The sequence below is a fragment of the Toxoplasma gondii genome, chromosome XII (assembly GCF_000006565.2).
Source record: "Toxoplasma gondii ME49 chromosome XII, whole genome shotgun sequence".
Taxonomy (NCBI): Eukaryota; Apicomplexa; class Conoidasida; order Eucoccidiorida; family Sarcocystidae; genus Toxoplasma; species Toxoplasma gondii.
Genome location: NC_031480.1, coordinates 4,526,220 through 4,777,528, shown reverse-complemented (window position 1 = coordinate 4,777,528; position 251,309 = coordinate 4,526,220). Strand labels below are relative to the sequence as shown.

The following is a 251,309-nucleotide window of genomic DNA, read 5'->3' as shown; positions in this document are numbered from 1 at the left end:
GCAACTTCGGCATCCTTCTCGCGAGGCTTCCGAGAAAAAAGACGCGACGGTCAATACAGTGCTTTCCTGTAGTGATATAGGCTGTTTTACTGCAGGAATGTATATACAAACATATATATATATATATATATTACTCCTTTGTTACAAGTGGGCTATGATCCGGTCGAAGGCGGAAACGGAGAAGCGACCACGATTCACATCTCCCGTTTGCCTCTAAGGCAGACCTGTCGAAAGACGCCTGTTGCCAGACCTTTTCAGAGACTCCTGTTCTACCAGGGACTCACATGCTCTTGTCCACGTTTGTGTCTTGTTAGGCTGTCTATTTCTTCTCTCCGCTGCCTGAGAGTCTGCTTCTTTCTCACTGGACGTCGGCGCTTTCGTGTTGAGCTGCGTTTCACGCGATTTCCGTTTACATTGGCTTTCCGAGTATGACGGCTGCCACGCAAACATCTCTCCCGGAACTTTGTGTGTGTGCCCGCGCGGAAGGAACGCACCTGTTGTAAGATTTACGGACAACAAGCAACAAAAACGCCCTGCTCGACCGCAGAAAAAAAGCGTCCACCACTCGTGTGAAGATTCTTACCGCGCGCGTTTCGATGCGGGTGTGGCAAACGAAAGAATCTTTCTGGAGTCTGCAACAGGCTTGCTCGTTTTCTCCACCACACGAAATGTGAAAAACGCTCTTTCCAGAAATCTAAAGGGCAAAAGCAGGATCTGTCGCAAGTCGTTCGTCGCTGTCGCACAGAGACACGAGCTCCTGTGGAGAGCCTTCGAAGTCTCGTGTCAATCGAAGGCCGTTGGCGCTGATTCTGCTGCTTCTCCGCTTTTCAGCGAAGCGCGCATCTGAGAGAATTTCAAAACGTTTAAGCGGGTGGAGTTCTTTCTCTCTCTGTTCCATCTCAAATTGCAACAAGGCGCTGCCATGCAGCCTTCCTCTCGCCCTATCAAGGCCCAGCAGACGCTCCGCCTGTGCAGAACGCGTTTCTCTTTTCTTCAAGACAATCTTCTCCTCGGGAGGCTCTGCCTCTTTGGACAGAAGCCGTCAAATTCTGCTCATTCCTCAGAAAAGAGAGGCTTGCAAACTTCCGAGAAGGTGTGAGACACGCACAAGACGCCTGCTGGAGGGCAGCTCAGCTGCTTGCCTTGAAGGCCGCTTTTCGCTGGTGTTCATGTTTCTTCTCCTTTTCTCTTGACTCTTCTTTTCTTTTTCTTCTCCTTCTTCTTCCCTTCCCATCTCCCTTTTCCTCCCCACATTCTCCCCAGGTTTATGCCTTTCTCCGCGGCCTGCGAGCTCGATTCCTCTCCACTTCTTGTCTGCTCTTCTCTCTCTGACAAGCCACAAGTCCGACGCAGTGTGTGAGCTTTCAGCGCTTTTCGCGCGCGAATGTCCGAGAATCTTTCACGGAGATTTCCTTTTCCGAGCAATACGCCGAGGCTTTTTTGCACAACTCGAGGCGAGAGGAAGGACGGCGCGTGGATTTTCGGTTCTTCTGCTCGAGACCTTTTCGCTAGTTCGTCGTTCCGCAGACTCCTCCTCCCGCCTCGAGAAGAGACACAAACCTGCTAGCTGCAGTGTGAATTTCTCGGTGGATGTTCATCGCGACTTCTTCGTTGCTTTCTCAGCTGGCACCCAGTTCTCCAACCTCCCCCTCTCTCTCGTCTTTCTTTCCTTCTCTTCCTCTCGACGCGGACTTCCCGGCTCATGCACCTCGCATCTCTTTTTTCTTTTTCTGAGTCTCTTTTGCGGAATTTGTGTCTGTGTTGCGCTGGCATTTCCCCCGCCGGAGAATCTCCTCTTCAATCTCTGCAGCCATGGGAGCATTCAGGGAGGCGTCGTCGGCCATGCGACGCCTAAAAACGCTGGCTTCCTTTTTCTCTTTCGAAGTTGTCTCGCCTTGTCTCAGCCGCTGAGTCTGCTAGTCCACGTCTGGACTCTCTTCTTTTTTCTAGTTTCTTGAGATTTCTCAAGTATCTTTTCCTCTGACTTCTTCTGCGCGAGAGTGGCGGCGGAGGCAAAGCGACGAGATCCCTCTGGAGCCCCTTTTTTGAACTTGTTTCCCCCTCTCCTCTTCTCTCTACTCCCTGTCACTTTCTTCATTGCCGTTCGTCTCAGCTCTTCTTTCTCTTAGATCCTCGACTCTGCCGTTCCTCCGTTGATCTCCCTCGCCTTCATCAGCCTCGCCTTCATCTGCGTCTGTGTGGATCTTCTGTCTTCCTTTTTACCTCTGTTTTTCCCTCCTTCCATCTCTTTTCATCCGTCTTCGTCTCTGTTCCTTTCTGGCTCACTGTTTTTTTCTCTCCTTCTTCTCTTTACCCTCAGTCTGGCGCGCTCTCTCGTTCTTCGCTCCCTCCTCCACCTCTCCCTGCTCCTCCTCTTTCTGTTCCTCTTTCTTCTCTCCGTCTCTCCTCTCTCTCCCGCCTTGTGTTCACCGTTCTTCGCTTTTTCTGCTCCCTTTCGCGGAGATGGCAGACCAGGCTGTGTTGCTTGCGCTGTCCTCTCTGTGTGGTAGCAGCGTCCGCTACGTGGACTTGGTGTTGCTTTCTTACATGAGTCGACAGAAGAAGGTTTATCTCGCTGTCGGCGCGCAGGCGCTGTTCCTGGTGCGGCGCGACTGGACGCGCGTCCTGACCGGTGGGGAGATCCTTTACGGCATGATCAAGAGCGTCGTCGACGACGAAGCAAGCGAGATGGATCTCGTGCTCTCCCTCGACGCCGAGGAACTCGCAAGAAAGCAGAACAAAGTGTGGATCGCCACAGAACCGATCACAGTCACGACCATCAACAAGGCTCTGCTTCTGCAGTGGCTCGAGGTCACCTGGTGCGCGGACTTCATGCTCCGCAAAGGTCGCTTGGGCGTCTTCCCAAAGATCGTCGAAAAACTGTCGGAAGAAGATCAACACACAAACCAGTTCCCTGCGGTGCGACCTTTCATCAATACGCAACAGGTCAGGACGCGCGACGCGGCGTCTCGGAACTCGTGAACGGCTTCCCTGACATCCGTGGACGTCGAGACACAGAGAGATGCGCCTCGCAAGAAAAAACGGATGCGCGCATGCCTGCACACATGCTTATTTACACACACACATATACATGCATATCTGAATTTACAGTTTTGTAGATGCGCATTGCCGGAAATGACGAGGAGGGAAAGTGCGTCTGCGTCTTCGAAGCCGTGAGACCCAAAGGTCTATAGTCTCCATCATCGGCGTTAGCGATCTGTTGCGTCGACGAATGAAGATCTGGATGCATACAGCCTTGCGTCTGCGACCCATTCCATACACATGCATGCACGCTTCCACCTATGTCGACACAGCAGTCTACATTGACAACATATATATATATATATATATATGTAGATACATATGTAGATATATATGTAGATATGTATGTATGTATATGTATGTATGTATATATATATATATATATATGTATGAATATATGAATATATGCATTTGTGTGTGTACTGGTGAATGCTGATGTTTTTTGGTGTTGTTTCAGGTTGTGTATGATAGCTACGGTTTTTTTCTGCACCACGAGTTTGAGGATCGTTCGGGGGGTGCGGAGACGCTGCAGACGGGGACTTACCTCGACGGCCGAGGAGTCGAAGTTTCGATTTCCTTCGATCCGCCAGTGAATGTGCAGCATTTGGAGGAGTTGGGCAGAGACAACGTTCGCCATGTGGCTGTGGCGTGGAGAAAGGCTCTTCTCGAGAGCGACTTTCAAACGCAACTGATGCGTTCTCAGCCATACATAAAAAAAATGAATCTCTGCGACGACCCCGCGTCCTGGTCGGGATGGGAAGTGAGCGTGGACGAGTCAAAAAAGGAAAAGGACGAAAACGAGAGAGGCCCGAAGAAACGGGGAACAACGAGAGAAGCGAGGGCGAGACGAATAAGGACGAGACAAGAGCGTCAAGAAGAACGATAGAGAAAAGAACAAGGCAGAGGAGGAGAAGGAGAAGGAGAAGAAGAAGCAGTGCAGAGACAGCCTAGGATAAGAAGAAGCAGAGCAGAGAGAACAGGGAGAGAGGACAAAGGAAAGGAGAAAAGAGAAGATGAAGCAGCAACGAGAGGGAGAAGACAGAAGAGAGGTCGCAGGTGAAAGAAAGAAGGAGACTCGAGAGAGAACTCAAGGAAGAACAGAAAGAAGGACAAGGAACGGGAACAACGCGTACACATATCTTGGATCCCGGCTATTCAGTGCTAGATGTTTTCTTGTCCGACTCAATTTCCATTTCTCGACTCTCCTCCTGGATTTCCATGGCTAGGCAAGTGCTCGAAAAAGAATGTCTCGGTCACAAGGAGGGAAGAAGGGATCATAACGTCCACCTGCGCGTCGGAGACTCAGCTTCACCTGTTGGATGCTAAAACGGATTTTTTTCAGTTGCGTTTTCTTCTCTCGTGGAAAGTCACATGCTTGTGACTCTTCGCTTCTGGATCTTTGCTGTCGGCTTCTTTCAGCTGTGGGTGAGGACGGAGACGCACACCATCGTCTGCATTATTCTGCGTCGCAGCTGTGAGTGGATTGTTGATCGTTGCCGCTTGGCAAGCGAAGCTGCAGAACTGAACAGAATGCGACGAGACCCGTTCTGTCAAGTGCCTTTCCTTTCTCCTCTTATCGACTGCTCCTTCTCGTTCTCTTTGTCTCCGTTTCAGCCACTCTCTCCCTGCTCTTCTGTTTCTCTTTTCTCTCCTCTCGGTGCTGCTGTCTCTTCTCTCTTCTTCCTGCGGGGGGGACTGGTAGGTTCGTCGATCCTTCCGTTCTTCTCCTTCTTTCTTGGGTCCATCTTGGAGACTTGTTTCTCTCCCTCGAGCTGTCTTTCGTTCGTCGTCTCGCGCCGCTTTCTCGCCTTCTCGCCCTCTGGCCTCCTCTTTCTGTCGTTTTCTCTGTTTCAACATATCCACCTTGGAGACGCTGCTTTTCTTCCTGCGTCGGCTTGTCTTTCTCGCCTTGAACTGCATGCGTGGAGCGCCAGAGGCGTGGAATGGCTCTCTTCCGTCGCCTCTGCAGCCGCTGTAAATGGTAAAGACCGAAAAAAGATCGGAAGTTTTTTTCGAGGCACTGCGTGATTTCGTTCCTGACATTTTCGTGACTTCTCGACGTGTCTACGCCAGTATTTGCATGCATGCAAGTGTACAGATGTCTCTCTGCTGCTTCTCTACGTTTCCCTCAGCCTGTTTGATCTTTTGAGCGTCCAGTCGCTTCCTTTTTTTTCAGACTTCCCTCCAATGATGGATCTGTCGCAAGATATGACCCTCCTTTTCAGAATCAGCTACGAGGATCAAAAGGGTACGCCAAGGTACTTTATGCATGCTTCCATCTCTTCCTCTTCTCTCGTTTCATCTTTCTGTGTCTCTCTTCTTCTCCCTTCTTCTCTTTTCTTCTCCACTCTCTCTTATTTGCCTGTCTTCCCTTCTTCACTCTTCTTTTCGGCATGGATGACCTCCCTCTGTTGGCCTTCTTTCTGTTTCTTGTATCAATCTCTTTCTTCTCTTTCTTCTTCTCGCTGCTTCTCTCTCGTCTTGTCTTCTCTCGCTAGCCTCTGACTTTCGTCTTCGCAGTCGTCTGCTGCTTCGATGTTTGTGCGTTTCTTTGCTCCAGCGTACAACGTGAGAGACCTCGACTTTCTGAAGGAAGCTGAATTCGCTGCCGATTCCCTCGCGCCTCTGACACAGACGCACTCGTGGCTGAGAGAAATTCTTCAGGCAAAACTAGACGCTCTCATCTACCAACCTGACCAGTACCAGTGGTTCGCTCTCCATCTCAAAATGCATGTAAGCGCTGCATGTAACGTATATGTATATATATTTACATATATATATATATATTTATATATATAACTATATATATATATATTTATATATATATATATATATTTATATATATAACTATATATATATATATATATTGTCTGTGTATCTGTGTTTTGTAGAAACGTGTGCCCCTGCATGTGTAGCTGTAGGTCTGCATTTCTCGTTTTTTTGAAGGGGAACTCATCGCGGCTTTGGCTTCTCTGCTTATACGCACATGCACGGACCCGTTGCCAAATATGGATACAGTTTACCGCATATCTGTACAGAAATGAGCCGTTGTAACTACCGGTGAATCTACGCGCTTGAGGGGGTCGTGCCTCGCTCGATTGAAGGAAGCGCACCGTGATTCTTATTTTCTTCTGTGGCTACTTATATATATATATATATATATATATGAATATCTATATATATGAATATATACGTGTGTATATGTATGCATATTTACACATAAAACTATATTCAAGATGGACATATTCTTTGCTCACACAAACTTCTTTCTGCGCGACTTTCCTCTGCAGCCAAAGTGGATCTCCTACGCGAGAGTTTTTCTAAAATCCATTCTCGCTCTCTTGTACAAAGAAGGCGTCCTTGCCGATCCAGGTGAGACTCCACCCCCGTTCCGACCTGGAACACTAACTTCCTCCATGTAGATGCATGCACTTCTCTCTGTTTTGATGCACGCACTCACGTATGTAGTTGCATCAATTCCGTATACATACGTATATGTATATATATATATATATATGTAAATATGCACACATATGTATATTTTTATATGTTTGTACACAAAGTCACTACAGGTGTCTTTCTGAGTCTGACCTCGTGAAGGTGCTACGCACCGAAGAGGATGTGTATCTGCAGCATCAAAATATATATATATATATATGTATACATATGCATATATCTATGTATATGTACGTATATCTATGTATATATGTATATGTATATATATGTATATGTATATATGTGTATGTACGTGTGTACATAGAGGTGGAGTGCAGTGCGAGGCTTTGGATACAGCCTCTGTGTGTGTGAGTTTCAAGTGGGTTCTCGTCGAGGGCGGTCTCTGCGTCCTTCCGCGGATGCATGTTCGAGCCTTCGTTTCTGTCTGCCAGAGCTGCTGGACCTCACGGGCAAGAACGTCGAAATTGTGGAGGATCCAATGACCGTGGTGAGCGACCTGATCAGACAAGGCGAAGGTGAGGACGCGAATCGGGAAAACAGTTAGGAGCTCGTGGCGCATGCGCGTCTTGTCGGCTTTGTATCGATTTCTCGTCGATTTCAGCTGGGAGCCCAGTCTGCGCGTGCGAACCTTCTCGTCCAGAGTGAAGCCTTTTCCTCGTCTGCTGCGTTTCCCTTGCGGGGTGTCGTCCTGTTCCGTCTCTGCATTGCATGCGGCGCGCGTCTGCTGCATGCATCCCTCGCAGGCTTGGATCCCGTGATCGACTCGAAGATCAGCGGGGCGATCATGGCTGTCCGGAACTCGCGCAAAGACGCAGGTGCGCCGGAGACGGCGGATCCGACGGCGGACCGAGAACTGAACGAGGAAGAAGAAGAAGCTGCTCTCCTCGACTCCGACTTAGAGCCCCAGGAAATCCTTGCCTACCACCGGTGGAGCATGCGCATTAGTCAGTACCTCGCGTACTGCATCGACGAAGGCATTCTCGGCTACAAATTCTCTCTCGCGGACCTCAGCGAGGCGATCGGCCTGGTCTCTCAGGCTGCAGACCGCGTACGTTCTTTTCCTTCAAACGCCTGTCTTGGAGAAGGCGCAGAACATCCAGCGAATGCGCAAAAAGCGCGTGCATTCGAGATGTCCGCGCGAGGCGCAAGGCTTCTTCGGAAAACACTCGCCGCTTCTCTCGCTCGACGTTTCTGGCCAAACGACTTTCTCCCCAGATGCTCCCCTATAGAGCCGTATCTATAGTTGCATCTGTATTTACGGTTTATAAACGCAAATAAAATGAAGGATTTTGATATGTGTATATATACATATTTGTATCTAGATATATATATATATATATATATATATATATGTATATTATTTGTAGGATTTACAACTTTAAAATAGAAATACATATACGGTTTAGATAGACAGAGATATGTATTTAATGTATACATTTGGGGTTTACGGCTTATAAAAGTAAATAAAAGGTTTAGATATCTTCATAATTTTATTTGTATCTCTCTCTCTATATATATATATATATGTATATATTGTTTGTAGGTGTATATTGATGACTGTGTATGTTATCTGGTTCTGTAGTCGTAGGCAGGAAGATGCCCCCAGGTGGTTGTCTAAGATGCATGCGTACATGGTACGCTTTGCTTTCTTGCAGACACTCCTGTGAGTCTAAAACCTATACTTATGTATTTATATATATTTATATATATTTATTTATATTTATTTATATTTATATATTTATATATATATATACCTGTGTATACGTATATATATTTGTGCGCACGGACATAGGGTGACGTGTGTGCACATGTGTGTCGTTTTGTGCATGCATTTTTGGGATGCATGGTCGGTCAGTGGGCCTTTGTTTTTTCCATCTGTTTTCTCCGTTGTTGCTGTTTCGCTCCGCCATCGCATGTCGCTTTGAGTTTTCCCTGTTATCGTGTCATGTCTTTCGCGTGTATGTTTTCAGAAACTCCGGGAGATCTTCGCCTTCATTCTCCACTTGCGGCCAAAGAACATGATTCTTCGCTGGAGTGCAGACAGCCTACGCCATGCAAAGACAACTCTGAAGAAACGCGACTATGTCTTCAACGACCGCGTCTTTGTGGTGCGTCATTTCGTCTTGAGAAATCGAAGCAGGTCGTTCGTCGGTTTCAGACTCAGTGACTATTCCGACGCGTCTTTTCGATCTCGCGGCGCTGGCTGTCTGTGTTGCGGTGCGTGCAGTCTTTGGTGGACTGCGGATTCATGGCGAAACTGTTTGCAAAGGGGTAAGAAGCAACGCTCTCTCAGGCTTTCCTTCTGCAGATTTGTTGAGCTGCGTGTGCTCTGTTTTTTGCTGGACTCTTTTTTCCTCGAAAAACGGTCTGTCGTCTCGAGTCGTCCTGTCGCACTCTCGCGCCTGCTTCTCCGTCCTCCGCTTTTCTGTCCTCCCCACAGTGTCTCTTGACGTCTTTGGCGCATCCTTGTTGCGGTGCTTCTCCGTGGAAGGCGCCAGCCACACGGCGCTTGCGCCCCTCTGCTTTTCTTCACCGTTCTCGGGTGTCTCCACTCTTCCTGTCTCCTTGTGTTTCTCCTGTCTGCTTCCACCAAACCTTGTGCACACTGAACATGCTACATGCGCCGCTCTCTCCTCTCTCTGCACTCGTTTTGCGGTCTCCGTTGCTGCATGTCTCAATGGGTCTTTCTTCTGCATCTTGCGCTGCCCAACTTCTCTCTCCGTCGCTGCGTCCAGAGAAGAAGCCGCCTACCTCGACCTTCTTCGCGTTCTCCTCCTCGGCGCGACTTCTCAGGGACTGAAGACGGCTCTTTGCAGGCAAATCCTCAAGGCGTCTGGCGACCGGAGAGAAGCTCAGAGCAGCGAAGCGCTCTACACCGTCGTTCCTGCTCTTGTGAATGTTCTGAGAAACAAAGTCAACATGTCTGCAGTAAGACCATGTCATACCCATGAACAGTGAAGGGCATTCACAAGAGCACCTGCGTACATCGCCTACTTGGTCTCCTCGTCATCAATGTTCTCATCGGGGTCTTCTACCTCGTACACACTCTCTGCTCTTTATCTCCTCTTCCGCTGTCCCCAACGTATCTCCCTCGTATTCTCTCCCTTTCTCTGTCTCCCTCTCCTCTCCGTCTTCTCTCCCATACTCTTCCCCCTTTCCTCTGTCTTCTCTCTCGCTGTCTCCTCTGCCTGCGCCTGTCATCTGTTCCTTCTCCTCCGTGTCTCTCCGCCTTTTTTTCTCGCTGTGTCCGCCTGCCGTCACACGATTTGTCTCCTTTTTCTTCTGTTTCATCCTGTTCATTTCTGCGCGTTCCGTATCCTCTTCGCATCCAGGGAAGCACTGTCTCTCTGCTGAACCTCGCGCTCTCTGCCTTGGTGAACTTGAGTGCGGGGGACCTCCGCGTGAAGGAGATTCTTTTGGAGACAGACGTTTACCACGCAATTGTTTTCGTCTTGAAGACCAAGGTGAGTCCAGAGGGTGCACATGCAACGTCAAATATATCGAAAATAAGAGTTGTACAGCAGCGAAACGTCCATCACTACGTCAAGTCTCTGTGTGGCTTCCATGCTCTCCGTTACCCTGACAAACGGACCGTCTTTGAAGGCAGCGCGTTCTTCCCTCTCCGTGAATCTAACTTCTGCACCTGCGTACTTCTGTCATCATATATATATATATATATATATATATATATATTTACATATATATTTGTAAATGTATACTTATACATACATATATGTATATATATGTATATGTGTATATATATATATATGTATAAATGTACGTGTACGTATACACACATGTCGGTGCGAAGGTCTGTATGCATATGTCTAGTCGAGTGCATAGTTGGGTGCAATGTATTCTCGGAGAACGTAGAGGTCCGACAAGTTGTGTGTGTGTGAATTTTGACGAGGCGTTTTCTTCAAGTGCCTAGGAAAGTCTGTTCTGTCCGGGTGTGGAGACGATCGCGTGAGTGTCTGCAGAACTGAAACAACTGTCTCTCTGTTCACCCAGCGATGCGAGAGAGAGGGGAGTTAGTATTTCTGGAGAGACGCGTTGTTCCTAAATGCAAATACAGATAACGCGCATGCAGAGAAATGTGCGTTGACGTCGATAAAGTGACGACTGTGTGGAAGTGTCTCAGTCTCTTTTGTCTCTCTTTCTTTTCTCAGAGAGGGTGCTTCCTCTCTGTTGGAGAGAAAAAACTGCTTTCGTTCAAAGATGTGCATCTGTATATGCATGCAACGATCCAAGGGTGGCTGCGCATGCCTCTGGAAGTTTGAGAAACGCGTTTGTCTTGTTCAGGAAGAGAGCCTCCAGTTGCCGTGCGTCCAGCTGTCGATGAACTTGACAAAGACCGGGGCGCACCGCCAGGCATTCATCTCCTCCGGTGCCTTCAATCTTCTTCTCGACATTCTCATGGTGCGTCCTGACGTGGAAGAAAACCTATTCGAAACCTCACGCTCGTGAAAGCGCCTTGGCGTAGGAAATCCGAATCTCGCACTTTCAGTTTTGAAGTGTAGCCGATGCAGACGGTCCGGACGTTCATGGTGAGGGCAAGCTGTCACAATGAGGCTTGGCATTGGGCCGAGGGTGGAACTCGAACTGAAAGTTTGGAAGTCCCGAAACAAAAACTGTTTGTGTCTGTGTTGAAATTTCCTAGATTTCGACTTGCGTGGATCTCCTTCGTGAAGTGTCATTCGAAGCGTTCGATGAAAACTCTGGTTTCAAAGCCTTCCTTTTCAGATGGTCTATTTCTCGCCACTGCAGGATACTCCAGCTGATCGGTGTCCGAGAAAAAAAGCCGCGACCCCCTTACGATCTTTTTGGAAACTCACCGAAGCAGCGGAGTCCGCCTTCTTTTCCAGCTCTCGTGTTTCAACGTAGACATGCGTTTCTATTTTCCTCGTTGAATTGGTTTGCGACTTCTCGTCGAGAACCTCTGGCGCCAGGTTGCGATTGCGTTCCCCAGCCTAGACAGCAACGGATTGTCCGTCTGTCGTAGCTGGACTCCTTTTTTCCAGTGCCCTAGGTCTGTGGTGTCTCTTTCGCTCTCTGTTCGTCTGCGTTCTCCTCCTCGCCTTCTCAGTTTCTGAACTGTCGGTTTTTCTCCTCCTCTGCTGGTCACAGGCGCAGTACTGCAGTCTGTACATCCAGAAGCAGAAGCTCCTAGCGTGTGTTGCGGGACTGTTGGGCCAGCTCGCGAACGAGACGAAAGTTGCGCAAGACATGGTTGACAAGTACGTGAACTTCTTCGCAACGGGCGGCGAGAGAAACTGTGCTCTGGTCTGAGGGTGTTTTCAGAGATGCGAAATGCGACATCCGACGGATAGTTATATAAACGCAACTTCATTGGCTCACTGTCCTCGGACCGCTACGTGTATGACGATCCACCGGAATGCGAAAGAGGCTGCTGCCTCGGGCAAAAAACAGTTCAAACGTCCATCCTGCTGCTGCTTCCCGAGCGAGAGAGTGGACGCTCACACATGCACAACATCTGCATGCAGTGCGTTTAACCTTGTTTTTAGAGCGACGGGTTGTCTGGATACCTTACACGAGGGGTCAAGAGCTCTGCTGTTTCCTTTCGCAGCTGAAGAACAGAACTCAGCAGAGATCCTGTGAAGCATGTACTCTTGAGACAACGGTAGAGAAGGGAAGACGCGGTTCAGCACCGAGCGGCCTAAAGTCTTTTTCGCCAATGTATACGCGTTTCTACGTAGCAGCAGTGGGGGGACGGACCGTAGAAAAAGGAGTCACTGTGCTCATCTGTGCGTCTAAAGCTTTTCGGTGTGGTGGATGCGCAGCTACCCAGTGGTCGATTGTCTCCTCTACATGTTTCATGCGCCAGATACAACCATCGAATTCAGGTCAAAGGTAGGGAACCGACACCCCCTCAACTCGAGGAGGTCGAAACAACTTCCTTTCCTTTGCGTCGAAATGCTGTTGCGACATGAATTCTCTGCATAGACATGTCGACATGGATTGTGTGGACCTCAAGACACTTATGTTGCGCATATGTAAGAGTCCATGCTCTGTATATATCTATCTATATATATAGATATATATAGATATGTATATAATATATATATATATATCTAGATATGTATACATGGAAGAGAATGCGCATGGTTGTATGCGTATATGAGCATGCTGGTGCATACATATCTGTAGAGACATAGGCTGTGTGTACGTGTGTCAAGATTTGTGGTTGGAGTTCCTGGACGTCCAGATTCTGATTCGTTAGAAAATTGGGATTTCACGTTGAGAGAAAGTTCGTTTTTCTAGCATTTTAGATTGAAACGTAGAAACGCCTTCAAATCTGTAGAAATGCAGCGTTTTTCACAATTCCAAGACCCTTTACCTTTTACATGTTTGCATGTGTAGGCCTCTCTTCTTTTCCGTTCAGTGTCTTGTGCGACTTTTGGTCGCATGCGCGTTCTTTCTCTGCATGCTCTGCCGTGTGCCTTCGCAAATTGTCTCTTTTCAGGTGGTTTTTGCTCTCAAGCAGCTGTCGCAAGGTCGCTGGCTTGTTCAGCAGCGCGTAGGGAAACACTGCATTCAAAGTCTCGTCACTGAACTGAGGGAATCCGTGAGCCATGTCGACTACACCACGACGGTTCTTGTTCTTCTTCAGGTAACGCTGCTCGAAGAATGCTTCGTCTCGTTTTGTGTCTGCTGGCTCTGGCCGCTGCTGTGCTTGGAGAGCTCTGGATGTTTTTCCCTACGACGCAGTTGCTCGTTCAGTCTTCACTTAGACTCAGGGAGCTGGCATTAGCCTGCGAAGGAGGAAAGACTTCGCTTCCGTCGCTCGAACGTTCCACCACACACCAGTGGAGTCCAAACTGCGTTTGTGGTGGACAAGGAGAACCTGCCTGAGTGGTGGATATTGAGTTGCTTCCGGAACGGCTTGGTTCTCGAATCCTCGTCGACGATGTTCTCTGCTTCTCTCAACGCTTACTTGCATCGAAACGCATCGACATGTAAATTGTTTGTGTACAAGTGTATTTTTCTTCCTGGTATGAACGGAGAGTGACAAGTTTGTCTTGTCCTCTCCCCCTCGATCGCGTCCTTCTTTTTCGTCACTCTTTTGCGGACCACAGTAGGCTGAAACTGACAAAGACGGATTCTGGTGTTCTCGATGTCTCTGCGTTCAGACCTTAGCCGACTTTAAGCCGAATTGCTTCGATATGAAGGCAGCAGGCGTCCAGGTAGGCCTTTTTTGGGTTGCGGTTCGTTTCCTACCTCGATGTGATGCCAGGCACAATTTGTCCTTCCACGTTCTTGATCGTTTCCTTGATTCCTGCGCTGATCGACCTGTCAAGAGCGTCAGCCGTATTCTGTCTTTTCAAACTCTATAAAGATCTTCAAGGGAACTTTCTTCACCGAATACATATTCCGTATTTTCTGGGTGTCCGACATATATATATATATGCATGTCTGGTTGAGTGGAGGCAGGTAGATTTTTGTGTCTATCTCGATTGAAGCATGCCTTATTCAGTTCACGGGGTATACTCGCATGAAACTGTATCTACACGAGACGTTTTCGACATCGGCTTTCAAGTCAAAAGCGTCCATTTGACGATCGTCCGTCTTGAATTTCGTAGTAACCATGGCTTTGCATGCGGCGCAGTCTCCCCTGCAGTCGGCTTCTCTTGCGGCATCCTCTCTCCACGCGAACAGTTGAAGGCATCCGCGACACAGTGCAGGTGAACGAGCGGTTCTTCTTCTTTGATGAACCTTTTGCGTTGCTAGGAAGCGTTCGAGTATGTGCTCGGACGCACCAAGGTGGACAGCGTGTACACCCGCATCGTGAGTCTTCAAGAACGAATCACCCTACAGACTCGCTACGACTACTTTGCGACTTAAGGCGACTTCCAGTTTTGATCGGAGGAGGCGTTCTTTCGTTTCTCGCGTTCCCTGCACCTCACGAGAGCTGTTGAAGTGACTCACACCCAAGGTAGGAGACAGAGTTTCCACCTCCTCTTGAAAAGAGCCAAGCGGACGGCAGGCCAAGCGCTTCAGACGAAGAACTTCAAACGCGAATTCCCGACGTTTCCGGCGACACAAGGAAAAAGGTGGAAGGAGCGTTGGGACGCGCTGCGCGAGATCCAGGCTCTTTCGAGGCCGTGAGGCCGCAAGTCAACGAAGATAACCGAACAAAGGAAATTCGTCCTCTCCGTCTTGAACTGCATGTGAGCTGCATGCATATCGAACTGCGAGTTCGGAGACACACATCCTTCTCCACGGGCATTTCCGGCAACGCATTGGCAAGGCTCCTCCCATTTGCGAGTATGTTCGTCTCTGTTTGCCCGGTTCATGCTCTGCTGTATGACCTGGCAGAGTTAAGATGACCGCTGCTGGCGAACGAGAGAACCAGCTGGTCGCCATGGATCTATATAACGAAGAAATCCGGGGGGAGGGGATCTACGATCCGTCTTGGCACAACGTTGTGTCGTCAGATTTTTTGCGCATCTTTTCTCTACGAGAGCTCGCCGAAGTCGTCTGGCGTCTTCGAGGACGTCAGACCAAAGAGCTTTCTGATCGCTTCGCAAACAACCAAGGGAAACAGAATGCTTCAAGATGTTCCAACGTACCTAGTACGGTTAATACCTGCCAAGGGATCTTAACAGAATAGAGTCACGTTAGCAAAACGAGTTTTGAGAGACCGGAAGACGGCGGAGCAGAGGAGGAGACAGTCAAAGTGCCGTTCCCTCTGTCATCATAGAGTCTCTGAGTTTGCGTCTGTTTTTCTCTGAAAGACGTTTCGTCGGGAATTTCGAAGTGCATGCGGTTTCCCTCAAAAGAAAGACGCATCTGTTCACACAGCTTCGTGTGATGCGGCAGCAGGCTACGGACTTAAGTGCACACGAGTGACCACAGAGATCCATGTAGGACGCGTAGAGCAGAGGCGCTGTCGAAGTATCTTGATGCCGTCGGAAAAGGACAGGAACGACCTTTACCTGTTCTGTGTACTTCCGTCTGAACTCCTGTGGGTTGATTTCCAGCAAAGTCTGGCTCTTTGCATGCGCTTGCTCTCGCGCGGCAAATTCGTTTACTTTTTTTCGTTTCTCGCAGTCACATGTGAGCTGCTTGGTACGTGTACTTCTTGGAAAGGTGACGTCAAAAACATTCGTCAAGTCAAGTTTCAGGTTTTTCACAGAGACCCACCCAAACAGAGTCTTCTTCTCACGCGAAGGTTTTCGTTTCGGTGACCGCGGTGAGCTCGACCGCCACACTGAAGGCAACAGGGCGAGAGGGCATCAGCGTCTGCCTGAAAGCCGCTTGAAAGCGTCCTGCGCAGATCTGTGAAAAGCGGCAGGAACGGAGTCCACCTAAATGTTGAATGCTGCGCCGAATGCACAACGCGTTTCGAAAACCATCCAGAGACTGGAAGTGCTCTCCTGCCGCGAGGTGTCTTCCTCGGATCCAAGACTCTTCCTTTGGCGCTTTCTTGGATTTCTCTGGAAATCTTTCCTCCGTCCTAACCTACGTTTTGTGCAAGATGTAGCACAGCGATCTGCGCCAATCGAGAAATCGGAGACGTTCATTCTCGAGGACCCTGTCTTCCCAGTACTAACGCCTCCATCGCGTCGCCTATCGAAGCAACACGGTGCATGCTCTCTACGAAGAAAACATGCGGCCAGTTTCATATGCATGTGTACATAAACTAATATGTACCTGTATATATAAACAAATACATATATATATATATATATGTATATGTATATAATAGGTGTATTTGTCCCGACGTACCTGCTGGAGGGTGTGTTTTCCTAGGCAAGCCAGAGGGTGGAGGTAGTAACGCAGCCGTATTAACAGCGTGAGAAAACGGCACATGTGATCGATTTTCTCGTTCCTCTGATCAGGAAGGAAAGATGCTACAAACATAGCAACCCCCACAATCTTTCCTGTAGAACAACGACCATGTGCATCGCACTTCTCAAGAGAGAAACGCGTTGAACCTGCATGTAGACCGAAAGCCTTTTCCTGCGATAGTGTGTGACGGGGCAAGCGTTCGACGACAGCAGATCGCGCTGTCTGCCGCTGATAAATCTTGGTATATCGCTGAAGGAATGTACTGTCTGAAGGTCGACAGAATGGAAACTCGGAAGGTCGTTTGAAAGAGAAAGTCCATTTCAAGGATGGAAAGTCTTCAGGAAAGAACCAAGACAAAGTATAACGCTTGCAGGTCGACAGGGCGTGTCTCTGAGTAGCAAAGGAAATCCAGGTCACTTCTGGCATCGCAGGGACTCCACACTGTACCTTTTCTTTCTCTCCCGGGACCTCTCTTCCACGCAGAGGCCATCCTAAAGAAACCTGCAGAGAGTATCCTCCAACGCTGGTTCATCCGTTGCTGAACGTCTCTGTTCGGAATTCGTTTTTCTGCGGCGACTCCAGTTTCATAGCTCTGGGTATCAACTAAACGATAAGGTGAAAGTGAGTTTCTTTCTTTTTCTCGCGGCCAATGCTGTCCTGCAGAGCCTCGTCCTGCGTGACGTAGTTCACCTGCTGCTCACGTCTTCTCCGCATTTGCTTTTCTTTTGTGGCTCTGTAGACGAACTTCTTTTCACACAGCAAGAAAACAGAGCACTTTTCTTTGCTTCACGTGAGGCCCCAGACCATGGGAGCAACGATGATCAACTTTGTGAAACTCCGTTAAAGGCAATCAAAAAAGTTCTCTCTGATTGTTCCTACGAAACGCTGGTAGTGCACCTGGTGACCACGAATCTTTGTTTGGGAACTCTTCAGAGGAGAGTTCGTAAAAAAGCTCGCCTCGGAGAAGACGTCTCTGGTAGGGCGGCCTGGACTCGCATCTGAGAAGTCAGTCGTTTTCTCTCGCCGTCAACATACGTGTGTGGCGAAGGTGATCCACGAAGAGACCCCTCGACGAAATCGTCGTTTTCCGGAAGCAGAAAGCCATGTAGAACCGGAGGTTCCTGTGCAGGGACTCCACGCAGTTCTTTGTTTCCGGATCTGCCCAGAAAGATGCGGGCACTGAGTCGCTCGCGATTTTTTTGTGGCGTCAACAGATCTGGGTTAAACTCTGTGGACCGGTTTTGTGTCTTGACATGGTTCTGAGAACCAAAGCGTTCAACTGAAGCTGCATTTTCTTTTCGCGCTTTCTTGTGTTTTCAGATCTGTGGATTTCGCGGCACTGCGGCGATCGGCTTGCGTTTCGATCCAGCTCATATCTCGGCGGTTTTTTTTTCGCGCGTCATTCGGCTCCCAAACGAAGCGGGGGGAAGCCCCGACGCGAGACCGCATGTGTGTCTCCGTTTTCCTTCACTGAAAGAAGTCGCGTAGGAGAACTCACTGACTCGCATTTTTCCGAGGACTCGCAACATCCGAAAGTCTGTCTCCGACTTCGTCTCTTCCGTTTCGCGTTTGCCAGGAAATGCTGGAGAAAAGAAACGCGAACGCCTCTCGGAGTTCCCTATAAAGACCGCACGCGCTCAAGGAAAGACAGAAGAGAGAGACAGCGACCATCTCTCCTTCTCTCGCGCACCCGCAGATCCCCCTCCTTCCCCTCTTTTTGAGCGCCCGGGCGCGAGTTTGGACTCTGCACGAGCGAAGCTGGCGGCGTCCAGACCTTTCCTCCATTGTGTGTCTCTTCGTTCTTTCTGTTTCTCGCGTCTGAGAGTGCAAGTCTGCTTCCTTCCCCTCCCTCTCCACAAAATGTTTTTCTCTCGACTGTCTCTCTCAGCCCTGAAGGCTGCCCCCGCGCGCGAGGCGCTGCCGGGACTCCTCTCTCGCCAGAGCTTCAGCTCTGCAGGATTTTCGCAGTTTTCTTCGCAGAAATTCTTCTTCTCTCCCAGCAGAAACTTCTCTCAGTCCCCCCTCTTCCAGAAACACACCCCCGTCCACTGCAATCAGAGAATCGCCAGTGCCCTGGTCCCCACGCAGGTGCGCACGCAAAAGGCTCCAGCTAGGAGGGGCGACAAGCAGAGAGTCGCTGTGGAAAACGCGAGTTTTTGACCACGAAGCGCCAGTCAAAGGCGTTTTTTCTTCGTGTGTTTCTCGGGAAGGGCAACGGAAGGCAGAGACACTGGCACCCTGTTCGGAAAGGGCGTTTTCAGGGCAACCGTGCTCGCGCGGGTGGCGTGGAGACGACGTTTGCCGGCGGATTTTTCGTTTAGGACGACACTGGTTTTCGAGGAAGGCAATTGACGCCGTCCTGTGTCTGTTTCGCTTCGAAAAGAACGGCGGGGAAACACGAGCGTCCGAGTTCTCCACAACGCGCGTTTTACTGCTCCCTGCAGCAGGCGCGAGAGAGAGTGTGCGACGCGGGTGGTTCCGCCTTTGGGGTGCACGAAATAGAAACGGCGTCGTTCGAGAGTTTCGCTCGCACAGTCGAAAGATGAGTTTTTCGTGGGAACTGTAGACGCCGTCCGACAGCGAGGTTTCAAGGGCCGCAGAGTACGGGGAGAGACAGAGACAGCTGTCGCGGGCAACAATCTCTGTGTTTGGAAGCAACCCACACCGTTCTTCTGTGAACGCAACTTTCTCGACCTCACAACCTGTGCGTGTGTTTGCAGCAACCGGCGATGACCCGCCAGAATCCGTACGCGATGCAAGTTGGAGCTCGCTACGACGCAGGAGTCGCAAGTCTTAGCGCCGCCATTGCTCTGATGTCCGTCGGCGGTGTTGCGCAAGGTATCGGGTCTCTCTTTGCTGCTCTTGTTTCCGGCACCGCTCGCAATCCGTCGATCAAGGAGGATTTGTTCACCTACACACTGATTGGCATGGGGTTTCTCGAGTTCCTCGGCATCATTTGCGTCCTGATGAGTGCCGTCCTGCTCTACTCTTAAAAGCTGAACGCCGCCGTCAGTGACGAGCGTGCCGCCGTCGCTTGCCATGTAACTCCGGAGCCTCGACAGCTGGACGAAGGGGAGACGAGAAACGCGGTCAAACAGTGGAGGAAAAAAACACTCTCCAGAAAACCCACAGGCGTTTGTAAATCTGTGCATCTGTGGCCGTGTGAAGTGGAGGAGGGGAGGCGAGAGTGACCCGCGAAAAAGAAAGAGTCTTGCTGTCTGCTGGCGCCGGTCCACCGTGGGCGCGTATCTGAACTTCTTGTCTTTGCAAAACTCACCTCAAGCGTTTGTACGAAGAACGCTGCGAGAAGGAGTGACCCTCGCGGCGCCTCCTGCACTGTTCAAGTGACAACAACTGCAGCGCCGGCCGCGACGCGTTGCTCACGGGGGTGACGCCCACACTCCTTCCTGCGTTTAGAGAAACGAGCATTTCGGAAGTTCGAAACGCAGAGAGTTCTGAGAGCCTCCTCGCCACGAGCCGCTGTTGTCGCACAGTGTTGAGGGAGTCACAGAATTCTCGAAACAACGTTGGCCTGAAACCCGTGGAAGTAGAGACCTTGATTCATGCGAGAAAGTCAGTTCCCTGAATGAGACTACCACGGCATCAGCGCATCCCCACTTGAAACCGAACCGAAACGGAAACGCGAACAGACACACACCCTCCACGTTCACCCCTAGCGGAACGTGGAGCCGGCCGAACGTTTTCAGACGATGAAATGCATCCATATCTACTCGAGTTCCCCCTTACGGTACCACAAAAAAGTGAAACTTGCGACGCCTGACTACCGTGGCACTTCTCTCTCGGGTTTCCCAAAAAGTACTTAAAAGTCAACGACCTACGGTACACGCTGTAAACTGAAAGACTCGCTATCCTGCGAAGTGAAATGCGGACTCATCGCAAGTGCTGCATCCCCATCTTTCTCGAGGGGACAATTCACCTATTCATATACATGTTTATATATATATATATATATACTACATGTGTGTACATATATGTATATTTGTATATATCACGTCTACATATATGATGTATGTTTGTGTGTACGTATTTATATAGTAAGATATTCAAGCGTTGGTGAACTCCGTCTGTGTCGCATTTATACGTGCAGGGTAGCTCGAGTCATCTGAATGTAAATAGAAGATATGCAAAGTGGTGCCTGTTTCGAGGGATGCTTCCTCCTTTCCCGTCCTTGTCGCCGCAAGTGCCTCTCGAGCTTTGTCTTGCCTTTCGAAACATGCAATGCTCTTCAAGCGGAACTGGCTTCAGGTTCTCGACGGCATGCAACCCCACGCTGTCGTTCACGTTTGCTTTTGTGAAGTCTTCCGCGTGAGTATTCTGTCGAAGGTTCATGCTATTCCCAAATCGGATTTCCTCAATCGAGAGCTTCCGTCCTTTCTAGCGTGGAAATATCGCGAAAAACGAAGGCCCTTTTGTGTGACTGCTCTGCGAAAGATTCCACCTGTCAACGCAAATCCCGCGTAACCGCGTTCCTCATGGATATGCGAACATCTTTATACCAGTCTCTTTCGGAGTCAGAGGTTCTCGTCTACCATGAATTAAGGATGCCCGGAGCGACTCCAAAAATCTCTTCAATGTTCGTCATCATGTTAACTGTCGAGCCGCGGTACTTCGAGAGATCCCTACGGTCTCCCAAGTTACAACGCGTAAAGCGTATCAGGTGGATTCGTGGGTTCCTTCTTAAAGACTATTTGGTGAATTTAGGGAAACAAGGAAACGGGACTTTTCTGTGAGATTCCTGTTCAATCCGTTAGTTCGCGAAAGTAAGGCGACCTCTTCGTTCCGAGGATCGTCTGGCTCCTTGTGTGCTCAACTTCTGTTTGTGTGTACAGGCCAAGAGAAGTGGTGACCGAGACGTTGGGATATTTTCTAAAGAGTTTTAAAAATCAAAACTTTCACCTGTAAATTCTCTAAAGACGCTCCTCTTTTCAGGCGCAGTTCAATTAAAAGAAGCGATGTCCATGTACCTTGAAGCCTTCCCTTTCTTGAAAATGGAGAGGTGAAATCCAACTCTAAAACATCTTTTGTAGTTTCTGTCGCGTCAGCTCTCCACGCGAGACAGACAACCCACAACTTCCACGTCTTCAGGTGCTAAACACAGGTCCAGTATTTCCTGGAAACTCCTCTCCATCTCTTCGGTACACAAGTTGACATCTCATGCGTCGCTTCGCCGCGAAAAAATCCTTTGCTTTTTCGCTGCGTCTCTTGTCCCTGTAGCGGTTGTCTTTCGCAGAAACGGCTCGAGACGCAGCCTGGAGTTTCGGACTTTTCGTCAACTCCGTTCCCCTCTGGGAGATCACCCTCTGAATCCTCTGAATCTTTCGTCCGCGAAGTGACGTTTGGGATGAGCGCAGAACAGCTGTGAATCGTGGACAACTTCGCTGTGTAGTCGCCCTCTGAAAAGAGACGACGACACAGCGAGAGTCTTTCGAAGAAACCAGCGAACAGTCAAGCAGAGCGTGAAGACCATCTGAATGCGAATCTGGCCAGTCCGTTTTTACAGCGACAAGGCCTCCCGCCCGCGAAGACTTTTGAAAGCATCTACCACGGATTCCACCTTCTCGCTTCAGCGTCGACGTCGCACGCTGTCCCTCCTCCCACAGTTTCCTCGGATCCTTTCCACGTCCTTGTTCGCTTTTTAGGGCCGGAAAACTTCCGCGGGTGCACCCGCCCGGTGCATTTGAAAGAGATCTTGCTCAGGGAACGCGCTCGCAAAGACGTTTGCCGTCTTCTCCTCTGTCGCTTTTGGTTCCCGCTCCTTCGTGCTGGCAGTGAAAGAAAACAGATCTTCTTCGAGCTCGCAGCCTGCCCAGCTGTCTCTCCCAGGGCTGTGTTCTTCTGCGCGGCTTCCGCCAGGAAGACTGAAGACCCCAGCAGCGACCGCTGAGCTCGTGACGGTGCTCGAGTTCTCGCCTTTCTCCAGAGAAACGAATCCGCGGTCACCCGCTGAGACGAAAGCCCCGTCGGTCGCAAGCTGTGCGTCGTCCTCGCCACGCGCGAAAGGCGAGAACGCTTGCGGATCAAGAAACTGGAAAGCGCCGCCGCCAGAGCGCGCGTTCTCACACACAGCTTTCTCTGCTTGCAAAGCACTCCACTCCTGAGAGCCGGCACCGACAGACGTCTTTGACTCCGCTCTCCATGCACTCTGCGCGGCATCTTTCTCTGTCGACGGCCTGCGGACCACGGCGTCGTCACCGCTTCCGGACACCCAGGAAAACGCCACAGGCTCAAGTTCCGAACGCATGCGCGAGGCGAACGTATTTGTCTCGCCGAGTCGCTGAGTCGACTGAGGCACAGAGACGCCCCCGTCTTCCGCGGAGACATCTGCGGGTTGCGCGCGCCGCGCGTCGACTTCTCGAGGCCTCTGCAACGCGACATCGAGACTGCTGTCGAAAGCTGAAGCGCGAGGGAAAGGCCTGGCTGCATTTGGAAGACCTTCGCTCGCGCTCGCTCGACTCTCCGTGGAAACGTCAAGCAAAGTCGCTTGGCAACTCTTGGAAAGTTCTGGCCTTTGACCAAGCGCCTCTGAAAAGGCAAGAGGCCTGCGGCATCTCGTCGTCTCAGCATCGACGCAGGCATCCGAGTTGCCGTCCTGAGAGTTCGTGGACGCGCTCACTTCAGGCGTCCTCTCAGAGCGCTGAAAGCCTCCCCATGCGTCGGGCGTCTCTTCGACTGGAGTCGGCGCCTCTCCTGTCGCCGAAGCACCGCTGCGTCCAAGGTTCTCTGCCGACAAATCAGCGAGACTCCTCGCAGAGCTGGGACGTGACTCTCTACCGTGTTTCTCTCTCTGCTCTTGGACGTCTGCCTCGAATCGGCAGAAACTGGTTTCCCCACACCCCTCACCTTTTCCAGCAGCTGCTTCGGGTGTACATACACCTCGAGGGGCTGCCCGTCGGGGGTCGTTCCGTGGCGAAACTCTGCAGTTGTTTTCCTTTCCAGTCGTCAGCGACGCCTCGCCAGCTAGACGCTGAGCAAGACTCCCTACCGCCTCCCACTGCTGCGCTTCTTCCGATTCGCGTTTCGCTCGTGAAGGCACAGCCAGAGAGCCCAGACGCTCCCGCGTCTCCCGCAGATGCTGCGCCTCGCGCTCTGCGTTCTTCTCCGCAAGGAAACTCGCGTTTCGACAGCACAGCAAAAGGGCGAACGTTTGCACGCAGAGAGGGGTGCTCGCGTCGTTGGCGCCCGAGACCAGATTGCGGTCTACCACCATTCCTGGGGTGTCTATACACTCGAAGGAGGCGAATGTGGCGCCCAGACTCTCCAGCAGCTCTTGAAGCATGCAGGGCAGATGTCCAAAGAACGGGTAGCGGCATTCGTCGAACGGACTGATCCCCGTCAATGTGTAGTTGACAAAGGGAAAAGAAGAGCCTCCTCCTGAGACACAAAAGAGCGTGAAGCACACAGAGGCTTCACAGAAACACTCCGGGGGATGGAAATGCAAGGAGTGAGCAGACATGCTGTAAAACTGGTGACTGAAACGTTTCTCCCGTTTCTCCCATTCGCATATGTCGTCGCTGTTCACTGGCATCGACAGTCGAAGAAAAAACGCAGTGGAACGCACCTCTGTGCATCTGCCTTTTTACGCGACGCCACACGGTTTTGAAATGCACAGGAACATGTACATCTATATAAGCACAGACACAGACACAAACGCATCTATAAATCTCTATCTATCTACAAATATATATACACATAGAGACACATGTAGATACATTTCTAAACAGGTGTGTGTACATTACAGTGGAGTTCAAATGACACGGCTTTCTGCCCCCATCGAACTGTTGAATCAGCAGATGCGTTCGACCAGAGACAGAGCAAGGGAATGCGCAGGTCGCAGGGCAGCGCGTTTTCGCTTTGTCAGCCTCTGGGCGGAACGAGTTGTCCCTGGTCTATTTACCTCTCGCTTTGTTTCTGGAAGCAGCGCTGTCTTCTCTGAGACCGGACGGTCTCTTCGCAGCGAGAGCGAAGCCTCCATAGCCGATGCTGCAGACGACTTTGTCGGCCGACAGCGAGTGCACCAAGGCGCCGAGCGCAGAGCTGTTGAAGAGGTCCACGGCTGCGCCGAGTGAGTGAGGAAAAAGGACGCCACCAAAGTGCTCGAGTGCGACGCTTCGGACGGGGAGGGGGGTCTTCAGCTTCTCGAGGAGGGCGCTCGGCAGACAACTCGCGTCCAGATCCGAGAGCGAGTCGAAGCTACAGATCGACGGCGGCGCGCCAGCAGGAGTCGCAATCTGGTAGGAGAGGCCGCTGCTGGTCAAAATGGAGTGTATCGCCAGCAGCGAGGCGAGCGGCATGCCGGCGTCGGCGAGGAACTCGAGCGAGGCGCGTCCGGCTTCATTCTCTGAGGAGAGAGAAGAGCCTCCCGAGGACGGCTTCTGCAAGTGGAGGCGTTTCTCCGAGGATAGAACGAGGAGAACCGAAGAGAAAGGCGACGGCGTGGGCGCGGCGACTGCCCTCATTTTGGGGACGGAGCGGTTGACGGCGAGTTTCGTCTGCGGCGGTAGAGGGAAGGTTCTCGTCACACATGAGCAGGACGCGAGGGTCCGACCGGCGAAGTTTCTCTGCGCGGTTCTCTGCGAAGCTAAGAAAACACGCGCCCAGAGGAAAAACGCGAAAAAACGACGAGGGAGGCAGCCGGCACTCGCGGTGGCCGGCGACGCCGGGGTCCTCCGACCCGTCGGATGGAGGAGACTCTGCGAACTTCCGGCGACTGCCTCTCTCCAGGAATTCTGCCTCAAGAAAAGGAATAGGAAACGCTTGAGATGCAGCAGAAGCTCCGGTATCGAAACGGAGAAAGACGAGAGACGGCCAGGGGGGTAGAAGGAACGGCAACTTTTCGAGTGACCAGACACAAGCCAAGGTCGTTGTTACCGGACAAAAACGGTGATTCGATGGACGAGGAAGCCCGTAAAAAGCAGGACACGAAAAAAGACTTCCTTCTAAACGGTGGGATGTTCTGCACAATCGAATGTGTGTGTGTGTGTGTGTGCTGAAAGCCGACCTGCCAGCGATGTCTTGCGGGCAAAGAAGGAACCAAATCGCGAAAAGGAACTTTTCTGCCACAGCGAGGACGCACGCCTCTGCCTCGAGGAGTAACTGGGGAAATCCCTCTGCCTTTCCGGGGTGTTCGAGTTCTCAAATGAGGAAAAAAGCTGTCTCGTGTATCGTCGAGATACAGCGACTTCTACAGCTGGTCTCCGCTGGACACGCACGACAGTCAAAAGACAACCGTGTGCATGCAGGGATTTTGCTGGATTTTCTTCGGTCGACTTTCTTTCACTGGACGACTGAAGTGGAGGGAAACGAGGCAAAGGCAGAGGAACAGCCCTTTCTCTTCAACGGACTCGCTCGGCAGGCACTTCGACACAACACACGCGGTTGCCGCGCGAAGTACACGCCAGTTCACCTTGCGCTTGAAGGTTGAAAAGCAAACCACTCCCAAGGTGGGTGGACTTCACGCGAGATTTGTCGAGTTTCTTAAGAGAAACTGTTCTTCCGCACCATGGGCGCTTTCAGCATCTGACGCGGGGGTAGAATGCTTGCGCTGATGCCTCCAGTTGCCATTTAGAAGAGAGCCGGCGAACGGCGTCGCCAGATTCCTGAGGATTTTCTTCAGTGCTCTGTCTCCTTAGGACGTTCCGCCTGCACAGTTCAACCGTGGAATTTAAAGCAATCCATCTTGTTCAGTGAAATAAGCAGTTAAAGTCGAGAACCGTTTCTTGTCACTGGGAGGGGAGACAGGAAACGGAATTTTCAGATCTTTTTGTAGCTCTGTGATTAACACGTAGCGGAGTTGGGGATGGTCCCTTTATTCATGGATTACAATATCTCTATGAAAACTTACAATGGACGTTTGAGTAGTTTTTGTGTTCCTGTGAATAAGCCGTTTCTCTCTCCAGGCAACGACTCATTGCGCAGCGTGTGTAAAGTAGAGCCGTTTCTCGCTGTTCGTGTGTTTTAGAGAGCAGCAGGTCTCGTTTTTCCCGGCGTCGCTGTTTAAGCCTTTCTCGGCAACGTACCCTCACGTGCTCGTGCTGACATGAAAGCGAACTTGCCGGCAAATCCCTTCTTTTCTCTGCAGCACACTGTCCTTTGAACTGTGAACTGTGCGGCCAGTCCACCGTCACGGAGGGAGCTCGTTTCCCTCTCCCGGCCACGAGAGACTCTTCCAGAGTTGCAACAGAGGGTTGGAAACTGCAGGATGAGTTTGCGTATCCTAACGATACCGGCCGATCCTGCAATTTCTGCATTTCAGTCTCTCGACGGCAGGAAAACCTGCAGATTTGTGTTTTCTGTGAACAATCGACCGACTCTGTCTCAAGCAAGCTTTCTGGTCGGGAGGCTTCCGCGAGAAGAACGCGACACTCTTCACTTTCTGCGAGCATGCGCCTTGATCCGGTGTTAATCGACTCACAGGACTCCGCGACGATCTGGACAATCCGGCGAGCCGGACAGGGGTGTCGCGAAAGAGAAAAAGGAACTCAACCAGAGAGTCAAACGAGACTGGAGGAAAAAAAGGGAGAATCGGGGATGGAAGAACGCAAAAATGACACAGCGCTCTTTATTTCCATGGCCGGAGGTACGCACTCGGTCACCGTGGCGGCATTGGTCTGTATATGAAGTCACTGTGAACACGCATCGAAAGAAATGCCGACGAATGCGAATTCGACAGTTTCGCTAGCACAATCGAAACGCACGTGAAAAAGAGATTTAGGTGAATGAGTCGAAGTGGAATACAATTGGTGTCGCTGTGCACATCGAGTGCTCTGGATTGTTGCGAGCAGCGCAGCGAAGCCATTTTCAGAAGGAAAGAGGAGAGCGTCAGCTCGGCGCCCTCAAGCCCTGCTTGCGGTTGAGTTCAAAAGTTTTCTCTTGCCATCACAGCAAGAACCGACACAAAAAACGCGTCACTCCCTGTACACATTGTTACGAAAAGAGAAGAAACTCGCTCTCCCGACACGTTGGTTGCTAGAACCGCCTTCGGGACCTACACTGTAGAAAACAACGCAGTGTCTACCTTTTCACACCGGCAGCTACCTCTCTTGTGTACTACCTCTTTACCCCCCTGTCACGAGAGGCGGAAGACAGGGACTCCCTCCAGCGAGAGCGAAAGACGCACAGGTCGACTTCAACTTCTCAGTCGCTTCCGAAGAAACAACCGGCAAATCCAGTGCCTCTCCCGTTCGACACCCCCTTACTGAGTGCCGCACACTTCAAAACACCGGAACTGGCTTTCCGCGTACACTGTTGTGGTGAGTTCTTCTCATAGCCTGTTTCTCGGAAAAATTGAAACCAAGACCCAGTAATTCAACATTATATGCTTGTGGAATACACCTACCGATAACAAGAACTCAAATCGTCTATACATACATATACACATACATATATATATATATATATATATAGATATATATACACATAGGCACATATATATATATATATGCATATATGTTTATATAACAAAGATATCATTGACTCCCGGCGTCCATTTGGAACCTCGAATTGTTGAGGACGTTACGCCGGGGTATGCATCGCTTGACTGTGAAACGAGTTTTTCGAGCATCCCTGACGCGAGATGACTCTGCAACTGGCAACCTGAAAGCAGGAAACTTGCAGCATCTCTCGACGCGTTCCCAGCACGGTAGTTCACCACATGAGGACTGCGAACTTCGTTCGATGCAGATCCGAGTGGAAGGAAGGATCTCAGAGGCAAGCCGTCCACGGTTTTCTCGAGCGGATCCACGCACACAGCGAAGCCTCCGCACCGCAGATCCCCCGACAAAGGAGGCCAAAATGGATAAAACAGCAACAGCTCTACGCGTCTCAGAGCAGCAGCCCCGAGCACATGGAGACGCTGTTCGCTCTCCATGTACGTTTCCTGAACGTGATTTGCCGGTGTCTCTTCCATTCTCAAAGCGAGAGAGGGTAAAACTCCACTCGCAAATACACTCCACACCCGAGCAACAGTCACACTCGATCCTCTTGGATCTTCTGCCGAAACAGGTGTGGGTCTGCATGCATCCAAAGACATGCAGGTACATTCATATGCACTTAACGCCACATAAAGATATATGCATACCAATATATATGTCAGTATATATATACATATATATATATATGTAATATATACATATATATGAGTGTGTTTATATAGGTTGGGGACTTCGTCGACAGTTCGCTACCAGTTCAGAGACTCCTTCAGAAGTTTTGCTCCTGTCACCATGAACAAGGTTTGCCATATCCCCAAACCTATGCGAGGAACGACGCCTTTGAAGAGCCCCCGCACTCCTTCCTCAGCTGAGATGGTCCTGAAGACCTGGCGAAAACAGAACAGAAAAGGAGAAAACTCGCTCCCGATTCGACAGCAGTTCTCCCGACACAGCTGCAGTGCCCGTGGAGCTCGATTTCGTTGTGAAAGGCAACAGCAAGACAGTTCTCTGAAGCATGGAAGCGCGAGCGGCTTTCCGAATCTCTCCCGGTTTTTCGCAGAACAAAGATGCACCTCACTCACTAATTCAGTCGTCACCTTCTTCCCTTTCCTGAGCTTCTCGCTCTTTCCTGCTTGCTGCGTGATCTCCTGTGGAGACGCCCTGAACGGGAGAGACGCTTCGATGCATTTCTCGTCTCTGCTGCTCCTGGGGACGCGCGGACACTGCGACGACCGCCAAGAACGGATCTCCCTCTTCCCTCCGCTGTTGACTCTTACGAACCTCGAAAAGGGTCTGTCTCTGCTTCCCTTCGTTCGCAGCAGACTGCATCTGAATTCGCGCCACCTCGAACGGCTGATTCCACGTCGCCAGTGTGCCGCCCTGGACATACACCGGAGAGGCAGCCGACGAAAGCAGAGATGGAGCAGACGCAGAGGGCAAACGGAGACATTAGCGAGCAAGGGAGTGGAGAGGAAAGACAGAAGAAGAGCGACACTGAAGCGGCGCAACGAAAGGACAAGAGAAGGTACACAGACTGCAGACACAACACCCCAGGAGGAAAGGAACGGAGATTGACAGGCGCATGGAGGAGAAGAAACACAAAGCACAACAAAAGAATCAGCACAGACATCGATCGGATGAGCGCGAGAGATGCAGCCGAAAAAGAGAAACAGACGACACCATCTGTGCATGAACAGGAGGGGAGAGAAAAACAACTCACTAGTGTCTGCCCATCATCGTCTCCTCTGGAGAAGAAACGACTCCAGGCGGCCTCGAACTATGTTTTAGGCGCCACTCCACACAGATATGTAATCTACGATTTACACCCGCATATATTTATATATATATATATATTTGTACAGCCAGCCACAGGTGGAGATACGCATGAAGACATGCACATACAAGTAGACACGCATTTAGTACCTGAATGGTATTTTCTAGCAAACTATGCGGTGTTTAAAGTAATTCCATCCCATCCCGGTGGTTTCTTAGTCTTTATGTTATCGACATGCCAATGAAATATCAATAACGATGAAACGTATTTGAATAACATAACATAACATAGAAGATTCAAATCCACTTAAAGACGCGAATGCGCATATGCATAATCTCGTTCAGATCTGTCCGCGCCTTGTCTCCTCTGTTGGCGACGAGAGCCAGACTCATCCTCGCCTGCTCCATTTCTTTCGCTTTCTCTGCTGGTCCATCTGCACTCACGACAATGCCCGCGACTACTTCTTGTGATTTAGAGAGTTTCGCTTCTTCGTCTCCTCTCTTCATTTTCGTTCGAATCCACTCGGTGAAGCCTTGCCGAGACGCCCAGTTCGTGGCTTGGCGGAACGCGACCGCAGTTCCGCCGGAGTAGAATCCCTACACACAGGATGCGCCGCAAAAAGCTACCGCGAGCTTGCAGAGACAACATCTCCACGTTCGCAAATTGAAACGCAGAAGCCGAGCCTCTTCACGGGACCGCAGGTGGTCGCCGCTGAGAGTGCATGTGCAATCTATCGGTCGTTTCGCAATCGAAACCAGTGAGCAAGGACGCCGAACAACCGGCCTGCTTATGGCTTTGCGCCGACTTGTCTGCAAGTACATTGGTCCTCCTACGTAACTGTGAGTACCTGCACCTGTTTTAACGCGCGGAGGTTCATGCCAATACATGGATATCCATGCAGACACAGATACACATGAAAGTGTGTACCTACATACATGCATATATATATATATATATCTATGTATATTTATATATATATATATATATATGTATATATGGGTGAGTGTGAAAACAGAAGGCGGAGTGTGAATTTGTGTGGAGAGAAGAAAGACGCGTTTGTGGTCACCTTCAGTCCGCTCGTTTTCAGAACTTCTCGAACTTTGTCCGAGACGCTCAAGCCTCGCGATTTGTCTTGCGTGACGAGAGCAGTGACGATGTAGGTACAAGGCCCCATTACGACGGTCTGACAAATGCCTCCGCCAGCGCCTGCAGCGAATCCACTGAGAGTGTCGGACGCTCCCAGACGTCTCGTCCACGTCAAAATACACTCCTGAAAACAGCAATCATGCATGACCATTCTCCTCTCTCCGCTGTCTCCTTACTCGACTTCTGTCTCTCGACTTCCTTCGTTTCTTCTCTCCTCTTTTCTCTCGTTCTCGCTCTTCTCGTGTCATCTCTCTCCTCTTCATCGCTTCGCCTCTGTCTGTCTTCCTCTCCTCCTCCCTTCCCCCTTTGTCTTGCTTCTTCTGTCTGGCCTCTCTCTTCCCTCTTCTACGCTTCTCTCGTCAGTTCGTCTTTCCTCTCTGCTGTCTCCACCCTCTGCTTGTTCTCCTTCATGCGTCCTTCTTCCTTTCTTCGCGGCGATCCCCTCACTTTCGAGTAGAGCAGCACAGCCCCCTTCGAGGCGGACTCCACGAGCTTCGGCGCCAAGCCTCGCCAGTACGCTCGCACACCGCCTTCTCTGTAAATTTGCTGGAAAGCCTCGACGGTCGACTCACTCCGATACCTGAAAACGCAGAAAACGCGAGTTCCCCGGCGCTGGCCTCAGTCGTTAATCTAGAGAAGAAAAAGACATGCGAAGAGGCGGAACTCTGGGGAACGCCGAGACAAAAGAGAGCAGAAACGGAGGAGCAGGAAACGGAGAGAAAACGAGAAAACATATCGGCCCTACCTACCTGCCCATGCGCGTTTTCCAAACCTCAAAAGGCATGCCAAGCGTAGCAGCTTCCACGCACTGAAGGACTGCACCTGCGGCAAACGGAGAAAGATTTGAAAATAAAAATAAAACGAACGACGACGAAGAAACTCGAGTGAAGAGAGCGAGCGCGAAGGGGCGTTCAGAAAGAAAGGCAGAAAGAGAGAACAAGAATTCAAGTGAAACGACAGACTATCTCGGGGAATGCACACCGAAAGATGATCGGACCCTCGAAAACGAGAGAGAATCCAGAAGAGAGTGAGACAAGAACGAAAGAGACGCGAGGCAACCAGCAAGCGAAGAGCGACAATAAAGAAGGAGAAACTAGACACGAAGCAGAGATCTCGACAGAAAGAGACGAGAAAGAAGGGGGCGGAGAAAGGAGAGGGAAGAATGAGACACGAACGCATACAGAGAGAGAAAGACAAAAAGGAGAAAGAGACGAAAAAAGAGGAGAAACAGCAAGGCAGAACAAGCAGAGAGGCGTGAGGCCGCCCAGGAGTATCAGGGCAAAGTCGGAAGAGACAAATATGGAGAGAGACGAAATCGTTTTTTCAATGAAACTCACCCTTGGAGAGGTCGCGAAACGCTCCTCCGGCGCTGGCGTCCCTTGTAGCTACACCCGGCGTCATCGCTTTCCCCGGCTGCTTCTCTGTTTGAAAGTTTCCAATCGTACGGCGGAAAAAGGAGGAAAGAGAGACGGAGACGGTGAGATGAAAGAAGATGTGACAAAGAAAAGGTGGAGAGGAAAGAGCGAGATGCAGACTGGGGCGGCGTCTTGTCGCAGGAGCGTCGACTCTGGTGAAGAAAATCCTTTTGAAAAAGGAGGGATCACCAAAGAATCCGACGAGATAGAAGAAGCAGTTAGTCCTCGTCGTTCTTCAAATAAGAAGGTCGAAGACAAGAAACAAAACTCACTTTCCTTCCTTCCTGCCTCAACACCGGAAGAAAGACCTCCAGGATGTCGACCCCACAAACCGGAACGGCGCGGTCTTTGAAAAACTGGAAATCCCTGAAAAATTCCTTCTTCTCGCTCTCTCCTCTTATCTCTCTTCTCTCTCTTCTCTCACTGCTCTCACTCTTCTCCGACGACGCAGAAATAACTGTTTTTTAGGAACAGCTTCTGGTCTTCTCGCAAGTGTTCGGAAGACTTTTTCCTCTTGCGTTCTTTTTTCCGAGCTTGAAAAAGCCGACGCCGAGAGTCAAACGTCTCCCAAGCGCCCTTCACCGAGACATGCCGACGCGCTGCTCGCTCGTCTGGATAGCTGTCGAGAGGCCGAGAACTTGGAAAGTGAGAGGTCACAGGAGAGAGACGAAAGAACCTCTAAAAAGTAGCTGAGCGCGAGAAAGGAGAGAAATCTGCTCGCAGAACGGACGAGAGGAAGAGGCAGAAGGTCTTCGCGACGATCTAGCTGTGTCAGTGAGAGAGAGACACGAGACGCGCGCCAGGACTCAAAAAAAGGAGCCTGCAGGCGAAAAAGGACTTCTGCAGGCAAGGAGGGGATAAGCCTCGAAAGACGGGAGGTGAAGACACACACCCTCTTTTTCGTTCAAGAAGAAGAAACAGGAAAAGCGAAGAACAACTCAGCGAGGCAAGGTCGAAAAAAGCGAAAGTGGAGCCTGGCGCGGAGAGGAGACACGCGTGAGAGATTTTTCATGCGGTTCGCCATCCACGGGGGGGAGCTGCGCATCTTCCGGCCGTTGGGCGTCCAGCCGAAGCAGACCTGCTCCCGTTCTTGCAGGCTGCGGAAACGCGTGGAAACCTCATGAGAAGGAAACGAACGTCGACTGCGTCGGTTTCTGAAACATCGACGCGTTTCGATTGCGCTGGAGGCGTATATATAGGGGGAGATTCGACAGACAGCTGAGGAAACATCGAAAAAACATGAACAGAAGATCTTTTTCTTGTTTCGAAAAAACCTGGTTCGGAACGATCGAAGAAAACAAAAGCTCACTGCAGAGAAGACACCCTTCTACTCACTTGTTGCTCGCCAACCGGCTAGCAGAAAAAACAGCGCCATGGCCCCGGCTTCTTCCTCGTCCTTTTCTTCTTCCTCCTCGTCCTTTTCTTCTTCTTCCTCGTCCTTTTCTTCTTCCTCCCCGTCCTTTTCTTCTTCCTCCTCGTCTTTCTCTTCTCTGTCTTCCTCTCTCTCTTCTTCTCTCTCTTCCTCTCTCTCTTCTTCTCTCTCTTCTTCTCTCTCTTGTCCCCCTCCTCCTGCGTTGTCTTCTGTCGCCTCGTCGTTTGTTCAGCCAGCGTTTCCTTCTGCGGCGTCTGGTCCTCTCTCCTTGTGGCCAAAGAACTTCCAGCCGAGAGAAAATGCTGCGTCTGCGGCTGGGGAGGAGGCTCTTTCTTCCTTCGTGAAAATTGCAGACCTGAGGCCTGGAGACAGAGGCGTCAACTGCGTTGTTAGAATCTTGCACACCATCCTCCTCAGTTCCAGAACGTTATTCTCCGGTGCGCTCTTTGGGGATTCTTTCTTTCAGAAGACGCCAACGCGACGAGCAGCCTCGAGACACACGGAGGTCTTTGCAGCTCGCGGATCCACCGTCGTTCTTTCCTCTCACCTTTGATGCTTTGCTCCTTTGCTTTCCTCACCTTTCTCTGTCTGTCTCTCCCAGTCATCTCTCTCGTTTCGTCTCTCTTTTCTTCTCTCTTTCCTGCGTCCTCTCTTCTCTCCCTTCTCTCTGTGTGTCTCTCACTGCGCATTTGTTTCTCCTACTTCTCTCTCCCTCTTCCGCAGTTTCTTTCGCTGCTTGATTTCCTCTGTGGGGGGCTTCTCTCTCCTCGGTGCGAAGGTGAAGACGCACACAGTCAAGCGGTGTTTCGCTGTTTGTGTCCTCTCAGGCGAAGTCACAACTTTTTCGGAAGTTCTCGCTGGCGACGAGACTGGCACTATCAAACTCGAGCTTCACGAAGAGGAGCAACGCACCGCATGCAGAGTAAGAAAAGAACTCGAAGTGCCAAAAGAAAGCTTCGAGAGGTCGGGCAAAGGAGAAGGGAGAAGTAGGGAAGAGGAGAGAGTGCAGCGCGAGAACGAAGTCGCGAGAGGAGGCGGGAGAAGAAAAGGGCAGAACTCTGCTCTTCACAGAACATGCCAGCAGCGGCCAGGACCGTCAGTGCTCTCATATCGGGAGTGACAGTCGCTGATGAACAGCATTTAGACGACTTCTCTCAGAAGGGGGTACAGAAAGGTGAGAATGAACTGGAGAGACAGAACAAGGAAAGCGATCAAGGTGCTGCAGGCCGGAGAGGAACTCTTGACGAGGCCGAAGAGAGGAGACAGGGAAGGGAGAGAAGCTGAGGAGATTCGTAGAAGGAGAAAAAACGCGCAGAAGTAGGAGAAGCGCATTTCTCTTTAGGAAGAGAAACAGCAGAAACCATTTCTTCAGAGAGGCAGGAAAGTGAAAGAAACGAGTGCCGAAGAGAGGCTACACGAAGAAAAGGGCGTTTCCTCGTTGATAAAGAGCAAGGGAAGAAGGACCACAGAGAGATACATGCGATTTGGTGGATACAGGCACGTTTAGAGAACCTCTAAAAGTCGAGCAAAGAACGAAGAAAGAAAAGAACTTCTTGCCGTGCTCTCGCTCTCTTCCTCTTCATGTTGATGTACGTCTCGGTCACCACCGCGCTTTCCATTGCACCATTCCTCCCCCTTTTCTGTCAGTCCGTCCTTTCTCCTTTTGCTTCCGCATCGCTGTTTCTCTCTTGAACTCTCCATCTGCACCTCTCCTGCATCTCTCTCTCCCTTCCTTCTCTTTCTCGGCCATGGCTTGGCTCGCTTTTCTTCTGTCTCTTCTTCTCCTCGGCCTTCTCTCGAAGTCAGAGAACTGGATTTCCGGCGTTCTCTCTACAAGAATGCAATTCGTTCAGCGACCGCTTGTTCTTTTTTCTCAGCCGGGATCTGTTGTTCTTCTTCTTCGGGCAACGACGGCACAGGTTGCTGGCGAGATGTCTTTGCGGATTCTACCTCGTGTGGGAGGCGCGATTCTCCCTGCTGAGAAAGAAATAAATATCATTCCTTCGGAAGGACCCTGTCTTTCAGATGTTCCGCTGCTGTCCCTGAATGCTGCTGTCATCTGAGTTTTCTAAATTGTTCCTCGACACACGGTGTTCCTCTCGATAAATCTATCACTGTGTGTCTGCCTCTCAGCTTAAAAAAGTTACTTTTTTTCATACTCTCAAAGAGCTGCTAAAAAACAGACGGTTTTTCATATAATTTTTAAAATACAATTCTGATGTACAACTGGAAACTCTTTACAAGGTTTCTATTTTTAAAATCATAATTTCATGAAAATTTAATAAAAATGTCCCCGAAATATTTCCAATTTAACTTGTTCCAACCTTTTTCGTTCGTATGCCCTTCCTATCTCCAAAAAAAACTGTCGAGTGCGTCTGTCGCTTCCTTCTCTCCAACTCTTCCTCCGACCTGTGATACCGTCTCGTTCTCGCGCTGCCTGCGGCCTTTGACTCTAGCGCCTTTCTGCTCTTTTCGACTTCATGTTCATCTGCAAGTTCCCTTCGGTCTCTGAAGAAGAGCGACTTCTTCCGCTGTGTTCCCTCTCCTGTCTCGCGCTCTCTTTTCGCGCGGAAAAGGATGGTTCGTTCACGAAGAAAGACCTGCTTCCGCGGCATCAGGTAGCGCAAAGCCTTGTGTCTCTCGTTTTGTCTCGGTGGGGGCCCCGTAGGAGGAAAGCAATGTCAACTGCGAAACAGTTTGCGTCTGCAGTTGCCAAAACGTCTCGAAACATGCCGAGACCGGCCTCTGAAACTCGTCTCCAAGCATTCGCTCAACTCCTTACTACCATGTATATCTACTTATTTTATACTTTTATTTACGTATTTATTTATGTATTTGCTTTTCTGCAGATACCTGTTTTTATGTGGGTCTTCGCACGCAAAAACCACGTCTCTGTGTACGCTGACTTCGTTGAGTTCTGCGGCTTCGATGCGTCTCACTCCTTGTCTTTCCCGACTTCGTTGTTTGTTTAGCGGAGGAAGCAAACGGCAGAGAGAACTGAGCAGAAAAGCCTCTCCGGAGAGTTCGGGACTCTTCACAGGCTTCTTCAGACTGAGTCGAGAGGCACGGAAGAGAAGCAGGAAATCAGCGAAGAGGTGAACGAAAACTTGAAGGAAGAAGCGAGACAAGAGACACGACAGGCACAAATATGCGTTCGACCGACCGGAGAGATACCCACCGCAAGCTGAGCAGATGGGGAACCTCGCAGGAAGAAACAGAAAGAGAAACCGAGAAAGCAGGGCACCTTCTATTCAGTAGGAACTCGAGACAGAGATGTAATTGTCTATCCGCCGAGAAGGCGAGAAGAAATGAGGACGAATGGTCCTCTTCGCTTCTGGGGAGAAAGAGAAATATCGAAAAACTCAGTTTTATGGAATCGAGCATATCAGGCTTTTTCAGACGTTTCCTGTCTCTCTGCCATGGTATCAAGATTTTCTTCAATGTCTTTCCATCCTTCTGGAAGTTGTTGCAGGAGGTAGCCGTAGTCGGCGGCGTAGCCTTGCAGAACGAGGACTACTCTGCGGATGTCCTCGCAGCGAAATTCACTTTCTTTCGCGTTCATAAAGGACAAGAGAGACTCCAGCAGTCCGGCCGCGTCGATCGTCGCAATCAGGGCCGAAGAGTTTCCGGCCAAGAGGTCTGCGAAGAAGGAAAACAGCGAATCCTGAGACTCAGAGGGACTGCGCAAAAAAGGAAGGCGAGACACGCGAGCACAGAAGCAGAGAAAAGAGAGAAAGAAGAGAAAGAAGGAAGCAGACAAGCCGTCTGTGAGAACGAAAACGAGACGAAGAAAGAGAACCCAAGACACAGGAGGAAGAAATGAAGAGTGGGGGGTCGAGATGCAAAAGGGAAGAGAAACGAGAATGGAGAGCAGGAGAGAAGACAGTTGAGAAACCGAAGGGCGTCTCACCTTGGGCGTCCTCGTCGGCGGCATTCGAGAAGTACGGAATACGGCCATGCTGGTCAGGAAGAATATTCAGGCGAACGCATGCGCAGAGGAAGAAACAGAACTCCTTCACGCTCATGGACGCAAGCCGCTCTTGGAGGCTTCGACACACTCGGAGAGGCACAGAGGAACCCTGAGAAATCGAGAGAAAAAAGTCGAAAAAGACGCGTTGAAAACAAGAGGGAAATGCAAGAAATGAAGGACCGGATGAGAACAGAGGGAAGCACAGGGGCAGAACAGTGGACGCAGTGAACATGGGGATGAGAAGCGCAAGGTGAACAGTGAAGGACAGGCTTCAGACGAAGAAACAGCGAAGCGAGAGTCGTCAGCCTCGTCGTCTTAGAAATCAACATCTCTGAGAAAGAACCAGTTGTGAACTTCATCTTTAGCAGGCAGACATCGTAGAAAAAGCTGCAAGTGTCTTTCCGGCTACGCTCACGCACATCACCGCGAGGACACCGACCGCAAAGATCAAGGTGATTCTGAGCAAAGCTGCATCCTGTGAAAGCATGAAAGCATGCTTTCACAGCGGCTGCAAGATGGACAGAGGAAAGTGGATTGTTCTACCGGAAAATGGCGCAAGATCTCTGAAACAAACGAAACGCCTTCAGAAGTGAGGCTTCCTCAACTTCGAAAATTGAAGCGCTTCAGTCATTGTTTCTGCAGCTGCGAAGAGCAGGCGATCTGCGGGACTCGCAGATCCCCCAGGCAGAGGCCGGAAACAGAGAGTTGGCAAACAGGAGACGGCGAGAGAGAACGACGCTTCGAGGAGGCCGACGACAGACGCGAGGACGGGGGAAAGAAAACACCGGGAAAACAGTCGAAAAACGAAGGACACCCCGAGAAATGCAGCGCACCGGCAACCAAGCAGAAAACGTCGAAACGGACTGAGGAGGCGAAGCAGAGAGAAGAAGAAAGATACAAGCAGGAGAAGGTGGAAGACGAAAACTCGACAGCAGACAGAGAAGAGAGAGGAAGTCGAGACGAACGCGAAACAGAAAAACGAAAGAAGAAAGAGAAGGAGAGCGAAGAGAGAGAAGAGAAGAGAGAGAAGAGGAGAGAGAGAAGAGGAGAGAGAGAAGAGGAGAGAGAGAAGAGAGAGGAGAGGAGAGAGAGAGGAGAGAGAGAAGAGAAGAGAGAGGAGAGGAGAGAGAAGAGAAGAGAGAGAAGAGGAGAGAGAAGAGGAGAGAGAGAAGAGGAGAGAGAGAAGAGAGAGAAGAGGAGAGAGAGAAGAGAGAAAAGACAAAAGAGAGAAGAGGAACTTACGGCAGGCAGAGCCTGGGCGAGGCGTGCGAAATCGACGACGGAGAATCGTTTGATGTGGTGTTCCATCTGCGAAAGGAGAAATACAGGACTGGTGCGAACAGTGTTCTTCGACTCTGCAGCTACCTGCTTGCATCTCTTCGTTCACAAGTTCCTCGCTCTGTCGGCACACAGAAGCGTCCTGACGCAGCGCATTTCCTCCGCTCTCTCATCTCGCCTCCCGGCTCCACCCCCCGCGCTCTTTCGGCTGTTTTGCGTCTCTCTTCCTTCTCCAAACGCGTGGAAGCGGCTCTCGTCCATTGGCAACATCAGCCGAAAAATGTATCTTGGACATGGAAGCAAACATTTGGGATTAATCTTCATGCTTCGATAAGTGATTTATTCACAAAGTGTGAAACATGTAAAAAGCAGATACGAAATAAAATATTGTAAAACCACTCTCGTTTGCTGAAAGGACCTCCGCAGAGAGACCTGTTGCTTCGCTTCGGCTCGTTCCTCTACTCGACGTTTCTCTTTTCGTTTCTGTCCATTTCCAGTCGCTCGCGTCTCGGTCCGTTCCTTCCTCGCCTTCCCTTACCAGCGGTCCCACAGTGCACGCGACGTCTGCGAGCCTTCCGAGCTTCGCGAAGACCCAGACAGTTTGAGCGACGAACTTCGGTGGCATGTTGCGAATTTTTCTGCCGTCTTGCAGCTGCGAGGCTACGAGGTCCGTCAGCTCGCGGTGCTCGATTTTCAGTCGGACCAGCGCCTGGAGCAGCGACAGTTGGTTGAGGAGGGAGAGAGCGTGGACTTTCTTGTCCATCTCGGCCAGGGCGAAGCGCACAAGTTGCAGGTCTCTCTTCGTCTCCCGGTGATTCATCGAGAGCGCGACGAGGGTGTCGTGGAGCTCGATGGCGTCGAACTGCGAGATTCCTGCTTTCAGCAAGTCCTGCAGAGTGGCGACGAAGGCGGCGAACTCATCCCCGAACGCGCCCTCCAGCTTCTCGAAGACGCGCAGCACAGAGACCAGGTTCAAGACGGACAGCTCTCGGAGAATGAACTCCTTCTCGATGCGCTCCGCAAACAGTCTCCACAGCTCTTTGTCTGAGTCGCCGACCAGCGAGAAGAGCGGGTGCAGAGCCAATACGATTTCCTGGGCGCCGAATCCATTCATGCGGAACTTCACCTTCTCCGCCAGTTCGCGGCACAACTCAGGGTGGCGCAGCGCCGGCGGCAACTTGGAGTACGCCGCTGCCAAATTCGCCAGCTCGAGCTCGTTCAGCGCCTTCGCGACGACCGCGATCTGATTCTCCAGGTGAGGAATCAGCGTTTTCTTCACGTAGTCCTTGGGGATCTTCTGCGCCGTAAAACTCGGATTCACCAGCGGGTCGCGCAGCGGCGCTTGCTCGATCGCAGACGACGTAGTCACCGAGGAACCGTGGGGAGAAGAAGACGCGACGTCGGAGCCGCCACACGCAGCCGCAGAGGTCACCCGCACAGAAGAAACGGAGGAAAAGAAACAGGAGACGAGGGCCGAAGAGCGCGGAGACGGCGACGAGGGAGAAGCGCGACGGTGCTGGAGAGAGAGCGAGCGACTCAGAGAGCGCGAGACGACCGAGGGAGCTGGCGGCTGCGTTGCCCGCGCAGGGAGTGAGGCTTGAGGCTCTGGCGGAAGACGAGAGCGAACCGGAGAGGCGAGGCCGCGAGAAGAAAAGACAGAAGGCGACGACCCAGGAAGGCCTCGAGCTGTCGAAACGCGAGGAGCGCGAGAGAAGCTGCGCGTCCACCGCAGCGAAGCTGGGGAAGAGAACTTCATTGCGAAGCGTTTGGAGGAAAAGCCAGGCCACCGCCACTAACGAAGAGACCTTGACACCTTCCCAGACAAACGAGATGTATGCTCTGTCACAACAGCGAGAGGTCGTCGCAGCCAGTTGACACACAGCATGGGGGTGAAAAACGCCGGCAACAGCACGGCTGAAAATGACGAACAAGAAAGAAAGTTGCGACCCTGAGGGAGCGAACGAGGCTAGCAGCTCCGCAGCAGAGCACACAGTACGCAGGACATCAGTCGACACTGGGAACTACTCGGCGGTTTATCCACAGAGTAGGAGCAGAAAACGTTTCCTCGTGTACACAGCGAGGTGAACGCTCGCTTTTGCGGGGATGACGAAAAGAGAGGCCGGTGCGGGTCTCAAAAAAGAGATAAGAACCGAGAGTCTTCTCGCTCTACAACGCTCGAGAGCTCTGCAGATGTTTTTGCAGAGAAACGATGTCTTTCCTTTGTATTTTTTGGCCGCCAGAGCGACAGCACACGGGAGGTTTACAGAGAGGACACACTGTCAGATGATGTGAACAATCGAGACTTTTTGGATGAATGCGCGAGAAATGGAATCAACGCGAGGAGGCCGCCAGAGAGAAGATGTCCTGCAGACTGCAAGATAACGCTAAGGAAGACGCAAAGAAAGGAAAAACTGATGACACAGCGAACAAGAAGAAAGTCGGTTCGGCACTCTCGAGAACATTCTCGGTCTCTCGCTGGAGATCGGCCTTTAGATGACAAAGAGATAACTGTCTCTCTCTGGAGGCGTCTCTGCAACTCACTGTGCAGAGAAGAGGACGCAGAATAGGAAAAAGGTCTTTTCTCCGATGCAGGGGAACGCTCGAGGAGCAGAAACGAGGGAGAGGAGAGAGGGCAGAAGATGATCGGGAAAGAACACCCTGGAGGTTGCTACAAACGGAGGCGTTTCTCTCGACTGTGGTGCGACCGGACGGACAAGAAGACACGAGAGAAGAGAAACGTTTCACACAAAATGCAACTCTTTTCAGCGTTCCTCCGAAAAAAACGATGGAAAACCAAGACCGGCCACACCGGCCGCAGAAAAACCACTGCTTTCCCCTCTGGAGTTAGAGTCCACCGCCAGCTGTACGTACACCTGACGAACGCGCGTGGAAAATGCGAGAAAACGGAAGAGAGACTTTCTCCATGGAAAGAGAGAAGAAAAGGCAGAAACCGGCGTTTGAAAGAGTGGCTCTCGGGCTTCTCTGGTCTTTGCAACAAAGTAGCGCCGTCGAGCGCATGCAATTCGAGAAAAAGAGAGACACACCACTACACTCGACCTCGCGCGGCGAGAGGACAAACGGTGTCGTCGCCCCCCAGAACAGAAGACTGCTCTGTTTTTGAGTCTTCCAGTCTTGTCTCCTTTTCTTTGTCTCCTTGCCTTCTCCGTTCGTGTTTTTCGTTTCCAAATCTTCTGCGTTCTGGACGGGAGAAAGTCAACTTCTCGGCGACTGCGGGACTGATGGCTTTTTACGAGGACGAGGTGCAATCGAGGTAAAACGAAGACTCTCACTGACTCCAGAAGAAAAAGACTCTCCAGACAGAAACTAAGACACACTCCCTTTTTTCACGAACAGCAGCCTTTTAAAGTTGTGCGCTTGCGCAGCGACGACCTGTACGATTCTCCGGTGTACCTCCAGCGGAGTCTTTTGCGAAGCCGAAAACCGGGGGATGTAAAGAGGATTTCAGTGGTTTTTCGGCGAAGTCTTTGTTTTGTCGAAGCGGGAGGCTGGGGTAATTAGCATTATTTCGAGGTTTTTTCTGGAGACACGACAGCTTTGTCTAAGAGCTCAAGGACAGAATAATCAACAGTATTGAAAAGGACCATCTTAAAAAGAGAGGATCGGTTTACTGAACAGCTCGACCACGGAAATATCTGGAGTATCTAACTTCTGGAGAGACGAATTCGATCTCGAATTGCTCGCTTCCTCTCGGCAAACGGCCTGTTCCTTAAGCTGTAGAGAAACATAAGGAAATGAAAAAGACGCAAAGACCGCTAGTCATCGCCTGAAAACTCTCCGTTCAAGACACTGCAATCGAGGGCATATATACTCACATATACGTATGCATGTATTTATATAACATATATATATATATGTATAACATATTAAGCATGTGTAGCTATGAATGCGTATCCTGCTTCGAACGTCAGTGTTAAAAAGCTTTCTAAATGGATATGCCTGCCACACAAGAACGACTTCCATTTCTTCCGTGTATATGCTGAGGCCAGAGGGCGATCCGTCTCTCGTCGGTTTTCTGAGCTTTTTCTGATGGAACTAGTTCTTTCACCGAAGACGCTGATTTCCGCAAGAGAACGGGTTCGACATGGAAAGCTGATATTGTTACCGTATAGAAAACTGCTGTGACGCTGTCATTTTCCAAAACCGATATAGACCGAATATTTGCATGCATCTTAAGTACGTGGACATATTTTCAAGCCAAAAGTAAATCTATGTGTTGCGACAAGTCCCGATTTGAGTGTGATTGTTGTGAACGGCGGTGTATGAGCAGCTGAAGAAGACTTAGCAACTCGACTTGTGTGATTTCTTGCCAGTCATCTGGACCTCCCAGTGGGGTGGTGTTTGCTTGTGAAGTTGTGGTCTGGAGAGAGGTGACCCCTTTCGTAGAAGACGTCTTTTCTGCTTCATGGTTTGCCTCAGGCATTTCCCAAAAAGAAATGGCTTTCATGTCTTCAGACGCGAGAAGCGGGGGTGGAAGGAAACAGATGCGGCTGTGAATAGACCCGTCGTACGGAAAGCGGCCTTCGTGAAACAGGATTATTGACAAGCGTTTTTCGGGTTTTTCTGCTTCTTTCCTCAGTCCAAGTTCTCTTCCGTTTGCCGACCATGCTTAAGGCAACGAATACCTTGTAAGGATTCAAAGATAGAAATAGTGGAACGCAGTTAAGGGGATCGTCTGAGAGACAGATTCAACTCAGCGCGCATGCATTCGACAAGGAGAAAAGGGAAGTGAACTGTTGGTTGCGATCGGGACTGTGGTGCCTGATCGAAGTTCGCGTTCGCTTGTCACCACCTCAAAAAAAGGCGCACTGCCATTTCGGTGGCACCCCGAGCGCCCAAATGTCCTCCGAAAGCGTTGGCACTTCGTACAAAACAATCCAGCAATGCATGTGACTTCATTCCAAGGACCTGTGACATGCATGTGAAGCAAGAGGGGAGTTGCTTTCGCTGGAAAGAACGCGTTCTGTGGGTTGCTGGCGGGGCTGAAGAAAACAAGGTCTTCCTCAGCGAAAGGAACGACAACGTTAGTCCGAATTCCAGAGAAAATAATTCTGAATGAGACAGGCAACTATAAATCGTCTTGGATGAAAACAGACCATTTGAAAATTTTCAGGTTTACATTTCTTTACTTAGGCCTGCCAGACTTTCCATCAAAGAAGCTATTCCGAGTAGTGTCTTGAAAGGCAACAGGCCTCAGGAAGAACGTCTGTTAACGGTTTCCGTGTCTTGAACGGTTTGCGGGGATTCCGCTTATAATAGGAGACAGTACATGCCAGGAACGAGGACGACAGAAGGACCTCGCGACCTACAACAGAGAGGGGAAGAGCGAACAGACAGAGGACAAGAAAGAGGGGAACGAGACAAGAAGATCTGGAAGTGGACGAGGAAAACGTGTGACGACCCCTAGCAGAAGCGCGACAGGAGAAGGAATGGAAAGACAGGAGATCCAGAAGTCAAGAGACGAGCATTCAGATACAGATTTCTAGGATTAACTTCGAGAAAGGGGCCTCCAACGTCAAACACCCCTCACTGGGTGCCTTTTCTCTCTCTCAGCGTGATCGCCGGGAACCGGAAGAAACACTCTCGAAAACTGAAGATCAGCAAAGGCAAAACAGAAAGAGTTTTCCCTTTCGAAAAAGCGACAAACAGGGACCGATGCCACCTTGCCGGAAAAGCAAGTGAGATGTCATACCCAGCACGGAGGTAGAGTTAGAGGACTGAGGTCAGGAAAGCCGAGAACAAGCAAGAAAGGAAGAGGAGACGGAGATACGGAGATACGGAGAAAGGCAAATGAAGCGAGAAAAGAGAGAAGGAAAAGAGAAATAGGAAGGAGGGAGGAGAGTGAAGGGAAGGGAAGTTTCCACCGAACGTGAAGAAGAAGCAACACGAGAAACGCGCGATGGAAAAAGCGAGAGAGAACAGACAGACCCGTGGACATGAAAAAAAAGGAGAGAAGAGAGAAGTTGAGGGAGAATCGTTTCGGGAACGGCAGAGGGCGACGATGCCTCGAGTGGACTGGAAGGCGCACACAGCGGACAAGGCCAATTGAGAAACGGAACTCTCGAAAGAAAAATCAGTCGTAAAACCTGCATTCACACGGACCCTGTCTTTGAAAGCCGTCTGTCTTCAGTTCTTCTCTTTCCCTTATCTCGCTCCCCGTTTCTCCTTGTCTCTTCCTCTCTTTTCTCTGCGTCTCTTCCAGGGGGATCGTTTCTCGCTGCTTATTCTTCGTCTTCTTCGTTTGAAGACTCTGAGGAGTCTTCTTCACCGTCGTCTTCACTGCCGCTGCTGCTCGAGTCGCTGGAGGAAGAAGAGGAACTTGTGCTCGCTTCCCTCTCTTCTTCTTCATCGTGCGCAAACAACGCGTCTTGACCGCCGCTCTCTCCGTCAGGCTCGGCGGCCTCCGGAGACTGTCTCCGTCGCTTCCGCCCTGTCTCCGAACTGTCTCCGCCTCCGTCACTCGCCTCCTCCCCACTCGTATCGCGCAAAGACGCGTCGGACCCAGACCCCTCGTCCTCTCCACTCATTTCTGGAAAACCGACGGCACACACAGAGGGAAAACGGTTGTTCTTCAAGAGAGCGAATGAGAAGCAGGACGGCGCAGTTGCACTGCGTGAAGAGAGAGAAGACGCCGGCTGCAGGCGACGTCCCCGGAAGGAAAAAGCGCTTGCCAGCCACGAAAAACAAAGACGATACGCGCTCGATACAGGGAAGAAGACAAGCGTTGAAATAAGAAAGTGAGACCGTGCAGAAGACGACGCGAGACGTTCTACGCCTCAATCGAAAGGTTGGCATTTTCTGCCTGCTTTACCAGCCCGCACATCCTCCGCCTTCGAGGAACAGGCTGCCAGCTCACTCAATCTCTCTAATGTCACTGGCTTCACCGACAGCGACTTCGTTAGCCAGCCCCCAGGTGTCGCTACACCGCACTTGGTCAGCTAGGAAACTTTATGCATGACTTCACGTCCAGCGGTCTTTAGGCCGTCTGTGAGTCGAGCGACTGCTTGAGGAAGGACCAAGACAGCTCATCAGCGACAGGCCTCGATATCCCCTACACAACTTGTACTCTATCCGCATGTTCCAGTGGAAAAAAGAAGTTCATCTCCTGTACTTGAAGAGAGACTCCGTCGTTTGTCATGCCTTCATGGATCATCTCTTCCCCCTGCACAGCGTTGGGGGATGTGCGTCTTTTTTCCGACAAGCCTCCGCATCGCCTCACAGTGAACACAAAGACGCGCCTCTGGGAGAGCGACAGTCCCCCCCAAGAGCGAACTTTCACACCGGATTTCCCCCTTCTCGAGTTGAAGCCTTCAGTGTGTTGTCCGCTGCCGCGGTCTGACAAGACAAACGCGTGCAACCCGTTGCACATCGACCCACTTGTCCTTTTTTTCGTTTTCACTGAATTCTCTGGACACTGCAAACCACGGGCCTCACCGTCAACGCGTCGCTTTCCAGGCTCGCGACCACACGCTGCTGCTCGGCGAGCCTCTCTGTCTTCTTCTTCCTCCTTGGTGAGGACGCGAGCAGCGAGACTCAACCGAGGCCGCCTCGCGCTGCCTCCCGCCTTCACGAGAATGCGCCGCTGCGAGTGAAGCGGCACGACGAAAGCAAGCTCCTCTCTCGGCGGCGAAGCGCCTTGCGCCTCCTCCACTGCGGAGGAGGCGTTCGGAATAAACAGAAGGAACGAGTTCTCCGTCGGCGCACCCGCGTCCTTAGCCAGCTGAAGAACAGAGACGCAGGCGTTGACTTTCCACAGAACTCATACTCAGGACCTAAGTTGAGTGCTCGTGCAGAGAGACAGAGAGAGAGCGACAACCGGAAAGGATGAGAAGAGAAAACAAGACGGACGGGGAGGCGAGCACCAGGTTGTTTTCGGGGCGAGGAGCGGAGACAGAGAAGACGCGCGCAAGGGGAGACTTCCAGGAGCGAGGAACGAACGCAAATGAACGGCTGCTGGACGCACATCGGAAACACACAGTGTGATATGAAAAACGACAGACACAAGAAGCACAAAACCACCCACAAAAAAAGTGGATGGCAGCCCTCACCACACACTCTCAAAAACGCTTACGCACAAGCACAAGAGTACACACAACGTGAACACCAAAACGCCTTGAATCCCGGTTTTCTCCGTGAAGCACAGCTTGTTTTCGACGCCGTTCCTTTCTCGCTGTGAACGACGCGGAACGCGGAACAGCAGGCAAGTACTCAGGGATACATCCACACACTCACATGGAGACGCGCTGTCGCTGCTTTCTTTCCAGGCAGCGCATCTTGGCGCGGGTCGCTTCACTCACCATGTGGGATGAGTAGAATCTGGAGAAGCGATACTTTGCGTTGAGTGTCTCTGCAGCTTTGTCTGCAGCCTCGCCTTCTTCGCGCTTAACCTGCGACGTCTCGCTCTCTGGCACTTTGGTGTAAAACCCATAGGAAACGGACGTTTTGGTCGCTTCGTTGACGAGCAAAACAGCCGGAGGCATCTGTCGAGTTGCGCCAGCAGCGAGGGAGCGGCGATCGCCTGTCTCCTCGCTTTCGTCGAGAAACAGCGAGTCTCCAGTGGCCTCTTTCTCGAGGTCGGCCTCCACCTCCGCCGGCAGATCGATCCCCACAGGCAGGTAGTCGTTCCCGCACAGACGTCTATGCGGAACCACCGAGAATATCTGGGGAAACGAGCAGAAAAAAAGACGGAAGATGAAGGATCACCTACGCCAGGCGTGAGGAAAGGATCAGAAACTGAAACGCAAAGCAAGCCGGACGGCCAAAAGGCTAGAGACGCGAGAGTCGTAAAGCACGGGAAGAGAGCCACACAAACTTGGCGGAAGAAGCGAAATGTGAGATCAGAGTTTCCTGCCCTTTTTCGTTCTTTTCTCTCCTCCTCGTCTGAAAAGAGATGCCTTTTTTGTCGAGCGGTCTTGCGAAACTTTCTGCTTTCAACGCTGTTCGCCGTCTCGTAACGTCCGGCGGGTGTTTGTCTCAGGCGCATCCCATGCCAATTGTCATCTCTGCCTCTCCGTCTTCCGCGACCCTCTGTATGTCCCCTCCTTCTTCAGCCTTCTCCACATTTCTCTCTGTGCCCCTCTCGCTTACCCTCTTCGGCTTGAGGTGCGGCTGCGTCGGGTGTCTATACAGTCCAGCGGCTTCGAAGGCGCCTGCTCTGTCGGCGTCTGTGCCCTCTGGCGCGCGCGACTTGGTCCCTTCCGACGCCTTTCCCTTCTCGCCTTCTCGCTTGCTGAGCCGCGCTTGCTGCATGCGGTGGAGAGCCAACTCGGGCAGCACGTTGGAGACGATGTCGAAGTCTTCCGCCGGCAGGTGCTGAAACAGGGAGAAGGGCGCACTCGCCTGGCCTTTGCCGGCTGTACGTACACCCGAGCCACCTACCACAGGCGGCGCGGCCAACGGTGGGACCGCGAGGAGGTTCGGATACCCCTTGGGGTTGATCAGGTTCGGCAGAATGCCCGCAACGTCGAATTCTTGGAGGAGCTGAAGAGAGGCGACGACGTCGAAGACATTTGCACCCGTTTCCTCGCCGACCTCCTCGAGAGGGATCGAGTGCCCCCCCCCTGCCGCCCCCAGCTGCCGAGTCAGGTGCCGGGTCTCCTTCGACGCGGCGTCCTGTGCAGGCGGCTTTCCGCAAATGGCCTCACGGCTGAAGGGATACGCACAAAACTTCGGCGCGAGAGGGATTCGCGGCAGAGGTACTTGAAAAGAAGGCGAGTAAAGATACAGAGATTTTGTTTGCAAGTAAGCGAGAGAGCCGCTCGGGCGGAAGTTGCGCGAGGGAACAAAGGCGAGACGCCGGCCAGACGGCCGGTCTTCTCCGGCGCCAGCGCCGGTCGCCTGACTCGCAGGCCTTCCTGTCTGCCTCATGCTGGACAGGCTAAACGACGTCGCGCAAAATCCCAGAGGACAACTACAAAAAAGCGGAAATCAACTGCGAGGCGACTTCAAGAGGGGTTGAGACTGTCAGGGGACGGAAGAGACGACGGGCGAAACACAAGCGTGGACAAACCGGAGGGCGACGGCACACTAACTGAAAGACAGAAAAACCTACCAGAGGAAGGAATAACGAAACAAACGACGGAGGCGAAAGGGAGTATGAGGTAAAGAAAAGAGAACGAGTAGTTGAGACAATTGCGCGCGCATGCACGACGGAGAAACCTGTGGCGGAAAATCGACGGGTTGTCTGGACAGCAGATCCGAGAAAATTCTGAGTCTGCTCCGTTTCAATCCATCAACTAACGGATTTCTAAAGAGCATGTATTGGGCATGTTCACGTTTCTGTCGACGGGAGAGAAAACATGACGCTGAAACGCCTGTTCGGGCGTCACTCCTAGTCGCCCCGACCTTGAGAGGCTACCTAACATCCAGTTCCTATCTTTGGGTTGACGATTTAGCGTAAAAGGCATGTCTGCGTGCCTTCTCTACCGTTACGCGGGAAACAAATTCGCGCGAAGATACCTGTTTGAAGGTCTCGCGTTTCTTGCCTGTCTTTGCGACCTGTGAGAGAGTAGGCTTCTTAACCGGCCGTCGGGGCTGCATGCCCTCCTTCAGAGTTGTGGCGCTTCGGACGCGCGTCGGCTTATATACGAATTTCGCGTTTTGGGGCCGGTGTGCCTGCGGCGCGTTGCTGACTCATCCGGCTTTCTCGGTGAACTTGAGTGACGGGACAGGAAACGGTCTGGTTGCTTCCTTTTACGGCTTCTCAGCGTTTTCCTTTCCGGATGAAGCGCCTTTTTGTGCCCAGCTGAACGCCGACAACCGTCGACTTTCGCCGGAAAAACCAACCGCGCGTGTCTCTCCTGCGAACGCTTGTTCTTGACGCGAGTGCTGAGAGGTAAGGCAACAGACAGCAACATGACAGGACGAAAGCATCTGCAAATCGGGGAGTTTGTGGCTTTTTCAGCGTTGCCATAATATACAGGAGTGTAGCCAGCTGGTCCAGACGACAAGTGCGCCTGGTATCGTCGAAAGTCAACGTTCGAGGGAATCGCCTGCCGTTGAGCCGCTGTTTGCCGTTGAGACACACACACTTTCAACCTCACGCTGTCCGTTTTGTTTCGCGCTAGCATCAAGTTAGGTAACACTCGCAACGACTGCTGCTGGACGGAAAGCCGCCAAGACAACTGGCGTGAGCATTGAGACAGTTGGCGGAAAGAGCGAAGAGCCTGCCAAAAAATCCACAGTTTTTAAGTGGCGCGGTTTAGTGTTCTCAGAGGTACAGCCGTTCTTGTGTGGCCAGTGAAGAGAGACCGTGGCGCAAGCGTTTCCTCTTTGTTGCTCACATGGTCGTTTGTTTGATTTGCAATTCTGCGCTTCCTTGGCTTCTTGATGTTTCCCGTTTGTTTCAGGCTGGTCTTGTGGCACCAAGCGCGGACGCCGTGCTTTCGCTCTCCTGTCAGAAACAGAGAAACAGACACTTCCAGAATCTCGTAGGATTCTGGCATCCAAACTCTCTTTTTGAATGGGGTCGTGAGTTTTTTTTTCGGTGTCTGTCAACGGCACGCGCGGCAACGTGACTTGTTCTAGGCCCTCCATACATCCTTCCTCCCTTGCTTTTACGGACGGCGAAAACCCAGAGGTTTTGCGTCTTCAAAAACAAGATTGACGGAATATCAGTCCTGCACCATCAGCTTTTTTTCACCATGGAAAAAATGGAGGGGCGAAAGTCTTTTCGCGTTCTGGGCACCCCGCTGCCCGTCGCCGCGCTCGCGGCAATCCTTCTTCTCGGGTGTATGTACACACGAGCCGCAGGCACCCCGGACGACTCGTTGTTTCCGCTTTCTGAAGACACATCCGTGGATCCTCGCGAGTCCTTCAGCGCGGAGGACGTCCTGAACGCGTTTGTTTCTCCAGAGTCCGTGGAGTCGTTGTTTGCCAGCATCGTTGCAGAGCAGGTAGTCGCTACCTCCGGCAACCTGACAGAAAGCGCGCCGCGGGACCGCGATTCCGCGCCAGAGCGACGATCCGACGGAGGCACTTTGCGTGGTCACCCAGAAGATGCAGGGGAACTGCTCCGCCTCCTGCTGGCTGACAGCGAAGACATGGAGCTGTGGAAGGCGAATTTCTTTCGGCACCTCACCCACAGCATGCGTCACATCGTGCGAGATTCGGTTCTCGTCTCCGAGAAAGCTTTTCCGTCAGAGCAGGCGGACGAAGCGGGCCGGGACCCCGGCGACCTGAAGAAGGCGCTGAAAGAGACTGGCGAAGACGTCTTCTGGGAAAGTCGCCCCGCCAGCTCGAATGCGGCCGTCGCACTCATCAAAAGAAAGATGGAAAAACAAGCAGGAAAAACAGGAGAAGGTGCTGGACACACATGGGAGCCGGAGGTCTCCCTTCGCTTCAGGTACTTGAGTTTGAAGGACGCGAAGAAACTCATGGGGACCTTCCTCGTCAACACCAAAGTCGAGGGGTTCCCGACTCCCAAAGGCATGCCGCTTCCCGCGAAAGAGTTCGAAAACGCAACAGAGCCGGTACCTGCTCACTTCGATGCCCGGACCGCCTTCCCTGCATGCAAAGACGTCGTCGGACATGTCAGAGACCAGGGCGACTGCGGATCCTGCTGGGCCTTCGCCAGCACAGAAGCCTTCAACGACCGCCTCTGCATTCGCAGCCAAGGTACACCCGTTCTGTTCACAACTGAAGAAGCAGAGAGTGTTACGGTCCACTCAGTCAGACTTCCCTTAGTGAACGTCTTCCAGAGTCGACAAGCGACGGTGTTCAAGCGACAACTCAACATAGTTCAGATAGAACCACAACTGACAGACGGGTCTGTACACGTAAACGGGTATATTTACGTATAGATATACATATATATATATATATATATACATATATATATATATACATATATATATATATATATGCATGTATATTTCCCCATTTGTCAGTCGATATCTAGACACAGTGCAGAAGGAGAGCCAATTGACAGATGTTTCGGTGGACTTGCTCGTCGGTATCTTTCCGTGCTTACCTAGATCTGAAAGCGCATTTCTGTGGATGTGTCAGCATGCTGTGCGAGGGAGAAGTGCGTCTGGTGTCTGTCCATCGGTATCGGAGAGGCAGACGCGGTATTCGCAAAGACGCGCTTCAAAGCTGAATTGCTGAGGAGACTCTGCGAACCCTCCCACTCTTTCCCGGGCATTCTTACGTCGCTGTTTTCTCACTTCACAGATGCGTCGCTTTCGCTGCTCTGCCTCGTTCTCTCAGGCAAAGGACTCATGCCCCTGTCTGCTCAACATACGACGTCGTGTTGCAACGCGATTCACTGCGCTTCCTTCGGTTGCAACGGCGGGCAGCCGGGCATGGCGTGGAGATGGTTCGAACGCAAAGTAGGGAAGCGCAAAAGACTGGCCTTAAACTTTTGAATCGTGTGAGAACAAATCGTGACAATCATCTAGTTTAAATGCAGAAGAAACAGCTCGTCCAGTTGGTGAAACGAGAACTTCGTAGTTCAGATGACTGCTTTGAAGAATTTGACAGGACTGTCACCAGGAAGAGATGAGGTGACACAGTCGGGAAGAGAGAGGGACGAGACTGGGCCTCAAATCGGACAACACTAGAAGAACAATGGATCGTAACTCTTCACAGTATTGAGCCAAGGAGAGCGTGTGCTACACATCAGTGTGTTTAAGTTCAGATGCTCGGTAAATGGTGAATAGAAGCCCTTCTGATTGAGGCATCATGTATTCCACCGCGGCGTTTGATGCCTCCAGTCTTTAGGGGAGGAAGTTCGTTTCCAGGAAGAAACAGAGATATACCTCTCTGCACGTGAGTGCATGCACACGCGCGCAGCGTCTGTTGAGAAGCTGTCCGAAATGCTTTTCTACGCATCTCTCCTGACGACAGAGCTCGTTATTCAACTCGAGCAGGCGACTCCTCTCTGGTGCGCCAGTTGATCAGGAGCATCGTCCTGGGAGGAAGCATCTCTGAGAGGGACTGTTCACGGACCCCTCGGGTGTGGGTACACTGAGGTCACGAAATAGCGAGGTCTCTGTCTTGCATTTTGCTTGTTTAACTGGGAATCAGAACCAGCCGGTAGTTGCTTGAGCCGTTCCAGTGCAAGTAAACCGTGTAACACGCTATTCGCTCATACCCTCCAGAAGGGAAGGTAAAACGGAATAAGATTTCACAGAGACTGGAACGCCTCACGGACGAAGGAAAGTCGTACGCTCGGTAGACTGCTGTAGAGGCTGCTGTTGTTTATCCACACGGTCGCGGAACAGTTCTTGCTTGAGTTCCGGAAAACCTATGGAAAGATGGGGTGAAGCTGGAGAACGTTTATGTAAGAGGTCTTAAGGAAACGGGACAGGTGGGCTGCTAACCGAAGAGTCGTTGGTTCACATCCAACCTTAGGCAAGTACTTTTTCGTCGCAAAATACAGTTCGAAGGGAGAGAGGTGAGCTCACACGTTTACGAGAGTGTGTCGAAGCGACAACTGTGTCTTCTTCGTTCTTAGGGCGTCGTCACTGGAGGCGATTTCGACGCTCTCGGCAAAGGAACGACTTGCTGGCCATACGAAGTACCCTTCTGTGCTCATCATGCGAAAGCACCCTTCCCCGACTGTGACGCGACCCTCGTACCTCGAAAGACTCCCAAGTGTCGAAAAGACTGCGAAGAACAAGCCTATGCAGACAACGTCCATCCCTTTGATCAGGTGAGAAACAGAGAAGACGATCCATGTAGACACCTGTGCAAGAACGTACAAAGTTCAGCGACTGAGGACCTGCTTCATTCGCCTGAACCCCACCGATGTGGAGGAACTTCGACGCCGGGGGATACGGAATTCCAAGTCCTGTAGGTTGCTTCTCTGTGGGGGGTCGGTGTGTGTTGGGGACGCTGGGTGTGAAAGACGCAAACGGATGCAGATGCATAAAAAACCAGAAATGGACTTCTCATGTGCTGTCTGTGACCTTGCTTCTGATTTCGTTTTCAGGACACACACAAAGCGACCTCTGCGTATTCACTCCGGTCTCGCGACGACGTCAAGAGAGATATGATGACTCATGGACCTGTGTCGGGGGCCTTCATGGTCTACGAAGATTTTCTCAGCTACAAATCCGGTGTTTACAAGCACGTCTCTGGCCTCCCTGTTGGTGGACACGCAATCAAAATCATCGGGTGAGGCAGCAAGCATCCAGTTACCGCACTCCGCATTCAGGCCACGTCTATACATATCAATACATGTATACAGATACACACATACACACATACGTACATACACACATACATATACACGTGTACACGGCATATATATATATATATATACATATATGTTCACATGCATGCATGCGTGTTAAGTTGGTATGCGCAAGTATTCGAGTGCATGCAGTCGCATGTGAAATTCTCTTTTATGTTGTGTCTGTTTGAGATTTAGAGTAAATTGACATTGTACAGAGCGTCACTTGACGTGTCTGCACGGTGGAGGGAGAGGTGGGCAATGCTGTCGATGACGAAAGCGCTTTCTCTGCAGGACAGCTGAGAGCACTTGCTTAGGGAAGATGAGGGATGTGAATGTTCATTCGTCAGGAATTCACGACGCGAATTGTACTTACTGGTTGGCTTGCTACTTGGGCGTATCGAAAGACCGTGATTCTACTAGGTACCATTGTTCGACGAGCTGCCGACTGCCCAGACAGCACTCGAATCGAATTAACACAGAGACGCTGCAGTGCGTACGAACCTGATTGTAACGTTTCTTATGGGATGCAGAGAACCCAGGCTCTTTGCGGATTCTGGCGTTGTGTATAGAAGTCTACAAAATACAGATTGCGCATGTCGTTGCATTCGATGAGTTTGCGTGTCTCCATTGGTGAACCGGACTGTTTCGCTGCTACGCTCGAGAAGGTGAGCGCCCGCGCTTGAACCAGAGGCGCCTGGAGCGCATCGAAACGCGAGAGAGACGGGAACAAGTTGAAGTACAAATGATTCGCATAACGTGCATCCGCCTTTCTGTAAAAAAGTCGAAAACGCAGGCTTCTCCTGGTTTGTTCACTGTTCAGGTGGGGCACTGAAAACGGCGAGGAGTACTGGCATGCCGTGAACAGCTGGAATACGTACTGGGGAGACGGTGGCCAGTTCAAAATTGCGATGGGGCAGTGTGGTGAGTTGTTTGCCCGCGTCGACGAGCTGCACGCCGAGGCAAAAACAAAAAACTTGGTGACTTCTGATGGGGAAAGTCTTTCGACGCTCCGTTGTTTGTCGGCACTCCTCGAGCTTTGCCTTTGTTTCTGTGTCCAGCGCGAATCGTCTGGAGGGGCTCTTTCCAACAGAGACGAGGTGGTTTGCGAAGGTCGCCCTTGCGTGTGGATTTTTAATGTGCTTGAACGTGTGGTGACGCGGAAATGAGTTTTGCATGCAGAACGGTTTCGTTTCGAAGAGAGACAGGAACGTGACTCGGCGTTCAACACAGTCGCTCACCTACACTTCGTTCCTCTTTGGGTTCGAACCCAGCTGTACAGGGACGCTTACAGTGGGCTGTATAGGCTGCTGTTTATCGAGTCTAACGTCTATTTCTCCACTGGAAGAAACGGGAATAAGCGTGTGCCGTGCTTCGCTCCTGTGTAACGAGTGTAAAGTCCCTGTTTGATGAGAAACGCAGAAACTGCTGCTTTTGCTTCAGGCATCGACGGCGAGATGGTGGCTGGCGAGGCTGCGTGGCAGGAGACCGAAGGCGTGGTGAACGGCGAGGAGGAGCTCCCGGGCCAGCATGCATCTGGCGCGAGGGTCGGCGCGCATGCAGAGGAGGAGAGAGAAATGTAGTGGTTTTTCCATTGACGAAAAGACTTCCTGTTTGCGGAAAGAGGCGGCTCGAGCACGTGGGGGTGGCGGTCTGTTTCTAAGAAAAGTACCGGACCTGCGCGGTGCGTTTTACATGCAAATTCCTGTGGGGGTACGTCCAAGCGTGGCGTAGCCTTGGATGACCTAAATGCTGCCTCAGAGCGTTTCTACCAATTCCGTACCGGCGACCTCATGATCTTTGTCTAAAATCTTGATGCAGGTTTGTGTTTGCTGAATGGGCTTCAAGTGCGTGTGTTTGATTATGACGATCGAATCATCCGAGGCAGGTTTCAGCGATTTGCTAGCTGGACGTTGGTTTCTCTGGCGGTGCCGGTACCATTCGCGATTCTGTTTGTTTTACACCGGGTACGCGAGAGCACATGGAGAAGGAGGTACAGTGGGTTTGCTTCTTGGCAGTGTAACTCGTTTGCGCTGAGGACGCACAAGAGAGAACATGAGAACACTGCGAGCGCGTGGTTTGGTGGACAACCCAGTTGGCTTCTCGAATATGCAGTGTTTGTGTTTTTACCGGGAGTGTAGCGGTCGGGGCTGATGACGCGACGTGGGAATACAGCGACGATGGCTTCTTTTCCTGTTGTGTGGAGGAGCTACCATCATTAAGGTCCTACTCAGCTCCTCGACAGAATAATCTCAACACACTGACTCTTGACACAGTGCCGACGTTCCTCTAAAAGCGATCCTGAGGGCGAAAACGATGCGTGGCCACAACAGTAGCGGGAAATAGTCCAGCTGTGGTGGCTGCCGCCAGGGTGTTGTGTCTTTTTCGGGGTCCTGAGGTCCTTGAACGTATTCATGGTTGGCCACGTGAATGTTCTCATTTTTTGTACACAAATGCGTGTTACACACGCGGTGAAATGGGGAAAATGCTAATATACGTCCGTCCCAGCTTCTGCACAGTGCTTTGGTTGTAAGTGGGATAAGCTTGCAGCGTGTCGTGCCGAATGCTACGCGCAACGTGGTGACAAAACTCTTGAAAACCTTTTGGCGGTTCACTCATATACGCTGAACCGCCCGCGGGTGTGGATATCCATATGTATTCCACGCGACGATACCGTGTTTACCACATTCGGTTTTGGCAAGAATAATGCACGCCTGCAGACGGCGTGGACGAGACTTGGGGACGTGCTTGACAGTCACGAGTCCGTCGCGAATGAACAAACGTAACGATGAATTCAATAAAGAACGCTCTTCAATATCTGAACCAGACCTAATATCCATTTACTGGGTCAAGTGATTTCAAGTGTGGATTAGTTTCAATGTCCGAGGCAGACCAATCGACGGGATACCGGAGAAACTGTGTCGAGCGATACACGACGTTGCCCCGCTGGCAGCGCTGCCAGTTGTACGAAGAACGCATGTATTGGATAAAGACGGCAGACGAGAATGCATCTTTTAGGTGTTTTCTGCCTTAGTCCGAGTTTCTGAAGAGTTTGCTTGATTCGGTAGATTCGCAGAACAGTGGTAGATATAACGAATTTCCATGTGCCTGCTGCTACGTCTGAACGGGCCTTCGTAGTCTGTCGCGTTTTTTCGTTAGGAGTAATGCAAGTGGATAGATTTCTGTGCCAGTGTTGTCACGAGGCAGTTAGTCGTACGAGATCCCGATAGAAGAAAAGAAGTGAACAACATACGTCAAAAGGGATGTGGGCGGACACACACGTCGAATGACTCTCGTGCACGAGGTGCTGTTTCCAGGCCCTGCGGACACGTCAGAAACTGTCATTCAGCACCTTGTCTCGGGATTCGCAGGTGAAGGAGCATCGCCTTCATTGCCACGAAGGGGCGGACGGATCGCCGAAGACAAAGCCGACGTCGGTCATCAGGAGATGTGCTCTATACTGGACAGAGCTGAACCACAACGTGCTAGGCGCCATGAAAAAAAGAGAGGTGACTTGACGTGTTAGAGTTCAATGAATGTCTGGCAGAGCCCAGATCTAAGGCAAATCTGTAGAGCCCTAAGAAGCGTGTTAATTGCGAAACTCCCCAGACACTTTCTTACTCGTTCTGCGCACAGTGCTGTTTCTCGAAGCCAGGCTTTTGCCATGACATCAGAAGTCTGTTTTTCAGAGCAGACACTCCGACGTGTCATGCTTGGCAGCAGAGCGTATCAGGTGTACAAAGTCGGCGACAAAACAGAGGTCCGCATCGCATGCGGCAAAAGTGTGATTCCGATGTTTTTATCAGAAACCAACACTACGTGTACAGGTCGCCACACGTGCAGGCATACACACGTAGCTAAGCCAGGGGAGTTCGCAGCCAATCATGGAGGTGTTTCTCAGGCTGGAGAAGACAGATTTCTGCGCGGAAACAAACACAGAGAATTTTAACCCCAAACGGGGTTTTCCCCCGATGTGAGTCTTTCTTCACCGGACAACCCAAGCGATTCAGGGGTCAGCAAAAGGCGTTTGCCTACTTGCTTCCCGAGTGTCTACACAGCAGTCGCCGACTCCACAGTCAACCGAAAGATGCATTTCGTGGAGCTTGGCAGCCAGCTGCTTGGCTCTCATTTCCACAAATGTGGAAGCGGAAACCGCTACACAAGGCGGTGGGTCAACCAGAAGAGATCTCTGCCGAGAGACGGACCAGAGAACGAGCGCGAGGACGGCAATGCTGGCCAGAACGAGCGCCGCCACTCCCAAAGTTCGACCCGGAAAACGCAAGTCAAAGACGCGGTAGATGTACCCGTGAGCGCCGTCGCCATTCGGGAGATCTAGGAGGAAGACAACGACTTGCACAGCAAGGTAAACCATGATGAAGATGTACGCAAAGACGACGTGGCGTATTGGGAGTGGAATGCGCGACAGGAGCAGCGAATGCATGAGCGTGACAACCACAATCATGAGGTGTTTCCACACTGAGTACCAAGATTCTGGAAACTTATTGCCATTCTGGTTGAGAAGTAAGAAGAAAATCAGACACACCCCCACAGAAGCAATGAGGTGGACGCTGTGCAGCAACCAAACAATCGAAACGAGGAGCGGCGTCCGAGGTCCTGAACACTTCGAATCCGATTCGTGTTCTAAAACGCGCGGTTCTGATTCGGATTTCTCCCGCGCGCAAGCGCGTTTTCTCCTCACACAGGGGCATGCCAAACTGTCGGGGTACGAAGGATTCGGTGCCAAAAGAATTCCCTCGACACAGTACACTTCGTGCGACATCAAATCGTGGTAGCCCGGCAGCAGCAAACAATCTGCAAGCTTGCGTCGAACTGTGGACTTCGGCGGCAGAGTGGGAGCCGTGTGTTTGCTGCGGATGCAAAAACATCCCCAAAGACCTTTCTCGGGGTTGTAGTGAAGATGCCGACTTTTCTGTTTTGTCAGCTTGCTTCCGGCGGACGGAGGAGTTTCATTTGATGTTCGTGCGGCCCAGCCCTGCGACTGGACAGTCTCTTTTGCAGAGACTTCCCGGGAATCGTCCACGCCTGACGTCGGATTCGCTTTCACATCAGCGTGCTCGACAAGTTCGGATAAGACAGACTTCTCTGGTGTCTCCTCTGTGTCCGTGCCTGGAGAATCAGTTCGCGTGCGGAACGACCAGGCAGCTCTTACTGACAAGAAACAAAGAAGGCAAAAGTAGATCGAAGTCATGTACGAATTCCAGTTGGTGAAGTACAGAAGCATAGGCCAGCCCAGGTCGTTCTTCACGTCGCTGGAGGCAAAGAATTCGAGGACCAACAAAACGACACACAGGACAAGTCGGATGAGGACCAGCGCCGCCACATCAATCAAGTTGGGAAAGTAGGAGGAAACAAAGACCTGTCTCCAATCCCGATGGTGCAAATCAAACGACCAAAATCTTCTGGTGAGGCCAAGTTCGTACCGCAGGTGCGCGGAGTAAGACGGAGAGGTTCCGGCATAAGGAACGTGATGCAAAGCCGGTTTGAGGGAAAGCAAAATCGGCTGTTCAGTATCTCTGGCATTTCCTCCAGGCGACTTCTTCACGTTCTCCGCCTCGTGCCCGTTGTCCGCGCCTTCCATCGCTGACGGGCTGAACCGCCGTGGGCTTGCCTCCGTCGACGAGTTCTTGGGGATGTTTTCTTCCCATCCCCAGAAAAGCCGGGAAATATCCTGCAGAGGGAGTGCAGGGAAAACATCTGCTTCTCCGGGCGCTCGGTCGCTGTGATTCGCAGACCGCGGTGATTCAGATTCACTCTGTCGGGAGGCTGCAGCGTTGGTCTCCCCAGGATAGGGTGACAATTGCTTCCCTTGCTCGGTCTGTTCACGCACGATTGGAGAGTTGCATAAGTCATCCATCTCGCGCTTCCCTATCTGCACCAGTCCGGAGTCGGCTAAAGGCATGCAAATACTGGCAGAGCCCTCTCGCATTTCCTGAGGTTCTGTTCCAGCTTCGTGCACGCGAGCGTCCATCCTCAGAAACCGGATCAGCCACTATGAAGAACAAGAACGCGGACACAGTGTGCTCGAATCACTGGTTTCCTTAGTTTATTATGAAAGTGTTTGTAGGTTCTGTGTAGCGCAACGCAGAAAACCAGATTCACGTGAGGAACGCTGGTTTGTGCGGTCTCGTCGTTCTGTAGAACAAACGTGCGTTCGACTCGCTTGCCGCCCAGCTGAAGTTCGTTACTGGAGTGACATATGAATCGATGTGCAAAACAAAGACAAAAGAACGGTGTGGACGTGGCTCAGGGATTATCCAAACGGGGGCTCACGATGAAAGAACTAAGGAAGCCAAGAGACCGTTGACGTTCTCGATTAGCGGTCTTTCCAAGTTATCGCGGAATTCAATTTTTTGCAAACAAGAAGTCAACGGATGACGGACAAGGCAAAACAAAGCGTTGAGACAGACGGTGCAACGCCTTCTAAAGACAACGAACAAAGACAAACCTGGAATGTTCAGAGCACTTCCCTACAGTCTACATTGGGTTCGCAGTCAGCAGGGGCAACTTTGTTAACAATTACTTATATAAATCTTGCAGAAGAACACGCAGCCCAACAAATCAAGTCCAGACCAAAAACTCTCATCTGTAGTTCTCCGGTCTCTTGCGTTGCGGGTCAAAAAAACCAGCTGAACACACGACGTTACCAGAACGAGCTGTACCTTTCGCGCTGCTTGTGCAGAGCGTTCTCAGAACTAGTCACCACATCAGAAACGAGAGACAGAAAGATGCAGTCGAACCCGAAAATAGAAAGGTACGAAGTAGTTGCGCGAAGCCTGCAGCTGTTTTTCTTGGATTCACTGTAACAGTCCTGTCCAAAGGGCGATACTCGACGGACTGCTCTGGCAAGTTGTTCTGTTCTGTCTTCATTATCCGCGGCTAGCCGATCAGGAAAAAAGTGTCTTCGCGGCATCAGTTTACCGTTTTGTCAATGCCCACTCTTCTGCTCCTTACTGCAGAATCTCTGAAAACAGCCTTCTATCCGCGACTGTAGTTTCCCGTTTAAGACACTGACTCACTGGCAGCATCAGCGGCTATTCTTTTCCTCAATGCACAAGTGAACGACAGCGTCCAATCTCGTCGAAAAGTGATACCGAAAACCCAGGCGTCTTCGATACGGTTGGTTAAAAACATTCAGATAACACGGTTTCCTGTGCGGATAGTGCGAAAACTTTGTGCTTTGTGTGACAAGACATTGATTTACCCCTTGTGTGTTGGTAAATGCCGGTACACCGCCCACTAGCTTTCCAGGCTCACCTCAGCCGCGGACATCCTATCACTTCAAGAATGATTCGGCGAAACTACAGAGTGGAAAGGGTGTAAGCAAAGCCGGTGGAAGTCTGTCTCGACCCCCCTTTTGACTCGTTGTCTCCAGATACTTTCGCTACGCGTGGAACGCGTCTGCATCTCCAGTGCGCCACCATTATGCGTTACGTGTTCTTTACTGCTGCCTTTGGAAATGACAAGCTTTTAAGCACCGGAGATGTCAAGCATTTAAACATCAGAGATGGCAAAGTGCCTTCTGGCCAAAAGCCGGCGTGGCCCTCCATTGACAAGTGTACATCAAAGTGCATTGTTTTCTGTCTTGTTCGATTCCCAGATGTGAGGGTCAGTGACCCGTAGGTGTAGCACGAATGTGGAAGAATTTATAGTTTCAGAGAAATTTGCATCCCGACACTTTTTTTCACTCAAGTATCTTTGAGGGAGCACCAGTGTCGTTGGCCAGTTCATTCGTGACGCCGAAAACCAAATGTCCTATGTGAATCATCATCGCTGTCACTCGCCTTGCCAGATCTGTACCTGAAATGTAGTTCCACTGGTCCTAATCATCATGACAGAGTGCCTCCTGCTAGCATCAAACGAGAAGTTGTTATCTTCAGGGCCACACGGTGAGAATGCGAGTAGGCTGTGAACGCTCTGTGATGCAAATGTCACAACGGCAAAAATGAAACCTGTAGCTATTCCAGCTCGCGTTTCGCTCTTTTGACCCTTTTCTCAGGTAGAAAGACTCTAAAAGTCTCACGGGGGACACCACATCTCGAAAGTGCCAACGCGGCGGCACACTCAACGGTATGTGGCTTGATCTGTAAGTTTGCACTAAGCTAGAGAAATTTGTCTCTCTTTTTCCGTCTGGGTTCACCTAATTGTATACTGACACACACAGGTAGTCTGACTTGTCTGCTGAGTACACAGCATGCAAACTGGAACACTCCAAGGTCTGACTCAAGCGCCGGAATTTGATACACTCGATTGAAACCCGTCCATGTCGGCTTTTAGCTTAAACGTCAACAGCCCCGAAGGTAAGCACGCAAGCACATTCATACATACGTTTCTCGGAAAAGCATATGCCGAAAGACGGAAAGTACGCACGCAAGTTCTCGACAGCGAGAGGTGTGCATTTCGCTGTACACTCTGCATTCCCGGTAGACGGATTCCCGACGGGTGGTTTGGACATGTTCCTGATTGGTTGATCCGCAACGAAACGGCCGAATGCCTCGCGCAACGAAGGTCCCGAATTAGCATCGCAGGCCAGGGTTCACTGAAAAAAGACTAGTTTTGCGGCCTATCACACTCCCGTGGAAAATATGGCTTTCAGATCAAGGCACTTGCACAGGCTATGCCCGTTTCGCAGACCAACGAACGCCACGGAAGGGCATAGTAGGCTTCCCCAATGAAGCAGCCGCGTTCTGCCTGGCGACTTAGTCGATGCGGACGACCCCCTGAATGCCTTCAGACACGAGAAGGCAAAAGACACGAAATTGGCGGATTGCTTCCGTCACAAAACAGATTCGTCGCTGTGCCTGATGCCTATGCCACTGGGAGCGCTAGACAATTGTCGATTTCCATCCCGCGTTCGCACAGCAACTGAGGTCGGTGGAATGTGCATCCTAGAGGGGCGGAAACGGAAATGAGTGAAAAGGCAGAACCCTCGGAGAAAACGTCGACATTCCCCCATGGTTGCTATGATACAGCGATCGAAACAGAGTATGCACGCATACACGATATAAGATCCGTGAACATACAGAAAAAGAGAATATACCATCATGCACGTATAGATATACATGCACATGCATGGATGGTTGCGCGCGTACACACATGGTTCACGCTACACCTGAATGTTGAAGAGAGTCAGAGGATTTGTTGCGTGATAAATCGAGAGAGCTGCAGACAGTGCGGTACGACAGGCAGTGCGATGAGGGTCTCGTTCGTGGTGCACAAGGCAAGCAACAGAGGAAGCACGGAGTGGGGGATACGCGAGACCGAAGAACGCGTATATCCGGGATGGGGGGGCGGCGTTGACACGAGAAACGATGTGAGCGCGAGCAAGCGAAACAACTCCAAAGATACACAGACACCCCCAGTTGTCTATACACTAACTAGAGTATGTCCTACCTGGATATTCCGGCAGAACAAGCTGGTACTTCTCCACCATAGACCTGGTTACATACACACAAACACACACACAAACACACACATACGCAAGATGCACCTCGAAATGCTTTTGGATTTTTCGAAGCCACTCCTCTCAAGAGACTCACTTATGATTTCAAGAATATGTTTTGCAGTGTTTTACTTATTCTTCCGTCAGTTCGGGTGTCTCCACGCCCCAAGGCTTACACGCACACACCCCGCCTTCCAGGCGTCCACCTTGTGGTTGCACATGTTGCTTCCCATGACAGAAAACGTCGGTTCTAACAGAATTTCACTATCTCTCTGAACCGACAAAATGCGAAAGCCGGCAGCTCACTCGGGGACAAATCGACCGCCAACAAAGTGCACTTTCTTGAAGTGTTTCGCGCAAAGCTTCGGTGCCGTTAGAGAAATCAAGTACTGCGGTTCCAACCCCTCGCCTGTCACATTGCCTGCAAGAGAACAAGGACCAAAAAAGGAGAATGAATACGATGAAACAGAGGACTAAAGAGGAGAAATGAACAGCGAAACAGAAAACACAGATAACGCCAAGGAGGAGTCCTGTAACCAAGAGACGAAGCAGAGAAGGCAAGAGCAAGTACAAATACCCTTCGTTCATTTCGAGTGAAATCAAAGCATCTTTGACCGCTTCTCCCGGCGAGTGAATCGGCGGCCTTACCCTTTTCTACATCCCAGCCTGAGGGAATATCAACGGAGAGAACCGGAATGTTTGAAGTTTTCAACGCATGCAGAACCGCGTCGAAGGGTGGGCGCACAAACCCCTTGAAACTGAATCCAAAGATGCTGTCAACAATCAAGTGGAAATCTCGCAAATCTGCATCAAAACCGAAAGACACAAAAACAGTTAGCCTCTGCTCTGCGTGCAGGGAAGTCCAAATCCAATGTTCTCCCAACACATCTTTGCTCATATTTATGTAATCAGAGATACACATAAATAAATAGAGATATTCACAAAGAGAGACATACATAAATATATATATATATATATATATAAGGAGCGATACACATAAAATATACAAATATATACATATTTATATATGTATATATCATTATATAAGCAGAGATATACATAAATACATGGATCTATGGATATTCATATGCAGCCGGGCACAGATACATACAGCTGCTACATGCACGCACGTGAATATGCATGCACCAACATGCGTATATCTACTGCACGACTTCGTCACATGTGAGTTTCTCTCTCGCCTCCGTAGATTTTCTGCATGCACAGAGCGCGATCTACCTGGAGGTGCCTCCACAGTCACTGGCACCCGGTGGTTTCTCAGCTGCTTCATCAAGTTCTGAAAAAAAATCAGGAATTTGAAGAAAGATGAGAAAAGCCTCAACAGAAAAACGATACATGTCAGACTCATCCAGGTGGACATTCCAAAGCAAAACAGACGTGCATTTACATATATATATGTATGTATAGAGATTTACATATGTATATGTATCCCTGTGCAAACAGGTATTCACTGTACATAAACGCATCTTTCCAGAACTATATATAAATTCACTGAGAGAGCAGGAGAACCACTGGACAACCGCCCACGAAACACATACAGTCACAGATATTCATGGCCTTTCATAGACTTACATAGCCACCAAGACCTATGATTTTCTAAGCATACAACTATATATACATATATATATATATATATATGCATATATTGATACTCGTATGTAGAGAAGGTTGGAACGGTGGGTAATGACTGAACGCTAAAGTCTTTCGAGGCATGTTGGAGCTACGTGGTTTCCATGGAAGTCGAGAAAACGTAGGGTGCCCGTGATGCAGTGCACCTTGGAAATCATCGATCCACGTTTTGCCCGGGACTGAAAGACTGGTGGTTGAAATTCGAATTGTCACGCCCTGTAGGGAGACGAGCGACACCTGCGGACTTTACTGTATCGCCGCCTCGCAACCGACGAGAGAGTTTTTCCTTTCTGGTTGCTTGAACCGTACAGTTCTCGACGGAGGTTCACGTGTACGGAGCCCCGCCTTGTGCAATGCGGACGCCTGTTTTCCGGCGAAGCTTGGCCTCCTTTTTCGATTGCGCTGGCAACCCACCCGCCACCTGTCTCTGCCTCGCACATCCGTTCAGGTCCTTGGAGGTCCCCACAACAGCGAAGAGAAGTTTCGCGGACCAGGCGAGCATCGCGAGCCTTCGCGTTCCCTCCCGTCCGCTTCCCTTTTGTTTCAGCGGCGGAATGCGGCAACGTACCTCAAACAGTGCCTTGGCGGGTGGGCGCGGACACCACACGTGGACCTGGTAGCCGAAGAGCTTCAAATGTCTCGCGGCAACGAGGCCGTCGCCGCCGTTATTGCCTGCAGGGCGCGCAGGAACAAGGCCGACGTGCCAAGACGCAAACGAGTTCACACTTGCGAGTTCCCGTTGGTCTCATTTCTCGAGCAGCAGAACCAACGCCTCTTCAGGAGGTCCAGCAACAATTCCAAGAATCATCGACTCCGTCCGCGTTGAAGGAAACAGCGCGCAGCGCGAAAAGGAACTCCAGCCAAACCAAAGCCGCGGGACCTCGCGGGTGCCGGTCCGATGGTACAGACCCTGCATCAAGGTGTGTTTCGGCTTCACGCAAAGCGCGCTTCACCTCGCTGAAGCAAGTCATGCGGCGATTCGTTTTTCCTGTCCTCCGACAGAGACCCCACGACATGTTCCGTGTGCTGTGTCTAGGCAGAAGACGAGTACAGAGACGCTTCGTTTTTGGAAACTGAGACCCAACACGACTGTCCAGTGTAAAGAGGACCGTGGAGGCGCCACAGTGGAACATGGGGCTGCAAGTACACCTCTCAGTCTCGTTGGCATTCCTCGGGCATTTGTACAGCCTTGCCGTTCTGGACACGACTAACCAGCGCCCTTTGGCAACTATAAATTCGCTATTACGGTTTTCAGGAAAGCCATTTGACGGCTCTTATAAACACCGCAGTGCAGGACAAATCAAGTCGCTCTGAGAGTGCACAGAGAGACCCTGCCCACCTGTCATCAGTGCCGTCACTCTGCGTCACGCCAGACTGCCTAGAAGGATTTTTTGAAATCTTCCACAACTGTGTCTCCATGAACGGCTTCTGGATTGCAGGACCCCGTCGCTGCATGCAAGTCGATGAATTCGTGTTTTACCTGGACCCGCGACTACGAGAACGCGCAAGAGGCGAGTGACTGCAGGCGACAGCGGAATCGCTTCAGCCACTGCCTGGGCGACGCTGAGACCCGCCAACTCCATCAGCTGAAGAGTGTCCAGAAAAACCGAAAAAATGGAGAAAAAGAAAAACTGAGGAACGAGTCAGGAAACACGGAAAGAAAGGAGAAGAAGACACAGGAAAGAGAATGAGAGAGGAAGAGAGGCAGAGTGAGCGAGAGGGGGCGAGGAAAAAACAGAAAGAAACAGAGACAAGGAATATTTTGGTCTGTGGTCACATCTCCGGCCTTACCTGGTCAACGGAGTATCCAACCTCAGATCCCATGAGATCTTCGTCGAGGGCTTGAGCCTGCGACTGAGTCAAATACTGCAGAATTGGCAGCATGCACACACACGTACTCTGTGCAGGCGGATTATAATTGATCACTCTGACCTACGTCTCTATTACTCTACGTAGGTATATCTCTGCCAGTGTACACCTAGTACACCTATCTCTTTACTTGCATCTCTGCATCCACTTCCATCTGTCGATTTACGAACATCTATCCATCTGCTTGTGTGTCGCGCCATATAGGGATATCTAACCGTCTACGTATACGTCGCCATCTCGTACCGCCTTTCAATCTGCGTATATCTGCCTGCCTACGCTTCAGCCTCTGCCTACACACAAGCACGGATCTTCTGTATCTGTCCTTCGTCTGATTCACAATTGTATCTAGACGCATGCATTTCGATCGGCAGTGAGTGAGGAGAATACCAGAATACTCCATTTGCTTCTTCACATGTCGGTAGGTGCGTCCTGAACTACACACTGATAAGAGCCTGTAGTACGTCTTCGAATCTGAACGCCTCTTTCCTGATTGTTTCCTCGTGTGACAACGCAGACGAAATCTATTCGCATGTTCGAAATTCCGAACGAAAACATGCAGTCCCGCTGCAAGCAAGCACAGATTGAAAAAGCTCGGAAGTGCAGAAGCACAGACTCCGCTCACAGTCAGGTTGCATGGCGTCTGCGCCATGGTCGACAGAGATCGAGGAGGAGGATGCGCGGAGGACCACCGACACTCAGCAGGGCAGGGAGAAGAAGCAAAAGGCAAGTAAGGAGAGAGGGATGACGAGCAATACGATGAGGGAGAAGCGAGAAGAAGGCTGTCGCGGCGTGAGTCGTTGGAACAGACGCTCAGAGAAGGGTGTCGGCAACGCCTTTCTCTGCCGGGAACTGCCTGTCGCAGAGACAGAGCCGAGCGGCTGCTTGGGCTCCACAGACCGAGAGGCCAGCCGAAGGGGAGCGCAGCAGGGAGGAGCCAGGAGGGACTGTGTATCACGCGCTTCTGCATCGGCACCCCACATGCGCCGTGGATTGCACGAGGGCGACGAAGCGACTCGCTGCTGAGTCTCTTCCTTGGCAGACGCAGAAAGAGAGAGAACAAGACCGGCGGATGTTGCGCGTTCTACTTCACGGAAGACGGCGAGAGGAAACTGGAGACAGTCCTCGAGGAGAGAGACAGGCATAGCCACTGCCGGAGTCTCGGAGGAATGCGAACAAGGCCCGAGTGAGGAAATCGAGGAAACAGCGAACAAGGAGAGAGAAGGGAAGGGGGCGGGAGAAAGAGAGCAGGAAAGAGAGCGAGACGGAGATCAAGAAGAGCACACACGTGTACACAAAAAGAAGAGCGAGCAAAGACAAGAGAACGGAAGGGGAACGAGCCAACTGAGGTGACCCGCAATCAAGGAACGGCGGGAGAGCCGTGAAAGAGTTCCTTGTCGCTCACGAGAAAACGCGAAAAGCGGCTGAAACGAAGTGGAGTTTTTGGCGAAAAACTTGAGGCGAGCTTTTGTGTGTAAAAAAGCTCGAGTGTGTCAAGCGCCGAGGGACGCGTGTGACGGCGCGGAGACGCGGGCGACCCAGTTTTTTATGAACTTTCCTTTCTGAAGTAGAACGCTCTTTTCTTCGTTTCCTCCCTTCTATCCTTCACTTTTCTGCTATCTTCTCTCGATAGAACTCTCGAACTCTTCTGTGCTGGGCGGTGTGCGGCGCTTTGAGTCTGTGCCCGGAGGCGCGAGATGTTAAACGCTTTTGCGCGTTCCTTGCAGGTTGAACGGCGAGCGCGTTGTTGCCTTTGTGCGTCGACTTCCAAAAGCTGCGAGAGGAACGGGAGCCAGTCGCAGTGGCTGCCGCGTGGTGACGCGTTCTTCCCCGGTGTCTGTGGCGCCGTCAAAGAAAGCCTGAGAAGAGACAAGTCGGCGGAAGAAGCGAATTTCCGACACCGCTCTCGGGTGTACGTACAGCTGAGCGAGCGGTGGGTCCACCTGCATGCAGTTCTTCTTTTGGCGAGTCCGCGGCACTTTGTGGCAGGTCCAAGAGCGTTTCGCTGGCGCTTCTCACTGTCTCCGCAGACGCAAGTTGAGTTCTCCTTGCACTTGTTTCCCACAGGTTCCTTGTTGTTTCCTGTCGCCGCATTCTCTCCCCTGTCTCTCTCCGGCTCTTTGGCAACAAAGACTCGAAGTCGACCCTCGAGCACTGCACCTGCGATCCTTTTCACGTTTCGTCTTTAGAGACAAGATGACAACGTCTTTGACTTCACGTCTCTCCTCAACGCTCTCCTCTCCCGCCTTCGGGAGTGAAGCCTTCCTCTTCAACATGAAGCCTGTTGCCCCGCTGCTCGTCTGCGCGCGGACAGCTGCCTCTTCAACTCTCCTCCGCAACAGATACCTGCCTCTTCGTGTCTCTCCCGTTTCCTCTGTCTCCTCTCTCTCTTCGTGTGCGAGCTCTGTGCCGCTCTTCTCGCAGCCACTGGCGCTCTCGGCTCGCTCCGCGGTCCGTGGAGGAGCAGACAAAACGCGCAGCTTTTCAACGGCTCAGGCGCAAGTCCAGAGTGACGCAGGAGATGCGAAAGCTACCACGGTCCCCACTCTCTTTCAGTACACAGGTGCGTCGACGACCATTCTCGTGGAGAGCTCTTTCTCCCTCTTTCAGAGAAGAAACGCAAGCTGCCGCGAGTCTTCTCGAGCGTTGCAACGGAGGCCGGACCTCTTTGTTGGCGCAGTCGCACAAGCAAAGCTAATCTTATGCGACCAATAGCAGATCTTCTTTTAGTGAGAAAACTACAGGACGCAAGGAGTCCAGAAGACCTGAGTCGCCACTCAAAGACTCTCAGGCATTGGGGTTGTCGGCTGCTTCCACGTTCATCGAGAGACAACTGCCGGTCCTCAGAGCGAATGGAGGCCTCTTTTCAACGCGCAGAGGGAGAGCAAGGCGGAGCGTGTCAAATCGCGGTCTCGTCGGAGGAAGGTCTTCTTCTCTTTTATGTTTTTTACCGTGAAAGGATCCTGTCTCTTTCCGTCTCCTGTGTTTGTCTCGGAAAGATCTGCTGCAAGTTCACCTCCGTCGTTCCCTTTTTAGAGACCTCGTTTCTGCTTCCACCTCCCTCTGCTTCTCTTCAAAGGACCTTCTGTGCGTCCCTTCCGGTTCCTTGCTGTAAAACGCATCGTGGGCGCCAGCTCTTTCGCGTCGCGGTCTGCCATGTTCATTGGTGTTGCTGAATGCGTTTCGCTTCCGAGACTTTTCTCGCAGACGCATTTCTTTTCACTTCTCTCTTCTGCTGCCTGCAGTGTGCCCCTACTGCACCGCCACACGCGCTGTCTTCGACTTCTTCGCTCTTCCGTACGAAGTCGTCGAGGTGAGTAAACTGTGAGTTCTGTGGCGACTCTGAGAGATACAGCTCTGAGTCGCGGGTCATTTCAGGGAGACAGGACGGTCGCTGTGCCTCCTTGAATCCTCAGTTCAAAGTAGAACTCTCTTGTCTTACAGCATGAACCGGAACACCGAGCGCTACAGTTCACACGAATCTGCTGGTGGACGTTATCGCTGGTTTCCACTTTTTTCTCTTCCCCTTTTGTGCCTCTGGATCCCTTCCTCGCGCTTCGCTGTCTCTTCCCCTCGTTTCACACTGCCTCTCTTCATGCGCGCTTCGCTGTCTCTTGGCGCCGCTGTTCACCTGTGCTTTTTCTCCTTTCTCCGCCATCGATTTCTTCCAATCTCACCCTTTCCCTCTCTCTCTGGTGGCGCCTTCTTCTTCGGGTTCCCACCGTTCTTCCTGTCTCCATTCTATTTGCTTCCCTACGCTCACTTCCTCTTCTGTGCTCTCTCCATTTCATTTCTCTTTCTCTCTCTCCATTTCATTTGTCTTGCTCTCTCTCCATTTCATTTCTCTTGCGCTCTCCATATTCTGTCTCTTTTGACTTTATCTTCTCCCCTTTCCGGTGTCGTTTCTTCTCCTGTCTGCCGTCGTTTGCCCTTTGCCTCTCCCTCTTTCGACGCGGTGAGCGCTGGCTTGTCTGTCACCTGCCGAGACAAAGCGGTGTCGAATAGCCTCCAGTAATGCACGGAGACTTTTGCGTCTGCCGGTCGTGGAGCAGCTCATCAGAGTAGCTTCGTTCGTCTCCTCTGTTGCGCCTCACCATTGAAGTCTGTCTCGTGTGGAGCTGGGAGCGCCTCTCTAAATTTGGTTCTCGGTCGGCCTCAATCTAAGCAGATGTGGGCGTCTGTGAAGAGTAGAAACTTCTTTTGAGAGATCTCTGCTTCCAACTCGCAGGTTCACCCCTTCAACAAGAAAGAAATTCTCAACGATCCTCGTCTGGACAAGACATACAAAAAGGTCCCCATTGCGCTTCTCGACGGAGAACAGGTAAGCCAAGCAAAGGCTGAAAAAACTCACACGATCTGCTCCAGGAACGCAAACGTCCTCCGACCCATACATGCGCGCGTGTGTGCACATTCTCTCTACGTAGATATATATATATATATATATATATATATATATAAATATATAAATAAATATCTGCGTATATATATACATATATATATATATCTACGTACGTTTGTCCATTCGTGCGACCGTGTGGTTTTTTTCGTATTTCCTTACGCATTTACAAAGATGGGTCGACGTGCAGCTGACAGAGTGTCGTGGCGTCGCCTGTGGGGAATGAACGCGTCGAGCGAGTCCCGAGAGGACTGCATGCATCTGTTGAGACATGTCTTTATTCGCTTCTTCTTGGCTCCAGCGAATGGACAACTGGCGGATGTCTGCGCCGTTGCGACAGTCTACAGCGTCTTCGCTGATCCCCGTCCGTTCCACCCGTCGTCTCTGTGTGTTGTTTTTCTCTCTTGCTTCTTGTCTCTCTCTCTCCCGGTCTCCTTGCTCTCTGCCTCCATCTCGCTTCCACGTTCACTCTTGCTCTCTCTCTTCGTCGCTTTCCTCTCTCTTCCTGTCTGACCTCCTTTTCGCGTCTCGCTGTTTCCGATCTCCCTCTAGCGAAGTCGGGGAATATCTTACTGAGAGCGTCCCTAGCAGAAGGCACCGTAAGAACGAGAGCGAAATCTCGCCTTCTGTCTCTGTCTCTCTCTGTATCTCTGTGTTGCTTGCCAGGTGAATGACTCGCGGGAGATCATTCGTCGTTTGTGCGCCATGCACAAATACACCTCACCGACGGCTGAGACAGGAACGGGGAAAATGAGTCCTGGAGAGGAACGCGACATCGACTGGGCGTACACGCATTTTCTCCCCATTCTCCCTGCCTGTCTCTATTCCACGCTTTTTTCAAGGTGAGGGACATCTCGTGTGTCGATTCAGTCCCCGAAGCATCCAGCGATTTTGCTCAATCCGTCATTTGCCTCGGATCACAGCTCCCGTCTTTTTCTTCTGTCCCCCTCTCCCTTGTTCTTCTGCTTCTCCCTTCTGCTTCTTCTCGCTTTCACCCCCCCCCCCGCCCGTATTTCTCTCCTTGCCCATTCGTTTTCTTCCTTCTTCTCTCATTTCTTCTCCTGTTCACTGTGGTGGTGTGTTTGCATTCTCAGCTGGAAGGCCTTCGACTCCATCGCAGCACTGAGCAACTTCTCGCCTCTTGAACGCCTCAGCGTTCGCGTTGGCGGCCCGCTTCTGATGTTCGCAGGTACGCGGGGGCGCCTGCGCTTGCCTCTCGCAAGGGTATCAGTCTCTGCGTATACGTCGCGTCTCCTTTGCAGCGAATGTGCATGCGCGCTCCCTTTCCAGGGTCTCCCGACGGCTCTCTCGACGCTCTTGCCTTCCTCGAGGTTCACGCAGCTCTGCATGCATGTCTTCTTCTCTCTGTCTGCCTGCGACGCCTGCCTCGTCTTTCTCCTCTGTTCCACGTCTGTGGAGAGCGCTTCTAGTTCCTGCGTTTTAACGCGCCTTCTCTGGGCCGCCGGTCTCCACTTTCTTCTCGCTGTCGTTCAACTCACGCATCGCAGCGCGCAGCAGACGAATTCTCTCGATGGGGGCCTGGATCAAAAAGCAGCTGCGAGGATGCGGCGAAGAGAGAACAGACACTGCAAGAGGCGACTGGCAGGTGCTCTGGCGAACGCCGGAGCCCCAGGGTCGAGACGCATGGCTTCCGATCTTCGTTTTTGTTTTTTTGGCAACTTCCGGCATGCTGTTTGGAAGCCGTTTTGTGTTTTCCGGAAGGCGTCTCTGTCTCGCGCCGGCTGGGTCCTTTCTCTCTCTCTTTGGGTCACTGCATGCCTGCGATGGTTGTTTCGACAAGTGTGCGGCTTCGTTCCTTCTCTCTTGCATTTTCTCTCACTCTCTCGCGTTCTCCCTCCTTCTCGGGGTATCTCCCTTCTCTCCGTGTCTCTCCCCCCCTCCCCCCGACGTCTCCTTCCCCCTCGGTTGACTTTTATGTTTCTCAGTTTCTCGCATGCAGAAAAAGAAGCAAGGCATCACCGACCCTGCTGAGGCCTTTGAAAACGCATGCAGCGAGTGGATGCAACGCGTGAGGAACTCCGGCGGCGCGCCTGGTCCTTTTCATGGGGGAAGGAATCCTGACATTGCCGACGTCGTTGTCTACGGCTTGTTTCAGTAAGACGGAAACGCAAATCCGTCTCGAAGTCTTCCCATTCACACTTCAAACGCCTGCTGTGCATGTGGGGTCCGTGAGTGCATGCGCGTCGAGCCGTCCCTGAGTCCATACAGTTGGAGACAGCCGTGGGTGCGTGCCATCGCCGTGAACAGGAATGGCGCTGCATGCAGGCAGGGCAGAGCTCGACCATGCACATGTCTCGAGGCAAAGGGACAGACCCAGCAACCGCAGAGCTGCGAGCTGGGAGTCGACAGACGCAGCATTCAGAGACACGGCCAAGTGAGGTTCCACTCTCGCAGCTTTCTCTGGACATTTTGCGCGTTTTTTCCTCAGGGCGCTCCGGAACGCCGAGGTGCTCCAGGCCGTGCGACACAAGAATCCGGCGCTTAACGCATGGTGAGGTTCTCTGATTTCCCCTGGAATCGATTCACTCCCGCCGTCAGCCGTGCTCTGCATGGTCCTCGGTGACGCGACGTCTGCATGCACTTTTGAATCGGCAGGAGTCGGACGCTCGAGACAGAAACGAAAGATACCCTTTGCTACACACCTCCCACAGCCGCAGCAATATATAAGTTCATTCGCCCATACAGGCAATTACAAATGCATGCCCACACACAATATACCTACGTAGGTATCATATACATATATATATATATATATGTATATTCGTAACCATATTTCTATATCCTATTTATAAATCCGTATAAATCTACAGCGAAATAGATGAATAAGTGTATAGATTTATATACGTAAAAAAGATGCAGAATTGCGTTCGAAGTGAGGTGGATTTGCGCTCAAGGAGAATAAATGAAAACATGAAAGGGTGGCACAGATACGCTAGGACATCTAATCTCGAACAGTCCTAAGAGAAGATGGCTTTTTTTTGCTTTAGGTCCATGTTTGGTCCTTGTTTTCTTTTATCTTGTCGAACGTTGCGGAGCCGTGATCTGTTCGTGTCTCTGTGCATGCAGGCTCCTTGAAACTGGGAAAGCCATAACGAGGCAGTAAAAAAAAACAGCAAAGAGAAACTTCTGTCGAAGGCATCTTGCGTTCGCGTACACAAACCCTGCATATGCTCGATCAGAAATATATTCATAAATACATACTATATATATATACATATATTTATATATGGACAGCCGTATATATATATATATATATATATATATAGGTGATTATGTATATCTACTTGGTTAGTGGTTTATATACACAGATGCGTCTGTTGGGGGACCTAGAATGTGAAGAGACGTTAACTGGGATATTCGAGACGCGAACTGATTTCCAACTTAGTTTTCGTTTTTACTTCTGTTGAAACAGAGACCGTTGCTGCTCTTGGCTTCAATCGACCCTCTCGGGGGTAGGTGGCGGTACCGTGTGAGCTGCAAATCAACGACACAGCATGGTCCTTGTCTCCTACGTTTTCTACTCTCGTCGTTTATTCTCAGGTGCATGCGTTCCTAGGCATGTGCCAAACACTGTCAAAAAATGTCAATATGTGGACATATATGTATGTATGTATGTATGTATGTGGACGGATATAGGTAGATAGATTGACACAGACAGATTAGATGCTGAGAGAAGATAGATATAGGTAGATGGATAGATAGACAGATAGACAGATACACAAACAGACAGAGGCAAAGGTAGGTAAATGAATAAAAATATCAACAGACTCGAAACAGGCGTAGACAGAGATATATATAGATATATGTAGATAATGAGCTACACGGATGCTGGTGGTATTGTTAACCGTGAGAGCGAGCAGCCTGTAGAGTCGCGAGAGAAGCGAGAAAATCGTTTTTCGAAACAAGGCGAATCGACTTGAAGGAAGACAGGATTTCTTTCTTCAACATTCACTTTTGAAAGGCGCGAGCGCCGTTGATCGTCTCTAGAGGTGTCAGGAGTTCTTCCTAGTTTTGAAGCGTTTCTGAAGCACGCTTGGAAGAGTCAGGTTTATGACAAAGAGCGACGAAAGTCGTGAAAAAAGAAAAGGTATTTTGCGACTCACGTTAAAGTATCCCTTTCCGAACTTCACTAGTGTGTTCGTTTCGAACACAGAAGGCGAGATTTGTCGCGTAACAAAATCTCGTTCATCTCATCGAGTCCAGTCTGCCCTCTCGTCCACCTCTCACCACGTCCTGCGTCACTCCTACAATTCGTTAGTTCTCTCTCTCCATCTCTCAGTTGCTCGTCTTACTTTGTCCGTCCTCCTCTCTGTTCATCCCTTGTGCCCTCGGTTCTGCTGTTCGTCTTTCTTTTTCCGTTCCTTTTCTCGTCCGTATTCTCTGCTCCTCATCTTCCTTCATCTTCTCCCTATCCTCCTGCTTTCTGCCCTTCCGGTGCGCTGGCGACTCGACTTTTTCGCCGGCTCTCTGAGGTTGCTGGGGCCTGTCGCGCCTCCTCTGCTCGGTCTCGTCCCCGTTTCTTCTTTGTGTCCTTTCTTTCTGCTTCGCCTCCCTTTCCTTCTGTCTTTCTTCGTCTCCTTCCATTCTGTCTGTTTTTCTTCGTCTCCTTCCGTTCTGTTTACCCACGATTCCTGTTCGAGATCTCCTCGAAGCGTCCAGCGCCGTCTGCGTCCTCGGCGTCTCCACTCGAGTCCACTGAGAGGAAACACACGAAGAAGAGAAGAAGAACGGAAAGCAGAATGGAAAGAAGACTAGAAGAAGAAGGAACAGGGAGAAGAATCAGAATACGCTGTGCGACGGAGAAATCTACAGAGATTTCGGAATGGTCGGCAAACGAGTGGCGAGCACAGAGAGACAGCGAGATAAATAATTGCGAAAAACGGCAAATAAATAGATAAACGACGAGCAACTAGTAAATAAGTAGTACACGGAATGAGGAAGAAGAAAGTCTGGATAGAACTCAGAAGACTCATCAAAGATCGGAAGGTAGGCACCAAAAAGAGAGAACACATACAGGCTCGGCAGAAGAAACGGTTGTCCAAAGCAGAGTTCACTGCTTTTCGTTCGCGTCTTCGCAACTTACTTGCTTTCTCTTCCTCTTCGTCTGCTAGCAGTGCCCGGATTTGATCACTCTTGTCCATCACGCTATCGTCCAGGAAATAATCTGAACACAGAAACAATGGGAAAACGCACGGTCCTCAAAAAAAGGCCTTTCGTGCGCTTCTCCCCAATTTACTGCGCATCCAGTTTGACGCACAAATGCGGACGTACATAGCCACAGTCATAAACATGTACCCGCATAATATATGTAAATATATCGACACACATGGACGCATGTACCACATATGTATATACGTATAAACGTTCATTCAAACACATATATAGACACCCGTAGATGCACATATATATACATATATATATATATATATATACATACATACATATGCCTTTGTTTGAGTGAAGCTTTGGACGTGTGTATACACACCGAGAAATACACTTTTAATAAGAATTCTTGCGTGTGTTTGCGGGTTCTCATTCTCGCTTTTCCCTCGAGCTTCGCAGCGGCGTCCCCTTCATGTGGGTGCGCCTGTAAAGTGCCTCTTTGCAGACTCTTTACTTCTTGTCCATCGACTCTGGATTTTCTTCTACCACGTCCGCAACTTCCCTGTCTCTCGGGATTTCCTTGTGTCTTAATCTTCGGCTTTGGGCCTCCCCTCTCTTCGCTTTTTCACTCACTGGCGCTAATCTGGGCGCCAACGGGGCGCACATGATCCTTCAGTGTCTGCGAAATTCTTTCTCTGAAAACATAAAAGTCACAAGACCTCGCAGAGCAACCAGCGAACGTCTCAAGCTGGACACTCAAGTGCAACCAAGACTCCCTTCATCTCTCAAGAAAGACACCATCGAACGCATACGTTCGCATCAAATCGTACACAGCCTCTTGAGTATCTAACACCATAGCATTATATATATATATATATATATATATATATATACATACATACATATATATACACACAAGGATAGGTATAGTATACATGTATGTATACATATAAATGTACATATCCATGTTTGCATATACAACTACACCTACCATATATATATATATATAATTACCACATACATACATATATACACATATATACATATACATATATATATATATATATATGTGGGTTCGGGACGGCATTTGAGGTTAGCAGTGAGCATGGCGAGAACGGAACTGCCTGGTCTGATGTAGACGCGCGTATTGTCGCTGTGCATGCATCCTGCTGACGTGAAAAAGCTTTGTGACTCGCTCTGTATCCTCGTGAGCGTCTCCACTTACATGACATGTTGAACGTAGCTGTCTTCATTTCGATTTTCCATGTTGGACGTGCGTACATGCAGTGTCGAGTCGGGGCCGTAGTAGCCGACGTACTCGCTCTCTTCCGGGATGTCTGCGTTTTTCAGATACACGTTCGACCTCAGCAGGCGGGTGAAAGAAACCAGTTTATATCACCATCTCTTTGGCTTTTTTGGAAGTCCAGAAGACCTTTTCTCTGGAGCACGGACTCCCCCATAGATAGATATAGATGTCGATAGAGAGGTATCCATATTTAGTTCGATTCACCACCTCTGGCTGTCGACGTTGCCGTATTAAGAAGAATGATGGATTTGGTGGAAACACAAGGTGGGCACTTTGAACATGAAACCCCACATCCAGAGAAAAGACATCTCCCTGGAGAAAAGGAGACAGACGCGACACCAGAGAGACAGTTGTGGAGACACTGGAGACGCCCCACCCGAGAACCGCGGGTCGGGACCTTGCCTCAAAACCGTTTTCAAATACATGCAGCGATGCCGCCTCGTTCTTCGAGTGTTCCCCCGGAGGCAGAAGGAAAGACAAAGTGCGAATGAGACGAGGGGGACGACATTGCGCAACGCCGACGCCGCAGTGAGAGAGAAATGCGCCGCATGTGCGTTTCCTTGAACTACGGAACTCGGAGACAGTCGGCGTTTTTTTTCTCGGCGATGCCTGCGACGCTTCTCCCTGGGAAGAGGCAAACGGAAAGACTCACTGGGATTGAGAGAGAGGCCAAGAACGTAGCCTGTCTCCGTCGCCCAACACCGAGGGACATTCCGGAGCGTGTAGCCCCCGCCGCCGAGAAACAGTGCAGGGACGTCTTTACTGCAGAAGTACCGCACTGCTTCGCTGTGACCTGAATCGCATTCAAGAAACGACACAACTCAAGAAAGGTAGAACACTCGAGAATTCGACACAGCCGTTCAGAGCCGCGCGAAGAGGGGTCGACTGCGCATGCAGAGGCTCGAGGCACGACGAAGAGTCTCCAGATATGGAAGACGTTCAATACCCGGAGCACTCTGGAGAGCTAATGTCGATGAATGCAGAGTTCACGCGCATCACACGACACACAAGCGGATTAGAGAGACCTGCACACAGGTTGCCATTGTACAAATGTAAAGGCAGCACATCCACCCCTTCCAGTAAACAGATATATATATATATATATTTATATATATTTATATATATTTATATATATATATATATATATATATATATATTTATATATATATTTATATATATTTATATATATATATATATATTTATATATATATTTATATATTTATATATGTCTGGATGTGGTTCTACACTTGCGACTACGATTGCATGTCGTTTCAAGGTCCTGCGAGCTCCGCAGGTGATTTCAAAAGCGAGGGAGCCTCTTACCATCGATGGAGAGGTTGAAACAGCCGAGACGATCCCCGGAAAGCGAATCGGCGCCGCACTGGAGGACGACAGCTTCTGGTCGGTAGGACTCCATAATCATGTCCATGACCTGAAAATGAGAATCAGAAAGTCTGAGTGTTTCCTCTGCTGTCTGCTGTCCCTCCTTTGGGAGTTTCGTTTCGTGTCATCCCGTTTTTTCCCCACAGAGCGTCGCAGCTCACGAGAGAAAACTCGTGTGACGAGTTCTCGCATTCGCAGAAATCAGATCGAGTTCTCACCGAGGCGTCCCCCGCTTGATCTCCCATCTTCCGCGGAAAGTTTGGCAACTTTTCGAGAGACCGTCGGCCTTCGTCTGCTTCGTACCTGTCTGAACAGACGCGTGTACATGGCGTCATCCACCCCCTCACTCAGAGGTACGTTGACAGAGTAGCCGAGGCCCTCGTCGATTCCGACATCGTCCAGCGCGCCGGTGCCCGGAAAGTAGTCGCCGTATTTGTGAAAAGAGCAACAGAGAACTCTGCAGATGGGCGAGAAGGAGAGCGACAGAGGACGCGCGTGGAGCAGAGGACACAGGGCAGAAGGCGAGGAAGAGTGTGTGAAGCAGACGGCATCCGATTCGTGAGGAAGCAACGAGTCAGAGAGACAGAGAGACCGTCGGTGAGAAAGGGAGAAAGAGGATGAGAGAACGAAATGCGGCGAAAACGTCAGGGAGACTGACACGGAAAGATAAGGAGTTAAAAAGAGATGTGCAAGGAAAGAAGAGAGAGAGAGAAAACGAACATGGGATAAAGAGTCAGAGGACCAAAGACATGCAAAGAAGCTGAACCCCACGAAAATCAACGCGCAAAAGAAAGATGCAGACCAGGCAGACCAGCATGTGTTTCCAGAACAGAGTCGCGAAAAGCGAAAGCTGTTTCCCCACCACGGTATCCCCTCCGATATATATATATATATATGTATTTATGTATAGTTTTAAGTATCCTGAGAAAGACAGTTCTTTTCAGAAGGCCCATGCGGAAGAACTCCACAGGGAAATCTGCAACGAATCTCAGTAGAGGTCCGGAGGAAGGAGAATGAGGAGACAGGAGTTGGCGGACGACTCAGACCTGGGAGAAGTGTAGAACGCTTCTTCGACTCCATCGCCGTGGTGGATGTCGACGTCGACATAGAGCACCCGATGTTTGAAACGCAGGAATTCGAGGGCAGCCAAGACGCAGTCGTTGATGTAACAAAAGCCACTGGCTTCGTGTTTCTTTCCGTGGTGGAGGCCCCCTGCCCTGCAGCGGAGGCGCGGCGAGGGACACAAAGGACTTCAGTTCAGAGAGGACGAAAACAACGCAGTGGAAACTTGAAAGCGTCGAGCAGCGGAGACATGTGATGCGCGTCTCGAGATTACGACTGTTTCGCTCTAAGTCAGTGTTGAAGGCAAACAGACAAGCATCCCTTTTTCGCGGGCAAGGGAGCAGGATATCGACTTTGGTGGTATCCCCTGGACGAGGCTGACTGGAAGGGAGAATTCGTTGGAGGAGTCTAGACTGGAGACCTCACGCCAGACACGCAGCGGTGCAGATTTACAGAAAGATGTCAAGAGAAGACAACGCGTGCTCCACTGTAAAAAACCATGTGGAGTCCCTGGAGTCGATGTGGCGGACGGCCGCCTGTCTCGGTTCTCTTTCAACGTCGGCAACTTAGAAGCGCTTTCATCCGTCTTAAGCAGTCCAGTGGGGTCTTCTTTACCGTGTCTCATCGCTATCGTTTCAACGCACCAGTTGATTGCCCAGTCGTACTCTCCTCTCACGACGCGTCGCGCGCCCTCGATGCTGCCTCCGCTGTAGGTCTGGCAGTACTCCCAGAGTCCGTCGAAGACCGGACAGTCTTCTCCGACGTTGAACCGGGCCATTTGATCCGCCAGCGAGGACGAGAGAGGCACAGGAGGCGCCGCAACCTCTTCGTCGAACGCTGCCGAACTCAGCAAGCCGTTGGCGTCCTCGCCCCGCCGCAGGGACGGAGACACCCCGGGTGGAGCCCACGCCGGCGCCTGCCCGCCCGTCCCTGTCTCCTCCGCCGCGCTCGGGCACTGGAGCCCAAGGGGCCCGTGCGCCCCGTCGCCGGAGGAGGCCTGGAGGAACGGCGGCTTCTGGGTCGCGGCTCTGCTCCAGCCTCCCGGTCCGAGGTCCGCTCCGAGGCTTTTCGGCGGCGTCCGACCTCGCGCGTCCGTGCTGCTCAACGCATCCGCACCAACCGCCTCGGGGGGAACTCGCGAGTCGAATGCCGAAGTCGCCGGCGAGACAGAACGGCTCTCAGACCGCAGGGGATGCAGAGTTGAGCGGACTCTCGAGCCAGAGCCGCTCTGGACCACGGAGACACCTGAGGCTCCCGCAGAGACAGCAGCGGCGCCTTCCGCCTGCGGGGGAGGCGACGGGCGCGACGCAGATCGCGCGGCAGCCGGAGACGGAGAGAAGAAGAGAAATGGCCGGGGAGACAAAGAAGCTTCGAGACGCGATTGTGCAGACGCCCGAAGGAAATCGACGTAGTCGTTCGCGTGGAAGCGCGTCAGGTCCTCGACGGCGGGCTTCAGCGGTTTCTGCGAAACGCGAAAAAGAAGACAAACGGCTTTCCTCAAAACAAAAGAAGAGATATTTCCAATTTCCCCTTCACAGCGACCGTTGACTTGCTTCTTCTCAGTTTCGAAGTCACGTGTCTTGTCTCTATACACACATACATACATATACATACATATACATATATATATATATATGCAAAGCTACACACATATATATGTATATGTATATATATATATATATACAAGCATCCATATAAATATACAGATATACAGATATAGATAAAGAAACAGATATAGATATGTAGGTATGCGCAGTTACAGAAGTCCAAGTGCATGTCTGGATTGTCGAAGAAGAGAGACGTTCGGTTCGCGAGTTGTTTCTGTTTCAGCTGACCACGATGTCCATGCTTTGAAGGAGGTCGTAAGCCTGAATGAGGTCGTGAGTCATCCGCACGCGGTGCGGCTTCATTGGATGCGACGGTCCATAATGGAAATTTCCGATGTTCTCTGAAAGAAACAAGAAGCGCGCAAGGAAGCCCACAAGCTGCAGCGGCTGCTTCACGGAACTCCTTCGGGGGTTGAAGCAGGCAGACAGTGGTCCCCAGAGAGCGACTTGTGCACCCCCAAGTCGACGCCGAAAGGACTCTGTCTGGAGGGAAATCAACGTCGAAAGAGCGACGCATTCTCGAGACAAAACAAGACCAACAGATTCGAGAGAGAAAGCCGCGTGGAGAAACGGACGCCAAGAGGGGGTTTCACCGACAGAAAGATAGAACGCACTGGGGAAAGCGACGGATAGATGAAAGACTAGACACAGACAGAAGTAGCTCGAGAGCGCTACAGAGAGAGACACCAAGAGGGAGTTGGATGCACAGTTTGACAGCTGAATGGCTATACAGAGATAGAGACCCTGAGAGAGAGAGACGACACAGAGGAACAGAGACGAAGAGGAGAACGTGTACGGATCGACGAACAAGCATGTAGATAGAAAGCGATACGGATGCGCACCGGCACACCTGCCCCCGGAGACACAGGTGCTCGGAAAGGAGACCGGGAGCTGCAGATTTGCGTCCATTGACAGAGATAGGTGGATATCCAGAAGCAGACCAATGCCGTCTCGACCCTGGAGCTGGAAATGTATCCACAGGCATGTTCCCTTCGTTGCTGAGTTGAGTATGCGTCAGGCGTTTCTCTTGCGCAGACAGAAATCCAGAAAGGCATGAAATGCGAAGATTGTGAGGATGGAAGATGCTATCCATTTGCGTCAGTCGAGTTTTCAGGTGTATCTCAGGAGCTGCGGCGCCGATGACGTCGATCAGACTGCACTGCGACTCTCGGACGACAGCCTCCTGCGCTAACGCGCTTACCGTCGTAGAAGTAGAGAACGCTCTTCCTCCTCCCCATGGTGGCAGAAGGCGAGGAAGAAGAGAAGAACGGCAGACGAGACGCGAGGCCAGGGAAGGAGAGGGCGCCTCAGCAGAGACGCCGAACGAGGGGGGGAGAGACAAGGTCGAAGAAAGGACCGGAAACGAGGGCCGAGGAGAGACAGGCGGAAAAGGCCTCTCACAGAATTGCTGAGAGAGACGAAGAGGGCAAACTCAAACTGCAGATTTCGAATTCCAGCGCGCGAAAGGAAGGAGCAGAAGGGCAGAAAAGATCTCGAGACAACAGAGAGGAGCAAGGGAAAGGCGAAGACAGTCAAGCGACTCGACGAAAAAAGCTCCGCACAGACACAAGAGGAAGAAGGCGCGATGGAAAAAAGGACGAGAGAAGAAAACAAGAGAGACGGTGGAATTTCGGCGCGAACCCCCGGGAGAAGGGGGAAGCTCCAAGGCCTCCAGAGACGCAGCAGACACCACGACAGCTCCGAAGAAGAAACAGCTTGAGAGGAAAACAAAGAAGAGAATGGATGGAAATGCAAACCACAGAGAAATCTGGGGAGGGAGACAGAGAGGAGGAAGAAAGGAACTAGCCGAAGGAAGGGAGGAAAGACAGCTACTAAAAAAAGGAGAAGAAATCGAAGGCAGAGAAGAAATCGACGCAAGAGAAGAAACGAAGCAAGAGAAAGAAGACAGAAGTAAGACAGAGGGAGGGAGAGACGACGGAGAAGAGGAGATTCGCTCAGAAGACGGGAGAGAGGCGAGTGTGTTTATAGAAGAGAAGGGGAGGTGGAGAGATGACGAAAGAAAGTTTGAGTGTGTAGAAGGTTTTTCCAGATTTCCAAATCCGTTCAAAGCGTCTCTCTGGCTGCCTCGACGCGCAACCAGCTGCGGCACCCTGGCCCTGGCTGTCTTGCCGAGGCCGACGAGAAATCGAGCGAGAACCGTGCTCAAGAGGCGACAAGAAATTTCCGTAGAGTCTTCTTCTTTTTCTTGCCCTCCTGTTTCCTTAGTTGGCGCGCCGAAGGAGAATCGAAGAAGAACGCCGTGTGCTGCAGTCCGGCTTAAAGAGAGACCTGCAGAAGCGGAGAAACGGATGTATCCCTGCATGCAGAACGAGGCCGAGAGAGGGAGAGCGTCGGCAGCCGACCCTGACAACTTTGGACACCAGAAGGTTGCGAGCTCAGTCTTTTTCTTTCCCCCAGGAGGAGAGCACCCGGGAGACTCCCGACTGATCTCTCAGAGAAAAGCATCGACGAAGACGGACGAGAAACGAAGGCGTTCGAGTTGGCGGATTCCCCGTGTGCAGCAGACTCTCTCTGTTTCTCGAGGACAGACACCGCGAACCAGTGAAGTTTCTCCACAGTTCGATGCGACCCTTTCAAGAGTTCGTCTCTCTCTTCTTTTCCTTCTGTTCTCTCCAATTTGTTCTCCTCTGCGCCCCTCGCATTCGCCACTCGTCTCACCCTCATCGGCACTTCCTTGCTGCGTCGCCGCATGCAGTTTCGATTCGCCAGGAAACGAGAGCTTTTCTCTTTTGGCCTTCTTGTCTGTGAATCCAACTCAAAGTTTTGTCGCTTCTTCCTGACGCCTTCTGCGCGACGCACTCCACGCGTCTGCCTCGCCTCTTTTTCGCACCGCTTCCTCTCACTTGCGTGTGTCGTCGCCCGGAGAGTCTCCCTTTCTCTTCGTTTTTTTCTGCTTGTTTTCTCCGCCTCGTTTTCTCCCCTCTTCTCTCTGTCCTCCCTCCTGTTCCTCCTTCTTGTTCCTCCCTCTTCGTATCCGTGGGGTCTCTCTCAGCGTGAAGCTCCCAGTGCTCGCTGGTGCGACCTCAGCTGCTGCTGCGACTTCTGGGCGCCAGGTCTCGGTTCGCGACGCGTTTCTCCCGAACGCGTTCTGCAGCGCTTTTTTCTCAGCGTTTGCAGCGACGGCTTCTCCGTCCACCCTCTCTTTCTGCGCCATCCGTCTTCCGTCTCCCAGCTGCTGTTGGCGAAATGGAGTTCGCCGGCGCTCCTCCGGTCGACGACGAGGCCGACCCCACAAACTGTCTCCCCGCCGAGGAGACGGTCGAGCGAGGCGACGCGGCCGCCCTCCAAGACGACCTCCCCCTCGAGGCTGACGAGGCGAGTCGCGTGGAAGAGGCGTCAAACGCAGGACGCGAAGAAGAACGACAAGAAGGAGAAATACTTGCGGAGAGTCAAGGCGAAGAGCGAGGACCCTGGGCGCACATGTTTCGACAGGGCGGGACGGACAGGAGGCGCGGCTTTCGGAACTCCGGTCCATACGGACGTCCGCGAGGAGACAGTGGGTTCCATCGGCGGCGACAAGACGCGCGCGATTTACCGCCGTGGTCGCAGGTCCGTCGGAGCCGTGGGCGAGGCTTTCGGGGAGACCGCGACCGAGAAGAGGCATCTTTGAGTGTGAAGGAGAAGCGGTGGATGTGTCTCCGGACGCTGTTCGTCACGGTGGGAGACGAAATGGCGCTGATTCCTCAACAGATTCAAAAGCTTGCGCGGGAGGCTGAGACCGCGATCGTCCAGGATCGAGAGGAAGAACGCGAGAAGGCAGAGAAGAAGCTCCGGGACCGCACCCGAAGAGGCGACGACGAACTGGAGAGTCGTGCAGCGGAGGAAAACGAAGAGACTGACGCCACAGATACGGCGGAGAAGAAGGCGGAGACAGCAGGCGAAGAGACACCCGAAAAATCGGAAGGACAGAAGGAAAAAAATCTAGAAGACCGCCTGGTGGAACTCCTCGTCGACTGCGCCAGCCAGCTTCCTCTCAAAGTTGGTAGGAGCCGATGTGAAGTTTCCAGACTCGACAGTGCGGATGCATGCAGCCTCCCTTCTCCTTCTTAGGTTCGAGTGCATTCCTTCTCCCAGCTTCTGCTGGTGTTGAGCGAACGTTTTGCGACTGATAGGCTACGATGTCTGTGTCACCCTTGCGACTCGGGTCTCCATGTGTCTCCCCTGTCTCTTTCCTGTCTTGTCTGTCTCCGTACGTGGTTCCCCTCACCTGTCTCCTCTGTTCGCTGACGTATGTTCGTTTGTCGGCCTTCGTTCGCTTCCTCAGGAATCTATTCGTGCGTCGTCGGACTTTGGTTCAAGAAGAGTCGCTTGAGGTCGGTGTGCACTCGCATCGTGGAGAGGAGTTTTCAGAGGTTTGAGGCGGCCATCAAGGAAGGAAAGTTCTTCGACGCGAAACTGCTTCTGCGCTTCTTTGTCGCGCTCGCTGGAAGCTTCGTCGTCTCAACTGTACGTACACCCCAGGCCTGCGCAGAGAAAGGTGCAGACCCGTGTGTCTCTTGTGTCTCTTGTGTCTCTCCATACAGCAGGTTCAGACCAGAATTCAGAGCTGCTCGAGTCTGGGCTCCACAGAGAAGCAACGGGGGTGTGTGCGGCTCGGTTTTCCTCTCGAGAGCTTAACTCCGTTTGCTCGGTTCGCTGCGTCTCAGAGCTGCAAAATCCTGCCAAACTGCAAGCATGCACATATGTACATATAGAGTCGTGTGGGCATATATATATATATATATATATATGTATATATATATATATATATGTATATATATGTATATATATATATATATATATATATATGTATATATATGTATATGTATATGTATTTTACACTTATGTACATGTACATACATATATAGATGGATGGATGCATGGGTATTTGTACAACTGCAGACTACGTATCATTGAAGTGAGTGTGGGTCGAGTTTTTGTGAACACCGCATTTGGACAAAGTGCCACCGTGTGCATGCACCCTTCATGGCTATGTGCATGCATCGGGGCGCCATCGTGCGTTGATTACCGTGGCAGTCTTTTCGTGTTTCTATGTCCATCGAGAAAGTTGTAGATTTTTGAAGCTGCATGCGCTTTGTTTTCAGGAGAGCGTCTTCGAGACCATGATGGCGCTTCTTTCCCTCTGTGCCGAACTGCCGCCGAGTTCGACCACAGAGCAGCTTCTTCTTTTGACCCTCGTAGGACGAGCTTTGGACAAAGAGATCTGCATTTGTTTGTGTGCAAGGTTCCGTTTTTTTGTTTTTATTTCGCGGACAGCGAGGGAAGACCTCAAAGTCCGAAGTGAACGTCTCCTGCACTGCCTTGTCCTTTCCGAGCGCTTTGGCCTCGACGCTGGGGGCCAGGCATCGCGACAAAAACGCGTTTGTTGACAAAGGGAAGGGAAGCAGAATGTGGATCGAAGAGGTCTTCTTGAGCAACACATCAAAAAAAGACGCGAGAGCGCTTGCGATTGATCAGTTTCTGAGGCAAAGCACATATCCTGGAGATAGGAGAACCACAGGAATTTTCTCCTTTCTCTAATCGCGCTTCTGAGCTTCCGGAAAAGGGAGGTTTGCAGGGACAGCTTGTGCGAAAGGGAGGACTTTAGATGCTCAAATTTCGGATTTCTGCAGCCGTGTGAAGGGGCGCCGCAGGAGTTCGAAGGAGACAGTTGCAGCATGCGACGGCTGCCCAACGTTGAAAGCCTCACGTGTGTTTGCGAGAAGTAAATCTCTTCTTTTGTTATGTCTGGGAGCTCGAGATTCCTCTCTTTTTTCGGCTCAGAGGAATCACTGAAACCTGCGCCTGTTCTCTGCATATCACTCGACCGCGCAAATTTCCCTGCATCCCATCAGTGTTTGCGCGTCTTTCTTCTGCAAGTCGTCCTGAGTTTCTGTGTCTCCGCGCATGCACTCGCTTGTAGGCTGCCTTGCCGTGGCTGAGCTCGCGACTGTGGGAGACGCACCGCGGCGCCGTCGAAGAGGTCCTTGCTCTCTCTCAGCAGATTTCTTCTCCCGCCTCTGCGGAAGCTCTTCTTCTGCGACAGGCCTGTCTGCCTGTTCGCGACGCACCCTTCGGGACCGACGGAGAAGAGAATTCGATCGTCGCCTCTCTCGGCCTGCACAAAAGCCGAGTGGAGACTCTCGTCGAGGCACTTGGATTCATGGAACAGGTGCGTTTCTGCACCCCCGCGTAGCAGCCTCCACTAAAAAAACATCGGCCGGCCGAACAGGCATTTGAGACGTTTCGCGTTCCATCGAGGGGAAGGCGGGTGAACGTGTAGGGACTCGAAGGAGATGTCAGCTTGAATCCGACCAGGGACTGCTGTTCATCGTCGTAAATAACCGGAGTGTGTTGAGGGGGATCGCTTTTTTCCTTCCGACTGAATTTCGTCTCTCAGCTCTGTGCCTAGGAAGAGGGAACGCGCGCCGCTGTACTTCTTCATGGCTTTCACCGGAGCTGCGCCTCACTCCGTATCGGGGAGACGCAGTGGCTGTGCGTTCGACATGCCTCCTTTTGAAGGAAGCGTCTTCGAAATGAAACCTCGCTCGGGTGGTGAAGCGGACATCTCTCGGCTGGGGGGGTAGAAGAAAAGACTAGAAAGAACGCGACATCTGATTCGCTCTCCCGTCGTCGCTGTTTCGCTGTGATTTTCCTTCCACCGTCTCCCTCGTGTGTGTTTTCTCTTTTTAGGTTCAGTGGAAGTCGAAGGCGACGTTTCGTTTCTTCCAGTCGGCAGATTTGTTTCCTCTGCTGAAACCGAGTGAAGCAGCGGCGGCGCGGTTCCCAGTGTGTTCCCTTCCTGCTCTGACGCTCACGGTGGAGGACTTGCGGCAGATTCGCGCGCTCCCGATTTCAAGTGGACTTCGCTTGCCTGTCTCGATCGAAAAAGTTGACGTTCCGCTGTCGCCTCACGATCGATGGTAGGCGAGACCGCGTTGTCGCTTCTCTGCGAAACTGCAGACACACACAGACGAACGCCTGGCTGGCGCAGCGCGACAGACGCGCTCGACGCGAACTTATCCGGTGAACCGCTTCCTGTGGAGCTTCCGTCTTGCCGTGAGGCAGGTCTCCAGCAGCCACCGGAAGCCGTGTGTTCCGTGGAACCTGCGACAGAAAGAAGCGTGGAACGGCCTAGATCGGAGGGTCGCCTGATGGTGAAGCAGAACAGAGGAGAGGCACTGGGGCAGGTCGCTCTCACGTCTCTTCTCGAGAGCGAGAAGTGTGGGGAGAGGCGGCAAGCAAAAAAAAACGAGGCAAGACAGACAGTCAGAGAAGACTTCTGTGAAGCGCGGAGAGCGACAGAACAGGGACACAGACGGGGCGAGGGAGGTGAAGCAAGGACCATCGTGAACTTGCGACAGAAGCGCCGAAGGCACACGGATGGAGAGAAGTTCGAAAGGACAGGTGGTTGTTCCCTGGAGCCTTTGCGTCCCAGACGTCGTGAACGAGCGACTGTTCCTCGAGTTTCTCTCTCTGCTTCAGGATCCTCGAAGATCACTTCCTCACGCTGCTCTACAGCTTCAGAGACAACGTGACTCTCTGTGCAGAGGCGCTCTTGCGGGTGCCTGTCGACCATGATCAGTTCGACTACGTTCTCGTCGAGGTGCGTTTGGAGCTACGGAATGATGCATGCCGATATCGAGGCAAACAGAGACAGCCATGTGTCTATGCAAACCAATGCACACATCTATTGAGGTCAACCGACTCAACCATATATATATATATATATATATATATATATATACGTATGTATGTATAGACGTCCCGGTCGAGGCCAACGAGAAGACGCAGGTGGCGGAGGCCAGTCGGAGACTCACCTGCGTGCCTGCATCGATCCGTGGAGGCAACGCGATTCGATAACAGTCTCAACGCACATAAAATAGTATACATGTACATATATATATAGATGTATAAATATATATATATATGTATATGTGTGTATGTGTGTAAAGTGGGTGTGTGGATGTCGTTGGTTTTGAATGGCGGTTGGTTTTTTTCGTTTGTTTTTCTCGGTTGTTTTTTTCAGTGTCTGTTCAGCGCGATGCTTCGCCTGCCGCACGCCCCTCTCGCAGCCGACGCTGCGGACGCGTCGTTTTTCGTCACGCGTGTCATCCAGCGCGCCTGTCAGATGCAGAACTCCCTCGTCGGAGTCGTGGAGGCGAGCCTTACGTCTTTGCTGAAGCATGCAGCGCAGTTTGATTTCCAGTCGATGAGGGTAAGCAAAAGTAAGCGGGAGAAGGAAGGAAAACTCGAGACTGCGAAGCGGACTGCACCCGCCGCCTCAACAGACGTGCCGTCCGTCGCCGCCACTGAAAACGGCTCACGTTTACGCGACAGACCGGTTGCATGGATGCGGAATCGCTCTCCCGGCATGCCTAGAGTCGGCGTGGAGAGTCCTGCGACCTCAGTCTTTCACCGGAACTTTCGCGCGTTTGCGGGGGAGCTCAGCTGCGTGTGCAGCGTCTGTGGGCTTGGGACTTCGTTCTCCAGAGAAGGCGCTCGAGGGGCATGAGGACCGCCTCCCCCGAGGGTCACTTGCGACGGGATGCCCAGCGTCGGTCGACGTCTCGCCTTTCACCCTTTCCTCTTTCTGACTTTCGGCTTGCAGGTGTTGGCGGACTTCTTTGCGTATTGGCTGAACCTGTGGGAGGGCCGCATGAGCTTGCTCGAGGAGTGGCTGAGCTTGTCGATCCCTCCTGCTTGCGTCAAAGTCTTCGTTCGACATGCGTTCGAAAAGGCCTTCCGCTTCCGCTACCGCCCAAATCTGGTGAGCCTCAGCCGGTCGTGAGAGTCGAGGTGTAGAGTTCAGAAAGGACTCTTCGAGTCACCTCGAAAGGCTCGAGAAACAGGCACTACCTGTCAACGCCTTCTTTGCAGAACGTCGGTGACGCTCACACGCTTCTCGTAGTCAGAAACATGCGCCGAGCTTCCTTGCGGGTGCGTCTCTGCGTGGTTCGCCAGTGCCTGCCTGCACGGCGCGGCAACCGCGGGAGATACGCCAGAGTGAAATAACAAGGTTTCTTCGGAAATCCAGTGTGAAAGCGCCCGCGGAGAGTTGTGTGTGAACTCTGCCTATTCCTTGTAGAGAAGACAGCGTTCGCAGTGTTGGAGTGGAGATCTGTTCACCGGAGTGGGGTAGGAGTCCCAAACCAGGCGAAGCGTCGAGCACCCGAACTCCAATACATATATATATATATATATATGCATGCGTGTATCTATATGTGGACTTGAGCGTATGTGACTCTATAGGAATGCGAGTACATATGTAGGGGGGAAGGTATATCCGTGAGTCGTTGTCTGAGAAAAACATTCAAGTGTCTCTACATGCATGGCTCCCTATTCGCATGTCGAGGCAGACAAGCTTCTTGGGCCTCAAACTCCGGGGCGCAGCGTTCATCACTGCGTGAACATCTTGGCTGACCCACAGATCCACCGTGTCTCCTTGCATGCAACGGCACATACGAGACAGGGGCTGTTCGTGCGCCTCCACTACGCGTGAGACAGGCGACAGTCGATTGCATGCGTTTTTTTCAGCTGGAGCTGCTGCCGGACTGCGTGATTCCGTACATTCCGCCGGAGCCTATCCCGGCTTGTCCGTACACCGCAGAGCCTCCGCACGAAAGTCTGCCGCTTCCTGGTGCGCCTCCACCACCGCCGGCGGCGGAGTTGCCTCTGACGATCACGTCGTACCCCGGGCATTTGGAGTTTTTGGAAGTGCAGAAGCTCCTTTTCTTCAGCTTCCGCCAGCCCGGCGACGCTGGCCGTCAGGCCCAGAAGGCCGGTGCGCATTCCAGAGGCGCGAGCAACGTAGCAGGCGACAGGGAGGCGGCGCTGGACGAGCACGAGGCCGAGAGAGAAGAGTGCGAAGAGAGGGGAGAGGATGGCGAGAAAGAAGAAAGGGAAGAAGAGAGAGAAGAAAGGGAAGAAGAGAGAGAAGAAAGAGCAGACAGGGAGGACGACAAGCGTGCGTGGATGCAGTACAAGTTGGCAAAGCTTTTGCGAGGTCGTTTGCATCGCAAGACGTGGAAGAAGCGAGAGAGGCGGTCCTTTTCAGAGTCGGCCGAGGACGCCGTCGACGCTTCTTCAAAGCGTGGACTGAACGACGAGTCGCGCGAAGAAGAAACGAAAGACAGCAGAGACGCGTTCGAGGCGGACTCCGGTCCGTACGAAGACGACGAAGAGGGGCACCTGTGGACCCTGACGGATCTTTCGCAGGTGCTTGTCTTTGCGCTCCTCGCCAGAGGATTGAAGACTCTCACGCACTCTGAGAGACTTGTGGAGAACTACTTCCCTGTGTTCCAGTTTTTGAAGAAGGGTGCCTCACACAAGGCTTTCCTAGAGATGAGACCCGCCACACTCGAGGCAGCGGGAGATGACGAAGACGCTCGCGACGGAGACGACAGCGACACAGAGATGGAAGAAGAAACAGACGAGGAAGGCCTGACCAAGGCCGAACGCCGGTCTCAAGAAGTCGAGGAAGCCTTCCTCAAAGCCATCTTTGACTTCTGGAAACACTCCCGACAGAAGTCAGTCTGCGCCCTATAAATACACGAAACAGGAAAACGAAACGCTCGCGCGACGAAAGGAGAGAATGTGCACTACTCTATCGAGGTTTGTCGATTTTACCTCGGTCGGTGCGCAACAGCAAATCGAATACCAATCAACTGAGTTAAATAGTACACACAGTTGAACTGTGATCAGTTTCAACGGCCAACACAGAACCTTTTTCTCTCGGAACGAAGAGGGAGAAAGGGGAGGGAGCGTTCCGGACTCTGCTGGCTGTGAAGAAGCGCGCACGGAGGCGTTTCTGTGTATGCACGCATGTGGTGTCTTTATTTTTTGAACATGCGCATGCATGAGAGGCAGCTGGAGGAACAAAAGGGTCTCAACCTCGACGTCTCCAGAGGCATCTGTTCGTGCCTCTCCAAATCGAGATACCTACAAAAGAGGTAGACGGAAACAGAGATGCATGTAGAGATAGATCCATTTTGGTAGAGGTAGAGACAGCAGTGTCTGCGGAGGCCTATTTTTGTGCAACCAGATGTTGCGTGAAATGGACAGACGTCTCACAGGAGAGCGTGGATTGGGTCTCTCTCCTCAAATGTGCGTTGCATTTCCTTCACAGAACGGTGTTGACCGTCCGACACTTTCAGCGGTTTGACGTGGTTTCGAAGGAGGGTGTGGTGCGTTTCGTCTTTGACTCTCTAACGCCCACAGATCGAGGTGAGCACAAAGACGAATGCATGCGTAATCTGGGTTAATGAAGAGATGCGGCTGCAGACAGGTTGAGAGAGAGTTCCAGGAGGCAGGGGAGAAGTCTGAGGAGGCAGCGCAGCGGGAGAAGGGAGAAAGGGAAAGCCCCGTAGCATGCGCAAATGCGACACGGTCTTGAGAGGTCGATACTTTACTTCAGCATCTGCATGAAAAAAAATTCCAGGGCGACTTCTCGCTTTCCGTGCAGACGACAGCCGCGTCATGGAGCTCTTCGACCTCCTGTTACAGCTGAGCATTCAAGAATTCGAGTCCAAGTGAGTTTTTCCAGGTTTCGAGATCTGTCGGTTTCGCTCTTTTCCAGTTGAAAAATGCGTCGTCTGTTGTCCGCTTCCGGAGAAGTTGAGTCAGTTGTCTTGTGTCCGTCTCGCGGCACCGTGTCACCGTTGTGTCGCCTTTTTGTTCATCTTTCGTGAATGCGTGTCTTCTGCGCTTCTTTTTCCACAGGAAAGAGACAGCACTTCAGCTGAGTCAAGACTGCAGCGATGATGCAGAGAGAAACGCGAGAGGGAAGGCCGTCTCTGCTGCAGTCGAGGCCCTGGAAGCTGTTCAGACGGTAAATCTCCTTTGGGCAGAACGACGCAGACGAGACACTTTCAGAGACAGAGCAAGACCCTTTCGGAGGCAGAGAGAGGGAGACAAAATGTTGGGGACAGCAGATGGAAGGGCGGAAAGGCTTGTTGCTTCCTCGTTTTTCGCTGTTTTTGTGCAGCTTCTGCACTTCATTGTGGTCGGCTTCATGCGCGAACTGCTGAGAGAAGACCAAGCAGCAAGGCGTGTGAGTCTTCACGCCAGGCTCCTCTACCTCGCTCGTGACTATGGAAGATACATCGACGTCTCGCGACTGCACGTCCACGTAAGTTGCCGATGCGCAGGGATGCAGGTGAACAACTGTGTCTGCGGTTCTAAAATGGGAGGCGAAAACTTGAGGACAGAAGCAAGACGGTATAGCACAAAGTACACGGCCTCTCTACATCGATACATAGAGAGATATGTGTATCTGTTTCCTAGAACTCTTTTCCTCCTCAGAAATCGGTGGGTGGGGGGGAGTGCAGAGATTGGTGGCAAATATTCGAATCCTCTCACTTCTGTTTAGATCGAAAACAGTTACAGTTTAGAGACCTGGCTGTAGGCGACACACGGCTCTTAGCTAGGAGCCAACGTATGCTCAGACGCTGCGATGGGGTGGAGATGCCAGGCTGTGGCTTAAAACGGATCCATTTTGTCCGGAACGTGGAACTGCCTGACGCCAAAAACGCTGTGTACATATTCGTGAGAAGCTGTAGAATGTGCAGCTTGTGTCTGTCCGGTAAAGGCGCTTCAGTGAGAGAACTGAGTGCTCTGTTTGGCGTCGTTCTTCACCGTCTGGACACTTTGGCGTGGAGGTGGGTTCTGCGAATGGAGTCTTCATTTCACCCGTGACGTCATTACCTTGGGGCAGTGAAGCATGTTCTCGCTTTTCTCAATGGTCTTGTTTGTCGACTTCAGATTGGCGACGCGATGACCGACGAATTAAACCAGCTGTTGACAGTGAGCAGCCAAGTTCAAACTCAGTATTTCTTCCTGGATCGCGAGCCGGGGGGGCTTCTGGGGTCACTCGCTGGCGAACTCGACGAGCAGCGAGAAGGCTTCCACGCCGAAGCTTGCGAAAATGGAGGACTTTAAGGGAACGCGTTCTTCAGTGAGAAGACTTTTGGACAAATGTATATCAAAAGGGGAGAGAAGAGGAACACCCGGTGCCGTACGCGTTCGGGTGTCGTCCTGTAGATCAGTCCCCGGTTCGTGGGCGGTGTATCGACTCATAGGTATACTGAGTGCTGGTCTCAAACTCACGCTGACGCGGTAAGACTTGGATCCGGTGAGCACAAATTTTCAAGAGCTAAGCCAGCAGTCCAGCTCATAGTATACTCTACGCCTCTGCAATCCCGCTCTGGTTTTTCTGGGCTTCTTTCGCTCGGATAAAGCCGTCGCAGTTTGCGTTCAAAAGACCCGTGTCTCCCTTTTGTCGGATTCCCCACAAGTTCACGATGGTGACTTCCTTGCTGTATTCGTTTCCGTTTCGCCTACGTGGAACCTATTTCGTTAGTCTATATTTTCATCGATTGTGCCTGTGCTCAGTTGGGCTGCAGCTTCGGTTTTTCTGGGTACGGTTATTTGTTGTGTTTTCCTTTTTCGCTTTTCTGCTGGGTGGTGTAACTTCCTCGCTGCTCGTCTGCCGGTCTTCTCCAGCTTGTGAGATGCCAGACACGTTTCTGCGAAAAAATCTTCCAGCACGCCTTTTCGCGTCCGCCGCGCTGAAACCGCCCTCGTTGCCGAAGTTAGAGCGCATGGAAACAAGACCAGCTGCGGTTCCACTCTAGTTTCCAGAGACACGCAGATGGACAGAAAAGTTTCGCTCGGAGTGATCGCTAAACTCACAAAATAGAGAATCTGGATATTTTTATCGGGGCTACGAATAGCCGCAGTGAAGCAGAGAGTGTCTGTGTACCTGACAGGTTTCTGTCACTGCGAAACCACCGACTCATGCACTGTCATTTTGGGGGACTGTTTCCCCTCCAGCGGAAGACAGCGAGCGGCCCGAGAAAATGGGCTACTAGATCTCAAAAAGAGAAAAAAATGTAGTTTTGAAGTACAGCTGAGGGTCTTCTTGTTCCACAACCTAACCATAATTTGCTGCCCTAAAAAACTTCAGTTTCGGTATTCTTTTGGTGGCAGTCCACCGTTAGGCACACCATAGTTCAACAAGAGTCCGACCCGTGTAGTCGCCCCATGCGAAGTTACGGAGACAACCTAATATGGTATTCGTAAAGCTTTAAACCAGTTTGAAGTCCTCAAGTATATGGTGGACACATTTATACCGAGTGCCTCTATCATGATGTCGCTTTATCGACAGATGATGGAAATTCAAACACAGCTCTGCGTCACGGTTTTTCTCCGTGCAACTTCAGCTAGCCCTCTGCATCTCGACAGGCTTCAGTGTGAGACCCTGTGATAACCCCGATGGCAGTGTTGTACTATCGTTCTTTCATTTCTTTCCCGAGACGACCTGCCGCATCTCTCCGTGTTTCCGCCTAGCTCTCTGTTCAGTGACGAGGATCGGCGAAATGAAGCATTTCGGCCTACACATGTCCGTTCGCTTTTGTGTAGACAGAAAACACCAGGACCGTCTCCAGGCGTCTCAGTAGCAGGTCGCTTATCACTTCATAGAAAGTCACTTGCCACTTTGGGATGGTTTTCTCGCCCTCTGTAGTGTCCTCCGGTCTTCGCGTTCTTCCTCGGTGCCTGCTGTCGGGTTTTAGAAAAGTTCTCTTTTCAGTTACCAAGTGTGAAAGTTATGCCCGAAACGCAAAGTCCTGCTTTGACGGGTTGTATGTCTTCGTAAAAATATACTCCAGCGTGCATCAGGCGCCCTGTTCGTTCGAGAGAGAACTCCGCAGACCAATCAAAAATCAAGGCAGAACGAGCTCTCGCTTCCCAGATCCCGCCGGTCCGTCTGTGGGTAACTGGATTGAGCGAGTTCTTCTTGGCCTTGCAGGCAAGCGCCTTCACCCTGTTCATCAACCTCGGTGATTTGCACCTGTATTTCGTCAATCAAAAGTCGCGATCTGCCGTCCTTCTGTTGCCTTCGCATTGTACTGCGGAGACACACTGTCCAAGGGAGGTTGTCAACGTTGTTTCAGCAGCAAAACGTGAAACCGGCAATGAGAGGTCATTTGCCTCTCCACCCGTATGTCTGCTGTCTACTTGAGTCCCCTAGCTGTGGCAAGGAGGCGACTAACGTGTCGAATGGATCGTCTACTACTGCGTGCACTTTTGTGTGTGCGACGGTGAGTGGACTGGTTGAGCCGGTTAACGTGCTGGATTTTAGTGTCCTTGAACAGTGAGGATATTCCACACCGGCTACGTTCTAGGCGTAATAGATGGGCAGGTTGCTTGAGGAAGAAAGTGGAAATCGCACCAGATTGCTCAGGGGAAACTGCGTCATTTGCAGGTCTCTTACCAGTGGTCGGCAAGTGTGTATAAAGTGGACCGCAAACCGAGTTCATTCTGGAAAGGAATCGATTGGCTACCAAAAGTGGGCTTCTGATGCATGGGCATACGCGCGTGTTTGCCTTCACAGCTTCTTTGGCAGAAAGACGCTGGGAAACCACGTGTGAAACGGCGAGACTCTCAGGGGAGACACGGTATAAGGCTGGGGAAGGCGGCCTGCTCGAGACCCGTGTATACCATCGAGGCCGCTTGGGGTATTCAAGAGCAAGAAGGGTCACTTCAGAAAAAAAGGCAGACAGCCGAGAATCCTGCAAAACTCGGGGGCTGTGGTAGCGCGCTTCCCAGACCCCCTGACTCCGTGGTTCTTGCCTGTGGGGGTTCCCTCTGGGTTTCGCAACCCACGCGGGTCAGGATACCCGTCGTCTCCTCTCGGAGACAAGAGAACCAGCTTCACCACACACTGCGAAAAGTTGCAATTCGAAAATCGCGGGGGCAATTGGAGAGTTTGGGTTTTTCCCGTTCCGCATGCAGGCGAGGTAGTGGGTGCCACGGGTTCCGTCCACGTCCGGCGGCGCCGCGCTCCCCGCTTCTGTCTCCGAGTTTTGGGTCTGCAAGATTTTCCTCTCAGCGTTCGTTTTCCTTTTCTTCACTCAGACGGGGCGTTGTTTTTTGCTGGTCCTCAATCTTGAAAGTGTAGGCTTCTCCATCGTGTCCGGCTGCGTTTGCCGTCGACCGTCGTTTTCTGCCCGTAACCGAAGAGGGGCGGTAACAGAGGCTCCTCTCCAGGACGTAGCGGCGCCGCCCTAGAAGGCCTGCTTCTTGCGACCGCATGCATCTGGAACTTTGCAAAGACATTTCACCCGCTTTTTTCTTTTCTTTCTCGACTCCAGCGTCGCCTGTGGAGGGGTGCGAAAACCATGTGCTCGAGGCTTTCCCAGGCTTTTCCTCCTTCCCGAAATAGTCTTGGCACGGTCCCGTGGAAAGGCACGGACCGCGGACGCGGGACCCAGCTTGGGAGGGCGACCGCGGCGTTTCCAAATTCTTTTCTTCCATTTGCTTTGTTTTTTCTGGAGACACGCTTGAAACCCCGCTCGACCTCCACGCGGTTCCGGCGTACGTCCTGCGAAACGCAGTCCACAAATCAAATTTGGCGCATACTCCCCTCGGGTTGGTGAAAGAACCACTGAGTTTAAGACGGGAATATGATTTTCGTTTCTCCTTGTGCAGGTCTTGCTTCACGTCAACAAGACTGTCGGCAGCGCCCGGGCCTCCTTCCTTGCAAAATGGGTGCGCCGACGTCGAGCAGTTGATCGTGTGGCCGCGAACGTTTCTCAGTCGCCGGGTCGCCGCCAAAGACTTTTATCGGCAGGCGGGCAAGGCGAATCTCGTGCCTCTGGGCGTTTGCAAGGGAAGGTTCGCACGTCTACGAGTCCGTTAGGTTTCGAAGGCAACTTCAGGCTCGGCTCTGGGGAAAAGGTCGCGAAACTGTTGCGGGGAAGCGCCTCGCGCACATGGAACGAAGCGTCGACCCAGCAGCCGCCGTCTTCTTGGCATCTCGCAGGCAAAGAGTACAGTCGAGTGCAAACAAGCAGCCGGTCTCTTCGCGGGCAAAATATATGGCAGAGGACGTTGTCTCCCGACCTGCACCGTCCTGTCTGGAACTCTCAACAGAGCGCTGAAAGTTGCGTAAGCGGATGCATGCAACCAGAAAAAACGGAGAGCCGGCAACGGAACGCCTCTCTCGTTCGCTGAACCGCACACCTTCCCTTCTTCTCAGTTTCCAAGCTTTCTCGCGCTTCTCACCGTCACTGCGTTTCGGAGTTCCCTGAGGCTAGCCCCGCAACAGGGGAAACCCCCAGCAGCGCCATGGTCCTCACGTAGCTACACACTCCGCAGAAACAAAGCCTTTCTGTGTCTGAACCAGACGCAAGGTCTCCACTGTTGTCGAGTCTGTTCCGCGAGATTGTCTTGAGTGCGTCAGCCCTGCTGGACGGCCAGGCGAGCGCCTCTCTTGGCGCCAGTGCAAAGGGCACTCTCAAAGCGGTGCAGCGATATATGAACTGCATGCGGCTATGTGCGCGTAGGAATGCGCAAGGCCACGGGCGTCAAACAGCACCTCGCTTCTCTCATGGTTTTTCGCAGTCTTCCCAAAGCAGAAAAAAAAACCTCAGCTGGAGATCCCTCCCCCTTCCCGCCCGCCGGTCTCGGGGTGGCTGCGGTTGACGCGTTCCGAGGTCGCCGTTGTCTGCGCAGGCGACTTCTGACGAAGTGCGTGGCGTACGCTTTTTCTGGTTTTCCTGGATTCGTCTTCTCTCCTCGGAATTTCTTTTCAAGCATGGAGACCTCGTTGCCTCCCGGCGCCGCCGAAGTCCGCGCGTCCTTCGGGGCCGCCATCGAGCCAGTCCCCACCCCGTCCTCGGCATTCGCCGCGATGCCCAGCGCCCGACCGGCGCGTACGCTGGAGGAAGGCGAGACTGGGCAACAGACCTGGCGCCGTACCTCGCGGTCACACCTCGCGGAGAACTTTGCGCTGGCGGCTGTGCGCCGCTACGAGGACTGCCGTTACGAAAAGGAGAATAGATCACACGCTTCAGACCGACTGGACCGTTCTTCGGCCTCCACCTCGGTGGTCTCCACGCCGACGACCGTCGAGACTCACCTCGTGCTCGGGGTGTTGGAGCCGAGTCCAGTCTCTCCTTCGGTCCCAGTGCTCTCTTTCGGCGGCGGCGGAGTAGTAGGTCACTCGGGCCTGCGATCTGCTGCAAACAGTCAAGTCAGCGACTTGTATCCTGCGTCTGAGTCGAACGCGGTTCCCCGGAGACACGAGGCGCGCCGCTTTGCAGGAGACACCTCTGGCGATGACACTCCCCGTGGAGCCCGAGGGGGGACGTCCTCGGCGCCGGCGACGACTCCGCGCCTCCCTCCGGCGTTCGCGAAGGCCCGCAAGAGCCCAATAGATCCCCCGGCTAGCTCCGGGGCTCCGCGCGACCGCACGCAGCGCAGCCGCAGCTCGCTGGCCAAGCTCGCGAGCGACTCGGCGGGTGAGCGAGTCGCGGGGGCCTCATCGGGCCAATCGACCCAGGACGGGCTCCAGAGCCGCCGGGGAGGCTCCGGGTGGTACTCCATGACCCAGAGTTTGCCGTTGACCCTGTCGATCAAGAAGCTGTTTAGTCGGCGCCTCCGGAAAGAGGACGAGCACGGAGTCTTTGAGGCGCCTGAAGGTGGGGCGACCGGCGACGAGGCGAAAGCGATGAGCGAGGTGACCTCCGCGGAGACGGCGAGCAAAGTGAGTGAGAAGAGCCGCACGGATGGTGCGTACTCGAACACACTCGGCAGAGGCTTCACCAGGTGGCGGAAGCGGCCGTCCGCGCACCTGATTCTCCGGGGGTTCTACAAGACGCGAACTCGGAAGGCGGGGGACCGGTTCGCGAGCTTGCCGCCCCAGGCGGGGCCAGAGGGGCGCATTTGCGCGGGGCGCGAGGCCGCGGCGGCGCGTGCGCCGGAGACGCGAGGCGCGAACGTCGAGGCGACGAATTTGCGCCCCAGCGAGGAAGTGGAGATCGAGGAGGACGGGAGAGACTTTTCGGTCTCCAGCTCTCGCCAGACGAGTTTTCTGGAACCGCCGCCTCATGCACAGACCGACTCGAACGTCGAAAGATGCGACCGCGAGGAGACGCCGGTTCTCCGGAACGTCGAGGTCGAAGAGAGTCTTGGCGACTGGGCCAGGCAAAGCGCGAAAGCCGCGGTGGCAGTCGGTCTCGAGCCCGAAGGCACCTTCGACCTCTCGAAGGTCGGAGTGTTCCCGGATGTGCTTGAGGACGAGGACGGCGAAGGCAGCCGGGTGGTCAGTGTCGCGCAGCTCGCCGAAGAAGCAGGTCCTTCTGCGACTGAGGAGACGCGCACAACGGTGGAGGCGAAAGGCGAGAAGCAGAGACGCGTACCGAAGGTGGAGGTGAAGGCAGAATCGGGACGGGGAGGCGCAGAGAAAGGGGACAAGTGTCCAAAGGCAAAGGTCGCGGAGAAGGCAATGGCCACTCAGGAGGGCCCTCGAAACGAGAAACCCACAGGAGCAACCAGAAAACTGCGACCCTCAAAGGGAGCGGGTCGAAAAGTCGAAAAGTTTTCTAAGCGAACAATCCATCGATTAATCATGAAACAGTTCAGAGTCACCAGCCTTGATGCCTCCGATCTCCGCCTCGTCCTTCGATACAAGTCGGTCTATCTTGACGACGTCAAAGGCCTTCTCGAGGTGGATCGACTCCCTGGGTTCTCAGGTGAGTTCTCTCTTCTCTCTGCCTTCCGAGCTGGGTGCGTCCACTCGTCCAGATTCACGGTGCCTCTAGGATTTTGCGCGGTGGCGAGATCGACGCGCGCGTCGTTGGAAAGAGCCTCTCCGGCTTCGTCTAATAAAGTCCGCGAAAGGACGTAGAGAAACCCACCAAAGGTCCACCTGCGGCAATGGGCTACCTTCACATGCATGTGCGAAGCTATATATATATATATATATATATATATATATATATATAAGTATCACTCAGGTTACTTGTTTTTGTTTTTCAGGGCACGTGCACACGGCACCGACAGACAAGAATAGCTGGTTGAATCGACCTCGGTGGAGCGCGCGTTTCTTCGTCATGCACCACGGCCATTGGTTTTGGTTCCGCGATGAGAGGTCTTTCCGGACTGGGGGCCTGAATGCCTGTCTGGGCTCTATTTCTCTGCTTCTCTATCCATTCACCATCGACCTCCATCCAAAGTACACGACGCGATTCTGCGTGAGATTCGGAGACTGGTATGCGGTGCAAATCGACACAAGCATCGAGAAGAAGGACAGAGGCGAGTGGGCGGTTCTCTTCCTCGCGGCGGGGAATCTGGTAAGTGCTCTGCCCTTCACAGAACGCAGAACGGCAAAGACCGCAGCTGGTGCGGAGATACAGGGGAGAGCCGCTCTGTGTGTCCGTCGAACGAGGTGCATGTCCATCTGGCAGTTGGGGAGGAGGGGACATGGCGACAGTTCCTGAAGCATGCGTTTTTTGATACTTCCGCTGGTTTCTGGAAGAGAAGGAAAGACGCAACGACGGGGTAGCGGCTCGTGCCTGTTCTTCCGTCGGGGGGAGATTAGGACCTCGTGACGGTGCAGAGGGCCGGAAAGGAAACTCTGTCGGGCATGCGTAGAACTCTTGTCTTGCTGGTTTTTTCAGGGCGAACAAATTCGAATGTGTTTCCTCGGCATCGACTGGCAGGAAGTGCAAGATCGCGGGCGTCTAGCAGCGAAGCAAAATTGTCTGGCGCCATGAGTTTTTCGCCAGGCGGTTTCCTTGCAAGTCGAGGATAGGACCCCTGTTCTTTTTCCGGTTTCCTCTCTCGCTGACGTCTTCAGAACGCATTTGCTCAGATCCTCGCTCTCGTCTTTTCTGTCTCCTTGTAGGGCAAGCTTGCGCCCGCGAAGGTCTGGCGCACGCTGTCCCCCCCCCCCCCGCTTCGCTTCTCCTAGGGCGAGGGATCCAATCTTTCACATGTTCACGGTCTTCGCACTTCGTTGTCTGAAGTATCGACCTGTGTAGTGTCGAATATTTCCCCCAGCTTTCCTCGCCAGAATTCTTATTCCCAGACGTAGAGCACGTGTGCAACTGTTTCTGAATTGACTCTCGAGGGAGCAGCGCAGATGTGATGACAAAGTTGGAAGGTGCTTCCGCCTCTCTGTGCTGGGCGGTGCTCTTCGCGAATGGTTGTCTGTCTGCCAAGATTGCCGGACAGTGTCTCGTCTCCTTTCTGAGAAGTGAAGACATCTGTGGGTCCCTACAGCGCACGCAGGCGTTTGATTTCTGGGTTGATGCCTCTGCTCTCTTTTGGTCTTTTCCACAGGCTGGACCTTCTGTGGATGGGAGTTCGTGGTCCTCTGCGTCGTGTTTGCCATCTGTGTAACATGCGTCGCAGCGCACCCATTTTTTCGTTTTTGGGGCGATTTAGGTTGTGTCGTTTGTGTCGCGGTTTTGTCACGCTTTACGCAACCGCGAGTCGGTCCTGTCGTGCAAAAGCACCCGTGCAAAACGAAGGGTCAGGCTCAGTGCGCGGTGTTGTTCGCTTCATGCTCTGTACAGCTGTGCATGCGGCACAGGAAGGGAAAGGCTCTTCAGTTTGGAAATGATAACTAATGTGGACACGTTGACTACGGCTTTTCTTTTTTCCGCGCGTCCCATGCTTTCGTGATAGTTTGGCGCTGTTCGCAGTTTCCGCCTTCCTGTCCTCTCTGCTGGCGGAGAGTCGTCCTGCGCGTTCTCTGTCTCTCAGGACTAGCCACGCTCGACGGCGGTGTTAGTGCAGCTCTCGCCGGAGCCGGCAACCGCAGTGCCTTTTTTTCTGGGGGTTTCGCTGGCTCTGCAGGAGCGACAAATGTACATTCAAATGTATACGCTTGAGAACGGGAGAGGGATAGACAGAGCTGCGAGGGGAAAGGGAACGACAACGCCTTCCGTTTCCCTGTTTCGCGGATTTCACTCCACTCGTGAACGCCGGGAACAGGCCAGAGCGCGGACAGTACAAAGGAAGCTTAAGAGAAATTTGCATTATTCACGTGTCTGCTACGCGCCGAGTGGCGGGCGAGCGTCTTCGCCGCTCTCGAAGGTAGAGTTCTCCCTCACGTTGTCTGGGGTTTCGACTGCCGTACGTGTTGTGAGCATTTGGAGAGGGGTTCTGTCGCTGTTTAAACAGTTTTCCTTGCTGTATTTGTTAAGGAAGGTTATGTTTTGTCACATTCGACATTCACACTGTTGGAGTGTTAGCGGGACTCGGTCATACCCCGTTCGTTTTTCGTCTGCGTGTCGCGCCTCAAAACTGTGACTGTACTCTCAGGCCGCACACACCCTTGCAGTGGCGGTAAAAGAGGAAGGGCGTTGCGAGAAAAACAACTCTGCTTCGCGGTTTCCGAATAAGCCTTTCGGTCGTTTCATGGTTCGGGGACGTCATGCCTCACGACTGCCAGTGGGTGTGGGTGCTTGACAGGACAGGGCACCTCTTTCCTTGATGCGTTTTTTCCTCTTTTGGCGCGCCCAGGATGTTTTTCATGAGCCAGAACTCGGCACCCTAACCGTCGTGACACTAAACCCGATTTTCCCAGAGCATGTATGCTTTTGCCGGGATTCTATGGAACACTGCGTCACAGCAAGATCCCCTGCTCGGACTGACATTGCATTCCGTAGGCCTGGTAACCTTAACAAGGACTGGGAGGGAAACAGAGTCATCCGAGATACAGGCAGTCCATAATACCGAGGAAACGATCGAAGGAAGTCAGACAGAGTGGCTCTGACCGAATTTCAGCAAGCGAGAGGGACAGAGACACATCGTCAAAAGAAGAACGGTTTTGAAGACGCTCAACGTGTGTCATTCAGGTGACTTGAATTCGATATCTGTGATGAGCGAAGTATTCTAGGGTGACACCTGCTTGTCTGATCCACGAACTACAAACGGAAGGAAACGCGCATTTTGCGACCGTTGCTTTCTGTAGATCTTTCGCCGATCCCAACAGAAGCACTAGTTTATCGTATAGTTTCATCGCCAGATTTTTTTGCTCGACCTATCTATGCCTGTATCGCAAGCTAGACGTACCGTAAAGGACGGGTGAGACAAATAGTGCTCGTAAACCTGAAAGTGTAGCACCAGCCCGAGGGGTCGAGATATTTGTCACCGTTCAGCAGAGAACCTCTCTCCAATTCCGGGCGTTGACAGCTGTGGAACACCGAAAAAAAACATGTCTTCGAAGAATCTAACCAAACGTACACGCCATGAAGGCATCGATACCGAAAAGAATCTTGATAGGATCATTACAACGCCGCGAAAGAGCGGACATGCAGAGACGCTGATGCCTTTCTATTGCCTCACGTATGGTGTACGGTAGCACGTATCCTACTCAACTTCGAGCAAATGTTTTTCAATTATGACACTCCCGAAAGCCCGAGGCTGTTTATTACATCTCCTGTGTTTAAAAGCCGAAGGTTGACTGTTGCGGAATTCCCTGGTTCTCTCGAGTTGTTATTTAGAACAGCTCGACATGTGTTCTTCGCGGCAACACCTGCAAAGGGATGCATAGTTGTGCGGGACACTCTTAAGTTGGGATATTGCGATGCTCATTCTCTGTGTTTGTTCTGTTCCGGTCAGAAACAGCTTGTAAAACGCCGTCGAAGAGGAATGTTCGAGTTTTTCTCCAGTGTCCCGCGAGTTTATACGGTGCATTGGGGAGTTAGCGCCTACAGAGAGACGTGGCACTTCGTGCGTGAGACGCTTACAAGCAGAACAAAATTGTCGGCGCTACCATTTTGTTTGACACACGTCACCGTGGCAGGCGAGGTGGTGCTCGTCGCATACGCCAGATCAAGTGGAAAAAAACCGCCGTGACAACGTAGTTTAGTGCTTTCGTTGTCACTTTTTAGACTCCTCGGGCAGATACGACTGAGGACAGACTCGTCCACGTTTGATAGTATTTGAGTCACACCTTATTAATCTACGATTACTGATGTTCTCGCTTTGAAGTCCCAAACGTTTAGACGATCACACCTTTCCGTGGAATCGCCTTATTGCCGCAGCGTATTCGGATCCGGCACTTTAAGCTGTTTCAGTCAGTCCAGCGCTGTGAGTGTAGAATATCCACTCGCGACCAGCTCACTTTTTGCGCCAGGATCCTCGTGACACTAGATGCCAGACGTCGGTGTTTATCTAGCTACGCGTCGGTCACGACCTAGCAGAGAAAACTAGAAACTAAGTTAGCGAAGCTGGAAAAGCATCTACTGGCGCAAGGGAAAGGTCGATCCCGGACAGCGAAAAACAGTTCGTCTTAAGGCGATGCTCTCTCTATCAACAAATTGTGGGCCGAAATAGGCGGGGTCAAACTGCAGTTTCAGAGACACTCGTACAGAGTGTCAGCGCGAGAGGGTCTTAGACAGAGCAGTGACAAAATAAAGGTTGGCTGAAGTGAAAGAAGGGTAGGGAGTGAGTGAAACCTGGGATAGTGCAGCCACGTGGTCATTTATCGGGCGCCGTGTTTTCCGTGAAATCCAGCCAGTTCTGTGTCTTTTCTTTTGGACGAGTTCCATCTCTGAACTTTCCCAGCGAAGTGTTCCACACGCTCTGTGTCTAAATCTGGTGATACAAGGCAAACACGCGAAGGGTTCGTGCGCAGCCCGCAGCAGAAGAGTTTGTTGAGGAAAAGGAGATCGGACAAAAGATGACACAGTGCAAAAGCACCCGAGAAACTCGCTACCCACGGGCGCCGCGACGAAAGGTAAAGTGGGGAACATGCCACGGCCCTGAACGGCAAGTGCAAGCCGTTCACTCTGACTCTAAGCGAGCGACGCAAAGAAGCAAAACAACGCCCGATGGCCACACATACAACGGGTCTGAGTTCGCGGGGCTTTTCGCTTCAAGGGCCCCCGGTGTTTGTGTGGGAGGCCGTTCTGGGAAGATGGCACGGAATTCCAGAGAGAATTAGCCATTTCCCCGCTTGCATGGCGCACTGTATCAAATCAGAAAGAACAACCTAATGTGCTAGAAAACAAAATAGTACTTCGTGAAGAAGTCGCGTTCACGCGGACGAAAGATCCGTCGCAGTAGGGATCGTAGGCGCTGGCAGACGGTCGATTAACGCCTGAAGCTCTTCCGAGGAGTACTGATGGTACCTGCAGAAGCGAGGAAGTGAACATTCACAAAAACACAGTCTCGCAGACGTTGTCATCTACGGAATCGAGGACACTCCCTACTATACAGCAAAGGAGGCGTGGACTCGATCAAGGCCAGTCGCATGCAGAGAAAAACACTCAGATATCGATGAGATCTGACACACACAGCCGGATCAAAGCACCACACACCATAGGAGGACTCAGGAACAGCTACACATCTCCACATATATCCATGTATTTAAAACCACCGTTGTTTCCTGTTCGTTCCTTCTCTTCGTCACTTTCGTTATTCTCTCGACAGTTCCCGCTATACGATACTATACATTCAAATATATATATATATATATATAAACTTACATGTTTATATACATACGTAAATACCCACATATAGGTGGAGTCGCCTCCTGGTGTACCACCTTACTTGCGATCACTGGTCTTCACGCACGCCACCTCAACGTTATTACAGTTCAGTTTTTCCTCCATGACTTGGCGCAGGACGACCAAAACAAGGGCCTCGGCATCTGTTGGAAACGACACAAAGACAGAGCGTTGAATTCAAGACAAGGACTCGGAATACACGCCCGAGTCAACGGAAACTCCCTTCTGTGCCCAGACTACATTTGACGCAGATTCAGTACCACAGGTACGATTATAATGCCTTTCTTGATCCGAGACACGCCGTGGTGAATCATCTGTGCAGAGACAGTACCACATAAATACGAATCCGTACGCCTATTCTTTTGCGCGTAAACAAAGGCATGGCAGAAGCTTCCTGTTTGTGACAGAAGGCAGCGTCGTGGATCATACCGGACCGAAGCAAATTTCCCTCATCACCTGCCGTCAATTGTCTCGCCTCAGATGTTTCTCCGCGTTTCCTTCACCGGAAATCTGCTGTCCCGAAAAGACCTGTCTCCGAGGTTTACCTTCGAAACTCATCGACTGACTGTACTGCTCCTGCAGCATTGTCTCAGCGCCTTCCTGGGCGGAACCAATAGCCACAGCCTGGTACTTGGTGACAGTGCCTGACCGGCAAAACACAAGGAAGAACACCCCGGAGGACCGACGGATGCATGCTGTCTGAGGCGCAGTCTCTGACGCGCGATAGGAAACAGAAAAGACGCTAACGTGAAGAAATGACAAGGTCCATGAAAACGCAAGAACCCGTCTTTTTTTTCACGCATAAGCTGGTTGCACACAGAAGCCCCCAAGGGATAGTCGACACTGGCACGGTTTCCAGAGGCTCGCGCTTGTGCAATACAATCTCGTCAAAGTTCAGTAGGAGTTGTTCACTTCACGCCGAAACTTGCAGATTCTACAGGCATACGAACGATAGGAGGTCGCCTCTACGCCGGAGTTTCTGTCGAGCTTCAAGAATCCTTCTTCATGCAGAACAAACTCTCTGCATACGTTGGGCAGAGTTTTGGGCCGAGAGAAGCGGCGTTTAGGTCTCTGTTTCCCGAATCCCCAAGGTCTGTAAAGTTCCTGGACATACACTGGCGCTCACCGGACGGATCTGCGCACCACAGAGACGGCCCTTGATCGTCGACGCCGGCGACAAGAAGAGCAACTCCAAAAGGTCGACTCATCATCTTCTTTCGGCGACCGTCGCTCACATCTGCACAGAAAGACGTAGCAGTGGGTCAGCTCTTTGTGAAAACCCAACGAGAGAGGACAGAATCCAACGCGTTCATCACACTCGAAACAGCTCCTACAGGAGAAGCACTTTGCGAGAGTGCGTCGAGAACCGTCTGCTGTTCTAATACTCGCTTGTCACCCCGTCATTCTTGGAGACTCTTCCCGTATTGTGCGCTCGAGGCACAGAGAGACAGGCAAGGAGCCAGAAGACCGAGAATATTCGGAGAAAATAGCAAAACGAGCAGAGAACCAGAGAGAAGAGAGAGGGAATGACAAGGAAAAAACAGCGAAGATTTCCATATACACGAAAGCACTGGGGGACAACACACCCTCCGGAACTCCACACGAACACCCCAGCATGTGCCTTCGCCTGCCCATGGGAACTGGTTGGGGCTCTCTGCAGATGTTGGCATGCAAGACAGAACTCGTGTATTTGAAAAAAAAAGCCAACTTAAGAATAATCTGCAAAGCTCCTCGATTCAGCAACAGAGGTGAACCAGTCCAGAAGCGCTTCCAGGTGCCCCACAGAGTCTCATCCGTGTCCTTCGCCTCAGGATATTTGTCAGAATTCGTTTTGTGTTTACCGGAGAAATCCAGAGCGAGATCGGCGACGGAATCGATGCAGCTGTGAATCGACATTTTCTCGTTGTAGGTGAAGAAGTGATTTGCACACTCCACTCGGGCATGGTCAATGAGGGTCCTGGTAATACACAACACCGGAACCGCTTACACAAATCGCGTCTGACCAGGTTTTTGGGTTGATCCGAGATGCCACACGTGCGAGCAGGCCTGCCGAATTCTTTAACTCAATCAGTATGAAGTTTACTTTCGACCGAACCCGCGATACATACATGTTTGGATAATCAGGGAGAGAAACCTACACCACATTACCTGCCTCAGTTTTTTCCTCGTATAAGGACAGCTCGAGGACCCACATGCATGGCTCACACAGACACATTAAGGCGTAACAATCTCACTCGCGCTTTTTATCGAGTGTTCCGTGAAAACAACGAACGCGGATGCGAACAAAGAATTTTGTGGAAGAACAAATGCGAGGATGATGAAACTCGAACAACTGACAAATAAGGGAAGCAGCAGGCGGCCGCAGGAGATGTTCAAGAAATGCTACGAGACGAAAGGCGTCTGAGAGATACTGTGGGCTCTTTGTGACACCTAAAAGCGGAACGACAGCAGAGACGAAAGCAAGAGGAAGACAATCTGGCAGAGACCAACGGCCGTGTAGACACGGCAGAGCCACTCTCCCCGTCCGGTTGTCCATGGGTGTGAAGGGTCATACCTGGCATCGGCAATCAGACCGCTCATGGCGCATGCAATATGGTCATCAATTTCGACGATCTTTTGAATCGATCGATGATCCAGCAAGCACGAGGTGATTCTCCTTTCTGAGGCAAGAATAACTCCATCCTTGGTCTGGATACCGACAGCTGTGCTGCCGAGCTTGATTGCACCTAGTGCATACTCCACTTGAAACAGACGGCCCTCCGGAGAGAAGGTGTTCACACCTCGATCGTATTCGCTCCTGCAGCGAAAGCGCGAGAGAGCGAAGAATGAGGAAAGAAGCAGTCAATCGAGAAAGGAAAATTTCCAGATGCACGAAAAACCTCTACACACTAACGCATGTGCAAACAGACATACATGCATGTACACGTGAACGGGCATTCACAGATCCACAGCACACAGACCTATCTACACGCCGTTAGACAGAGGCGATGTTTCTGAAGACGAATCACTCCACAGGTACCGCCCTTCTCCAACATATTCTTTGGACATCTGTGTTACCGATTCCTTCCCTATTTTGGAATACGTCAGCAGAGGTAGACTTACAGGATGCTTTTGAACGCCTTGCACCACACTGCCCACTCTCTCTGTCTGCAGGGAATCTAAAGCGGTGAAGCTGCAGTCGACAGTGGACACGGCGGTTGTCTCTATGATTCAGAGCAGCACAAGCGAAGCCTACCTGGTCGAAAACATTTTGGCGACGGTGCAGATGGAAGACAAAAGGCGAGACGAGGCTGCGTGGTCTACGACTGGAAGACAGATGGAAGTCTCGAAGCGAGAGAAGGGGGGGGAAACAAAGGTGTGTCAAAGAAACACAAAGGTGCGAGAGGGGAGGAACGGTTGAAACCCAGGACAAACAGAGAATCCGGACAAAAGGGTGACAGAGCTACAGGTCGTCTTCCGGACATAGGGGGGCCAGCAGCGAAAGGAGATCGAGAAAAAGAAGGCGGACTCCACACACTTGAAAAAACGAGGAACTATACGTCGTCTCCCCAGGCAGCAGAAGATGAAACAGAAAGACACAAAAGACAAAACAAGAGAAAGTACAACTTTCAAAGGTAGAACGTCGTCAGAACGGCGCTTTTCTGGTGTAGAATCATCCAGCACGGAACTTCCTTCCAGAGGCTTCCCCGTCTTCCCTTCGGCTGGCGATTGACTGTCTCTCTCCTCTTTGTTTCACTTTAGTTTCACGTCGAAGAAAGGCGGGCGTCCACTTTGCCAGTAACAGAAAACACCCGTTTGCCGCTGTCACCTCTGAAGAAAAGCCACAGCGAACGAAAACGCGCGCGGAAAGAAACCCTCCTCTCGAAGGATCGGTGGCACACCCCTCCTGGTTTGATGTCTCTCCTGTGCATGCGATCCCGGCGAAAAAACCTGCTGGTGAGAAAAGTAAGCCACACACAAAAATAGACCACAAGACAGAAGGAGTTTTTCTTCTTCAGGGACATCCTGCCGTTTCTCGTCAACCTGACCGATGATGCGGCAGGCCAGCTGACGAAGGTGTCGTCGAGATAAGGCAGAGTCACGCACTGCTTGCCCTCTGCAGCCCAGAAGCACCACGGTTCCACTACGGCACAGCAAGCGCAAAAATGGCAGTCTTTTTCAGCCTGTAACGGGTTTGCAAGTTCGAAATACGCGGTAGAATGCAAAGGCATGCCATTCGTATCCAAATAATTACCCATCCACTGAAAACATTTCGAGACATGAACTGGTGACGAATTGCTTCTAGTGATGCTGGTGTACTTCTCTGCTATTGAGGTGTACGCAGAGTGTCTCTTAGCCAACACCAGTGAGAGGTTCGTCCGCGCCAGCGGTTCACACGCGCTTCTTTTCTGCGTCTGCAGGTGCCATGGTCGACTGAAAAACGTACAGAAAGGACCCGTGCCTGATACCTTTGAATGAACTGCAGCGTTCCTGGCCGAACACTGTTTCATCGTTGGGCGTGAGTTATCTGTCTGCGCACTATTAAAGCGTTGGTTTGCTGTTCAGCTGCTTGACCGTTCGCCCTGTCAGTCCAACTAACGATTTTGTGTCATCAAGTGAGGTGTGAATGCTATGCTATGTGCACGTCTCGAACTTGGTATGCCCCGTACGGAAGAGAGGGACAAACGGAAGCTGTTCTTGCAGAACATGTTTGCTCAATCACATTTGACACACGCTCAGACAAGAATCAGCTCATTATAGAGTATACTGCAAACAGCTGTAGAGGAAGTGCCGCAGAACTGAGGGTCTTCACATGCACTGTTTGCACTTCCTGCGCGGTGTAACCACTGCTTAGTCCAAAGCGAGCCGCAGTAGCTTCGTGTGCAGTAGACAAATTCCTCTTGGGTGTAACCACTGCTTACTCCAAAGCGAGCCGCAGTAGCTTCGTGTGCAGTAGACAAATTCCTCTTGAGTCACTCAGCCGATATATCTCCACAGTTGTTCACACACAAGATGGTACGAGGGAACAAAAAATCTAACTGAATAAGAGGAACTACAGGCACACCGTTCTATGACACACTCCAGATCGAAAACGGCACATTTGTTGTGCGGTGACATCAACAAAGGAGGCAAGACAACCCTGAGGTATGCTTTTCAGCCAGTAACTCGACACATGCACGAGACATTCGTGTCTGTGAACTGGTTTACACGGCGACGCGCATGGACGAGCAAACCACGGTATAGGTAGAAAACAACCCAGACAACGGTATGTCCTTTACGTTGGCATACTATAAAGCTTCTTTATCGAAAATACACATAGACGACAGATGCCACGCACAAAGGCTTGCAATACAACGTCAGCCCCTTCGATACAGTATGCTCTTGCCCCCGCCTCGAACACCATTATATCCATCACTCGACTGCTTGCGCAACATTCTCAAAGGCTCTCCAGACTGTCATTTCCGATTGCGACGCCAAAAAGGAAGTGTCAACGATAAAACGTGACACTCCTCACAATCGACTCACCCAGACTACATCGACCCGGATCACTGCTTTCGGATCACCTCACGGATTATCCCTGTTTTCTCTCTTGCGTTTGTTTACGACCACGGCCTCAATTCTGGGTGCCTGCACCTTTTACTGGTAGCTGGTCCATCCATGAAGTCTATGTTTCTTGCTCGTTCTCGAAAGCAGGGAACACAGCCTGCGAACACCCATTCCCACGAGCACCTGGAAAATCTTTCCACCCCATTATGTTCCGGAACACAACCTTTCTGTCTTCTGTTCCGTCGCCCCGTCGTTCGCGATTCGCTTGAGCGACACTGGGAACCCGAAAACGAGAGAATGACACCGTCAGAGTCAACTAGTGGAGTGCAACACGACTCTGCAGAGGTATCCAGTACAAGCAAGAATACAAACTCAGCCGGAAAATAGATGAATAACCTGCCTGGTGCTGCCCTTCGCGTACACAAGCGTGTGAAGAAAGGCAGTAACCTGTTTCTTCCTGTCTATACAGGAAGCGTGAAATGGAACTCTCTCCTCGGGGCCGATTTGTGGAGCCAGCGAGCCAGTGAATATACAACGCAGACGCAGGCCATCTCCTCCTGTTAATGATGCCACACACGGGAAGCAACCCCGTTCACCTGACTGACAAGATACTTGTGAGTGCATAAACAACGCAGCGACTTTCAACGTAGTGAGGAAACACACAGATCACGGACCAACAGGGACCCAGACAGCCTTCGAGAGACAGAGAGGAGGGGTAGTAGACGCATTCCTTCCTGGTAGCCAACGGCGAGAAAGACGCAACCGAAAAAGAAGACCGACACCCACAGTTCCGTCCTCGAATCACGAAAACAAACAGCTTCAGAGTTGTGTTAGCGACCGGTAACTTCCTCGGCATTGCAAGACTGACGCGGTTCTTCTCTCCGGGCAACCCATCTCACCCGCTGCTCTATGTGTCAAGTTCTGATTGCAACGGGGCCATGCGTTTGATGTGCGTCCCTTTCCATTGTTTTTAAACCGTCAAAATACAGCATCGACTAGTGGTACCGACCATGCACCAACCTTCCCGCTGGTCTACCGCACGGAGAATTGATACACGAAGCGTGAACTCTCTGCTGGAGAGTCCCTCTTGATCGCTTGAAACGAAATCACGGAAACCCTGTGACGGAACACGGCACAATAACACGGGCAAGGAAGAAAGGCGGTACAGTTGTCGTCGTGGACTTCTCCCATTAGCGGAAACCGAGCGTGTGCGTGGAGGGAACGCTGAGCCCTTGAGCGCTCTACGTGCCCTCGAGGGTGAGGGAGCGTACCCTCATGTCCCTTAAGTGGTTCAGTCTTCCCTGTCTCCTTTCTGGAAGATGATACTAAACGCTTCAGGCGCGTTTTGTCAAGCTTGTAACCTAGAAACCCCAAAACAGCGCGGACCAGCCACACCATCCAATGAGAGGCAATAAGCTCCCCGTTATAGCCTTTCGCGGAGAAGCAGACAGAGGGCCGTCACACGCGCCTCACGCCCTTCCTGTCCAGAGTCACCTTCTCATGGCTCCCTTCGCAGCGGACTCTGGAGACTGTCCGTCGCTTCACAAAAGCCAGCACCTACCGAGAGCAACACTCCGTCATTATGAATTTTCTTGTTCTCTGCCCCGGCCTTCCGGGCACCCGAAATCCGATCCCGGCAATCTGAGCCTCGAAAGCTGCCAAAGGTGGAACTGTGGAGTCGTCCCTGTTCACGTCTTCCTCCTAGGCTCTCAGCCGTCTGGTGCTGTGCCGTCTCCACTACACTCTACCGCTCGCCCTTCTCCCAGAACCGCTACCAATTGTCTGTCCCCGCTCCCTCTCGGCTGCTCGGAATCGCCACGGATCTCCTCGGCGCCATCGCCGTCGGGGGCGGCTGGTCTTCCCGGACGCAGTTGGCCCTCCGCGATGCTGTGCACGCCCACGCGTTCTAGGTGAGCAGCAGACCGCACGCCCAGAGAAACGTAAGGATGAGGGTTCTTCCTCCATAGACTGTAAAGCCGCGTCAGCCACAAGAGTTGTATAACGAGAATCATGATCATCACGATTTGCATGGAAAACGGGTCCCCCTTGCTCAGCTGCACAGTGACATGTTCGTACAGAGGAGTCGCCAGCAACCCGACGATGCCGCCAATCATCACCGACAACCCACACAGCTTCCCAAAGTCATTGGGTGAGAACGTGGCTTCCACGTAGACGAAGATCTGGCTGGAGAAGAAACTCATGTACAGCGTGAAGCAGACTACTGAGATGCAGCCGCACAGCACGCTGGACGACAGGGAGAAACCGTACATGAAGAGACCGAAGATGTTCATAAGAAAGAGCACCCGGCAGATGCCGATGACATCGGCAAGTTTCCCCAACAGAATGCAAGGAATAAAAGAGAAAGGCAGAAGAATGCCACGAATGTTGACGACTTGCTCGCTGAAAACCCGACGCGCGGCCTGCTGGAAGTAGGACGCTGCCAACACAACACCAATTTTGTAGAGAACGATGAGAAGATATCTCTCTGATAGCAGCTGGTGGAAAAACGGTTCGAGACGCGGTCCCCAGCGCTGCGCAAACGCTGCTCGCTTCCCTCCTTCCTTTGGCCTCCACTGCAAGGCTGATTCTATGCTCCCCTGTTTCACGGCATCACCGTCTCGTTTGTCAGTGTCTGCGTAGACGGGTGCATGCATTGTCGGAGCTGCATCATTTTGAAGGCTCGCTGGCCTTGTTTCGAAAGACGCGTGTTTGAACGCGACCTTTCCCAGCTTCGTCTGACCCGTAGCGACGGCCGTTTCCTCAGGCCCTTTCATTCCGGCCTTGCGCGGGGGCTCTTGCTCCGAATTTGTTTCCAAACTCGCACTGGCCGCTGCGTGAAGATCCTGCACCGCTCCCTCATCGTTGTCGTCGAGAAAGCGCCTACGCGGCATGAGGAAACCCGCCACGAAGACGCATACGAGGGGACAGGCACACGTGTAGCCGAGCGCTACAGACTGGAAGGAGAAGCCGTAGGCATCCATGATGGCATTGAGGACCACGGGTACCGCATAGCTTGTGGACACTGCCGATCCCAAAATCGTGATCACCAGCCCGCCGGCGCCCGGAAAGAGGCGCGTGATGCAGAAGGTGGGCAGAAACGCGGTTTCGCAGCCCAGCGCCACGGTTGTAAAGCCAAGATAGTAAAACATATCAGATTTGTGCGCGAAAGATAAACATATCCAGCCACATAAGTTGAACATCTGGCCGACCATCGCCGTCCAGCGCGGCCCCGCGAAATCTAAAAGCGCACCGGCGAATGCGCACATGGTGCTGCAGATCGCCCAAGTCATGGTGTACAGACGCTGGACAGCTGCGTCCTGTTTGTCGCAAATGTACGGTTTGTCATTTACCACGCGCTGATCATCCACGAACGCGCCGGTTAGGGGGTCTCTCTCGCACAAACTTTCAAAGCCGTTGTTCCGGAAGATCAACGCGGCAACGGACGGCCACCCGTGGAAAAACACGCCTGTGCTCGTGATGTAGAGGGCGTAAATGACGAGCAGCACGTAGCGATTCAGACCCAAGGGCGCTTTCTGGTTCGCGGGAGGCACATCGCTGAACGGCAGAGCACGCCGGATCGCGTGCAGGCACGCAGACCAGGAGCGTAAACCCCGCCTCCTTGCGCCCTCAGCACGTTCAGGGCCGACGGCAGCGACTGAATGTGCCAGAGAAACTTCTTCGCGCAGAAAATCGTGGGAAGACGAACTCTCACTAGACGACTGTCCCCCTGGCTTCGGAGCGGGCTCTCCCTGGGACGCCGCCATCCTTCACAGCCGCGGCAGACGAGGCGACACACGCGAGGGGACATGGAAAAGACTGACCTGCGAGAAAGTCGCCTCAGGTGTGGAAGCAGAGCCGGGGGTTGTAGCTCTGGACGAGACAAACGCGGAAAAGGACCTCCGCAGAAACTCAAGGACTTGAAACGGATTAAGGAACCTGATCGAGGCGGAAAGACCGGTTCGCTGTCTGGAGATTCTCGATTCCTATCAGTCGCACAGATAGGAATACGGAAGAGTAACGTGCAAAATCGAACACGGACAACAGGGGAATCCTAGCGCACAAAAGGCCACGCTATTCAGGTGATTAAATCACGCAAAAAAAACCATTGAAAAGACGCAGAAATACCGCTGCGTCCCTGTTTCGTCCTTCTCAGGTAGGCTAGAACAAGAGACCGAAACGGGAAGCAGATGACCACCTACACCGGGCGGCCGACAAAAAAAGACAGTGTCGCTTTCACGTCTGCTAGTAGAAAGCCTGCGAATGGCGAAAGCCGTATCTGGTCGAAACACAGTCGTTGCGGGGGCTCTTGGGTGTTACTCCTGTCCAATCCAGATTTCAAATGACGCAACTCACCGAATAAACACACTTGACAGAGAGGCTGGGCGTCTCCAGAGATCGCTGCCTGCTGTCTACAGCATGTCGACGCCTCGCCTCCGAGCAGACACAGATGAAAAAATGAGGGAGAGAGGGTCTTGAAAATGCATAAAAGAGGTAAATGGTGTCCGGAAAGAGAGGAGAAGCCGATGGGACAAGTCGCCAGCTTCCCTGGGGTGTGCTGGTGACGGACAGAGGCCACGACTCAAACAAGCTGCTGTCGTTGCGGTAAAACGGGGAAACGCCACAGGCAGGACCGTTCCTCCGTTGGCAATCCACAAACCGCGAATATTTCTTGAAATTCTTGACTAATCTTCCTCTGTTTCACACCCTCCCCCCCCCGCCCCCCTTTGAAAAAGGAGACCATGGAGAGATTTTCGAAAACAGAGGTGGAGACGGCAACAAAACCGAATTCTAGACTGACCTTCTGATAGCAGACAGCATCAAGCTCCGCTCCTCAGAAGAACTGAAGTGTCATTATACGGCCTTTAGGGCTCTATCGAAAGAGAGGACCTCCATTTTTTTCAGAGAATCCGGACAAATCAACGGCGCTACTTTACCCCACTTCTGCCGAGAACGCGGCGGAACAGTGGCAGCCACGGGGGTAGTGGCGGAAGCGACCGAGGAAGAGTGGCAGAGGCCAACAGCGCTAGATGCAATTTACGACGCCGGCAAACGACACGCGACAGTCCAGTCTAATGTTTGTTACTGCAGAAGACAAAGCAGCAGCTGTAGGTAGACCCTACCGTACTACAGAAGGGCAACGATGAGCATTCTCCAATCTGTCCGCGTCGCCTGGAAGACCTACGGAAACAAATCCGAAAACAAGGCGGGGTTTGAATTTGACGACAGCTATTTGAAAAACTACAGGGCAACCATGCATTCCGCAGCCAAGAGGAAGTGGCTCTCATAAGAGTCTTTGCAATAAGTAGCAAAAGAGGGATGAAAAATGAAAATCCTTTGTGTCGATGGAGTTGTAGCGCTCCAGTTTCTCATGCCGCCGTGTGCCTTGAGGTAGACCTCTACATGGGCAATGGACCGAGAACTGCTGTGGCAGCGGCGGTTGCGCGACGTTGGCTGGATACCGAGGTAGTTACGGAAAACTAGGACAAAAAAATGGGAAATTGACAGGATGTAGACAGAAGGGAAGCGACGAACATCTGCCCTACAGAGAGGTGTCTCAAAAGAATGCAGCTAGTGCTGCGGCCACCTTGTAGACTTCCGATTTTAGAACAGTGCTGAACCGCGACAACTAGGTGGGGCTTTGAGTTGGATGAAGCAACAGAACTTGAGTAGGCATGCTGCTTGAAGTTCTTAAGGTCATAGAGCAAGTATTTTCGTGTTGTTTCCCATTGATGTCAGAACGTCCCGTCACTCGGTGACGAATATGGATTTGTACCGCCAGAGACACACTGCCGTCGAGGCGTTATTCGACAGGACCACGAGGGTATGCAAGCTCCAGATGGTACCAGCTGTTTATCTGCGAAATCCATGTCACCAACAATACACTGAATGCCAGCAAGCCCATTTCTTACAGCGTGGTTCTTTCGGGAACGGTTAGGACTACCCAGCCAAGCGTTGCACTGTGCAGTGTAAGCAGATCTGTGTGCCTTGAACGCAATTCCCTCACAGGTATCGAATGGAGGACCGTTCTACACAGCGAATTCTTGTTGTCCGTCCCGATGTTCTCATCTCTGAACCTAGCGTTTGTTGTCAAAGCAGCTGTTACATCCGCTACGGCTACACTGTGGCGCAAAGGGCCATGGCACCTTCTAGCGAATTCGGGCTGTTGGTTGCCGAGTCGTGTTTTAGCGCTTAATGCCTCACCGAGGGGGCTGAGGAACAGATCCATTCATACACAAGTGATTCAGCCCCCCGTGCAATTTCTCTGCAGGAGGCAGCTTGAGCCCCTCCACAACAGTTTCAGCAATCAGCGATTTGCACTGGTCGACGTTTCGCTCAGTGTAGGGTGCTTGCCCTGCTCCGGTAAGCGGCAACGGCGTTCTTCAGACACTCACGTTGGGCCTTGCTTCCCCTCCCCTGACATCGGTTTTGTGTGCGTGTGCTTCTACGGTTCGGCCAGAACAATGTCGCTTTCACTGAACGACTTTGCTTCCCGGCTTCCCTCATTGAAGTTCAAAATCTTTTTTTCCAAATAAACTGAGGAGCAACATGTCGGGCAGACGGAGCTAGTGCAAATGTACGACAAACGCTCTCCCTGTTCCACTGAAGGAGCAACGCGTCGGGCAGCAGTAGATAATGCATATGTATAAAAAGCCCTCTACCTGTTCCCCTGTTTCACCATAATGTACTGTTCCAGATACTAATGACCGCGACGTATAACTTCATAGCATTACGCAAACACGGATGGGGTGCCTAATACAGGTAAATGCGATCCCGAATGCTTGGCAGTCGTGAAGTAACAACCGGACACCGGGAGCTCCAGAACCTATTTAAGTAAGAGAAGCAACACTACTTCAAAGGCAGTGGAATACTGAACAACCCCATTCTACTCGGGTGGCTCGTTTTCTCACAGTATAAAGACGACACTCAGGGTCCGTTACGAACACGCTGGTTTATTAGCTGAGTTTGTCGCCGTTTTTGATCACTGGCCTGGTATAGCTACAGGAAATAGACAAGAGCGGCACACTGGAGACAGATGCACATGAACGCACATCTTCTTCCCAAGAAGGATGTCTCCTACGAGCAACTTCTTGCTTGCGTGACGGCGAAGGAAAATCAAAAACGCTACAGCAATTTCTGCCAGCCCCGGTTGATGTAAATCTCAAGAGCAGGTACATAAAACCTGAACAGTTGCCCCGTTCGTACCTCTCCCTAGAAGCATGAGCATAACCAACATATAAACACAGTGCAGACACGGAAGGCTGATAAGAAAAGAAATTAACAAGACTAGAGATTTGTTGCGTCTAGGTCATCTGCTGCTGCAAGGGCGAGATGCCACGGATGAGTGGTGCAAGAGGCTACCTGTGCAGCTGCCTTTGCAGTATTCAACCTACTTAGCATGCTGACTGGTTTCAAGTAGACAGGCTTGATATCGTTGTCAAGAAGGATAATTTAAACTGTGCTGTCTTTCGTTGGTACGTTGTGTTGCTCTTCTGCCACTTACTTTTTGCTCTGCATCGAAAACCAGCGATGTCCGATGTGCAGTGCTAGTCTCCAAGAGTTGCAGGGTCCCCACCTACGAGTTGACTGTACGAATGGGATGTGTCGCTCCAAGCTTTAGAGTTTACGATGATTGAACACATTGTTGACGATATGCAGAAGTTTGTTCTTCGGCACTGGTCTATCTTCTCCTGTCTCTGCCGTTACCACTGAACCCTCATCGTTCAGTAGTGAATCTAGCGAACGTAGTTTCGCTATCACGGCACCGCATGTGACCCGTGTCTTCTGCCCTCCTGGATTGGGCTGACATGACCAAGGAAACGTCTTTTGCCGGCATTTGGCGTTTTTGATCTTACTTTATCGTAGCCAATTTCCATACAGATACAAAAGGTGACCGGGCCTGAACCCCCGTCTGTTACGCCTTTAGTTTTATGACTATGCGCTCGCTTGTCCACAGGACACGAGCGAAACGATTTTGAGTGTCTTCCTCGCTGGGCGTTCGAACCAAGGGACGTCAAAGTCGAAACTCGTTATTTTTCTTTGGTTTCTTCTTCATCATGTGTGGTGCTCTCATTCGGTAATACGTTATCAACATTCAACCGTATATGGACATTTCACTCTGGGGCGGCCGATAAGGCTGGCGCCCTCAGGTCTCGCGAACGTTGCACAACCAGCGGACAAACCGGCCTCTTTCGCGAATGTTTTCGCCACGATGACAATGGCTCGAAGAACCATCTGGTCACTTATGCCGTTGTTCGGCCTCCTCGGTGCCACAGGTAGCTTCGTTGAAGTTTCGTCCGGACTCGAACGGGGCAGCCTCATCCTCAAGTCGACCCTCCATCCCGTCTCGTCCCACCGTGCTGAAGACTCTGATGACTCGGTGTTGAAAAATCACACTGCCCCGGATAAGGGTGCCATCGCTAGCAATGAACTGACCTGGCCTTCTCATGAGTCCTTTGTGGAGGTACGCCCCTCAAACACTTCTGTACTTGAAGTACTACCTGCAAGTGTGCTTTCGGACGCGTCAAGGGTGTGGCTGTCTGATCACAGGGATCCTCATAATCTCGTTCACGGTTGTTGCCTCAGCTATAAGTGGTGCGGGCAATATTACCATTCGGTAGTCGTCTCTTGCCACAGCGTCTTCATGGACGATGCAGTGCAATTTCGCTGCGCAATTCGACCCCGCTTCAGTAGCAAGACACGGCTGTGCCACGTTGAACTCCATGGGGTGCCTCTGCGTTAGGTGTAAATGAAGTCAGGTACCAGATCATAGCTTCTTTTAAAGACGCCATTACGCTTGTTTCCGACACCGTAGCTGGAAGTAGCACCTGGATGCTGGACAGCGACCACTGTAGGAACCTACCGCGGATCCTTATTCGGTTTTAACACTCTTCTGTAGACTAACTTTTCTTGTCAATCTACTCTTGTCATTTTCATGAATTTTCGCGGTTGCGAGCGATCTTGTCGTGAGAAGGGGAGGAGACTTGGATCTCCGCAAGGAGCCTCATCTCCACCAAAGCCGACCTTTTCTCAGACACTTGTCTGTAAATGGAAAGAGAAATTGCCACTCATTCGACGCATGTGAAGCAAGAGTGATTAGGTGACCGACGTCATGCGTGGGGCGGATCACCCTGTTGTATGGTGCCAAATCACATTGATGCGTTCACTTCTGTTTTCGCTGCTGCGATCAGCACCAACCTCACAATCGGAGCCGGCTTCTGCGACTGACACAAGTGCCCAGCAGGCCCCGCTCGCTGACACCTGATAACGGTAAGACTACATCTCATCCAGCGTTAAGGCTCAATCTGCTGTAAGGCAATAGGTGCTGTGATGACTTCTGACTTTCTGTAGGGTAGTGACGCTGTCGAATTCGCAGTTAGATGGAGTGAATGTGGAGATCAAATGCTACTGGAACGAGCAGTACATTTTTCAAGACTTCATGCACGCGTCTGCGTAACTGAGGGCAATTCTCGAGCTTTTAGAGCACACATACTTTTCCCTTCGAATTTTTGCAGCACGTCAGTTCGGGTCTCCCAGAGACACTACACGTTCGTCCTCTGAAAGCAACGGTAAGTGGTAGCTGAAGAACGCCTCTAAAGAGTAGACGAATGAAGTAAGGTGTAGTAAGCACATAAGAACACTCGGCAGTTCAGTCCGAAGTATAGAGTTGACAAGTGCCTACGCCTTCTTGGATGGAGTGTCGTTGGTGCGTTCACGTAGTACGTGATGTGGTTTACCGCTGACCCGTATGCTATTCCTCTGTTGTCCAGATATTCTTCCCACGTCTTTTTTTCTTTCGGTTCATGCGCGATTGGAGGAATGGTTTGGGGATCGTGACACTGACCAGAGCGACACTTTTGGTTTTGGACAATTTTCACGGTGCCCAGCGTTCGTGTTCTGCTTGTTTTGCTGTACGCAGCGGACTCGGAAACTTTGCCCGCCACCATATTGGCTTCTGCTCCATTTGGTGAGCTGCGCTATCTTCAGAAAAACCGTTTATCACCACCTGGCGATAGACGCACATTAGCTTCGTCCATCCCTGCTGACGAGCGCCCAATTTGTATTATTTGCTAGCCGTAACAGCACGATCCAGTTACCCGGCCCGACTTGTTCGTCTTGTGTTTCTTCCCCACAACCGAAATGTTCACCGGAGAAAGGTTCAGTGCCAGAATCGTTGCTTGCACTCTGTGTCGACGATCACAAACGTAGACTGTCGCATGCTGCCGTCTGCACAGGAACCGTTCATAGCTTGGCGGTTCTTCCCACTGCGTCACAGCCAAAACCCCAGCATCAGGAGTGCGTGTACTGTTTCGTATGTTTCTGTCTCGGTCACACATGCAGCTGCTTTCCTTGAGGCGTCGCTCATCCGTAAGCAATTACACGATAGTGGCTGTATCCTGATGGATATGTACCACAGGCAGAATACCGGTAAATGAGAACCAGGCCTGCCTCTATAGTCCGCTTCGCCGCAGTTTTCCATCGGTTCTCCGGCAAAAGTCGACAGGGGGCCGCTTCTATCGAACGCATCGCTACCCGTAACCCGGAAGTGGTATTTCGTGTAGTGAGATAAACTCAGTATGTGGTTGTAAAGAGCCTTTTGTGGAACGAGGTTGTCAATAGACGTCGCGACAGTGCCGTTCGCGTGGCATATTTCCGTTGGTCGTATGGACTTTCAAGTCGATCTTCACGGACGCACCTGCAGTACAGTCGTTCCGTAGTTGTGAGCATCGACTTTGTGTGTGCTTGATGCCGCCTTGTCGCCTTGCATTCAACATTGTAGTCGTACAGGCATCAATACGATTGAGCCTAGTACCCGGTTTGTGTTCCGGAAGGACAGCGATAAAGGGTTTAGCTCTCCTGTCGGCGAAGTGTGTTTTCAGGCAGGCTGTTCAAACGCAAGAAAAAACGGACATGTAAGCTGCTGCCACAAACCCGTACAAGGCAGCTAGTGGTCCGAATATGGATGGGCATCAGCTTGATGTTCCCATTAGGCTCACCTGTGTTTCTCAGTGTGGTAAAGAAAAATCGAGCTGCACTATTTCTGAAATCACCCCATCGTGTTGCTCTATATTTCCCCAAGACGTATACTTATATTGGAGACTCGCGTTAACCACAGTTTGCTAAGATCGTAGCGTGTCCGACGCAGAATTGATATACTCTTAGCACTCGGGCAAACTGGCGCGTGCCGTATGTCTCGACAGCTAGTTTAGGTGTAGTGAATAGCATCGCTCACTTCGTGGTCTGCAATTTAGTCACCCTATCGAGCGCCTTTTTCAGTTAGGAGTGATACAGCGTATGCTGCTTACCTGCGGCTTGCATCTCCTTCGTGGTTCGACGTGCGTGCTCTTCCACGGCGGTTTGCTGCGTTACAGCGGCATCCAGGAGCAAGAAGAAGAGGACTACAAAAAGTGAGCATTTTTCCGCGACAGAGCGAAGCAACGTGCACCTTGTGTCTGGGCAGCTAATCTAGATATAGTGAACTGCACTGCTCATTGTGTGGCCTGCAATTCAGGCACAATATCGAGGCGTCCCGGCTGCGCAACAAAAACAAAGAGGTTGCTCACTCGTGGCTTCCATTGTCATTTGTGCTACGATGTGTGTGCTGCAACGTTATGATTTGCTGCAATACAGGAAGGAAGAAGAAAAAGAGAAATGAAGCACGTAAGCGCTTTTCCGTAATCTGGCGAAGCGGGGCTTGCCGCGTGTCTGGACATCCAGCATAGTAACTGTGAACACCGCCTCCAGATTTGGGGCATGCATTTTCGTCACATGACCGAAGCGCTTAATTTGAGAGAATACCTCGGAGCTCACGTGCCTCCACTTTCTGACCTCCGCGGGGCTGTGGAGTGTGCGTTGAATCATGCTACTTTGTATCGGTTGCAAAAGGAAAGTTCCGCAGAAAAGGTGAAGCGATTGCGGGGGTTCAAGGGAGACAGAGCAAGTGTCTGGGCGACACATTTATGCATGTAAAACCATTATCACGCTTTACACCCTCAAATACAAACACAGCACGATATAAGTGATGTCTCACTTGCGTCACTGACATGCAAGTATAAATAGACACTACCAAGTCCGCCGTCGTTAAAATAGATAGATAGACCCAAGTATTACGTACGGACGAGCATTAGGAAGGAGAATACCAAAGTGAATATCATGATTTGTGTACTGGCCGACGGACCGCAAATGCAGAAGTTTTATATCTTCGTGGTTAAGAAGGAAAAATGAGTTTATGTTCGAGAATGGTTGTTTATGACACTGTGGCAGCCAATATGCGCCGGAGCCATTTGGCGCGAATTGCGCTCTGCATAGCAACCTAACTCTTAAGGACTTGACGCTGGATGGAAAAAACGAGGCAACTCTTCTTCACATACGCCCAGCTGTCATGTCACGGCACGGATGTTTGCTCGATGTGTCAATTTCTCTGCCACTTCAGGTGAAGATGATTCCGACGACGACCCCCCAAGTGAGTCTCCAGCTGGAAGTATCATATTCCAAGTGGGATGGGTCACTTAACAGACAGACCTTCCAAATTCGTTTTCTACCGCGGAACCCTACGCCTTGCTGATGCGCATTTTAAGCAGTGCGATCCCCACGCGACTTGCTTGGTTTGTTGTCACTCGATTTGGTCTCCCGCTATTCACTGGCGGCACCACAGAGCGCATGGTGTCGCGAAGACACAGCGAGGGGAAAAGATGAGTAGACACTTCAACCACCGAAGCGCCGACTTATCTCGCCTACCAGGATAAACGCGCGAGTGTGGAAGCTCTTTTCTGGCTGTTTCTCTTGTAAGAAAGTAGAACTAAGATTAGGGAGGGCGTCGAGGAACGACAGTCAACAGCTACTACACTGGTACAGTTAGCTAATCCGCCTGAAGTGTGGCGATGTGGGCTTTTGGCCTTGTGTGGATGTGTTTCGCTTGTGCAGGGAGGCAAACGCGAAGGAACAAGAGAAGTGAGTCACATTCAATAATTTCAAGGATCCAAATGCGTAGGACATAGGCTATGGAGCTGACGGGGGGGGGGCGGTGTAGGCTGTGCACCTGCACTGCGCCGTGTAGGCGAGAGATTGAATTTGTGGGATCCGGTTCCTGGTGCAATGATGGTCAGGAGCCGCGAGACGTCTCCCTGTGTGGGAAGTCAAGCAGGAATATGGTGGCAGCTGTTTTCGGATGCTTTGTGGACTTGCGTTGTGTCTATACAGAAAAAGCGAGAGAGGAAGACGCAGAAGGTGAGACAAGTCTGTTGACTAACTGGGGCGACCAACGCAGCGAATCGGCATGCCGAATGCGTGTGAGCAGAGGTAGCTGCTTCAACGGGCGTTGAGGACGCAGTCTGGACCTGGTGTCCACGTGGTAGTAGAGAGAGTGTAGCCAAACCCATGTAGGCGTCGGTTGCTGCCTAGGCTGGTTCAAAGAGACCTGTGATGAGAGCTGATTGTTGACGTTGTTTGAATTTGCGCTTTCCGTACAGACGACGACGATGACGTAGAAGGTTAGTTGTCGTCACTAACGTCAGTCATTGTTGTCGCCCCTGTCAGACGGGCGCACAGGTTCTGCAGCTTGTTCGAGGCGGTGTTCTTGCTCTCCATTATTGAGCGGAAGTGAATGCGAAGTTAGGACGGCCGTGATGGAATGCTAGCCACGAGGCCGGGATGATACTCTATTGGTGAAACTTGTATTTGACGAGCGCTGTTTGTTGGTACTGTGCGAATGTTTGTGCTGTGTGTGCAGAACGAAAGAGACGCAAGAAGAAGAGACGTGAGTCACGCTCAGTTATGTAGAGGAGCGACGTACCTAGGAGAGAGGAGCGTACCCAGTGGGTGTCAGAAGAGTCTGGGTTCTGTCTCGCTTCGTAAACAAGAGGCGCGAAATGGTGCTCATCATCGGAATATTTGTCCCTGGTTGATCAAGGCGTGTGTGTGGCGTTGACTAGTTGTCGGCTTTGTGTGGATTTGTGCCGTGTGTTCAGAAAGAGCAAGGGAGGAGACTGAAGGTGAGGCACCACTGCTGACTGCCTGGGACGACATACTGAGCAGATGCCGAGAGGTAGGGTGTGGGTAGGTGGTTGTGGTTGCTGTTTCTGTGGGCGTTGAGGACGCAGTCTGGATTTGGTGTCCACGTGGTAGTAGAGAGAGTGTAGCCAAACCCATGTAGGCGTCGGTTGCTGCCTAGGCTGGTTCAAAGAGACCTGTGATGAGAGCTGATTGTTGACGTTGTTTGAATTTGCGCTTTCCGTACAGACGACGACGATGACGTAGAAGGTTAGTTGTCGTCACTAACGTCAGTCATTGTTGTCGCCCCTGTCAGACGGGCGCACAGGTTCTGCAGCTTGTTCGAGGCGGTGTTCTTGCTCTCCATTATTGAGCGGAAGTGAATGCGAAGTTAGGACGGCCGTGATGGAATGCTAGCCACGAGGCCGGGATGATACTCTATTGGTGAAACTTGTATTTGACGAGCGCTGTTTGTTGGTACTGTGCGAATGTTTGTGCTGTGTGTGCAGAACGAAAGAGACGCAAGAAGAAGAGACGTGAGTCACGCTCAGTTATGTAGAGGAGCGACGTACCTAGGAGAGAGGAGCGTACCCAGTGGGTGTCAGAAGAGTCTGGGTTCTGTCTCGCTTCGTAAACAAGAGGCGCGAAATGGTGCTCATCATCGGAATATTTGTCCCTGGTTGATCAAGGCGTGTGTGTGGCGTTGACTAGTTGTCGGCTTTGTGCGGATTTGTGCCGTGTGTTCAGAAAGAGCACGGGAGGAGACTGAAGGTGAGGCACCACTGCTGACTGCCTGGGACGACATACTGAGCAGATGCCGAGAGGTAGGGTGTGGGTAGGTGGTGGTGGTTGCTGTTTCTGTGGGCGTTGAGGACGCAGTCTGGACCTGGTGTCCACGTGACAGTAGAGGAAAAGGGGTCAGAACCCGATAGACACCGTAGTTCATTTGCTTTCGATCGATGTGGCGTGTGGCCAAATCTGGATGCTGGCGTGGTTGTATGACCTTTGAACAGAGATAAAATACGACGACGAGGTAGAAGGTGAGGCATCTTCATTGGTTTTCACCAGCAAGGCACCTGATAGACCGGGAGAGGTTGTATGTCTTCTTGAAGGCGGTGTCGCTGCTGTCCGTCCTTGGGCTGAAGGAAGGTCGTGCTGGAATGCTGGCGCATTTCGTGGCTATCTGCGGCGGCGCGTGTAGCGGATGTCGAGAAGTCGTGTGGAGGGAGGAGGCTGTTTTCGTTGTGCCTGCTGAAGGGACTGAACCTCACCTTCAGAATTTTATGGAGAACTGGTCACGCGAAGCGAGACGGTGTCCTACGACTGATCCAGTGGCGCATGCTAGAGTCTGGTTGGCGCTGTTGTGTGGATTTGTGCTGCGCTCACAGAGGACGACTGACGCGGATACTGAGGGTAAGACATATTTAGGAATTTCCGGAAGTTTGTGGCAGGCGGGGATAACGGGCGCATGTGGGTAAGAGCTGGGTACTAGGTGGACGTCCTAGGCTGGATTTGGAATTCATTTTCGAGAGTTCATTAAGACTTGCTGACTACAGATGGGGCGTCTCTGTACTGCTTGGATTTGTTTTTGCCTCTGCACTTCAGTGAAAACCTGTACCGTTGTTTTGTGGCGGTTCTTTGTTGTTCTTGTGTTTTGTATACAGATGCTCCACCAAGTGTTCGCTCACGGGGAGAAATAAAATGCTATCCCGCAGCAATCGAGGATCTCAAATCGACGGCATTTAAAATGCAAGACGCTCGCGGCTTCGAGGGAGATGGTCGAAAAGGGACCGTCCAACAACACTGGTGGTGAACCGTTGGTGGCGTCCATCGCTCTCTTTCCGTGGCCTGCTGGGACCGATGCCTCATCACTTTCGATAACGCCCTTCCTCATACACAGAATGAGTTTTCAAACAAGGACTCGCTGTCCAGTCCCACGTGACACTTCCTAACGACGGTCTTCATCAGCATCTTGTACCCGTTCCGATCACGCCATTTTTAAGAACTTTTGGTTATGCTTGACCCTGCGACCCCATTATGAGGTCGCGTCAAATTGCAATGTTAGGTGTGGTATACAATGACATTTCGCCATGCGCGGCATCCCAAAAGTGCTTGCACGCTGACGGTCGTCCGCAGGGGCGTTCATCAAGCACTGGCGAACAGGTGCTATCATGTTGTACAACCGCCTCTTGAGGCGCCATTAAGCGAAAACTGCCAGCTGGTCAGTTAATATGTGTTTTTTCCATTCTGTTCTAACAACGTCCGGAAAACCATGTTCCGCATAACACTACAGGACACGAATCACTTCTTTCTAGCCGCAAACCATATACTGGGGACATTATCATGCTGTGGAAGCGTCCCAGGATTCATATGCACACACGCGTACACAAACAGAAAACAGATTTTCTCGGCAATTGTCACAAGTAGAAGCATGTTATCGAAGAATCGTTTGGCTCCTTGACCCGCTGTTTTTCGATGCACTTAAGCATTTGCAGTGACGGATTCATTTGAATCTGCTTGCACGCAAATACGTCTCTGCGGTCGATACGAACTCAACAAAGGACAGTAATGTCGTTACTGGCTGCTATTCAGCCTCTTGCGCCTTCACTATTTCTAGTGGTTGGAAGAAAACGTTTGCGAATGTCTTGAAACGCGACACATCTGACACGCATCCACACACACACCACGTGCTACCGTGTATCGTTGTCTGACCTCATCACCTGCAAAAGCATCCCCTTTTCATACAGAGACCCACGGCTAGCTGGGTGGCAGTGACCACAGTGACATTCCTCTGCCGTCTGAAACTGCAAATTCGCCCGCAAACACTGAAATCTGAGGACTGCTGCTAAGTGACGCATCGAATGAGACGGCTGTATCTTCGATGTCGCGAATGCCTCTGTTGGCAGAGAGCGAACACAAAAAGAGGCGACACACAAGTACTTCCACGGGGCTATTCCAGATGTGGCCAGTCTAGACGTTCTCGTTTTACAAATTTGAAAGCAACCATTTTACCTTCTTTTTGTGGTTGACATAAACGGTAACCCGCTGCGGTTTTTCATGTCGTCGCTCGTATTGTGTGTCACTGCCAACAGAACCGAGATACCTTGGCCTCTACTCTCTGGCAATATGACTGGGGGTTGAACTTCAGAGAAACGGTGAAACTCCAAATGAGAGAAGATAAAAGTACACTTACCAGTAATGGCCTTGTATATATCTCATTTTCAGGGACCTTGGAGAGCTAACATTTGAAACACAGATGACGTATTTGGCCTTCTTGATTTCGAACTCAACACAACAGGTCGAGTACGCCACTCGCAAAATATAGCATAAGTCCTTGCCATACCATGTCTTGAACGTCCGTCGAGTTCTGGCGTCACGAGGACGACGCACGCATGAGAGAGACGACAAACAGCAACACAATATCATCACTTTCCGCAAATCAGTCAAAAGCTTGTATCTTAAAGCTTTGCTCTACTGCTCCAATCTATAGCAGTTCGAAACCCTTACTTCGTTACTGCTACAGTCTACGCACTGCTGACGTAGGAAGCAAATACGCTGGAGTTTCTCAAATGCTGCTTGAAAAGAATTCCCCTTTGGGGGACGAGTTACTGCCGTCGATTTCCGTGCCACAACGTGATACGGCTCAGATCGCCATTGTTTTCAAGGGAAACGAAGTTGCTCCTCGATACTATAGCAGAGTGCAGTTTTCTGAAATACCGCACGTGAAGGTTCTTTGGAAAGGACTGTGAACACAAACCGAGCAGCATGCAACCGGTGTCTCTTCGAAAAAAAAAATATGTTCAAGCTCTCTTCCTTCCTCATATATATATATATATATAACTCTTCTAACGCATCTGAGGCCGGTGCATTTGTTTGTGCATGCATGCAAACGCAACATTTAGCGCAGCCGAGGGAGAATGTTCGAGTCGTGTGTGTCCTGCCGCCGACTACGAATGTTACACTTTACACGAGGTATGTGTATGTGCCACGGATAAAAATCAGTCTCTGATTTTCGCTGTTTGTCAGTGTCTGTATCTGCATTTCTCCACCAGGGTCTCTTTCTCGCTCCGTTAATCGTCGTTGAATTCGCTGAATCCGATTGGCTTTCTCTGTCCCATAGGATCCTCCATGACCCATTCCGGTGCTTCCATCATAGGTTTTGTGTCGGGGGGGTATCTGACCAGCCCCTTACCGTCACCTAGCTGTTTCAGCGGTTCGTTCTCTGCCAGGTCGCGATACGTCCTCTGTTTGTCTTTCCACGCTTCCTCTCTCTCTTTCCGGATTATCGCACTCGTGTTAACGATCCTTTCTTCTTCCTCCTCTTCATCCAAGAGGCGCTCGTCCAAGTCTCTCTCGCTCAGACCGTACGTGGGTCCAGATCGCGGCCCTAAGCCCTCCGGTATGTGTTGCTGCAGCCGCGTTTGCTCGAGGTCCAGTGTGCGTGCAGCAGCCTCCTTCTTTTCTCTCAGAGTGTCTCCTCTCATCATTTCTTCTTCTTGCGGAGAGGACGCCACGAAGATTTCGTTTCCGAGACCGCGACCAGGCACCGGCCAAACGCTCGGCTTCGCGTCTTTCTCCATGCCTCCGTCGGACGCAGCAGAGCCCGCAGCAGAGGCTTCTCTTCTTGCATCTATTTTCTCACGGAGAATGTTGTACTGACGAAGAACGTCGCTCTTAAAGAAGAAGGCTTGTCGCTTCTGGCTCCGCGCCGACGAGCCTTTGTACGGATTCCAAGGCACGCCAACGTACCTGAGCACCGGCGGAGTGTGGCGTCGAAAAGAGAGCGAGACAAACAAACATACCACAATACGAGACCGTCAAGAGCTCTAAAACGCCACATCGAGTACACAACTTCTCAAGCGCCCCTGCATGCACGCCAGATACGTAGGGATGTCCAGGAGATTTAACGGCTACATGACGCGTGTCGTGAAAACGGACAGGAATGATGAAGACCAAGACAAGAGCCACATATCGTCGTGTTGGAAGAATCAGATGGCTTTGTTTTCGAAAAACAACATTAGGGGCCCCGGAGACAAGTCCTGAGAAGGAGAAACACGAGAGACCTTCCAGGGTATTATGACCAGAGCTACCGGCTTCGTTGTTCAAGAGGAGAGAGCATTACGGCAAACGAGGCAAAGCACCGTCCTTTTTCGTGCAGGCCCGCGTATCCCACCATGTCCTTACCTGTGAGCGTCTTGATACCAGTCGGGGTCATTGAACTCTTCCTCCTCGGTTCCGTCCACACCGATATGGCAGTTGTGGTAGAGTGCATGCTGGATGTCAAGCACTTGCTTGATGAGGTCGTCGCAGCAGTGAAGCACAGCTTCTCTCGGAGTCAAGCTTCCGTCGGTCTGCACCTCGAGCGTCACGACTTCTCCTAGGTTCTGGTACGGCAAGTCATTTTCTAGGTAATCTCGGCGGTACGCTTCCCGCATTTCCTCCGAAGGTTCGAGGAGACGGTAGGCGTTATACCGGTCTTCCGGTTTCTTGGAAGCGAAAGGAAGTGACGAGTGGGAAGCAGGCCGGTCTGGTGACCCCTCCTCATTTACTTTCGCATCCTTGCCTTCGCCTTGTCCACCTTCCGCATTGCCTGCATTCCAACGCTCTTCTCCCTCTTCGTCCTGCATGCCGCGTTCTGTCCCCTCTCTGTCGTCTTTTCCCGCGCTTTCCGCTTCTCTTCCCTTTCCTTCCTCCTTCTGTTCCGACAGCACTTCTGACGTCTGAAGGACCGGCAAGAGGGAAGCTTTGACAACATCGGGAGCTCCTGCGGTGGCTTGTCGCAGCATGTCTTCGACCTGAGTCATGCGGATATCGTTTTCGTCTTCTTCATTTTCCACCTCGATCGGAGGTGCGTCCTCATTCACTTCATCCCACTTTGTGTGGACAGCCTCTCCCCGCCGTTCTGCCGCGTAGGCGAAAATGGGAACAGGCGCGACGTAATTTGTGAAGTACATGAATCCTTCCTTGTCTCTGTCCCGCTCTAGGGAGTCGTAGCCGAACTCAGGCATCACATACTCTCTGATGCGCTCGATCTTGAAGTCCATGTTCACGTAGTACCCCGCATTGACCGTAAATAAATACTGGTTCTTGTTCACGACTTCAACGCCTTCGGGTAGCTGAATGTGGCCGGCGACAGCGACGAGAGGCCCTCGGACGCGCAGCTTCGCTCGGAGGGGATGTGTGAAGTTCGCAGGCGGGAGGGGAACAGGGATCCTGTAGTACATGTCTTCTTCCTCGCTGTCGTCGTCCGAGGACGAGGGGGAAGAAGGCGGAAGCAAGTAAGATGCCCACCCTTTCTCTGTTTTTTCACGCGGTCGACTCCTAACCAGCCTGGTGCCCGGTGGAAGGAGATTCCACACATCGCTTGTCTCTGTCACGCGCGTTTTTGGTTCGTTTTCAAATGTAGATGGCACTTCCTCTTCGTGTTCCTTTCTTCTCCCTTGCCTCTCGTCCTCGCCTGGTTCGGCCGCCTCCGAACCTTCCGCTTCAATCCCTGAGAGAGACGCGCGCGCTACCTTCATCTCCTGCCGCTCTTCTCCTTTCTCGCCTGCGCCGCCGCACCCCCCTCTTTCCTTGTCTTCCTGCTGGCTTTTGATCCAAGCGTGGATATCCATTCGGTGGACATACACAATTTTCTTTTCGCGGAAAACGATTTTACCCAGATTGTTGAAGATGTCATCGACGATGTCTTCTCGAATACCCGGCAGCGAGTAGAACTCGTGCTTCGCTCCTTCGATCTTCACTGCCGATATCGCAAGAGATTCTAGGCGCGAGAGACTCGTGCGACGCAGAGCGTTGAGAAAGACGGGAGCTACCGAGGAGAAACATGTGTGAAAGTAAAAGAAAGCACTGCATCCCGAATTGTGGGCGAAGAGCGGCTGAATCTGCTTGAAGCGAAAACCGGAGGAAAGCGAGAAGTCGGGCGAGTGACGACGCTCGAGGAAACGCTGGGCACAGCAAAATTCAGACATACAAGGAACCACAAAAAAACTTCGTGTAGATATCTGATAACTGGACTCATATTCTAACTATACTTCTCTGTCCACTCGCTTTGAGATAGAACAATGTGCACACATACGTTCATCGAGTATACCCGCATTCGCCTGAGCGGAACAACACAAGCTGTAAAAATAGCGGTCATTAACTCAGAACTAAAGGGCCCCGTTAACTGAGGCAGATGAGACACCAGAGCTACAGGAATGGATGAGAAACGCGAAGTGTGACATAGAGTATCAACTGCACGAAGAAACGAGTAGCGAAACGAGGTACGGAAAAACACCGAAGCCGAAGAAGAGAATAATTTCAGGGCGCACCAGCGCCACAAAAGCATACTTGTGGTGGTGCCCGCACGCAGTGAAAGTAGGTTGAATGCTCTCGTTCATTTTTGACGCGGGTATCCTTTACAAATGCATGCAAATAACGCCAGCACGTCAAACGAGAATGGCACACATCTATACAGGCTTAACAAAGCTCCAACTGTAGTCACGACGACAACCCTGCGAGGCCGCCTCTGGGAAGAACTACGGAGATCCCGAACGCATAGAGGGAGTACCTGGATGGCAGATGGCGGAATGACTTTTGTGTGAATGAAAGGTTTAGAAGCCTCCTGAAGATTCAGCAAGAGAGAAAATAGGCAATACACATGCGGCGAGACCCCGCAGAAGAAAAGATCGAATCAGGGCAACGGGCTACCTTAGTCCTGGGAGTAGTCATCTCTGAGACAGGACTATGTATAAGCTTTTTCTTGAGAGTGATACTACGAGGTGAAATTCCGGTTTAGAGCTTGAAGGTCTTTCTTTACCAGATCTAGTTTCTGATCGCTCCTTGCGCCTTTGTTGGTCCGCCGAAATCTTCGGCCTCTTGCATATCGCTGGAGAACGCCTTATGTGTCCTACCGGTCGTGTCCTTAGTAGGTTAGCATTAGTATATTCAGTGTGTGGAGTTTGAACACATATATGCAGCTTAAGCTTCTATGCCGTCATGTTTATCAAATGGGTTTCGTCGTTATTGATATTGCATTGACATGTTGATGACATAGACACAAATAAACGGCCGACGACCGAAACACAGATGCGAGACAATGGGCACGAGCGGACAGTCATAGTTTCTGCTTGTACTTCCGTGGATGAACCCCCCCCCCGACTAGGACAAGGACACCGACGTCGAGCCCTCAAATCCTCCACGCAGATTCGGCAACTTCTGAAAATATCCCGGAATCTAACACTTCAGATTGAAGCGGTTTCGCCATTCCAACCTCTACGGGGTTGCCATTTTTTCGATTGATTCTTGCGGAGAAGACACTCACAATGAGGCTCCGAAAGTAAGGCTGGTAAACGCGGAAGTCATATTTAAGCGGAGGCGAGTCATCCAGCTGAACAGGGCGAAAGAGGTGAACCCCTGCAGGCAAACAAAATAGGGAGAGAAAAACGGAGACAGGATGCGCCGGAGAAGAATCGAAAGGACAAAAGAAACACCTGCACCAACAAACATCGAAGAACCACGCTAAGCGAGGGGGATCGCGGCGGGTTGTCCTGCCCTGGGGTCTTGAAAAGATGCAGAGAACTGTAAGTCACTGGAGGTCGAAACGCATGCAGCAGATCACGGCGAACCTTGAGACAAGGGGAGCACAAAAATACTCGTGAGATGTGGCTATCGGAGGTCCGGCACGCCCGCGTTGGGAGCCCAGTTAGATGCTAGTATGCTCGGTACCATCGCACTGGGAGGAATAATCTCTAAGGCAGAGTGATTTTTAAGCTTTTTCTGTGGAGGTTTCTTCTAAGACCCCGTTCCTCTATATAGATCACATGGCCTTTGGCGTTTTGAGGAAGTTAACATGAAGATCAAAGCTAGACCATGGATTGTAATCGCCACATTATAAGTAAATACTGTCCCTGTACCAATGATCCGCGACGCAGAACTGTATAACTCAAATCGAATAAACAGAGACATTCTAGTATAGTTTATTTGGAAGATGGAAGACGGAATCGTTATTAACCCAAATAGTCTTGGACACTGAATCCACAGGATATCAAATGTAATACCAATCAACTGACTTAAATAACACAGGGTTGAACTGTAGATCAATTTCAATGCCCAAAGCAGAACACTGGATCGGATACCCAAGGAACTGTGCTCCCATTGATGAGAATCACAATATAAATTATCAGGCATGCAATACCAATCACGTAACAACTGATGCTAACTCCCCTGGCTAACCTTTGACTTATTAAATCAGCCTGGGATCATAAACGTATTATGTATGGTAAGACTGAGAGTGGACTGTCGAATGAAACAATGCGCTCCTGCGCTAGTCTAAGTCTCTAACGCACCTTTTACTTACAACTGTACGGAACGTAACAAACCTCCACGCAAAGAACTTCTTATTCTGTTGTAGCTACTATCCTACACCTTTCTAGCGGATTGATTCTATGCTTATATCAAACCAACACTGCTAATGACTCCAGCTTCCAAGCAAACATGAATACAAGTAGGATATTGAAATATGTGAAAAATGGGAATGAGGCGCACTTGCCCCAAGAACTCCAAATAGTCCAATTTGGCACCTCCTGGAGATGGAATCTCTTCTATCCACGGTTGTGCGGTCGCCTCCACAGGGGATTCGCGGGGTTTCTGTTTTTTACGACCCCGAGAAGGCAATGGCACACAGGTTGGACAGACTAACACGGTGGGGCTGAGAGGGAGTTCAGCAGTTCGCGTTGATCCTCTCTCTGCTGCTCAAAGTAATCTTGATGCCGCCTTTGTTCTACGTCGAGTCGGGTCCGCCATCGCTGTTGGAGTTCCTCTTTTTCTTCGGCAACCTTCCGATCCAGCTCTTCGGGACTGAGGTCAAGGACACTGCGATCAACGCGCCAGGCCTGCGCCTTTCTGCGAATTCTCTCTTCCTCGTTAATGTCGTCTCCTCTGCCGCCTGTCTCCTCCCAAGTCTCCGCCCCGGAGGGCGGTGGAGGATAAGGCGACGGCACGAGAAAAGAGGGATAAGGCGCTTCCCGCCCGACAGCCGTCGCGACCTCGCCTTTGGCAAGAAGCCGTGTCGATTGCGAGGAAGAACAAGGGGACAGCGAGGAGGGCGGAGGAGCTGGAGACAGATTCAGAAAGCGTTGAGGAGAAGAATGGAACGCACAGGACGACGAGGAGAGAGACGACTCACACGGCGAACACAGAGACGAGGAACAGAGATTTGGAGCAAGAAAGGAAGAGGGAGAACAGGAGCCCGAAAAGGTTTTAGAGTTGATCGGAAACACGCGCCTTCTCCGGAGACGCGAATCTTGCCTAGGGGCGTGGACGGGACGGCTCTCAAGCTCAGCCGAAGACTTCAACGGGCAAGCTGACGAGAATCGTCCGCATGCACAAGGCAGAAAGGGAGATAAAGAAGAAAACAGAGCCAACGGTGGTCGTGGAGAACCTGGAGAGCGAGGGCACGCATATGGTCGACGCTTTGTCTCCCTTTTCAGGTTGAACTCTCCCTCCGAAGTCCTAGCCCCTTCTGGAAACAGAGACGGTTTCCGCCTCGCTGGGAGCGACTCAATGCACCTGGGGATGAACCTTGGGAGATCTGCAGAGAAACGCCATCGCGGAGATGCGTACGAGAAGGCGAGAGAGAGCGGCCGGGAAGAAGCCGCGGAAAAGGATAACGAACGCGAGGCAAAGGTCGGCAGAGGGGGAGAAAACAAGGGAAGACCACGAGGAAGAGACGTAGGCTTGGAGATAGGATGAGTGAGGACGGCGGGGGAAGACCGGGGAGACACAGAAAAGGCGCAAGCAGAACTGGAGATACGCGGCCCATATGGGTGCTCCCTCAGCGTATGCAGCAACACCAGGAAGACGAAGAAAAGAAAGAAGGTGCGAGGCCCCCAAAGGGCCAGAAACGATACACGATCGGTCATATTTCGTTGGAGAAGAAGAGACCTGAGAGGGTCTCTGTTCTCCGTCTCGCCGTTGCGCTAAGGCATGTGAAGCGGGGACTTGAGAAACCTAAGAATGGTCTGTCTTCCTTTGCATTCACCAGCTACTACCCCTCCGCCTTCTTAGCCATACTCTTGGAACAAGGAAGAGAGAAGAACATACCCTGCGATCCTCGGGCTCAAGTTGTCTCGCCGTGCCGCGGTTGCGTCTTGCCCATTTCGTCGACAGGGAGCCACCCACACAAAAGAGACTGGACTTTCACTGAGACACATTGAACGCTTTAGGAACGAAGGATCACGCTTCCCCCTCGCTTCTCCGTCCTTTCTTCATGAATCTGAGAAGAAAGTATTCCTGCAACAAGGTCTCACGCCTTTGACGGCGTACACCCCTCTTTGAGGAATTGTGCCACTTATACTCAAGTCTTGAATCCACCGTTGTGTGACAAAAACACTGTGCATACATCCCGTCAACATTATCTTTCTGTGCTGTGGATTTCTGAACGGAGAAACAAGGGCCAACAACTCTTCCCGTGCAGCCACCCCTGTGTTGAATCACCGGCACCGCCGGTTGTCGACAAGATCTGTACAGACAGAATTTGCGCCCGTTTTCCGTCTTCGGGCTCGACGCAGTTCCAATTTTTACAGCTCTTTCAAAAGTCTCCTCCACTGTGGGCACCGCTTTGACACCCTTCACTCGCGGGGCAAAACCATGGGGCCAGCGGTTTCACGGCACCTAAATCTCTGGCCAGAGTTGGGGGGCTGTCAGAGAGACTAGGAAGTCGACAACAAAGACGGCTCAGCAGCAGCCTAACCGAAATAGGGATGAGTGATAATGAAGGAACGCGGCAAACACTGTGGGAGAAAGGTTTGGGAAAATTACACCTCTCCAGCACAGAGCTCCAGATGCATCTGCCTGGTTGTCTCTGACAGTTGGGGTTGACTGCCAAAATACAGAAAGAACTCGAAATAAGGGGTCCGGCAGGATAATCCCGGCAAAGGAAAGGTTTCCAATGCACAGTACTAGGCGCTAATAATGAGTGTGAGCATCTCGGCCAATGCTTCACTCAAGATGACACGAGACAGCAGCCCCATCTAGCATTCTGCACGAAGTGTCTTCAACACACAGGATTTTCTGCATGCAGAGCGTCCTTTTCCACATCGCGACTTGAGGCACACAATCGTAACAGCCTCGTGAGATATGTTTGCTGTTTCTGTTCCTTAGCACACTTAGCTGGAAAACGGCAATATCTTCTACTTTTCTGCGAGCTGCAGATTCTGTCATTTCCTGCTCCTCGGTCGATTCAAAGAGGGAGGGGGGGGGGGCCAAAACAGTCGCGTTTCGCTTGGCTTTGAGGCCGCGCTACTGGCGAAAAACAAATGTTGGCAGCAGGGCTACAGAATTGGCAGCGCTTCAGCTCATTGAAGCTCGTTGGTATCAGCTTTTCCTGCCAGAGATGCTATGGAACATCTACTCATTGTTGTTTTGTGCTGGGGTGTACACTAGCGAGGAACGACTCTACGATGGCCTTGATGTCTTACTATGCTCAAGTGATGTGTAGGTATCGCGATGACGAAACTTCGCTTGCCTGTTCTTCACTTCACAAGCCATTTGTTTCCGTCAGCCTCAAGCCTGCTGGGCTGAGTTCTACCTCACAGGTGGCCTTTAGATGCCTGCAGGAGACATCTTCTGGCAGGCCGTTTTCTCAACCTGCAGTGTTACAGCATGCGTTCTCTATACAACACTTAGCAGTACGGGCGACCGGCTGTCCTTAGGTCGTGCTACCAAGTGTTTTGCTATGAAGTAGAATGGACTCTGTTCGTGCTGCACAGAGACGGTAGTCCTACACGGCATATGTGGAAGGCAGACACCATGTGTACCACTGGAGTGAACATCTCCGAAAGATTCCTTCGAACACCTCAGTTCAAGGGACAACTTCCGCTGGTGCTTGCTTGGTCTAGACCTAGCCAGCGGCGACAATTTCGGAGAAAATCTTGTCACAAGGAACGGATTTAATGTAAGCAAGTTAGTCCAAGTGTATCGGACTGAGATAGAGATATCGGTGTCTTATACTCAGGAACATGTCTCAATCAAGCAGTGCTAAAGCCTGCATACACACATCAATTCTCTGATTTTATGCTTGACGTTCTGCCACAAGTGATAACCAAAGACATGTGTTCATGCCCGTATGCGATTGCTGGATGATGTAATATCAGTGCAGCGTCAGAATGTAGTGATCTCATGTTTACAACGGGTTTTCTGCAGGTCACCACTTTTTGCAGGTCTTCACTCGTCCAGCTGGTGGCTTGTAAACGCTCGAGAATCCTGTGCTGACACGTGCTCTCATCCGGCTAGAGCCCTGGGGCTCCCTGCTTGATCTAGTGTCCACAGCAGATGACCCGTCTTGCATAGAATCACAGGAAATCTGCCTTCTTTCTAATCGTGCTTCTTCTCTGTCGACTTGGGAACCGCTAGCCGGAATGCAACGCCAAAAGAATACAGCCACAAGATTCCCGGAAACACGTGTTGCAAACCTCTTGGAAGATGAACAAAACGATCGATCAACCTGGAGGCGATAGCATGTCACGAAATGTTTTGTGTTCGTTCCGTACGGGTCCGCGTGAGAATTGTGGTCTGGAAAACATTTTAAATGCGCGTGCAGAGTGTCCCTCTGCGCGCTGGCTAGAGAAACGAGAACCACTCAGAACCTAGAACACAGTATTCATCGGACGCACTCAATGGTATAGACAGAGGACGATAGCGTCCCGCCGCCTGAGTCCTTTGCCTAATGATCTGTATAGACATGAAAAGAGACTCACACTCCCCCAGGCCGAATAACGAGGAGGCGCCGCTATTACATGGCCATATCCGTTGCCTCCGATTTGCCTACTTACGCTATAAGTGTCACATGCGACTACGCAAGTTGCTCAGGCTGTCACAAGTGCTCGTTTAGGAACTATGCAGCCTCGTAACGGAAAGGGGACGAGACATGGGGTAGGGAAGCTATAGTCGTTGTAAGGGCATGTTAGCCGGATAGTAATTCACACCGAGCACGCCAATGAAGTGGGCAGCCATGGTTGCTGCCCCGTGTTCCGCGGTCAGTTTGCAGCTGTGTTGAACAGATTTTTCGAATGGTCACAACGCTTATTTAGTCCATGTGCACCAACAAACACACAAGGCTTCTAGAGCAAGCGCACCATCGGCCACGCTGACTTGAGCAACTTGACTTCGAGAGCGTTTTGAAAGTGAACCATTGAAGTGAGCCTCACTGGAAGTAAACACAGAATATTACATGGGAATATGCTATTTCCTTGCCCGCGAACGGCGGAAACAGACTTTCAAGCGTTTTCGTGGTCGTGCTGTCTTCGTTGTCGTTGTTGTCTCGGATGCTCTGAAAGCACCAAAAAGAGGCGGTGCAAGTGACAGGACCGTAAGTGCTGGCAGCGAAAGAGAGAGAACAAGGAACATCTCCACATCCACATTGATTAGAAGGAGCTCACCGCCCCGACCCTGACGATTCAGTCAACAATTTTTTTTTCGTGTTTTATCTCGTTGCTTGCCCCCCTTTGGTTAAGCACCTGCGTGTTAGCCCCCGCTGCCTGGGACGGCATGCGCGCTATTGAGAAAAAAAGATCTACTGAAAGTTTACGAGTATAAACCTCTTGTCGAAGGTTTGTACAGCATTTGACCCGTGAAACGTGTGCATTTCGAGGCGACAACACTGCTAAGAACCAATGTGAGAAATTCCATGCTTTCCTGATACTTAGCTTTCCCGCTGCAAAATCGAACAACCAATTGCTTTAACGGAGAACCAGTGTGCGCTCTGTGGCTGATGCTACTTCATTCTCCTATTGAACTGAGTGGAAACGGAACTTGTCATCATCCGTCATGGAGAATAAGGACGGAAAACATCCGAAGGTTGTTGTTCGAAACCAGGAGATGCCTGAGGATATGCGGAAAGATGCGGAAGAACAAGCTGTACGGGTGCGTTCCTAACATAGATAGTATTTACCGCGATGACGACCTCTTACCTCTCAAGGTACCCTCGTTTAACACCATCGCAACAAGTGTTTCGGTCTGTTTCGAGTGGCAGGGCATACCGACGAGTATATACTTCTCAACACGTCCGAATACTGTGGCCACTGGAAACTGCAGTGCGTTCTACGACGCTACCATACATCCTTTCCTACGTTTTACACCGCCTGCCTGTGCGTAACGCCTCTGATGAAGTAGTGGAAAAAATAGAGGTTTGGCCACCAACCGCAGACCATTGTACGGGGGCACGAACAGTTTAGGAACGCTTCACATCACGATCCTCAACAGCTAATAACTAGGACTGTTTTAGGGTTTAGTCGCCGCGGAGAACACATCGCCTTGCACGATGACACGTAGTTCGTGATCGATAAACTCACTACTTTGAGTGTCAAAATACATGTTTCATTGTGTTAGAATAGTGACAATGATTCACGGTTTTTGGGATGACACAACCCCTATCAGTTGGCGGTTTGCCACGAGCACGTCTCCAGAATGAAATGAGGTGACGCGAAGAGGCTGGCGTACATAGAGTCCCCTGTATAACTGAACTAGGTGTATGAGCGCTAATTTCGACAGCTTCGTTGTGCACCATCGGCTAGTCTATGCTATTCCGTATTCATGCACCCAGCAATACTGACCGCGTGACGCGGTGACCGTCTTTTGCATGTTGTGACTAAGTCCGCGGGATCTCACAAAACGCTTCTGGTTTGCCGCTGCCCTGAGAGTCTTACATCATGGCACACGCGAGTGTCGGCGTTCCTACTTTTTGGGGCTATGTCTTCCTAAATTTGAGCAGATAATCCCTCTTGTTTGACGCGGCTTCCTGTGTTTGCATCTTTCTGTAGGCTGTCGAAATGTTTAAGCACTTGCGGGACATCGCGGATCATATCAGACAGTTTTTCGATTCAAAGCATCAGCCGACGTGGAACTGTATCGTAGGGCGTTATTTTGGATCGAAAGTTACCTACGAAAGCAAACGCTACATTTACTTTACTGTTGGACAACTTTCCGTTTTGTTGTGGCGATGCTCATGAAATATCGACTGACCCGCGGAGCCCAACTGATGATAGAGATCCCGTCTACGCGTGCCGTGTAAGTGTCCCCGACTCTGTTTCAAAATGGTTGACTGACCGTCGCCTAGGTCCAAACCGAGCCACGTAGGCTGCTCCTGACAGCCGAAGCTCTTGCTGTTCGTGAAAGCCGGCGCAGCCCTTCATCCTGCGTCGCCCGATACAAGAAAGCTTGTGTCAGACGTACATCTAGACCCCTTCTACCAAAGCTTGTGGTAGCCTCGATGGGCAACAGGGCGAGAGACTTCTGCATGGCCGCGCTATGGGCACAAAAGCACTTGCGGCAGAGTCTGTCAGCAGACTCCCTGGGCCACTGTCTGTCTCAAGGAGATTTGCAAGTCGACTCCCCCTTACGAAGTATATTCGGACTTTCTGTTTTAATGCTAGAGCCGTAACCCTTGAGTTAGGTCAAGCACCTAACTGACAGAGGACGTAGGGCTCGCTTCCTGTTCGGCAAGGCCGTCTCGTACACTGACAGTCGTCTGTCAAACAAATGCGGAGGTGAGTACCAGAATCAACCGGCCACCTTGTCAAGAAAGCTCAGCTGAAGCGAGTTGTGGACGCAGTGTTTGGCAAAGCAAGAAAATCAATGCTGAGTCTCATTTGAGGAGTTTGTTTTTCTATCTTTCAAACATATGAACCCGCGGCCAGTAGCAGTTTCTCCGTGTGCGACCGCGAGACACCGTCTGCTGATGTGCAGCAGTGTCGCTTCTTCTACATCGACTGATTAATTTGAAATTGAAGGCAGGTTCGATCCATGTCAGTCACGCAATGCTAAAACGTTTATCAGCTCTCCATCTATGAACTGCCAATCCTGAGGACTTCATGTTCTGCACGACATATGTTCTGTCGATGTAGATGGTAAAGTTTTTGCAAGTGAAATGATGCAGATATATCAAATCCGCACTGAATACCACCTAAGGGTAGGCGATATCCTCAATTGCAGTCTTTCACGAAAATCGTACATGGTGATTTTCAGACTCCCTGTACGTCACCTTCGGTAAAAGATACGTACAACAGTTCAAACGGCTTTCTTCGGGAAGAAAGCGAAGACAGTCTACATTTGGGAACCACGGGATATGCGAACATCCGCACTTCTGGGGATCCGAAACCTTCTTCTACAGTTCAAAGTGCAAAAAGGTGATCATGTGTAATTCCGTCGCGCGCGCGGTGTTCGATGCAACAACGCAAATAACTGCACGTATTTGTTATCAGGTGACGCAGTCATCTATGGCTAAAAACACATGTTAGCAAACAGCCCACCGTGATGAAAAGTGAAGAACCGCAATATTGCCGAGCAGGCTGTCAAAGGAATATACGCTATAATTTCGACCGTGTTTTATCGATTCTTCGTGACGCTGCGCTTAGTCAATATGTAGATCGTTCAGTAGACAATTGACCTGTTGTCACGAAGAATCACGTAACTGGAATCCGGTGTTGAGACTTGGGAACCACCGACGTATCATACAACTTTCCGGAGGTATCTGCCCATTCGCGGTGGCACAAACTCCAGCAACTTCGACCGCTCCGGCACATAAACGACGGCACACCAAATGATTGCTACGCAAACGCACTTTTCCATTTGCAAGGTTTCAACATAATCAGCACTTCTTCGCAAAACGCTGCCGAGGGGTATACCTGATTGTCCCGTTCTTTGACACCAATGGCAGCAGCTGAGACACAGCGCCGCTTCTTTTGAATCTCGCCTTCCACCAGCTTGGCACTACTCCTTAGAAAGCGAACACATCGTGAACGAACAAGCTGCCACTTTGTGCCTTTGAACAAGCTGCCGGTAGCTCACGGCTCATTGTCTTCGAGAAAGGCGTGTCCACGCCTCTTTCTCAAAAGCACATTGATTCACAAATGGTTTCTCCTGTAAGCCCCAACAAATACAAATCCGCAGAGAAAAACCTACCTTTGCTCCGCAAAAGGGAACAGGCGCCCGCTTTTTCACGCCTTCCACTAAGCTGGCATCTGGTTACCTTTCGTCAAAATATAACCAATTTTCAGAGATGTGGCAGGCAAATTTCAAGGCATATTCCGTGAGCCTGCGTTTCATGCCCATAAAAACCGCTTTCATCTGGAACCGAGCCACATAAAAGGATTAGTCTTGACTTTCGAGGCGCACTTCAAAGGCGGGTAATTTTCCTTCCGGCGATACCGTATCGAGGCGGGTGACAACATCGTTTTTCGCAGAACCGCTTGCCGCTTTGGCAGTCTTTTGTGCTTTCTCGCTGACAAGGTCATATGTCCGGTTTTTCACAGTGCCGTCCTCTATCTTGTTGACAGCGTCTTCGGTCTCCTTGTTAGGAACCACTTCCTCATTTTTGTTGATATTTTCTTGCTCTTGCTTGCTCATGGTGTCTTCTGCCTGCTTGTTGACATTGTCTGCGTCATTTAGCAACTCGCACGGAGCCTTTCTTCTCCGGTGCGTACACGACCTGCCGAACTCGCGCCGCTCTTCAGCGATTTTCTCGTTGACCGGCATAAAGTAGGTCAGCAACTCCCCACAATGGGGGCAAAGTGGAGACGCTTTGCTGGTCAGGTAACTCGTCAAAGGTGGCTCAGAAAACTTGGGATTCGCTTGTGGAGGCAGCCGTTCCAAGCAGTCTAAGGCATCGCCAGCTAAAACATGGTACACACAAGAAAAAGAGTGTCCTTTATTTACAGTGTGTAGCGTTATATGAAGGAGCGTAGCATTATATTCGGTGATCTTATGTGTCCCCATTGGTATACTTCTAATCCCGCAAAGTGCCAATACTGCTCGTTCACTTCACACACAAGCGCTGTATGCCCCCACAACGCAACGCGACCCCGGACAAGTACCGCTCGTTTCTTTTGCTCGCGGACTTCCCTGCGACTGCTCATCCTCTGTTGCTACGCAGCAAACGCCGCACATGCCTCTACCTCAACGTTCCCCTCGACTGTAGGCCGCGGTTAATCAAGAACGGTCCTTACCAGAGTTGCCGCATTTGCGACACTGCTCGTCCCGATAAATGCCAATGCCAAGACACCTTGCTAACGCGATGTCCCTAGTTGTCATGTGGCATTGTGGGCACCACGGCTGATCCGGTCGTCGCTCAGCCCCACATAAAGAGCAAAAGTTGGGGTAAAGAATCCAACCTGTACGAAGTAATTCATCACAGCACCACGAGAGACAAAAGCCGAATAACAAACACAGAAGCGAACGGCTGGAGGTCCGTGCAGACGAAAACTGCCCCGTCAACTGTCCCAGGGAAAGCGACACATTTCGCCGTAGCAGTCGCTTGAAGCCAACGGATCTCGAATCTAGCCACACCGTATCACCTTTTTATGCACAAATGAAATCCAGTCGTGTAGTCATCACGGAAGTATAGAAAAAAGGCACCGAGTTAAAACGCGTGAAACAGTGTTGATCGGAGCAGCAGAGCGATTTTCGACGACAGATTCGATTTCTTCGGACCGCGTTTCCTCGAAACGCAATAAACGAAACGAGCCACAAACGGCACGTGAGAGTCTACACTGTTCTGCAGATTGCTTCTCCTCCTGTTCCTTCTGTGAAGCCAACTCACTGATTGATTGGTCGAAACAAGATCTCAAAAGAGGAATCGCACGCGTCGGATGGCCCCTGCAAAAGACAGCAACACGCCAAGTCTGTCTCAAATCGAAGGGGAACCCCAACTGTTCCATGGAATATCCCTTGTGTTTTCTCCAGTCTCTCGTAGACCCTGGCGTGCGTGAAACCACTGATTCATCCTGCGTAGATACTGCTACAGACAGGGCATGAGGAACCATCTCCGTGCCACTCATCCGGTTCCTGCTCAACGACACAATCCTTCCGGTCCAAGACGGCGTTTTTGAAGATGAGACAAACCCCGGAAGCAGCACCCGCGATAGGTGCAAGTCCATCTCAAACCTCTTCCCCTGCCACGTCTGGCAACGAAAACATTTGAAAAAAATCTATTTTCAGGGTCCAAACACCACCAGCAGCCCCGCGAAGTGCACGTAGAGTCATACCCTGGCACCGACCACCCTCGAGGCGATCGAGCTTTGAACCGGCTTCCTTCAACTTCTTTTTTCAGGTCAGTCAAATGGAGGACAAACTGAATGTGGATTCCACTGACGAAAAACAGAAGCACGCATCTAGCGAATGCGACGATGTTCTGAATCGTAGACCATTTGTACTGAGACCATATCAACTTGGACAGTGATAACTGCAATGCATACTACAACCTCATGTTCTGTCAGATCTGCGTACACTTAAGTGCGCATCTGCATCTTACATGAACTTCCCTGCACTGAACGTCGAAGTGCGGTTGTCTTGAGGTATTCACACGCAGTTTCACACCTGCAGGCGCCTTTTCCTCTCCGCATCCTTTCGCCTTTCCTCAAACTCTTACCGGTACATTTCTTTCAGCTCTCCCTCGTCATGTCGCTTGACGGACAACAACTCTCGGAACTGAAGATTACACCATCGACAGAGCTCGTCGTCCACGTGCCGCGGTTGCAGGCACGTTGGGCATCGACAGCGGCAGAAAATGGCGGCTGAAGGAGCAAAAACATAGAACAGGAGAAAGTAGAAAACTGGAGGAAACAGCCGCAGCCTTGAACCATTCCTCAGAATACACAGTATGCAGCATTGAGGAAAACGCACACACAGCACAATGGACAGAAGCCCGATAGGGTTGGTGTACAGCGCCTGACTGTAGGCACAACCTGCTCCCAAATCGAAGGAAACACAGCAGAAAGACAAGCTGCAGTCTGTTCTCCCTGTGGCCTTCTCCATCTGTCAGGAGAGACCGAAACACAGGCCAGTGACTCACTTGGCCGGTGAAGGCTGTACCACACGATTTCAACGACGCACTTTACATCCGCACAAAGGGCAACCTAAATGTACACTGCCGCCGCGGCAGGAGACTAAGGAATACGGCCTAGATCGAAAACGAAACACCTCAATTTAAGATACCGTCTTGAGCCTGACAACGCAGCAAGAACGACGACGTGTCGTGGTTCTGTGGCGCTGCGTTCGACAGCTTCTCTTCAGCGTTATTTCCTGTTTTGTCTGGCTTTAATTGCCGGTTTACTTTCTCATGAAAGGCTTCCGTCCTTACTCAGCAAGCCATCGTCCTCCAGTTGCTGCACCTCGCCGTAAGAGCCGATCGACTGACCGTCGACCAACACCTGGGGAATGAGAACTGGTGAATGACACGGACAAACCGGGACTAGGAAAGATGCAGAATATGTGTAGAGTGACCAAAGAAAAGGCAAAAATTGCGGGAGGTTACAACGGCGTGCAGACGAAATTTGAGAGGTGAAAGAAAAAAAACAAGAAACATTAAGGCGACCACGGAACACGAGAACTACAGGGGGCAGACGGGGATGTTTTGAAAAGGCAAAAGGAAATACAATAGACGAGGAAGTACACCAGGTCAGCTTCAACCAATCAGCATCTCCTCATGTAAACAACAGGGGTATCATAGAACACCGAAGACACTAGAGCGTTGTTGAGTGCTAATTCCGGAAAACGCGCGTTCCACAGTGAAGGAGGACAAAGGACGCTTCCTGTAACGCCACACAAACCGTCCCCACTAGTCTGCTTGGTTTCGTCGTGTGAAGGAAAAAAATCAGGCCTGTCCTATTTCGACTGCAGCACTTACTTCCTCCGTGGTGTGTGTGAGGCGCATTGCGCAGAATCCGCTGCCTCTTCCATCGGCGAAGCAATCTCATGTCTGGCGACTTGTCATCTGAAACAAAATAGAAGAAGCACTCTCCGACGCTAACTCCCGCCACAGAACGCGAAACCGAACCTCGTGTACAGCTCGACATGAGACGTCCAAGCAAAAGACAACACACTGGTAAAATGTTGACGGAAGCACTCCGACGAACCAGATCTTGCAGCTCATTCTCAACCACACACTTACAGAAGGCAAGATAAAATGTAATACAAAAAATCGTTTTAATGTTACATCAGATACGTAGTATCCTCAACGCAGCCAAGGTACCAAATATATCTACAAATATATATATATATATATATATATATATATATATATATATATTCCAACTTGTGCCTATTCACATATATATATATATATATATATCTGGATTTTGGGCTGGTGTCCAGATGATTCCAGGGTGGCCTCCTGATCTGTTACTTACTAGTACCATTTGATGAACAAGGCCAACGTGATGCAAGCTTAATGTCGTAGGATATTGGCATCCGCCACTTTGAGAATACGGAATTCACGATTCAGTTAGCTTTCTATTTGCACCGTACCTGCGACGGCATTATTGGCGTCGACGATATAGTAGATGACGCCCTTGCAGCTCATCAAGTTCTTCAGGCGCTCGCTATTGAACATTGCTTGCCGCCTCACACAGAGGGACGAGAGGATGACGATAATCTGACAAAAAGCAGAGGACACAAGAAAGACAAATGGTGAATTGCGAACCTCTTTTGAAAGCGAGATAGAGTAGTGAGGTAGAGACAACACCGGCAAACTATGTAGGCGGAACAGCGGGAATCACTGGGAAGAAAGAAACTGGAAAACCACAACTCAGTCAGGTCTCGACCGAGAAGGAAGAGCGGACCAACTAGAACGAAATATCAGACGGGGATGGACGAAGCGAAGACGAAAGAGAAAAACGACTGGCGATCTACCGGGTAGTCATTTGCATTCGACCCAACAAATGCTCGGCAAAGAACAGTTTTTTCCCAACGCAGGAGTACTATCACCACAACGGTAGAAACACGTTCCTCACGCCCAGCCTCTCCACATCGGACGGCTTGCACGCTTCCTCGCTTGCACGCAGACACAAAAAACTTCGCCGAAGTCCACGAACGAGTCACTGTGGAAGCCCACTCCAAGCAGCACTTTCCTGATCGATGAAAAAACAAGGACGAAAAACCAACCGTACACTCTAAACACGCTTCGCACTGCTTTTCGCGACATTCTACGAATGCTACTCCTGCCCAGAGAACATACTTCCATTTGAGCCTCTACTCTCGGTTGCCTTATCCCTTCCCCCTCACGAATCCCTCAGCACGCCTTCCTGCCTGTGTTGTGTGCATACCTCCGCAGCGGGTCTCCCCAAGAAGAAGAAGCGCGGGGCGAGTCGCAGAGTTGATTCGGGGAAAGGAAGGTCTGTGTGGGCCAAGAGGGCGGCGGCAAGGACCCGGTTCTCTCTCCTTCTCTTCCGCTCTGCACGTTTCTGCGCAGACTGTACCAACCGATTAACAATTTTCTTCACAATCTGGAAGAGGGGCGCGCGCTGACTAAGCCTCCACTCTTCCGCGAGTTCCCTCATGTCGAACCAGAAGTTCGAGTCCTGCAGCAAGAGGAGAGGCTGGAGGGGCGAAGCCACCCTATAAACAAGACCCGCTCGTTTCCGTTCCTCTTCGCTGCGTCCCAGTTCCCGCTTCCGCCTGCAAATCTCGTCCTGGACGCTCGCCATCCCGGTGTCGCCTTCGGAGTCTTCGGCGCCGCTCTCCGACACGCGTCGCGAGTCCTGAGGCCCTGAGCCCGAGTTTTTGATCCTCTCGCTTTGCTTCCGTAGAAGCCGACGCTGTTCGCGGAAAAGCTTCTGCAACACCTCCTTCAAGCAGCGATTCAGGTCTTCGATGTCTTCACTGTCGGCGTCATCCGGCCATTTCTCCCAGGCTCGGTGACCGGCAACACCCATCTCTGTGTCGCCCTTGTTCTCTGTATCACTCTGGCTGCGTCTCCTCGACTCGGACATTTGCGGCTCGTCAATTACGGAAGCTGCGGAGCTGCTAGCAAGCGCGGAATTCTTGAGAGTGTGAGCCGCCTCGCCTTGCGCCTGTGACGTCTTTGCCGCACGTGCTGCGCGTCGCTGCCTTCGTCGGAGACGCCGACGCCTGCGGCTTTCCGCTCTGCCTAGCGGCTTCTGGAGACCACTGGCTCCGTCCACTGCCTGGTTCTCCCCCGTCCCCTCCAGAGAGTCTTCCCCGACCAGCGAACCACACATCTGCATCAACTTCCGCAGTTCGCGCCTCTCCTGTTTCTGCGCCTTCTTTAGAGCCAAGCGCGCAGCCGACGAGTCCCCGGAAGAAGTCCAAGCTGTGTCTCGGTGGAGCGTGGAGGCGCTGTCTACATGTGCCGCGCTCGAGCCGTGCCGCGACGACGAGAAGGCCAAGTCGCCTCCGTCGTGGGGACTCACGCAGCTCGGAAACGCAGAACTCGAAGAGGTTATTGAGGGCGAGACGGGGAAGGCGCTTTCTGTCTCCGCCGTCAACCAGAGAGTCCGCTCGTCAAAGCCTTGCGACGGCGAGGGCAGTGGCCCCCAGATGATACGTCCCAAGGCCCTCCCTGTCTCGACAAACAGATTGCGATGGCTCTGCCGACCTTGCGAAAACTGTGCCTCTGAGAAGAAAGCCGAGGAGGTCGCCAGTTCAGACTCGTCCTCCATTGTGAACGATCCCGTCTCAGCAGGCTGTGTGAACCAAGCCGTGAGCGAGACCGAATCTTCTTCTTCTTGCTCGCGGCGCAGCCTCCCCCGACACGCGTCTTCGCACTCGTGCCTCTCATCGTGGGTAAGGACTGAGGCGTCCTCAGGCTTGAGGCAGGCCTTCTCGCGTTTCGCGCCCTGTTGGTGAAGTTCCGTCCTTCGCTTTTTTTCGGCTTCGCGCAGACACCGCGCGACCTCTTCCTCGACGTGATTCTCCCAGGGCCAGGTCCGGGCATAGGACATCTTAATCAAGTCAACGAATTCGCGAGTTCGCACATTCGCGGTGTCGGGCGACTGCGCGTCTTGGTCGTTCGCGGCCATCAGCTGAGTCTCTATCCCTTGAAGAAACTGGATCTGGTATCCCTCGCAATCGAGGGTGAGACCCGAGAAGAGGTGCACCTTCCTCTGAGAAATAACGTGCCAGAACATCAGTTCTCGGACCTGAAACTCGTCCAGCAGCGCCAGCCGACTTTGCTCGAGACACAGACGCTCTCGACACAGGAAAAGAGACTCCAGGAGCGCTCTCGCCACCGGGTAAGTTCCGGGGACGGCGGGGATAAAATAGGGGCACGCGCGCCTCTCCTCGCGCCGTCGCCGCCTTTCGGTGCGCTGCTTCTCTTCCTCCTCTGTGTACACCTTGGGTCGCTTGACCCACCTCTTCTTCGCGGAAAACGCCCGGCGATAGGCCTGCGTAGAGGGAGAGTTCGTCAGCTCTCTTATCGGACCTTCTGAGAGATGCTCAGCCACTCCGCTGCCGTCGCTTCTCAGCAACGCATGCACTGGCTCGGTGTGCGCGTTCTCTGTCTTCTCCCCATGCACCACCACCGAGGATTCGGCTTTTTCTAACGTAACCGCCGAGCCCGACTTGCTCAACATCGACAACCGCTTCGTCAGTTTTCCTCCCAGGCTGAGCGTCACGGAAGAGCCTTCCCTTCCGCCACTTGCAGACGTGCTCGAGTTGCGCTCTACCTCGTCTTCCGAGCATGTCACCTCTTCAAATTCGTCCGGGGTCGTGTCGTCCGGGCTGGATGTGTCCGTCGCAGCTGCCCCAATCAAGCTAATAGCCGTCATCTGTGTTCGCAGCGACTTCTGTGAAAAAACAAAGTCGTGGAGAGATCGACATATCGTCAGAGGGTCCCGCGGTGACACACCCGACCTACCAGGCCCTCCCTGTCTCCGCCGCACGCCCGGCGCAGCGAGCGGTGCCTTAGAACGGAAAAAACGAAGTATGTTCTGAGAAAACTGGGCACTCTTGAACTGAGTTAGATGACAGAGGTGAAAGATACAAAACGGCTTCTGCTACGGTGCGAAAAAATCAGCAGCGGCAGCAGAAGACCACATACTTCCGAGCTGTCGCATCGCCACTAGGCTCCTTGACTGGAGACACGGTGCGCAGGTTGTAGCGGAGGCAGGCGAGGAGGCACGTAGGGTTCAAACTGACGTTTTAGGCCGCCTGTTTGCCGGTGTTTACACGATTCGACAGCCAATAGAAGCTATAGTGTAGTGGCAAACGGTTTTCCATCCACCGAATGTGTCATTCCTGTAGAAGCAATCTCATCTAGGTAAAGGGGGTGTTATCCTGGTTTCATCTCCTTATCAAAAAGGTAAGCGCTACAAACCCGCGTGGCATGCAGCTCCTGCGTGGGTCCCGAAACGCGACGGCTTGCTCTCCAAGATTTCGACTGAGCGTTTGCGGTACGACTATGAAATCTGACTCCCATTCGCTGAGTTCAAATTTGAGTCATCCTTACCCAGGTTCCATTGTTCGTCCTTGCGTCTGGAGACGGCGAGCGCGTTCGAAAGAGCGTAGGCGTCGGTGTACTGACACCAAACGTTGGAATGCGCGACGGGTAAATTTGGTGGCCCTTGACTTCTCGGAGTTTCGTCGGGGTCTCAAAAGGTCCGCGGATCTTCCGTCCTCTTCGCTGCGTCGTGTACGCCGTCGTGAAGGTGTAGTGCGGCGGTCTGCGTATTGCTCCAGTCTTCGCCCGGGCCATTCGCGCCTCTTCTTCTCGGGCCTCCTCCCATTCCTCGAACTGGTCGTCGTCTTTGCTGCTTTCCCAGTTCGCGCACCGGCCAAGTTCCGGGACGGAGGGCATCTTGCGGCCCTGTACGGTCTCCCGTTGGATTTTGAATCCTCGCTTTGTGATCCGCCGCACCCAGCCCGTGTTCTCCACGCGGCCGAGGAGCGTCGGCCGTGAGGAGAAGCCGCAAAGCTCGGGGGCGGACGCAGTCCGCGACCCGATCGGCATCGGGGCTTCCCGGCCTGGTCCTGCACGCGCGAAGCTCTCTTTCAAGGGCGCCTCCTCAATGCCGCTGGCCAGCGAGGAAGAGTCCCCACTCGCGAGACTTGACGAGGGTCTTCTTTTCACCGGCGCTGGCTTCAGCGTCAGCGCGCCGGAAGCGACTGTGTAGACGGGACCAGTCGACACGCCTGGGATCTCTGGAAGAGGCTTCGGAGCGATCCAGCAGCAGTCTGGTCTCCCGATTCGCTGGGGCTTCGCTGTCACGGCTTCTGGGTCAGACTGCTCGCGAGACTGAACCCCACGGCAAGCTGGCATCGGCTCGTCTTCTGCATGGGACGCGAGCTTCCGGCTCCACTTGTTCCAGCGTGACATCGACCGCCACCCACTGTCAGCCGACACGTTTCGGGACTCAGAGGGTCCCGAGCCGGCTACGATGCTCGCACCTCCGACTCGAGTTGTCAGCGAAGATTCGCCGCTCGCGTAGCGTGACTGACAGGTCGGGTTGCTCCTGGGGATTCCGCTTCGGGGCCCCTTCAGTTCTCTCGCCTCTCGGAAACTCGACGCGATCATCGACGAAGGCCGCGTCCCCGTCTGCTGAGTTGTCTCGTCTCCGACCTCGGACACTGGGGATGAGCCATAGATCGGAGAAATCGCGGGCCGAGCCTCCTCCTGCTTCCGATGACGCGAGTGCAAACGCTCAGCAAACTTCTTGCGAAGCGAAGACCGACTCGGCGGAGAGACGAGACCCGAGCCTCCCGACGTCTGGAATTGATCCGCAGTGGCGGATTCGGCTTGTGTCCTCAAATCATTCGCGTCCAAAGGCCCATTTGCATCGTCGAGGACATCGGCCGCGAGGGCTGCTTCGCCGTTTTCTGGTCCTGGAAGCGCTGCGTTCTCACTTGCGTGCTTTCCGGAGTCGCTCTGTTGACCTGTGGCGCCTCCCAAATCGGGGGTTTCACCTGGAACCGGGTTCTCGGATGTCTCGCCGAGCGACGAACCGCGCATCGCCGCCTCCTCTCGTGGTTCGCCAGCTAGCATACGTGCACCGGCATCCTCCTCAGCTAGCTCAGAGAGCTCCACACCCGGCGGGGTTGAGGCGTGCACGGCACTGGCAGAGAAGGCGTAGGAACGACACGGCACTTCTTGCAGGTCGCAGGGGAAAAGTGGAGGAGGAGGAACTGAGGAAAAGCGAGACAGAGGTACCAGATCGTGGGAAGCCGGACGAAACCCGCGAAGGCACACCGACCCCCGACGACACTCAGCAGCCGTGCACTTCATTGCTAAAGAGCATCCACCTAGAAAAAAACTTGTTGTTTCTGTCGTCTGACCACCTTGGTGCGACGACAACCGGCCGGGCAGAGGAAGTGCAGACAGTGAACTCCCGGTTCGTTGTGTAGCTTCAGAACGCCATCGTTTGAGGGCGTTCCGTGTTTTTCCTGCTTTGGAATAGCTGCCTCCTTCCTCGAAAAATCCAGTGTATTTACATAAACTCCGCGTAGACACCGAGGAACGACCAGAAAGAGCGGACGGTCCGCGAAAAACGACAGCACACGCGGTTCCGAGCCCGGTTTCGCGGGAAATGAGACACAGCGGGGGGTAAACTAACTAGTCACACACGGAAAGTGGGAGGAGTGCTATGGACACAGAATGTCGCTTCTGCAACGAGGCTTCGGAGAATGCGGAGAACTCTAAAAGTTGACGGCCACTTAACGGAGTGTCAGAGAGGGGCACCGACCCCATACCTGACAGCATTGTGTCGTGACGGCGTCTGTATCTGCATTCGTACGGGAGAAAAGGAACAGCTGAAACGTTGGTGGAAGGTGTCGTGCCCCTTTCTGTATGGAGAGTCACGAAAAGTGACAGACAGTTCGGACGGGGAATTCGGAGAACCGGGCCGACGCAGGAGAGGATGCTGAGCTAACGCCACAGGGCGACCACTGGAGGCAGGGTACACGATCTGCCGAGGAAGGCAGAAACGACGTCACAGGCGAAACAAACGGAAACTGCTCAGGGATAAGAGGAGCTCGACTCGAGCGGAGAAGAACCTCGAAAGTCGGGGTGGGCAGAAGTTAGGCGGGCCACCCGAAGGTTGCCACTGGCAGGAGCAGCGCACGAAACACAAAGTAAGGAAGCGCAGACCCTTCCAAGTATCCCCTGGCTTACTAAAAAAGACAACAGAAATCATCTGCAATAAATACGCACAAACGGCAATGAGAGCTGTGGCGGAACTGTCTCCAGCATGACTCGGAAAATCTCGTCATCCGCGCCGCATGCACTGAAAGGATCAACGCCTCAGGTAACTCTGTTCCCCGGTCAGACGACCAGGGGAACTTTTTTTGTAACAGTTCTGTGAAACAAATCTGGATCCCAGGTAACTGCGTGGTGGTGACATATGAATTCGCATTCAAAAAGAAAATCGACTCTGAGTTTGTGCTTCGCTGCGCGTTCGATGCGTGCCTATGCGGAGACGGCGCTCGCTGCCACGTTCCCGTTGGGAAGAACGGCCAGACTGGTGGTATGATTCCACGAGGCCAGTGGTCGTCAATTCGTGTACAACCCGTTTTAGTAAGTTCGGATCCATAATGAAGCAGTCTCTTAAAACGCTCGTGAAGAGCCACATGAGTTACTCGGCTGATCTGGCCATTCCCATCTGGCAGCGTGCTGATAGTGGCACACTGGCAATTGGCTGCAGGATCTCTAAATGTCAAGAAGCTTTCTTTGTACAAGTCGGGCTACGGAGAACTTTGCCTCAATCGACACTCTTAAAGAAGCAGTTAATGTTTCCTCTCATGTAGCGTAACTGTGAACCACCACCTCAATGGTGCAATTCCGATTCATCAACCCGGCTGCAGGTTGGTATGGTATTCCATGGACTCTCGACTCCAGTCTTGACGACGGAGTCAGTACGAGGTGCAAAAATGAATATCTCCTTTCTTTTTTAGGCGTCATATTTATTGAGAAGTGGGAATTTTTTGGAGGAGAGTTAAAAGATGAAAGTACTGTGTCAGTCCGGCGTGGGCGTCCGAATAACCAAAAGGGGACGCCAGAGAACGCGGCAAGCTGCCACGTAGTTTGCGACAGCTGCGTATTTCCCTCTGACAATTGGCAGTTCAAGAAACGATGTGAAAAAAAAGTGAAGCTGGTTCCCTTGTTATACTCTGAGGATGTAAATGGCTCTTTCCGCCGGCGAAAAGCTCGGTGTCAGTGTTGGAGCAAGTGTCAGAAAAAAGTAACAGAATCGTAGAAGCACTTGACTTTCAATGCTTCAGATACAAGTGGATTAACTGGGACCGGATATTCATGCATGCGGCAAGACAGGTGAATTGGAACAGAGTTGTACTGACGTATTCGAAAATAACTGCTCCCTCTTCGATGTGGCCGATGTGAAAGCTTAACGCTACGGCAGCACGAAAGGCGAAAGCGCCCTAAGTGCTCCCGTTTCCTTGATTGATACTACGTCTCTTTGCTTCCAAGTTTAATAACTACCTCTTTTGATATCTCAGCTTTCCGCAGCTACAGGGGTGTCACGTGTGCCAATTGCAACTTGTAGAGCTTTACGGTGCTGATTTTAGAAAGTGTGAATGAAACATCCCATACACTCAGCGCACCCCGCAACTGCTACGAATGGAAGAATGAACATCTCAAGAATGGAAGAAAGACTGACTAACACGCCACTTGTCGGCAGGGCATGCAGAGATGTGAAGATCACCAGGGTGAGAGTGGCGATTTCCAGAGAGTGGCACAGATCGTGGGTGAAACAAACCAGCCTGATGTACTGTCCACGAGGACGTTGTGGACGCCAGTTAGGCAAGCATGCTGTCGCAATCTCAGAAGATAACAGTCGATGTCTGCTTCGAACTCTCATTTCAAATAATAAAGACGTTCAAGCACGGAACTCTGCGCAGACGCATCCCCATCAAGAATAACCGAGTACCTTCCGATGCATTTAAGCAGACCAATCACGCTGCCTCGTGTAACGACGGTGGCAGGCTTTTCTCGAACCGCGCTCTCGAAGTACGAGGAATCGTGTTGTTTGAACGAGTGACACTCTTGCTTCAGAGGGCAGAGAATGCCACGAAGTCGATTGATTGGACAGTGCTGCAGTGGTTATCAGAACTTGATTGACAACGAATCGAAAATAAAACATGCTTTTGTTGTGTGACGAGAATTCGAGTATTTGACAGGGGACGCGTTGTTGTGCCTCTGATCGATCTCCATTTGGGTTCCCGATGACGTGACACGGATACAGGCTTGCTGCCTTCAGTGCAGCTTGCAGCAATGGAAGGTTTAATTTTCAGTGGCACATGAACTGGACGCTCGCCGTCTCAAGTTGTGAAGGGCAGACTCGAAAGCGTGGCCAGTTCATGCCATAGCATGAGTTCAGTTCTACCGTGAAATCCTCCTCATTTCCTTGAAATGCCCTCTGCTCTTTTCTGTTCTCTGTGGGCAACTAATTGTTGTCAGTCAAATGCTCTTGCCTAAAAAAAAACCTAGGTTTTCGTAAAGACCCCATTCAATATCTACCCCGTGGAAATATCTTGACTGAGGCTGGCATACCGCTTTGTTTGCCACAGTCTTTCTAACCGCCTTTGTTCAGTGTTTTGTAGCTGCTGCCGAGGAGTTGTAAACTACGGAACTTCAAAATTGGGAGCGAGTATGGGCATGAAGAAACTGTGGTAGATGAAGGGGTTAGTGTTATTGTGTGACGGGGGCACAGATTCACCAGATATACGACAGGCACGTCGAGCGGCTACAGCCTTGTGTATCTCGGAAGGCGTGTTACGTGTTCGAAATTTTGCCCGACATCGTCAATGCTGCATCGCCGTTGCGCCTCATGCAGTCGCCAGCTCTCAGTACTACTCTAAATTCTAGAGCAATGAGGCAAACAAGTGGTAATACATGACGGGTTTGTCAAGTGCGAACGAATGCACGCAAGAGAAGACAGAACCCAGCACGTGCATCTCATCGAATTTCCCAGCGTCCGCAAGTGGGCACCGTGCCACGCCATCCGTAGCTACGGATCCACTGGAAAGCATACCTTCTTTGAGAATCCGACCCACGTGCATTATCTTACCACATTTCCCACTCACCCACTGTCAGACACTTAACTGGGAGCGCTGACGCGATCGCTGGCGGTGAACATTTTCTCTGGCAGACAGCGGAGTTGACCTGGACTGGAACTCATGTTTTCCGACATGTTTGCCAGCGCGACAAGGGCCGCTGCCTTTTCTGGCAGCTCTACAAACTCCAGCGCAGACTTCTCCTGTCAGCCCAAAAGATGCCAACACGCTGGTTTTGCCGGTGGGGTTTACAAACGAGAGCGCCCTCGACACTCGCATCGCAAGTTGGTCCGTCTTGCCTAGGTGCCCTTTGCTCACGGAACCCTCGTTTCGTCCTGTCGCGTCTCCCCGTCGCCCGATCGGCGCCCGATGATAGGACTCCCCTCAACCACGAGGTGCTTTGTACGAGAGCCGGTTACATGCGAACCTTTTCAGAGACACCGCCCGCGCGGGATAGGCACGTCGCACCCACTTACAGCTGTTGTGATGGTGCCCTACACACTGTGTACACTTCCCAGGGTGTGGTGAACAGTCTTGGCCATTTCGAGTAAAATTTTCAGCGGCAATTCCACGTTTTTTTTTCCTGGGAAGGGGGCCAAGTTCATTTTGCCTAATATCGTGTGCATTGCGTGCATTTCCCCAAGGAAAACTACTGCGTTCCCTCCAAACTCACCAACGTTCTCGCGCCGATCGCACGTTCCGCTGGGGGTAATTTGCAAGCAGGGCACACTGTGTGCGGTTGTGTCTGAGGGGGGTGAATCATGACGATTGGTCGTGGACGAGCAGCCGGGGCTGCCCCGGCTACTTGGCAACGGGAGGTTGGAGTGCATCCGACGAAGGCTTTTTTGTAATGGAAGTACGTGGGATCTGGACACTCTGACTCCATTTATCCCGCCAAATCGTTTCCCTCTGGTGCCTCTGGTCCACTTTTTCTTTGCAACTCTGACAGCGACTTGCCGGCCTCGCCGTGGCCGTCCTCAACTTGTGTGGTCTCCCGACACCACTTGCCGGCCACTGGTGGGCGCACTTCCCATCCAGCTATTGCTACCATCGCTTACCACACTTCTGCTCTGTTTCGTGCCCACGCGCTCTAACTCGGAGGTACTTGAATGTTTACTCTGAAACAGGACGGAACAGCAGCGGGACAAAATCAAAGGTGCGCAAAGCGATTTTTACGTTTTCGCTCCGCTTTAACATCTGACTTTGCTTTGCGGACCTACGCGTCGCTGGACTGGTGTCAGCTTCGATGTGTTTCTGCCTCTGTCCACCACGTCCAAACCCGCGTGCCCTCAACCAGGCTTTTGCACGACCGTTGCTTCGCAATCGAGCAATGCAGTGCAACGGGCATTCCAGTGTCTTTCCTTTCTGTGGGGCCAGCCATCCACGTGCGCAGTGCTTTCGTGTTGTTCGTCGCAATCACAGCGACTTCCTCGTTCTTCGCCCATGATTGCGGTGTAAGGACACCGTGGTCACTGCGACCTCCTCTACCACGCCGGACTGCGCGCGCGTCTCGCGCGCGCTACTTCTTGGAACTTGTGCAGCTCGCTCTCATCCTGTCGCCTTCCAGACCGTGCGAACCGATATTGCAAGAGTTTCACGAACGATACGGACAAATCAGTTTAAATTCATGGCTCTACGCTGCGGTACCATGCTGGATACCCTGCGACTGGTGCGTTTGCTTTCCGTAATGTTTTGCGTCTTGCCAGTACGGTGGCGAACAGCGCCGTAATTTTTCCGCAACTATAAAGAACAGCTCTCTCGGTGAATCTGCGCAAGAGGTACCGCACGGACTTTCCATCGGAGCTTCAAGTGTCCAAACCCTCTCTCTTGCGAAGAGCCGTCTCTAATATTTCAGGGAAAATCATTCGAACGCTCAATTGCCGCACTTAGTATCGCGGATTTCTCGTCCCGAGTAAGGGAGAATAGTACGCTTTGTGCGTCCGGCTTGCGTTTAATCTGAGACAGCTGGAATTTTGGAAGATGGTTCCAGCTTCCTTCTTCGCCTTCTCTCTATTTCCGTGAATGGACTCTAGGGAATGTCTGGTGAATGACGAACGTTTTCCAATCTAGACAGTTGGACGACGGGTCCAGTCCCGGGCGTTGTCCTTGAACTTGTCTAAGCTGGCGAGTTCGCTTCTCTGGGCAGTTCTCTCCTGCTTCGCCTCGTTCTTTCTACTCTTTTAGTGTCATCGCGCGTGCCGCATCAACCGGAAAAGAGCGTGCGATGACCCGGATATTTGCCGTGACGTCGCTCTGCACGGCCCCTCGAAGGATTGTTTTGTTCAGATCCCTCGACCCTTCGACACGCGTCGCAACCGCGTACGCTGGTTTTTTGACTGACGGCTCTTAGACGGCGGTCGCAAGGCATCCGCGTACCGCAGACGACTTCATCCGAAAGGACGAGACGGGTTTCCCTCGCCGTGATCCCGAGACAGGAAACCTTTTTTATTTAAGCATCGGTCCTCACCATGCTTTCCGCAGCGCAACAGCGGCAGCTGCTGCAATGCGACTGGCGGACGCAAGGCCTCCAAAAGGAGGAAGGGCGGTCCTGCTGGTATGCACACCACCTCCAGCAGCACCAGTTGATTCCCTTCGACGCACAGGCGGTCCAGGAAGCGCACCACGGTCAGAACGAGTCTCAAGCCTCTGGGAGCATGCGTGTGCACGCTCCAGCTTCTAAAAGCGAGGCACCCTCTGGCACAGCTTCGTCTCAGTCGCACTTGTCTGGCCAGTTCGAAGCGAGGCAGGAGGGTTTGCCGGCACGCGCCGCCAGTTACTCCGTTCAAGAAGACCAGACCGAGCACCAGGCCGCTCTTCGCGACCCGCGCCAAGAGTTCCAGACTCTCCATTTCCTCAACTCCTCGGGCGCCCCCGCCATGAGTCCGGACGAGTACATCATGCGCCAGCAGATTTTCCAGCAGCAACAGCAGCTTCATCACCTGCATGCGCAAGGTTTCCCCCACGCTCTCCACTCCTCTGCTCCGGCACAGCATGCGCACATCCCGTCGGTTCTAAGCGGGACCGAAAACCCCCAGGGACTTCTTCACCAGTACGAGGCGTTCCCTCTCACGCGTGGAGGTGGAGACGGAGGCACTCCGTCCCGCAGCGATAACGAGGGCAGATCGTCGCACGAGTTGAGCCTCTCAGACACTTCGAGGACGAACGGGTACGGGGTCGGCAGCGAAGACTTTCGGGCAGGGTCGACTGCCCCGCATGCACCGGAGACCCAAGGCCTCCCCACCCTGGGGAGACCCGCAGACACAGCGGACGCGAGGGGTCCTTCAGACCACGGGTACTCTGACGCATCGCATGGATCGTCTCCTCTGAAAGAGCTAGAAGCCTCTTCTGCCCCAGCGTGGAGCTCTTCTCAAGGCGGCGCGTGCACATCACAACCGCTGTGTCAGGCGACTGCAACCTCGGCTTCGCGTCACTTTTCAGAAGACCAGCAGGGCTGTGGAGGCTTGTCCGGTGTCCCGAGTCACGAAGCCCCTTCGGGGAGTTCCGAGAGCGGCGCGGTGGGATCTGCCGCTTCGGACCACGCCTCGCTTTCGTCATACTCGGGGGAGCCCGGAAGCTTCTCGGGGGGCACTGCCCCGTGCTTTCCCCAATCCGGAAGCAATGGGACTGTCGGGCCGAACCTGATGTTTCAACCCCCGCCATCGAGCGTGTCGACGGGGTATGGACAACAGTTTGTCGCTTCGGGTCGGTTTCTCGTGGGAGGATATCCCCCCCAGACGCAGGCCTGCGCGGGGGGAGGGTACGGGCCTCCCGGATTTCTCAACCAGTTCGGTGCCCCCTATAGTCCTCACCTTATGCACCCCTACGCGCATCTGCCACCGCACCAACTGTCTCCGTTCGCCACGTCGCAGCAAAACAATGGCAGTCAGATGGATTTCTCGTTTTCGCTTCCCGGGGCATCTGGCGCCCCTCCGGACGTCTCGCAAACCTCGCAAAGCTTCCCGAGTCTCGTGTCTGCATCGTTGCATCATCCCGCGCACCTCCTGCCCTTTCAGGGCCCGTCCACGCCGACCAGGAGGCCCCCAGGGGGCGCGGGGCCTTCCTCCCGGCGCGCACAGAAACGACCGAGTTTCCTAGCCACCGGGACGCCTTCAACCACCTGCTCGCCGCCCTTCAACGCAGACTCGCTCCTGATTTCGGCGTCCACGGGCCTGCCCTCGGAGGCGTCTTCGCTGTACTCTGGCAGTCGACGGTCGTCGGCGCACTCTGCATTAGGCGTCCGTGACTCGGGCAGCGTCGCCGCGACCCAGGAAAGACTCCTTTTCGACGAAACGGGAACCTTCGCCACCTGCACTCCGGGCTCGAGCCACTCGCGCAGAAGTTCGAAAACTGCGGGAAACGCGCGCGAACTCGCAAGAGGAGGGGCGAACGTTGACGGCTCGGGAAAGGCCTCTTTCACCTGGACAGGAGCTGCGACGCGGGCCTCTCTCGCCGGAGAGACTTTGCCGGGGACGGAATCAGGGGCGACGGTGTCGGGGAAAAGTGCAGTCGGAAAAGCAGGAGCTGGAAAGGAGACAGCAGTCACGGGTGCAACTGGAAATCTACGCGGACCCTATGCCGTCTTCGCCACGCAAATCGCCGTCCCGCCTCCGCCCGAACTCGAAGAAGCATGTCAACGCCTCGCAGAGGTAAGGCTCCTCAACTTTGTTCTATATTTCCAGTACCGAATATTTAGTCTTTACAGTCAAGGCTACTGGGTTAGTCGTTCCTGTCTGATGCCTTAACTTCCGCATCCCTTGAGAGAGGTCAGCGGTGGGCAACGAAGACCCATCTCATAAAACGAGTGCTGGCTGTTCGATGTTTCGTTATAGACTTATACAGCTTTTTCAAGGACTCTACAGTGAACATCAGTTCCACTAATACCCGCATTTATACAAACGACATATGTATATTATATATATATATATATATATGGGTGTGCTGGTCTATGAGGAAGCAGAGTCGATAAGCAAACTTAGATCAGTTGAAGGTGCAGGTGAAGTGTGTGTCGTTTTTCGGGTACCGGTTGGTTTGAGGAGTATCAACTATACCAGTTAAATTTGAATCTCTGTGTTCTGCGTACACAGCGAAGGATCCCTTCAGTGTTATGCTTCGTTCTACATCGCAAATGAAGGGCGCAGCTACTGAGCTAGATCATTTATCGTTCTTCTTCGACTATAAGGCGACACTGTCTCTGTCGCAGTCTATGGCTGTCTTGTGGAAACAGTGTGAAGGTGAAGCAGAATGTGCGAACATGTCCTAGATGAATGAGAGCTTCTGCCCTTTTCTGCCATCTGTTTCGTGGAGATTTGTGTTCCATCCCCTTAACTGTTATCTCGTAGATCTTACGTCCCCTCTCTGTTCTTGTTATTTTGGCTTGAATGCTCTGTTATAGATCTGAAGTATCATTGTTTTGTTTCTTCTCTTTTCAATTTGTGGCTGTCGACGTGATTGCCCATCTGTGTTTTTGTTTTTCCATCTGGTACTGTCTCCTGTTATTTTCTTTTTCAGCTCAAGGCACAGCCTTTGATTCAGCAGTGGTTGGACAGTCGAGACGTGAGCTGGAGTTTTGCATTCGCCCTCGTTTTCAACGCGAGGCTGGCGGCTGGAAGTGTCAACGTGAACGTCCGCTGGGCCCGGGAGCCCACAGTGGTCGGCGGTGCCTTCCTTGTCGGCAAAGGGAAGACCTACAGCTGGCGGTGAGTCTAGAAAGATCGCGTCTCAAGATCCGGGCTGCATGTGCAGGCCAAAAAAGAAGTGCCGTTACTTCAGTTTCCATTGAAACCAGATAATCTATTTCTATAACGTGTAACAGCGAATACTCAATGTTCGTGATGCCGCGTTTGTACTGAGGAAAGGAGGAAGTTCTTGTTCGAAACCTTCACCGTTGCACTCCGGGCCTCAGGGTTGTCGGACTGCTGTTTGTAGCACCTCACGGTGATAGTTGGTTTCTCGATGTCTCGCTGTGACACACACCACACAGAACAAACGGAGAAGCGTGCTCTAGGTGTCGACTCGGGGAGTTGGGAGGCGGAGGCATTGGAAGAAAGGGAACGGTCGAGGTCAAAGGTGTGTAAAATAGGTCCGAAAGGAGATAACGGGAGGGTGAGAAGCGGCGCCGTTGTTGCGCCTTCAGAGCGAAGTACCGACGAGAGATCTTGCATCCCTGAGGGTAGCTTGGTTTAACAACATCGAAGCAACATGGAACATGAGAAGTCAGATGCTCTCTCCTGGTTGTTATGTGCGACTCAGGCGTGCGCCGCAGGAGGCGAGTCCACACATCATTTTGCAGTGTTTCGAGGCCGCATGCAAAGAAAGACAAAAAACGTTTGGCCGCTCGCAGCACGTCGATGACTATTTGGCAGTTCTCAAGACTGACCTCGCAACGGGTAAGCAGCCGAGGCGCCTTCCACGGAACGAAGATGACGGACGCATTTAGAGTGGTATCGGAGTGCTCCTTTGTGGTCTGTCTGTGTCTCTCTGTGTCTACGGATATAGGCGTATTTACATGCACTTCTCTGGGGTGATGTCAGAGTACCTTTTCGTGGTCGGTGTGCGTGAGTTTTTCTCTGTGTCTCCGTATCGCCAGAGATGTGTGCATGTATATTCAAAGGCATTTATGGGTGTGTCCGGACGCATTGTCGGCTCTATGTCTTTTTCTCTGCGTGGAACAGTATTGGGACCCTCGCGACTGTGCACGCTTTGAACGTGTCTTCTGTCTTGTTTTTTTTTCGCTTCTTTCTTGGTGTCGCTCTCCGTTGTTGCCGCCTTCACGTGCGAGACATGTGCTCTCGTACTGGCTTTTCACAGCCCCATGTAGGCAGGCAGTTGAATGCTCTGGCTCAGTCAGCGATTTCGCTGCCCGGGTCGTCGGAAAATTCCCGCTTCCACTCCTTCCTTTGCGCGCGTGCATTTGGGCTTGTTCTCCGGAGTTCTTTGCCGGCCAGACGCGCTCCTCACTCGCACCACATGCGTGTGGTGTCGTGCCGTTTCTTCTTTCCTGCAGCTTGGAGACTGGACGCCGAGGGTCTGCAACAAGCGGCAGACTCTCTGGTTGCTTTGCACGGGCTAGACATTTTCTGTGGCTTGCCGGTGACGTCGAAACAGGTGAAGGATCTGCTGTTCTTCGACCCGCATGCAAACTGTTTTTCTCTCGCGCCAGAGAGTCCGCCGCTGCCGCCTCTCCACTTCTTCTTTCCTGGCTCGCAAGACTCGGACCTGGCCTCCGACCTCGTGTTGGGAATAACGAAGGAAACGGCGGCGCTGGCGGCACCCGACAGCGTCCACTCCTCCGCGCCGCCGTCTCCCTCAGGCGACGTGCAGGGCTTCGGCATGCGGTGCACATACACCTTCCGGTGCCCGGCGCCCGACTGCCTCGGTTTGCTTTACACGCTGAATCGGGTCCGTCTGTTTTGTCTGAACGCGAAACTACGGTCGTCGGCTGCGGGGCCTTCGAGCGAGGCTGTGGACTCGAACGCGGGCTTCGAGTGTGCGCCAGCGACTGCATGCTCTCGAGTTCCTTTCTCGAGCGGCGGCCGCGCCGCAGCGGCCTTCCCCGCGAGCTTCAGTGGCGCCTTGCCTGCAGGTGTACATACACCCCACGCAGACTTCGGGGACGTGCCACACGCGCAGTTCTCAGGTTCTTTCTCGCGGTCAGGGTACCCCGAAGGCGTAGCGGCTGGAAGCGGTTTCGGAGGCAAGGGTGAGGAGCCGAGTCTCTCTTCGACCTTCGCCTCAGGGGCTCCCGGCGTCGCTACATGCGAAGCGGGACTGGATCCGGCGTCGCAGAAAGACAGAAGCCTGGAGGTCGCCGCCTTCTCACCCGACGCTTCTCTCGCCTTCGCGTCTTCGCCGCGACGCAGAACGAAGGAGAACCCCGAGGGTCCTTCACTGTATGAGAGGCTTGTGCACGACGGAGGCGAGTCGCTGCCATGTGCTGAGGCGCAGGAGTTCCAGGGGAGACCTGGCGGGGGGTTCGTCTCCTCACACGCTGTCCGAGACGCAGAACGCGAGTCGCAGGAACAGTCGCCCTCGAGCTGCGGTGTGCAAGCGAAACTCACAGCTGCATCAGCCCCGACGCGGTCGCTTCTTGACCAAGAAGAGGAGCGAGAGAGCACTCTGGGTGCTGCTCTCAAAGAAGGGAAACGCCTGCGTGTCGGCGGCCGCGATGAGGCGCGGACCCCCAGCGCGAGAGGCGAGAGGTCTGACGACGAGAAGGACGCTCTGTCCCCGAAGGAGGCGAGTCGTCTCGCGCAAACAAACGCAGGAGACAGAGAGGCTCCAGAGAGGCACCTCGAGAACTCTAGAGAAGTGACAGGCAGCTGTGGGGCCTCTGAGGGACTGGCGCCGGAACTTGCGGAGTTCGGGGACACTGAGGCACCGGGGTTCGAGGGCGAGAGACTCGACGGCATGGACAACGCCGACTTCTTCCAAGAGGAGACAAAAAGCGAGGAGCTCTCTGTCGGGGCGGCGGCGAGGCCATCGAGACGCGCTGCTTCTCGAGGGTACGCGAAGGCGAAGAAGAGAAGACGCCCGGCCCTTTCGAGCTCGCGGAGAAAGATGGTCCACTTCTCGGAGGCAGATGCAAGTGTCACCGAGGGTGGCCCGGACGCACAGGAGACTCTGGATGCTCCAGAAGTTGAATCTCAAGAGGCAGCGGAGATGCAAGAAGCATCTGTGCAGGATGAGGCCGACGCGAGAGAGAAGGACGATGAGGACTCGCTGTCTTCGGCGGGGACTGCGGGTCTCCCTCGCTACAGCGCCCCGAACTCGACGCTCAGCGGGTCCTCTCTCGCATTTCTCTCTTCGAGTTTGAAGGAGCCTTGCAGCGAACGAAAGATGGACTGCAGTGCAGCGTGGATGCCGGAGGAACAGGCAGACAGGCACTTGGAAGCCTTCTTTTCGGCGTGTGTAGACGCAGACCGGAAGCGCAATCGCGAAGAGACAGCCGGGGAGCACGCAGGAGGAGAGAACGAGCTGGACGCGGGCGAAGAGGCACCGTTTCTCAAGAGTCAGAGACGGCAGGAGGGAGAGTTTGTGGGAGTGAACGAGGGGGGATTGGAAACGTGTATGACCCATGTCCTCGAAAGAATCGAAGAAGGATGCGAAGACACAGAGAGCGACAGGGGGCAGCTCTCCGAAAGACACAGACGAGTGCATCCGGAAACCAGGCCTTCAGACGGAGGGCCTTTCTTTGAAGCAGGAATCGAGGAGGAGAGGCTCCATCTGCGAAGACTGAAAGACGAGGAAAAGGGGATGGAAGAAAACGCAGGACTACGCTTTCTCGACGACCCCAACACACCCAGCCTGTCGCCAGAGGACCCCGGATCCAGAGGAGCTTCGCGAGTCAGGGGAGAAGACGAAGAGAAGGGAGAAGACGAGGGAAGGAGGGGCGAAGAACAGAAAGAAGAAGGAAGCGGCAGAAGGCGACGCGACAGTCGAGCGCGAAGAGCACGTCGGTAGCTGCGAAAAGGCGACGTTCCCCACAAGATGTGGCTGGGCGGACCAGATTATGTTTTAAGTGAATGTTTCGTATTTTTGCATGCAGCTGTTGGTTTTTTAAGTCGTGGAATTGCTTTGAGTTCGTGTGATAACAGCGTGATGGTCAGAAAAACTGCGTCGGTATCTCGCCGGCAGTGGACGGCGCGGGGAGTGGAGCGAATCCAAGGGAGAGACGCGCGCCGAAAGAGAAGGGGAACGGGCGCATGCGTCAACGGTTGATGGGTCGCGGCTCCGAAGGGATTCAGAGCCTTCGGGGCAGGTTTCATGTCCCCTTGGGGTGTATGTATAGCAGACAGGCGAAGCGAGCAAACAGAAAGAGGCGAGCTGTCAACGGAGCGACAGCGGTGTGATCCGTCTGTTGGGAAAGCGAAGCCTACGCACTGACAACGCACGACGTCCGACTTTCTTCACAGGAGATACAGACTTGCGAGAGGCGATGTTCCATGCAAACATGCGCTCAGGCAGTTCTGAGTGAGAAACAGCGACGAGGCACATGTGGGCCTTCGAAGGCGCAGGCTCACGCGCATGACACTCAGAGAAGTCGTGTGCATGTTTTCTGTTGCACGCGTTCTGCATTTCGCGGGTCGTCGCGCGCTTTTATGGCTTTTTCGTCGTCGCCGTCCAGTTGAAGCGCCTCTCTGCCTCTGTGTCTCGTGTCCAGAGTTTGGGACATGGTTCCTTTTTTAGAGTTCTCGTCTCTCGCTTCGTCTCAGGTTCAAGAGACGAGAGAAGCGAAGAGAGCCAAGTGCCGAGACGCCGAGGGGGCCGCCATCCGATCCTTCAAGTCCTAACTGGTTGATGAAGATGAGCAACGAACGGAGGAAGAGAGAAGGACAGACGGAATTTACAGCGGAGAGGATGCCTTGGTCAACAGAGAGAGAGAGAAAAAAAGCAGTCTCTGACTGCTTTGTAGTGACACGGAGAGAGATCCAGGTTCTCGCGAACGAAGTCGCCGCGAAAATCAGTCAAGGTTCTCCAAGCGAGTTTCTATTTGGCAGCGAAGAAGACTAAAGGAAACCGAGGAAATGCGTGGATTTGAGCAGACGAAAAGAGTCTGGAAAAGCCGACGCTGCAAGGAAATGGTGCATTGTGTGTGAGAATGAAGAACTCCGAAACACAGGGAAAGGTGGAAGAGAAACGGAATGCGAGACACTTCGCCTCTTGCGTTCTGCAGGCACCTCCATGTGCTACAGGCTGCACAAGACGACAGGTGCAGCGCAATGCAGCATGTCAGGAGCGAGAGGCACAGCTCAGACTAACGAGAGAGAGAGAGAGCTTAGAAGCGAGAAGAAGCATGTCTCTTTCTTGCCTCTTTTGTCTCCGAAACGAAGTGCGAATTTTGAAAAATGAAGACTTTTATGCCGGTGAATCGGGTGGGTCTACCCCTGCGCACGTTGGAGTGCTTTGAATGCAAGGCACAGCAGGCGAGGAAAAAGTTGGGGTTCCCGGAAGACCCGAGTGAAGAAGTGAACTCCTGTGCAGTGCGCAGAGCTTCTTGGTTTTTCGAATGCTTTGCAGCTTTGTGTTTTTTTTCGTCCGTTTTCTCCGATTCGTGTCCGCCTCCAACAGCTCTCCCCCGGCCGAAGTGTGGTGCGAGGGGTCTGAGTGCTAAGAAAAAACCTCGCAACGAAAGGCCTCGAGCAGAGGCGCCAATCGAGAAAAACCCAGAAATGCATGCACCAATCAAGAAATCGTGCAAGACGCATGCAGGCCAAGTGTAGACGCTTCTGCATGCATGCACGAAGAGGTAGGGATATAGAGGTGGAGAGAGGTCGATATAAACAGATATGGTGGCGACACAGATGTTGAAAGATGTCGGTGGACGCAGAGAGAGAGCGATGTTGGTAGACACAGTAGATAGTTAGACAGTCATCCTGTAGGTAGACATAGGCAGGAGATCAGTACACATTAATGTAGATCGATTTTGGTAGACATACATCGTTTTCGACAACATGGATATCGCAGATAGACAGAAGCAGCTAGATGCATGCCGACCGCCAATGGCTCATGTAGGTTTAGATCGATGATTGCAGAAATCCCACAGTTCAGGCACATCTTCTGCACCGAGGGGTCCTTCGGTAGTGTTCTTTTAGCGGCGCGAGGAAGACCAGTGCGACTGGAAAAAGCATATACGCAGATGCGAAGCTCTGTATGAATTAAACGGGTCTACCGTGAGATTTCATCACTGAGTTTGAGCAAGTCACCAAGTAATAATGAATGATCAAGAACTGTGCAACGTATTCAGCATAACCACTACGGGTCGTCCAATGAGCACGCCTAGAACACAGCCGTTGTCGAAGTTTCATCGTTATTGATACGTCATTGCGAGTTGCTGAAAAACTCAAAGCAGCACAGTGACGAGATCGCACGTTAGCCCCGTTGAATAGTAGAATGATATGCTCGGAGATGCTGTAACCGTATTCCACGTGAATACAGGTAATATAGGTTCGTAAAAAGTACAGGTCCGTCGCGTTTTTATTTAAGTATTTGGTATGTTGTCTTTTAGCTTGGGAAGTGGTATGCTAACCTTCTTCTCACCTATGCTGGCGCTAACCGTATCGGACTGACCTCGTTTCAAAAGTGCAATTAGTGAAAGCTTCAGGAATTTCTTGAAAATCACGGCCCACTGGCAATGCGTAGGCTGCACAAGACTATTGGCCAGACAATTCTGACATGAAATTTCATCCCGTGGCCGATCTAACCACCGGAGTTCCGTGGACCTGATAAACAGCGGCCGCTGTCTTCCGTCCTGAAAAAGAGTCTTCGTCACTGGAAGAGTTCTTTGTTGAAAGCTGGCAACGCTTTTGATTTCAGGATCCAACGACAGTGACGCGTGCCTACAACGGCTGTGTTCTAAGTGCGCGAAACGGAAGACGCGTGAGTCTTTGACGAGGACTCCCTGGCGTTCGTCCGGTGGCTTTACTTTCTGCGCATCTGTCTAGATTTACAGGAAGGAGCGACCGTGGTTTTCCTGCAGACTTGCGATGTCTCGCACTCTGGTCCTGAAAGCTCTCTCCGCGTTAACTTCCCCGCTAAACACCCGTTTTCCTTGAACCATACTTCCCTTCTCAGGTTCCTTGGGTCTTGTTAGCTCACTCCGTGGATAGCGCCGCTTTCCTCTAGGGGGGGGGCGTGGAAGGGGGAAGACTCGAAGTGTAGCCAGTGGCTGGGTGACTGTTTGGATAAAATATAATACGATCTTATTGGTAAGAGTGGTCTTTCACCCGCAGGGGTGACTCGGGATTGCGTCTCACAGGCGTGTGCTTCGAAAGGAGCGTGCAGTCACAGAAACAAGACCCGCAACCGGGACTCGGAAAAGCCAAGACGCCGGCAGGCGTGAGAGAGACTTCGAGATCCCACGTTGCAGTGAGAGGATGCCTACCTTCAGGTCTTGTCTACTTGATGCTGCAGGCCTGGTGACTTGCATACGATGCGACGTTTCGCCTTCCAAGCAGATTTCACAGAAAAGCAAAATTCGTATGTTTCCTTGACAGCTAGCGCCGTGTTCTGACGCGCGAGAATTTCGAACCTCTTTGTTTACCCGATTCAAGTTCGACCATGTTAGCAACGCACAGTTACGAGGAAAGTTTTTGTAGAAGACAGGTACCCGCACAAAACGCGTTCCCTGCATCCCCCTGGCGCTTCAGCTGCCAGAGAAATCCCCTTCTTCTTCGAATTCAAACAAAGAAGGCAAACGAGCTGCAGTGCTGCATGCGACCACCCCAAAACTCCCTAGTCATCGTCTCCTCCACGAACTGTCACCGTCGTGTCGTACTGTTCAATCATGCCCGGCACCTGCAAAAGAAAAACAAAAGGTCGAAATGTCTCAAACAGACAGCTGTGAAAGCACATTATAATCTGCAATATCCACACCCACGCATACATACAAGCATGCGTTAAACATGTACACCTTTGCCTCTACAGAAATGTATACATATTTTTATGTCGCGGGCACTCACGAAATCTCATACATTCTTACTCACATACGTACCTTGAAAACGTGTATATATATATATATATAGATATAGATATATAGATATATAGATATATATATGTATATATATATATATATATATATGGATAGATAGATAGATAAACATATAGATAGACCCGAATACATTGCAATAAAGATATGTGTGGGTATTTGCGTGGGAGATCCAGACTGTTTTGTTTAGATCGCCGTGGAGTCACACTGAGGCTGTAGGTCTCTGAAGAACGTCTCTTTTCCGCAAGGAACCGCGATCTGAGTAGAAGTTTCTTTCCACTGGGTACGATGTTTACCTGCATGCGTCGTTGCCTGTCGAGTTCTCTGGCTCGCGCAAGAGCTTCTTCGCGTTCAGCCTCGAAGAGAGGGTCGTTATCTCCAGCGAACTCCTGAAAAAACATCGGAATCATTCAGTCCTCACACAGTGAGCTCCACTTCTCCTTCGTATGTGTTTCTCCCGAGCGTGACGAGAAGTTGCACTTCTCCATCGACCGTGCATCCCTTCTTCGGTCGTCGAATCTCCCTATTTCTTTGATGTTTCAAGACAGTTTTCCAGAGTCCGCTCTCCTTTGAGTTTCGTTCTCCCCACAACACCGCACCCAGCAGGCAAACGCGCCGACATGAGTTGTAGTCTGGACGGCGCCGCGAAAAGCCGTGGAAGAACCGACCTTGAGCGAGATAAGGAAATCCCGCATGTGCTGCTGGAACCGCGTAGGCTTCGGGTCGCGGCAGTAGTTGAACAGGTCGACGACGAACGCCTCCACTTGTTTCTGGTTGACGGTCTGAAAGCTTCGACTCAGGAGATCGATCAAACTTTGCCTGAGAAAGGAGAACGCATGCGCTCAAAGCGAAAATCCGAGGCGCGCTCTGCCTTGGAACGTCCTCCCGCGATCGTTGCGCAACCGACGCCAGGCTTTCGTCGCCGAAATCGCATTCGAAAAAGCATGCCAGTGAAAAAGGACGAACCGAACAAAAGGCATCCAGCGACTGCCACGCGAGTATCAAACGACATCACAAACACACAGATGCAGTTCCCCTCTTGTGTCAATCTGAGAGCGGCTGTTTTCGCAAGTAAAACACTACATTTTCGCACACATACATGCATGCACGTTTGGGCGACCTACACATACACGCATACATACATGTATACGTATATAATATACTGATTTTAAGAATGTGTTTACCCTTGTACGCATTCATAGATATGGAACTGTAGATGTTTGGAAAAAAAAAGAAGAGCGACTTCGCTGCAAAGACTCGGACAGGTCGGTGTGTAGAAACAGCTGAGGCCGCGCACAGCAACCTGCCAGAGGCTCGAGGTCTCCAGGTCGCTGTGTCACTCGGCATCTACTGTTCTTGAACTTCGCATTCTTTGGGAAGCCCAAGAAAGCCTGGAAATGCTTACATGACATTCTCTCGCGTCAGGCCGTTGCCGGGATTCTGCACGACGCCGAACTCGACGATTCGAATGAGGTGCATGAAAATCAAAGTTTGGAATTTGAACCCCGAGCGATGGAGAGTGTCTGTGAGAACCAGCAACGTCTCCTTCATTAGACTGAAATAAAACAAATTGCAAAAATCCGACAGAACCTGCGGGGAAAACACAAACGCATGCAGCGAAGAGCTCATGAAGGCAGGAGCACACGACGACAGGCATTGCCAACCCGGTAAAACATGTTTGCCTCAAACATCTGGAACAAAAACTTCGAAACTCTCGAAAGCACTGGACCATGTACTCCAAACCAATCGAAGGGAGGTGTATGAACGCTCTACACCGAAGCGAATGAGTGACACGCAAACACAGAAAAAAAGGCGTCAACATGTGAGACGCCTGCTGCTTGTGAAGCAGCTCTAGTCACTGGAATCAAGCAGGGAGCACAACCACACTGTACACCCAGAAACAATATTCCCTGCACGAAAGACATTGAATGAGATTCAAGGAGGAACAGTCGTTCTCCGTCAACAGCGATACGGCGCCTTACTAAGCACAGAGCAACGATTAACCACAAGAAGCGTGAGTCACAATCGCAGAGACGCCTACTTCTTTGAACTCTAGAGGAGACAAGCAGGCACTAGAAACAGGCCGTCGAACACAGAAGGTCCAACGGCTGTGGAAAAGCGGTGTGCGGAGACTTGCAGGACAGAACACGGAAAAAAACAAAGAGGACAGTTGGGGAGAAAGGTAAAACATCAGCTGAGTGTATGCAGTCCTCAGTGAAAGTAGACACAACGACGCAGACAACATATACAGCGCACCCGCATGCAGCTGTTTGTTTTTGAGATGCATGTACGGAAACGAACACACTCGAGAATGTTTCTTCTCGACTTGAAGCGCGTTTACGCAAAGTTCTGGATGTGACTCGACCGGGGAGGGTCGACGCGCCTGAGCACAGTTCTCTGCAAGAACAACGCCTCTAACGCATGTGCAGCCAGATTACCTCGCGTTTGTCGTTGATCAGCTTCAAAAGAAACTCGTAAGTCACCTGCAAGCCTTGCTCGGCGACAGAGGGATGTTCGTGCTTGAAGGCCCAGACTGGAAAAACACGAAGGCATGGTGACAAGTGTATAATTTGCAGAGAAACAATGCACACACAAGTCCATGTCGAAGCATGTCCATGCAACGCCATATACATCGAAAGTGAGAGACATACATATACTACAAACAGGTAGACAGAGATACAGGAAGCCATAAATATAGAAATAAACAGATAAAAAAAGGAATGGAAAAAACGTGCATAAACAGATATGCAGCTGCGTACATTATTAGTATGCGTATATACGTAAATGCGTGCTCTCCGTTGATCGATAAAATGAAGTTGAATGCGAACACTGTGACCCCACATGTGTGCCGTGATCACACCAAACAACACACACATCTCCGTCTATCCCCACAACATGGAGACATCCATATACTCTAATATATACGCTCATCCTTGCGAAAAAAATAGGGCATTAGCTGCTGTCCAATGACGATAGCTGAGAAGAAGAGATGTTTGAGTCGCAGTAGGATGGAACTGAAAAGAACGCACCGAGCGATTCCACGTAGGCTTTGAGTTGGTGAGCTGGCAGGGCGAAGAGACCGTCGAAGCAGTGCTGGTTGCAAGCCTTGAGGAGTTCGTAGAATTTCTCTCGGTGGTCTGGGTAGCTGCACACAAAGGCAAGAAAACGGTTTTACAAAAGAGAACAGAAGTAAAAGATTTGAGGCAAAGCACAAGAGAATCGGGTGCTCCTTGCATCCCTCCGTCTCCGCTGCGTCGCAGGATTGCCCTTGAACCGTCAACCTTGACAGCAAGCAGATCGGATGAACATTTTGCTACTGAACGGTGCAGACTTCTGCGCGCAGACAGCGAAAGGTTCTGAACGCAGAGCATGCTTCCAAAGACGACAGAGCAGAAAGCAGAAGAGAGAAACGAGAGAGAGCACGAAACAGAAGAAGAACGGAGAGAAGAGAAACAGGTGGAAGGAAACACGCAGAGGAAAGAGAACTGACCTCTGGAAATCCGTCTTGATCATGTTGAGGGTCGACTCAAAGACGAACTCGAAAATCACAGGGAGCACCTGAAGGAGCACAGCGCATGCAGTCCGCGATTAAGCACGACAGGGAAACAGCAGGGGAAAGACGAGAGTAGGCACATCGCCCCAGAAGAGAAGGAACAGCCGCGAACAGAAAAAACTTGGCAAAGAATATCTACAAAAACGCAAAGCGCAAGGTCAGAAACATGCAAAGAAATCGGAGACAAGTCGTTTTGACGGAGTGAAAATTTGGAAAAATGTTGTCATTTGTCCAGAGAGAGCGTTTTACACAGGAAGAGCAAGGCTACAGGAGACACAAAATGTCACCGATTTCGTGGCAGAAATGCGACGGATAAATTAAGGAGTCAATCGCAGGAAAGCGGCTTCGAGATCTGAATCCCCAATCCATCTCGCAGCACATGCGTTGAAAAAAGAAACGCGAACGATCTAACGAAAGGAATGCATGCACGCGGAACCGTATGAAGCGCGCAGACGCCGCCTGGTGTGGCGACCTCCACCTCGAGTTCTGGACTCGATGACAAGACGCAAACAAGGTTCCTGTTCGCCCCCCAGGATTGCCGTACGCCTCCCTGAACCTGCAGTGAATCTAAATTACCTGCAGCAGATGCAGGCAAAACGTGAGACATCTGCGTTCTCTAAACCAGGCAAGGGCGGTGACGTAAACACCAAGTGCCGAAATGCCTCGTCAGCCGCTCTGCCAAACTTCAAACCGACACAACGTGTCTACGGTGCGAACGCGGAGAGACTGCACACCTGTAGAATCACCTAGTGACAGACAACAACGGTTCTATGCGCGAGACGATCTCGGAAGTCTTTTGCTTTTTTGAAACCTACCGGCGAGATGTTGGAGTCGAGACGAGTCGTGAGAACAGAGAGCAGCGTCAGTACTTCGCAGTCGCGCGTGTCGGGGATGTTGTTCCTGCAAGAGGAAACGCAACATTTCTGAAAAAGGTAAAAAAATGTCTGGAGGCGTCCCGACTTCCGCGCAAAGCACGTTTTCGCTCGACCACCGTCCCTCGAGACAACACCGCGAAATGACATGTATTCCAACATTACCGGGCAGGTTTGCAGCAGCAAAGAAGTCCACAGCGGAGGAAATCCTTCCGCTAAAAACTCAACGCGAATTCAAGAAGTTGCTTGAAAAGAGCGCAAAAGCCTAAAATAACCCTTGCACCAAGAATGATCCAGATCGTTTCGCTTGTTGGCAGAACCGGAAAGAGTTTCGAGTTTTCAGAGGAAACCAGGAGGCACTTCGCTCCACATAAAAGATGCAGAACAAAGTCGAGACACGGGGGAACGAATCCAGATTTCTGCGCGAGTGCACATGACGAGACACACGCAATACTGAAGCTATCCACCATCATCGACAGCTAGACTGATAGAGACAGACAAGTCGAAAGAATCAAACAGACAGAGGCAGACACAGACTGATATAAACCTACATAGATACCAAGATGTACATAGACAGACCAATACAGGAGTAGATTTCAAGATTGACAAAAATACAGTGGTACATACAGGTACATATCACCAGATATATATGCATCTATATATATATATATATATACGCAAAGAGAGAGAAATAAAGACAACAGCATAGAATAGGCACATATCTACATGTGTATGATTATATGTATATATATATATATATATATATGGTTAGAGGCAATGTACATGACTGTATGTATATTCATATATATATATATATATATATTCACACAAATAAATGCAAGTATAGGTTGAACTGACTTGTAGTCTGACAGGACAGGCTGTAGAAGGTCTCCGAGGAGTTTTTCTGCAATTTCTTTTCGGCAGTTCTCTCCTTCTTGTGCCGCTGTGTCGACAAACGTTTCCACGAGATGAAGCGTCTCTCGCTTGTACAGATGGAGAGCCTTGACTTCGCTGTGTTTGATCCGGGAAGGTCCGCAGCGCTGCACTTCCTGCAAAATGCGCTGGCTGTACAGTCCGTACACCTGAATCATTTCTTGGTAAATCACCATCAACTGTGGAGTGAAGGCAGCACCGGTCGCCCTGACGAAACAAAGAAAAAACATTTGAAAAATGGAGTTTAACGTCGGCGATCTCTCATGGTACACGCCGCAGAGGAAATCCCACAAAAGTTACGTTATTATTATCGCTCCTACAGGCGTAAATATGTGCAAACAGGTACGTACACAAATGCACAATATATACGCGCGAGTCTTATACAGGGTCGATTTGGACAGATGTGTATATATTAAATACATACCGAGACAGTTTCCTCCTTATTTGAATATACGTACCAGATTTACAGTACAGTCAGACAACATCCAAACAGTTTTCTATATCTTTGCATAGAATATAAAGAATGGATCTAGGTTATACGGACATGTGTCTATCCCGTTCTCATGCACGCATAAATGTGTGTATAATCTGCATGAATGCAAGTGCTCAAGCGTTGCTAGTTCTGAGGTAGACTGAAGGAAACTTCGATTGGAATTCGTTCTCTGTTTACTTTGCTACACGTTGGTTGACGCGGAGAATATTGACGAGACGCTTGGAGACATCGAGAGAGTAGAGAACTTGGTCAGGATTCGCCTTTGCAGCTTCCATGATTTGCTTCCACGTGGAATTACACTGTTGCATGAGGCCCATGATGCATTCGCCTTTCAGCACATCCGCTGCATGCAAAAAAGATTTTGAGAAAAAGGTTAAATCTGGAAGTCGCTCGAGCAGCGCGGTCGAACCCAAAAACACACGCATCCACGAAAACCTTGAGAATTTCCTGTTCTTCATTGCGTTTGCCAGTGCAAATAAATAAATATGGATGATACTTACACACGTATAGGAATATACATAGAGACATACACATATGTATAATATATGCATGCATACGTATACATATATATATATATACATATATATATATATATATATGCATGCATAATACTCATTCACATGTGCGGAAATGCATAATATACGCACATACATGCATATACATGCATGTACATCTTGTGATTTTCAGGGACATCTGCTAAAACATCTATGCATGCATGCAGGACTCGTCCACAGCTGCAGAGTGAATTACATACATACATGCATACATACACAGAAACATGCGTACAGACATACGTACATATATTGCATACGGAGCTGTGCGTAAACATGTCTGTAAACATTGGTTGCGTTTTTTGAGTGAATTTGCAAGCACCGGCTGTGCTTCGATTCAGTTGAGGAAGTGCATTTGACACTGTGCCGTTGAGAACGGAAGGTGACGTCGCATGCACGCGCGTTTGATGTTCCGTGGACTGATTCAATGCGCTGTGAAATCGTGTTTTCTGTCTTCGAGGAAAAACAGCTCACATGTGGCGGAGATGACCCAAGCAACTGCCTCGAAGAATAGCAGATTTTGCTTTTCGTCCAGAACTTCTGTCTCCTTCGTATGCTTCTCGATAATTTCCATCACAAACGGTTTCGGCTCCTCTGAAAAAAAATGAAGAAAAAGCAACTGGCCATCTCTGCAGAGACCAGAACAGAAACTCCTTCGAGGAACAGCTGCCAGTTTCTCCTCTACAGATGCACCTCCTGCACATATGTACACCTATTTACATATATATATATATATATATATGTATAGGTGTATGCATAGGTGTATATGTACACGTAGGTATCTGTATATGCGTGCATCGATGGATGGAACACCGGAGAATTCCGTACAAACGAACATTAGGAAGTAGACCATGAAGGGGAATATCATGATATTTGTACAGCAGAACTGATGCGGTCTCCTCTTTCCGAGTACCACTACGCTCTGTATGAGTTATTCACAATATCTGTTCTGAATTTGTACCCTGTGTGTACAAATAGATAACCATGTACGCAGACACCGACATATATATATATATATATATATACATATATATGTAGATATGCATATAGATAGATGTTGATAGATGTCGATTTATTTATAGTTATGTAGGTATCGGTGTGTGTACAGCTGTTTGTAGAACTCTTAAGGCCGCACCTGGTCGGTTCGCCGCCATGGCTTGTTTGCATTTTTGCGCGACTTTGAGAAACGTTTCGCAGGCCATGTCTTGAACGCCGGGAAATGTTTCGTGCATGAATTCGAACAGTTTATAGACCACTGTTTTGAGGAATTTCCAGTGTGCCTTCAGGAAGCGGGGATACTGCCCCACCACGTACATGATGTTGCTTGCGACAATCTGAAACGAGGCGCAACAAACAGCAGAAAGACGCGAAAAAAGTGACGACTGGTCTTAAAAGGCAAATCCATCTTTAACGGCTTCAAAAAACTGACCAATGAGACATGTGCACAGGGAAACTCAAGAAGCTTCCGTGGAACAAATGTGAATACTTTCATTCCACACACATATATCGATATATATATGTATATATATATATATATATATATATAGTTGCATATATAGATGCATATAGATATGTAAAAATAGATATATATAGATATACATAGACATATATATATATATATAGACAAATAGATATAGATAGATATATGCACGACATCTTTGTAAATGCAGATTTCCATACCTGGATATATAGAGATATGCGCACGCATGCATCCAGACGCATGGCTGTTGAGAGGGAGAGGAAAAGCGTTTTTGGAACTTTTACTTTGGTTAACAAAGTACTACCAGCTAAATTTCTTCAGTTTCTTTGATGGTCCCTGAAGAACCTAGACATTTTTAAATGCAACGGCTACGTTTACGAAGAAATGAATTAAGGCAAGTGGCAAATATACTGCAACAAGATCATGAAGACAGAGAACGCGACTGGAAAGAGCGAGTTGTACTGGAATGAGATCGAGCAGAAGTAGATGAGAAGAGAAAGGTTATCTGTTCTCACAGCTTTGTCGTCCTTCCCCTTCATAAGCTCGCAGAGATTGAGGAGATTTCGAATGACTTGCACGAGGAAGCGACGTTCGATGTCTTCGCGCATGGCACCGCTGATCGAGCCGATCGAGTAGCAGAGTCTGTTCAGCGCCGTCGGATTCCACCCCCCCAGCTGCACGGGGGCTTGCATGCACTGAAAAAAAGTTGCGACAAAAAAACAACAGTCGTCGGCAAGAGATGATGGGCAGAAATCACAGAGAGGAGGAGAAGAAGAATGGAGTGGAAGGAGAAAGAAATGGCGAGAAACAGATGAAAGGAAAGAGAGGAAAGAGAAGGATGGCTCTTACTTCAGTGTTTAGCGTTTCCAGCATGATTGCCTCTGTCTCCTCTTGGCCCAAATTCGTCAGGAGAACTTGCGTGCATCGCATGGTGTTGTACAACGCGACTTCAGCTGCGAAACCAGACATGTAAAAGCCTGAAATTCGTAATTCTCAACACTAGGAAACTCCATGCATAGAGTCTCTATTACACCCTCACACACAGAGGCCTATGTCCACAAACCTCTTTGAAAAAATACACACAAACGCAAAGCACACACATCGGCCCATGTATGTACATGTACGTACACGAATTCACGAGTATATACTGTGTGCATACATATATATAAATATATATATATATATATATATATACGTATACATATATATTCATCTCTGTTGCGAAGAACATCTCTGATTGCTTTTGTCGAGGAATGGTAGAAAAGAAGTCGAGAGACCGTAAAAGCAAGCGTTTCATGATTGGAGGTCATTCGCCTGAATGGACTCGAGTCCGATGGATCTATTTCGAGACAGAAGAGACTTTCAACTTTTTCTTACCGGTGTCTACCTCGTGGTCTCTCGTGACTTCGCCCGTTTCCTGGTCGAACTGTATGTACACCTCCTGGGGCTTGGCCATCTTGCGAATCATCACCTTCCTGACTTGATTCAAAACTCCAGAATACATTTTCACTCTCCAGGAAAGTTCTGAAGAGCTGCACGGCAGACGCAGCGCATCGAGCGCGTTTGCAGCTGCCGCGTCCGCGCCTGCAGGGGGACAGACAAAAAGGTTAGCTGAGACGCCGACGTCAACAAAGCGTGTATGGGGCATGCAAGCGTCCAGAAAGCCGATGACAGAGCTCAGTGGAAAGAGGACAGTGTAAAAGGAGAGTCGAAGGGTCTACTGGAAAGAGAAATGCCTGCAAGGTGGCAAACTTTCCAAGTGTGTAGGCAGGAGACAACCGCTCAAAGATACATCTGTAAACGGCAGACACGGCTTTCACCTCCCGAAAACTCCAGGCGAAAACGCTTTCCACGATGTCTGGAAGTGCACAGATGTCCACTGAGATTCGAGATGGGTTGTAGGTCTTGAAACGCTACAGGACAGGGAGAACGGAAACTTGCACTCTACGTCGACTCTCTTTGCCCGTACAAGTACTCGTCTTCTTGGCAGATGCAGGGATGTTGTGTGGAGAAACTTCTTTTCGCTGAGAAAGCGACGTCTTCAAGGAAAAGCGAGACTGCATGCGCGAAGAAAACTCAGGTAAAATTCGAGAGCAACCGACTCACTTGACGGCATGGAGAGCATCAGCGGCGGCTGCTGAGGGGCACCGTTGTTCTGCCGCTGCGAACGAAACGGAAAGTCTCTTTGAAGATTTTTGAATTACGACACATCTCTGGAAGGTTTTCGCTGAAGCACCTGGGCGTTGGCACTCTGCGTTGTCTCCGAGAAAGCGAAATACCGTGCTGCGAGAGACAGTGTATCTTGGTCTGGACGTCGAAGCTCGGAGGCATGATTCACAAGTAAAGGTGCATGCACACCGGAAACAGTGGTGAAAGAGAAGCGCGTGGCTCGCCGTGGAAGAGACGGTGAGAGAACAAGAGGGGACTGGTCCTCTGAGAGAAAAACTGGAGCAGATATTTCCAGTAAAAAACGACGACAGCGAGGAGGGATCGTGTTGCCTGCTTGCGCCTCTTGCGATGACCCCAGGGACGGTGTCGCTGTATCAGGAATTGCGGAAAGGTTAATGCGTCGGACTGCCGGAAACGTCGAGCGTCGTTCACCGCCTATGACTCGAGGCCTCGGTAACTAACTGGCACAGGACAAGGAATCGCTGAACGCGACTGGGAACATGGGAGAGCCGCACGTCGCTCTGGACCAGCAGGGCAGCAGTGTATGCAGGAGCTCACCTTGACAACTTCGTGGACTTCGTTGAGGAGCTTCTCCGCAAATGAAAACCAAAAATCGAGACAAATTTGGAAGGTTTCGTCGTGCTGCAGACCCGTCATGGCTGCGACTTGCTGGAGCATCTGCACACACGCTTGTCCGTTTCTCTCCTTGTCCAGAGGCTCCGCGATGTTTTCTCGGTGGTTCTTCAGAAAAGCTGAAACCGAAACCATGGCACCACATCCACGCATTTCCAAGCGGATGCGAAACACACGAAGCAGTGGAGACACTAAGCAGCGTCGCCTTCAGAGAAAGGCGCACACAAGGCTACACGAAGAAGTCGGTCTTCCCGAAACAGAGGCGCAACGCAGAGAGGTACAAGCAATGTATGGAGTATTCAAAACATGTTTTACAGAGGGTGAAACACTATGTTGTGGAGGGGACCTGTTATTATTGAGTCCTTTCGGCCGGCTTCGAATCACGAATGCACCTTTCGACCGAACGTCGTCTGTGTGTTTGTGTATTTTTTGGACCTCGGGAGTTTTGCGGGGGAAATGTGCAGCAGCGAAAAAAGTTCTAGAGAGGTCGAGAGCAGCGATGCCGGACTCGCAAGCATCTTCTGAGGACCGAGAGCCACAATGAAAACAACTGTTCTGTCCCCAGGCTGCGCACAACTCCACTTGAGAGCGTTCCGCTGAGGTTTGACTGGGGCGTGTGTCGCGGTCTCCGACCTGTGAGGCAGAGGGAGAGCTGGCAGTAGATCGTCTCCCAAAACAGGCGCATTTGGGGTGGAACTTGTCCGGCGTCTTCGAAGCGCAGAGTTTGCGGAGGCAGCGCGAGGACTTTGCCTACGAGTTCAAGCCAGAGCACGGCGAGGCGTTCGCGAAACACTTGCGTCTCTTCCTTCGAGAGCTGCAGAGAGGCGATTTCCGTGACGCACCGGAGGCAGTCGGCGCGGAACTGCACTGGCTCCCAGAAATGTTGAAGCAGCGTCTCGATCAGATCCGTTTCGAAGACGAAACCGAGGGGAATCCACTTCAGAAAATGGGCGAGACACTTCAGCGTCTGCTGCACCAGACTCTCCTTCATCGCCGCTGCGTTGACTACGAAGCTCTTCAACACAAACATGCAGACGTCGAAGACCTCCTGGAACTGCGCAGTCAGCTGCGTCATCAGTTTCTCGACTTTCTTCGACACCATTTCGCTGCGGCCAAAGTCGAAGACTTCCTCCGACAGCATGTTCAGCAGCCGCATGTTGTTTTCGCAAATCGACTGGCTGGCTTTGCTCGACTGGCAGATCTCCGTGATAAAGCTCGGCCACCGGTCCGGCCATTCTTGCTTTACGATCTGAAGATCCGACAGACACGCATCCCGGCTTTTCTCAGGCCTTCGCATCCGCAGAATCCTTCGTTCTAGTCACTTCCTTCGTGCATGCAGGCGACTCGCGCGTGTGAGGAGCAGACGCGCGACGCATGCAAAAAGCGCGTGTCTAAGAAAACAGACTTCGCAAAAAAAGAACGAGACTTGTCTCCCCAAGTGGAAAAATGTGCCTTGCCAAGCGGAAAGACTCGTCTTCGTGCAAAAAGACGGAAAAGACACAACCGTGTTGGTTCGTGGAACGAAGACCAGTCCACTTGCGGTCTCTGCGGCCGCAAAGCACAGGACGAAGAACAGCTATGGGTCTGCGAAGAGAGCCCCGGCCGGCGGCCAGACAGACTGAAGTCCGAAGCCGGTCTCGCTCCCACCGCGCTTCCAGAAAGCGGAGAAGGAGAAACAGGAAACGAGGACACAAGACGAGAGGAGGAGGCAGGGAAAGAGATAATAGGGGGAGAAACACGAGAGGAGAGAGAAGGGAGAGACACACGAAAGTGGGGAGACGTGGAGCTGCGCAGAGACAGCGTCGGAACAGACAGAGACTCTGTAGGCCTTCGAACTGCCAAGAGACACAAAACCGACAGCGAAGACGAAAGAAAAAAGAGATATCAAGAGAAAACGTCTCGCGAGAAGATCAACAGGTGGGAAAGACTGAAGGCAGGACACGAGCAGAGGAGACAACCACGGCGATCTAAGGCAGGGGAGAGAGAGAGACGAAAGAAGAGAGACTGAGGACGCGAGCCAACGAGTGAGGAGAGTCTTTGAAAAGCTGAGACTTCCCCGGTCGTCGCTGAGGACGTAGACACGAACCTGAATCAAGTTTTCGTTGACTTTGTTGACAAAGTGCTTCTCCGTCTGGCAGGCCTTCTCGTCGCTGGCCAAACGGATGACGAGGTCTGTGACGAAAACCTTGATGCCATTGCGCTCCGCGTCCGGCAAGACGTTCCAGCGCGTCTAGCGGAAGGAGACACAGTGGACAACGCGACACAAGTGGATACATACACGAGCGACAGAGAAAGAGAGAAAAAGGAAAAGCGAGAGAGGAAGAGAGAAGAAAAGGCAGAGAGAAGGCAGCAGACACACAAGAGAGAAGAGCACGAAACGACATACGAAAGAGAGGAAGCTGCAAATCGCACCCTGGACTTCGGCACCCTCGGCCCTGCCTCCAAATATCTTCTTACGAAATAAGAAACCTGCCATAATTGGCAAGTCTCTCCTTTAACTATATCCGCATACACCCGTCTACCTAAACATATATGGATATATGCACATACGCACATTTTAACACAAACAAATACATCCATATCTATACGTACATATACATAGGCATTTACATGCATGTGCATATATATATATATATGGCGTGGGTGTGCAAAACGCAGAGGAACTTGCAGGTATTTCTTCACGATATAATCTTGTCGCAACACCTTTACCTGGATCGTGTTTTCAAGAATCTGGAGAGCGACGAATTTTGTGTTGGCATCCTGAGACTTGTTGAGAATCACGGCGACGTAGCTCCAAGCTTCAGGCATGTTTTTGAACTCTCCCAGAACTTTATGTGCGACGTCGCGCTGAGAAGCAGAAAAACTCGAAACGCGTCACCTTTCTGTATTTTATTTCCTTTACCTATTTCGCTTCCTTTACCTATTTTCCTGTTCTCTCGATTTCATTTCCTTCCTTTGCTTCCACCATCTTGAACGTCTTTGTCTACCACTCGCACGCGCTCGTGCGTGACAGCTCTCGAGTTCAGTAAGCATAACCCGAGGGAGCAGAGACTCTCAGAGTCACCCTCTTATCTTCTGTGTGAATGCGCATGCAATTTCCTACAGAGGAGAGAGCTTGTCACTCCAGATTCAACGAACAGGCTACAGCATGCAAGATTGTTGTGGCAGCATGTCAAAAAGTAGACGCATTAGCAGAAAATAAGCTGCACTCTATCCGCGGTCTCTTGGTCCACAACGAGAAAAGGTTCTGTCGAAAGAGAAAGGATTTTCAACGCACTTGGCCTCTACAGATTGCTCTCTGCATGCTCAGACCTTCGCGTAACTCTTCCCCATTTCCTCTTGGTTCCGCGCATCTAGAAATACCTGTCTCTTTCACGGAGCGTGGGGGATACACAAATGCATGCGGGCGCGTAGACATCTCTGTAGCAGATGAAACGTTTTTGTTTTGAGCTGCATGCGCGTGCTCTGTTTGTTCACCCGCTCTGTCCTTCCTGTCTCTTCTCCCGTCCTTCAGTGTGTTGGACTTAGTCTGTCGCTTCCGGCCTTAACACCCCCTTCAAGAAGCATGTGCGAGACATGCCCGTGAAACTCCGTCCTCTTCGTCTCGTTACGCCTTCCTTCTACGTCCATTTCCCCCTCTTCTCCCGTCGGCTGCGTATTCAAAGATTCTGGAGACCAGCACGCTTCTTTTTCTATGCATGAGGCTCATATATGTATAAAAATATATATATATATATATGAATATATATATATATATATATGATCCATATGCATATACCTGTCGCTCCAAGGCCACATACTACAGACAGGGAGAGACAGAGACCCAGACCTACCATCGCGCTGTCATCTACTAATGGTGGGCGGCATTAGGTCTCATTATGTGATCAAATATATATGCATATATATATATACGTATATATCTATATATATATATATATATATATATAACGCCATGTTCCTCAAGTATCTAGTTGAACATATATATGTATACGTACATGTGAGTACGTATGTGGAGGAAGACCTTCTTTTCCAGTTTCTGTGCTTACTGAGTGATTGTCAGTCGTGCCAAACATGGCAGCGACGACCTGGTCCAAGAGGGCGACCTTCGCATCGTCGAAGGGGATGCTGGCGTCGAGGAGAGCGCGAGGATCTGAAAGCGACATGGTTGCGAGTCTTCAGAGATTTCCACAGGGCGCGAGAAACGGCGAGGAGATTCGCAGCCACGGCTCTGCTGTTCCCTGAGCGTGTTGAACTTCGTGCCTGCGCAGCCACACAGGGCGTTCCGTCGAGCGGTGTAGCGTTTGCCAAATGTCACCTAGACAGTCGCGGTCACTCTTAGGTTTGTTCCTCGGTTGACAGCTGATTTGTCGTTTCGATGCAGAATGGCGAGTGGAAGAGAACGGAGATGGGCGTTGAATCCCAGCAAACTGAGGAGCGTTGCGGGAGGACGCGTGCTCCGCAAGTCTCGAACCTCGTCGCGAGTCCCTCTCGCTACTAGAGGTCGCTCTAAATCTTCCAGGGAAGCGAGGAAACGAGCAGTTACACGAAAAGAGTTTGAGGCAGAAGAAGAGAACTACTCCGAAATTGGGAGAGAAGGAAAAAGGAGTGAAGCCGAGACCGAGCAGAGACGGAGATGTGTGCAAGTGCACAAGTCTCGAAAGAACGATGTCCGCCGATGCCGAAAGTTGCGATGAATTCAGGACGTTGTGGACACCGGGTGTACATATAGCGAGGCGGACGCGCGACGTGAAGACGGCGCAGCGTTGTGCAGACGGAAACCTCGAGGCGTAGGACTTGCACCCTTTGTCAGAGAAGCTCTGCATGCAAACGAACAGTGACGAGGTAGGAACACGAGTCGCTGCGCCAGTCGATAGAGGCTATGGAAAGACAGGAAGAAACTTGAAGGGATCTGCAGTGAGACAGATGACCGGCGGCGGGAAGTAGCGTGCAAAACGTGGATGTTGTGACGGCAGAATCGACGAACGACGAGAGACTGGATCGAGATTTGAAAACGAAGGCTACAGAAGCGTCGCGAGTTTGGAGTCCAGTGGACACGAAATTCTTCGCAACCCTCCGCTCACGCACACACGTAAAAGCAGTGCGATTTTCCCTTGTCTCTAAATCAGCAGGAGAGTTGGAGGTCTTCGCGGCTGAAAAGGAGCTCAGTGCTCACGGGAAAGGAGTGCCAGCGACACAGAATCGACGCGCAAAAGGCAGGCTGTCACCCTAGAGACGGGTGTGAAGTGGACGAGTTGAGGAGACGGACGCCCCCCGGTAGAGGTTGCTCACCGTTCTGGTTGTCTTCACGGCTCGCGTTGAACTGGAGAGCGCACTGGTAGACTTGAGTAGTTCAGGGGGATTTCAAGGTGGGGAGAAAGCGACAGTAGCGATCTTGTTAGGCAGCTGGAAGAACGGTGGAGAGTCGAAGGAAAACGTACATGCATCGGGGGAGCTTTGAAAGCGAGGAAGAAGAGACTATGGGGGGACACAAGAGACACAGAGAGTTGGACTTACCTGTGGACGGAACGACTCCGCCGCGAAAGAACTCCCAGTGAAGAAAGAGGTGAAAGACACGAGCACACGAGAACCGAATCCCAACAAGGGAGGAGGATGGAAAAGGGGAATGTTTCAGTGGATTTGCGATGGGAAAAAGCAGAAGCAAAGACTCTTTGCCCACGCGGCGGCCAAAAAACGAACGGCCACGGACGTGAGAAAACGACGCGGAGCTGCCGATCCTTTTGTGAACGAGACAGTCGCCTTCCTCACACAGTCGCGTGTCACAAGCCACACGGGCAGCCAACAGCAGAGAAAACGAGAGAGTTCACAACAAAAGGACGACTCCGCTTCGTCAGCTGTTCTGGTTGTGGCTGACGGGGTACCTTCGCGACGGAAAAGTGTGCCTGTGTCCCGGTGGACAGCTGTCTGCGCTGGACGACAACGGACCCCTCATGTGAAAGGCGTCGAACCGGAACTAGATGGTGCAGTTCTCTTCTCAAGCGCAGCACAGCAAAGGACCTGAAGAAATGTAGAAGCGTAGTTTGTTTTTTCGCGGGCTACTGCACCTGCTCCGTCGGCGGGCGGTCACTTGCGGCGTCGGTCGCCCCCATCAAGCACATGCTGCACACGGGCGCACACTGCCATCTTGTTCACTGTTTTCGGTGACAGTCCTGGAGCTTTTTGTGTCGTGTCTGCACTGTTACTGGCCCCAAGTAGGAAACATTGCTGTTACACGGTGCATGCGCCCACCTCAGTTTGTATCGAGGGGCATGCAGCAAGTGATCCTGCGATAGACACAGTTTGGGAGGCTGTCGCCAGACAGACCGGATCCCTGCTGTTTTAGATGAGAAGCGACTCTTTCGGGACACAGGTGAAGCGACATCGCGATATGCGCTGCAGCAGAGAGTGATGCTTCAATACCTTCTAATCGCCGGTCCCGTCGAGTTGCTGTACTGTCACTGACACATACTAGTGGGAGTTCTTCAGTAGTGTAGGCGCACCGGCAAGCATTTCGTTTTGTCGGCCATGGACACTCAACTCTAGTCGTTCACCAAACAGCTAAGAATCACTTCGACAAATAGAGTCGCATTCACAGGGAACAGCTCGTCCCTGTTAAGGAGGATTTGTCCCTGTTTAGGATTGTTAAGGGGCTCAGTGTCTAAGTTTCAGATCGAAGTTGAAAACTCCAGGTTTCGGTTCTGGTTGTGAACGGCCGATTCTGGTGCTTTCTGTTCGCTTACGCTTTTGCAACATTTGTAGATATTTGTGAAGAAACGCCAACTTTGTGAAAAGAGTCAACCCACGGCCACAGGGACGTCTGTGTAATTGGTTATGTGGTACACGTACTCGGTAACGTGCGTGCTTGCCGATGTCACTTATGTGTCTGTGTTCTGCTCTTTAGTTGACGAGTACGGAGAGTCCACTTTCAGATAATGTTTGGGCGCATTGAGGCGTGACTTGGACAAAAAAAGATGACATGGTCGAGTAGTCGAAGTATCTAGGAACCCGACTCCGTACACTCCTCACTGCGGATAAAAGCGTTTCACAAGAAACAAAGCACATCACATCAGTTGCCCTGAGCAGCAGTCTGTCATAGACACATAGAGATAACGAGGAAATGTCCCTCACAGCGATGAGTGTAATGTCAGAATGTTCAAGTCCGTGGAGTGCGTAAGAACACATCGTGTGAGTTTGATTCTGCTTCACTGTCGTGGTGCTCCTCCGCCTCTTCCTCTGCTTCCTCCTCCTCCTCCGCCTCCCTCGATATCTTTTTAGCCCGGTCTTGCAGATGCTCTGCCTTCTTCTGCGCCGGTTCTCTGTGATGCTTCTCGAGCTGAGCACGAGCATCCTGAACTTTTTGCTCCGCTGCATCTATTTGTTTTTCCTCTTCTGCACAGTCCTCTGAAGCAGACGTTCCTTTATGCGTTTCCTTGCGGCTTGCCTCTCCAGCTGGACTGCGTTCCGCGCCTCCTGCACTTGCTTCATGTAGTTGATAAAAAGGTCCCGGTTTTGTGTCGGTTACATCTGTCTTACTTTCCGTGCTTCTGAAGTGCATCTTAACGAATTTATCATATCGTTTTGGGTGAAGGGTTTTGTCGACAAAGCCACCAGGGGTGTGTCTGTGAGAGGACGCTAGCCTTCTCTCGTTCAGCATGTCGCCCATAGTCTGTGTAGTAGTGCGCTTGTCAGTCACGTTCGCAGCTTTAGACGGTATGCCATCATGAAGCAAGAATGCTCCAGACGCGTACACTGCGAAGCACACGATGCTACAGAAAGTGATGCGCATTGTGGCTCTGTTTTTGTCAAAGCAAGAACGTCGGCCCGATTGCAGAACAACATTTGTGGTTGGTGACTTGCCCAGACGCCATGATGCTCCGACGGCCACGGCGGTGTACACACACCCGCAACTGCACTGCGGTATTCAGCTGAAGAGTGAGATGTGTACTCTTCGAGGAACAGGCTTGGTACGGGCAACCCGATCTGCAAATAGATTCTACTACTCAAACGGCAAGCTGTGTCGGAAGTAAGACAGTCCGAGGAACACACAGGTTTTGCACAAGTGGTGGCGCTATTCGAAACCGCATCTCACGTTCAAATATTATTAATGTTTTGTTGAATGAAAATGGACAGGCACCTAACAAGAAGCATCACAGAATTAGTCCACAATGCTCACGACAGCCAAGTTGGAACAGGTGTAGGGTATCAAATCATTGTTTTGTTCAACTCTCTCTGCCACGGCGTTGTCTGCCTGTCCTTCCTTTGGATTTCCGTTATCTACGCTGCATGACGCCTAACAGATAGAGGCAAGCGGCCATCCGTACGGTGTAGAAAACAGCTACCCGCAACACTCATAAAACGAATCTAAGGTGTTCGTGGCCGCCCTTTACATCACTGAAACTCTATATAATCACTGGTTTGTGCGAGGCTTGCACGCACGAACCACCAAGCGGCAAACCGTCAAGGCAAGTCGTCTGCTGTACGCAGATCTTCGTGTGCAGCCGGACCTGAAACCTTGCAAGCGATTGCCAGCTGCTTCCTGTGAACCCAGTTCCCGCAAAAGAATTCCAAAGTAGCACCATGTGAAGGTGCACGCAGTATTTGACAGATTCTCGACGGACATCTTCATGCCCCGGCCCATTCGAAGACGGACTCTCCTCTCGCGCTCGTTGGAGGGTGCAACGTACCAGATGGTGCACCTCAAAACGCGGAAGTATCCTCATGCTTCTCCGTTCCAGCTATTTGCCCGATCTGCCCGCGGCGGAACTCAACACTTGTATCAATGGCACTCTTCGCGGCGTTCAAAATATGATGTGAATTCAAACCCGTCCGATGCAGTGCCCGATACACCCTCTCCCGGGGATGAGGGAAAACGAGAGACGACACAACTGCCTCCTTCAGGCCTGCCAACGTCTCTAACAACAGAGTGAATCCGTCTACCAAATACAAGCCGCTTGTCTGGATAACCTGCCCCATCGCGTTATATTTGGTTCCTTTCTGCGCCATGAAGACTTCTGCAACTGTCGACAAGAGACCCTTCATGAAGCGAATGAGAAGCGTGAGCCGGGCATCTAGCATGTAGTACGTGCCAAGAAAGTGGAGTAACTTTCTTTTTCGGTAGGCGATATCTCTTGTGTCCCTGAACGAGGTGGCAGGAATTGGGAAGTACGCGATGTACAGGCACCGCAATGCTAGCGCTCGACTGTCGAAATACAGGTTGACGGTGCGCTGCCGGATGTACCACAGATTCGTCGCATGGTCACCAGCAATTGGCAGCACCACTCTTTTCACTGCCGTCGCCAATCGAGATAGAGCTGCTCGCATCATCACTTGACCTTGATACAAGTTCGCGGCAAAATTGTGGAAACCCGCTTCCAACTCTGTTATGACGTCTTCCGAGCCGTACCGGCCGAGATCCCCGTACAAAAGATTAAAAGAGGGTCTTGTCTCATAGCTCATCGCTCTGTGGTTTGGCGCTGTCCCGCTGTGCCGCACCGATCCTTGGTACGCAGTCACAGTGCCCTCTCCTTTTTCCTCAGCGGGAACTTCGGCTTCTTCCTGCTGCTGGGGTTTTTTTCCGAAAAGCCGGCCGAACACTGCAGACAATCCGCAAAAAACAAAACAGGTAACGTCTCACGGCGCCACGGCTCGCAGTGAAAGTCACAAGCTAAAACCTAGGCAAGTCCCGACTGCACCGTCTCTATGAGAACGAAACACGTTCGGGAAAGGCGCATTTGACCAGGGTCCCCGAGCTACGTAGAATTGGAAGTCCACAGGGTGTTCGCTGTTTGCCCCTGACTACCCTGGAGTCCCACGCAACCACGCAGATGCGTTGCACACTATCGGAACCACCAAAGGACACTCGTCCGCAGTCTCTGAGAGCTGCCGCAGCGCGCCTTGTCTACTGGTATGACTTTCTCAGTACTTACAATTTTTCATTGCAGCTCTGAAGCCTTTAGCCTCTATCTGGTTAGGTCCTGTTGCAATTGCAACGAGGACGAGAAACAAAACCATCCCCCACGACTTCACGTTCATCTTGATGGGACTTTCGAGTGAGTCTTCCAATGATGCTTAGCCAGTTGACTGTAAAATTGACACGGTGTTGCCGAAGCCTCTCAAAACTGGATTCTCACCCAGTCGCGTGCTGCCAAATGGATGACTTCCCCGCCTCCAGCCACACGGCCACCGCAAATAGGCAATCAGCCGAGCAGATGGCAGGACTTGAGGGAGTGAGCTGAAGCTGCATCACTACGTCCTCACTTCATGAGGAGCTTCGTGTGAACAAGACGGTGCGACAATGCGTGGACAACTAACGATGCGGTAATACGTACAGAAGTCGCGACGGATATTACAGAACGATGCCGAGCTGCCAACTCTCTGGAGCCCCCCGAGTCGCTCTGCCGCACCAACCTACCGGCGCAGAAAACGAGCACGCGAAAAAGAGAGGAGCGACGGTCCGGTGCAATTTACGGGGGAAACCGACCCCACAGTGCAAAAAAGCGACAGCGCAGTGCCCAGAGCGAATATTTACGAAACACGGGAAAACGGGGGGCAAAGCGGACGCCGGAACCGTCGGCAGCCGGGATGCCGAGACAGCACCCAAGAAGGGGACAACGGAGGCTCAGGGATTTTCTCGAGGGAGGCACGCGTCGATCTGGACAGCTTCTTGTTTCGGAAAATTTTTCGGTTGGCACGCAGCCCCTGCGAAGGCCGTTCGCCGGAGGAAGAGGTCGCAATGGGTCATCGCGTCACATGCAACGCGGAAGGACGCGGTTGCAGAAATGAAAAAAGCTGAGTCCTGATGCACAAACGCCCAGACCCCTGCACAGATTGCATGTACCAGGTGAAGCAACCTCTCTCTCCGGTGTCCCGTTAACACGATGGTACGCGCACCCGGGAGATGCGGTGCTGCCAGCACAATTTTGGAGCCGCATGCTGTGGCAGCGTCTCCCAGATGCACCGTCTTACTCTGTCCAGGGTTGGTATCAACTTGCCTGGGGACTCAGCTGGAGCGCGCGTGCAACCTTCCACGCAACACACCACGGACTATGAGTCTTGCGGCTGCCTCGATTTCCGCTAAAAAAGTGTCTCTCCGGAGAGGCTTACCATTCGATAGAGACTAGAAAGACCCCTAACGAACGCCAAAGATGAACACGCAATTTTCGGCGCGTAATTTGTAGACGCACACTAAGCGAAGGCGCCGTTTCTGTTCCGGTATCCACTGCCGGGGCACACGGCAAGCTCTCTGTTCCTTACCAGCCCTTGGTGTCTATACACCGCGCGGCGCTCGAGGCATAGCGCTACACGTGTCAACACGAAAGCATTGTGCGGCAAGAAGCAAGCGGAATCGGTACGAAATTCAATCTTGTAGTCCTCGTTAATGGCACAAGTAAGTCAATGAGTATGTGAAACGACGCAAAGACATTCCCGTGCAACACAGGGATAGTGCAAAGCATTTGACTCGTCTGCCTCTCGGGGAAGCGACAGGAAAGGCATGAAGACTTGGCGCGTTTCGCAGCTGCTTGCGGACATCTCGCAGACCAACTTTACGCAAACGGGTTTGCTGGATGTGCATCTAGATGGTAACGGATACCCTTTACTTCTAGACATCTTTATTGTAGTCTCTGCTCACCTCTGGACTGCTCCTCTTTGCAGGCTCGTTTGAAGTCGGGTACCCGACCCTTTCCTCCGGCAGGGGAGACGGTCAAGCATACCAGCGCTGCTCTCTGAGTCCGGTTGACTCAGCAGTCAAGAGTTTTCCAGCAGAATCTTGATTCCGCTGAGATGCCATGGATGCCTTCCATCAGTTATCGCCTTGCTGGTGTGGCCGGCGATGTGCCACTCGCCAGCAATGGCTCGTGGACGGCCAGTGTCCTCTCCCACGGGGGGGTCGTCCGGAGGCAGTCCCTCGGTTGCATGAACTCAGTCGATGTGCTGATCCGCGATCATTTCGAATGGCCGATACTGCCTCCTGAACCCGGCGTGCGGTCTTTCCCCTGTCTGTCTTTCCTGGCGGGTCGCCGACAACTGCGTCGTGTCAGGGGGGTCTACCTCACGAAAGGAAGCCGCGACTGCATACGTTCCTCGAACGGACGGCGCGGAACTACCGGTGTAGAGCCACGCTCTCCCTCGCCATCGTCGGAAAAATCACGTCGAAGGCGCTGTGATGCCCGGAAGATTCGGCTCCGTTTCCTATGCGAGTCCACCGCCGACTTGCCGACGTGGCTGCCTTCTGTCGAAGGCGACCCTTCGTCCTTGGCACTCGCACACCCCCGATCCCGGGACTTGTTTGCGCTCTCTGCTGTAGCTTCAGCGTGCCGCTTCGCCTCGTCTGCTGCTCCTGCGTATGTGTCCTCCGCTCCGTCAATGAGTCCTGTCGGCGGCAAGAACTCACTGCAGCCTATGAGCGAAAACGAGCTACTTAGACTGCTGAAGAGTCTGAGTGTCTCGCCCTCATATCGTTCCCACGGCCGTGGGGGTCCGAAGCGCTTCTTCGCTGCGGGTACGACAGTTTGCACGCCTCTCGGTTCTCCTCGCCTGGCGTCTCAAAATGTTTCAGAGTGTCTCCGGCGCTCCCTGGTTTTCCACCTTGAGCACTCACCCCACGTCTTCTTCTCAATCCTTCACTTGTACGCAGCGTCGTCGTTACCGCCGGGAGACTGGCTCTTGCGGCTGCCGACCATCTTAGCCAAAGACCCTCGACGCATCCACTCTTTGCCCGCAAAAGAGCTCGCCCTTTCTCTCCACGCCATTTCTCGCCTCTGGCTCTCGGCAGGATGGCGTCCCGACCACGGAGGCGGTGGACTTGATTCGAGCGCTGAGAAACGCGCTACTGCAAAAACCTGCCGTTCTAGGCACCCTCACCGCCCTCGAGAGAACGGTGGAGAGAAATTCGGGGGAACGCAGCGCCTGCCAGCTCGACAGGATTCGAATCCGATGCGGGGCGAGGGGAAAACGGATTGTTCGGATAACATTCAAGGCATCCATAGCGAAAGTTCATCCCGAGACGCATCTTGTCTCTCCGATGTCTGGGAATCGGACGCGACGGACCCTCACGAACTTTCTCTTAAACCGGGGTCGCCGTGGCTATGGATTTTTCGAGCCTTTGAGGAGGCTTGTACTTCCTGCCTTTTGAGGCAGCTTGCTCACTCCCGCAATCACATTGTTGGCTGGACAGCACGGCAGAGCTACGCGAAAAACCAGGACGGGAACGGACCCACCATGTGCTCGGGGTTTGCTTCACTCCGTCCCTCTGGCTCCAGCGGCACAGCTGTGCCTTCCGAAGTCGAGACTGAGAGAGAATCCTGTCATCTCAACCGCAAGGCTTGTGCTTCCTCTTCCTTCGTCCCACCTTCCTTGTCGCCCAACTTGTCCCGGCTAAAAGCGAGCGAATCCTTTTTTGCCGCGCGACGTCTACCTTCGCCGGTTGACTGGACTGACGACTTCCAAGCTGCTGCTCGTGGTAGAAGAGAAGAAACTCCAAATCTTGGCTCCTTCCCCCCGGCGAGAAAAGCCGGTTTTGAGACGGTTTGTGACCCGTACACTCGATCGATGGTGACGGCACCCCCGCATCTGCTGCTTCCTCAAGATCTGTCCATGTTTCTTTCTTCTCTCCTCTCCCTAGGCGTGCGTCCCTCTGCCCCGTTTCTCGCTGCGGCTTGCTGCTACGTCTTCGTCTACGCCCCTCATTTCCCCCCTCAGGCCCTCGTACTGGCCGCCTACAACATCTGTCGGACTGTCTCTCTGTCCCCGTCAGGGCGTGCTTTCGTCTCGCTCGAGCACGAAGGCTTCGCTTCTTCTCTTGACCACGCCTCTTCTCACCAGACCAACCTTATTAGGCTTCTTCTGACGCAGTCAATCGCCGTCTCTCCTCGTTTCCCTGAAGCTGCTGGTGGCTGTGTGTCAGCTTCGTCTCCGTCTGTCTTCCCGCCTTCGTTGCCTTCCTCTGGAGTCTGCTCGTCCGTCAGCGGATTCTCCGATGTCTCTCTCTCCCCTCAGTTCCCTTCCTCTCCAACGGCAACAGGAGTCCCTCCTTCCGTGCCTCCAGGCTCCCACGGCCACAGCGGCCGGATGTCTCCGCATGCGTCTGCACAGGGTTCACCCCCTCGATTCGCCTCGCCTCTGCAGCTTCTCGCGGCCGCGCTCCTAGGGGAAATGGCTGCAAAAAGTTCCACACTCAAGGCAGTCGACTGGTGCTGTGGACTCCAGGCGCTTCATCTCCTGTCTTCCCTGATCTCGCCTTTGAGCGCGATCAGAGACATATCTTTATCTCCTGTGAAGGACTCTTCTCGCTATCCATTGAACCTTTCGTGTTCTTCTCTTAGCGATGCCTCTGCACATCACACACAGTCTCCCTCGAGTTTCGGGTCGTTTTTAACTGGGGAACCGGGCTTTCCGTCGTTTTCCCCTTTCGGCCTGACGCGTGCTTCCCTCTCGTCGGAGTCAGTTTCTCCTTTAGCAGAGGCTCCTCTTTTTCGTGACTCCAAGTTCTCCTCGCTGCAGCACGAGACTGTGCGAGCAGCTTTGGATTTGGCGGCACATGTGGCGCAGACACCTGGCGGACAGCAGTCTCTGTTCGGTCTTGCGAATCGTGGAAGCACATCTGCGCCTCCTGAAGCTCTGCAGGCTCTTCTCAGGTTGCTCCCGCCACAGATCCAGGACTTCCCTGCAACGTCTCTTTCGAACACAGCTCTCGCTGTGTCAAGACTCCACAAAATTTTGAACCTTCTCTCGCCTCAGTCTTCGAGAGACGCCGCGTTCCCGGGTGCGTTCGAGCCCGCGTTGTCTCTGCGGCCCGGGAGCAGAAAAAGCCCGGCGAATCGAATTGAGGAAGGCCGATCGAGTCTGGATTCCCAGCCGCGCATGCATGATGGCGAGAGTCCGCCTTCCGTCGCCGCGCTCTTCGCTCCGGTGTACATCCAGCTCTGTCGTCGCAGCCGCCAGCTAATCAGGGAACGACCTGGATTGCCTCTTGTATCGTGTGTGATTCTTCTTTCTTCTCTAGTCGATGGCTTGCGAGCTCTCAAAACCGGGCCGTCTCCTCCGTCGGTCTTCCCGGACACTTTCGGACTTTCGTCCATCTCTGTGGATTCCTCCCCTGACGCCGTTCCTCAATTGTCGTTCCGGACGACTCCGCGTGTCTCCGCCCTAGAGAGCCATCTGGAGGCGGAAATTCTCTCTGTTTTTTCTGCCACGGTCCCTCTGCTCCTTTCTCCTACCGCGGTCCTGTCTCGCTCCTCTCGTGCTGCTTCCTCGCCGGATCACACTGCCACAGGGAGTGTCTCTGCAGTTGCGGAGCTGTATCCCAAGTGTCAACACGGTGCAGCGACTCACAGTTTCTCTGCTCGTCACGAGCCTCTCCGACTCGCTTGGGATCCGGTGCCTCGGGACCTGGTGGACCTAGTCGGTTCCCTCTCTTTTATGATTGCACGGGTGCGCGAGAGCAGCCGAAAGAGTACACCAGAGCACTGCAGGAATGATGCAGTTGCGCCGTCGCCATCTCCTTCGCAGGTAAGACGCAAGGTCTCGAGAGGAGGAAACCCTCACCCGACACCCTGCTCCTCAGTGAGTTTGCCTTTGCCCCCTTTTGTCAAACGTGGCGCCTGAGACAAGATTCATTGGATGGTTTTCTCGAACTTTTTTGTCGCGTTGATATTCATTCGACAGAACAGCAAGTGGAGAAGTCTCGTGCATCCGTCAACACCTTTTGAGTCCCACCGAGTGTCGAGATTTCTTCGAGACTGCTGGACGTCGTCCCTGCGCTATAAACGACGAGCACTGCGACGGGCAGATGTGACTCCTGTCGGGGTCGAAAACGACGGTCGAAGCCTGGGGAAACAGGGGAGGCTTAGGGTGTACGCCATGGTGCTGTGTTCGGTCAAAGAGAAGCGACCGCGGGTTCCTTGCGTGATGTCTCACTTGTCGATTTCTCTCCAGAAGCAAACTCGTTCGGCGTGTCTCCCCTTTTCTCGGTCTGCATGTGCTTGCCGGGTTCGCTCTTCAGACTGCCTCCATCGAGGATCTGCAGCTTCTTCTCATGGCATGTTCGACCCACGTCGTCGAGGCGCTGTCCGGTGTCGCGTCCGCATGTCGGTCTTCTGCCTCGGTGTCATTCGCTGATCCTGACTCGTCCGAACAGCAGTCTTTCTCGTTTAGCCAAGTTGCGAACAGTCGGTCTTTGCCTGGCTCTTCTCGGCGCCCGGCAGCTGTCCTGACACCTCGAGATGTCTCAACGATTGCGCTGCACTTGCGTCGATGTGACGGGCTGACGCCTGCTCTCTTCCGGGCCTTCTCGAACTTCCTGGCGGACCGCAAAGGCCACAGTCTCTTCACCGGCACTGACTTCTGTTGTTTCCTCGAAGCCTTAGTGCGCCTGGACCTGCCTGGGGCTTCGGCTCTGGAGGAAAATCTGAAGCGGAGATATGAGACAAGGGCAGACAGCGGTGAAGCGCCATTGTTCCCGAAAACAAAGGTGTTTGCCGCGGCATGTGGCGAGAGACAGGAGACAAGCATCGGTGGCACTCTCGCTTCTAGCGGGAAGCATCGTGCGGTTGACGCGCCGCTGGAGCGCGAAGCGGCTCGGCTGTCTGTACACCTGCTGGACGGCGTGCTGCCTACGACGATTTCCCGCTTCGACGCGCGAGCCCTGTCGAGTTTCGCCTTGTGGCTAGGACACCACTTCCAGAGTCTGCAAATTTTCGATCAGTCTGGGGTTCCCGGCGCCGTTTCTCGAGAGCTCTCGACAGAGGCTAGGAAGTCCTCGGCAGTTGCTGCAAGCTTTCCCTTGTCTACCGCATTAGGTTCTTCCTGGAGTTCTCTCGAGGCGTCAAATTGTTCAACTCACTTCCACGAGTTAAACCCTCTTCCCGCCCTTTCTTTGGTGGCTACCCGAGGCCAGCTGGAGCGCGCAGCGAACGTGCTTTTGAAGGAGGTTGCTCGGCGATGTATGACGTCTGTTTCAACTCCGGATTTTTCGCATTCTTCCTCCTCGTCTTCGCTGTTCTCAGAAGGCCGTTCTTACACTGCCTTGCTGTGTGGGCTGTGCAAGCTTCCTCGAGCGATTGTCGTTTCTTCGCTCTCTGTCTCGCCAGGAAAACCGCGCCTTCGTGAAGCATCAGACAGTCGAGGCAACACGCAAGCTGCCGGAGAACAAAGCGCCCGAGCGTCTTTTACTTCAGAAAGTCCCTGCTCGGCCATGTGTGGGGTGTCTCCGTTGTCTCCGTCTCGTCCCGGTCGAACCGCCGAAGCGTCTGCCGGTTTTTCCGGAGATCAGAGCCCAGGAAGGGGAACGCTGAGCTGCGGGAGCGCTCTGCCTCCGAGTGCAGATGGAACTTGGTCAGCGATTTTGCGAGTTTTACTGGACCCGGCGCGTGTGAAGGCATTTTTGTCTTCTCCTCGGACCACTGATGCCGAGTTCGCAGACTTCCTCTGGGCGGTTCGGCACTTGCCGCTTCTCCCTGCCTCTGCGCGTGTGCCTTCTTCTTCCTTCCCTTCTCTTCCTTCCTCGTGTGTATACCACACACCTTCTTCTCCTCCTTGGTTTTCTTCTTCGTCTTCAGAGGCCTCGCCAGCTGACGACGACGAGGCTCTCCGGGGGCTCTCTGACCTTCGAGAGGACCTTCTGAAGCTTGCTCTCGGCTCGTTGGGAGCATCGGGAGCAGACCAAGGATCGTCGAGTGTCTCCGCCGCCTCCGACGCGTCATTGCAAGCCCCTGCCGCCCTCTCGCTTCGGGTCTGTCAGTTGCCTGCTCCTCTTGCGGCGTCCACACGCATGCAGCGGCTTCGTCGCGATCCAGAAGCCCTTTCCCGGGTGTTTTTCTACACAGTTTTGCTGGTGAGACAAGCGGTTGCGTGCCAGCAGGCGAACTGGAGGTTGCTGCGGTGCTACTTGGTAGACAAAAAAGGTGGAACAACCTTTCGGACACTGGAGGCAGTCTCTTGATGAGTTTGGCATCATGTTTCTCGTTCTGAGGGGGGCGCGGGAGACACTTCGGCGCGAGGCGGAGGACGACATGTAGTTTCGCTGTCTCGCCTTCAAGATGAGATTCAACGGATAGAGAAAGGCGGGTCAACGCGGGCAGCATGGGAACTTGACTACACTGACAGCGAAACAAACACTGGACTAGACGCTTCTGTCTAGCTAGTGGTGAAAGAGAGGATTTCCAACCAGAGCCGTTGACTAGGTGGACGCTTCACGTTCACGAATACAACTGGTGAAAGTTCCCTTGATCTCCAGAGAGTTACATATTCGATTGTTTTCGCACAGACCCGAATGGTAGGGTAGATAGTAGTCGACAGCACACAAATGCATCGGCCTCTCTTTAACTGTCAGCCGTACACGTGAACCTACTTTTCAATTATTCCACAGACTGAGATTTCTGGACGGGATACATGCAGTTGAAAAAAAGCCTTTTGGTGCGAACTGACTCGGACGCGAGGCATAAGCTCTCAGGCAGAATGGCCGAGTGGTCTAAGGCGCTGCGTTAAGGCCGCAGTCCGAAAGGGCGTGGGTTCGAACCCCACTTCTGTCAAGCTTTGTGGACTTGTCTTTGGCGGACTCCGGTCTGCAGAAAGTCTCTTCTGTGCAGACGACAAAGAATGTGACAGGGAACTCGAGCCGCCATTGTTGTGTGCATAATGCGGATGGACCCAGCGGTGTCTGTACACCATGTGGCTGAGTCGAGTGGCGGGTAACACCGTAGAGAACGCATCTTGGTCTTCTGTACAGGAACAGTCTACAATGAGACTTTGTTTTTTTTCCTCTGGCGAGAGAAGATCAGAAACAATTGAAAGGTGCCAAGGAATGCGTCTTGACGTGTGGGGCAGCCGTCTTTGAGTCTGTATGTGCTTCGTAGGGCGCTACCTCCGAAGAAGTCTTGAGTCTCTTTTACCCCGCGTTGCTTTCGTGCCTCGCTTCCACTTCACATCGTCACGCTTCGCTCGATTTCGCAGTGCCTGTGGAGGCCACAAAAACGCCTTTTCTTCAGCAGAGAGTCCTGAAGCCCGCGGCCTTCGTCCTCTCTGCCCTGCGCACCTTCCCGAACACTAGCCGCCGTCTCCGCGAACAGAAGCTGGCCGTTTGTGCCGCTGCTCTGTCCTTTCTGTCCTTCTCCTGTTCTTCTTCTTCGTCCGATTGGGCTTCTTCTAGTATGTCTTGTGCGTCGTTTCCATCTCCTCTTTCTCCCCTTCCGAATCCTGCGGCGTGCGTACATGGGACACCTGGCCCGCTGACTGGTGTTCCAGTGGCTCTTGACTACGGTCGAATGATTGAAGCAGCGCTGGCCGCGGCGGCCGAACAACGAGTCAATGAACCAGGTGAGTGACTGGTGAAACGCGCGTACGCCTCACACTCCTGGTTTATCCTTCTCGAGGACACAGCGCTTGAGAGGTCGGGACGTCCTTCGTCGCGAGCATGTGAACAGACACGTGGAACACTTCGTCGGGTTCCGCGTCGTTTGCCTGCCGGAAACGTTTCGAGCTGCGGCCTGTCACCAGATCGGCAACGCGCAAGTGTTTGAGAGTCTCAGGAACGCAACGAACGACTTCCCCACAATTTCTCGGCTCTTTTTCTCTTCCGGGCTTTGCAGCAGAGGCTCTCGCCGCACTCAGCAGGTCCTTCCTCCGTTGGGCGCTGAACCAAGCAGCTTTAACGCCAGGCGCCTCAGGCAAGCACGTCCCTCAGGAGACGCCTGCCCTCACATCCGGCTGGCGTTCGGTACGCATGCTTTCTGTCGAACTCCGTGCTCTTTCACGCCGCCAGGCTGTACCTACAGTCTTCATCGTTTTCAGGGGCTTTGTCTCTGTGGTCACGGCTGAGGGAACGAAATGCCGTTTCTCTGGACTGGGGACTCTCTCGTAGACGCTTATTTGACACCCTAGCTGCGGATGTACGATAAAGCGCTTTCTACGAATAGGGAGGCATACCAACGCCACGTACAAACATCTACATATATATATATATATACGTATATGATCATATGACCAGGTGATGCACAGGGTGTTCCGGTGTCTTTTATCTTCTGGAAACGTTCGATCCTGTGCACTGGCTGTTTCGACCTCTATTCAGTTAACACGTTTCTTCTTTGAAATCCATTATCCTGGCTGTTTTGCCTCGTCGAAGTCTATTCTCTTAACCGTTGTTTTCTGAGGCGTCAGGTGTCTCGCGAACACCATGGGGACCCAGAACATTAAGGCAGTCATGTTGGATTTCTCCAAGAGACCAAGGAATGGTTTTGACGCATTCATCTTCTCTCCCCGTCGTGGAGGTCCCCCTTCGTCTAAACGCCGAGACTAACGTTTCCAAAAGGTTTTCTTCTCTTTGCGTGTTGTGTCTTCTGTATGTACAGCTGGTCGTCCGCGTGGCCGTGGCACTTCGCTCTCTGGACTTTTCCTGCGCGCTGTTTCTCCTCCCTCTTCTGTCTCCAATTTCTCACTCGCTCTCGGCTGTCTCGTGCAGTTCTTTCCAGCCCCGAAAGCATGCAGAAAACGCGACTTCTTGGACTCGCACCTGCGCAAACGGTGTCTTTACTCCGCGTCTCAAGGCGACACCGCAGGCCCCGGTGCCAGGTTCGATTCTCAGCTCTTCTGCTCTTCCCCCCGCCGTTTTCCCCCAGTTGTCTGAGCTTCTGCTGTGCATCGTCTGCGCTGCGGGACCGCATGTACGGCGCGAGCTGCAGAAGGTCGAGAGAAGAGGGAAGGGAGATGCAGGGAAGGAGAGAAACGAGGAAGGAGAGTCCGTGAAGATTCAAAAGCACTCGAGTAACCCGAGTTCCGTGTCTCCGCGTCCTCTGGTCGTCGTTCCCGAATTCGAGGGAGGATCTGACGACAGATCCGATATCTGTCTCATTCACAAACTGTACTTCGGGGAGGCTACAGTAGGCCTGCTGCAGACGCTTCTGGAACTCCACGCAAGTTCCCTCGGCTCTCAAACAAACGACGTTCAGCGCCGTCTCGTTTTTCTGTCCCTTTTCCTCATCCTGCAAGATGGAGTCTCTCTCGGACTTGCTCTGCCACTCGACTACGGTAGGTGTGGGAGAAGCGATAGACTGAGGGGATGGGCAACCTGTCATGCTCGTCGCCAGCGCGACTTGCGTTTGTGCTGGCGTTTCTCATTCGCTTCTTTCTAAAACGGGGGCGTCTGTTTGTTTAACTGGTTCCTGAAGCCTGCTTTGTTTCGATGCAACGGGCGGAAGAAGACAAAGGGCACTTCTGCCTTTTCTGTTTCCGCGAGATGTCCTGCTGCCTGGCGGGGTGCTCCCGCGCATTCAGACATTCGAAGAATCGGTTTTCTGTGTGTCTCTTCAGTTCGACTTTTGCATGCTCTGAGCATGAGCGTCGCCCTCGACGGAAGGTACGCGGGGGCTGGGGAGAAGGCATTGCAGGTGTAGGCAAGCTGAGTTCTTGCGCAGAGTGCAAAGCGCCGGTAGAAAGTGGAAACTTTCGGACTAAAGGCCTTTAGCAGACAGAGAAGAGCCTCGATTTTCAGGTTGTCTCAACACGGCGTCCTATCGCACGCGCTGGGAAGCCCAGACCTGTGCGCTGCTGGTTTCTTCATGAAAAAGAGGAAGTGAAAAGCAGACTCGAAATCTCGCGAAAGAAAGAGACTTCTTTCTCATCTCCGGTGCCTGTTTGCATTCCCTCAACGTTTTCCCCGTGACACCGTCTGGAAACAACCAACGCAAGTATCTTGTCTAAGTCAAGTGCTGTCAAGTCGGTGCTTCACTTTTTTGCGCAACTGAATCCTCATCTTCCGTGTTTTCCAAAGCTTCTTGTGTCTACGCTGTCTCTCGACCGGAACAGGACGAGTTGCTTGTCGTTTTCTTCCGCAGTTCACCCTACACTGTTTCTGCGGCTGGGAATCATGACTGTTACTCGCGGTGTTGTGCTGCTGGTTTTCTGTCTTCGCAGAAAAGGTGCCACTGGCCACGAAACGTTTTCGCCGAGCGCCGCGCAGGCAGCTGCTCTGAGCAAGGAAGCGACACTGTTCTCGCAGACCGGAAATCTCCAGTCGGAAGAAAGACCGGACGAAACGTGGAACTTGAACTTTCCTGGCGCGGGCAGTGCAGAGAAACCTGAGAGCAGCGCACTTCACAAAGAGGTCCTCACTGTCACACAGCGTCTAGTGCAGCACGGCCGTTGGCCCGAGGAAAGCGAGGACCGACGCGAAAAAGCAAGTGTGTTGAACGAAGTGGAATGGAGTCTGGATGACGAAGTCCGCGACCAGGAAGAGCGGACAGTTGTCGCGGAGGCGCGCCTGGGCAGACTGTACTATATAGACATCCTTGTCACGGGAAACCGGGGAAGAGAAGCGAAAAGCCCTGGCATTGCGCAGGCGTGAGATTTCGGCATTCAAGTATGAATCAAAGCCGGCGCCCAGACGGCGTCGATCGACGCAGTTTTGTCAACAGTGGAGAAGCCTCGCGTAGTGTGCAGACACCTGCCTGTCGTGACAATTCCGTAAGTGGGGCTTTTGTCGTGCGCCAGTGCAAGTGCTTGCTACGCCTAAGAGCCAGTGGTTCAAGACGGAAACTGCGTTCAAATGCTTCAGAAAACATCACTTCCTCAGGAGACGAGTGGCCAAAACGGCAGGATCTTGTTTCTTGAACCGAAAGTTCCCGGTTTCCGACCTGATATGGATTCCTGGCTGACGTAATCCTTCAAAAACTTTGGCGCAGCTAAGACAGATCTGTTGTTCCTCCGCCTTTTTGATAAAACAGACACCACCACGAGCCACAGGGACTGCAGCGTCTGGCACTGAAATTGCGGATCTAGCGAAAAGTGATGTTTCAGAAAGATTCCACATTCTGCAAAAATCCCTTTCGGTCAGGAGCAGCCACGCAGCTCGCTGCCACTGATCCTACAGTTCCTCAAGCTGGATTTCCCTGCTTCCCCTCCAAGGCGTCACAATTTTCAGCACAGACACACGTTTTCAAAAGCGTCCAGCGTCGTTGACAAATCAGCCGAACCTCCAAAAAGCACACTCCATCCCTACCACAACATGAACGTCCACACATACACACATACATACGTACATACCTATATCTGTTTCGGTGCAGAGGTGGAGATTTGTGCATGTGTCGACTGCAAAGTGTAAAAATTAGCTTGAGTCTGGGGTGGATTCTTTCGTGTGTGTGTTTGTTTGGGAGAGTTCTGCCGTGAGGACTTCCTTGGCGAGGTGTTGCGCGTCTCCAGTGAGTTTTTGTTGGTTTCTCTGCAGGGTTTTCACGATCTGCATGCGGGTCTCAGTTCCCGCCTCAGAACTGCTCAACTCGATCCAGACGTTGTAGAGGGCGGAGACGCACCTCACGATCAGAGCTTCCTGCTCGGCCTTCGCTTCCTCGAGGCTCAAAGCGAGGTTGCCAAAGAGGCTGTAGGCCGGAAGACAGCGCGCGACCTTCTCGTTCGCGAGAAGCATCGCGAGAGCCGCGACGGCGGCGGACTGCGCACGAGGGTTGTTCGTTTCCCGCGTGAACGCGAGCAAGAGTTTCACATCTTGAACTTCTTGTTTCTCCGCCGCGAAACGTTCCATCTTCTTCCCGATCTCCGCTTGGACCGTCGGCGAGGCCGACAAGTTGCACCATCCCTCCAACCCCGCGGCGCGCAGCAACTCATTCTCCCCGAACATGAGGTCCTCGAAGCCTTCCCAGACGCCGCCGAGCCACGCACGCATGCGGACCTCCTCGCTGAGGGCACAGAGATTCGTCAACGCGAGCGCGCCTTCGTACTGCAGCAACTCGTGGCGGTCCTTGAGAAGCGGCGCGAGGCAGGGGACGAGGTCTAAGCTCTCGCGGTAAGAGAACAGGGCCGGGTTGGTGGTGATGCAGAGCTGCGCCGCAGCTTGTCGCGCGTTCCTCTGGTCGTCTGGGAATTCCTCGAGCCCACTCGCGGCCACCAAGAGCGTCCGAATGCCCCCCTCCTGAACAGCTCTGCCTCGGTGCCGCGAGTCCTCGCAAAGGAACTTCAGCGCCTGCGCCGCGGCACACAGGACGTTGGAAGACGGCGGCGGGGTCGCGCAGACGTTCACGGCGATTGCATGAACCACGTTCAGGTCTAGGAGCATGTCGCGGAGCTGCGTTGCGAGGGCCTTGTCTCCGAGATCGACCTCGCCGTTCGCAGCCGGCTTCGCGCCTTCCGGCAGCTTCTTGAACAACTCCTCGAGCTGCTGCAGCTGCTCGTCATCAACGTCTGCAAGTGGACTTCCGACCTCGCCTTTCCTTCTCCGCTGTCTCTGTCGGTCTTCTCGCGACCGCATGATGTTGCACAGACTCTGGAGAAGGAGATACCGCGTCAGACTCGAAGAAGCGCCTTTTTTCCCAGCCCCGTTCGCAACTTGCAGGAGCGTCCGCAGCACCCTCGCGCCCTTCTTCCCGGTCACGAGCCGCGCTTTGAAGTCGCCGTGGAGACTGAGGAAGAAGAAGATCTCAAGCAGAAACCGAAACGTCTCCTCTCCAACAGCCATCGGCTGGCCTTTCTGCGCGTTCTTGGCTTCGGTGCTCGGCTCCGCAACCTGGCGGCCGTCGCCACCTGCCGCGCGAATTTCCGACACGAGCACATCGAGGACGTCGTAGAAGTCGATCGAGTCAAATACCTGGATCCGGACGTCCTCGTCGTGAACAGACAGCCGAGCGAGTGCAGCCGCCAGACGCGCCCTCATCCAACACCCGACATTCGCGCTCTCGCTGCACACTTTCGCGAAGACCGGCACCGCGTTCGCCTCGAGCAACGTCGCACGCAGTTCTGGGAAATCCATGCAGGCCAGCAAGACCTCCAATGCAGCTTCCTGCTGGCGCCGATGCGCTGCAGTCCCCGCGGCCCCGCTCTGCGCTGTACCTACACCGCCCGCGGCGGCAGCCAGGAGGTAGGGGAGAATCGAAGACGCGGAAATCAGGTACGCCCGCGCAACTTCGCGCGCCGCAGTCAGAATCAAACGCAGCGCCTTCAACCCAACTGTCAGGGTGACGACGCTCTCCTCGGGGTCTGCGCACGGCCGGAAGTACGGCGACAGCAGCTGGTCGACCAGGCGACTCATGTCGGGAGGCTCCTCCTTGCCGCGGTCTTTGTCTGCGAGAAGAGCGATTAGCGTGATGATCAAGTACTCGGTCTGGCCCTGTAGACGACTCACCGCTTCAAGTCTGTCGCTTTTCTTGGACGCGGTGGCCAGCTGAGAGCGAGCGTCTTCGCCCGCGAGTTCGTGTTCTGCGTCCGAGACGACCTGCAAGGCGTCCTCGAGACACTTTTCGAGTCCATGCCGCAGCCGCACGGCCGCAACTCTGCCGCCCAGGCGGCGCCGCGCGTCTGCGACGCCCACAAGCGCCGCGACAGCCGCGCGCTGGACCTCTCGGGAGTCTATACACTCCAGGCCGGCGGCGCAGGCCTCGAGGAAGGAGGCGTCCTCGTCGAACTGCGCCGCCTGCAGCTGCACCACGCAGCCCATCGTGCGCAGGAGCCTGTCACAGGCTTCGCCGCGCCAGACGGTCCGCAGTTTCCCAGCTTCTTCGTTCGCGGCGGTCGCAGCGAGGCCGTCGGAGCGCGCGACGCCTGCACGCAGGAGCTGCCGCAGACGCACGAGGAAGTCGTTGGGAGTCCAGAGGCCGGAGAGAGCTTGGCGGCACTCGAGGACCGGCGCGTCGACCTGAAGCGGCGCGTTCACGGCCTCCACAGAGGTCTGCAGAGCCTTGTTTGCGTCGTCTTCGTCGTCCGCCTGGTGCTGCTGGACGACGGACAAGAGCAACTCCCAGCACGCTGCTTCGACGCTGACGGGGAGAACGGCGTCTGCGCTGCTTTTGCTCTCTTCAGAAGCCACGGGGTCCGAGGCCGTGGTCTCCGGAAGAGACTCGAGCGACCGGTGAGGCTGGCCGTTGCCCTCGAGCTCACTGTCCATTTGGCTCTTCAGGGCAACGGCAACGCGTCGCAGACCGCCGTCTCGAAGGAACTGACGCCGCAGCTTCCGCTCCTGAACGAAGGCGCCGAGTTGGCGAAGGGAGGCGACTCGCTTCGAGGCCGTGAGCACGTCGTTGAGGCCGGCAGTCAGCAGGTTCTCGGGCAGCTGCTCTTCGACGCGCGTCTCCTCCTCCTTCATCACCTTGTCGCGAACCCCCGCGAGCATCTCCTGCGCCTCCTTGTTTCCAGGCTGCAGGCGCAGACACGTCTGCAGATCCTCCACACACTCTTTACGCCTTCCCTGGGCGTCCAGCGCAACCGCGCGTCGGTAGTAACTCTTCACGTAGGCCGGGTGGAGAGCGATGGCGCGCGTACAGTCCGCCTCGGCCGCCGCGAACTGCTTCGTCCGCTGGTAGCACAGGGCGCGATTGCACAGGATTTGCGCCTTCAGTTCGGCCACGCGCTTCAGAATGGCAGGGCTTTCTTTGCGAGGTTCTGCGACCTGAGAGTCGGAGGAAGAGAGGCTGGCCGCACACGCGCCTCCCAGGACGTCTGGTTCTTTATCCAGAGTGTCTGAGGCATCATCCAGGCATCGCGAATACGCTTCGATCGCGGACTCGAACTTGCCCCGCTTAAACTCCGCATTTCCTTCCTCTTTCAGCGCCTGGAGGCGAGCTAACATAGCGTTTGACAAATCCTCCATGATGTGTATATTTGACGGTAATCTGGGAGGGGCGCACTTCTGCAGCACTGGAAACAGGTGCACGACTCAAAACTGGCGTTCAGTAGCTGCCGATCTGGGAAGGAGCCGTCATTTGGTTTTGTATTCAGTGTGAGGGCAGAGTTTCTGTTCGGGACAACGCGAGACCCCAAAACTTCTGACGCAACGGCTGAAAATTCCACTACCACACATAAAACGGAAGCGCAGACAGACTTGCAATTGGAAGACGTCAAGCAGGCGGGTGTGAAGGTGCAAATGTGATCAGTTCTCCGACAAAATGCCGAGCGATCTCGGCGCTGGCTAGAGACATGGGCAACTCAGGACACGCGCGGTGTCTCAGGCTGCGAAGAAAAAACACGCTCTGTCAAACAAAGGGGCAGGCGAAGTGGAAAAAGAACCCGTGAAAAGTAACCTCCGTTTTTGAGGTTTGAAGACAAACAAAAAGCTTGGCCGGTAAGCCTGGCCAGCGCGGAAATACAATTCTTTGTACGAAGAAAAGCTTTGTTCAGCACAGCATGCGCGAGCGGAAGAACTGTGCCAGACGCTGTTCGTCGGCGGTCGGAAAGAAGACTCAAGCTCCGCTTTTTCACAGACAGCCCCCTCAGCAACAAACGAAATCCCAAAAGAAGCAGTCGCACACTAACGGATTTTAGCCATCACGAAAAGTTTAGAAACGCTGTACTTCGTCCATGTCGTCGGATTTCTCACGAACACGCTGAGGAATACCCCTTCCTCCGGTGCGCCTGCATTTGTCTTCGCGGGTACGGAGCTTACCAGCTCGCTTTCTAGGAAGTACGGAAAGTAAGATTGAGAATCCGTAATGGCTTTCGTGATTACCAGTCTTTTCACTGGGGAGTTTCGCCAGCGCCAGCAACATGAAGTCAGGCAGATATGTCTGTTGCTATCACTGGCCATAGTAGATGGCACCGGCGATCCCTAGATTTCATGGTGAGAGCAACGTAGGGAGGAGCGGCGCCCTTCTTTCATAGAAGAACATACAGTTTGATTCTGCATGCACAGGCAATACACGTGTTCAGTTTTTCATGCAAGCAAAACCACCTGTGCTTCTTACCGAAGCTGGCGCCTGCCGCATTTGCACAGTTTGTGAGAGCTGACTTCGCCCGTCTGCATAATAGACGTTGGGGAGGGACAAGCTTTTCCATGCTGTTCATTCGGCCGCTAGCAAACACAAATATTGCTTGAAACAGACCCGGTATGTGCGTCCGTTGCGGTTGCCGTATCACAGTTTTTGGCTCGTTCCAACTGCTTCTCTGTTTCTTTTCACCTGGCATTTGCCACTTCCCTGTTCGAAGGGTTCGACAGATATGCACTTTGAGTAGACAGGCTCATGTGGCTCCTCCAGAGCGTTGTTGGATGACAACTTCCTGCTGTACAACTGTACACGAGAGTTCGTATCACAAGAGTGTGCGTCCGTCACAACCCTTGTAGAAGGGATGTGAAGCTGGGACGACGGCACGAGACATGATGACAAAACCACTTAGATCGAGACACGGCAATAAAACGAGTGAAAAAGACGGAAAAGACCCTTGAAATTCCTATCAATCCCGGAGTGGCTTTCCTAGAGTTTCCCACGCGCGGAAGACGATTTATAGAGGACTGGCAATCATTACTGAATTAAGGAAACGGATCTCGTCATTCTGAGAAGGTATGCGTCAGCGAGAAGTCTTATGCACGAAGCGGTGTTAAGTTAAAGAGGTGTAAGTAAGAAACATAAAACAATTCAAAACTATATCTCTTCCGAGAAGCTGCCTTGAATTTCGTTCCTTACAGTGAGCTTTCGTAACTCCAAATACAAAAGACGGTGCAATGAAACAGACAAGCGATCGTTCACTTCTGATGATCCGCACCGGGTATACAGACACTCGCATTTTTTGTGACAATGAACTAGACCATATCAAAGGCCGTGCTGCAGTGCGGGAAAAAACCATGTGCGGGTGAACACAGCAAGTAAGACATCGAGGTGGAGGCAACAACGGGAGAAGAACTCAACTTGACGGCTTGTCGTCTGACGATTTTGCCTTGAAAACGACGACGTAAATCTTGCCGTGTACGGTGAGACACGGTGCACACTGCCAACGTTTCTGTTACGCTTGCTTCGAGATGGCGTACAGAAAGATCATGGCGCGTCTGTAGTTAAGCTGAAACTCTTTCTTTCAGCCCCGTACACTTTCAGGCGCTTGCGACATGTCCTCGAACTTGAGGTGTCACAGGGTTGCTACACATACAACTCTCCCCAGGACTTCACCTGGTGGTGGCCCGCTAAGTGGAAGCATCGAAACAGAGAGACTGGCGCCAAATAAAAATGCCTCTTTCAACCGAGCATATGCAATGTCGAATGCCCTCCAAACTCACTGTCCCTAAAACCAGCACGCGCATCGGAGGTTAGTCAAGACAGTGGAAAAAACGGAGGCGTCTGGCAGGTATGTTTTTTGCGGCATCGTCGAGACGCAACGCCAAACGCTAAAACGAGACATCGAACTCCACCGGTTACACTGTCGGACTCCGGCTTGGCCGGCTTCCACGGCGAACCACTTTTGGCAGGAAACTAGTGGCGCTTTGCGAGCCGTGCTCCAATCCATTTCTCATAGCATTGTTTGCTGAGGTTTGCAGCTGCTCAGCATTGCTGCGATTCGATGTTCGCTCAGGCCTCTTCGAGTTTTCAGCGGATCAAGACGGTGGAAAATAATATCCCCCCTCCGGCGAGGGCATACATGAGACCGTAAACAAGCAAACACCTAAAAGTGGGGAAGTCTCAGTGTTACCTTTATACCGCGCACCGGGAAGTGTCTGTTTGACTGGAGAGCGAGTTGCTGTCACAACATATTCTTGTCCCACCTGGGCAGCAGCACGTAAACAGAGATGTCGTTTCAACGCTTTCTCAACCCTTTTGTCCGAAAGTCTCTCTCGGTCAGCATCGGTTACCTTAGTCTCAACGGCGAAAAAGGAAGTGTGTTTCAAAGAAACGGAGTGACTACCGATCCGGAATGGTCTTCTACCAGCTCCCTGACCGTTGTTTTATCGCGAAGACATACGCTCTGTAGCAATATCGGAGATAAAAATGTGTCGATTTCCATTGTGTCTCTTAACATTCAACGCCGTTCGCGTCTTCCTTGCGTGTCAGCGATCATGCGCGGCAGCTTACCGAACAGAAAGGTGTTCAGTGAACAAGGGCAAATATCTGTGCCGGCGAAGACTTCGGTTGACTGCCATAATGTAGACCGGAAAACCAAATTTAAATTAGAAACGACCGGCTAACGGGAACAAGGAAAAAGTTCGCGGAGAAATTTCTTTGCCATCTGCGGCACGCATGCAGCTCGAGACTGGGACAGTGTCGTCAGTAGTAGCCCGTCTCCTGCCGTGTTCGACCATCGAATTGTTGAGAACCTGGCGATGCTGCGTCTTCTTAGAAGTTTATTACACGGCGCCTCCCGTTGCAAGACCAACAGTTCCGTGTACCGGTTGTCGAGGATGGGCTGGCGAATTCGGTTCTTTTGAAGCAGCGGGTCACAGTTTCCGTGTGCCTACGGAGACAGAGAAGGGCTGCTACCTGACATCGCAGGCACACTGTTACCGTTTCTATGCCGTTTCGTTAGTGTAGGTCACAGTTTTCTCTGTGACCATGTAGTGTTTCTGTGCACTCCTCATCGATTTGAGAGGCACTTCTCCCGAAAACTGTACAGAAGCTGCTGAGGCCGGCAGTGCCACTCCTCTCTCGAGAAGATTCAGAGTAGAGCGACCAAGCATGACACGGCGTTGCGAGTGTTCGCTGTTCTAAGCAACGAACCGAATCGCTCTCCATCAGGAATGCCGAAATGCACTGGATCACGGCCAGCAGCTTGTGGGCAGAAGGATCCAGTGACACCGAAGTCTTGACCGGGTTCCGTGCCCGAAGTTATCAATATGCGGTTCTCAGCCGTCCTCTACATGCTGTCGACTTGCGCGGTGTGTGGCGCTTCGTTAGGTTTAACGTCTGATGAGGTGGATACGGTGGCCAACACCGATGCTGCCGGTCCCGCGGAGCAGAATGACCGTTTCCGGAAACTGGGTGAAAAACTCCGTTCGTCTTCCGATAAAAATGAAACAGATCAGGCTACTTCAGAGTCTGAGGACGCCCATCTGTGGTCAAGTGGATCCGAAGGAGCGTCTGGAGCTCCTGACGAGCTGACCAGTGTGACTTCTATGCCGTTCGAGGAAGACATAGGGTACAGCCAAGCAGATTTGACGGGGTACTCCGCGTCCACTAGTCAGCAGTCAGAAAGCTGGGCGAAAAGGTAAGTGAGAAGTGTTCAGAAGGTTAGGCGGATCATGCAGAAGTTTTTTGTCGCGCCCTTCTTAGCGACAGCCCGGTCCGAAAAAGCCATTTGCGTAAGCGGAGCAGAGGATCTGAGATGGGTGTTTAGGCGCCTAGTGTATCTCTTTTGGACCGAGAAAAATGCTCGATACATCTTGCCTTTGTGAATTCCTTGAAATTGTACCTTGAGCAAAGGGTGGGCAGGCTTGTTGGCTTTTCTATAGCACTTTTCTTTGCAGGGTTTATCGTGAGCATCCTATGTCAAGTGACCAGAGCGCGTCAACGCCACGAGGCGCTGAGCGGTCGCTTTCGGGACTGGAGAAAATGCCAAGCTCATATTTATTCTGAAGGTCTTCCCCTTTCTGGAGGGTTCTCCGATAGGAGCGACGAACACCAGTGTTCGCTTCGCGCAAAGTCAAAACATGCAACACCCTTAATTGTGGGGAACTGTTTGTTCCAGAGGCTCTTGTCGGTCATTGCGAACTTGTGCGTGCTGTTTTCCAGGGCGGTCCGCAAAGGTGCCGCACCTTTCCTCGAAGCTTCTGAGTCATCCTCCGCGTCACCAGGAGTCCTTGGTCTCGGCTGGTCTTTCGTCCGTAAGCAACTGTCGTCGTTACATTAGCGAAAAGTGTTGATACAGAGATGCCACGCAGGACAGCCAACAGCGCGCCGAGATTCGGTGCTTTAAGCGCTCGGAGAGGCACGGCCACGGCGACTGCTTGCTGTGAACTGCATACCCTCCGTGTGCGCTGTAGTGGTTTATAGGGAAGGGCTTCGGTTCCATTTTAGGGTAGCATAGTTCCAGACTACGATGCAGTTTTGTTCGCCGGCGAGACCCCTCACGTTGTATGTTTCAGCTCGATACAGTGGTCCTGCTCACTCAGTGTAGATTGCCGAGACACCGAAAATATGCATGTTCTGGCCCTCCGACTTCGCGTGAGCTATTGGGGCCGAAAGGAGCTCAGTGCTCGATGCTCTCCACTTTCTCGGCAGTTCCCAGGACTACCCTCGGCGACCGCAGGGTCGAAAGTACTGTCTCTTTCTTCTCGGAGTTTTCGACATTTCCTTTCACACTGATGACCCTGTGGTGTCCTCCGTTTGCTCTACAGGGAGTGTCTGGGATGAGTAAGCCGGACTGTGCTGCATACAGGATTCTGAGTTTGACCTTGCATCTTCGGAGTTCGCTCATCCGATTGTTGTTAGCACGTTTTAGGCACTCTGGTTGCCGGCTAGCATCTTCGAGGCTTGTGAAAACTCGCGCTCCTCCGTTCGTCCTGATCCTCGTCGCTTCTTCTTCGCCGCCGTCTGTCCAGACAGCCCCACAGAGTTACCAGTTTGCCCTATTCAGAGCTGCCTGTCCGACGAGGACTCGAGGTTGAGACTTGCAGCGTAGCCCCGCGATATCGGCATATTGACAGAACGGGTGTCTTCTACGGAAATGCTGCCACTGGGGGGGTTGTCTGACAAACTCGAAAACGCACTGCGACTCTTTGTTTGAGGATCGATAAAAGACGCGCCCCTCGTTCGCTTGCCTTTCTGTGCTGCAGTCTGAAAGACCTTCAGTCGTCCAACTCAAGCAGAGATAAACAGAAGGAAGGCGACGAAGCAGTGAACGAGACTGGACAAAACGAGTCTTTCTCCTGTGAGACGGACAGGGTTGCAGACATGCAATGTGCGAGGTTCCTGGGAATCTTCCCGACCCTAGATGACTGCATGGATCCGTTGTGTGGCCTATGAAAGTGTGAATCGGAGATACCACCCTGGATGCCTCTGACAACGGCTCTCAAACCCAGTGGACATCTGGTCCTGTCTCCCAAACTCCTCCCAGTTTTCACGTGGCGGGTATAGTGTCGGTTGAGTGTGGAAGCTGTAGTGGTAAGAGCTGGTGTTCCAGGGTACGCACAGAATCACGAGTCGGGGGCTACGGTCACTGTCTTTCTGCGTGTGTGCCAGGGATGTCGCTCTGGAAATGGTGGTCTTTCTATGCGAATCTGCCGGAATTGGTTGAGACGGACTACGAAGAAATGAAGGACGTGGTACGGTCGATGGAGTCCTCGAAGGAGCCTGTGACGAGGCAGGTGTACATGGGGAGTGCAAAGCTGGCTGAAGATCTTCGCGTTCCACATGCACTGTTGACGGGCGGCTTCACCGTCAAGATGTGCCCGGGGAGCAGAAGCAAGCCGTGGAAAGCGCTTACAGAGATTTTTCTCAGGAAGAAACTTCTGCCGCCGAATTCCCCGTTTTTTGTGCCGCTGGTTGCAACAGCGAAAGGGAAGGAGGCAGCCACGCTTCAGTTTTTTCCTCCGACGCGCGGCAGTCTCCGGGCGATCGCCACGCAGGCCCCAGAAAAGCTGAATGTAGTCTTGGTGATGGCCGAGATGGTGGCGGCTGTGGAGGCGCTGCACGGCCTCGGAATCCTCCACGGAGCGCTCTCGCTGGATGCCTTTTACGTCAGCCGGGAGGGTCATGTTCAGCTGAGCGACTTCGACAGCGCCATTGTCGACAACGTCTTCCGGCCGATCTCGGAGATGGCCGAACCGGTGCGGGACGGGTATAGGGCGCTGTCGCGGAAGCTGAACATTTCTCTCCTCCACACTAAGGCAGCAGACGTCTTCAGTCTAGGGAAGGCATTTGAGGCTCTCGCGGACCTCACAGATCTCGAGAACGGGGACCGACTCATGCTGGAAGTTCTGGTGGAGCGCATGACCCAAGCGGACTCGGAGAAGAGACCGAGTCTCAACGACATTGCACGAGACAAATTTTTCGACCGCGTCGATTTCGACTCGGTGCGAGCTCGCACAAATCCATGTGTCTACTCATGCCGCTGGCGGCGGGAGAAAATGTCTGCAAATGACGCAGCCACTACGGCTTCAGACGCTGACGAAGACAGCGACGACGATGACCTTCCTTAAAACCTCTATGGCCCTGCCTGGAGGACGGGTGTCTCGATGGGATATTGTGCAGGCGGCAAGAGATCCAGGCTCCGCCTCCAGTGGAAAACGTAAACATCAAGGAACCACTCCGCAGGACGGAGAGGCTCAGACCCCAGTCCAAGTGGAAACACTCGAAACACGCGCTGAGCTCCTGACTCGCGCCGATCAACCGTCGCAACAAGTTCTGCTGGAAGCAGGAATGATAACGCTTGCGTTCCGGAGAAATGCGATAGTTGCAATACGGTGGTGATATGGTGGAAAAACCGGGGTAAACTAAATTGTGAGATCTAAAAGCGTCAGCATCCAAGCAGTGATTCCACGCTGTAGCACTTGCTTTTCTTTCCGCATAAGCGTGGCGGTGCATCAACTTTCTGTGGCGCAATGCCAGACACGGCCTTTAGGTGCGGCTGTTACACTTTGTGGTTCTGAAGGGAGATTCCTTTGCTGTGTTATGCGCGGTTTTGTACAGATACCGTGAGGGACAACCGTGTCACGGTACTCGCGTATCGCTTCTCCAGAGTGTAGACACGTCTACCACACACTGGTCCCGGCCGACTGAAACATAGGTCGGAAGCCGGAGCTTTCTGTTTTCCTAAAAATGACGATAAGGACCTCTCCAGTTTCTCTGTGGAAACGTTGTCAACGATCTCCAAACTCGCGGCAACCCTCCGGCACCCGTGGCGCACAGAAAGCGTTGACTCGTACTTCAGTCCCGATAAACTACAGCTCTGCTTGAATTGAGGAACCCTATAGGCAGTAACCGTACAAGAACTGATTGTGGCGTTGAGGTAGAAGTCCCAGAATTCGCGGCAAAAGTATAAAAACCTCTACTAGTTTCTGTACCCATGACGCGTAAAAAGCATCGGAGGAGCGTCCTGGTCTTCCCAATCCCGAGGACTGCCTTGGTCACGCATTTCTGTGCGAATTCGCAACACACTGTAGACATCCTTTATCTCGGAGTTACAGGATTGTTGCGCGTAGTTCCTTAAAATAATTTCTTTCGTGCGTCTGTTGTACATCAACATCAGAAACTGCGTGTTCGTGTCATGTCAGAACGCGATAGGCCGACGGACGCCACTTGAGCAGTTCTCAAACCTGTGTGAAGTCATTTGCCATTGTGGCTGACTTTGTAAGATCAGAAGCCGCCGCAGGAATAAGCGCAGTGTAGTAAGGCATCTGAAAGTGTTGGATTTCACTATCCGACGACGTTAAGGTGATTCCGCAGCGGTCATGTTCTAGACTTGATACGTGGATTACCGTTAGCACTGGCGCTGAGGTTACAGAAACCTGCGCTAGAATTTCCTTTTCATTTTCAAGTTTAGTTCAGGCATTTCTCGGGAAGCTGCGGTTACAGAGAAAGTGCTCCGTCTGCATCCCTAGCGAACTGGAGGAAAGTGGTCACGCCTTTCTGGAAAATGCCTCTGAATCAAACGGCAGTTTTTAGTTTGATTCTGAAGCAGCCCCGGAAGTCGGTTGTGAGCAGGTGGCATCGTACAGACGAGCAAACGTTGAGAGCAACCACGCTACAGACTGTACCACCACGGGCTGTCCACGAAGGACTCTTGCCTTAAACTGAGGAGTCAAGTCTGTACAAACGGTACTGGGTTGTTTATGTTGGACGCCAATTTCCTGGCGGTTCTGAGGCTCAGATGCTTTCTATTTTCCTTCTGAAATTTGCAACGGCACCTGTGGCACCTCCATGGGGGCCGCGCATGCAAATCGAGACATCGCAAAAGGCTTTGCCTGTCCACCCGGACTCCGTCAACTGTTTTCTGTCGCCCTTTTTCCTGTCTCCTGAGTGCCTTTTGCGCACCGGTGTGGGTGACGGCTTCGTCTGTCAAAGAGAGGCGGGCCTGATGTGCAGGACAGGGTTCTCCTCCGGTGTTAGACCAAGTTCTTCCCAGTCTGCTTCGTCTTCCTCCTCATCCTCGTCGTCCGAGACCGCACGAAGCCACTCGAATCCTGAGAAAAACACACAAACACAAGCCACGATGAGCTAAATAGCTTTCCAGTTTCCCTGCCACCGTGGCAACAGCCGGAAAGAAAAGTTCACGGAGGTGATGTTTCACTAGTGTAGACTTCACACTGCCCTATGTAAATACACCTCGATCTCATCGCTGGGGTAGATATACAGCGCAATATCTCTGCACGATATAAAGACAGTGTAATCTGATTTCCAAATCGCACCACTACTATGTAATACCTACGCATGAAGTATGTGCAGCCCAGAAAACTGTACGGTTGAAATCCGAGACAGTGAGAACCTTCGAGGTTGAATAGGACTGCTGGGTGTCGCCTGCATCTATCAAAAAGCGTAACAAACCAGTTCGCCTGCCCCTTGTGGGGCAAGACGCCCGCGACCAGCTTCGCCTTGTCTCCCCCCCCTCTCTCGTCTTTTCGATCCTTCTTCCTCTTTTCCACTGGACCTTACCGCCGGTATCCCAGACGCTGATGCTTCCGTCGCCAAGACCCACATAGGCTTCTCGTCGCTTCTCGTTCCAGACGACGCATCTCACTTGGTCTCTGTGCGTCTCCGCCGATGCACGCGCCTCCTGTCGGATTCCAGTCACGACTTCCAGTACGACCAGACCCTCACCTTTCCCCGTCAAGACGAAGCGCCCTGAAGGACTTAAAGTGAACTGCGTGGAAGCGAACTGTGCGCTTCCTCGCGCTCTCTTTCTGCCCTCAGAAAACACCTCTGACGCCTCCAGGCGACCCAGTCTTCTTCGAACTCGTGTACCCTGTTCTTCCTCCAAAACGTCGAGAACCCTATTGGGTCCGCCTCGCCCTCTGTCTCCTCGCCCTCTGTCTCCTCGCCCTCTGTCCCCTCGCCCTCTGCCTCTGGGGCGCTGCGGGAGAGGACTGAGAAGGTCGTAGTGAACGAAGCAATGGGAGCCTCGATCTGCGTTCCATAGACGCATGCAGCCGTCCGCACCTGCAGAGAGGACAAAGTGCCCATCGCTGACGATTTCCGTGACGCCTTCTTCGTGGGCGAAGCCAGAGGCCGAGGCAGACGGCAAAGGCGGCGCCGGAGAGTGGAGAGAAAAGCGGCCGAGTTTGCGAGAAGCAACTGCGGGAAGAAGACGGTCGGTGACCCCCTCTCGCCGCCCTAAATACGAAAGTTCTCGACTTGGTTCTTTCTTCGCATCAATGCTTGCGGCTGCGACTCGCGCGGCTCTCGGCGCTCGAGGAGGATTTACAGAACGAGAAGACGAGGATGAAGAACGCGAAAAAGATGAAGGAACACCGCGAGATGTGGACGGAGAAGAACCGACTTGTCTCCCTCTTCGGCCTCTCTCAGGCCTCGCAAAATCGCTTCCTCTAGATAAAGGAGAGGAAGTGCGTGCAGAAAGAGAGATACTCGTTTCCCCGCAAACGATAAGGGCGCCTCTCCGTGAGGAAGAAGAAGGAGGGAGACGAGCAGGAGAAGAAGGGTGAGAAGAAGACAGATGAGATGCTCGGCGACATCTGGGAGGACAGGAGACGCCTCGGCCGCGAGTCTGAAGATGTCTCCGCATGAGCGTTCCATACTCCGCAATAAGCGAGGCGGCAGAAACAGACGCTTCTTCGTCTCTGCGCTCCTCTTCCTTGGAAGATGCCCCGCATCTTGTCGGACTCGCCGCGCTTGCTCTCCTTTCGTTTTGGTCGAAAACTTCTCTTTCCCCCCGTAGGTCGCGTGAGCCCTCTGTCTGCCTCTCGTGCCGTCTCTCCCCACAGAGAGACCCTCGAGACGCGGAAGGCGACGGAGAGACCGCAGAGGAGACAAGAGATGTGGAGAGGGACTCTGCGCAGCTCTCAGACAGAAGCGACTCAGGGTCTCCTCTGACAGCTCGTGCATGCGAAGTGACAGGACGCAGACAAGGAAGAGAAGAAGGTCGGAAAGAATTCTTTTTCTTCACGCGCGAGGGTGACCGTAGCGCGGCTTCGCCTCTTCTCCGTTCTCCTCCATTCAGCCTTACAGCTCTTCTCTCCCGCGTTCCTTCGCCATCGCTCTGCGAGTTCTCAGAAGTCGACGAAGACGAAGAGGAAGAAGAGGAAGAGGAGGAAGAAGAGGAAGAAGAAGATACCGACGAAGATGAAGAAGAAGAGGAAGAGGTACGACTTCGTGGCTTTCGTAGCGAGGAAGTCCTCTGGGTCGCAGTTGCTGAAGAGGAGTTCGAGGAAGTGAACACTTGTTTTTTTCGCGCGTTGTTCTCGGTGTCTGTACAGCGGAACGACATCAATCCGCCTTCGGATTGGTTTCGTTCCGCTCGCGTTCTCTGTGTTCCACCTGTCGCCGAGACACCTTCCGGCTGTTCCCTTCGTCCGCGAGAAGACACCGAGTTCGCTTGTCTGCCTTCTTTCTCTATGTGGGCAGGAGATCTGGAAGAAAACTCGCATGCGTCTTGGTCGACTTCACTCGTTCTCTGCGTCCGTTGCTCTCCCTCCGTCCTTCGAGTCTCCTCCACTGCTCGCACTCTCTCTCTCTTCTCTTGTTCTCCCTGTCCCTGCTCGGCCACCAGGGGGCGGTAAATTCTCTCGAGAGAGGGCATGTAGGGGAGCAACGCTTTTCCGCGTCTCCTTCTCTTAACTTGGAGACGAGCAGGCGAAGCCTCTGGAGTGTTTCTCCGCGCTCGTCCGACGTCCTGTCTGGTGCCTTCAGGAGACACACAACGCAGACTCGAGCTTTGCTGTTCTCCCTCTCCTGCATGCATTCCTTCCATCCTTTCTCGGTGCCCTGGCGACAGAGCGACCCCAGAAAGGCCGCACAGTCTACCACTCGAAGAAGACACAGAGGAAGAGACTGAAGACGAGATGCGTTTCGAGTTGTGGCTTAGAAGGGTGCGCCATGCCCTCGCTTGCTCTTCTGCATCTTGCTCCAGTTCTGCGACAGAGGCGCGTCGAGAACAAGGGGAGGGGGAAGAGGCAGGCAAGGCAGAGCGAATATCTTGAAACGCGTCGCGGCGACCGAAGAAATCCGGAGGGAGTTGATGCGACTTCCTCCGCCCTGGAGAGGAGAAAGACGAAGCAGAAGAACGCGACGGAGAGGACAGAGAAGACAGAGAAGGCGCCTCTTCCCAGAGCTCTGAAAGCTCGTCCAGAGACGGGATGGCACACGCGAAGGCCACAGAAGACGACGAAGAAGAAGAGGAAGCATTTGGAGAAACAGATGGTGGAGAAGAGGAGGATGCAGATGATGAACAGGACGAAGAAAAAGAAGGTAAGGATGAAGAAGAAGAGGGAGAAGAGAGGGTTCGAGAGCTGCACGGTCGCGGCTCTTCTGCTTTTGAAAGTGTCTGTTTGCAGGAAGCGCCACGAGAGGGCAGTGCTGAAAAGAGACAAGAGAGATGAAGAGAAACTCCAGATGTTCCACGCGGACATGCACAACCCACCAGATATGTCAGCCAAATTGACGTCTGAGGATGCCGCGTCTCTCTGCAAGATACATGGTTCAATCAATGTGTGCTCATATAAAGCTGTAACTCTGCAGACTTGCAAATCTATAATATATATATATATATATTTAGACGCGTCTATGCATGTCTGAAGGGGGTAGGAGGTGGGGAATTCAAGATCAAAAAAGCGTCGCAGCTACGATTGACGAAGACGAAATTAAGGACTGAAGAGAAGACGACTAGCTCTCGTTCTCGCACCGTCGTAAAGGTCATCTCTCTCCGCAGAGTCGCGACTGCCGAGAGTCGGAGGCAGCGTCGTTCCATGGATTTCGAGGAATTCGACGTCAGGGACGAGATGATTGAACTGAAGGAGAGGCGAGTCGCCTCGCCTGATGTCCCACGTTCGCATCGTCCTGAAAAAAAGATCCCGTTTTCGTGGAACAAACGACGAACCAAAAATCCATGAAGAAACGTAAAACACAGAGAAAAAGGTGAAGAGAGATACGCATGAAGCTGATCCCTGTTTACCCATCTTCTCGACATCTAGATTTCTATATATACACATATGCATATATATATATATATGTACATATATATTCATATATATATATATATATACAGATATATAAGCATGTGTATACCGGCATGTGTATCTCCACATCGACATATTAACGTAGAAGGCGAACTACGAGATGAAGGAGACAGGACGTCTGCACGACGCCGGCGGGCAGATGTCAATAAGCAGACGAAAACAGCAGGTTTTCGCAGAGGTACATCGACGCATATCTGTGCATGCGTGGCACACGCCGAAATGTCAAAACGAGCGGTGGCTAGCCGGAGATGCGCATGCGGTCCTGCACCACTGCATGCGCGGCATGCGCGGCATACACCTGCAAGCAGACTCTGCAAGCGTGTGGCGAAGTCGCTTTCTTCCTCCTCGCGCACCTCCTGGGGCGCTGTGTAGAATAGAATCCGCTCAACACGAACTGTTTGTTCTTCTCTCCCACTGTTTTTCTTTGTCTCCAAAGTTTCTCACCCGTCTTGGCCACCCGAAAAGATCTCGAAGGGCCGCCGAGGGTGCCAGCAGACACTGAGCACCGAACCTTGGACAAGAGGAAGCAAACGACACGGGCAAAGATGAGAGAAGTGACGCAGAAGAAAGGAAGCTCTGCATGCGTTGCGAAGAAAGTCGAAACTTTATAAGACTGACTTGGGCGCAAACCAGGGAGCGGCCCACACCCGAAATGTGAAAACGGATTCATGCGGACACAGACGAACACTCGGGGAAGCTCACATGTCATCTTGCAAATTCAGACGGAAACCAGAAAATCTTTCAAACAAATCCACGCTCGCAAATAGATCAACGGATTGACAGACAAATCCACAGATGGGATAGACAACTGTGATTGACTGATATATAGATCGATCGATAGAAGCATAATGAGAAGATAGATAGATGGATACACGTAAAGATGAGGAAAATCGATATGATAGATAGCGATATGACGAGAAAGATCGATGCGGTAGATCGGCAGAGATCGAGATCGAAGCCAGTAAGATCGGCTGATGAGATGGACGGATCTGACAGGTACATGTGACATTTAGATAGAGATGGATGTGTGAAAGGAAGAAATACACGTTCGCATGTCTGGATGCGTCCTGCGCCACAAACCCGCTTGCACAGACAGAAGTCTTTTCAGCGCTCTTTACCTTGGTGGCCGAGAAGAGTGAGCGTGGGCGCGGCGAGACGGAGGTCGCAGAGTTGTAGACTTCCATTGCTGCCGCCGCAGGCAAGCAAAGGCGAGAGAGGAGAGGTCGCCTGGGCGTGTCTGTTCTCCACGAACGGTTGCGAGTTCCGTCTCGCGTCTCCGGAAGAGAGGACAGACGAGGAGAGACAGGAAGAAAAGGCGCAGCAGTGGATCCCTGTGCCTAGTGGAATGTCGTACACACACTCCCAAGCACGCGTATCCCATACCTACGGAAAGCGACAAAGAGACGCGTGAAAGAGAAGGTTTTATAGAAGCTGCGAAACACTTGCGAACGTAAAAGAAGAGAACAGACACACACGTGGAGACAGAAAGCAGACGTTCGCCCTCGAGTCCCCGCAACAACTCGGCCGTTCCGCAACAGAGAGGCAGCACGACCAAGGCATCCGAACTTGGCATGTTTGTCGTCTTTCTGTGAATCGTTGACGTGCATGACCCAGGCTTCTGACTTTGGGTCCTCGGAACACGAAGTACAAATTCCTACACATGCAGACGCGTTTCCATCCCCCCTTGTGCTTGAGGGTTGCCGCAGGTCTTCCCACACAGATCTACGGAGACATCTACATTTTTATGCGCGTCGCGCTTTCCTAGGAGGCGGTCTGTCGTATCTCTCTAGAGAGACGCACTGTGTCGCCAAGGCTCTCTGAAGGCTTCGCGCGTCTCTCGCAGCAGCCTCGGGTGGACGTCCACTCGAGCCTCACCTTGACGAAGGGGTCGAGACCCACCGAGACGAACAGGCCGTTGTCGGTCGGAAGCCACGCGACACTCGTGACGCGTTGCGAGTGCCCGCGTCCCGCTCCTCTCCTCCCTCCCAGAGAAGAACAAGAAGCGGACGAAGAAGCAACCGAGGAAAAAGAGGACGAAGAGGAGGAAAGACGTGAACTGGTGCCTGGGAGAGGAGAGGCGAGAGAGCCTGGAAGCGGCGGAAGCCGCGCTTGGCAGTGCGTGGGGTGGAGGATGCGTTTCGGCGGTCTGCACAAGAGACGCCAGATATCGCTGTCGCGTTTTTTGAGGAGAGTTTGTGAAAAAACGAAGGCGCATCGAGGCGTGGGCAGCAGAAAGAAAGCACGCAAAGTCCACTTGCACCTCCAGACAACAGAGCTTTTGCTCCTGTAGAACTTACATAGTCTGAAAGGATGATGCAGTGCAGAGGAACTCCACCGTTGTTCTTGGCTCTTCGAATTGTCTCCTCTTCCCCTCTTCTTTTCTGCTCTCCTCTTCTCTTTCCATCTCCTCTTCTTCTAATCCTCGGTTCTCCGCCTGTCTTCCGTCGCATCTCCTTTGCTTCCCCTCTTCTTCTTCACTTCCCCTCTCTTCCTCCTCTCTTTTTGCCCTTTCCTCTCTTCTGCGTTCTTTCGCTGTTAACTCACTTGAGCTTTTCCCTGCGAGTGACGAAGCCGAGAGGAAGGCGCCGCGTAATCGGGCCCTGTCCGTCGTTGAGGGCGAACAGCAGATCTGCGTCGAGGTCGTAGAGGGAGACGCGACAGTCCACGCTGCCGCTCAGCAAGAAGCGTCTGCACATATGCGTCGAAGCGTCAAAGAAACATCCGGAAACCTATTTGACCTATTTGTCGGACCCTTTCAATCTTTTGTTCATTGGGCGAAGTTGGATTGAGCCACGACAAGAGAGGGTTATCGGAAACCAGCAGGTTTCAATTTCAAGGAAAACAAATACAGTCAGCATGCGAGTTCTACAAACCTGTTCAGTGTATCAACATATCTGCCTTCCAGCTAGATTCATGAAGCGCCGGATCCACCGTTGAGCACTCTGCTCCAGCTTCAAGATGCAACGAGACGGCACTGGAGACACAGGAGGAGGACGTGAATGCAAAGCAGACTGTCCGTTTGTTAACGAAAGCTGTAAAGCAAAGGCAGCGATGACCAGTTCGTCGAACACCCGATCTAGGCCATGCGCGGCTATCCTGCCATGGGAAGGAGGTCGTGTCTGTACAGCATCCCGCGCCAATGGAGAGTCTGGAGAGCGGGGCAGACCTCCCGTTCGCAGAGGCAGCGATGCTCCAGTGCAGAGAGGCGGCGGGAGCGACAAGTTGGAAGGAGACCGAGAGTCACTCGAGAGTGGAAAGAGCTGCGAAGCAAACACCGCCTACACCGCGCGGAGGTCCGGACACACTGGCGAGAGGCGCGTGCACAAAAGACAGAGAAAGGAAACACGGAAACAGAGAAGGCGCAACGCATCCAGAAAGACAGACGCAGGACAGAGCGAAAGCGCGCGCGCGTGTTCCCCGGTGCATCTGCGTTCTGAGCTCGTCGACGGACTGGCTGTTCGAGCTGCATTTAGCGCTTGAGGTGGATGTACACCGCAAAGAGGAGGAAGGCGAGGACAGAGAGAAAGAAGAGACACGCCGAGAAAGTTTACCCGGTGTGGTCCAGAGCCAGACGCGTGACAGACGCAGTGTGGTTACTCCAAAGACCTCGTTGCGTGCTGACGCCGAGGGTCCGCAGATAACAAGTCTGCCGAAAGAACACAAATGGAGAGGAATGAAGAGACGAACAAGGTAACTCGGTTCCAATAAAGGTCAAGAAAGAAGACGAATGGAGAGGTGCAGAAAGAAACGAAATCGGGGGCAGGGCGCAAGGAGTTCCAAGATCCACATACACGGACAGCAATGAGACGAACACGAGCAAGTCTGGTAGCATCAGAGAGATCCACCTTCATATGTCGTTTACTTCGAACTTCTTTCGGAGGTTAACGTTTCCGAGTATTTTCTCTCGTTTTCGCTGTGATTCTTCAAAGTCCCAACAGAAGTTCTTCGCAGTCTCTGCGACTTTCCTGTTCATTGCTCTATCTGTCTTTCCTTCCCTTCTCCTAACGCGTTTTCTCCCTCCCTTTCGAATTTTTGCTCTTTCAGGAGAAACCCCAAAGTTCTCACCTCGAAGAAATAGGACAGTTCGTCCAACCGGACTTCACCCAACCGCTGGTGTCGGAAATTGTCGATGAAGAGGTTCCCCGATATACCTCGCGCTCGTCGCCACACGTCCTGCTGCCTGTACAGCCGGGCCGCGAAGCTCCGCGCGGCTGTGCGTCCCCTTCCCTCTCTGCGAGACACGTCTTCTTCTTCCTCTCCTTCTTCTCGCCGTTCCCGGGCGCTCCCGTGACCGGCGTCGCCTTGCTCTGAGAACGGAGAAGGCGAAGCAGAGACCGACTGTGTCCCCGCCTCCGCTCGACGGGGCGAGGAGACGCAGGGATTGCTGGAGCCTTTGGGCGCCGCTGCTTCGGCAGCACTTGGGTCGACAAGCGCAGTGAAGAAGAAAGGGAACGTGTGGTGCAACGGAAGCCGAGCAGGAGAGCAGACAGGCGGCAGCGGCCGAGGAAGTTGCTCGGACGTGACGTCCCAGAGAAGCGAAAAGAAGGCGGGACCGGTAGCAGGGCAAGGTGCTAGTCGATAGAAAGAAGGAGAGCCGCCGCGATTCGCCTGCGGGACGAGGAAAGACGGAACGGAGACCTTCGAAGCGCCAACAGAAGTGCGGGAACAAGAGAGAGAAGACAGAAACGAGGAGACCGGAGACTCCGGGGGAAGACTATGCAGGGGAAAATTCGTAGCGGGGTTGATACAGGCAGGGGCATCTGGAAAGGACGAAGGAAACGTATACAGGGGAAACAGCGGAGAACGGGAAGAGGAGGAGGAAATGTGAGCTAAAGAGGAGGAAGGAATCTGCTCTTCCACCGTTGAAAGATCATCTTCCTGTTTGACAGAAGCTAAGAGGACGCCGCGACCTGCGCAAGGCGGATGAGGCGAAGAGTCTGACACGCGCGGATGCATGGGGAAACAGTGAAGGGGCACAAGAAACAAAGGAGGGTGAAGCTGGCAAGAAAGCAGTAGCAGCGAGGCGTATTCCAGGGACCGGAGGCGGACCAGGGCGAAATCGAGCAGAGTGAAAGCCGAAAAAGTCGTGGAGACGCGCGAAACGGGACAGAAAAGGCGCGTATGAGGCCGGATCGAGACACTCTGGAGACGTCGGGGCGAAGAGGCGAGGCCGAAGCAACGTGAATGGTAAGAATGGGCAGACAGGAGGTCTAGAAGAAACAGTATGACGAAACGAAGAAGTGCTGCGGGCAGACGGGATCGAGAAAGAAAGAAGACACTGCCGCAGAGAGGCTTGGAGAAGTCGCGCGACTCACAGTGTCGCCCGCTAGAATCGAGTCACTATGCGACGAAATGTTTTCGCAAAAAAGGCTCGGTAAACGTAGAGGTGTTCGAGCCGTTTCACAGGGATGAGGGAGAGGCAGACCTGTTTTGTGTCCCCGGCACCTCCGCAGGTCCCGCGAGTGTCGTCATGTGGCTCTGGCTCGTTCGCCGCGCCGTCCTCTGTGGAGAATTGCGGGTCAATGCCCATGTTTCCTTTGGAGCTGAGGTTCAGGGTTTACACATCTGTTGTTTAACGCATCTCAGTCTTCTCGGGGTACCTTACAGACGTCCGTCTGCACGGCTCACATGTCCGACATGTCTGGAGGGAGACACAGTTAAGCGAATGCAGACACCTGGGACTGTCGGTAACTGTGAAATGGAAAAGGCCGACTTATCTCTGTTGAGCGCATTGACTCATTTGCGGCCCAGGAAAAACTCACGCGGCACAGATACTAACTGCGTCCGGCGCTAAGTTGAGGCGCCCGCTTTTCTGCTCAGAGCCAGATGTGCGAACTTTGGCAAGATGACAGCGGAAGTGCGGAACACACGGCGCGAAGAGCTAGCGGAAGAAGTCCTCCGGTCGTGGTGGCGTTCTCCGCGGCTCGACAAAAATCGATTTCAGTCGAAGAAAGTGCTGAAGCTTGAAGTCGAGCGCAAAAACGCGGCGGTGAGTCGCCCGCGAGAGGGCACTTTTCTCAGGAAATCGAGCGGTCGCAGTTGGACCCGATACAGCGACAACCGTCTTGTTGCGTTCTTCGCGATTCTGGAAAAAGTGGCCCGCTCCACCGACCCGATCAAAAAACGATTCTCCTGATGTGGCCAGTTTTGTCCGCGGTCCGCATCATGAGCGGGAGTGGAATCCCTTTCGAGTGTACAGACAACTGAATGTGTACGCTGCCATCTAGTCTTCTGGCTGCATGCAAGCGTGCCCGGCCAAAAGAATCCCGGAACGCCGAAGAAAGGGAACTTCTGAAAGCGCTTTCCGCTACAGAGACAAGGAAAGGCAACCATAGTTGCACGCTTTTACGGTCGACCCGCGGCAGTAAAGATTGTTTTTCGGTGATAGGCTCAGAGCCGAGAGACGCCAGCTTGGCGTGCAGACAACGATGCCGCCGTGCTGCCTGTTTCCAACTTCTCTCTTTGCCTGAAAAAAATACCGGAAACTGCTCATCTTTGTTTTCGTATGAAGAGTCAGCAAAGAAAGGCATTGCGCCTGGGGTACGCAGAGGAGACCCCGCGCCAGCTTCCGGGGGATTCCCGTCGCTCGGATAAGACGTACCGGTGCCGGAGAGCGCGGCTGCCGCACACTTTTACGTCTCGAGTGACGGAAACTGCGAAGCCCGCATTCTCTTCCGGACACGGGATAGACAGTTCGCAGGTGTCTCATTCGTGTGCGCTTTGCCACGGAACTAACAGAGAGCTTTTCGCAAAAGCGCATCGCCTACATTAAAACGAAGAGTCCGGGAAGTTGTGACCGTCACCGAGGGCAGCATGGCACGCGCACTATTTGCACTCTTGGGTCTGTCTCTTCTCGCTTTTCCCTCTTACTACACGTCAGTATCTGTCTTCGGTTTTCCTCGGCGTTCATGCTGTTTCTACTCTTTTCCTGCTGTCCTCAACCCCTCTGTGTTCGCTTCTGTCCACTTCAACACCCCTCTTGCTTGAACACCAGTCACGTCTGTCTCCTATCGCTTGCTACTCCTCTTCTGCTACGAGCTTTCTCATGCTGTCCTATCGTTGCCGCTGTTTGTCCTCCAGCTTCTCGACTCTGACTCTCATCACGATTGATCAAATTTCTCCGTCGTCCTCGTCACCTGGAATCGCTCAAACCCTTCCCCCCACCTAAACCAAGGGCGCCCGTCCACCCCATGTCGAGGCCTCTTTACCCCCATGGGGGACGGCGTCCTGAAGGTCCAGCGCTGCACCAGTTCGCAGGGCAGGTGCCGGGCTCTCGCGTCTCTGGGGATGTGCGGCTTCTCGTCCCGTCTGCAAACGAAGGAGTGTACGCTCCCCTGCACTTTGTGCAGGTTCCTCCTGGCCACTTGTCTCCGCCCCCCGCTGGCGGCCTCTCTCCAGAAAGTGTCGGCTTCCTCGCTTCTCACGCAGGGGTCTACGGACACCCGCACCCAAGTGAGGCGCGTGCAGGTTCCCGTCTCCACGACGCGCAGGCCAGAAGGCACCTCGGACGAGAAAACTGTCACTTCCCAGAACTGAGTCTCTGTGCAGGCGACCAAGAGCGACTTGTGTCTCCCCACGGCTCAGCCCGGCCTCCGACCCATCCCGCGTCTCTCTACTTCCCTCCAAACCACCTGCCGTTTCGTGCGTGCACCTCCCCCAGGTGGGAGGGACACCTCAGCAAGTCTCCGACCTCTGGCTCGGCTTTTTCGCACCCTCACTCTGCTGAAAAGCACGAACGGAGTGAGCCTTTGGCCTCGAAGCAGTGGCCCCCGCGATCGCTCGCCCGAGGCTCTGAACGGCTGGAGAGAGGCGAGTGCGTCGATCGAGAAGAGCGGCAGTCTCCGAGTCGAAACTTCTCGGGCTCTTCGAACTTCCGGTCCTCTCAGGCCCAGACCGCTGGGAGGGAACAGAGTGGCCACAGAACGGACTCTTCGCAGGAGCGCGACCACACGAGACGCGGTGCCAGCCACAGTGAGAACCAACGGTCGAGAGGCTGCCCTGAAAAGCTACATGGCCGGGAGGGCGGAGACGCTTCTCTCTCGCGAGAACCACCGGACGATGCTCGGAGTCGCGCGCAAACCAGGGGCACGGTGTATGGGGAGGGGGATGCTTTTCACGGACGAGAAAAGGGCGACAGGCAGCGGCCACCTGCAGTGTCCTCTGGGAGGCAAAATGCGCTGAGGGGTCAACCCCCGCACGTCGTTTCTGCAGCTGCCGCGCCTCCGCATGGTCCTCCACACACTCTTTATCGTGCTCCGGCGGCTGTACATTTGCCCGGATCCCATCTGTCGGCGGGTCTCCCATCTTCCCCGCCTGCGTCGTTGCACACTGAGTCGACGCCTCACCCGTCCCTCACTTACGGTGTACATACAGCCGACCCCGGGGCAGCTGCGTCTGCGGCGCTCCCAGCGGCGTTCGCGGCGTCTGCGGCTCCTCGCCCGCAGTCTTCGGGCTTCCCACCCGGATCCGGTGCAGCTGTTGAGGAAAGAGAGAGAATGAGGAAGGAAAGGCAGTCTCGACAGCAAGGTCGAAGCGGAGACGTCTCGGGTGCTAACAAGCGAGAGAGAGAGTCGAGCTGCAGTTTGCCTTCGCAGCAGAGCACACAGGAAGAAACTGCATGCAGAGCGTCCAGGATATACCCACAAGTGTCGCCCTTTTTTTCAGGCGCAGAGGGAGGACAGTCTCGGATTCCAGCGTCTAGCGCGGAGCCTTCACATTCTCTCTCGCGAGTTGCTTCGGGGGATCGGGAGAGTCGGTCGCGGTCAGAAAGTCAGCGAAGACGGATGCAAGAGGAAAGCGGGAAGCACCGACCGTATAGGTTCCAGGAGGCCCGACGGGGAGAAGGCATCGAGAGAGCGGCTGTAGGGGAACAAGGGAGAGAGGAGCAGCCGCGAGGCGCTCCGTATGGTGCGCATGCATCGCTGCACGTCTTCTGGCAGTCTCGTGACAAGGACGCCTGCGCCTCGAGTCGTTCCGACGTTCGTCACGACCCCGATGGCTTCGCAGGGTCCAGTGCTGCGCGGAGAGAAGGCAAAGATGTCTCTTCTTCAGGTGTCTTTCCTTCGTCTGTTTCTGGCGCTCTGGAGGGGCACTCAGCTGCCTCCGCGTCTCCAGCTCCTCTAGCGAGTTCCTGCCCTGTCAAGAAACTGCGAACAGCCGTCTGCTACCCTTTACCGCTGCCCTCCCCCCTGGACTACCTACACGCGGCAGCCGACGGCGTCTCCCCTCCCCAGGTGTCTTTTCACGCGAGCACTGCTTCAGCTTCTGCACTCACGCCGCTCCGAAGTCTGCGGCCTGAACAGCGTCAGCTGTCTTTGACCTTCATGCTTCTGCGGCCTCTCCCGGACCCGCTGTCGCGCACCCTCGAACAGCACAGGCTGCACTACATGGTGGCCGACGCCTCGGCGTCAGTCGTCTTGGTGCTGCCTCTGCCGTTTCTGCGCCGCAGGGCGACAGGAGAGAAGGGAGGCGAAGCGGAACGGAGCGGCGAGGAAGCAAGGAATTCCGACCGGACAGCCGGCGGCATCTCTGGAGACGAAGAAGAAAAGGAACGTCTGATTCGCGAGGTCAAGGGAGTGCTTCAACCCGGAGACGTCATCCACATGACGGGAGCGGTCACGAGCTGGTCCGCAAAAGGCGAGATGGTAAGCGACTGCGGCCGCCGAACACGCGAAAAAGTGACAATGGGAAACGCGGCAGCAGCCTCACCGCTCTGCGGACCAGAGACTCACTGGCTCACAGGCAGTGATGCGTAGAAGTTGCTCGATGGCAAAGGTATGCCGCGACGCGGTGGGGCAGTTACATAAGGTAGAAGGACAGCGGGGTCCGGTGTAGAGACACCTCGACGGGCCGTCAGCCGTAGGCGCTCTCCGGAAGCGCGGTGCGCGTCGGGAACACGCGATCGCACGCTTCACTTAGTAGTAGAGAAAAGGTACACTACTCGGTGTCTCTCTTGGAGACTGCCGTTAAAAGAAAAAGCGCATGCCAGCGGCTCATTCTCGTGACCACAACAAACAAGGGTAGCGATGCTGTGATGGCCCAGACACAGACTCTCTCCCAGTTCTGTAGATATGGTAGAGGATCCGCTTGAGTTAAGGTCATGCGATGGGTCGAAGTAGCTTTTCCTGCCTACGCCTTGAACTTCTTTTTGCGATATTAAACTTTGATGGAAAGTCTCGGACGGGCGGGATGTTGACTTGGAGAGGTCCCTTGAGTAGAAAGTTGAGCCTAGTCCTCGACTGTGCTCCTGTCGCGGGTTGTTCCGTAGTTTTGCTTCCATATGACAGACAGACGTTTAGCCAGTGACGTCGGCCTGCGTAAAAGCTTGTCCGCCGTCTCCCGTGGCGCTGCTTCACGTTTTAGATTAAATTACCTTTGAGGCAGAAAAAGAGAGTTTCACTCAACGTACCGACACTACGGAACACGCTCCTGCATGGATGTCTTGTAAAATAGTGAACAGTCATTTATATAGACCGCATAACGGGGTTTTTTTAAAGGACTCGGTGACACACCTGGAGCAGCTTAGATCTGTGTGATAGCATGCTCACTGAATACGTTTTCCCATTCGTGACACGGGACTCGCTGCCATGCACGTCCCTTCAGGGTTAGAACATTCTTGAAAGGGTTTGTCACCTTCGGCGTTCAGGTGATTACTGTTCCACTGCGTAAAGGGCCTCGCGATGTTTGGCAAGGACGCCAAGAGGGAAATGAACACAGTTACGACAGTGAAGGGTCTCTTGAGGTTCTAGGACGATTTTCCTTCCCTTTCGTGACAGAGCCTGATATGAGCTGCATGTTCACGGCAGTTGCTCCTGAGAAAGGGGAGCGAGGTTGGTCACGGGGAGGTGGCCAAGTGGCTTCAGAATTTGCTGCTTTTGTCCTCAAGGGGGAGGAGAAAGAAACACTTAGCCGAGAAATTGGTCTGGCAGCGTCTGGCGCGTCTATTCCGTGCGAAGACCTCGGTTTTCCAGTTGCAGATCCGTTAGCCTGTCTCGGTCCGCCTCCGCCATTCTTTGTACTTCTCTCTCCCTAATGAAGAAGATACATGATCATGGGGAACCGTATTCTGTAGATATTACTTTTTTCATGGTGAAATTTCGTTCACAAAACGGCATTAGTTCTTGTTGACTCATCTGCGCTTGTCTATCACGTTATCAGACGAGTTAAGCGAGGCGCATCAAGAAAGGTAACCGTCTTGCTACAGACTGTTGTTTCGTCACGCTTTGTTTTTTCTGTCGAAGTCTTGAACTTTTTGGTGAGGAGGTGCTTCTCTGAAGTGCAGATGAGAGGATGTTTTGCCGGCCGACGGTGAGGTAATTTGGTAGCCCCGAAAATCCATCGTTTGCTGTATTGCACGTAACGACTCCTAGAGTGATAGTGCGGCTGTGGCTTGGTAAGCCGTGGTCAAAGATCACGTTACGCGTCTTAGTCGTTATAACAGTGCCTACATCTTCTCTGCGATACGAGGCCAATGATCGCCGTTGCTGACGATACAGGCATGCCTCTTAGCATGAAAGTAATCAGAACAAACGAACGTGTAGGCTTCTCTGACAGTAGTTCTAGCGCGCAGTGGACGCTCTTCCTGTCCACGAAGGAAAAGTCGGAGGTGAATGGAGAAATATGTTTCGGAGTCACGTTGCACAGAGTACCGAAAGGATTTCTACTACTGGGGATGCAGGCCATTAACTGATAGAGGAAATACGTCGTCTTTGCCGTCTAGCTGCAACAAATTGGACACTCAGGATCACAACACAACATCCAGGGTGCTGGGTTATAACTTATCTGAGAATGGAAACTTGAACGTTCCATAGGCCATGTGTGATACTGCCACAGTATACGTGGCTAGGCTCTCTGTAGCCGACCCACTTTCGATGGAGTCTCACAGACTCTCTTCATGCGAAGTACTTTCCGAATAACCCTCGGGGAACCAAATGTCGTACTGGTGAAAGAAGGTGTGTATATTTGAGAGTATTCGGAGGAGCTTTGCTATCGTCTTGCACGGTGTTCAGGGAATCTCCTTGCCACCAGCTATCGAAGTATATCAGTGGGGAAATGACCTCTGAACCCCAATTTAGTGTTAACCATCCTTCCGTTCAGAAACTATACATACTGTTAATGGGGTAATGCCTGGTTGTCGTCTCAACGTACACAGAACTGCCGTACGCCACCATCCCATGAAATTACGACAACTAACAGTGAAATATTAAACAAAACTGGTCGAGACTAAAGTCGGGCGCGTAAGTGTCAACCAGTAACTAGCCACCTTCTGTAGCTTTAGTTGTTATCTTATTTATTTTCCGTGTTCGTTTGAACCTTTTCTCCCGGCAACAAAAAACGTGTTGTCACAAAGTAGAACTGGCAATACTATCAGTACCTAATATATACGAGACTGTTGGCTGTTTGACCATGTGCAATGCATCCAGCACCTGGCGTTCCTTCGTCATGCGAAAAGCGTGTTGCACAAAACTTTGAAACGGTGGTTCGGGTATCCTGTATTTGCTTCCACTCGCATTCCCTGTTCATTTTGCCATGCATCACTGGTAGTGTTAGGCACCTACCAGTGGAATCAAGCAAATGGTGGCAACCCGGAAATAATCACCCAGAGTGTACCCCGACTGCACAAGGGATAATATCTCCAGAAGCAAAGCACGTTTCATCTCAGAGTGTGCCGGATCTGCTGTTCCCGCTCTACAGGCGTTTTACAGGACTCTCGCCTCCGCGACACAGAGCCAGAAACCGATACAATTTATTCAAGTATGCTGCACTCATGTGTTGCCCCCATGTGGCGCTTATATTGTCTTAATTCCAAAGGCAGACGGCTGCAGATCGTTCCATCTCTCAAACGGCGTCTGTTGCCTTCTAGTGCTCGAGCTAGCAAGAATCAGCGTTTGCCCCTGTGGTTAATTTCATGTGTCAAAACGTTGTAGAGGCGTTTCGCCCGTCTGCAGCTCTACGGTGGGGACGAAGGGGGGTTAACACACAGTAGTTGGTGCTTTCTGTCCGACTTATAATTCGGTTACCTGGCTACCAGCCTCACTGTCACAGAGCATGAACAACTACGGGTTTTTCTCTTGTCCTCATAGAATCGGCACTAACGAAAAAAGGCTGCCCGTACTCTCAGTGCAACAATAGCCGTCCGGGAAATCTGCGCATTCGGAATAGCGGTGGCCACGAAGGACTGCTACCGTACACTCCATGCTGCGTGAGAGGTCTAGTGAGTTTCTCTCGCCAAGACACGGAGCTCTTCCGTGCTCTTGCACAATCGTGTGTCTAACAGCTAGAAAGCTGAGCCAGAGATTTGTTTCTCACAGGCAAACGTGCATGGTCATGCAGAGCACGCTCATCCTGGCAAGACAGACCGCATCTCTTTCAGCAGGGTATGGTCTGCTGGTGGATGGGTTGACTCTGCTCACGGTCGCCTCCACGGTAGGCACGGGGTGTGAACCCAGCGGCGCGGGCAAAAGATTCCATCTGACATTTCTGAAGGTAAAAGTATCTACGAGCTCGCAGTTGCGAATTTAAGAGAACCATATCCCAGAAAATTAGAGAAATCCAGATTTTAAGGAGTGAGCGTACAGGTAAAAGACAGCCGTCGTCCAGCGAACGAACTCGTTCTAAAGCTGCTGAAAGGCTTGATTCTCGAAACGCTGGAACAGCGCACAGCCCCCCAGAGGACGCGAAGACTCCGTCAAGCGACTTGTGCGCACAACAAGGACTCCGCATGAGAACATCGAGTAAGAGAATCTGTTGTTATTCCGGAGCGTCTGAAGATTTCAAAGACAGCAAGGCGAATTCCCTTTCCAAGTGATTCCCTCCACTTCCCGAAAAAGCGACTTTACCCTGAGAATTGCATCACGCGCAGGTGGTCCCTACCACCTAGCGTGTCAAAGTCAGCTAGCACGCCGGCTCGCCGCTTTACAAGTCCCATCGAAGAAGCTTTTCTTAACGACCTCTCTGCTTCTCTTGCCTATTGGGATTGACCGTCTTCCGACATTGCTTGGCGGGAGAAGTCATTCTACCAAACGTTGAGTGATATTTCGCCCCTGAACTCCCTCAAGCTCCACCCACCGCGCGACCCCGTGTCTGGCTTACCCTGGAAGAGGCAACTGAGGCCACAATCTAGCTCCGATTCGTTTCTAATTGTGGGAAATCCGCTCTGCACAGTCGTATTCGCGTTCGATTCCCTTTCTCTCTTTCAAGCTGCTCCTATGGCCCATATTTTTGCCGGGAACCCGGGCGTGGACTCCCCTCCACGGAAGGGGACCTCCGGAAGTAGTTGCTTGTCAATTTGCCCAGAAGGAATGGCTAGGCGGCCGGGAACCAGCGACCTCAACGCAGGAGAAAATGAAAGCTCGAGGACGGCAAAAGAGTCGCCGAAAAGTCCGGCCGTCGTGTGGCGTGTGAAAAAGGTGGCTGTTCCAATCGAAGCCGACATTGACACCACATTTGTGAATTTAGGCGAGGACACGATGCAAAAAGATGACGCAGACCAAGTGGCCTTCGACTTTGCCGAGTGCGGCAGCGACGCCTTGACCTCAAAATACAACAGCTCCCACGTCGACGATGATGAGTCCGAAGCAGGCGGAACGGAATTCGAGGAACAGCAGACGCGCGCACAGACCAGTGCAACATCAGACATGGACTACTGGTGTAGCGTAAATCAAGCCAGATCTCCAGAATTAGACGAGGGAGACTTGTCTAATCCTCTGCGTGGCGAGACACACTCCACCATCTCTGAAGGAAGAACTGGCGGCAGCGCGGGTGCCGTCACAACGGATGACCCCGCGACAGCCGAATCTTTCGAAACCGCGTACGGCGGCGACAGTATGCTGGCAACTCTAGCGTGCGCCGCATCAGAGGATACAAATTTTCCTCAGAGCAACGAAAGCGCGTCTAGCATTCTCAGCAATACAAGTCGCCTGTCAGAAGAAGTCCTAGCGCAGCTGAACGAGAACACGAGGTCGATCTCATCGTGCATCAGTCGCGCGCAGCTGCTGCTGGGACAGCTCACCGACACAGCAAATTCTCAACTGGAAAGTGGCGCTACGAACGGCGTGCACCACATGACAGAAGTCGGACAGACGGTCCGTCGTGCGAGTTTGGAGGAGTATATGGTCTTTCAAGAACAGCTAACTCCCCACCAAGACGACGATGAAATCAGCTTCGAGCTCTCCCAAGATTCCGACGGCGAAGGAGTCACTTCGCCTCTTCACGAAGACAGCCGAGTCCGCAGTATCGGACCGATCGACGAGCCGGAGCCACTTAGCCAACCGCCAGAATTTGCACCAGTGGCCAATGCCAAATGGGAAATAAGGGAAGCCACCAAGGTGAGACCGCCGAGGCCCGCCTCAACGGTGCCTCGCGACCAGGTTTCCACCGGTGATGAATTTCCTCTTGACGAGAGTGAAAATCGCCCTCGGAAGGACCACACGACAGCCAGCGGATTCCCCGGCGCAGGCGCACCTGTCCCGACCCCCGCGGTAAAGAGAATTTCTTCGACGGTGAAACAACCCCCGGGATCGCCAAAATCGAAGACGCAGCTTGAGACGTCAAAGCAAAGACACCCGATCAAGACACCGAAGAACAAGACACAGCTCGAAAAGTCAAAAGATTCCGGTTCAATCCGTCCTTGTGGCCGTTCCTGTCTTGCAGCGAAGTCTGCTGCCGACTCGGACGCGGCCTCAACTTCGGCAACTCGCGGAGTCACTCGCACAGGAGGCAATGCAACGAAAGCACAAGACCGCAGTGCAAAAGGACCAGCCGCGCGAGGCCGCTCGGTTTCCAGCGTTCTGTCCACATCACCAGACAGAAAGACACCGCATCCTCACACTCAGCTCGGAAGTGCCCCGACAGGAACCTCTCAGCCGAAACCCACCGTGCATTCTCGGCAGTCGTGTTCCCCCGCAGTTGCGAGTCGCGTCTCAGCCGCGGAACTGATTAAGCAGATCACCGGAGCTGCCGCGGCGAACAGCTCGTCGCCGACTCGCAGTCCATCCTGGACCGAATTGCCCGCGGCCGCTCGGGAAAAAATCGTGGAGATTCTCCACCAACAGCGGATCGTGCTGACCAGCGGGACGACAATTCGGCAAGCTGTCGAAGCCATCCGGCGCGCCTGCGGAAAAACTTCAGAGCGGAGTTTGGCGGGGTCATCCGGTGCATCTAGTCGTAGCAGCAATTTTGCGGGTCGAGGCGTCGCGGGCGCGCAGAAGGGTGTCTTCCAGAACGAGACGGCAGCCGGAAATTCGGGAGTGGCCCCGCGCTCTGCTTCGCGAAAGCACCAGAGCCTTCCTCGACGGTTTTCCCTGTGCGCACGCAGCCGCCTTGGCTCGGCCACGAACCCCCGCCCCCAACAGAACCGGCACTTGCGGCGAAGCCTGTCCGAAAACCAGACCAGTCTTCGCACTCTCACGCCTGCGCCGCGGGCCTCCGGAACGAGGGGACGAAGCTCGATCGGCTCGATGTTACCAGGACAGTTGCGGAGCAACAGCCGTCTGTTGTGCCCCCACGGACTCAGGTACAAGAGCCTTTGCACCTTCTGTAGCCAAGCGGACGCGTCTTGGGCGGCGATCGCCAGCAAGGGTTTCGCCCAGCCGACCGTGTCAAGTCGCATGCAAGAGACGGAAACGAGGAGACTTTTCGGAACGTGCGCAGGACGCAGAGCCACCCCCCTCAAGGCAAACGCGAGTCGCGCGAAACTCTGGGCCGCTGGCGGCATCTCGAGGGCCACGGTGGAAACCGTGGTGTCGGGAGTTGGAGCAAGAAGCCGCTCCAGCGTGGGAGCAGCCTCGTGGACTTCCGCGAGCAGTGCCCTGAGCCGCGCGAGTATCGGAAGCAAAACTCGCGACTCCAGCGTCGAGCCCCTCCCTGGAGACCGCGTTGTCGGAGCCCCGCCCCGCGGCCGAAGTCGAAATAGTCGTCCTCTTGCGCAACAAGCGCGAGGCCCGAAGGCGTCCGGCGAGACTCCCGCGGTGTTCCAGCGTCTCTGGGAGGGCGCGATGGAGAGGCAGCGCGCGAGATCTCGAGATGCTCCTGCTGTCAGTGGAGCCGCGAGACTCATTGTGCCGCGCCATTCCCTGGGGAGTTCGACGGGATCGAACAACTCGAGCTCCGCACAGCGCAGAAGCATCAGCGAGAAAAACGGGAAAACTCCAGCGCGCGCGCTAGTCCGCTCCGGTCAAGGTGTCTTGGGAGCTGAAGAGGGGCCAAGGCGTCCGCAGACAGGCGGCCCGTCGGCAAAGCTCAACGCGTCCCCCAGAACGGCGACGCAGACGCCTTGTCCACAAGGAAAGAGACCGGTCAGTTTCCGAGCGTCTGCCATGTTTTTCGTTGGAGTGGACCATGAGTGTCCTGTGTAGAGACCGACTCTTGTGTCTACAGTGGGTATGCGAAGCAGAAACCTTCCGTGTTTTACAATTGGAGTGTGCAGACATTTTCGCGATGTGCTCAGGGACAAGAGACAGAGGAGAGCGTGCCCATTAGAAGCATGTCTTGTAGTAAATTTCATTCACTGGCCAGTGGTGCACTTGCCTCAGTGAAGGGCGTTCTGTGTCCGCATGCGCCTTTCAAGATCATTTGCGTGTTGTAAGATTATTGCGTTTCAGTGTGGTGTCTGCGTGTCCAGACTGCTGTCTGTCTACAGTCAGGTCAGGGTCACCCGTTTCAGTCTCCGGCGACTGCTTCGTTATGGCATTCTCAGCCGCAGTTTCCCCCACCAATGCACGGGCAGCAACCACTAGCTTCGCAAGACCAGTGGAGTCTCAACCAGAGTTTCCAGATGAATGTGAATCAAAATGTTCCGCTTCCAGTTGCCTTGCCTCCAATCTCTCCGCCGTTCCAAAGCATTCCGATCGATCCTCTGCGCGTCGCGAACCACCACGTTGCACTCAACTCTGCCGGTCAACCAGGCTATGCACTGCCAGTTCCTCCTCCAGGAGTGCCCTTCGGTCTCCGCCCCAGCAATGGCACCAACCCCGTGCCCTACATGACGCCGAATCCTCGTGCGCGCTCTCCACCACCCAATCCCTCCATGCTTGCAAATACGTCTGCATTCAACCCTGTCTACCAACAATTTCAAACTTCGTCGACGCCACCAGTACGACAATTTGAGAATGCTGGAATGTCGCCACAGCAGAAATTCCAGACATCGTCCATGCCACCGCAGCAATATTTCCAGAATGCTGGAATGACGTTACAACAACTTCAGACGTCTACGACGCCCCCATTCCACCAATTTTTCGGGCCACCTCCGGTGCAGTCTCAGTTCGTTCCAGTGCCGTTTCCCCAGGGGCCTGGAGCGGGTGCGTCTCCTGCCATCTTCTACACTCCGCAAGCAGCCCAACCTGCGAGCGAGACTCCAGAACGCGGAGTCGAGAGATTTTGCACCGCCCATAGAGAAGGTCTGCGTACACCGCAGCATCCAACAAACCTTCCGGCTAGCCAGAATGAACTGAAGACTCCAGATGGAAAGGCCGAAGCGGTTTGCGAAGTCAAGCCCACGGACAGTCGAATGATGAAAGAGGACCCGACAGTGGGTCTGTCTTCACTCTGCATCAGCAACCTCCACATTGAGTCTCGCCCCATTCCTCGCCTTGTCCCAGAGAAACAGCCATCTGCGAGTTTGCCAGGCAAAAGACAGGCAACACCTCCACGCACAGGCGTGCCTTTTGTGCGCACAAAGAGCGGAAGGACTTCAATTCGACACGCCGAAGTTGTGGATAAGAACCCAGTTGGAGAAGGTGCGCCACTCCCGAAGACAGACAAAGGCGAAGCACCCTCCGTAGTCGAAGTTAAGGAGACACAGGGAGAAATGCACTCGTCACAGAGCATGTCTGCATGCGTCGAATCAAGTGGAAATCGAAAAGACAAGTCTCGCCAAGAACTATGGCAAGAAGCGTGGAAGCTCCAAGTCGCGCAGTGGCAGCAATCCCAGTCGCAACAAGGTCACTCCTTAGGTCACAGCAGCGAAGCCGCGAGCGCAAAGCCGTTCGTTATCCCTGCGCCTTCTGTATGTGTCAAACCTTTCACAGCGACTCAACTTTCCACCACGCCGATTTCGACTCCGAAGGAAGGTGTTTTCCAAGCCAATGACGAAGCGGCCGTTCCACAACAAACACAACACACCCAGGCGATTCCTCATTCGTTTTCTTTCGCCACGTGCCCACCCCTCGCGGTGACTTCACCCAGCGTAAATGCGTCTCTGGTGCATGAGGATTCGAACCAAGAAACGATACCGGTCGAGTCGGGAGCACCTGCCACGCCCGTCCCCACTCCTGCTTTCTCGTTCTCGCAGTTATCGCACGCGAATGAAGCAGGTGGGTCGAGTCAGAAGACACCTGAAGAGCAAGTGACATGCCAAGCACTAATACGGCCTCAACCGGAACAGGAGAATGAAATCGCTTGGGGGTGGCCCGAGGCCGAAGAAGCGCTAGCCATCACAATTGTCGAAGAGAATGGCCGCGTTTGTCGCGAAAGGACGGAGACAGAGTTCGAACCCGCTCTAGGTGCTCGACCTGGTGGGGCTATCTCGCGTAAATTCCCTCTCCCTGTGACAGTCCCGTTCGGAGCCAAACTGCAACCAATGGCGCAACGTGTTCTGCCCACGAAGACGGCCACATTACTTTCTTCAGCCGGGATCCACAATGAGAATAATCACAGGCAGCAACACTACTCCGGTGCAAGGCCTGCAGGTGCGCAGCCGACAATGAGTGGCACGATGCTGTTCAAAGTTGGAGGACCCTCCGGAGATGACAAAAGGAATGCCACCAAATGCGGCACGGAGTCCCGTCATGCAAATGTCTATGTCTGTGGTCCTTCCGGACTAGCAGATATTCAAGCCGGATCCGCGCTGCAAAGAACTCTCATGGCACAAAATCCGTTTGTGCGCACAAAGCCGGTAAAAAGTCACGGATCGACATGCGGGATTCCATGCGCAAGAGAGATGGTGAATCAGAAAATGTCTGGTAGCGCGACGACTGGTGGAGGAATTTCTGCCGCTGAACCTCAATTTTTACTGTAGGAGTCGAATGCTGTCTTGCGTTGTCGTGAAGGTAGGCGTACTTAAGCTTTAAACGACAGTCTCTGCATGCCTCATCAAAGGCAGCTGTGTTGTCGAGTTTTCTGTATTTTCTTACTGACTAGGCAAGCGTAGATGTATATATATGTATATATATGAAAAAAGGAAATCATACAGAATGCTGTTCTCGAAAAAAAGTTCCGTGCGACTCATGTTCCACTGCTCTGGTGAGCAGTTGTGTAGTGGTGCTTTACCCAAGTCCGTCTGCATCGTTTCATCTTTTCGGGAAACTCATGTATGGAATAAGAGAAACCTTCGTGTTTTGGGCGTTTGAAGTAGTATGAATGACCAGTTCTGGCTTGTGGCCGCTTGCTGATTTTGCTTGGTGTTTCGAGAGTCCTTTTACAAAATTACGCTTGTGTGTGTTCTGCCAACTAGTGAAAACCCCCCGTAGTCATTTCGGGTCTTACGTCCTTGCATCCAGTCGGTGAAACCGTTTTTTAGGCCATCCTCTCTGGATCGTGATTCGAGAAAGGGAACGAGTCTCTGGCCTCCGCGTGTCTGCACATTACCAAGACGCGCTGTTTCTGGGAAATGCTTGAAGAAGGCAGCAAAGGGGGCAGAAGCGAAAATAGAAGAACATGTTATGCAAAAACACAGGACGTGGAAGCCAGGGACCTTGAAATATGGGCAACGCTCGTGTGAAGAAAAGCGGTGAAGCCTGCAAAAGCAACTAGATGAACTCTGCAAACAGGAAGGCATTACGCGGTTGTACCGTTTTGAAGTCTTCTTGTATTGTTCTTTAGGATAACGCTTCCAAATAGCTGATCATTTGTGTATCGCTTTTTAAATTATTACCATTTTTAATCCTGTACATATGTGAATCAAGAGCTTTTTCCATCCATTTGACTTACAGCGTATTTGGAATAAATAGAAAATGACGGTCATTCCTTGCGAGTCGTTTTGCAATCAAAGCCGTAACCTTTCCATGGTCGAGTAACTCCCTTTTGGCCAGATCGTTTTACCACGCGTTGGCGCGATTGTTCTGGACGCTTTTCGGGGGATTTCGTACGCCCATGAATGACAGATAAATTAGGAGCGCTGGGAAACGAGATGATATGCGAAGTCATTTTCGCTCGTAACCGACGAGCGTCGCTCATGAGTTATTTTTCGGAAGATGCTTGAGTTTATGAAACCATTGTCTCCAGCGCATGTCATAAACTTTTGGCGTTGCTGAAAGTTCCTTTTCCTTCCGTGTATGCTATTACATTGGTTGAATCGCAAACGCCAATTTGGGCGACTATCAGAATATGTCTTCGTTCCCTAAAACTCTGAACCGGCATATATTAACTCACGTATGTCTCAGCAAAGAAAAGCCTTCATCGGTCGCACGTGGAGGTCCTTTAGTGTTCGAGCAGGGCAGGCCTTCGTTTCAGAGTGAGGAACACAGCTTTTGTGGCAGTCAGGGGGCAAGCCTTAGAGATGACAAGTGTTTTCGAGTATGTCCTTCTACCACCTACGAATGTAGGCAACGGAATGTGTAGTTTAGAGAGGGGCAAGATCTTACCGTAGCGGCCCTCTGCATCCGAGTGAAAAGACAATAGTTTCAGTGAAAGCAGGTTTGTTCTAGCGTGTCGTACCACCAGAAAAAACTGCAGGTAGTGGACATAGGATGTGTTAAACTGTCCCCAAAGCTTATCCTGGTGGTTCTCTACATTCGAGGGGTAACGCTATAGTTTTACTGACGGAACGGCTATCCCAATGTGTCATGCTACCAGCAAATGTAGGTAATGGAGTCCGGGTGTGTTGGAGAAAACACCAAAACCTACCCTAGCGGCTCTCTGAATCCGGAAGAAAACACGATAATTCCAATTCTGCAAAAGCTTTTCTCATGCGTCCTTGCATCACCCGCAACTGGAGGTAATTGAGTCAGTTGGAGGTGATGAAGAAACGCCAAAGCCTATCCTGGCGGGTCACTAAAGCAGATCGAGAACACGATAATTTTATAGTGACGGAAGGCCCTTCCTGGTCTGTACTTGGATCACCTGCAAATGCAGATCATGGGATATAAGCGTATCGCTACGCAAACGGCAAAAGCTATCCTAGAGGTTTTCTGTGTCCACAAGAAAACACAATAGTTTCAGTGATAGAAGACATTCCTATTGTACACTTGGACCACATGCAAACGTAGGGGACGGAGTCACTGCGTGCTAGAGAGACGCCAAGGCCCATCGTAAAGGTTCTCTGCATTCAAATGAGAACACGATAGTTTCACTGGGGGGAAGTCTCTTCTAACTATCCCTGTACCACTCATCAATGCAGGTAATGAAGTCCAAATGTGGCGGGAGAAACACTCAAGTCTATTCAAGCAGTTCTCTGTAACCGAATGAAAACAAGATAGTTTCAGGGAATGGAAGTCTTTTGTAATATGTCACTGCTACACCCTACGTAGCAATTTTCCCACTGGTTGAAACACTTGCAGTGAACTTTGACAAACTTTATCTGTTGGGAATACCTTCTGAACAGCCAGGAAGGAACAAAAATAAGACATTGGTGAATGGAGGAGTGTATATTCGAGGTTACCCCCATACTCGTTTATTTATCTATACATAGTGTTATTAAAGCTCCTTGACGTCAGAGCTATCCAAGAGTCTCGTTGGCAACACGACCTTCAAACACCCGCTAAAGTGTTACCGAATCCTCCGTACAGAGACAGAATCTACTGTCAATGTGATACCACACAGTTGTCGATTCAACGTTAGAAGTACCGTATACGGCACTACCACACGTGAGTGAGTATGACAGCTAACGGTGTAATATCAAGCAGAACTGTAGCTTATCGAGACTAAATTCGGGCTCGCGAGGGTCATCCAGTAACTAGCCACCTTCTGTAGCTTTAGTTGTTACCTTATTTATTTTCCGTGTTCGTTTGAACCTTTTCTCCCGGCAACAAAAAACGTGTTGTCACAAAGTAGAACTGGCAATACTATCAGTACCTAATATATACGAGACTGTTGGCTGTTTGACCATGTGCAATGCATCCAGCACCTGGCGTTCCTTCGTCATGCGAAAAGCGTGTTGCACAAAACTTTGAAACGGTGGTTCGGGTATCCTGTATTTGCTTCCACTCGCATTCCCAGTTCATTTTGCCATGCATCCCTGGTAGTGTTAGGCACCTACCAGTGGAATCAAGCAAATGGTGGCAACCCGGAAATAATCACCCAGAGTGTACCCCGACTGCACAAGCAATAATATCTCCAGAAGCAAAGCACGTTTCATCTCAGAGTGTGCCGGATCTGCTGTTCCCGCTCTACAGGCGTTTTACAGGACTCTCGCCTCCGCGACACAGAGCCAGAAACCGATACAATTTATTCAAGTATGCTGCACTCATGTGTTGCCCCCATGTGGCGCTTATATTGTCTTAATTCCAAAGGCAGACGGCTGCAGATCGTTCCATCTCTCAAACGGCGTCTGTTGCCTTCTAGTGCTCGAGCTAGCAAGAATCAGCGTTTGCCCCTGTGGTTAATTTCATGTGTCAAAACGTTGTAGAGGCGTTTCGCCCGTCTGCAGCTCTACGGTGGGGACGAAGGGGGGTTAACACACAGTAGTTGGTGCTTTCTGTCCGACTTATAATTCGGTTACCTGGCTACCAGCCTCACTGTCACAGAGCATGAACAACTTCGGGTTTTTCTCTTGTACTCATAGAATCGGCACTAACGAAAAGAGGCTGCCCGTACTCTCAGTGCAACAATAGCCGTCCGGGAAATCTGCGCATTCGGAATAGCGGTGGCCACGAAGGACTGCTACCGTACACTCCATGCTGCGTGAGAGGTCTGGTGAGTTTCTCTCGCCAAGACACGGAGCCCTTCCGTGCCCGTGCACACTCGTGTGTCCGACAGATAGCCAAATCAGAAACATGTTTGTCGTAGGCGAACGAGCATGGCGACAGAGAGCATACTCATCCTGACTATCTAGACTGTATAGCTTCTTGGGAGGGTGTGCTCGGCGGGTGCATGGGTAATCTCTGCTCATTGGTCGCGTCCACGGTAGGCACCTGGTATGACCTCAGCACCGCGGGCAAAAGAAGCCATCTGACCTTTCTAAAGACAAAGGTATCTACGAGCTCGCACTTGGCGAATTTCAGTGAACTGTAGCCCAGAAAATTTTATAAATATAACCTTTGAGGTGTGAGCGTACAGGGAAAAGACAGCCGTCATCCAGAGAACGACGACTCGTTTAGGAGCCGCTAAAAGACTTGTTTTTGGAAGCGCTGAAGTACTCCCAGAGGACTGGAAGGCACTCGCACAGCGACTTGCGCACACAACAAGGACTGCCCTTTAGAACAAAGGGCATTGAGCAGAAGAATCTGTTGCTGTTCAGGAGCATTTCAAGGCTTCAAAGACAGAGAGACGAAATCTGTCTTTAGGTAAATCCATTCGCTTCCCAAATTTGCGTCTCTACCTCAATAATTGCTCTACTCGGGGGAGATGGCGCCTACCAACGAGAGTGTGTAAGTCAGCTAGCACGCCGACTCTTCCTTTACAAGTCCTCGCGAAGATGCTTTTCTTTAACAACCTCTTATTTTCCTTTCCATCCGGGAGTGACCGTCTCTGCAGCTCTTTAACAGAAGAAGGGGTTACGTCAATTGTCAAACAACTTTCCGCCCCTGTACTTCTTTCAAGCTCTACCCACCTCGCGACCCCCCTGTCTGACTCATCTTAAGAGGCAAATACGAGGACGTCCGCCATCTCAGTCTGAACAGTTTCTAATTCCCGGGAATCCGCTTTTCACCGTCGTTTTCGCGTTCGCTTCGCCATCTCCCTTCCAAGCTGGTACGGGCCATTCTGTGCAACCCCGGCGTCGACACCTCTCCATCGAACGGGACCATGAGGTCAAGCGTCTTTCAACATCGCCGAGCGCTGCAATGATGCCTCGCCTGAGGCGGAATGGAATTCGAGGAACAGAAGACGCGCACACATACCAGACCAACAGCAGACATGGACTACTGGTGTAGCGTAAATCAAACAAGATCCTTCGAGTTAGACAAGAGACCTGTCTGATGCTCCGCATGGAGAGACGCACTCTACCGTCGCTGAAGCAAGAACTGGCGGCAGCGGGGGCGGTGTCACAATGGATGACCCCGCGACAACCAAATCTTTCGAAACCGCGTACGGCGGCGACAGTATGCTGGCAACTCTAGCGTGCGCCGCATCAGAGGATACAAATTTTCCTCAGAGCAACGAAAGCGCGTCTAGCATTCTCAGCAATACAAGTCGCCTGTCAGAGGAAGTCCTAGCGCAGCTGAACGAGAACACGAGGTCGATCTCATCGTGCATCAGTCGCGCGCAGCTGCTGCTGGGACAGCACACCGACACAGCAAATTCTCAACTGGAAAGTGGCGCTACGAACGGCGTGCACCACATGACAGAAGTCGGACAGACGGTCCGTCGTGCGAGTTTGGAAGAGTATATGGTCTTTCAAGAACAGCTAACTCCCCACCAAGACGATGAAATCAGCTTCGAGCTCTCCCAAGATTCCGACGGCGAAGGAGTCACTTCGCCTTTTCACGAAGACAGCCGAGTCCGCAGTATCGGACGGATCGACGAGCCGGAGCCACTTAGCCAACTGCCAGAATTCGCACCAGTGGCCAATGCCAAATGGGAAATAAGGGAAACCACCGAGGTGAGACCGCCGAGGCCCGCCTCAACGGTGCCTCACGACCAGCTTTCCACCGGTGAAGGGCTTTTCCTCCCGAAATTGAAGACCGTGCTTTGAGTGAGAACATGACAACCACAGGATTCGCCTTCGAAGCCGCAGTTCTCCCGACTGACGTGATGGAGAGAATTTCCTCGACCGCGGAACCACATCCTCCGAAAGCGAATATTCAGACCGAGACGCCGAAGCCGATGCGGTATCCCCCATCTTCGAAGGCGAAAACACATTTCGAAGGGTCGAATGATTTAGGTTCGGTCCGTCCGCGTAGCAGTCTCAGTCCTGTAGCAAAGTCTGCTGCCAACTCGAACGCGGCTGCAACTTCGACAGTTTACGGAGTGGCTCGCACCCGAGGCAGTTGATCGAGCGCCCAAGGCCACAGCGCAAAAGGACCGGACGTTTCGAGGCTGCTTGGTTTCTAGCTTTCTGTCTGCATCACCAGAACCTTCTGTTGACGCGCTGTGACCCCTCAGGACGCGGTTGCTAGCACGCTGTTTGCCCCGCCCGCCGTCTCGAAATGCACGCAAGAGACTAGAGGGGACCTGTGCGGAACGCCGAGCCACCCCCCTCAAGGCAAACGCGAGTCGCGCGAAACTCTGGGCCGCTGGCGGCATCTCGAGGGCCACGGTGGAAACCGTGGTGTCGGGAGTTGGAGCAAGAAGCCGCTCCAGCGTGGGAGCAGCCTCGTGGACTTCCGCGAGCAGCGCCCTGAGCCGCGCGAGTATCGGAAGCAAAACTCGCGACTCCAGCGTCGAGCCCCTCCCTGGAGACCGCGTTGTCGGAGCCCCGCCCTGCGGCCGAAGTCGAAATAGTCGTCCTCTTGCGCAACAAGCGCGAGGCCCGAAGGCGTCCGGCGAGACTCCCGCGGTGTTCCCGCGTCTCTGGGAGGGCACGATGGAGAGGCAGCGCGCGAGATCTCGAGAGGCTCCTGCTGTCAGTGGAGCCGCGAGACTCATTGTGCCGCGCCATTCCCTGGGGAGTTCGACGGGATCGAACAACTCGAGCTCCGCGCAGCGCAGAAGCATCAGCGAGAAGGACACGAAGTCAACCGCGAGCACTCCTCCACAGGCGCCAGTCCCCCCCCCCCCGGGCAAGGAGGTGTCTGGGGAACCGAGGGAGGGTGTCGAGATGCCCACCACAAACCAACGCGACCCCCAGAACAGCAACGGAGACGGCACGTTCAGAAAGGAAAATTGACAGTATCAAAGTCACCGTCGTCTCATCCTCCGGATAAAGTGGGAAGAGCGCAGTGCCGAGACGGACCTCCGCGCCTACGGAGGGCATGCACAGCAAAAACCTTTAAAGTTTCACGCTTGCAATGCGTCAGCCTGTGCGTGATTCATACCTGTGCGGAAGACGGGACGATCATGCGCTTTAAAGATGCGTGATCGTGTAGTGGATTGTTTACAGGGGACAGTGTTCGTCAGTTGCTGATGTGTATATGCGTTGAAGTGTGTTCTGTGCCTGCATACATGTGCCAGTGAGTGTTTATTGTAATTTGCGTGTTGCATATTTTGGTGTTTGTGTGGTGCCTGCGTGTCTGGACCGCAGCCTGTCTACAGCCAAGACAGACTCAATCTATTCAATCTCAAGCGTCCGTTCCTTTTGGGCAATCTCAGCCACGCTCCGCCACAGATGCATAGGCCGCAATCGAAGCCATCTTTCTCAAAAGCCTTTTCCATCCATTTGACGCATACAGTCTTCGTAATACAAGGAAAATGACGGTTATTCCTTTCGAATCGTTCTGTAAGCAAAGCCGTGACCTTTCCATGGTCGGGTAACTTCCTTTCTGGCCAAATCGCTTTACCACGAGTTGGCGCGATTTGCACTGGGCGCTTTTCGGGGGATTTCGTACACCCTTTAATGGCACAAGAGTAGGTGCGCGGGGAAACGAGATGGTACGCGAAGTCATTTTCGATCGTAGCCGACGAGCGTCGTTTATGTGAGCTATTTTTCAGACAATGTCTTTGATGATTCTTGAGATTTACGAAACAATTGTCACCGGCACATGCCATAAACATTTGGCGTTGCTGAAAGTTCCTTTTCCTTCCTTGTATGCTCTTACATTGCTTGAATCGCAAACGCCCATTTGGGCGACTATCAGAATATGTGTCTTCGTATCCTCTTGCCTTGCTTGAACGTAGGTGACGGAGTTCGTGTATAAGAGAAGCACTCCAGAGCTTATCGTAGCGGTCTTCTGCCTCCGAATGAAGAGACGACAGTTCCCTTAATTGTCATGTCGTATCCTTTCTTCCCGTCCCAGTTCGACGCCTTACGAAACAGCGAATTATATCCTTGCTTCCCATCACTGTTAGAGGCGTTATGAACCCAGAGTTGATTGGAAACGTCGCGAAAGATTTTTAGCAGGAACTTGGTACCTGAAGAGTGATTTGCAACTTGTCTCCAAAGAAGCACGGTCTTAATGTAGAGTTTTTAGTTGCACTGGCCATTGCACTCTTAAGAAATGCGGTTGTCACTCTAGCATTTACGTATAGTATATACTTCGACACCTGTGTAAGTAGAGAGAATGGTCTTACAGGTGCATCTGAAAATGCTTATGGGGGCAAGTTTAACGTGGTACGCTGTGCCCCCGCAAAAGATCATGGAAAACGCGTGTCTGACGGACTACCACTCCCTCTTTCTACTCAACGAAGTGCCACACGCACGTCCGCCTTTTACGTTTCGTTCTGAGGATTCCAACTTCTTTACGAACGGCTGGCGTTCCCACCCAAAGTCCTTACCACATTCGTAGCTTTTCCCCCTTTTCGTCGCTTAACCTGTGTTTCAAAGGATCCCTCAATTCACACGAAGGGTCCTTTTCTTTCAAAGTGGCAACCGTGGCTTGATTCCTTAATAGGGAACGGATGAAAGGGGGAGGAGAGGGGAGTGCTCAGTGTACTTGAGCCAAAGGGCATTTCCCATGATGAAGTGCGGAATTCCCTGTACTCAAGTGGAATTCTCTTTCCTCTCATCTGTCTTCCCTTCCATCTTAACCGGCAGTTGAACTCCGATAAAGGAGGCACACGCAAAGTGGATTCGTTGGCTCCCGGGATCAATACACACCGTCGGAATGGTCTGTGAAGAACCCTTGCGAACTGTTTATCTTAAAAACATTCACTCATAGTCCCCAGCAACCCTCTCCGACACAGAAAGCCGAAAGCAGCACACAGTTCACTTCGTTGCATCCCCCCAGATCAGTGGGGTGGCCAGTGCTACGCTCCGTAGGCCTTGTGCAACTAAGGTGAAAGGCTATCTG

The 251,309-nt window shown here is 52.2% G+C and overlaps 35 protein-coding genes and 1 non-coding gene across 36 annotated transcripts; 18 read left to right on the top strand and 18 right to left on the bottom strand.

Annotated features, from left to right (window-relative positions):
* Positions 1 to 1,204: 1,204 nt before the first annotated feature.
* On the top strand, positions 1,205 to 15,612 carry TGME49_249730 (hypothetical protein). The gene is made up of 18 exons (XM_002367265.2): positions 1,205 to 2,946; positions 3,500 to 3,802; positions 4,462 to 4,516; positions 5,219 to 5,290; positions 5,603 to 5,775; positions 6,333 to 6,414; positions 6,930 to 7,013; positions 7,242 to 7,546; positions 8,469 to 8,606; positions 8,726 to 8,769; positions 9,234 to 9,426; positions 9,831 to 9,962; positions 10,801 to 10,917; positions 11,626 to 11,735; positions 12,300 to 12,369; positions 12,983 to 13,129; positions 13,650 to 13,703; positions 14,248 to 15,612. Exons 1-18 carry the CDS (start codon positions 2,464 to 2,466, stop codon positions 14,359 to 14,361), a joined length of 2,676 nt encoding a protein of 891 aa, XP_002367306.1. The 5' UTR covers positions 1,205 to 2,463; the 3' UTR covers positions 14,362 to 15,612.
* TGME49_249725 (hypothetical protein) lies at positions 14,658 to 17,734 on the bottom strand. The gene is made up of 3 exons (XM_018780913.1): positions 16,249 to 17,734; positions 15,664 to 15,730; positions 14,658 to 15,039 (listed from the first exon to the last, which is right to left on the bottom strand). The coding sequence occupies exons 1-3, from the start codon at positions 16,735 to 16,737 to the stop codon at positions 14,975 to 14,977; spliced, it is 621 nt and encodes a 206-aa protein (XP_018635051.1). The 5' UTR covers positions 16,738 to 17,734; the 3' UTR covers positions 14,658 to 14,974.
* A 165-nt stretch (positions 17,735 to 17,899) lies between these two features.
* On the top strand, positions 17,900 to 19,637 carry TGME49_249720 (ATP synthase F0 subunit 9, putative). The gene is made up of 2 exons (XM_002367264.2): positions 17,900 to 18,399; positions 19,032 to 19,637. Exons 1-2 carry the CDS (start codon positions 18,172 to 18,174, stop codon positions 19,302 to 19,304), a joined length of 501 nt encoding a protein of 166 aa, XP_002367305.1. The 5' UTR covers positions 17,900 to 18,171; the 3' UTR covers positions 19,305 to 19,637.
* Positions 19,638 to 21,158: 1,521 nt separating this feature from the next.
* TGME49_249710 (Parkinson disease 7 domain containing 1 family protein) lies at positions 21,159 to 26,160 on the bottom strand. Its single transcript, XM_018780912.1, has 2 exons — positions 24,227 to 26,160; positions 21,159 to 23,703 (listed from the first exon to the last, which is right to left on the bottom strand). The coding sequence occupies exons 1-2, from the start codon at positions 24,786 to 24,788 to the stop codon at positions 21,968 to 21,970; spliced, it is 2,298 nt and encodes a 765-aa protein (XP_018635050.1). The 5' UTR covers positions 24,789 to 26,160; the 3' UTR covers positions 21,159 to 21,967.
* A 554-nt stretch (positions 26,161 to 26,714) lies between these two features.
* TGME49_249702 (MC family transporter, putative) lies at positions 26,715 to 33,041 on the bottom strand. The gene is made up of 7 exons (XM_018780911.1): positions 32,016 to 33,041; positions 31,428 to 31,500; positions 31,126 to 31,258; positions 30,599 to 30,802; positions 29,976 to 30,128; positions 29,040 to 29,138; positions 26,715 to 28,645 (listed from the first exon to the last, which is right to left on the bottom strand). Exons 1-7 carry the CDS (start codon positions 32,077 to 32,079, stop codon positions 28,508 to 28,510), a joined length of 864 nt encoding a protein of 287 aa, XP_018635049.1. The 5' UTR covers positions 32,080 to 33,041; the 3' UTR covers positions 26,715 to 28,507.
* A 182-nt stretch (positions 33,042 to 33,223) lies between these two features.
* TGME49_249698 (hypothetical protein) lies at positions 33,224 to 36,775 on the top strand. Its single transcript, XM_018780910.1, has 3 exons — positions 33,224 to 33,902; positions 34,293 to 34,387; positions 36,438 to 36,775. Exons 1-3 carry the CDS (start codon positions 33,467 to 33,469, stop codon positions 36,651 to 36,653), a joined length of 747 nt encoding a protein of 248 aa, XP_018635048.1. The 5' UTR covers positions 33,224 to 33,466; the 3' UTR covers positions 36,654 to 36,775.
* Positions 35,845 to 41,656, bottom strand: TGME49_249690 (hypothetical protein). The gene is made up of 4 exons (XM_002367261.2): positions 39,252 to 41,656; positions 38,678 to 38,743; positions 37,376 to 37,544; positions 35,845 to 37,104 (listed from the first exon to the last, which is right to left on the bottom strand). The coding sequence occupies exons 1-4, from the start codon at positions 40,467 to 40,469 to the stop codon at positions 36,851 to 36,853; spliced, it is 1,707 nt and encodes a 568-aa protein (XP_002367302.1). The 5' UTR covers positions 40,470 to 41,656; the 3' UTR covers positions 35,845 to 36,850.
* Positions 40,967 to 43,715, top strand: TGME49_249685 (hypothetical protein). The gene is made up of 2 exons (XM_018780909.1): positions 40,967 to 41,984; positions 43,311 to 43,715. The coding sequence occupies exons 1-2, from the start codon at positions 41,353 to 41,355 to the stop codon at positions 43,342 to 43,344; spliced, it is 666 nt and encodes a 221-aa protein (XP_018635047.1). The 5' UTR covers positions 40,967 to 41,352; the 3' UTR covers positions 43,345 to 43,715.
* Positions 43,258 to 49,242, bottom strand: PAF1 (RNA polymerase II associated Paf1 complex component PAF1). Its single transcript, XM_002367260.2, has 4 exons — positions 47,819 to 49,242; positions 47,029 to 47,391; positions 46,166 to 46,451; positions 43,258 to 45,260 (listed from the first exon to the last, which is right to left on the bottom strand). The coding sequence occupies exons 1-4, from the start codon at positions 48,596 to 48,598 to the stop codon at positions 44,953 to 44,955; spliced, it is 1,737 nt and encodes a 578-aa protein (XP_002367301.1). The 5' UTR covers positions 48,599 to 49,242; the 3' UTR covers positions 43,258 to 44,952.
* A 163-nt stretch (positions 49,243 to 49,405) lies between these two features.
* On the top strand, positions 49,406 to 56,775 carry TGME49_249670 (cathepsin B). Its single transcript, XM_002367259.2, has 7 exons — positions 49,406 to 49,565; positions 50,080 to 51,346; positions 51,938 to 52,059; positions 53,187 to 53,384; positions 53,664 to 53,848; positions 54,730 to 54,830; positions 55,350 to 56,775. The coding sequence occupies exons 2-7, from the start codon at positions 50,374 to 50,376 to the stop codon at positions 55,487 to 55,489; spliced, it is 1,719 nt and encodes a 572-aa protein (XP_002367300.1). The 5' UTR covers positions 49,406 to 49,565; positions 50,080 to 50,373; the 3' UTR covers positions 55,490 to 56,775.
* A 118-nt stretch (positions 56,776 to 56,893) lies between these two features.
* TGME49_249665 (hypothetical protein) lies at positions 56,894 to 57,855 on the top strand (the record flags this gene model as incomplete). The annotated part of the gene is made up of 2 exons (XM_018780908.1): positions 56,894 to 57,415; positions 57,713 to 57,855. The coding sequence occupies exons 1-2, from the start codon at positions 57,193 to 57,195 to the stop codon at positions 57,853 to 57,855; spliced, it is 366 nt and encodes a 121-aa protein (XP_018635046.1). The 5' UTR covers positions 56,894 to 57,192.
* TGME49_249660 (hypothetical protein) lies at positions 57,648 to 60,435 on the bottom strand. Its single transcript, XM_002367258.2, has one exon. It carries the CDS (start codon positions 59,893 to 59,895, stop codon positions 57,913 to 57,915), a length of 1,983 nt encoding a protein of 660 aa, XP_002367299.2. The 5' UTR covers positions 59,896 to 60,435; the 3' UTR covers positions 57,648 to 57,912.
* A 1,566-nt stretch (positions 60,436 to 62,001) lies between these two features.
* On the bottom strand, positions 62,002 to 68,740 carry TGME49_249650 (apolipoprotein A-I binding protein, putative). Its single transcript, XM_002367256.2, has 9 exons — positions 67,505 to 68,740; positions 66,805 to 66,879; positions 66,494 to 66,599; positions 65,582 to 65,685; positions 64,603 to 64,660; positions 64,015 to 64,170; positions 63,673 to 63,787; positions 63,318 to 63,361; positions 62,002 to 62,418 (listed from the first exon to the last, which is right to left on the bottom strand). Exons 1-9 carry the CDS (start codon positions 67,847 to 67,849, stop codon positions 62,243 to 62,245), a joined length of 1,179 nt encoding a protein of 392 aa, XP_002367297.1. The 5' UTR covers positions 67,850 to 68,740; the 3' UTR covers positions 62,002 to 62,242.
* TGME49_249630 (glutathione S-transferase, N-terminal domain-containing protein) lies at positions 68,490 to 74,791 on the top strand. Its single transcript, XM_002367255.2, has 8 exons — positions 68,490 to 69,442; positions 70,125 to 70,192; positions 71,108 to 71,200; positions 71,942 to 72,117; positions 72,370 to 72,464; positions 73,222 to 73,390; positions 73,725 to 73,787; positions 74,363 to 74,791. Exons 1-8 carry the CDS (start codon positions 68,827 to 68,829, stop codon positions 74,397 to 74,399), a joined length of 1,317 nt encoding a protein of 438 aa, XP_002367296.2. The 5' UTR covers positions 68,490 to 68,826; the 3' UTR covers positions 74,400 to 74,791.
* Positions 74,792 to 75,287: 496 nt separating this feature from the next.
* On the bottom strand, positions 75,288 to 83,944 carry HDAC2 (histone deacetylase HDAC2). Its single transcript, XM_018780907.1, has 11 exons — positions 82,959 to 83,944; positions 81,986 to 82,098; positions 80,795 to 81,612; positions 80,135 to 80,305; positions 79,392 to 79,545; positions 79,029 to 79,137; positions 78,358 to 78,498; positions 77,625 to 77,736; positions 77,033 to 77,094; positions 76,380 to 76,460; positions 75,288 to 75,991 (listed from the first exon to the last, which is right to left on the bottom strand). The coding sequence occupies exons 1-11, from the start codon at positions 82,993 to 82,995 to the stop codon at positions 75,915 to 75,917; spliced, it is 1,875 nt and encodes a 624-aa protein (XP_018635045.1). The 5' UTR covers positions 82,996 to 83,944; the 3' UTR covers positions 75,288 to 75,914.
* Positions 83,945 to 84,138: 194 nt separating this feature from the next.
* TGME49_249610 (hypothetical protein) lies at positions 84,139 to 95,303 on the top strand. The gene is made up of 14 exons (XM_002367253.2): positions 84,139 to 85,760; positions 86,043 to 86,224; positions 86,863 to 86,955; positions 87,681 to 87,929; positions 88,451 to 88,680; positions 89,243 to 89,363; positions 89,787 to 89,975; positions 90,369 to 90,527; positions 91,295 to 92,286; positions 92,886 to 92,983; positions 93,222 to 93,288; positions 93,479 to 93,587; positions 93,744 to 93,887; positions 94,520 to 95,303. Exons 1-14 carry the CDS (start codon positions 84,965 to 84,967, stop codon positions 94,694 to 94,696), a joined length of 3,606 nt encoding a protein of 1,201 aa, XP_002367294.1. The 5' UTR covers positions 84,139 to 84,964; the 3' UTR covers positions 94,697 to 95,303.
* A 2,382-nt stretch (positions 95,304 to 97,685) lies between these two features.
* TGME49_249600 (hypothetical protein) lies at positions 97,686 to 102,453 on the top strand. The gene is made up of 3 exons (XM_002367252.2): positions 97,686 to 101,295; positions 101,582 to 101,895; positions 102,223 to 102,453. Exons 1-3 carry the CDS (start codon positions 99,108 to 99,110, stop codon positions 102,316 to 102,318), a joined length of 2,598 nt encoding a protein of 865 aa, XP_002367293.2. The 5' UTR covers positions 97,686 to 99,107; the 3' UTR covers positions 102,319 to 102,453.
* A 3,574-nt stretch (positions 102,454 to 106,027) lies between these two features.
* On the bottom strand, positions 106,028 to 110,879 carry TGME49_249590 (proteasome subunit alpha type 5-2, putative). The gene is made up of 7 exons (XM_002367251.2): positions 110,303 to 110,879; positions 109,622 to 109,864; positions 108,909 to 109,024; positions 108,194 to 108,304; positions 107,613 to 107,711; positions 107,111 to 107,210; positions 106,028 to 106,689 (listed from the first exon to the last, which is right to left on the bottom strand). The coding sequence occupies exons 1-7, from the start codon at positions 110,314 to 110,316 to the stop codon at positions 106,596 to 106,598; spliced, it is 777 nt and encodes a 258-aa protein (XP_002367292.1). The 5' UTR covers positions 110,317 to 110,879; the 3' UTR covers positions 106,028 to 106,595.
* Positions 110,880 to 111,043: 164 nt separating this feature from the next.
* On the bottom strand, positions 111,044 to 117,453 carry TGME49_249580 (hypothetical protein). Its single transcript, XM_018780906.1, has one exon. It carries the CDS (start codon positions 116,355 to 116,357, stop codon positions 114,303 to 114,305), a length of 2,055 nt encoding a protein of 684 aa, XP_018635044.1. The 5' UTR covers positions 116,358 to 117,453; the 3' UTR covers positions 111,044 to 114,302.
* Positions 117,454 to 117,777: 324 nt separating this feature from the next.
* On the top strand, positions 117,778 to 119,220 carry TGME49_249575 (hypothetical protein). The gene is made up of 3 exons (XM_018780905.1): positions 117,778 to 118,056; positions 118,330 to 118,414; positions 118,862 to 119,220. The coding sequence occupies exons 1-3, from the start codon at positions 117,910 to 117,912 to the stop codon at positions 118,933 to 118,935; spliced, it is 306 nt and encodes a 101-aa protein (XP_018635043.1). The 5' UTR covers positions 117,778 to 117,909; the 3' UTR covers positions 118,936 to 119,220.
* Positions 119,221 to 120,001: 781 nt separating this feature from the next.
* Positions 120,002 to 128,800, top strand: TGME49_249570 (hypothetical protein). The gene is made up of 20 exons (XM_018780904.1): positions 120,002 to 121,054; positions 121,782 to 121,860; positions 122,106 to 122,159; positions 122,510 to 122,557; positions 122,932 to 122,958; positions 123,471 to 123,503; positions 123,963 to 123,998; positions 124,222 to 124,251; positions 125,024 to 125,053; positions 125,515 to 125,541; positions 125,791 to 125,817; positions 126,060 to 126,080; positions 126,320 to 126,346; positions 126,558 to 126,581; positions 126,829 to 126,849; positions 127,089 to 127,115; positions 127,327 to 127,350; positions 127,593 to 127,619; positions 127,968 to 127,992; positions 128,244 to 128,800. The coding sequence occupies exons 1-19, from the start codon at positions 120,803 to 120,805 to the stop codon at positions 127,976 to 127,978; spliced, it is 825 nt and encodes a 274-aa protein (XP_018635042.1). The 5' UTR covers positions 120,002 to 120,802; the 3' UTR covers positions 127,979 to 127,992; positions 128,244 to 128,800.
* A 1,628-nt stretch (positions 128,801 to 130,428) lies between these two features.
* RPOA (DNA-directed RNA polymerase alpha chain rpoA) lies at positions 130,429 to 138,319 on the bottom strand. The gene is made up of 5 exons (XM_018780903.1): positions 136,262 to 138,319; positions 134,885 to 134,976; positions 134,132 to 134,185; positions 131,764 to 133,526; positions 130,429 to 131,328 (listed from the first exon to the last, which is right to left on the bottom strand). Exons 1-5 carry the CDS (start codon positions 137,481 to 137,483, stop codon positions 130,650 to 130,652), a joined length of 3,810 nt encoding a protein of 1,269 aa, XP_018635041.1. The 5' UTR covers positions 137,484 to 138,319; the 3' UTR covers positions 130,429 to 130,649.
* A 5,028-nt stretch (positions 138,320 to 143,347) lies between these two features.
* TGME49_249550 (hypothetical protein) lies at positions 143,348 to 155,580 on the bottom strand. The gene is made up of 9 exons (XM_018780902.1): positions 152,804 to 155,580; positions 149,658 to 152,141; positions 148,861 to 148,987; positions 148,241 to 148,327; positions 147,695 to 147,778; positions 146,984 to 147,128; positions 146,156 to 146,211; positions 145,563 to 145,727; positions 143,348 to 145,229 (listed from the first exon to the last, which is right to left on the bottom strand). The coding sequence occupies exons 1-9, from the start codon at positions 154,574 to 154,576 to the stop codon at positions 144,709 to 144,711; spliced, it is 5,442 nt and encodes a 1,813-aa protein (XP_018635040.1). The 5' UTR covers positions 154,577 to 155,580; the 3' UTR covers positions 143,348 to 144,708.
* Positions 155,581 to 155,653: 73 nt separating this feature from the next.
* Positions 155,654 to 169,553, top strand: TGME49_249540 (hypothetical protein). Its single transcript, XM_002367246.2, has 4 exons — positions 155,654 to 163,004; positions 163,867 to 164,054; positions 164,608 to 164,744; positions 165,362 to 169,553. Exons 1-4 carry the CDS (start codon positions 160,827 to 160,829, stop codon positions 167,815 to 167,817), a joined length of 4,959 nt encoding a protein of 1,652 aa, XP_002367287.1. The 5' UTR covers positions 155,654 to 160,826; the 3' UTR covers positions 167,818 to 169,553.
* A 392-nt stretch (positions 169,554 to 169,945) lies between these two features.
* TGME49_249535 (hypothetical protein) lies at positions 169,946 to 171,487 on the bottom strand (the record flags this gene model as incomplete). The annotated part of the gene is made up of 2 exons (XM_018780901.1): positions 169,946 to 169,972; positions 171,239 to 171,487. The coding sequence occupies 2 exons, from the start codon at positions 171,485 to 171,487 to the stop codon at positions 169,946 to 169,948; spliced, it is 276 nt and encodes a 91-aa protein (XP_018635039.1).
* Positions 171,488 to 171,588: 101 nt separating this feature from the next.
* TGME49_249530 (exportin 1, putative) lies at positions 171,589 to 186,688 on the bottom strand (the record flags this gene model as incomplete). Its single annotated transcript, XM_002367245.2, has 21 exons — positions 171,589 to 171,651; positions 172,138 to 172,230; positions 172,510 to 172,660; positions 173,247 to 173,431; positions 174,280 to 174,374; positions 174,871 to 174,986; positions 175,332 to 175,399; positions 176,210 to 176,294; positions 177,125 to 177,406; positions 177,870 to 178,035; positions 178,718 to 178,837; positions 179,379 to 179,577; positions 180,239 to 180,418; positions 180,573 to 180,676; positions 181,101 to 181,307; positions 181,830 to 181,884; positions 182,451 to 182,644; positions 183,159 to 183,774; positions 184,612 to 184,755; positions 185,235 to 185,372; positions 186,572 to 186,688. 21 exons carry the CDS (start codon positions 186,686 to 186,688, stop codon positions 171,589 to 171,591), a joined length of 3,378 nt encoding a protein of 1,125 aa, XP_002367286.1.
* A 2,726-nt stretch (positions 186,689 to 189,414) lies between these two features.
* TGME49_249520 (hypothetical protein) lies at positions 189,415 to 190,365 on the bottom strand. Its single transcript, XM_002367244.2, has 2 exons — positions 190,056 to 190,365; positions 189,415 to 189,992 (listed from the first exon to the last, which is right to left on the bottom strand). Exons 1-2 carry the CDS (start codon positions 190,306 to 190,308, stop codon positions 189,676 to 189,678), a joined length of 570 nt encoding a protein of 189 aa, XP_002367285.1. The 5' UTR covers positions 190,309 to 190,365; the 3' UTR covers positions 189,415 to 189,675.
* A 245-nt stretch (positions 190,366 to 190,610) lies between these two features.
* Positions 190,611 to 193,357, bottom strand: TGME49_249510 (hypothetical protein). The gene is made up of 2 exons (XM_002367243.2): positions 192,449 to 193,357; positions 190,611 to 192,115 (listed from the first exon to the last, which is right to left on the bottom strand). Exons 1-2 carry the CDS (start codon positions 192,552 to 192,554, stop codon positions 191,220 to 191,222), a joined length of 1,002 nt encoding a protein of 333 aa, XP_002367284.1. The 5' UTR covers positions 192,555 to 193,357; the 3' UTR covers positions 190,611 to 191,219.
* Positions 193,358 to 194,921: 1,564 nt separating this feature from the next.
* Positions 194,922 to 205,704, top strand: TGME49_249490 (hypothetical protein; the record flags this gene model as incomplete). Its single annotated transcript, XM_018780900.1, has 8 exons — positions 194,922 to 195,021; positions 195,157 to 198,029; positions 198,523 to 200,352; positions 201,374 to 201,833; positions 202,106 to 202,233; positions 202,865 to 203,540; positions 203,823 to 203,868; positions 204,426 to 205,704. 8 exons carry the CDS (start codon positions 194,922 to 194,924, stop codon positions 204,853 to 204,855), a joined length of 6,543 nt encoding a protein of 2,180 aa, XP_018635038.1. The 3' UTR covers positions 204,856 to 205,704.
* Positions 200,970 to 201,049, top strand: TGME49_249485. Its single transcript has one exon. It is a non-coding gene; the product is annotated as a tRNA-Leu (tRNA).
* On the bottom strand, positions 205,055 to 209,592 carry TGME49_249480 (tetratricopeptide repeat-containing protein). The gene has a single exon (XM_002367241.2). It carries the CDS (start codon positions 209,098 to 209,100, stop codon positions 205,615 to 205,617), a length of 3,486 nt encoding a protein of 1,161 aa, XP_002367282.1. The 5' UTR covers positions 209,101 to 209,592; the 3' UTR covers positions 205,055 to 205,614.
* A 2,791-nt stretch (positions 209,593 to 212,383) lies between these two features.
* Positions 212,384 to 217,037, top strand: TGME49_249470 (Rhoptry kinase family protein, truncated (incomplete catalytic triad)). Its single transcript, XM_018780899.1, has 5 exons — positions 212,384 to 213,410; positions 213,935 to 214,026; positions 214,540 to 214,555; positions 214,978 to 215,072; positions 215,384 to 217,037. Exons 1-5 carry the CDS (start codon positions 213,040 to 213,042, stop codon positions 216,340 to 216,342), a joined length of 1,533 nt encoding a protein of 510 aa, XP_018635037.1. The 5' UTR covers positions 212,384 to 213,039; the 3' UTR covers positions 216,343 to 217,037.
* A 787-nt stretch (positions 217,038 to 217,824) lies between these two features.
* Positions 217,825 to 228,354, bottom strand: TGME49_249460 (WD domain, G-beta repeat-containing protein). The gene is made up of 9 exons (XM_018780898.1): positions 226,396 to 228,354; positions 225,882 to 225,976; positions 224,875 to 225,018; positions 224,206 to 224,476; positions 223,449 to 223,713; positions 222,775 to 222,841; positions 221,997 to 222,151; positions 218,795 to 221,671; positions 217,825 to 218,325 (listed from the first exon to the last, which is right to left on the bottom strand). The coding sequence occupies exons 1-9, from the start codon at positions 227,284 to 227,286 to the stop codon at positions 218,201 to 218,203; spliced, it is 4,890 nt and encodes a 1,629-aa protein (XP_018635036.1). The 5' UTR covers positions 227,287 to 228,354; the 3' UTR covers positions 217,825 to 218,200.
* A 307-nt stretch (positions 228,355 to 228,661) lies between these two features.
* Positions 228,662 to 233,752, top strand: TGME49_249450 (hypothetical protein). The gene is made up of 2 exons (XM_018780897.1): positions 228,662 to 231,974; positions 232,976 to 233,752. The coding sequence occupies exons 1-2, from the start codon at positions 229,521 to 229,523 to the stop codon at positions 233,360 to 233,362; spliced, it is 2,841 nt and encodes a 946-aa protein (XP_018635035.1). The 5' UTR covers positions 228,662 to 229,520; the 3' UTR covers positions 233,363 to 233,752.
* Positions 233,753 to 236,630: 2,878 nt separating this feature from the next.
* TGME49_249440 (hypothetical protein) lies at positions 236,631 to 243,588 on the top strand (the record flags this gene model as incomplete). Its single annotated transcript, XM_018780896.1, has 2 exons — positions 236,631 to 239,624; positions 239,951 to 243,588. 2 exons carry the CDS (start codon positions 236,631 to 236,633, stop codon positions 242,342 to 242,344), a joined length of 5,388 nt encoding a protein of 1,795 aa, XP_018635034.1. The 3' UTR covers positions 242,345 to 243,588.
* A 2,911-nt stretch (positions 243,589 to 246,499) lies between these two features.
* TGME49_249425 (hypothetical protein) lies at positions 246,500 to 250,404 on the top strand. The gene is made up of 3 exons (XM_018780895.1): positions 246,500 to 248,075; positions 248,138 to 248,310; positions 248,582 to 250,404. Exons 1-3 carry the CDS (start codon positions 247,472 to 247,474, stop codon positions 249,248 to 249,250), a joined length of 1,446 nt encoding a protein of 481 aa, XP_018635033.1. The 5' UTR covers positions 246,500 to 247,471; the 3' UTR covers positions 249,251 to 250,404.
* Positions 250,405 to 251,309: the final 905 nt, after the last annotated feature.

Bases quoted from the DNA above. Each gene is read 5' to 3' on its own strand.
- TGME49_249730 (XM_002367265.2), top strand. From the start codon at position 2,464: ATGGCAGACCAGGCTGTGTTGCTTGCGCTGTCCTCTCTGTGTGGTAGC. The intron at 7,014-7,241 runs GTGAGGACGCGA...CATCCCTCGCAG, and splicing joins CCTGATCAGACAAGGCGAAG to GCTTGGATCCCGTGATCGAC. The intron at 13,704-14,247 runs GTAGGCCTTTTT...TTGCGTTGCTAG, and splicing joins TGAAGGCAGCAGGCGTCCAG to GAAGCGTTCGAGTATGTGCT.
- TGME49_249660 (XM_002367258.2), bottom strand. From the start codon at position 59,895: ATGGACGCTCGCGTGCACGAAGCTGGAACAGAACCTCAGGAAATGCGA.
- TGME49_249540 (XM_002367246.2), top strand. From the start codon at position 160,827: ATGCTTTCCGCAGCGCAACAGCGGCAGCTGCTGCAATGCGACTGGCGG. The intron at 164,055-164,607 runs GTGAGTCTAGAA...TGTGCGACTCAG, and splicing joins GGGAAGACCTACAGCTGGCG to GCGTGCGCCGCAGGAGGCGA. The intron at 164,745-165,361 runs GTAAGCAGCCGA...TCTTTCCTGCAG, and splicing joins CAAGACTGACCTCGCAACGG to CTTGGAGACTGGACGCCGAG.
- TGME49_249425 (XM_018780895.1), top strand. From the start codon at position 247,472: ATGGATGACCCCGCGACAACCAAATCTTTCGAAACCGCGTACGGCGGC. The intron at 248,076-248,137 runs GTGAAGGGCTTT...TGACAACCACAG, and splicing joins TCACGACCAGCTTTCCACCG to GATTCGCCTTCGAAGCCGCA. The intron at 248,311-248,581 runs GTCCGTCCGCGT...AATGCACGCAAG, and splicing joins GGTCGAATGATTTAGGTTCG to AGACTAGAGGGGACCTGTGC.
- TGME49_249590 (XM_002367251.2), bottom strand. The intron at 107,712-108,193 runs GTGAGCGCCAGT...TTTGCCGGTCAG, and splicing joins GTGGTGCGCAGATCCGTCCG to GCACTGTCACCAAGTACCAG. The intron at 106,690-107,110 runs GTAAGGTGGTAC...TCGCTTCTGCAG, and splicing joins GTGAAGACCAGTGATCGCAA to GTACCATCAGTACTCCTCGG.
- TGME49_249650 (XM_002367256.2), bottom strand. From the start codon at position 67,849: ATGCAGAAGCGCGTGATACACAGTCCCTCCTGGCTCCTCCCTGCTGCG. The intron at 66,600-66,804 runs GTAAGGCCGGAG...GACACTCTTCAG, and splicing joins TTGGATACTCCGTTGACCAG to CTGATGGAGTTGGCGGGTCT. The intron at 63,362-63,672 runs GTGAGCTGCCGG...GTATGTAACCAG, and splicing joins GGCGGTCGATTTGTCCCCGA to GTCTATGGTGGAGAAGTACC.
- TGME49_249710 (XM_018780912.1), bottom strand. From the start codon at position 24,788: ATGAGGGCAGTCGCCGCGCCCACGCCGTCGCCTTTCTCTTCGGTTCTC. The intron at 23,704-24,226 runs GTAAATAGACCA...TTTGTGTCTCAG, and splicing joins TTCCAGAAACAAAGCGAGAG to GAGGAGGCTCTTCTTTTCCC.
- TGME49_249670 (XM_002367259.2), top strand. From the start codon at position 50,374: ATGGAAAAAATGGAGGGGCGAAAGTCTTTTCGCGTTCTGGGCACCCCG. The intron at 51,347-51,937 runs GTACACCCGTTC...TCGTTCTCTCAG, and splicing joins CCTCTGCATTCGCAGCCAAG to GCAAAGGACTCATGCCCCTG. The intron at 53,385-53,663 runs GTGAGAAACAGA...TTTCGTTTTCAG, and splicing joins ACGTCCATCCCTTTGATCAG to GACACACACAAAGCGACCTC.
- TGME49_249685 (XM_018780909.1), top strand. From the start codon at position 41,353: ATGATCGGGAAAGAACACCCTGGAGGTTGCTACAAACGGAGGCGTTTC. The intron at 41,985-43,310 runs GTAAAACGAAGA...TTCTTTCCTCAG, and splicing joins GAGGACGAGGTGCAATCGAG to TCCAAGTTCTCTTCCGTTTG.
- TGME49_249550 (XM_018780902.1), bottom strand. From the start codon at position 154,576: ATGAAGTGCACGGCTGCTGAGTGTCGTCGGGGGTCGGTGTGCCTTCGC. The intron at 152,142-152,803 runs GTAAGGATGACT...GTTTTTTCACAG, and splicing joins GGACGAACAATGGAACCTGG to AAGTCGCTGCGAACACAGAT. The intron at 148,328-148,860 runs GTACGGTGCAAA...ATTTTGTTTCAG, and splicing joins CGCCAATAATGCCGTCGCAG to ATGACAAGTCGCCAGACATG.
- TGME49_249520 (XM_002367244.2), bottom strand. From the start codon at position 190,308: ATGCGCATCACTTTCTGTAGCATCGTGTGCTTCGCAGTGTACGCGTCT. The intron at 189,993-190,055 runs GTAAGACAGATG...AAGCAAGTGCAG, and splicing joins GCACTTCAGAAGCACGGAAA to GAGGCGCGGAACGCAGTCCA.
- TGME49_249720 (XM_002367264.2), top strand. From the start codon at position 18,172: ATGTTTTTCTCTCGACTGTCTCTCTCAGCCCTGAAGGCTGCCCCCGCG. The intron at 18,400-19,031 runs GTGCGCACGCAA...GTGTGTTTGCAG, and splicing joins GTGCCCTGGTCCCCACGCAG to CAACCGGCGATGACCCGCCA.
- TGME49_249450 (XM_018780897.1), top strand. From the start codon at position 229,521: ATGTCGAGGCCTCTTTACCCCCATGGGGGACGGCGTCCTGAAGGTCCA. The intron at 231,975-232,975 runs GTAAGCGACTGC...TTCGGCGTTCAG, and splicing joins GGTCCGCAAAAGGCGAGATG to GTGATTACTGTTCCACTGCG.
- TGME49_249470 (XM_018780899.1), top strand. From the start codon at position 213,040: ATGCGGTTCTCAGCCGTCCTCTACATGCTGTCGACTTGCGCGGTGTGT. The intron at 213,411-213,934 runs GTAAGTGAGAAG...GCTGTTTTCCAG, and splicing joins TCAGAAAGCTGGGCGAAAAG to GGCGGTCCGCAAAGGTGCCG. The intron at 215,073-215,383 runs GTGAGACGGACA...CGTGTGTGCCAG, and splicing joins ACAAAACGAGTCTTTCTCCT to GGATGTCGCTCTGGAAATGG.
- TGME49_249460 (XM_018780898.1), bottom strand. From the start codon at position 227,286: ATGCATCCGCGCGTGTCAGACTCTTCGCCTCATCCGCCTTGCGCAGGT. The intron at 224,477-224,874 runs GTGAGTTAACAG...TCTCTTGTGCAG, and splicing joins ACTCGCAGGGAAAAGCTCAA to ACCGCCGAAACGCATCCTCC. The intron at 218,326-218,794 runs GTAAGGTCCAGT...TGTTTTTCTCAG, and splicing joins CAGCGTCTGGGATACCGGCG to GATTCGAGTGGCTTCGTGCG.
- TGME49_249702 (XM_018780911.1), bottom strand. From the start codon at position 32,079: ATGACGCCGGGTGTAGCTACAAGGGACGCCAGCGCCGGAGGAGCGTTT. The intron at 31,501-32,015 runs GTGAGTTTCATT...CGTTTGCCGCAG, and splicing joins GTTTCGCGACCTCTCCAAGG to GTGCAGTCCTTCAGTGCGTG. The intron at 28,646-29,039 runs GTTCGTAAGAGT...TGTTTTCGCCAG, and splicing joins AGAGACAGACCCTTTTCGAG to GTCTTCAGGACCATCTCAGC.
- TGME49_249630 (XM_002367255.2), top strand. From the start codon at position 68,827: ATGCAGTTCTTCTTTTGGCGAGTCCGCGGCACTTTGTGGCAGGTCCAA. The intron at 69,443-70,124 runs GTGCGTCGACGA...TGCTGCCTGCAG, and splicing joins CACTCTCTTTCAGTACACAG to TGTGCCCCTACTGCACCGCC. The intron at 72,465-73,221 runs GTACGCGGGGGC...TATGTTTCTCAG, and splicing joins CCCGCTTCTGATGTTCGCAG to TTTCTCGCATGCAGAAAAAG.
- HDAC2 (XM_018780907.1), bottom strand. From the start codon at position 82,995: ATGGGGAGGAGGAAGAGCGTTCTCTACTTCTACGACG. The intron at 77,095-77,624 runs GTAAGTGGAGAC...TTATGTTTTCAG, and splicing joins AGCTACGTTCAACATGTCAT to AGAAAGAATTTCGCAGACAC. The intron at 76,461-77,032 runs GTGAGTGAAAAA...TTCTGTGTTCAG, and splicing joins TGGCGCCCAGATTAGCGCCA to ATTATTTCCTGGACGATAGC.
- TGME49_249580 (XM_018780906.1), bottom strand. From the start codon at position 116,357: ATGGCGGCGTCCCAGGGAGAGCCCGCTCCGAAGCCAGGGGGACAGTCG.
- TGME49_249725 (XM_018780913.1), bottom strand. From the start codon at position 16,737: ATGCCAGAAGTGACCTGGATTTCCTTTGCTACTCAGAGACACGCCCTG. The intron at 15,731-16,248 runs GTACGTCGGGAC...TGTTGCCTTCAG, and splicing joins GAAAACACACCCTCCAGCAG to TGTGGCGGTCGAGCTCACCG. The intron at 15,040-15,663 runs GTGGGTCTCTGT...TTGTTTGCGAAG, and splicing joins GAGAAGAAGACTCTGTTTGG to CGATCAGAAAGCTCTTTGGT.
- TGME49_249510 (XM_002367243.2), bottom strand. From the start codon at position 192,554: ATGAACGTGAAGTCGTGGGGGATGGTTTTGTTTCTCGTCCTCGTTGCA. The intron at 192,116-192,448 runs GTAAGTACTGAG...GATTGTCTGCAG, and splicing joins CAGAGCTGCAATGAAAAATT to TGTTCGGCCGGCTTTTCGGA.
- TGME49_249480 (XM_002367241.2), bottom strand. From the start codon at position 209,100: ATGGAGGATTTGTCAAACGCTATGTTAGCTCGCCTCCAGGCGCTGAAA.
- TGME49_249698 (XM_018780910.1), top strand. From the start codon at position 33,467: ATGGCCCCGGCTTCTTCCTCGTCCTTTTCTTCTTCCTCCTCGTCCTTT. The intron at 33,903-34,292 runs GTGCGCTCTTTG...GTGTCCTCTCAG, and splicing joins TTCCAGAACGTTATTCTCCG to GCGAAGTCACAACTTTTTCG. The intron at 34,388-36,437 runs GTAAGAAAAGAA...TTGTTTGTTTAG, and splicing joins AGCAACGCACCGCATGCAGA to CGGAGGAAGCAAACGGCAGA.
- TGME49_249600 (XM_002367252.2), top strand. From the start codon at position 99,108: ATGCGCAAGGCCACGGGCGTCAAACAGCACCTCGCTTCTCTCATGGTT. The intron at 101,296-101,581 runs GTGAGTTCTCTC...TTTGTTTTTCAG, and splicing joins TCGACTCCCTGGGTTCTCAG to GGCACGTGCACACGGCACCG. The intron at 101,896-102,222 runs GTAAGTGCTCTG...TGGTTTTTTCAG, and splicing joins TCCTCGCGGCGGGGAATCTG to GGCGAACAAATTCGAATGTG.
- TGME49_249570 (XM_018780904.1), top strand. From the start codon at position 120,803: ATGACAATGGCTCGAAGAACCATCTGGTCACTTATGCCGTTGTTCGGC. The intron at 123,504-123,962 runs GTAAGCTGCTGC...GCTGCGTTACAG, and splicing joins ACGCAAGAAAAAACGGACAT to CGGCATCCAGGAGCAAGAAG. The intron at 126,850-127,088 runs GTTAGTTGTCGT...CTGTGTGTGCAG, and splicing joins CGACGACGATGACGTAGAAG to AACGAAAGAGACGCAAGAAG.
- TGME49_249575 (XM_018780905.1), top strand. From the start codon at position 117,910: ATGAAAAATGAAAATCCTTTGTGTCGATGGAGTTGTAGCGCTCCAGTT. The intron at 118,057-118,329 runs GTAGTTACGGAA...CATTGATGTCAG, and splicing joins GACGTTGGCTGGATACCGAG to AACGTCCCGTCACTCGGTGA. The intron at 118,415-118,861 runs GTATGCAAGCTC...ATTTCTCTGCAG, and splicing joins TATTCGACAGGACCACGAGG to GAGGCAGCTTGAGCCCCTCC.
- RPOA (XM_018780903.1), bottom strand. From the start codon at position 137,483: ATGACCGATCGTGTATCGTTTCTGGCCCTTTGGGGGCCTCGCACCTTC. The intron at 134,977-136,261 runs GTTAGTCTGTCC...GTTTGCCTGCAG, and splicing joins CTCCCTCTCAGCCCCACCGT to GGGTTCACCTCTTTCGCCCT. The intron at 134,186-134,884 runs GTGAGTGTCTTC...CTGAATCTTCAG, and splicing joins CTTACTTTCGGAGCCTCATT to GAGGCTTCTAAACCTTTCAT.
- TGME49_249690 (XM_002367261.2), bottom strand. From the start codon at position 40,469: ATGAAGTTCTCTTCCCCAGCTTCGCTGCGGTGGACGCGCAGCTTCTCT. The intron at 37,545-38,677 runs GTAAGTTCCTCT...TCGATTTCTCAG, and splicing joins TCGCCCAGGCTCTGCCTGCC to GGTTCCTCTGTGCCTCTCCG. The intron at 37,105-37,375 runs GTGAGACGCCCT...CCTTCTTCGCAG, and splicing joins CGCCGACGAGGACGCCCAAG to ACCTCTTGGCCGGAAACTCT.
- TGME49_249610 (XM_002367253.2), top strand. From the start codon at position 84,965: ATGGAGTTCGCCGGCGCTCCTCCGGTCGACGACGAGGCCGACCCCACA. The intron at 90,528-91,294 runs GTGAGCCTCAGC...CGTTTTTTTCAG, and splicing joins TCCGCTACCGCCCAAATCTG to CTGGAGCTGCTGCCGGACTG. The intron at 92,984-93,221 runs GTGAGCACAAAG...CTTTCCGTGCAG, and splicing joins TCTAACGCCCACAGATCGAG to ACGACAGCCGCGTCATGGAG.
- PAF1 (XM_002367260.2), bottom strand. From the start codon at position 48,598: ATGAGGCAGACAGGAAGGCCTGCGAGTCAGGCGACCGGCGCTGGCGCC. The intron at 47,392-47,818 runs GTAAGCGAGAGG...TCGTTTCCCCAG, and splicing joins CGCACCTCAAGCCGAAGAGG to ATATTCTCGGTGGTTCCGCA. The intron at 46,452-47,028 runs GTGAGTGAAGCG...TCTGTTCTTCAG, and splicing joins GATTCTACTCATCCCACATG to CTGGCTAAGGACGCGGGTGC.